At 32.8% G+C, this 288,358-nt stretch overlaps 2 protein-coding genes across 4 annotated transcripts; both read right to left on the bottom strand.

The window, feature by feature from the left end:
- Positions 1-55,280: 55,280 nt before the first annotated feature.
- On the bottom strand, positions 55,281-90,101 carry LOC126769598 (ammonium transporter Rh type B-B). 2 transcript variants are annotated; one of them, XM_050488465.1, is made up of 10 exons: positions 90,024-90,101; positions 85,326-85,458; positions 68,425-68,616; positions 65,162-65,304; positions 64,485-64,653; positions 63,693-63,805; positions 63,315-63,509; positions 62,279-62,440; positions 61,436-61,532; positions 55,281-55,470 (listed from the first exon to the last, which is right to left on the bottom strand). In XM_050488465.1, the coding sequence occupies exons 2-10, from the start codon at positions 85,441-85,443 to the stop codon at positions 55,388-55,390; spliced, it is 1,272 nt and encodes a 423-aa protein (XP_050344422.1). In that variant the 5' UTR covers positions 85,444-85,458; positions 90,024-90,101; the 3' UTR covers positions 55,281-55,387. The 2 variants fall into 2 exon arrangements, with proteins under 2 accessions (XP_050344422.1, XP_050344423.1); XM_050488466.1 differs by lacking the exon at positions 90,024-90,101 and adding an exon at positions 87,919-88,025.
- A 51,585-nt stretch (positions 90,102-141,686) lies between these two features.
- Positions 141,687-278,370, bottom strand: LOC126769413 (connectin-like). 2 transcript variants are annotated; one of them, XM_050488174.1, is made up of 4 exons: positions 278,252-278,370; positions 226,150-226,201; positions 142,511-143,549; positions 141,687-142,223 (listed from the first exon to the last, which is right to left on the bottom strand). In XM_050488174.1, exons 3-4 carry the CDS (start codon positions 143,538-143,540, stop codon positions 141,748-141,750), a joined length of 1,506 nt encoding a protein of 501 aa, XP_050344131.1. In that variant the 5' UTR covers positions 143,541-143,549; positions 226,150-226,201; positions 278,252-278,370; the 3' UTR covers positions 141,687-141,747. The 2 variants fall into 2 exon arrangements, with proteins under 2 accessions (XP_050344131.1, XP_050344132.1); XM_050488175.1 differs by lacking the exon at positions 226,150-226,201 and having other exon boundaries at positions 278,252-278,364.
- Between the last annotated feature and the right edge of the window lie 9,988 nt (positions 278,371-288,358).

The following is a 288,358-nucleotide window of genomic DNA, read 5'->3' as shown; positions in this document are numbered from 1 at the left end:
AGAAAACCTGCATGTGTCTAATTTCACTGAAATTCTGCCACATGTGTATTCCACCAACCCGCACTGGAGCAGCGTGGTGGAATAAGCTCTAAACCTTCTCCTTAAAAAAGGGAGAGGAGGCCTTTCGCCCAGCAGTGGGACATTCACAGGCTGTTACGGATGAAGTTTTCATTTTTATAATCATAATTATATAAAAGAAGAAATTTAATAGTGAAAATATAGAAATTTTAAAATGGAATCATTAAATAAAATTAATTACAATTTAATTATCTATATAAAATCAATGCTTTCAATTAATTATAGTTCTAGGAATCTAAAACTTGTATGTGTGTAAATCTTTACGTGGCTACGAGGAATATTTCATATTCATATTCTATTTAGTCTATTTTAAAAAGGTTGTATATTTATTATAAAAAAGAAGTGCAATCTGTGACCGTAGCATTGATTTTTATGTGCTTACGCTGTGTTCATATCTCGTGCTCGGCGTTGAATTGACAGGAAACCTGCATGTGTCTACAAAACTCTGTCACATACGTACATATCTAATTTTTAATATCTAATAATTAATTGTTACTACTAATATATCTTATTATTTCATGAAAATATTTATTACTTTTTAGCACTAATTTTATTTTAATAAATAAATAACTAGCCTAATTTTATGTCGATATTTATTATTATTTTTCTGTAATCATTCGAATTTTAATAAAATAATATTTAATCTTAATCTATAATTAGTAAATATATTTATACTTAAATTACTTTCCTTGTTAAACTTCGTCGTGTCCACGAAAAAACAAGCCATAAAAACGTCGTTTGTAGTTTTTACGGGAAACGAGAAAGCGTTCATCGAAAATTCATGAAACAAGCGGAACGCTTTCACGCACTGATGGATACCAAAAACTATCCGTAACTCAAAATTGTTTTGAAATTCCAATAACAGTTAAATAAAGTCCGTGAGTAAAACTAAAATGGACACTGGAAATTCAATCCGTGGTCCGACATGTATTCGTAACCATTCTCGAGGACTAACTTTTTTTGGCAGTTGGGCCATCTTATATAAGTGGTCACCACCACAATAGACACAAGAAATATTAACCGTTCATTCCATCGCCAATGCGCCTCTTAACTTTAGGAACTAAGATGTCACGCATGCTGTAGTTATACAGGCCTCTGACTGGCTATTTTTCGGTAAAATGTAATATGATGCGTGGTTGGTATCAGTTACTCTTTAACAAAAACGATTCGCCACAAAATAAATATTTTTTATAAATAGAGAGCGTCCAAAAATTATAAACGAAATCCACACCTTAAAACACCCGAGGCGCGCTTAAAAAACTCCGACGTCCTTACTTCGGCATTAATTAAACGTAACGAGCCCAATTCTGGCCGCATTTCAACCTAATTGAAATAAATGTTATATTTTTATATGAAAATAGATTTTGTAAACATTGAAACCTTTACAGGGACGTTTCTTTTCATGTTAACATTTTCTAGAGTATCGTTGAGGTACCTCAATGAAATATCTCTTTGGTGAATTACACCGTAATAGTATAAATTTATTGAATATTTTCCTATATAAATATAGAACTATAAATGTTTGTATTGGGTGTTTGAGGAGGTGTGCCGAAGCCCCTTTACAAATGAATTTACTTTTGTATCAGATCTGTATTGGTAAGTGACTTTCAAATAGGCTATCAAACCCTTTAATTTTTAACGGCCTTACTCATAAACGTTGTTTTATCAGGTGAGTAGTGAAACAATGCTGTGTCTTCTTCTTTCAAATGTCAAATCAATAATAACAAAAAGAACGTATTCAGTGAGTGACTAAACAGCTGCTAAGTATTTATAAGTATGGCCGTGATATTAAGATAGTTTTTACTTTTAAATATATATCCATTAATTTTTGTAACAGCCTGTGAATGTACCACTGCTGGACTAAGGCCTCCTCTCCCTTTTTGAGGAGAAGGTTTTGGAGCTTATTCCACCACGCTGCTCCAATGCGGGTTGGTGGAATACACATGTGGCACAATTTCGGTAAAATTAGTCACATGCAGGTTTCCTTCACCGTCAAGCACGAGATGAATTATAATCACAAATTAAGCACATGTAAATTCAGTGGTGCTTTTTCCGGTTTGAACTCACGATCATCGGTTAAGATTCACGCGTTCTTACCACTGGGCCATCTCGGCTTCATATCCATTCATACAACCCTTAAATTAGGTATAAAGTAAAAATCTATAAATGTCCCATTGTTGAACTAAGTCTTCTCTCCTTTTATGAAAAGAAGGATTGGAGCTTACTCCACAACGCTGCTCCAATACGGGTGAAGATTATTCTTTGATTTTCTCACGATGTTTTCTTTTACTGCGGAACACAAGATGAATTATAAACTCAAATTAAACATATGAAAATTCAGCGGTGCTTGCTCGGGCTTGAACCAGTAATCTTCGGTGAAAATACAAATGTTTTCAATTTCCTTTTTTCAAATTTTGATCGAATTAAGTAAGTAATATTTAAATTTTTAATGTGTTAAAATTTTTATTTATATCGACTTGGTATTAGGTTTATAATCATAACGCTAAGCGTAGGCTTTCACAGTCTGTATACTACGTACGTAAGCTGTAAATATCGTTATGCGGATTTGAAATCGTAATAGAGCTCCTGCGTACCTAATGCGCCGTGAAAAGAATGATCGTTCGCTGCGCTTAGAATTTCAGATGGGCCGGATTGGCTCTTTTTCAGATGACAGAATGCTAAATGATGAAAAATATGGAATTCTTCGATTTCTTTGCGTTATTTATTCATTACGGCAAAGTTGTATCCGTTTGACGCAATAGATTTTTATTTTTAAAAATATGTTTTTTACATGAAGATTATGACAAAGAAGACATAGAAAAATAAATATATTCATATTAGTTTGCCTTATCGCTAAAAGAAGTTTTTGTCAAATAACAGAAAAAGGTGTCATTTTTTTTTATTTTTTTTAAATAAAGAATAGAATTTATATGATAACGGCTAGCACTCGATTGCATTAAAAAATCTCACAAAAACATCAGCTACATAAATAACACTAGATAAATTTAAATATCACTCGAATCAAACATTTTACAAATGACACAAATCATTTCTAAAACGGAATTTCAAATCGTAATAATTTATGAGTCAACCGCTAAAATAAACCATGTTATCATACTATTCCGATACAGGGTCGGAGATATTTTATTCCCTTTACGTAATAAATAACTCGACGTTATGATGTTTACGCAAAATGCGACCCGATTCTATCGCTGATCGATCATATGCTTTACAACGGGACGGATCCGTAACGGGACTAACCCTAACTAATTTTTTAAAGCCTCTATCTATATCGACAACTCATCGCAAGTCAAATATTAAAATACTGATATTCTTTTTTAATTTGGTTGGTTGTTAGTTGGTTTAGTTTTATACTATCAAGTATAAAACCCTTCTCCATGAAAAAATAGATATTATATGTACAAACCTGCGGTGGTTATTGTCCGAACAATACAGTACAGTAACAGCCTGTTAATGTCCCACTTCTGGGCTAAGGCCTCCTCTTCCTTTTGAGCAGAAGGTTTGGAGCTTATTCCACCACGCTGCTACAATGCGGGTTGGTAGAATACCCATGTGGTATAATTTCAATGAAATTAGACACATGCAGGTTTCCTCACGATGTTTTCCTTCGCCGTCAAGCACGAGATGGATTATAAGCACCAAATAAGCACATAAAAATTCAGTGATGCTTGCCCGGGCTTGAACCCACAATCATCGGTGAAGATTCACACGTTCTAACCACTAGGTCATCTCGGTTCGAACCATATTGAAGTCTAACACCTCAATCAGTTATACCGACAATCATATTTATATATCCTTAACATATTATTATAAATGCAAAAATAAAGGTTGTTTATATGTTTATTTTTTTGTTTGTTATTTCTTCACGTCTTAACTACTTAACTGATAATCTTGAAATTTTGCAAAGACTTTCTCAGGGATGTAGAGAAGAACATAGAGTAGGGTTAATACCATTCATCCCCCACATCCGTGCAAAAACTCGTAAAGGATATAACTATAAGAATTATAATCGTAAATATCGTATATTTGCCAATACGCACTCTTTGAGCAGACTTACACCATTTGTATTTCACATTAGAAGATACAAAACACGATACAAACACACGCTATATCAAACGATAGTATAATTTTATTGTTGTTAATTGAAAACGATGCGATGTGGAAATCCCACGCAAATGAAAAGGAAATTACTACGCAATTTTCCATTAAGAAGCTATCATTATGATGTTTTGCATTTAGCACAATGGACGCTGTTTATTCCAACGAAAAATGAAGCTATTAGAAATGCCATCAGTTATAACAATATTTATTTATTTAAAACTTTTTTGACCGCAAAAAATGTGTAGTTGCTAAGCAGAAAACCATGAATGCGGTAATTCGTAATAAAAAATATACATACACACACATATAATATCAACAAAATAAATACAGAGCTATAATATGTATAGTATAAGCATATGAATTAACAGCCTCGTTGGTCTAGTGGCTTTATGTAAGGTCGCAGAACCGGAAGTCCTGGGTTCAATTCCCATGTCGGACCAATAAAAAGTTACTGGGTTTTTCTGTCAGAAAATTCTCAGTAGCAGCCCGGAGTCTTGAAGTTGGAAGTGTGTGCACCCCCGTGCCTCGGAAAGCGCGTAAAGCCGTTGGTCCTACGCCTGAACTCTGTCCGGTCGTGTCGGATTACTGTCCCATCGGATTTTGAGAGTTAGGGAATATTGAGTGTACCTGTGTTTGCGCATACACTTGTGCACTATAATATCTCATGCGTAGTTGGCTAATTTCTCTTGAGATTGGCCGCCCTGGCCGAAATCAGTCTGGAGGACATTAAACATATGAATAATAGTGACAATATTATTTAATAGTAACAATATTGCGGAAAATTTAATGTTTTTATTTAGCTAATACCATGTCAATATGTTCAATATATAATGTATGTATTAGTTATAGTAACTTATTTGTAATGATGGATCTTTGTTACTCTTTCACGCAAAAACAACAGAATGGATTTGTGTAAATTTTATAATAGAGATTATATACTTTTTTTTTGCTGTAAGAACGCAATTGCGCCTTTCCTTCACATTAAGTGGGAGGGGGGTACGTGGAACGTTTCGGAGTAACCTTAAAAAAACCAGCAGTACCCACACCGTCTATTCGGGGTAGCAAGCGCAACCAGGCGTCACGCCCTGATGATTGGCCCATCTATGCGGGCCTCCATTTATAGGGAGGTTCCCGGAAACAGGGAAACCAGAGAGACTTATACCCTGACTTAACACATACGCCATCTAATACCTACAGCGTCCCACTCACACGCAGACATCGCGGGCGTCGGTGATTTCATGAAGTTACAATTTTATTATAATGGTGTTTATTTAATTAATATTGATAGTTACGAGGATGTAAGTATAATTACAATATTTAATGTTATTTGATCATATAGGTTATTTTAAAATGCTTATATATTAATAAATATTATTTTATATTAAAGAAACTGCTTTGAATGAGCTGTGAGCCCTATGAGCTGGACTGAGGCCTTTTGTTCTATAGAAAGTCTGGATTGGAAGAAGGATTGGACAATGAATAAAATTATAGCATAAATTAAGCACATAAAAATTCAGTGATGCTTACCTTTCAACCCGTTACCTTCAATTCGGGTTTTAACTGATGTGGCTGCTCGCCTTTTCTCGGCACGTCAAGCCATTTTTAATAAAAATAGGCTTGACACATTAAAGCAATGGCTTAGTCAAATATCGTTAAAATATTAAATATCTTAATTGAGTGAAATTAATTTTATTTAATTTTGATTTAGAAAAACATGCACTTCTATTAATTTTTGTTCTATGAGCTCCTCTCTACTTTTCCTTACGCTGACTTTTCTATTCCAAGTTGTTTCTTTTATATTATGGAAAATTGTCCAGCTTAGTCCTGGAATTCATTGATATTGCTCGTGAAACCTTTTTTTGTGATAGAGGGAAATCTTTTATGATTTGTTGGACACAAAAACTTTATTGTTAAGATTTTTTTTACATATGTACTTGTCATGTAGCATTTATTTATGATTGGGTTTGTGTATGTTAGTAATGTTATGGAGTTGAAAATGTTAATATCATAAAAATCTTAAATATAATAATTTTTTTTAATTGGGTAAAAGTACTATACTTTGATTTGATGAGTGTTTTATTTAAAAAAAGTAATCACGAGGGTAGTTTAATTTTTACAAAATTATATATTTTAGTACAATTGTTACGTCATTTATTCTTTTCCAAATAATTTAAAAAGTTAAGGGCTATTCAATATCATAATTTTGCATTTTAACAACGTTTCATTTTAATTCTCCAGTCTTATATGAAAGAGCAAAGCGTTTTCAGCTTATAATCTTACGGCTTTACCGAGAAATGAATTTTAGGGAACAATTAGATAACGAATGCTGTCTTCTTCTTTCGAATGTCAAATCAATGATGACAGAAGGAGCAAAAGTCAATGATTAACTAAATACGCGCTAAACAACGTTTATATATAAAACCGGTAGACTTTAGCAATTTACGAAGTTTTTCTTACATGCCTTACTAATTATGGAATTAATATTGGATCTGCAATTTCACGACCTAAGCATTATCCTAAATTCAAATCTAAGCATGGATATTCAAATCAGTTTGGCGTTTGAATTATATTGGTGACTTAAACGGATCTGCACTGATCTCGAAGAAACCTATATATTTAGATAAACATGACCTGAGGGTTTGCTATAGACTAAGACACGTCGAAATGAATCTGTAATTGGTAAACGTAACGATTGCGGGTTGAATGACAAGCAAGTACCGCTGAAATTTCATGTGCTTCATTTGTGATAGCTAACTTAATTAAATCTTGTACTTGGTGGTGAAAACAATTCATGTGTCGGATTAACGTCTACAATCATGACGTTTTCCCACCAAACCGCATTGACAGGCATTTGTGAGGTATAAATCTGTCACATGAATCCCTTCTCCTCAAAATGCGAGGGAGTGTCCAGCAGGATGCCTGGGGGGTGTAACCCAGCAGTTGGGCATTTACAATCTGTTCCTTTATATTTACACTTTAGACTCAAGCCTACTTTTATACTATATTTTTAGAAATGGGTGGTTACCGCTAGAATGTAATAATAAAGTTAATTTAACTGGCTTGATTATGAATCTAATACAAAGGAAATGAAATTATTAGCCTTTGAACAAAGCATTTGCCATTACATTATGTGAGGCTCAGAATTAAGTACAGAAACATTTAAAATTAACTCCGTTCCTGATATGAAAATTGTTTTATATTAATAATGTTGTAAATTAAATTCTAATAGGTATGTTTATTACAAATGAGTTATAGATATAAACTTGTAGCGGTGTGTTCGGTTCACATTAAGTAAGTAAGTAACAGCCTGTAAATGTCCCACTGCTGGGCTAAGGCCTCCTCTCCCTTTTTGAGGAGAAGGTTTGGAGCTTATTCCACCACGCTGCTCCAATGCGGGTTGGTGGAATACACATGTGGCATAGTTTCAATGAAATTAGACACATGCAGGTTTCCTCACGATGTTTTCCTTCACCGAAAAGCACGAGATGAATTATAAACAGAAATTAAGCACATGAAAATTCAGAGGTGCTTGCCCGGGTTTGAACCCACGTTCATCGGTTAAGATTCACGCGTTCTTACCACTGGGCCATCTCGACTTTTAATCGGTTCACATTAATTGTTTATAATTCTTTGTCTATTTACCATAGCTTTCAAAATAGTTGTGCGGTATCGGTATTTACACAAACCGCTTGCTATATTACTTTCAAACGAGATTAGAATTAATTAATAACGCAATAATATTATTATTTCACGTTTTTTGATAACAAAGATAATTATCTATCTACACGATCGATACTTGGTAGTTACAAATATATTTCAATGAATAATTGAACATTAAAGTCTATTTATTAAATTATTATTATATATAATTAAAACAAAAAATTAAACGTAATACACCTGGAGCAAAGCGAATAGCGTCCAAGAACTGGATATGAAAACGTCGGTCGTCCAACAGTAAGATGGGTAGATGACATAAGAATTCGGTTAAGAGGTTAGCACGACCGAGAAGTAGAATAAACAAGAGAAGACCTATGCCCAGCCGTGGGTGAAGTAGTTGCGTGGTATGATGATGATGAAACAAATAAGAATCAAAAAACTTAATTGAGATACGATACTGAAGTGAAGAAATAATGGTTAAGTAAATAATGTAACATATGAAAGACATAAGATTTTAGACCTTTTTACCGTGACACTAAAAACTATTATAGTAACCTTTAAAAGCACCAACTATTTCAAAGGTTTTTTTTACATACTTAATAACTACAGAAATGAAAGTTTACGAGCAAAAACTACAACTCAACTTGTTAGGTTTAATTATGATGTTTTCACTAATTGGATAAAGTCTTTTTTGAAACGATTTTAATTAACTTGTAAGGTCTAACTTCAACCTTAATAGTAATAAAGTACAATATACCAAGCATTATTACCTTGAAACGCCCCCAAAGTTAACCAATATCATATTTTTATACTTAAATAGCTTTTTTAACTGGCTCCCAAGTTATATGATGCGGTTCGGTGGATATTTATGTTACAGTTATTAACTATAAGGGACGATATTGTTGTATGAAATTGTAGGTCTCTTGTTATCTTTTTATTTTTGTGGTGTAATAATTTGTTATTTAAGTGATTGCGGCACGCTAAAGGTACGTGAGAAAAATGGAGTATAAGATTACATAACTATGTTTCTTTTTAAATATTTCCGGTTTTTATCGGTAATATCCAAGCTGATCTGGTATTTTGATTGGTATTTATATATTATACAAATAGTAACTTTCTGTGAATATCCCACAGCTTTGAAAATCGAAACCTTCAGAAAGGTACCTGGGTCCCACGGCGGGTGGAATCGGGTTATATGGGATTCTTACGGATCGGCATGGATCGGAGAGGCTGCGGGATCGTGTTGATATAACGCATCCGCGGCCTCTCCCTTGCTGCGCTCTGCTCGTGGCTCAACGGAGTTCTCCTCAGGGGACGAAGGTAATCTCGCCCCCCCGCACTCCTCACTAGTACGTCTAGCAGTGCGAGGCCATCCCGGCTGCCGTCCTCCTCAGGACCGTCTCTCTCCCATCAGGACGACGCTGTCGTCGTCTCTGCCGAGTAGGATCGGCCCTTTCCCGTTCCCGTTCCTACGTCTCCATCTGGACCATGACGGTCTCACAGAAGGAGGCTACGTCCCTCCAGGCCGATTTCCAGCGAAGCATCGCCAACACGATTGTTAGCAGGGACAGGTCTTGTCCGACTTCACGAATAAGGATCTCCCTCTCCGCACTCCACGCGGAATACGCCATCATATATATGCTCAGTGATATCCCGGTCAATGTCCCACAGCTGGGCTAAGGCCTCCTTTCCTAGTGTGAGGAGAAGATTTGGAGCTTATTTCACCAGGCGGCTCTAATTCGGGTTGGTGGAATACACATGTGGCAGAATTTCAGTGAAATTAGACACACACAGGTTTCTTCACGATGTTTTCTTCACCGTCAAGCACGAGATGAATTTTAGACACAAATTAAGCACAGGAAAATTCAGTGGTGCTTGCCCGGGCTTGAACACACGATCATCGGTAAAGATTCACGCGTTTTAACCACTAGGTCATCTCGGATTTTTTATATTATATACAATGTAGACTAAATTGAATTTTGAGATAAAAACACATAAGTGGTATCTACATCAGTAAATAAACATCAATTTTAAAACTATTGACCTTAAAAAAATATGAAAATTGTATAAAAATCAGATCAGTTATATACCTATGTATGATACCAAAAATAATAAACTCAATTATTTAACAAATGACAACTTTGGACTAATAATACATCATACATTTAAATTTTGTTATCTATGGCTTTATACAACCACAGTCCAACTTAAATCCTTTGTCAGAGAGAATTCGAGATACCGACCTTTGACCAAACGGGATTAGAAAGGGACTACATTTATCTTCTAATTTCTCCTTTAATTGAATCCATAAACTTTTCTGTAAGTTAGTGTTGCATATTTATACTACACGTCTTTAAATAAGCTGTTATCGCGTGCAAATTTAATAAATTTGGTTTTAAATGTATAAATAGGTTCATTTTTCTTCTAATCGTTATTGCAAAGGCTTAATAAATTACTGATCTCAAGGTATTATCTAATAATAAATATGAACAAGTGAGTCTGCCAAATTGTCATGAGTGATCTGATTATTAAAATATTTTATTACGTTATATTATGTATTCAATACGTCCTTTAATACTAGCTAGATCACTTATCATAAATAAAATTCGGATTCAAATACACAGGCAAAACAATTTATCAAACAAGTGGGTTTAATAAATTGTTTTGACAATAAAAGTAAGACACGTTTACTCGTACATACATCTAGATTATGTTGACCTGTAATGGTATTATGTAGTTCTTAACGATATTTATAAAGTTTTAGTTAACTTGTTAAAATTTTCATCGTTCATTAGGCTTCTTTTACTTACGCTCGGACTTAGTGGTAACAGTCAGTCGGGTTTTATGAAACCTGCAAACGCCCGTGGGGGTCGATTCCACCTAGTTGGGTTCTGTTTTGATGGTTGAGTGGGTCAAAGTAATTAAGGACACAAGAAACTTTTTAGTATCCAATCTTGGTGGCGCAGATTGACATTATAAGGAATGGTTAATATTTCTTAGAATGTATGGCATGCAGTACAATGCATATAGTGGATGATATTTTGGTGGCAATATATACGGGCGGTGGTGACCACTTATCATCAGGTTTCTATTTGCTAGCCCGCCTACTTATGAAAACAAAAAAAACATTGATAAAATAAATTTTAATTTATAATCATATAATTTCAATATCTGTCCAGAAACTATTGACTGTAATAATGTAAAATTTTTTCGTAAATCATTAAAACTAAAACAAAAGGGTATAATATTAACTCAATAAAACGAGTTTCGACCAGAATTTTTAGTATTGTCATTCCTAAGTGGCATTTTATAATGCAAACAGTGATCATATATATCCGGTAATTGTCAATATCTCTATGGCATTGCGAGAAATGCTGTATCTTTGTTTGAATTCATAATATCATTAGTGACACGTATTTTCCCAATACAGTTTAGTAATAGACTGAGAGGTTTTGCTTAGTTTAGTAATTGACATATCTTCAATTAGAACCTCAATTGCTTGTCATTTGAAACCATCACTTACGTAAACGCATTACAAATGATGGTCTTGATTCCCAATGTCATTGTCAATATTAGTTAGTCAGTCGTAATCGACAATCAGTCGTACAATGTACACGGCTAGACAAAACAATCCTAATCCAAACGAGTAGGACGGGTTCGAGCCCAAAGTGCCCAAAAGAGTGTATGGGACACTCGCTTGGGACACACAAAATGTTTCATACTGCATATTTTGTGAGACTGTAAATCATTATTTATTAAAAGTACTAGATTGTACGAAATAAAATTGTAAGATCATTGAAACGAAGATTTTTTTAATCGTTCTCTTGCTGTTGAACTTATTGATTTCAGCTTAGGGAAAGTTCTGAATGACATAGTTTTATGGAACAGGTTCACACACTTTGGTTCAGAACTTCATCAAGAACTAACGGAAACACGAACGTAAGTGTTGAGTATGTGAATAATATATAATATTATTGATAATTATTTGAGGATAATTACTGAGCACAATAAAAGACGTCCGTTCGGTTAAGCGTTTAATTGCGAGAGACCACCATACATAGGTTTACAATTACCCACAGTTATAAAAGTAATATTATAAAACTACCCCATACATTACACCCTCACCCTTAATTACTTATACATTACTTAGAATTAACTTAACCTAACTTAAAAATAAATTATATAATATTAGTTGCCTAATCAAATTCGAATCGAAATCGTTCAACTGGTTTCCTAACGCGCTGGGAACGAATCGATGGTGGAACATCTACCTGAGTCTCAGGGGATATCGATGATCATTACAAACTAACTAATAGGCCGTAAATGTACAATGCTGGGAAAAGGTTTTTTTCCACTAAATTTATTTATTTTTTATTTTTATTTTATTTTATAGGCAGCCAACACAATGTACAATGTCTTTACATGTCTGTCCCAGGAAATAACAATTCCAAATAATGACACTTATTAACACTATACATCGCAATTATAGGCTAACTCATAATGCAATTTCGCATTTTCAGCTTCGTTCACTCCATTACAACGTAACATTTTTAAAGATATCGCGTAAGGAAAATAACACGTATACAAATAAATTAAGGAAGAATAAAGAAATATATAAAAACAAAAACAAGAAAAATAAAAAAATTAAACTGACATATTGTGATAAAACAATTTATACACAAAAACGCAAAAAAAAAAAAACAAAAAATAGTTAATTAATGAACCATTCGTGGCATTACTTTGACATTTAAATTTAAATATGCAATTTGTCATAGTGTTCTTTATATATGTGTGTCTTAGTTTATTTTAAATTTGTATACTCCCATGCCATCACCAAACAAATCTAATCATTGTTATACGTTTTAAGGACCCTTTAAAGGTGCTGTTATTTGTTCGTGAAAACCGACATTTAAAAGTCGGTATGTTCACAAATCTTCAACTCTGTCTCGGTATAACTAATTTTATTTTACTGCGAAGATCGGCGCAGTCTATTTTGCCTGATATGATTTTATGTAGAAAACACAAATCCATCACATCTCTGCGACTTGCAAGTGTACTCATGTTGTCATGTTTTAACATATCAGAGTATTTTTTTTAAATAATTTTTATTCTTGTCCTTATAAGACAAAAAAAAAATCTGTACTCTTTCCAACCTGTCCTTATGAATTTGATAAAACGGATTCCATGCAACAGAGCAGTATTCTAACTTACTTTTTACGAATGAATTATACAAAGTAACCATTGAGTTTGATTTCGTATTTTTTTTTGTGTTTCTTTTAATAAACCCTAGCGCAATCAATGAGTTACTTATAATGTGATCAATATGCGATAAAATTCATTTTTGAATCAATTATTATTCCTTAATTTTTTATTTGGTTTATTTTCTTTAGAATGCAATTAGTTATGTTATAATCATAATTAATTCCTGATATTTTTCTACTAAACGTAAGACTGTGACATTTTATTTCATTTAGTTTCATGCGATTTTCATTACACCATTTCGTAAATTTATTTAGATCACTTTGTAAAAAACTTTGTAAAAAAATTTATATGAGTATAAATACAATCCAAGATTCTAAATGATCTTGAATTGTATTTATACTCATATAAATTTTCAAGTCATCCACATAAAAACTAAATTTACTATATATAAAACAATTAGCCGCGTCGTTAATGAAAATAACAAACAATACTGGACCCAAACAAGAGCCCTGTGGAACTCCAGATATTGCCAAAAATGTCCCTAACTCAAATACCCCCCCATAACAACTTTTATTTCTCTATTTTGTAAGTAGGTATCTAAAAGTTTAAGAAAATATCCATTAAACCCATAGTTAAAAAGTTTATTCATAAGAATCTTATGATCAACGAGGTCAAATGCTTTTGCTAGATCGGTATAAATACAGTCCACTTGTCTATTATTATCCAATAAATTCGAAATGTCACTAACAAAAACTGCTAAGTTTGACATTGTAGACCTATCTTTAATAAAACAATACTGATTTTTCGATATATGTGATTTAACTTTTCAAGTGAGAAAATTAATGTTTATTAATATATATGGCATATTAATGTTTCGAAAATCTTTGAGAACACCGATAATATGGAAATTGGTCTATAGTTTCTTATATCCTTTTTGTTAAGGAGACGTTTAGGAGCTAATGCTACCAAGATGCTTCAAAGCAAGTGGTTGGGCGTATAATAATAATAATGTCCTCCGGACCGATTTCGGATATTATCCATATAATTAACAATCGTTTTAAACTTAAACTTATAAAAGCAACTATGTGGATACTTCCTTTATCTTTTTTTCCTTTACTTATCCTTCAAAGTATAAATTTTTATAAAAAAATCCCGCCACTTACCTTTCCCAATTCATGATATTTTTTATATTAAAAAAACTAAGTATAATATCAAGTATATAACAAGAAAATCATATTTTAATTATTAAAAATAAAATATATTATTTATTCGACTCTAAAAGAATCAATTCACAATCTTACTCAAACTTTCTCTCCATATGTTTAATTGGTGCTATATTTTGCGCAAATACTTATCATCTTTTTAATAATGTCCTCCAGACCGCTTTCGGCCACGGCGGCCAGTGTTGGGATCAGTTAACTGCGCAGGACATGTGCACAATTATGTTAAAACACAGGTGCACTCTTTATTCCCTAACTCTCATAGTTCAGACACAGTACCAATGGCTTTACGTGCTTTCCAAGGCACGGAAGTGTACACACTTCCAACTTCCAGACTCCGGGCTACCACTGAGAATTTTCGACAGAAAATCCCAATAACTTTTAATTGGCCCGACCTGGGATCAAAATGCTTCCTACTGTATATCTTGTAAAAGACTGTAAATCAATATTAATTAAGAGTTCTAGATTAATAAACGATATCGATTGTACAAAATAACATTGTAAGAACATTGAAACGAAGATTTTTTTAATCGTTCTCAATCCTCGGGGTCTGCGGCTTATATCTAGCTACTAGATCAACGAGTCAGTCAAGTTAGTGATGGGCATATATTTACATTGTACATGTGGAAGAATTTCTCGAAAATTTTAATCACGTGATGCAATATAAAAACTATTTAGCTCGAGAAATGTGGTTCAAGATTTGAGCGATTTCAATTCATAACGAAGGCTACAAATATTATGATTCTAAACGGAACAACCTGTTCGGTGAAAATGGTAATGATTTAGCTGACTTGTACTGATATTTTTACGAATTCCGTATCTCTCAATGGCTCAAAGGAAATATTATATCACAATAATCTATAAATATTTAAAGTTTACTGTTACGAAGATGTTTCTGTAAATAAAATATTTCTAAAAGATCAAACGTAGGATATAATCAAGTGATTCTCAAAGTCAAGTTATCTCGAATTATTTTTTGTCTATCATCGTATATATTACTTATTTAAAAAACAATTATGGATAGGAAAATCACTATATGTAAAATGAGTGAAAACTTTTTGTATCAGAATCGTTTTACTACATTAAATAATATAAAACCATGGCACTCCAGTTCGACCTTGAGTTTACTTCTTTTTTCTAATAAAATTTAGGTAAGCGGACGAGAAAATAGGTCACCTGATGGTAAATGGTCCCTACCGCCTATTCAACAAACCACCACCACCGCATCGAAAACACTTAAAAACGTTGCACTTATGTTAGACTTTATAATAGTATAATCATATAAATTGCTTAGGAGATACATCGATACAACGTATGTTCAAATGAAAGAAACCATCGTGACTTGTAAAGTGTTTAAACAAACAAGACACGTATAAACTAAGTTATTTGTAATATAATGAAGCTTGTTTATGTACAAGCTGGTTGTATTATTATTAGTATTCAAATAATGACATGGACGTAAGAGTAGCTATATGTCAATGCTCCATGGAATATTTCAATTAGTTTCTGTGATTCGACAAAATAGTTCACATCGTGTTCGGACTGGCATTCATCACACAACTAGCACTGAAATGAGATTTAATTAGCCACGTATTCCGAGCTGTTTCTGTTTTGTTACATGCGGCGTAAAACAATGGTGATTTTCTAAAGACATGCCATCAATAGAGTATAATAATATTTGAATATTCGACGAATCAGTAATTTCTAAATCATACAATACTTTGTATCTTATTTTCTTTTAAATTCGCTAAATATGATTATCTATATAATTAAATAAATTTTTAAAAAAAACACGTAAAATTAAGCAATTTCCCGGTTTGAATAATTAAGTATAGAAGTGTTGCTTTTATATGTGACATTGCTAGATGAAACTAACTCTTATTACCACCCAATGAAATTGCAATTTTTTTTTCTTTCTTGCTGTTAGCAAATTGTTTCAAATGAGTTCTTTGTTTGAAATACTAGTGTTGACAATCAACGGTGTTCTTTCTTAAATGCAAATATGTCTCTGTTGCAATAACCTTAATGCCAATTATATTCAAAACTAGCTGTGCTAGTGGTTTCACACTTAGTAATTTCTTGAAGAAATTGCGAAACTGTGACTTATAATATTTCAGTATATACAACATTTTTAGTTTTATTTTCGTGGGATATTAGTATTAATTGGTTTTCACCGCACCCTTTAAAACTGAAATATAAATCTTTGTATTTAAAATAAAAGTACTTATTATCAACTATTGGTTAGTTAACTTATAAAGTTATCTACAAACCGAAAACAAATATGAGTATCTAACAACCTACTCATCTACCTATTGAAATATGCCAAAAAAAGTTCTGAAAAAATATAAACTATAAAAAACTGTATATTATAATTAATGGGTTCTTAAAGGCCTCCTATAATAGTTTTACTCATATATATTTAATGTTCTGTGCATTTCAGCGATCAGTTACGTTTATTTTATATCTATAGATGAGAGATGAATTAGTATGATAATTTTTTATTTTATGACTGACATCAGAATAATAATTCTGATGTCAGTCATAACTTACCAATGATAAGTTATAATAATAATGACTTAATCCCTCTTGCTTTTTTACGTCTCACTTGAATATTGAAGTAAGTTTTAGGAAGAAAATTTTAGAAAAAAATCACATATTACCTAAATTTATCATTATAAAACTTTAAAATGCTTACAAAAAACATAGGCTTGGAAAATGATTTAACTGCATACGTCGTTAATATAGCTAAAAGTAACAATACGAGCGTATTGAAGGTAGATATCTCATCTAAGTATAGTGTTATCATTCTAGTATATTGCAATTATGTAATGCACTACACAATTCACGGTATAGGAGGAGTTTTAAAAAAGAGTTGCTTTGGTATATGCGCGAGTATCAACAATGATGGGTGTTGGGAGCTTACAATTACTGAGATGCGTCTATGTAATTACAAACTTGTTCGGTCCTAACTTTTAAATCTGCTTGGTGCTGAATTAAGCACTATAGTGAATTAGATGCAATGTTTTATGTTTTTTTCCTATTGTTTCAGCTTTTTATCCTGTAGGGAACTATATGTTATAAAAGTCGAGATGGCCCAGTGGTAAGAACGCGTGAATCTTAACCGATGATCGTGGGTTCAAAACCGAGCAAGCACCACTAAATTTTCATGTGCTTAATTTGTGATTATAATTCATCTCGTGCTTTACGGTGAAGGAAAACATCGTGAGGAAACCTGCATGTGTCTTATTTCACTGAAATTCTGCCACAAGTCTATACCACCAACCCGCATAGGAGCAGCGTGGTGGAATAAGCTCCTTACCTTCTCCTCAAAAAGGGAGAGGAGGCCTTAGCCCAGCAGTGGGACATTCACAGGTTGTTACTGTTACTGTACGGTTATCGTTTTAGCCCGCAAATCTTGAGTCCGTGGGCTCCAGAATTTCCAATCGAGAAAATCTAAGTAAAAGCCAGAAGTCTAGAAGTTAGCAGTATTTAAGTCCTGTACTGTACCTGAACTGTTTTTGCGAACACACTTGTGCTATATTATAAGTCCTGCGCAGTTAGCTCGCCTCTTGAGAATGGCCGCCGTGGTCAAACTAGGTTAGGAGTACTTTATAAATTTTTACAATTTAACTTCTATGTACTTTTGATCGAATCAATTTAATGAAAATTTAATATATTGATTATGTTGAATAACATGTTTTTAAAATCGAAATTATAATTAACTATATAATGATCTGCGAAGCGAATAAAACATTTTCGCATATAGACTAAAGTGGCCTTTAAAAAGTGAAGATTATCACTAGCTTAAATATAAATTTCGTAATATAACGCGTGCCGAGGACACTGACGACAAATTTATAGTGTGGCGTTGTATTTAACAAACTGTAGCAAGCGGTTAGTTCTAGCGATGTTGATTGCACGTAGTATTTGATGTCATATACATACATATATATATATATATATATATATATATGACGCCCAACACAGAGTTTAAAGAAATTTGCTTGATATTGAGAGACTTTTGATTTTATTTATATACTTTATTTTATTATATTATAATTCTTCCAGCGTGGGTGTGTGACACTGAACTCTTCTTAAATGGCTAAAACGATTTTTAGGATGTTTTTGTATGTGTCAGTGGGTCCCTCGATGTTTTAGATTAAAGTGTTATTTGTGTAATTACAGGCACAAGGGCCATAACTTTTTTGGTTCCTAACGCTGGTAACATTTTGACGAGTTAGTAATTTTTACAGTGCTAATGTCTAATATCTGTGGGCAGTAACAGCCTGTTAATGTCCCACTGCTGGGCTATGGCCTCCTCTCCTTTTTGAAGAGAAGGTTTGGAACTTATTTCATTACGCTGCTCCAATGCGGGTTGGTAGAAAACACATGTGGGATAATTTAAATGAAATTAGATACCTGCAGGTTTCCTCACTATATTTTCCTTCACCGTCAAGCACGAGATGAATTATAAACACAAATTAAGCACATGAAAATTCAGTGCTGCTTACCCTTGCTGAACCAACGATCATCAGTTAAGTTTCACGCGTTCTAACCACTAGGCCATCTCGGCTATATAATGTCTATGGGCAGTGGTGACCAAATACTGTTATGTGGTCCATTTGCTTGTTTGTCTACCTATTAATATGTGTATAAAAAACATCAATGTTTATACCTACGTAATTTATTTTTCATTTGCCTTAATTTTTGGTGGCGTATAGTCCAATGAACAAGTGTATAATATTATATTATTTATTTAAGCGTAATAATATGGTCCTAAAAATCGTTCCGATTAAAATAGCATAGTTGAGAAAGTTAAGAGTTAAACGTACATATAGTTCGTAAAGAATGAAAATAATGTTTCCACATAAACGTACTCGCTGGCTTTTAGTGTTTTAATCAAGAACTGCAGATCGTTTCTATTCGTATGTGTATGTGTTTCACATGACATATGTGATGTGCGTGCGATTACGTCATCAAGCTCGGGAGCATAATTATTGAAGATACGGAACGAAATCGAGATTTTATCACGCGAAAAGGTTTATCATCATACTATCTATTCCGTATTTTATAATCTATTGTAGATATCATATTACATTTTCGACAATGACAATTCAAATATTTTTGCTATATTTGACATAACTAAAGGTCATTAACCTATGTTTTTTTATATATTCTTCCTTGTTGCATGTAGCAGATAAATATTGTAGGAATTTAGTCGTTAAGCTATTTGCGTTGTGTTATAAAAGTTTGTTGAACTATATTACCGAACACTTTTGCCTATTATATCTTACACGATATGTCATTTTGGGACGACATACCTCTCGTAGATGATTTTTTGTGCTTAGAATTAAGAGAAGGATGTATTGCTATCGCTGTTATTGGAATCATTTATGGCTTAATTGGATTCTTAATGGTTCTTTCAGTTACTATCAATTATGAAGAATGGATGATTCTCTATGACAATAAGACAGACGAACTTGTTTATTTAATGTCTTTATTTGTTATAATATCGGAATTGTTTTTAATAAGCATTTTATTACTGATTGGTGTTTTGAGAGCTCAAGAAATATTGCTTCGATTGTATTTATGGGGCACCTTCATTCATTTGTGCTTCGATTGGTTAGTAACGATTTGTTTGTGTTTATATTGTGTTTGTGTGCACAGTTGTTTTGGACACAACCCTGAGGGCACGGTTGTTGGATTTGTTATATTGACAGTGCTTTATACATTCTTATGGACTTACATTATATTGGCTGTAAACGGTCACCGTATGGAACTGTAAGATTATAAATTTGTGTTATAGATTTTTAAGGCACAATACTGTTATTTTGTAGGAGGTAATAAATTATTTTATTATTAACCTTGTTTTCTTTTTATACAATATTATATTGCTTAGATTAATAAAAGATAATACCTATTATGTAAAATACTCAAAATACTAATTAAGAAAAACTCTCTCTCACTCTCACGTTGACTCTAAATCTTATGGTAATATTAAAATTATAAAATAAAAAACAAATTATCAAAATTGTGATTTAATAAGAAAATATAAAATAATTATTAAAATTAAAAGAATTCCTTCTATAATTTTATAAGCTTAATGATCTAAGAAGGCGTTTGTAAGAGTATATTATTAATATGTCGTGGCATAGGACAGCTGAAATTAAATTATATTGTTAATATTTCACTAAAAATTATATGCGGTATCAGAAGCATTTCAATTAGGAATATAGACGTATGTTGCGATTCTGTATTTTAATTAGGCACTGATTTGTACACACACATATTCGTATAAACAAACATGGAATAATATAAGCGTAATTATCACAAAGTTATATGGGCCACCATCAAATGAAGTTGCAGCTTCGATATATTCGACCACACCCTAGGGCCTGTTATCTCCACTCCTAACACAAGATTTGCTTATGGTAAAAAAAAATATATAATTTCATTAATTTTCCAGAAGTTTTCATTGCTGTTTTCCTTTAAAAAAAGATTTATAGAACGTTTGTTAAGTCTATTAGTAGGAATTGTAATTGTGAAACGGAATAGTAATACAAAGATCTCTTTCTGTTATCAGCAATTTAACATTGTAAAGAAGGATACAATGAAGAAATAAGAAAAAAATTGTGTACATTTATGGCACAAGAAATATTTGAGACACATAGAAGCGACGTTGATCGTAATTAAAAAACTATCGATTACAGTAGTATAATAACGATTTGTTAAATATATAAGTCGGACAATAATTAGTTTAATATCTAGTATATAGTCTATCAGCAATTTATTAATGTCCTTAATTTCTCACGACGGAACGAGAGAAAATCTGCAGGTGTCTGATGAAATTGAGCCACACTTCCATTTATCCTATTAGTTAATTCTACTTTAGAGGAAAGGCGGTCTCTGCCAAGCAGTGGGACATTAGAAGTTGTTACATTACATTATTATATATTAATCACTGGTGGTAGAGCTTTGTGCAAGCTCGTCTGGGTCGGTACCACCCACTCATCATATATTCTATCGCAAAACAGCAGTACTTGTTATTGTTGTGTTCCGGTTTGAAGGGTGAGTGAGCCAGTGTAATTACAGGCACAAGGGACATAAAATCTTAGTTCCCAAGGTTGGTGGCGCATTGGCTATGTAAGCGATGGTTAACATTTCTTACAATGCCAATGTCTAAGGGCGTTTGGTGACCACTTACCATCAGGTGGTCCATATGATCGTCCGCCTTCCTATTCTATAAAAAAAAATATATACCTAATTGTAAAAAATACCTAAATCTCACTTACTGATTAGCGAAACCGATAATGTTCCAAATAAAATAGCCAAGAAAAAATGCATCGTCAAATAACCGGTTCGTATAAAGTAAACTCCACCCATAACACCCAAAACAGTGTTATAAGACGCTATTGTAAGACACAACCACAAACCGATTTCGAGAGCAATAGTTTTCTCCTGAAAAAGTACAATATTATAGATAATTTAATTAGTTGATGAGCTGTGCTAATATAATATAGTTGTTATAAATAATATTCATCTTTCTTAATAAATAAAAACTAATGTTGGTATGTTTATTATCGCTCCCAATTCATTCGATTATGATGAAACTTTGGTAAGATATTTTGCGTAAGCCAGCCATTATTGTCCTTCTTACAATAAGCGGTTTATGTACACCATAACTGTACTCGTACGCCGTACTAGTATTGGATACTACTTGTACATTAATATAAACATCAAAAACACAGTACTTTTAAAAGAACAAAATGTTGGCATATACGTTACGCTTTTAATAGACCTCTATGTGCGCATACCCTCTACATACGCATGTATAACATTCACACAGGATCAGAAATGATAATAGACTGGTGGTAGAGCTTTTTGCAAGCTCGTCTGGGTAGGTACCACCCACTCATCAGATATTCTACCGCAAAATAGCAGTACTTGGTGTTGTTGTGTTCCGGTTAGAAGGGTGAGTGAGTCAGTTTAATTACAGGCACAAGGGACATAACATCTTAGTTCCCAAGGTTGGGCGCATTGGTGATGTAAGTGATGGTTAACATTTCTTACAATGCCAATGTCAATGGGCGTTGTTGACCACTTACCATCAGGTGGCCCGTATGCTCGTCCGCCTTCCAATTCTATAAAATATAAAATAAATTTACAACACAGACACGAATTAAATAGAGCGTTAGTATAACATATATTTTAAACCAAACACACGAACAAGATTAAAAATGTACTAGAAAATATTTTTCAGACGTTATACGATGAAGACAAAAAATCAATTTGAATTATTGAAAACTTACTTCTAATGCGCCCAAGAATAGCAAAAGTCCATTCAGTATAATTAAAGGTATTATCGCCAAGGTCATTATTTGTATCACATTAGACATATTACCCTTACTATTTGCATGTACTAAAAAATAAAGGATGATATAACATACCACTGAAACCTGTAACATAATTTTTAAGCTTGTATTACTGGCTGTGTCGCACACATTCATAATATTGCACATCTTGTAAAGCAACTTTTATATTACTTGATACTTAAAGTACCAACTTTTTTAATCGAACGAAATCAGTAATATAGATATGTCTAAGTTGATTATGATAATATTTTGATAAAATCAAAAGTCAAGTACTTAATTCAAGTATTTTTCTATTATAATTTAATTACTTTAAAGTAAATTTGAAGTTTAAATTCGGAAGGTAGTAACAGCCTGTGAATGTCCCACTACTGGGCTAAGGCCTCCTCTCCCTTTTGAGGAGAAGGTTTGGAGCTTATTCCACCACGCTGCTCCAATGCGGGTTGGTAGAATTCACATATGGCATAATTTCACAGAAATTAGACACATGTAGGTTTCCTCACGATGTTTTCCTTCACCGTCAAGCACGAGATGAATTATAATCACAAATTAAGCACATGAAAATTCAGTGGTGCTTGCCCGGGTTTGAACCCACGATCGTCGGTTAAGATTCACGCGTTGTAACCAGAAAACGGAAGGAAGATTCTACCGAAAAGAAACAACAATGAACCTTGTAGTTACTCGTTCTCACAAATTAAATTACAAAGGTATGTTAAGTTACTTGGTTTCTTATTCTTGCTTGAAATTGTTACAGATATGACTTCAGATTATTATATCAACGGCATACTTTATACCTAACTTTTCTTACGATGTTACCTCCCTTGTGCGTTGAATTATACGAGGCCATTTAACAAAGTCAGGGACATGTTAATGTTTTAAGTTAGATAACAACCTCTTCTCTAATTAAGAAAAATGGTTTGAAGGTAAATCTGTAAAGCGCTTGTAGAAGTCAATCTTGAAATATTCGTCACCATAATCTTGGAAGTATAATAGGTAAGAAGTATTGCTAGAACTGAATCTAGTCAACCCATATCAACCAATAGTGTAGCATATCCATTAATCCAGAATGTAAGTGCGTCAATCACCCCTTTGGTGGATGGAAAATACTAAAAGCAATCCACCAGTATTTTATAGGAGTAATGTAAGCCAGACCTTTTTTATGCAGCTTATAAGCTGTATAAAAAAGGTCACCTTACAACATGCCATCAGGGCCAGTGAATTATGAAAATAATTATAGCGTACTTTGCTTAACATTGAGGCTTGTTAAGATTTGAATGCAGAACAACTTATTCTACATATTTTTATATTTTATTTTAAGATATAATTCTTACTAATTTTAGCCATCCTATACATATTACGGCGTCTCGTAAAGCTTTTCGTCTAAATGCTATCGCATCTTGATCCATTGTCCTCAAATCAGCAGTCACTAACATCATCATATTTTGTGAATAAACCTATAATCAGTATATATGTATAGATATATATCTTTTTTATTTCTCTGGCACGTGTCTACTTTAGTTAAACACAAAATATTAGACAATATCTCATAAAACCGAAAATACTCTGTATTTTATAAAGAAACAGAAAATGTATCAAGTTGTACTTAAAATTTGACATTGAATTATTATCAAATTGTCACCTATCAAGTCTCGTTTGAGTAATGACATAGATTCTGATCAATTAAGCATTTATAATTTAGTATATTAAAAGTAGGTATAAAATATCTATGTTGGTTTTCTCTCTCATTACTTACAAGAAATGAGAGTTACTCTCATATATAATCATTATTTTGATTATATATATCTGAACTTTATAATTTAAAAATTGCATTAATATTTTTTGACATTATACAAGAATTCGTTGTGGTACACAAGAACAAACACGCTTTAATTTGGTGGTAAGGCTTAGTGCAGTCTAGGTACCAACCACTCATATCTATTCTATCTCTTTTATATCCCCAAACAGCAATATTTTGCATTGTTGTGATCTGATTTGATAAGTGAGTGACAACTAAAGGCACATGGGATATAACATCTCTATTTCTTTCACCGGTTCTTCTCAGGTGTGATGTGTTTTTTTCCGAACCGGTGATAGATTTATTACAATCAATAAGTAGGTGTAAGGCTTCTATACTGAATGAAGATTTTTGAATTTCCAAGTTTGGTAGCGCATTGGCGTAGTAAGAAATGGTTAATATTACTTACAATAACATATAACAGTGTCTATGGGTGGTGGTGACCCATCAGATGGCCCGTTTGATTGACTGCTTACCTATTATAAATAAAATAAAAACGCAACAAGATTAAATTAAAAAAAAAATAGGTAAAACACTTTTTGTTCGGTAGGTTAAAAGAAACATATTTTATGAAGCAAAATAAATGAATAATAAAAATATATACTAAGAGAATTTGTGACATTATAGTTGAAAGAATACACCACATCATGGATTACATTAAGAGCATTAGATACATTAAAAAGTTACATTGTCAATACGCTACAATGTGTTGAGCATCTTCACTTGTAATTACATTGGCTCACTTCCTATTTTATACTGACTATATATACTTATTATGACTATTACTTATTAAATTAATTGTGGTATTTGGTATCTGACCGGACACTGGTTTCTACCAGATAAACACATTTTTGTTTTCGTTGTATTTTTTAATATATGATTCCAATATTTTTTGCATGTGATCACCCTCGTATATATTAAAGCTGAAACAAATATTAACTAATTCTAGCACCTCCAACGCGTAGTATCCATGAAAACTAAGATGTTATGTCTCTTGTGCAATGTGCTATTATTAGTAATTGCAAACATTATCATACGAGTTCAACTTAAATAACTACGTAGTTTTAGTGGTTAAGCGACACTATTGCTGTATTTAAAAGCTTCGTTAGAGCATCTGGTTCGGTCTTATAGTTCACAACTGTATTATCGAGTTAGTAAATGTACAGTTACTTGGAAAGCTGTTTTAAAATTGGTCATGTTTCACCTGTATTATTTGTTCAATTAAATTCCCGGAATAGTATTCTTAGTAGGTGAAAATGATTTTTTTTTGTGTGAAACATGTGTTAAGTAAGGGTAAGGCCGACTTGAATGCCGTGACGGCAAAAAGCATGACGCTCTCTTATGTTTACAGATCCACCTCCCCACCGCCGCTCGATACTCCGCTGAGTATGTTTGGTGTGTAAACAATAGACCTCATTGCTATGTATTACTATATTATGGTAATACGAAGAATATATTAATTTTACTTTTACTGAATTGAAATTGATAAATTAAAAAAATAACACTAAATTATTTTTAATTTTTCTCTTTCATTTTCATTTGTTTTTATCTTCCATATTGACATAATTAATTTGCTTATTGATTTATTACATGTGATTAACGGGACAATATATTATTAGATTGGTGAGAAACGATTATCTACCATTTGTATACATAAATAATAAAATGATAATATGAAATTAATTCTGATCAGATAGATTCCCAAAATTAAGTTCACGTCACAAAGAAGACAACTATGTTGGTGATAATTAGATTTCTTTACACAGAGATTCTCATGTTTTAAGTTATATTAGGAAAGCTTCGTCTCACTATGGGTATTTGATCGTCCTTAGTACTTATTTATTTGGTAATCCAATAGCTTTTAAATCGTAATTAAAACCAAAAAAGAACTATACACTGAATTAAATATTTATTGTATTACAAACTAGAAGACAGTCATTTAACTATAGAGATGAAAATCTAATATGTGCATGCGTTTGTGGGTGTGTATAACGATTGACTTAATATCGATGATCGTAAATAAAACTGATCTTGACACAAATAAACTGACAAACAATCTCACTTTCACATTTATAATATCATTAAAGATTTTGTGCACAAAACATAACATCAGTTCTTGAATATGTCTATTTAGAAATTACCAATCGAAACCTTTACGTTATTACATTTAATTCAACCAAGGTTATTTTATTAATAATTGTTCGCTTGGAGCATACTGATAGTTCATTTTGTTGTTAAACATCTATTGGCGCGCTTTGGGGGTAAAACCGACTCGTATGCCGTGACGGCAAACGACAGGAAGCTTTCTTATATCGTCATGTCTCTCCACCGCCTCCCCTCATCATGTTACGATAATTTATTAAACAGTTGACTTCTAAATATTTATTCAATTTATTTATTAAAGGTTTGCTAGCGGATGTTACATAAATAATATCTTAATAAATTATGTACTAAAACTAGAAACATTATATGTACACCCATTTGAAAGCAAACACTGCATGCTATTTTATTTATAGTAAGAAATATGTTAGTTTAGTTTTATGAATATTTGAAAATTACAATTATTCAATAATAGCGGTTTGTGAACTTTATAATAAGTGTTTATTATTATGAGAGGTGATATTTTGTTTTATTACTTAAAAAAATAACGTCAAGACAAAATGGTGTCAATTGGAAAAATAACGTGAATAGAGACGGGAATTGTGACTTGAAATAAATGCTAGGAATAAGTTGTTTTTTTTTTATAAATAACTGAATGTATCCAACATGCATGTGTTCTTTGCTATATATTATTATAGTAGTAAGAAAAATATATTTATCTTATTAACGAAAACCTGTTTTTATTTATTTTATTCTATATATCATCATATCGACTGCCTCGTTGGTGTAGTGGTTTGATGTAAGGCCGCAGACCCGGAGGTCCTGGGTTCAATTCCCACGGCGGGCCAATAAAAGCTATTCTGTTTTTCTGTCCGAAAAATTCTCAGTATTAGCCTGGAGTCTGGAACTTGGAAATGTATACACTCCCAAGCCTCGGAAAGCACGTAAAGTCGTTGGTCCTGCGCCTGAACTCTTTCCGGTCGCGTTGGATTGCCGTCCCATCGGATTATGAGAGTTAGGGAATAGAGATGTTTGCGCACACAATTGTGCACTATAATATCACCTGCACAGTTTGCTAATCTGTCTTGAGATTGGCAGCCGTGGCTGAAATCGGTCTGGAGGACATTATTATATTATCATATCAGCCGGAATAACTGTTGGTAGAGCTTTGTGCAAGCTCGTCTGGGTAGGTACCACCCACTCAACAGATATTCTACCGCAAAACAGCAGTACTTGTTATTGTTGTGTTCCGATTTGAAGGGTGAGTGAGCCAGTGTAATTACAGGCACAAGGGACATAAAATCTTAGTTCCCAAGGTTGGTGGCGCATTGGCTATGTAAGCGATGGTTGACATTTCTTACAATGCCAATGTCTAAGGGCGTTTGGTGACCACTTACCATCAGGTGGCCCATATGCTCGTCCGCCTTCTTATTCTATAAAAAAAAAAGTCCACTACTGGACAAAGGACTTCCCCTAGGATTTGGACGATGACGAGCCTTGCTCTACTCGCATCCAATGACAAACCGCGACCCTTACAATGTCGTCGGTCCACCTTGTACACATTATTCCATATATATTTATTGGTTTTTTATAATTATAAATTCTTTCAATATCCATTAATTTCGACGTTTCACATCTGGCAAGCGTCCTGGGACGGACAAATTTTTTAATATTCGATTGGGCGAATGATAATAATGGATGTCATAATTCATTTGACGGGCCGGTTAGCGTGGTTGGTAGATAACTGCCTTTCACGCCGAGGTTCGATTCCCACCAAGGACAGACATTAATTTGCATGAACATGTCTGTTTGTCCATGTAATTCACAAGTCTGGGTGTAATTATCTACATAAGTATGTATTTACAAAAGAATAGTAGTATATGTAGTATATCAGTTGTCTGGTTTCCATAGTATAGTTTAGGATCAGATGGCCGTATGTGAATAATGTCCCAGCATATTAGAATATTATAATTTATTCATAAATAGCTGAAAAATAAAAGTACTACAGCACCAATAAGAGTTCAATTTGAGTATTATACAACGATGCCTATATTTTTTGTAAAAAAAGGTGACTGAGCTTTATATCCCCAGACATACACGTGGTCGTACCACCATCAAAAACAATTTTCTATACAAAAAAGGCCGAGGTTATACCGCATCGAAATCAATAATGGATTGTATCCCTTGAGATACAGATCCGAATACGGGATGAAAGTGTTTCGTTGATATTCCGTATGATTTGTCTTCCTAAAGTATTTTATTGAGATTTGTTTATATAAATAATAATAAAATAGTTTATTTAATTATTTTAAAATATACATATAATTAAAGTATGAGAATATACATATAAATAAAATAATAACAAATACTTTTTTTAATTGACATCATTACCATATTAATTAATAGCTTGAACATGTTAATAATTATCAATAAAATATTTGATCTCGTCAGATAATTGTCAATGATTGAGGATTAAAAAAATAATTGATATTTTATGGGAATAAATCAAGAATTGTTTTAACTACATATTTATAGTACAAGTAACAAGTGTAGTGATTGAACACCCAAAAGTTTTTTAAAATATTTTACAAGATTCTATGATACAGTTAATATTTATATACTGAGATTATCCTATTGAATGAACACCTGCTCGTTGAAACTAATTGATCAGGTAATGCAATAGTTGGAGATACAAAACTTTAATTATCAGTTCACTGTTCGCCAACTTAAGCTATGCAAATCGCCAATTCCGATTGGACTGCTGACTCCGAGTTTTATTAAGTAACTTTTATACCTTACCTTTTCTCGAAAGTTCCACTAAGTTATTTAGCATTACAGTGGAAAATTGAAAATACTTTCGCATTGAACTGTATTTATTGTATTAATTATTTGATTTAATTTTCCGTTTCATAGATTTAAAAAATAAATGTTTCCGATGAATTCACAATTGTTTTATTCTCTGCAAACATAATAAAAGTATTCGATCATAATTTGAACGCACTAATTGTTTATTTAGAGATAATTAATTTTTAAAAACTTTATTTTTATTTTTATTTCTTTTTTTGTTTTTGTTTATGATAAAATGTAGTTATTTTTTAAATTAAAGTACTACATATTATTTACTAAATACAATATTTATAAAATGCTTTCTAGTTGCAAGATGTTGCAGTTCCCTATAACATCCTTTGAGCAGTGCAGTTTGTCTTTATGGTATCTTGTTGTGGCTTCGAGCTCTCTGTTAAAGTTCTGGCAACTGTTTTGTAGTAAATATTTTACGTTCCACGTCCTGTTGCAAAATTCTTGTTTACCAAGCGTTAAATAACTGTTACGAGTTTTCTAAACGTTCTTTTAATGAAAACTATATTAATTTACAGAGCTCATAAGTAATTAAATTTAAATGTTGCAAAACCTTTTCTTTAGGTAAACGAGATTTTGTATTATTTTTTTAAATTAAGAACATAGTCGGGACTATAACACACCTAAACTTTAGTGATCACAACCGCTCATAGATATTGACTAACATATCTATGAGCTTTTTATTAGATAATGTTTCAGTACAGTAACAGCCTGCGAATGTCCCACGGCTGGGCTAAGGTCTCCTCTCCCTTTTTGAGGAGAAAGTATGGCGCTTATTCCTACATACCTTCATAACTTTTATGGTATATGATAAGGTTTAACTCTGACAAAAATCTCTCTAACAAAAATGTTATATCTTTTATTTTCAAAAATCGCATGCTATGGGTAATATCATTTTAATTTATAATTATTATAATTCACGTTTCAAATACTCATATGAATTTCTTTAAAACAAAAGTTGTTTAGAGATGGTTGAACTCGAAATAGTTCTTGTATTTATATCTATTCTAGTATAGTATTTGTCATCATGACAAAAAGTATAACCCTAATATACAGTACGCAAAAAAATCGACTGATATGTTTAGTTATTTATTATCATCATCATGAATCCACTACAATCGTCAGTTCAGTACAGCGTTTGCTAATCCGTGGTTTCTAGGACTAACGACCAACGGCCATCGGCCCTCCATACGAGAGCTCACTGCCACTTCAGTCTGCTAATTCTGCAAGCTATGTCGATAGCTCTGATATTCCTCTGGATCCTTCAAAGATACTCCGAGCATAGTTCGCTACATGCCTAGTTGTTTTTGCTGCGAATCAATTATTGCTTTACCTAAGACTAAATACATATTTATACATAAATGTATTATTTGTGAAACCTTAGTATTTATTTTGTTTTATATCAGATATTTCTTCTTAGTTTTAAATATAAGTTCTATTTTTAAATCTATGTATTGAAGCAAATAAAATTCAGTATACTATTAATTTTTAATTTCAAGCTAAACGGTTGTGTGGAACTGATTTAAAATTCATTTGCAAAATTTGATCCACACATACTCACAGGTTGGGTTAAATAAAAGTTTGTAAAATGGTGTTGGTACAGTACATACATAAATGAAAAGTTTCTGCGTTAGAAGTGTTTCAGTCAAACGTTACAAATACGTTTCACTTCAATAAAGCCATTATATTGTTTATTTATATTACCACACTATTACACTAATAGTGCTTATATTAATATAATTTCTATAATATACAGATGATAAAAAAATGTGGAGTAGGTATTAGTTGAATTTATTGCAGCTTAAGTTTTAATTCAGTATTCCAAGGATCCAAGAGTCCTTTTATGAACCTACTGTAAAAAGCGTTTTAGTTCTATGTTTTTAAAAGTACTTCAATCAAATATTGCATCCAACGTGAATGATGCTTAATTGTAAACTTTGAAGTAATAAAGCAATTTCATAAAGACAAAAGCAAATAAGTAGAGGGAATACTCGACCCCACACTACCTAACAGATCGCACTTAATGTGCCAAAGTTTTGGATGTAATTATAAGCAAAAATTACTATAAATATACTTTTAAGAAGAAAAATTACATATTTGTATGTTAATTAAAAATCGTTTAAAAATACCTTTATTTTATCAAAATTAGATAAGCAAAGTCTATTCTAGAAATGTGACTTTTTTAGATATGTTGATTCTTAAAACAGTTTTAGAATTAAATTGACAAATGCGTAAATCTATTAACGACCATAATATATCGATCGTTGTGTAAAATATCCTTATAGAGTTATTTCCTTTTAAATTCAAAAGTTAAACTATTTATAGGTATGTACTTATGTATATTTCGTTGTATTGAGATTTAATCAAATTAAATCTCAATACAAGATTTACACACGATTGAATAGCATGGAGGTAAAATTCGTTGATTTTCATACAGAATTTAATACATTTGATTGTGCTTGAATTATATCATTGAACAAAAAGCGTAACTACTGAGTATCTCAATGGCAAATGTTGGTATAATCAAAATTTGTTTTTACATTTAATTTGAAATGACAATTGAACTAAGCCTTAGTTGAATAGAATATATGTGGCACATTATAATTTTTAAGCATACCCATTAAGTAATTTGTTTTTATAGTAATTAACGTAAATACTTTAACTGGTGGTAGGGCTTTGTGCAAGCTCGTCTGGGCGGGCTACAAGGTACCACTCACTCATCAGATAATCTATTCAAAATGCAGTACTTGGTATTGTTGTGTTCCGGTTTGAAGGGTGAGTGAGTCAGTTTAATTACAGGCACAAGGGACATTACATCTTAGTTCCCAACGTTGGTGGCGCGTTGGCGATGTAAGCGATGGTTAACATTCGTTACAATGCCAATGTCTATGGGCGTTTGTGACCACTTACCATCAAGTGACCCATGTTCGTCCGCATACCTTCACTATAAAAAAATACAAACAAGAGCACAAAGTCCTACAACCATTTTTTAAAATAAATCACTAGAGCCCACTTGATAAGAGTTCAGTGCGAGTTAATTAATTAAAATTAATTAAATTAAACTTCATTTATTTTAAATCATAAATGGGGTTGACGTTTTAGGTCGAATTGATACTAACTTCAATTCATGAGGTCATCATTTCCAAAAAGAGAAGTCAGCTAAAAACTTCATCGTTTAAAAAGTCACTCATACGTCAGCTAAGTAATTCAGCACGGGTAAGTTTTCGACATCACGATCGAAGTTCTAATATCAAAAAGTTATTGGAATAACAAACTTTCAGGCTCCATTTACTCACTTGAGTTAGAGGGCAAGTTTAATTTTATGGTATATTTTTAATAAGCTTAATCGTGTTTGATCGAAAAAACTCTTTGCAACTAATATAATTCCATAGAATTATTAAGTTTTGTGAAAGATTCACTTTAAATGTCCATTTTCATGATCATGCATGTTCAATTTTGCTATATATAAACAGGTTTCTTATAGGCAAGCATGCTACATCTTCTAAGATGACACGGTCTACCGTGTCGATGCTTAACATCAGGCAAGTCAACGGTCAAACGCTGGCCTATTAATAGTAACAAATAAATATATATATAGTTATTTGACAAAAGAGTGCCCCGTTGGTCTATCAGTAAGCTTATAAAGCTATAGCTTCAAAGGTTAGGAAGTTGGAAGTGTTACGCTGTCGTGTATCGTGTCCTTGATATTCGCCTATTTAAGACTTCTCATCTCAATAAAGAACTGATTTGTTTCTTAAGATAAACAGTATTCAAAATATAAGTACCTCGTTTCTTGTCTGTTCTCGTCACTACTAACAAACTATGAATATCACGAATATTATATATAATTATTTTTTATATTAATGTCTAAAAATTTTTACTTACAAACTTTGCTATATTTAATGAATAGGTATTCGTATAAGCTCAATCATATTTGATTGAAAAAATTCTTACAGCTTATAAAAGATTTGCCTGAAAAAACTACTTAAGAAATTCAATTGGGAAAGTCTTTCAATACTTGTAATTTAATAACTGAGATTTCTTGAATGACTGCTCTATATCCTTCATTCGAGAATCTGGCTACATTCTTCTTTAAATAACTCTTAAGATTCTTTTTCGGTACAGCAAAAGATGGCGTCTGCTAAGCTGTACGTAATAAATTGTTTTTTTTTTCTAGCAAATAATTTATAATGCCTTTTCAATGTTCGATTACAAAAATCTCTCGTTTAGCAATTTCTTCATCATCATGAAATATTTTAATATTAAAAATCGTTTCAAATATTTGGGTTGCAATATTATATTTCATCGATCGTTTATAATTGTGGCTCGTTGTTTATTTTTAAATGAAATTATATATAGTCAATATGATTGATAACTAATAAATAAAACTGTAAAGAGGTGCACGATTAAGTTTTAACATATATTTTATTAATAAAGAGTTACGACCTTAATTATAATCGTGCTTATCGAGTGATTAGTACTATACTGTCTTCTTCTTTCGAATGTCCAATCAACAATGACAGAAAGAGCTAAACCAGTGTTTTACTAAACAGTGATGTTTGTAAGTAAATCTTGTATTTGAAATAAGAATATAATTATTTTTCCAATTAACAGCGCAGTGATTCGAACACGTGAATCTTAATCAAAGATTACAGGATCTAGCCCGGGCATGCATCAAACTTGGTGCTGTATGAAAGAAAACATCGTGATGTGATGAGTTAGCTCAGTATAGTTTTAAGGTGTTATTTCCTGTTCAAAATAAGTTATTTCAGCTTATTTTTCCACGCAGTATAATATATACAAAAAACTTGTTGTAGGATAGTAGGATTGTTGCTCTGGGTTGACATGACGTCATTTACTAAACAGCGATATTTAGTTGTTGTTTTGTTCCAGTGAGTGAGACAGTGTGATTGCAGGCACAAGTAACATGACATCTTAGTTCCTAAGTTTGTTGAAGCTTTAACGATGTAAGGGGTGGTTAATATTTCTATTGGCGATAGTGAACACTATCAGATGGCCCATTGACTAATAATATAAGCAGTGTCATAATTTCTTACGACAAAAACCCATTTTACCGCCAAATATATAATAATCATGAATTTAATTATAAAAAATAGAGCTTCTTATATTGGCGCGTAATTAAATTCTGTAGGTAATTTCAACTCGGTTTCAATGAACTCTTAGTGGGTGGGTATAAAGCTTTTATAAATAAAACGTTCATCATCCTAGTATTTTATGAATGAAGGAAATTAATATATCATTAATATATCATATATTAATATATTATTAATACATCATTAATATATCATATATTAATATATCATTAATATATATAATATAAATTTAATTTTATATTATATAGCTGATATATAATATAAAATTAAATTTTAATCTGCATCGCGGGTTAACTAGTCCTTGAAATTTCAATTTTCATCCCAAAGACAAATTGTCTCAACCTGCGCGAGATTGGTCTACGTTGTTTTATTGCGGGTCCCTGAAAATTAATTAAGATTAAACATCTCTTATAATGTTTTGAGAGTGAAGTCTGTTTTATCTTTTTCAAATATTATATTAATGAAACTTATCAACTTATATACTAACGTGAAAATATTAACTTAAAAAGATTAATTAATTATTATACATATCCCTACACTCATTACGTATCTATTGACGTAAAGCTTTTTTTTTAAGTTACAGGTGGGCGGATTTTTTTATGTTTTAGGTATTCAGACGAGCAAACGGGTCGCCTGATCACCACTACCACCACCACCCACCACCGCCCATATTATCGAGCTAAGAAATAATTACCTTACCATATATCGCCAGCCGTTGGATGCGGGCAGCGCAAGATCGGCCAACGTGGAAATCCTTGGGGGAGGCCTTTGTCCAGCAGTGGACGTCTTTCGGTTGATATGATGATGATGATAATGATGATGATATCGCCAATGCGTCACCAACCTTAGGAAACGAGATGTTACGTTCCTTGTGCCTGTAGTCACACTGGCTCACTCACCCATCAAACCGTACTAAGTATTGCTGTCAGTCATACCTAAGGCACGCCATTAGATAATTCACATAAGAACATAAATGTACCTTGTGACAGGGCTTTGTGCAGGCCCGTCTGAGTGGGTGCCACCCACTCATCAGATATTCCATGTTACCGTTTGAAGGATAAGTGAGCCAGTGTAACTACAGGGCCAAGGACATAATATTTTAGTTCCCAAGGTTGGTGCGCAATGGCGATGTAAGGAATGGTTAATGTTTTTTACATCGCAATGGTGGCCCATTTGTATATCTTTCATATAACATAAAAAAAATTCGAGACGTCATCTGTATTCTATTTTTAGTCGACTTCAAAAAAGAACGAAGAAAGTAATTCGGCTTGTTTTTGTGTGTAGTCTTCATTATATTTGCTTACCTGTTCATTAAATTACCTCTCCGGTCGTGTCGGGTTGCTGTCCCATTGGACTATGAGAATTAGGGAATAGAGAGCATCTGTGTTTGCACACACACTTGTGCTCTATAATATCTCCTGCGTAGTTGGCTAATCTCTCTTGTGATTGGCCAACGTGGCCGAAATCGGTCTGGATGACATTATTATTATTAAATGTTAATTTTTATTCGTAGTCAAACAAAGTCAGGCAATACAAATATGTTTATAAATTAACTGCTTATATAGTGCACGTATTAAAATCTCAACTTTTTAAAATATATTTTTTAATAAATTTTATTTCAATACAATTTAACAATATCATTTTTTATTTATATTAATTTTTCTTCTAAGCTTAGTCAGTTAATATTCAATTTATAACCTATTTAGTAATATTTAGTCGTTATTTATTATATTCCATGGCCTTTAAATTCATTATATAATTATTATACGTATAGTTTTTATTTCTGTATAAGCTGTCACAATTTATTGAGTTTAAAGGAAAGCCTCGGAAATAGGTTAATGTCAAATAGTAATAATGGAGTTCGTTGCCCTCTTCGTTTCCATTCGAGCGGTCCTTTTGATGTGGCGAATACGGATTCAATTGGTTGCCAAAGTCAGGTGAAATTTGTACGATTGTTCCTTTCAAATTAATCCACCAATTTATCAAAAAAATATTATGGCGCTTTATTTAGATTTAAAAAGTAATTTTCGCCAGCACTAAATAAGTCATCTGATTTACTTGAAGTAAAGTTATTTTGAATGAATAAAATGGGTATAAAAAATAAAGTAACAGCCTGTTAATATCACAGTCCCTTTTTATTGAGGAGAAGGTTCAGAGCGTTCGCCATAATGCTACTTCATTGTGTGAGTTGAAAACACACATGTGAAAAAAAATCCTTCGACAGATGTACAATACCCAAGTCAACCCGGCTTCTTCTCGTGATAGGGGAAGGTGTGAGGTTGTACAAAACCCGACCACTAGTATTCCGCGCCAGTAGATAACGCGTCTGCAAAATTTCATGATGTTTGATTGAGTAGTTAAGACATGAAAGGACTTATATCAAAGCAAGCCCAACATATTTACATAGCGGCAACATATCAACTAAACGTTACAAAATGCCAGTTGACCCTTTCCAAGTATCTTTCTTTGCAGTGACAAAATAATATTCAAGTTACAAACTTTATATAATTTTTAAATATAAACATTTCATTTGATAACAGAAAATACTCTTTGGAGAAATGATTACGATCAAGATCAAAGGATTAACTCAAATCTTTGACTGAAGAGAATCTTTTGCTACTAATACTCTTACGTTAGTATATATAAAAAATCTATATCAAACTTAAGTACAAATAAGAGTATAATTTCTACATATGTATTGAAAACTGTACATAGAGTTATTTAATTAATTTTGATAAAACAAATTATCGGCTTACTAGTAACTTATGGCATAATTTAATTGTATTAAAAACGTGTGAACTAATCGGTGGTTTAACGTGAACTGATAATTCCATAAATTACTCGTGCCTACATTAAAAACCCAAGGCAAGTGTATATTCATTTATACTATTGAATGAATTGAGCGAACGTAGTCGAGGGCATTGTGTATCATTCAATATAGCGGAGATAATCCTTTACATGGAGCAAGCATTGACAATTCTAAATCGAGCGCTACCATCGATTCGACATTTTATCGTTATCTTAAGCCTCTATTTACAACATCCAGTCAATAACCCTTTGCTTCTGTTAAGAAGTCGGATTTGTTGCTCAATCCATCAGCTCGATTACTTATTCGTCTCCCCAAATTATCTCCGTCATGTATGATATTGCTAATAAAATGTAGACTTTTAGTAAAAAAAATTGGAATTCACGAGATGAAGTTAATAAATGAAAGAATAGTTTTTTTTAAATGAATATAACGTGTAAAACCCCTCACACTCATTCACACGAAATATAATATTATATAGTATGTGCGTAACACGCAATAATAAAGGGAGTAGAGTGGCGGAGTGACGGTATTAGAAAGCGATATGTCATGCGCTCACGGCATACAAGTCTGTCTTGCCGTCAATGTGATGTGAAACACACACATATATATATATATATATATATATATATATATATATATATATATATATATATATATATATATATATATATATATATATATATATATATATTATACTTCGAATACCCCCTACCCACGGTTCGGTAGCCCCTTTTAATTCTGCCATTGCCGAGCCTCTCATTTGAGGAGAAGGTTTTGGTGGATATTCCACCACTCCTATCAGGGAGAAAATCGGAGACCGTAGTACCATATCGTAAAAGTCTCCGAAATCCTTTATATTAAGTTTTATAACACACTTTGCCGTTAAATAGGATTTAAAAATGGAAGTCTTATTTTTTATTTTGTCACCTTAATTATTAAAGTTGCGGAGGCTATAGAAAAACGATATTATCTTTTTTTAAATAAAACTTAGCCTATGTACCTACTTAGGCTTTAAAGCGTTGCGATAAAAATTAGTCTTTCACTTGACAAAGTCATAAACGTTAAAGCATTTATTAATATTATGTATTAAATAAAAAAAGACTGAGTTATGCAATGTAACGATCACGTAATATTTTTTACTAAAAAAAATATAATTAAATCACCAGATTCATCTCACGACTTTTAATGACCTTATTAGGAAGCCAATTTACAAAAAACAAGCGTGTAAATCATTTCGCATTTACTACATGAAATTCAGTTACGTTAAAATTTCACTAATTAAAGTGACAATGTCGAATTTTAATGTAACTTTTCTATACGTAATGTTCAAAATTAAATTTTTCTGACATTTCACGTTTGTCATCTATATCAAGTTCGTTATATATATATATATATATATATATATATATATATATATATATATATATATATATATATATATATATATATATATATATATGTCATTGACAATATGTATATATATATATATACATATTGTCATTTCTATTTGTATCTGTATACATTTTTTTGGCGTTACGAAATAAGATCGACATCGAAGACTTACGTCTGCGCAGATATGTTTAAAATATAAGATAACTCGCTATTTCCCTCATTCTCATATTCCGTTTGAAAAGGAATTCGATTCGACCAGACATATACGGAATCCACGTCTTTATCATGCTTTCCGAGAAACCAAGGTGTAACCACTTCCTAAATTTAGGCTTGTATTGAGGATAGGTAATAACATTTTTGTAGCGCGACCCGACTTATATCTATCTAATTATAATGTAAATATAAAATACTGCGATAAATAATATCAAATTCAGCGAAAAAATTCACACGCACCATTTCAAAACCCAAAACGTATCTTGAAACTAGCAAGTCCGATATAAATCATTTTATTCGTCGTAATTGTATTTTTTTCTACACATAAAACTGCAGAAAAAGTGGTATTAGATGAAAAAGATTGCATTAATTATGCTTGTGAAAGGAAAGACTTGTCAAGCGCAGAAGCGGTACAACAAAGACAAAAGAAAACTGTTACAAATGAAATAGAAAAAGGGAAAAATAATACTGTCACTATCAGCAATGTAGTTACGTCACAGGGCATATCTAATGCCATTTAAGATTCTTGAATATATACAAGTAAAATATTTGATTAAGATGTGGAATATTGTAATTGCTTGTTCAATTAGAACTACTACTCAAATGTCTGAATTAATTTATTTAATAAAAATTAATTTACAAAAAAAATTACAATCGTTTCACGTTTACTATTTTATGCGTATTACAAATTTTATTACGAATTGATTGTTTAATTATGACTCTTTACTTATGTTAATTATCAAATGTTTTATTGTGTGCTTAATTACAAGTTTATATGACACGGAAAACGTATTTTTGTTACATTTACTAAGATGAATACTTACTTTATTTTTTATAAACTTTATTAAATGTATGTATTTGATATTAAAGGTAACTGAACGGCAAATGGGCACCTGATGGTAAGTGTTCACCACTGCCTATAAACATTGGCAATATAGAAAATATTATCCATTCCTTACATCGCCAATGCGCCACCACTTACAACACTGACTTACTCATCCTTCAAACCGGAACGCAACAATACTATGTATTGCTGTTTAGCGGTAGAGTATCTGATGATGGGTGCTACCTATCTGGACAGGCTTGCACACAGCCATCCGTTAGTACTACTAGAAGTATGTAGCTTTTATTGAAAAGAAAACGTTGCAAAAATACAAAAGTTGTATTTAAATACCACTAATGTATACTATTAAGTCGTTTAATAATATATAAAACATGATCTGCCTTTCTATCTGTATTCGCATCAAGTAAACGATGATGTATGAGGATAAAAGTCAAGAAGACGATTTTTAATATCCTGCGTAAATAAATTGGATATTTTCATCCTGAGAAACGAAAGAGTCTCCCGGGAATCCGTGTTCGTATATAGGTTATAAATATTATTTATTATAAAAGAAAATAGTATTTATATGAGTGTTAAATACAAACTAGAATTAAGGATCGTTTCTATTTTTTACATTATACAATTTATATTTACGACCGCAGATATTTTTGTAAGAACTAATTTTGTATGTCACTCGTGAAATATTCAAATCTGACTCACGGTGATATGCTTTTTGTTAAGTGTCATCATCATCATCAACAGCCAATCATTGTCCACTGCTAAATATAGGCCTCTCCCAAGGTGCGCCAAAGCTCCCTGTCCTCCGCCTTCCGCATCCAGTTGGTGCCCACCACCTTCTTAAGGTCATCGGTCCACCTGGCTGGAGGGCGCCCTACGCTGCGCTTGCCGATCCGCGGTCTCCACTCTAGGACTCGTTTGCTCCAACGGCCATCGGTCCTACGACATACGTGACCAGCCCACTGCCACTTCAGCCTGCAAGTGTATTCTTTAAATTTTATAATTATTGTTATATCATTAGTTTTGACACCGCATGTGTGTTTGACAATACATAATCGTGTTCTGCGATGAGTTTCTATTTCGTTCTTTTGAAAGAACTCTTTAGACTTATCGTAATATCAAATCGAATGCTATTCGAATTTTAAATTATATTATGAAAATTAAAAGCTACGCGATAAAAATAACAGAAAATTTTATTTCCGATTAAGATAAAGCAATAGCGTTATAATTATCGTGTAAACAATACCAAAGTGTATTTAGAAACAATGAAAGTTGATTGACTGTGGTAAGCTAAAACTGTTTAATGTTTGTTGTGGTTATATTAATTTTACATTTATAACTTTTAAATAAATAGTAATAAAATATTTATTAATTTATAATCAATTATAGTGTTGAAAAAAAAACAAAAGACCTTATAATTGGCCTAATTAAAGTTGCGCGGAATTTTTCCAATCAAGACTGTAAGAACTTATTGACGCAGAAGCGTTGCACGAACGGCAAACAGTCCAAGTTTACTCCATTCGAATGTTTATGCACGGCTTTAGCCAAACTAATAATACATATTCAAATAGAATCGTACTAATATTGTGACGTTGTTAAATTGTATATATATGTATCAACATATGTCCGTGTTTAACCATTTAACCCAATGTTGGTTACCATATAGCAATGCATTCGACCACATGCGGACAACAGCTACGTCATGTCAGTGGTGAGACGATGTGACCACATGTTGCTTGAGGTTACCAAAAGTGTGCCAACTATATCAAATGTTGGGCTCAATATCTGAGATGTGAAGTTTTTGAATTTTATAAGAAAGAAAATTATTTCCTCCAAATAAAAATGAAAGTAATTCATCTACAGTGCCAACTGTTCCAATCCTAATACCAATTCTAAATCGAATTGGTGTAATAAAATAAATAGCAAATTAAATTTTCGGTACGAGTACATTTCTGTATAAAATGTAGTTAAATTTACTTTTAAATATATGTAATTGTTTTTTAAATACATAATACAAATCTTAAGCGCATATTACGTATAATGCGAATTTCGATTCTCAAACAAATATATTGACTAATTAAGTGTTTTAATTAAGCAGTGATTTATTTCTTTCTGTCATTATTGATTTGTGACATCAAACCAACAGCTTTTCGCTTTGCCTTATAGAAACTATGGTAATTTGATATTTGATATTCTTATCGCATATAAGGAGCATTTTAGTGTCTAAGGCTTCGATACAATTATTATTATCCTTTACAAGGCAGGAAGATTTTGTTTAAGAGTTAAAGTTCAATTATAGGCAAAATTGAGCTAATATCTGAGATGCTATTATCAATGGTATTGTGTATTGACAACTTACCATCAGTGGATCAATTGCTCTGAATTTTAATACGATAAAACCTTATTTTTATTTATTCTATTAAATCATTTTGATAAAAATATATTTTGTACGACTTATGTTATAGTAAATCATATTATATTTAAAATAACTAAATACTGGTTAGTAATTCTCACCTGGGCTTTGCTCGTCTCTGATTTATCCCTTAATGCTCTATGTGTTCTTTGCGCGATAACAGCTTTACATACAATCCCTAGGGATCTTTAAATTTACGTTTATTTGCCGACCGGTCACTGTAGCTAAAAGCCTCTGAGAATTTATTTAATAATATAAATTTAATGATAAACAAGACACCAATGTTTATTCTGATAATTACTTGTGAAATATATAATTTTTAAAACATATATGATAATTGTATGTCATTTGACAAAACCCAAAGCTTACAATAATGTTATACAAGACTAAATTATCTAGAAGGGTATTTAATAGGATCGTAAAATATTGTGAACTTGCCGTTATATAATTAATTGCTGTGCGATTGTATAGTCGCTTACAATTTTGTATTAAAAAAATAGTATGTATGAAGATGACAGATTAATTTACCAACCCTCTATAACAAGCCAACGGTAGATTCTGAATAACGCCTCGTAGACAATTCTACTAACTACTAACATATGATATATGAAATATGTTGTATAATCAAGGATATATAATTTGACAACTGTGTAACTTATATTTGGACTGCGTGTTTTTTTTCTCAAATTTGGATAAATAAAATACTAAGACAGTTCTAATAATTAAATCATTGAATTCTTACGTAGTGACGTATGACGTGACGTTTTTTTATTTTTTCTAAGTATATCTTTTACATTAAATAAACTCAATGTTTTCGCAAGAAAGGGGCTAATCCATAAAATATATAATTTTAAATACTATGTGTTTTGTAAAGATCAACCTTTATCACAGATTAGGTTGATGATAAGCCTTAGTGATTACGGCAGGGTAAAACCTTGGGACTGTCATAACTTTTGTATTCTTCAACTCCGTACGGAATTAGGTGTATTGTGCGTGAAATTACTCATAATATGCAAGCTTGAAGCTTTATTGTTTTGTTTTTTGTTATCGTTAACGCAATTATATATTTATATTATTATGTTTTAGCTAAAATACATTTTAAATTATAAAATTCTCAATATAATATTACATTTTTATAAAATTATCAAACATTAAAGTTTTGGATTTGAAAAATTTGGTATTTATTTTTTGGTAGCAAAACAAAATAGCTATAGCTATGAAAAGGATAAGATTTATAGAAACGTTACGTTCAAATTCTTTTCCTCTTAAGGTGAATGATGTTTGGTATTTTATTAGGGTTTGCGTATTATACTTTACATGATTGAATAGTTTGCTTAGTTTTACATGGAGTAATATTGAGGATGAAAGCAAAAGGAAAATGGGTAACTCAGTTTATGATGTTACGAGTTAAGATCAGTACCAAATGTTGAGATAAAATATCAAGAAAAAAGGCGAATTTTACTTAATGGGAAAATACCTAACGTTTCGTAAATTAATAAAATTAATTGCAATGTAAAAATATGCAGCCGAATTACCTATAGTATTAAATATGGTAGCTACTGTTTGCAAGTGGATTGGTATGCGGTTGATTTCGGGTGGGGTATAATACTCACCTTTTATTCTTTATTTTCCTAAATTGATTATGTATTCTACTAGAATACACAAGTATTAGACTTGATTATATAGTTTATAGTTAACTGAAAATGTAAAAGTAAACCTGACAACCTGGTTCATTATATGTGCTTCATTTACAATATACAACAACAACAATTGCAGCCTGGTAATGTCCCACTGCTGGGTTAAGGCCTCCTCTCCCTTTTGAGGAGAAGGTTTGAAGCTTATTCCACCACGCTGCTCCTCACGATGTTTTTCTTCAACGTCAAGCACGAGATGAATTATAACCACAAATTGAGCACATGAAAATTGCACGTGCTTCATTTGCGGCTTCTTATTTATAACGGCAAAAAGTTAGAATTGATCCAACGAATCTTGATGCACATCGAAGGTACATTCATCAGAAGTCTGATTAAATTGGCTTGTCTGGAACCAGTACGTATCTAAATTGCAGACATGATATATAGCTCCATAAAATGCTAAAGTTTGCAAAGAATAAAATAACATAAAAACACATTTCTTTTTTATGTTTCTTTACTAGGTAGATAAGAAAAATTAACCTGACATTGCCTTATCAGAGTTGAAGGTAACATTTCAAAAAAAAATTGGAGCAATCAATGTTTTCGTTCATCGGAAAACCAGTTTCATTTCAACATGTTTAGATACAGAATTGATTTGTGACGTGAAAGTTAACCAATAACTATAATAAGCCTACGTTCTCTAAAATTTAACAGGAAAACTATCGCTATCATTTTGTTTCTACATAGTGAGTATCTCTTTAATTATTATTAATCAATACTATGTTGATATTTTATGATTTTTCTTATTTCTAGTAGGGTTGACGATATAGGATGTTCTAAATTAGTATTAAGGAGAATGATTTATCTACCGCTCTACTTCATTGTAGGTTAATCATGTTTTCTTTCAGCGCACACTCGAATACATAATACATAATTTAAACTTTAAGCGATTTAAGAGCGCGCTAAAGCCAAATTTTCAGATTTCACCCACACGTCCCTTACATGCCCCTCTTTGTGCGATCTCATTACTGTGCTTTTTCTACGACGTCCTGTGGTATGGTATTTAATATTGTTTTCGGGATGCAATCGTTTTACTTATTTTTCCGAGAAAGAATGTATAGTTCTCTTAACAATAATATGAAAATTAATATAAAGCGCTGTAAATTTTTTTTATAGTCTGAATGATTTAAGAAGCAAATGTATATTTGAAGACTTCAAATTGAAGTAAGTAAAATAAAATAGTTTTACAAAAAAACTAATGGACGTCGATAATGCAAAGCTGAAAATATAATGTAGCTTACATACAATATATTATAATCAAATTTAAACTAGATTTACCTGAACAAATCATATAGAAGGTTAACAGTTTTGCTTTATACCCCTCGGGAAGAGCCACGTCTCTAATCGCTATCCCAAACTCAGCTTAATAATATTTAACTATATTTATTATACTAATACATTTGCGTAAGGTAAATGGTAATTTATGTATATAGACAATGGCATTCAAACTGAAATAAAATTGGATATCAATGCGAAGTTATCTGTGGAATTTTATTATGTCCTGCGTGTCTAAAATAACAATGGGATTTTTATCCTTTATAACGAAAGGCCGCAATACAATGCAATGTTTTTTGATTCCAAAAACATTATTATTATGGGTAGCTTAAAAAATGAACATTGAAAGGTATTACGTATAGAGTGGCTGCGATGATCTCGTGTTGTCTGGAATTTCTGTAAATTAAACAAAACAGACACATTTAAAATAAAGCTAATCAAATCATCTATATCTGAACTCTATACTAATATATAAAGGTGAAGACTTTATTTGATCCCGCTAATCTCAGGACTACTGGTTCGAATTGAAAAATTCTTTTTGATTTGGATAGCCCATTTATCGAAAAAGGTTCTAGGCTATATAACATGTCACTACGACCAATAAGAGCGGTGCATCAATGAAAAATGTTTCAAAAACGGAAAAATTTACATTTTGAGAGCTTCAGTTACATATGCTGTGTAAACGGTTAAAGTTACGCAACAATCATGTATGACAGAATTAGTCCTCTGAATAAGTTCTAAAAAAAATTAAGGATAACATATGTCTATCTCTGAAGGTTGACTCACTATAACCTTTTTTATGGCAATTTTTTTCGAAAGTAATGCATTATTTGCGAAGTCGTTTTCATAAACATGGTAATAATTCATAAATAAATATGTTATTCTTCACAAATATTTAATTTAAATTTTGAAACGAATATGTAAGGGCTTACATCATTTGATTTCAATTAATATCTTAGGAGATATCACAGTATTAAAATAATTCTGCAGCAAAATAATGATCAAGTGCACGGCGGGCTTAAATGTGTGCGGGATAGGGAGGTCGGTCACTAGCTCTGCGAGGTAGCATGCCGCGCGACCTATGCTCGTGGTCGGCTCCCTACGGAACGGTTGTGTTCAGCGAACTGCTTTTTTATATGTTTTTGTGATATTTCATTGTATTATAATTTAATTAGTTTGTTTTGTTAAATTTATACTTAGTCGGTTACTTGATAATAAGTATTTATTTTTTAAATACACAGATTTCTCCTTAAGTTTTAAAAGGACACAATTTTCCGTGAATTGTATGTTGCCCTATCTAGATCCGGATTTCTTTATAGGTGAGTCAAAAAGCAAAACGTATTATTCTGTTCTTTGACAGATTTACTGGTATACGAGTGGTACCACCAAATCGAGCCTGATCCAAATTTAACTAAAAAGTAATTCTGGTTTAAAAATGCATTATTAGAGAAGTATTAAAATTAATAGTGCATTTTCCAAAGTAACCAAACTATTGGTGGTTAATATAGCAACGTTGTTTTCAAGCGAGTCGCAACATACACTAGTATTTAAAACAAGTGTAAATAAAAATTCCATAAAAGCATTCTTTCAAAATAATTTATGAATGAGCCACTCTGAGTTATTAATGACTACACTTCGGCGTTTCTGTCTGAAAATTTGGTAATTAAAATTTTGCCCTATAAATTTAAAATACAAGTCTTACGTTACAAGCAGTATACAGGGGAGGCAACGTGATACATATTAAAATATATAAAGGATTGAATCCTGTGCTGCAATTTTTAATTGAACACTTTAAACTTATTAGTGCGGGAAAAAACTTGCGGGAACCTGCATATTTTGGAAGAAATAATTGTGGTATGCATTTCAACAGCTTGAAAGTTGAACGTACTCGTTAGACTAAATTTAAACAACACTGCATTATTTATAGTAGCCTATTTGAAATAAAAATTGCATAATATTAAAATTCTAATAAAGGATCCAAGTCGCTTTGAATTACTATACAATTTTTGTACGGTCCCAAACACGCCAAATTGACAATGGTATTCTTAATTGTTATAAATGTTGTTGCCTGTAGACTCATTATTTAAGAAAATAAATCCGTCATCAAATATTAATCATGACTTAAAAATTTGTTATCAACCTTTATAGCATCGGCAGAGTAGGAACTTTTCCAATCGTCTTCTATGCAATTTACAGTCAGATAATATGTGTGTCTTATTTAGCGGATATATAATTTTATATCAAAATATAAACAAAATACTGCTTGGTTGAAATACGATAGAATTTTATGTAGTTTTTCGGTTTCGTAAATTCGAAAGTATTTCTAGCGAAATGTATTTGCAGCTTTTTTTAGCTGCAAATACAGCTTGTAGTTAGCAAAGTTAGCTTAAATATTGTTCAATTTTTTCAACATACGACACGTCCATTGAAGTTATTTATTCGAAATAAAATGTCATTGTCACTAAGTGTTGCTATTACGTTTTTAATTACAAAAAATAATGCTGGTTCAATTTCATAAATTTAAAATGCTTAAAAAAAATCTACAAATAGCATTCTGAAACATACGTAGAGTGCTCAAAGTTCTGATTAGATTAAGAAAAAAATCTACTTATGAATCCAAGCATCTACTAACGTTTTATTTATATATTAATATACATACATGTTTTTTTTTCACATAAAAAACTGACACTCGTTATGGTTTTAGGTATAATGAGCTCATTAAATAAATTCTCTAAGCGAAGCTTTAATTTGTGGACCAAATGTCGTATAAAAAATAAGTAATAAAACTACTTGGTACAAGGCTTTTATACAGGTAAAATAATTATTGTCATAGTCTTTTGTTGATAAATAACAAAGTTTAACAGAGCACTATAAATAAGATAAAAAGATAAGATTATCCTGTTTTTTTATCTGAATACTTTTCCGATATTAAGAACTAGAAAATCTAAAGCCTTTATAGCCTATAAGCCTATAGTATTTCGATATTTGCCGCAATTTACCTTGTATTTAATATAAGAATGCGTTATTATTTAATTCAATCATAATGTTATACTTATTTTGAACGAGGAAAAGTAATATTAGTAAGACGTATTTCTTTAGGAATTATACGTAAAAGTCCTTTGATGTATTTTAAAAGGCTTCGATTAAAATATTTCTGATTATACTTTTATTTATATTAGATGTATTTTATTTAGAGTATTGGTAATTATAGTATTACCCTAACCCTATATGGGAGGTATTTATAGACCTAATAGTAATTCTTCAACTCCAAATATAAATATTGACGCAGTGAGAAGTATAAAGAATTTCTTACAACAAATATCCAAGATATTTTGTTATTTATGCCTGTAATAATACTTTGGATACATTTTGTATTTAGAATTAAGAATTGTATATTGGCGCTAATGATTAATTTTAGATTCCATAGTTAGCAACGCATTGGCGAAAAAACAACGCTTGAAAAGCTTATTTGTACTGACCTTCCAGATCTAAAATAAGAACATAAATCTGTTTGATAAGCATTTTTTGGCAATAATATAATCTGCTTCAATTTTACTCATACAAAAAAAAAATTAAGGTTGATACGACGAGTATTTGATTAGCATATATATTGCCTAAATACATCGTAACCGTTGATGGAACATTTTTGTCAAAAGGCTTTTGGAACGTGAATATGGAACGTGTCCTACTTTTCATTGAACAAGTCCATTTCATAATGTTTACTTGTTTTAAGAGATTTTCAGCATTGATCGCTGTTCAGCACACAAGTATCTGATTATTAATTGCATTTATATTACGAGTATATTTTATTGCTAATAATTTTACAGCATAGTATGGAAATGAATTTTCCCTCCAGCAGTGTGACAATTAAAGGCTGTTCTTTTAACTTTATATAAAAAACAACATTAGTATGATCACAAAGTAAAATTAAGGCCTAAGGCTAGAAGAGAATGTACGATAAATGAATTTACAATAATATGAACAAATCTATAAAATAATAAGAAACATATAAATTTAGTTATATCAAAAATCAACTTTCGTTGTCTTTTGCTTTTTATTACAAAGGCTTATCATATGGAATCAAGAAAACCAAGAGCGTTATTTGCTACTAAGCTTTGTTTTCACGTTATTTACACATTTAGTAGCATCTCAATTCTTAACCGTAGTTATATTATTGTGTTATTTAATAAAGATCAGGTACGATAATTTATGTAATTATACATAAGAAATAAAAATAAAAGTGTATTATTTCCACGTTAAGGTACTCCCTGACAAATTCTGAGGATAAGATGTCGGTGGTTTTATTGAACAGAAAATTTGGATACCATTTTAGTCGGTATCGGATACAGGAATGAGTATTTTTGCTCAAAAAATTTGACCTTTATCTTAAAACGGAAAATATTGCAAAAATTCCAAATACTTTCAATAGATGAATATATATATTATAGTATATGTAGGCGGACGAGCCTATGGGTCACCTGATAAGAAGTGGTCACCAACGCTCAAAGACATAGGCATTGTAAGAAATGTTAACCATCGCTTACATCGCCAAGATGCAATAATGCAATGTCCCTTGTGCCTGTAATTATACTGGCTCTCTCATCCTTGAAGCCAGCACACAACGATACCAAGTACAGCTGTTTTGCGGTAGAATATCTGATGAATATATACTTACCCAGACGAGCTTGCACAAAGCCCTACCACCAGTAAATAATATTTACTTTCAATAAATATTATACTTTATAAAAAATAATTTACATTGTATACAACACACTTAAAATTTAATATTTGTGTGAGAAATTTTAATGATAAAAGTAAAATTACGTTGAAATAAATTTTGATATTTAAGTATATTAGTAAAATTTAAAATAGAAGTTTATTTTTAAAACTATATTAATAAATGTGTTAAGCCAATATACATAAAACTAACACTAGAAGAAGCAGCGCAATTCGGAGAAGATTTTATTATATTATTACATAAGCAGCTGCGCTTCAGAACTTCAACCGCTTTAAATTTAGACTATTAATATGAAAAACGTGATTTATTGTAAAACATAAAAAAAACAATCAGTTACTAATTTATATAAACCAAACTTCATAAAAAGTCAACTCGATTTTCGCCGACAAACAATCATTTCTCATTCCATTTACCTTCAAAGCTAAGGATTGCTAATAATTAAGGCACCCTAATGACTATCTCCGGACTCAGTCAGATCAATGGCTTATGTACATGTTTGGTTGTGAGCCTTATGTAAAGGTATGTTTCTGGTACCATTAGTCTATCAACGTATTGAGGTTAAATAGAGTGTGATTACATATGCAAGAAGTAACGGAACTAAGGGAGGATAAAACTAGAAATCAATGGAAAATTAAACCTTATATATCAGTACTAATAAAATTATAAAGGTGACGAATTTACTTAAGAATAGTTAAGGACTATCACGTTATGACCCATAGGAACGGAACTGTACCATTTAGTTTCACTGAAAAAAAATTTTCTTCGTTAGGTACTCTATTAAAAACTTCAAATTATATTTTTTGAGGTTATAAAAAGCAGTTGATTTTGATCCATTATTTTATTCAAATTGCTAATCTTTTACTTGATTTTGTAAATATTTCAGTTGAACTTTAAAAATTAAATATTGTTTGTTGTGTTTAATAATAAATGTAAAAGAATAGTATTTTCTCGATAAAAATAATATCACAAAATATACTCTTATTTATACAAGCAGGACTATAGTTTATTGAAATGAAAACTGAATAATTAATTATATTTACAAATAATCTAAGGCTGACAATCGTTTTTTTTTCAATTGTTTTATTTTAAATTGATAAAAAGATTTCTGTGTCTACTAAGTTCTATTTATCGAAAAACGCTCGACATGTTTTAAGAAGACTGCAATAGGTAGCCATCATGCAGCGGAAGTGCCGTAGTAACAAGTATGCCGTGATAGACGACGTTAGTATGTCGGAAAATTTAATAATAACACTAAAAACGTACCAAAAATAGAACAAGCACAGTAACATTAACGTGAAATGTTCGTCATCGTTAAAGTTACACGTGGCGTTAATTACGAGCCCGCTCAGACATTAATTTTAATTGCTGATAGCCTTAATATGATACATTAATAAATTCTAAGGATTAGTGTTTTAATAATCAATATTTCAGATATTAATAGTGATAGATATAATGTTTAATATTTTTAATGTTATTGACTAGAAGGTCAATGCATTTTAAATGATTAATGAATCACTAAAAATATATATACATTAACCGTAACAGCCTGTTAATGGCTCACTGCTGGGCTAAGGCCTCCTCTCCATTTTTAAAGAGAAGTTTTGGAGCTCATTCTACCCCGCTGCTCCAATGCGGGTTGCTAGAATACACATGTGGCAGAATTTCAATGAAATTAGACACATGCATGTTTCCTCACGATGTTTTCCTTCACCGTCAAGCACGAGATGAATTAAAAACACAAATTAAGCACATGAAAATTTATCAAAATGGCTCAATATATATATATATATATTGAGCCATTTTGATATTGAATTTTCTATATATATATATATACATAGGAAATTCGTAGCTAGGCCATTTGCTTAAGAGTAAGTGGTCAGCACCAACCAGAACTAGATTTTGTATATAATTAGTAGGCAGATGGGTTAATGAGTTACCTGATGATATGTACTCTATTGCCCATAGATATTGCCGCTGTAATAAATAAAAACTATTCCATATATAATATAATAATAATAGGCACATCACTAATGTACCACCAGCATTGTGTTTGTTATTACACTGAATCACTCAATCTTCATACTGTAACACAACAAATAAAGTAGTACTATTAAGCAGTACTGCTCATTCTTATACATAAGTTTCTACAGGAATGTCTTTGACAACTGTACAAGATTATATTATAGGGAAAATGATATTTAAAAGCATATATAATACGAGCGCAAAGAAATATTTTTTACATACAACATATATTTATATCTTAACGCTTTAAATACTTCAGTATCATATTGTAAACATCATGAATGTCTCACTTTGTTGGACAAGGGTTTAGCGGCGTGTAAGCTTAATGTATGACACTCGATCAATCTTCACGGTGAGTAGAGCTATTTTGGTTGACAATAATTTTAACTTACAAGGAAACTCAAATTCAATGTTCAACACCGTATGATAGGAATTACTGTTGAATGCTTTATTTGTGTACATTTTTAACGTTTTACTTCAAAAATAACAACTATTACCTTCTTTACAGAGAATCATATTTTCTAAGAGTGCTATTTTCAATAAAGAGAACCCATCTTCGTAGGAATATTATAAAGCACAAGTATGTGCAAACACAGGCTCATTTTCTCTCATAGTCCAATGAAACGGTAACCTGGCACGACCGGTAGGAGAGTGGTTATACGAATGGCTTTGCATCGTTTTCATTGTAAAGTATATATAAATATATTAAATTATACGTAAATTTTATATGGGACTCGATTTCAATTCCTGACTAAGAACTTCTTGATAGAAAACCCCAATAAATATTATTATTCAACGGCTTTATTATTTTTTTAGGTGCATGTTTGCTTATAAAAAAAAATCCTGCTATTATTTTAACAAAAATAATATCGTACTCTATTTATTTTAATGGATGCGTCAGAGCATAATTATCTTAATAAGCTTTTTATCAATATCAGATTTTTTTTTAATTAAATTTAGAAAAAATATTATAAGTACTTAAGGAAATTATAATTGTTAACATATTTTTCTTTCTATGGAAGAAATGGATGAAAATATCATTATAACGGTATGTATAACAATAGCCTATAAATGTATATAACGGAAGCTATACTTATTTCACTCTCGTGCAATTAAGTGAATACATGTGGTATATTTGCATCCGACACAAGCAACGAATTAATAAGGAATATTAATAAGACACCACACTCTAATCTATCAAATTTCAACTCTGCTTTTGTAGCGAAATCCCCCGTTTATCTTTTAGTGACTGTGCTATATGGTCTACGAGCTAAGCTACGAGCTAAGCTACGAGCTTTATCCACATCTATTTTTTAGTCTGAAAAAAAATATGTTTGCAAACAAACACAAAAAGTGTAAATTTGAATCCGCTATGGAATATTACACTTCAATTTTTACTCGGGGCAACACCTGGGACCTTGTAACAAATATGGTTCATTTACAACGATCTTGTTTTCATCAAAATAGAGTTCAATATTCGTTGTCAAGTTTCAGGCGTATTTCTCACTAGCTGTCATGACTACTAAAAATAATGGTATCCGGGTTAAAATATATCGACAATATTGTTTGTGCATGGAAATATGATTAAACCACGACCCCTCAGCGACGAACTACACACTAACTCAACAATTACATACGCAAGTTGACAAAGAAGGATGGCATTTATATTTATTTAATGGAATTGGAATATTGGAAATATAAATGTATTTTTAATTTATAATTTTAAGTTTTTCTTATAATTTGCACGAAATATACATATAGGCTTTAAAAGACCTTTAAAAGTGAAGTAACTGCTTGTAAATGACCCACAGCTGGGCAAAGGTCCTTCTTGATAAGGTTTTTTTATTCGATATTTGGTGGCAAATTGGCAAATGGGCTACCTGTTGTTAAGTGGTTACCACTCCCCATAGGCATTATCACTGTAGGAAATATTAAAACATCCCAAAAATACTGTAATACACAAGTTAGATGCGTGAAAGAATGAAAAGCCAACAAACAAACAATCGTCCTTGTGATATCAGTTAACATTTATTTTTAATAAAATACTTTTATCAATAGAAATAGATCCTGAGCTTACCTTCAACTTACTTCAATTATTGTTATTGTGAAACAATTATTTTTTATTTTGTGTTCCGTCGGGAGCCACCGTTTGACGTCTAAATAATGGTGGTAATACTGCCTCATTGGTCTGGCTAGATATAAGGCCGCGGATCCCTAAGTACTGCACTGGATAATGCTACTCGTGCGATTATTACGCGCGAGTAGCATCTTATCGTATTATTGGTGATGTAATGACACTAGGTTTGCGGTTACTACTGATCAAAGCCCAGCGGCTCACTGCAAACACTCCCGACGTACGACGAGAGGTTCGGAGCGTTCAAAAGTGAAAGAGGAATAAACATAGAGTTTGCCCTCTTTTAACCTACTTTAGTCGGTTTTTTTTATTTTGATTGAGTTTTTGATGGGATAAACATGTTATGTTTAAATCGTTTCACATATACAATATTTGAAATAAAATAAAATATATGATTTTAGATTGGTCATATTCAATGTCATAGCATTTAATCAGCTCAGTTAATATGTTAAATTATTAAATTGTACGGTTATTATTCAAATGTACATTGCTATACTTCGTATCTAACCCTACCACTTCCCTGGTGGTAGGGCTTTGGTTAACTGTTCTTACAATGCCAATGTTACCAACGCCCCTAGCATTATCAGGTGGCCATATGCTCGTATGCCTACCTATACTATAAAAAAATAGCTCAAAATATTAAAACCTACTTAGTGTGATGTCATAATAATATTGACGCATTAATTTATATGTTACACTTGTTATATTGACGTATCGAATATAATTTTCTAACATTTGGAATGATAGATATCCGTAACAGCCTGTGAGTGTCCCACTGCTGGGCTAAAGGCCTCCTCTCCTCTTTTTGAGGAGAAGGTTTTTGGAGCTTATTCCACCACGCTGCTCCAATGCGGGTTGGTGGAATACACATGTGGCCGAATTTCAGAGAAATTAGACACATGCAGGTTTCGTCACGATGTTTACCTTTACCGTAAAGCACTGTATGATAATATGATATATATAATGATAGATATGACAAACTTAATTGGACGCATGCTATTTATCTCACGGTTTTCTTGAAGGCAAAATCATTATTATAAACACAATATTTATATGCATGTTGCTCAGATTCGAACCCGCAACTTTCGTTTAGTAACTACCTATGTGTTTTATCCACTGTGACATATCGGTTTTAATATATGCAGTGATTAATTTATAATAATATTATATTATTATCTACAGTACAATAAAACAAATTGTACAAAAAATATATTGTTTAATAAATATTTTTTATATTTCAAACAACGTTAAGCAAAACACACGTTTCAATTTCAAAATAAAATTAATAAACAGTTAAAAAAATTAAAACTTATTGTTTACGTGTAAAGTGCCGGCAAATTTAATTAAGGCAAGTCCCAATTAATTTCATCGTCGTACTTCTCGTGGTCCTTGAGAGGTTCCAGTACTGACGCTCGAGCGAGAAAACCTGGAAAAATTAAGGCAATTAAGTTCATTAATGAATTGTAATGCAACATATTTATTCGTTGAACTTTGCACTATAAAGAAAACGGATATAAAAATGTATCATATGAATATAAGAACAGTATATAATAAAAAATATTTTGTTAATGAAACTTGAGCAGTGGGTTTTCAGTAGTTGTTATTTTATTAGGCCAGAAGTATATAACAGTGACAGTTCCGATTTATATATATCGCCTTATATATAAACTGATAGGAATGGAGGCTGCCACGAAATTGTGAACGGAATATTTTATTTAGAATAAAAAGTTTAAAAAATCGATAGTTTATATATCTTATGTTAGCTTAGTTTCGTTTTAAAATACATAGGAAAAAAACCTTATAAATGAAGAGCAATTAAATCATGTTAAAAATATTTGACTACTTAATACGAGCAGATTTAATAATGTTATAATATTTCATTGTTAATGAATGTTCTGAAATAATTCAAAATTCTAATTATTATCAGAAAATTATAATAGATGAGTTCGGTTCAATCACAATAGACATTTCATCTTTAGTGTTCGTTAATATGTATGCAGGGCATAAATTCAGGATTGTATATGATTAATACATATAATTTAATTAATGAAAACGAGTCACTATTCCATATTTGCTAGTTTATATTAACTAATTTATCGAAATTATTATTAAATATTCTAACATCTTCAACCGCTAAGGTCTGTTTAAATAACAATACATTTTATATTATTACAATCCTTACTAATATTATAAATGCAAAAATGTTTAGTATGTTTGTTAAGCTTTCACGTCTTAACGAAATATTGCATACACGTTATAAGTATACTGAAAAGGATAAAGGGTGCTTACCCTTCTACTCGTGGGCGTATATGCGGGCGGAAACTTGTTTATTATAACAGTAAGACGAGTTGGCGTAGTTGGTAGATATTTACATTTCACGCCGAAGGTTGTGGGTTCGAGTCTTACTCAGGACAGACATTTGTGTGCGTGAACATCTCTGCTTGTCCTGAGTCTAGGTGTGATTATCTATATAAGTATATATAGTGTATATATTGTATTTACCAAAAAATAGTATATGTAGTTTATCATTTGTCTGGTTTCCATAGTACAAGCCTTACTTAGTTTGGGATCTGATGGCCGTGTGTGAATAATGTCACAGGATATTATTTATTATTTAATTCTTAAGACAAGCTCTATTAATTATTTTGTCTTTGTATGAAATTAAAATGTATATGTAAGTTATCTTCCTTAAAGATGATAAATATTGAATGGATATTTTTAGATAACAATGTAAGATTGAAAATGTTCTTGATTTTCTTCCTTCATACTTATCAGAGCGTGATTTTTGCTGTAGTCGCGTTTTAATTTTGGAAAAATTTTAATATTTTATTAAATTCAATATTCATTTTATAAAATTCAATTCTTTGTATTTCACAATTGTATACTAAATCAGTATCAAATTAAATCTAATCAACCAAAAGAAAAAAAATAAAAAAGTAGCGTGTAGACCCGTTCCAAATCTGAGTCGTTTATCACAAACGCAATGATATAAGGGTATTTGATTCAGCCAACGTTTTTGATACATTGAGTTATCTCAGAACAATTGTCAGAAAAGTATCGAAATAACGCGTTCTCTTTCTATGAGATGGATCAAGTTTGAGTTACGAAACGATATCTTTTATATAAAAACGAAATGTTTGTATATCTGTGTGAGATAAATAGACTAACGCTGTTAAATTTGTAGTTGATCACTATGAATATTTGGAAATACTACAAGTATTTATATTTTTTTCATCATCCGATTGCCATATAATTAGACAGTCACTATAAAATGCAAAGTGTAAAAACATCTTTATGAAGAATAACATATATTTTAATATATGACTCAAGCAAAAAAACGTTGTCATGTACATGGAGTACATAATATATGCACCAATTTTGATGATGATCAATCAAACGGACGGACGTTTGAACCCAGGACCTTGGGCCGATAAAAAGTTATTGGGTTCTTCTGTGGAAGGTCTTTAATAGTTGTCCGGATTGGAAGTGCGGACTCCCATGCCTTAAAAACCTAACATCTCTCGAAAGTGGCCGCCGTGGTTTATAAGAGAGTCACAACAAAGTGAACATTCTCCACAAAGATATATAACATATGTACCATATTTCATGGTAGTTAGTCATAAAGCGTCCTCATTAACCTCAAACGCTAAGACCAACATTCATTTCTATGTATGTCGTTTCGTAAATCTAGAATCTATATAGATAAGATGAGCTTATTACACTATTATGAGCTTATTTCGAATATTATAATATTGCAACATTTTATTTTTATTATATTGTCTTGTAGCCTCTAGTGTTGTCCGTGCTTTTGGTGTTTCTTCCTATCGGTTTACAGTTTGTTAGTTTTATGTATGTTTCCATTTCTAGGCAGTATCACAAACAAACTTTTTGGAATTCATTCATTCAAATTTTTCCTTTATGTTGTCTACGTCATTGCAGCATTTATCTTTACTGTATAATAACAAAAATAGGAACATAGGAAAACATAGGAAAAAGGAGGGTTGTTAGAGAAAAGGGTCACATGCTAAGGCGTGACAAGTGTGATCGCGCAATATTTCCGTGCACCGCCAAGCGTGAGACAGCTTGCAAAATGTTGTCATAAGTTTTTCCGCATTTGAAACCTCGAACATATTTAGATTAATGATTTTTTTATTAAGTATTATTATTCGAATATAAAAAAATAATTTAGCTTATAAGTTTTGCATTTATTTATTAATGTAACTGTAATTTATGTTAAAGTGAATATGTCTTTGTTGCAAATAACAAGTTCCATTATTTTTTATTTTTTTTTATAGAATAGAAAGGCGGATGAGCATATGGGCCACCTGATGGTATGTGGTCATCAAACGCCCTTAGACATTGGCATCGTAAGAAATGTCAACCATCGCTTACATAGCCAATTCGCCACCAACCTTGGGATCTAAGATTTTATGACCCTTGTGGCTGTAATTACACTGGCTCACTCACCCTTCAAACCGGAACACAACAATATTAAGTATTGCTGTTTTGCGGTATCTGAATATCTTATGAGTGGGTGGTACCTACGAAGACGAGCTTGCACAAAGCCCTACCAGTGATTTATGTATAGTATGAAATGTGTGAACAAAACACATAACCTAAATAGCTTTATTTAAACCTAGAAATGCTCAGTGGTTATTTTCTTTTAGGTGGAAACTTAGCTGAGATGCAACTTAATGATATATTATTTATAATTAAGATAATAGAAAATTGTTATCCAAAAAAAAAATGTAAGTTAATTACTAAAATAAACAGAATTTGTTCAAGAAAATTTCCGAGTAACATTGAAAAACATTAACATTAAAAAGCCAATTTTCCAAAACAATTAATTTAAGCTTGATTATTATAAAAAAAACTGTTTAAGAAATTTGACAACCCGTTACAAATAGGAAGATTGATCACTCGACTTATTATTTTTATTAAATTCTTTAAATAACGACCGAGTCTTGAGTGGCAAATAATAAAATGGACAAGGATAAATGGCTCCGCTTTAAAAGGCTTTTGTTTCGATTCCCGAAACCTCCCGTGTAATAGACTAAATTGATACAAAGGTCAGTAGCAAAACGTTAAATAAAAGCGATACTTTACAAAATGCCAAGCCTTTGCAAAGCTAAATTGCCATTCATGATATCTTTGGGTCGACTAAAATTGAAATATGAAAGCCGATCGTTACGCTTAAATTTAATTATAATTTAAATGTTGAAATTTACATGCAAATAATAAATAATATATAGAATGCTAATCGAAAACACTTCAATATAAAATATTTCATATTAAAACAGTAGAATAAAATTTGCTTGTATAATTAATTAGTCTAACTACTGAATTAATTAAGTTAAACAAATATTTTGTTATTAGCAATCTACACTACTCGTAAATCCGCGTAACGTAGCCGACGTTACTATTATACGTACTATAATAAAAGCCAATATTCTCGCTTTATTAGGCTTGAATTTTACAATAATACTTTTTTAAGGACTAACTCTTAGGATTAAAAAATAATATCATTTTTCTTTTTAGCCATACCCAGGATTGGGCCAATATAATGTTATCAGGCTTTTCTTTCAAGACAATATACTCGGTAGCAACACGAAGTTTGAATATTTAAATACCTAAACTGAATTGTATTGTTATGCTAAATTGCATCATATTACTTTAATTTTTCATAATTATACATTTCAATTCCGCATGCTTTGTTTAGTCCATATGACATCAATAAAACACAGCTTCGAAATTTAAATGTTTGTCAGTTAACAGTGACAGACGTGAGACAGAATATAGAATGATCTAAGCAAACAGAACCAATAGCTAATGAAACCATCCACCATCATACTCAGTAATTTACCTCATATACATTAATTTATTTAAATGTTTTTTTTTATCCCAGAGTGGAGTTCGCTTACAATAAAAATGCTGTTTATTCTCGTAATCACGTGCCCTCAATACACATTGGAATCAATTTATTTCTTACGAGCCGCTTGATTAAGCCCCCGCCACATAAATATTTGGGTTCATGTGTAAATGGAACATAATTTAACATGTAGAAAGCATATTCTTTTTTGAATGTTTTTCTTTTCAGTTATACCTGATAATATATAATTGGAATAGTATTATTTAGGAATATTCATTTTATTATTAGAAACGTAAAATTAAATACGTTGGTCTATTACTTTTGCGATCGCACCACATTATCGGACTATTTATAAGGACTGGTTTAATGATATGTATTAATTAAAAAAATAAATGATATTAGAAAATCATCCAATATAATATTTTTTAAAAGTTACCTAATCAGTAATGTTTCGCTGTATAATTTATTAAATTAAAAATTAATTATGACATAAATTACAACATGCCATAAAAAACCATTAAGACTTGCTTATATTTCAAATAACTTCGTGTCCATTTTTTATCCTGTAATTTAGATAACGTACTAAAATATTAATTTTTTTATAAACAAATCTCTGTTTTTAATAAATTTCTAAAATATATTCTATTTCTTACTGAGAAATAACGGAATATTATTTGCAATAATATATATTAATAAAATTATTATTATACCGTACGTATTATATGTATATGAAAGGTATGTAGATATATGTATTTAAAAGCTACCGAAAGAGGATCTCTGGTATCATGGGAATATGAGTATTTCTTTAAGTACTCCCTAAACACATGACTATTTGGATAGGAATCGAGCACTTCGGCGACAAGTGAATAAAGCACCCGTGACAATGCTCATCTGTAATGCTACAGCCACATCTGTGTAAATAAAAAGCACTAATTTTATTGCTGCGTTGCTTAGTAAGCTTATAGTTTCCAAATTGCGAACCACTGTTCGCTTTGTTGTGTGTGTTGGACCTTTAATGTTGTTTTTTTAGAAGCCGTATCCGAAGACTTTCACGAGACGATGAACAACAAGCGAATTAGAGTCTATCCTTTGTTTGTACTTATATATAATGCTATGTTGTAAATATATTTGTCGAAAAGTAACAATGGCTGATATAATAAATATAATTTTGTTTATACTTGGTTAGCAATCAATAGTAATATATTGCCAAATTAAACTGACGTTTCAAGGCCGATTGCTTATGATTATTGTGGACCTGTGAACTGTTTACAGTTTCGCTGTTTAAATATATTATAACATTTATATATATTTACGTAAAAAAATTCATCGTGACAAATCATAATGGTAATTTTATTCAAATATGGAAAAAAAAGCAATATTCTTTGCTTGAAAGACTCATCGTAGAGCGTCGGCATTCCACTTTAAGTATCAAATTTTGCCAATTTCGATTTTTTACACTTAGATTGGAAAATAAATCACTAATCACAAAATATATAATATTATTGCATTGTAACGAACTTACCGGTAATAATTCCACCAACGCTCGAAATAACAACAGTGACGAGTAAAGCGAAAAACTGGCACAGCGCTTGGTTTCCCGCTGTTCTGCCAAGGCCATCCTGCGATTAGTAATTATGCAATTAGTCTTAAATGAACAAACAATTTAAATATATTTTATATATCCCACAGATTGGCGTTGAGATTTCATACATGAACAGCTTTAACATCATTCCAAATTAATGTTTTATTTATTATTATCATACAATGATTATTATTGTTGGAGAAGTTCAACACATAGTGATACTATTCTGATTTATTTTTGTTGTACTAACAAATTTTTAATATTTTTGGATGAATTTCATACAGAGGAAAATAAAATACATTTTAAAATAATTTACATTCTGCATTTAATTAAATAATATTGTTTTCAAAAATGTTAAAATTGGTTTTATGTCGAAGCTTTTTGTATTGGAAAACAAAAAGCGACGAAGTACGGATCGTATTCCAGACCGCCATTGCGTTTTGACTTTTTATTATGTACATTTTTTTTAATAACGGCCATAGGTACTCATACTATGATTTTTTTATCTTGCTATTACGATTCCAAAGAAACTTAGTCACAGGTAAACAGACATAAATTCGTAGACTTTGTAATAGGGATAAACCTTAAAAACATAATGCCCGGTTTACATTATTCCAGTCCAGCGATCTAGTCCAGTACTGGATTGCTTACTGGAAAAATGTAAACCGGCACTGGAATGAACTGAATCCAATGCAGTACACAGGGCATAACTCTAACTATAAGCTGACATTTAAATTGGCATTTGGTCGATGTAAGTATTGTCTTGAAATGTAATATACTTACTTCGCCCATAGCACGAAATACACCAAACAGATCGCTTCCATACTCGTCCTTGGTTGCGAGTGCAGCGAACAATACTGTTAGTATTCCGGAATAGATGCCTGGCATGCCGTGAAGATTATTCACACCACAAGTATCAGGTACATTCAGCTTTGTCAAGAGAGGCTATAATAAAATATTATATGTAAGAGTATTGCTAATTGCGTAGGTATTTCTACATAAAATTATCTAGGCCACAATGCTTTTTTTGACCCGAAGATTAAAGCATATTATCTGTGTATATTGCATAACTATGCGAATTAGTTGGTGGATTCACAAGATGTGACAGAATTTTTCGTTCAAGTTTTCAATTTCAATTTCATTTTCCTTCTCCACAGAGCATGAGATTTAAAATTAAAAACTCGAAATTGTGACTGCATTTTAAGTAAATTTATCAAAAAAGGAAATATCATAGATCGGATTGGTCTGAAAAAAAATATTTGAACAGCCAGGGAAGGTAGAGATTCAAATATATTTATGTTATGAAATTCCTGAGTGTTAACGTTAAATTAATATCTTGCTTAAGTTAAGAGTCGCTGATCAACGAGGAAGTAATTTCTCACTTCCTCGCTGATCTCAAGGTAAAAATGAGGTATGGAAAGATTAGGTTTCCATTAAAATTATGTTTAAGGTTTCGGTTGGTTTTTGAGATGTTTCTGATGATAAATCTCATACTACAACTAGTTTTCAAAGGTTTAGTATAGGTATTTTTTGGTGTTGTCTTCATATTTAGTGCCCATAAGATATAAAGTAACAGTAGGAAAAAAGTGGTACTTTTTTGTCAAGTGGCGCTGGGCCTTACTTATCTTCTTTTTTAAAAGAAAGTTTGGCTTATTCCATCGCGTTGCTCGAATAAGTGTTGGAAGCATCGAAATTGCTCAGACTTGAACTCAGAATCATCGGTTAAGAATGTACGATTTTCGTTTTCTCACCACTGACACAATTACGGCTTTCTTAAAAAGAAAACTAGAAAAATGATACAATTAATGTTAATATTCACCGTTAGGTATCTATATCCCAATACACTCAGCAAACCAGCACCGATGCCGATAGCGACAGCGCCGCCAGCACCGATATGCATATTACACACCGACCCAACCGCAACACCTCCTGCTAGAGTTGAGTTTTGTATGTGAACCATATCGAGTTTACCGTTATGTTTGCTAACTACCGAAGACGTAACGAATGTTGTTACCTAAAATAAGGAAAATTATCGTAATTTTATGCATTGAATTACATAGTACGTGTTATACGGACATTTTAGTTGTTTAGCTTAACTTCTATATTCCTCGTTGATGGTGTAGTAAATCGTATTTATGATTAAACGTAAATTAATCGTAAATTTAAATTAAAAATAATACAAAAATATATTACTCACAGTCGCCGCAGCAAGGGACAAATAAGTATTAATAACTGCCCTCTGATATTCGCTGTTGGAATTTGTCAAACCGGAGTTAAATGATGGCCAATATACCCACAAAAATATTGAACCTAAAAAAAATTAAAAAATCTCTTATCACAATATTTTTGTGATATATTTTATTTTGCAACGATTTATATTTCTAAAAACCTAACCTGACGTAGGTTTTAAGAAAAGGTAAACAGTGTATAGTTTTTCGTTTATGGTTATAATAATAGTAATAATTGATACTAAGACTTATTGCTTGTAATTTCAACATATTTTTGTTTTTTTAGAAGCAATAATTTAACTGCGTAATCTTGATGATTGATATACTTATCATACTTTCCGACTGTGTAAAGAACATATTACGACTAAAAGATTAAAAATTTATAAGAAATAAAATGGTTCAAGACGATTTTATCACTTACAGCGATCTCACACAACCTTTTGTGACATAAATTTGGCATGAAAACAGGTAAAACAAAGTAATGTGTATGATGATCTTGCATTCGAATATCAAGTAAAATAAAGAGGGATAAAAAGTTACGGAATATCGGTTGGTTTGTATATAGGAAAACTTATAAATGCTGTCTTTAGATATTATGGAGATTAAAGTAATTCGGATACAATAACTTATAAAGAAACAGTCTGTACAAATGTCTCAACAGTGTGATGTTGCAGTTTGCAAAAACATAGACAATACTTTTAAATACCGAGGAGATAAAATGGAAGCATAACTAAATTATTTAATGATCTTATATCGTATACCTATCATTGCTGTAATATCTGAATTATAACTTGGTCCGCTCAAATCCACCGTATGAGTTGTGGTTGGGGTATCAGATTTAGTTTTCCTAGAACGCATCGCCCAACTTGCCCCTAAGCCGAAATATGCACCAAATGCATGTATAGCTATCGATCCACCTACGTCAGCTGCCTGTAATTACAAATTATGTTAATAATTATAATCGAAGTAGTTTTAACCATAAATTAAGATTAATCGGTATTAAAGTAAATCGGTTTTATGATACTATTCATCTTCAACACAAACACTAAACATAACACAATAAATGACGCAATACTGGCCATCGGTGCAGTAAATGTTATAGTGGTATACCACTCATGTACAAAAACAGGTACTATTTCGATATTTTGTTCTTCACTCTCATAATCCAACGATAGTCGTACGCAACCAAAAATAAATTAGGCAAACAACTAACGGCTTTTCTTGCTTCGCAGACCGCAACTACTAAAAATTAACAGGTTGGAAAACTTTTATAGCCCTAACTCGGGCTTCGAACCCGAGACTCCATAATCTACAAGTGTACAAACAAGGTAAATAAGTGTTTAAAGTTGGCTAAAATTTAACATTTAAGTTTTTAAAGTTATCGTAAGTAAATACTGAATGATTAGGAAAAAATAGTTCCAAACAATCGATCTTGTACCTTGAATATATCAGCCACTAGCCAGAAGTTAAGGCAAGCGACAGCAACTTCGATGATTGCAATGAACAATAATTGTAATCCGCTCGCCAGACCCAGAACTGCTCCAAAAGTTATAAGCACTGTTGCCGACATTATGTCCGCCTCTGTGAACAAAATCGGTAATTAAAACTGCTAAAGCGTATTAAAAATTTAAATCTCTTTTTTCCTTATTCAGGGCGTAACCTGATTTGATTTTTGGGAAAATAATAATTAGTATATCGTTATAAATGAATATTATATAAGGAACTAGGCCTATCGTTACAGAAAATTGCTCAATAATATTACTTGGTGCTCCGGCTTTCTGCAAGCCCATCTGGGCCTGTCTCACCTAGTCATCATAGATTCTACGGCCAAATAGCAATACTCAGTATTATTTTGTTTAGTTGGAAGGGTTAGTGAGTTAGTAAAACTTCAGGCTCAAGATACATTAAATCTTAGTTCCCAAGGTTAATGGCGCATTAGTGTTGTATTGGCGTAATATTTCTTACGGCGCCAATTTTTCACTTACCTTCAGATGGTCAAATTGTCTGCCTTCCTATATTATATTCATATAAAAATGTTATTACATTACTTGCAGTGTAAAATTATGGTTTTTTTTTAATTTCAGTCTTCTGGTTCTCAAATGCTGATGAAAGTAAAATTGACTATTTTTTCTTAAACTGATTGGATTGGCATTTCATATAATTTGATGATGATGATGATGAGATATATTAATAAAACAGATTCTTAATAAAAAGTCCTAGTTTAAATGAAAATTTTAAAAAATTAAGCTTTTATTCATTAGTATTGTAGTATTGTGTAATATTTCTAACAGAAAATCTTCGTTCAACAAAACAATTAAAAAAGGAATTGACATAAAGTACGTTCAGAATTAAGTATTATAGGAATGTAAGCTGTAGCTTACAGTCCATAAATAAAGACAGGATTTACAGCAACAAAACAATCTATTCCGAGTAAGCTACAACTAACTTGAGAAGTATCTTAAGCTGCAGATTACTTTAACTATCCAGTAAAACAAACATTTACTCATTTTAATTTACTAAAAATACAAACTTTAAGTAGATAAAAATCTTCAGTTTTTTTCCAAGATTCAACATTTCGTTTTAATATCTTATTTATAATACTTCTAAAGGAATCTTTCTAAGTAGACATTTTCAAAGGAAATTGCATTTTATCCTAGAAAAAAAACATTATTTGAAATTTATTATCTTTATAGTCTACTACTTCATGTTTTGCTTGCATCAACGTTGGAAATGAAGATTTCAGTATCTAGCTTATGATGATTTCCATCATTGCAGGCATTCTAAAAGGATATTAACCAACTGCATAGAAAAATTATAATGATCATGTGTACTCTAATCTTTATTTTATCTCTCTTATAATTAGGTCGCTTATGTAAAGTTAATCCGAGACCATCGGAAAGAGATAACTCACAGGACTAACGACGTAACGTGCTTACATTTTCCTTCTATATTTTGAAAATGGAAAATAAATTTACTATATTATACCTAATATGATAATAATGATTCTTTCATAATATACTATATAAATGGGAATTGTGATTCAAAGGGGAAAATGCTGCTGGTATTCATTATTTGTATATATAGTTAAGGCTTTAATATAAACAACGTTTTTGTAATTCTAAGGTATTTAATGTAAAAGAAATTGTTATATTAAATATATATGGAATTACTTTAAATGAAATTAACCTACTGTAATATATAAAGGTTCATATGGATCCTTCTATATGACTACATTACCATCAAAAGACTACGGTATGAGTTGAAAAATTGCTACGAAGATTGCTACGAGCTTTATAACTGACTCCAAAAGAGGAATACTTACTGAAGGAGTGGTTTTATGCGTACTTCATAACTTTTACGAAGAAATTTTATCGTGATGATAGCCATTATGTGATATTATTTCTTATTTTTTGCTAGAAATGCTATAACCGTTATATATTGTAGTAATAATAAGAAATATTACTCTTATATTACTAGCTAGTGAAATGTCCAGTACAATTTTACTTATCACTAATATCATAAATATGATAATTTGAAAGTTTTTCTCACAATCACATCTAAAAGGATTTGAAACCATTTTTTTGGCTTAGAGTTTATATGTATTTTATGTACAAAGAGCTGACTTAGTCCCGCGAATAGAATGCGTGGATCTCATTAAAATACCGGTACTTATTATTTAAATACTATTTTGTCTTAAATTCTCTACGGAGAAGGAAATATTTTATATAAATATTTCAGTAATTTAATATCATGTATGTTTAAGAAAATTCGATAGCCTATAATAATAATTGAGTTGCAACTAAGCAGGCTTTAGTTAGTTATTAAAAATAAACTTAATTAATTAGAAAATATTAGTAATTCTGTGATTGCTTCGATCTCGTGTGGGAATTAAGTGTATGTAATTTATATAAATTTGTTTTATTTTTCAAATAAAGAGTAACTACTAAGTTTCTCACCGGTCCTTCTCGGTAGAATCTATATTCCGAACCGGTGATAAGGCTTGACGATTATATCATAAGTACATATAAGATACTTTGAATAAAAATATTGTGATTTAATTTATTAAAGACCCGTAAAATATGTACATTTCTGTCAAATTAATAGACGAAGAGATTTAAATTAAGTCAAGTGATTTTCTTTTACTTTAATAAACATATTTTTCAACAACTACTAAATATGAAAATACATGTATAAATTCACTCTAAGCAATACAATTTTAATTTTAATTAATGGCAAAATAATTTTATGATATTCATTTATGTTTTTAGATCAAATATTTGAAACAAATTTAAATCGTACAAAATGGCAATTCAATTAAACAGATATTTCAATATGCAATACTTTCATACTAAACAAAATGTTCCATATCGATTTTGACAAAGGAGGTTATATATACGAAAAAATGTTCCGAGTGACTGTATCACTCTACAGAAACTTATACGCTTGTTATAAGCGTTGGTATATATTTCAAAAGACATTTCTAAGTAATTTAGTGTATTTTTTTGAACTGTTTTGTTAAGAATAGGTATCCGGACGGGCAAACGGGCCACCTGATGGTAAATGGTCACCAACGCCCATAGACATTGGCATTTTAGAGATGTCATGTCCCTTGTTTCTGTAAGTAGAATATTTGATGTGGGTACCTACCCAGATAGGGTTGCAAAGCTCAACCAACAAGTAATATTAAAAAGTTTTACTTACCCAATAAACTCTGCTTGGTGATATAGATAACGTTGTTTTCCATATGATAGAATGATTGGCAAAGCAAAGCCCATTGTATGACCAAAGCTGCCAAAAACCAGTTGAAACCTAATGCGCTGTAGCAATACTTCTTCAAAAATGTCATTAAGAAGCCGAAGCCAATGAAGATCATTACATGGGTGCCTTCAAAACCTGAAACATATTTATTTAAATAATTAAAAAAAAAACAGCATGTAAATATCCCTACTTTTTGAGGAAAAATAATGGAGCTTTTTCCACCACGTTGCTCTAATGCGAGTTCTGCCATCAAGGCTCCTATAAAAAAATGGTTAAAGAGAAAATGCAAATACAGTATATAAAATAAAATAATAGGATATAAACTCAAGATAAGGAGTTAAAAATCGGCCGAAAGGTATTTAAGGGTGCTGGCTTTGTGTTTTCTGTTCCGATAACTAAATAATATTAAGTTTTCGCAGTGCTAGGCTAAGGCCTTCTTTCCTTTTTAAGGAGAAGGTTATGGAGCTTATTTCACCACGCTGCAGGTTGGTGGAATAGACATGTGCTGAACTATAATCACAAATTAAGCACATGCAAATTCAGTGGTGCTTGGCTGGGCTTGAACTCACGGTCATCGGTTAAGATTCACGCGTTCAAACCAATAGGCCATCTCAGCTCAAATAAAATATATATTAAATGCATATATCCTGAAGTATTGAAAACAGCTAATAAAAGAGTAGCCAGGAATTTGAAAAATTACTCCGTGAGATACTTTTAGAGTTAAGATACGATACAATAAGAGTCCCTGGGTTAAGACATTTTCTAATCAGCTGGTTTAAAGAATATACCACGCTGCTCCGTAAGTTTTAATTAAAACAGGGTTATAAGTAAAACACGACCTACGCGGGATCATTACTTACATTATAAGTGATAACTATTGTTCTATGTCTTTTAATAATTCATGGATTTTTTGAGATACAAAATTTTAAAATATTACCTACATGACTATCAAGCAATTTAAACACTTATTAAATGGTAACACGTTACAATTTTATTTTGACAAGAAATGTGATAATCAGTCACCGATCAATACCATGTGGGTAGGTAGTTCTAATTATTATTGTAAATCACAAAAGACGTCATGTAACTTACTACTAAAATAAACAAACGTAAACAGTAACATAGAAAGCAACATAAACTTGAAAGTCTAGTTTTGGAAAATCTACTAGATTTTGTAAAACTTCGTAGAACAAATTGATGTTGTAAATTATGGTCTTACGAATACAGTGCGAGGTATATGCATATAAAACACAAAGCATGGATATAAACTAAAATGAAACTCCTGAAAACTCAGTGGTACTATTCCAAATCTAAACCAATGTTCTAAAAATCAAATCAAAATCAAAATATTTTTATCCAAATACACTTTTACAAGTACTTATAAATCAAGTGCTACTACCGGTGGAAATGTGGATTCTGCCAAGAAGAACAGTAGTTACTCTTTTTTATACAAAAATTCAAATTTGTATAAATTATATACACTTTCCTGTACCTGTAAGAGATCCAGAAATCATTCAATACAGATGAGACTTCCGTGTGTTATTACAGTAAATGTCATATCGACTTTTAGAGGTTATTACTAACAAATATTTATGCTTAAAGATAACCAAAAAACGATACGGGTAAATTATACGGCGATTTTATTTGGAATTTTTCCAAATTATACTCACTAGCCGTTGTAAATTCTCATTATTCCATATGATAATGTATTTACAAATAACACTGATAACAGATTACCGGCTCACAAATTAATAATATTATTACTGCCATAATATAACTTCGTTGAAGCGTATAAGTGATGGATTAAGTAAAACTTTTAGAGGTAATTCTGATTCCACGATTTAATAATCGGTACCTCATAATATAAACTTTTAAATAATTCGGGCATATTAATAAAACAATGTAATAACTTTTGTATCCCTAATTTCCCATTAAACAACGCTCAAACCTAATTGATTGGGATTTGAAAACTCGGATAGTCGATCTAAAACAAAATTCGATAAACTCGTTGGAATTGATGTTACAAACGATGCCCATAATCTACCTGACCGTGTAGAAAACAAAATGCTAAATGAAAAATTGCGAATGAAATCGCACAATACCCGTTAATAGGCCCCGAGGGTGTAATGGAACGAAAAATGGCTTCACATAGAAATCCGTAACATCGCGATAGTAAAGTTTTTTTTACTGCACAAAGCTTTGAAGCGATGTCGAGAATTTAATGGGAAGGTCTTCGTAATTATTTTGTAACTACAGCATATTTAAGGACATTATATTTATCTCTAATGCATTCAGCTATTGGGATAATTAGGAATATTTGCCAAAAACGGCCAACACAGTTGTTGCAGAGAGTTACAATTCATATTGCCTGGTTCTAACACTGGTTTACTGGTGGTACGACTTTGTGCAAGCTTACTTGGTGGTGCCTACCCAGACGGGTAGGTATCACCCACTCTTCAGATATTTTTATTGTATTGTTGTGTATTGTTGTGGTCCGATTAGAAAGGTGAGTGAGCCAATATAATTACAGGCAAAAGGGACGTATCGTCTTAGTTCCCAAGGTTGTTGGCGCATTGGCGATATAATCGTTGGTTAACATTTCTTTCAATGCCAATGTCTATGGGCGGTGGTGACCACTTACCATCAGGTAACCTATTTGCTCATCGCTAAACTATTCTATAAAAAAATAACGCCACGGGGGAAAAAAACCCGCTGAGTTTATTTCGCCGGTTGTTCTCAGGCCAGACTTTTTCTTTTCCAAACCGGTGGCTGTTAGTAATTTGTCAATCAACAAGTAAGTGTATACTTTATTGAAGGTTTACATTGCGTAAAAAAAGTAACTAGCTTATAAAGTTAGATGTTGAGGACCTTGGCTCAAACTCTGAGCTGGCTAACTAAAACCCAATATAGCCTACTGGAAAATAATTTAAAAGCAACCGAAATCGATTTTTATTTGATTGTTTTTTACAAACAATATCTCTTTCAAGTATTTATACAATAAATATTTGTATTTATTCATAAAATCAGCTTATATATATATATATAAGATAATACGATGATAAGGTATAATAGCATATTTAAACAAGTATCTTAAGGTTAAACCTTAATGGTACCCTAGTGGGCTCGTGGCAAGTAGCCAATATTTTATAAATTTTAGCATACTGTTGGAATTCATCTGGAGGCTATATTTTCCTTTCCAACTTATGGAAACATATTTACTTTAAGCCAACTATGATGTAGTTATTATTATTTATATATAGAACAATGTCTTGATTTTTTTTTCATTAACTATTTGTTGCTCAATTTAAAGACAAAATATGATATTTGTTTTTCGCTTTTAAGAATAAGTGAGTCAGTGGGCATGAAGGGGTACATTCAGCCCCACCCCCATACAAACATACAACCCAATTCACGTAGAGGGAACGCGTAAACGAGTATTTCATAAAAATATAAAATCATAAGAAAATAATTAATCAAATAAATATTTTTTAATTACACAGATTTTTTTTTACTACACAACATTTATTAGGGTGAGCTTTTATTATAATAAGAGCTTACCGAAATAAATCAATTGAAGTTGTATTATAATTTTTTACCTTTATAATATCCTTACAATAATATTCAACTTAAATTCAATATCTGTCGGATTTACGTGATTTCACCTGACTTGAGGCTGCTAGCTAGCTTTCGATCATTCATTACATTCATATTTCGGTTCACCGTCCACAGAATATATATTGCCATTTAAAATGTCTTCTTTACTTTGTTTTTTATTCAAAATTGGGTAACATTTAACTTATTTATTATGCTTAAAAAAATATTTTTTAAAGTTAAAAACAAATTTGGACGTGGATTTTAAAACACTTAACCCTAATTTAAATTATAATTTATTTGACTACCCGTCTTGTTGATTTTCTTACATTTTAATAAAAATAGTTAAATCAAAACCATATTTATGTAAATCATACCTTTCTTAAAATTACATAGCTTACAATACATACTACAATTTGCTTAGTAACGTTTTTACTGCACTAATCATTATACCCTTGATTTTAATCTATATTTTATATCTACTAAAAATAAGCTTAGTTGTAATTTTGATAAAAACAAATAGAATAAAAGTATAGCTGAATGACGACACACAATCAATGGACGGTGAGCGCTACACCTAGCCCGATGAAATTACCCTGTACTCGGATAGAGGAAGATATACCCGGTAATAAGGGACGATTGTTCTGACTAAGCCTGACTTTGAAAGGTATCGGGTAACAAAGAGGGGTATTGAAGAGTAATTTGTGTTTCCAATACGCACAATGATCGTTCGATACTCTATTCAGACGTGTCGATCATAGTGATGATAAAAGGCATTGATTGAGTATTCTCTTGTTAGCTTTATATACGAGTACGTTGTAATTTTTCATTTCTGTTTTTTTTAATACTTGTTTTTTTTTGTTGATGATTCATGTGTCATAAAAGTATTAAATCCTTACATATGAAATTTGCGCTTTGTACGGGAGGAATATAAAGTCAATTTTTTTTTGTAAAATATATTTAATTAATTAAAGTATGCACCGTTGTTATCTATGCCCTTTTTCCATATCATAGGTAGTTCATTGATCCCTTTACTAAAAAAACCATGGGGGCGAAAATCAATAAACTCATTGAAGGCGGTTTGGACTGCCGCATCGGAGTTGAATTTTTTTCCTTGTAAAAAGTTGTCCAAATTCCGGAAAAAATGGTAATCTGTTGGAGCAAGGTCCGGGGAGTACGGTGGATGTCCCAGACATTCCAATTGTAGCTCATCGAACTTAGTGGTTGTTTGTTGTGCAGTGTGTGGTCTTGCGTTGTCGTGAAGCAGCAGTGGCTTAGAGCGATTGACTACTCTTGTTTGTTTTCAGCTAGTTCTTCGTTCATGGTTTGCAGTTGCTGACAATAGATATCTGCTGTAATCGTTTGGCCAGATTTTAGAAAACTGTAATGAACGACACCGGCGCTAGTCCATTAAACACTCACAAGTAACTTTTTCTGAGTCAATTTTCGTTTAGGGCAGGATTTGGCTGGGTCTCCAGGGTTCAGATATTGCGACGAGCGCTTCCGATTATCGTACAGTATCCACTTTTCATCACAAGTAATGATTTGATTTAAAATCCTTTCATTATTGTGTTGGTTGAGCAAAGTAACACAGCAGTTGACGCGTGTTTGCAAGTTCGATTCATGAGGTATCGTTCAAGTTTTTTTACTTTCCCGATTTGCTTTAAGTGGATTAATACAGTTTTATCACTTACCCCGAAGCCTGTAGCTATCTCTGAAGTACTTTGTGATGAATCCGCTTCCTTTAATTCTTCATTTTCCACGTTGGTCTCCGGCCGTCCACGGGGTTGGTTCTGAAGGTCAAAATTTCCAGAACGAAAACGTTGAAATCAAAAACATACCGTGCTTTCTTTTGCAACACCAGCGCCGTACACATCATTAATCCTCCGAGCTGTTTCTGCAGCACTGGTGCCATGTTTTCCATTGTGCGGTAATAAGCGACGCCAAAGAAAAAACTAATGAGGAAAAAACAAATGAATGACTGTTTTAAAAACTCAAATGTACCAGCTAAATGAATTTATAAATTTGAATTTGGAATTCTTAACCAAAGAGGAGATATTTCACATCAAAGTCAGTCAGTACCACAAAACGCTAATTTTATATGTAAGTACCTAATATATGGTCAGCAAAATAAAATAAATAGAAAAAAAACCTTTTAATGTCAATATTATACTTTTTTTGCTTTATAATAAGAATGAAATAATGTTGGTGAAATCTATTTCTAATTCTATCATGCATCGTATCGTTTTGTTGTGGTCTCAGATATCTCCACAATCGACCTGGATTGAATCTAGTCATCGTTATAACTGCTGTCATTGACTCTTCTTAGCGTATTTAATTAAACTGAATTATCTATGTTTGAACTTTATATGTTCACATTAAGGAATTTAGCGATTTATTTTATTTGATTTATGGTTACGTATTTTTTTTACTCGTCCAATTTCTAAGTTTTTTTTCATATTGATAGTGTTATCTTAAATTTTACTTATATAAAATGCGTTATATATATTTATTAATATTTCTTATTACATTGTAACTCTTTATTTTTAAGGCATATTCTTATACCTATCCAAAATAATTTAGTACGGTAATCGTTGTTTTTTTGGCTAGATTGTCGCTATTTTTTAGATATTCTTAACAAAATAATACATATATTGTCTAAAAAAATAAAATTTAAATAAAAAAAAACCATTAAAATCTTGGAATACATTTCACAAAAGCAATACACTGCATTGCATCATTGCTTTTAAGAAAATATTAGTTAGTCTTTTATCATTATTTAGAAGAGCTTTGCTATTAAAACTACAAGACACTTTATACAGCCTGGAAACTAGCTGACCAGATTTGTGATTGTACGCATTGTTATTTTCTCTTCGAAACCAGTCTCCGAAGTTTATATAGCGCTCTGATAAAGGATACACCAAGATACTATTTTAGTTCACCAATCTTTATACTTTATTACATATTGCTGGAATAATTTGTTCCAAACCCATTAATCAAAATATTTTATGCATCTCCAACTTTATCACTTTTGTTACAAAACGATTTTTCTTATTATTAATAATTTTATTTTGTTCAACAGAATATGCTTTGAACGAATCGTTATATCTATATCTTAGAACCATTGGTTCATTAATGTTGTTAATTAATACATAAGCTTGTCGAAGTTATGTCAAGAAGTAGTTAGGGTGAACAAATTCATCAAACTTGCTCGTAATACTTATGAAATGAACATCGTTAGTCATCAGTTAAGATGAAATGCTTGACTAGTGATGTATTGCAAATTAATTAAAAAAAAACCGCAAACTACGAACTAAGTGATACGAGTGAGTCAATCAAGCGTTATAACCTAACCGCGTTTCGAGTAGCTCTTGGCACGACTAAAATTTTGTTCTTCTAAATGCCCTTATCATAAAAAAAAATATTAATTTTATGAATTATTTAAAAAAACAAATTAAAGCAGTTGCTACACGTGATAAAAACTTTTTCGTCAGTTTTTTTTTCAATGAAATTTAGAAGTATTTCTTTTACAAAAAGATCAGTTACAATTAAACTAAATTTGTCTTTTTATTATTTATTGTCTTGTATATTTGATCCTTGTTTAGTCGAAATAAATCAAAAGTCAAGTCAAAGTCAAAAAAAATTATTCAATATAAAAGCGTTACACTTGCTTATTCATTGTCATAAATCTACCACCGGTTTGGAAATAAACACCTCAGACTTGAGAAGAGCCGGCGAAAGAAACTCAGCGGGTTTTTTTTGTAATTCATACTTTACAAGAAGTGCAATACATATACAACACTAGCCAAATTATATATACCTTTTTTTTAATTTGAGATAACCTGGAGGCGATCGTTTCACTCATAGGTGTGCATTTAAAAAGTCATCGGATGTGTAATATCCTTTAGCACAAATGATTTTATTATTATTATTGACTTCATAATTGACGAGGATAAAACATCTAAATCGAATATCGAATAATAATCGAATAATTTTCTTGTAAACTATGTCATAAATATTTTTATATCATTAAAATGCTCATGAAATTAAAAATAACCGAGAATATAAATAAATAAGCAAATAACATAAATAAATAATACCAAAAGTTTAGGAAATACAAAACGTAAATATTTTAAAAGCTTCGTATCCCTAAAGCACTAAATAGAATAAGTGGAAAAAAGTCTCAGGGGTGTGGAAGACAGTGGTATCCCACTGTATATTACTGTTTGTAATCTTCGTACAAATTTACTTTTGAAATAAATATTTTAATGATATAATAAAATATATTTTAAATGAAAAACAATTTTATTTGATTATCCGCTACCCGCTCCGCGTATCACATCCTAAACGGTATGAGTGAACCAATCAACCGCTTCATCTCGACCGCGTTTAGATTGGCCATGGGAACGACATCAAAATTGACTCCCCAGCAAGTCCTTCCTTATTATAAAGTCAAATTTATTATAATAAAATGTGATTGCATTTCAGAGATATCATAAAATTATGTACGAAAAAGAAGGTATTTATATTAGAAACAAATCTCATTAGGTAATCATTTCACTTAAAATTCAAACAGCAATTTCATAATTTGATTAAATATATATTTTCACCGTATAATATATGTGCAGTTTTTTATTTAATTAATAATAATAATATCGTAGACATTATCCACACAAGGCCATCTGATCCCAAGCTAAGCTGAGCTTGTACTATGGAAACCAGACAACTGATACTACTTTTCTTTTGTAAATACATACTTATATAGATAATTACACCCAGGACTTAGGTCAAGAAGACATGCACACAACTGTTCTCGCTGAGAATCGAACCCACAACCTTCGGCGTGAAAGGCAAGTATCTACCAACCAAGCCAACCGGCCCGTCAAAGTTAAATAATGCGCAAACACTACAAAATGTATTTCACTGGAATAATTACTGAATTTAATACATAGTTATAGGAATCCTGCCATCATAAGTGTAAGAATCAAATGAACGTGAACTCAAATTATAAGTATCTATCATATACATATCATATTTATTATATATATTATATTTTATTTTATCTTGTAGCCATTGAAGAGTTCTGCTGACCTTAGATCAAGGTTCGTATCAATTCTAAGCTATTTGCTTCAATTTCGAACGAAAGAAATAAAATATCGTTCTCTATAATATTTGTATAATTAAGAAATTACTAGAAAGTCGAGATGGCCCAGTGGTAAGAACGCGTGAATCTTAACCGATGAACGTGGGTTCAAACCCGGGCAAGCACCTCTGAATTTTCATGTGCTTAATTTCTGTTTATAATTCATCTCGTGCTTTTCGGTGAAGGAAAACATCGTGAGGAAACCTGCATGTGTCTAATTTCATTGAAACTATGCCACATGTGTATTCCACCAACTCGCATTGGAGCAGCGTGGTGGAATAAGCTCAAACCTTCTCCTCAAAAAGGGAGAGGAGGCCTTAGCCCAGCAGTGGGACATTTACAGGCTGTTACTTAAGAAATTACTAAATTAAATCAAATAGTTATAATAATAGTACTAGGAGGAGTGTTCACGTAGATTTAATTATTTAAAATATTAACAGTTTTTTAAGTAAAACTTCCTGTTCACCACAGCATATTTACCGATTGCGTAGACGCGTTAGTTAAGCGGTCATTTAAAAAAAAAAACTCTTAACCCTCGGTCAACCGGTACTTTAACGCAACAAAATTTAGTTTTCGTATTTATTTAATTAGAATATTGTATACTATTAATTTAGTTGTATTATATCACACACGGTTCCATTTAAAAACATTCATTTTAACTAAGCTTACTTACAAGTGACTAGAATAAGTTCTATGGAATTGGAATTTCTTTAAATAATATTTGGTAGCATAATTAGGTATTTGGTGGAATAACTGGCCATTTTTGCGTGGTTATCACTTAACTTTTATTATTACCATTTTTTGTCCTCCAGTTTTATTTGCTATGGAATATTTGAAACTCTAATTCAGTCCAAAAATACTTTTTTTTATCTGTTATTGTTAAGTAAATTGCCAGTTTAATACATGTCCTCGATTTCGACTCTATACTGAGCTGGCCTCACTGGCTTTGTCACACAACAAGTGATATTTAAAATGTCATTGTGTTTTTGGTTTTGTAATGTATGTTAAAAGTTAATTCTTTCTTTCACATATAACGATTGGGTTTTAACATCAATGATTAGATCGGTACCGTGAACTCCAGCATAATTAGATTAAAGAACTTCTTAAAAGATTGGTTATCATGTGGTTCGATAACGAAATTAACGTTTATAATCTTATTAACAAAATTGCTAGTTCAATTATGAGTTCAATTATAAAATTAGCGAAGTTATCAATATGACTCAGATTACAGTGTTGTCTTATCTATAAAAGTTTCCGGATTGTTTTTTAGTCATAAACTGAGAGATAATGACAATTTTAATTCTTTGCTTTAACAAATATACAAATGATTATAACTATAAAATATAATTAAAATAATGATAAAAAATATATTAAAAATACGCGCTTAGTTATAAAAATTTCAAGTAGTACAAATTAAACGAAAGAAAAAAATGTGTTTTTTAGGATGAATAAAATAACTAATAAAAAACAGACACGGTATTTATATGTAAATTATATGTAAATCTTAAATATAATTTATATATATATATATATATATATATATATATATGTATAAATTATACCAGATAACACAGATAATGGAAATTAGCAGCTGTGCTCTTTTTTTACAGTATAGGTAAGCGTACGAGCATATGGGCCACCTTATGATAAGTAGTCACCAACGCTCATAGACATTGGCATTGTAAGAAATGTTAACCATCCCTTACATAGTCAATGCGACACCAACATTGGGAACTAAGATCTTATGTCTCTTGTGCCTATAATTGCACTGGCTCACTCACCCTTCAAACCGGAACACAACATACTCTCTCGTATCTATAATACGATCTCTGAGTATCTATGCCAATGACTACTAGCGACTTGCCCTCGGCTTGACTCCAGTCATAATTCAGAATTGCTAAATATCAATTTACATATATCTTCCTCAAAATATTAAGGATATTGGTCAAACTTTTATCCCTTTTATCACTACCTTAGGATCTATAGTAACAAGAATATTTATTTAGTGATAAGTGCCTACTGTTTAACTTAGCCCAGCAGTGGGACAGTAACAGGCTGTTACTGTTTAAAACTTTATGAGTGTCAGTCAGTCAGTTATTATTTTAGACATTACTAATATGACCAACGGTACCAAATACAGCGCTGCAAAAAGAAGTACCACTACGGATTTTATATTGGCAACGAATTGTTATACCACGGTGTCAATAGCAATTCTTGAATGTAGACTCTTCAGAACTATCGGAAGCTAGTCATAGTATGGGTTGCAAGGTTTTCCTCACTGCTCGGATATTTCCTCTTCGTCGATTTCAATTGCCGCATGATTTTATTCTTGGCAAAATGTTTGTATTTTGTGATATGATATTTCTATGCAATGCTTGAATGTACATTTAGTTGTCATATCAGTCTAGTAGTGGGTTTAAATATTTACTAGCATTTCGATGTTTTTGTCGCCGCCATCGATGTCTGAGACGGATCTTCAGTAACAAAGATGTTTGATGTTTGATGCTTGATATTGTAGATATCCATAAATTCTTGTCTGAAACTATTCAAGACAACTGATCTGAATGTGTCAATTCTCAGTTCCAACTGACCTGAATTTACAAATATTTGAGTTTAGTTAATTAATTAATTAATTAAGCAATTAACCGCTGCCTGCGTTGCGGTGCTGCTTTTATTCGGCGATGTATGTAACAATTATTAATAAGGCTATTAATTAATTTTGAAGCAACCGTAACAGCCTGTGAATGTCCCACTGCTGGGCTAAAGGCCTCCTCTCCTCTTTTTGAGGAAAAGGTTTGGAGCTTATTCCACCACGCTGCTCCAATGCGGGTTGGTAGAATTCACATGTGGCAGAATTTCAGTGAAATTAGACACATGCAGGTTTCCTCACGATGTTTTCCTTCACCGTAAAGCACGAGATGAATTATAATCACAATAATCCGCCGAGATGGCCCAGTGGTAAAAACGCGTGAATCTTAACCGATGATCGTGGGTTCAAACCCGGGAAAGCACCACTGAATTTTCATGTGCTTAATTTGTGAATTTTGAAGCAAACAATCTAGAAATTAAATCTGTTCTCGGAAGATACTGAGCGGTATTACAAAACAGTCTACAAAATATCGTTAGATACAGCGCAGGAACAATACGTAGCATATCATACGTAGATAGCATCGCTCCTGTGACATTTACGCAAAAGTCGATGTTAATTTGATAGCATTGTATCAATCAATCAATCAACAGCCAATCGTTGTTCACTGCTGAACATAGGCCTCTCCCAAGGTGCGCCAAAGCTCCCTGTCCTCCGCCTTCCGCATCCAGTTGGTGCCCGCCACCTTCTTAAGGTCGTCGGTCCACCTGGCTGGAGGGCGCCCTACGCTGCGCTTGCCGCTTGACTAAAAGTTTATTGTAAATTTTGAACTCGTTGATAGTTTCATTCGCCAGTTCTTTTTTGTTTTAAGTATTTCTTTCCAAAAAAGTGGTATATTTTTACGAGACGTTAAGATAATACCGTAAATAATTTCAGTAGGTTTTACTTTATGTATGTTTCCGTATTTTTTAAGCTACCAATTATAATTTAATAAATTTGATGCCGTTAGTTTAGTTCGAGTTTTTGTCGTCCGCTGGTAATATGTTATAATTATGACTTCACACTATATTTAATATGGCGTTCTCTGGGGAACATAAGCTGAAAAAGTATTTTCAGTAATCACATAAAATACCTTAATCATTACATGTCAAAAGTATGTACCACACCACACTATAAATAATTCTTAAGAAAGTGTATTGTGAACATAAAGGGGGCCTTCCTTTTTATAGTTTTACAGCTGTCAAATTAAATTCCCTAGAGTAGGAATGTGAATAAATTACAGGTTCTACTCGATCTCAGTCGATCACAACTGTCCTCAGATAAGTAATGGAAATGCTCTTTCAGATGGGAAGTGGCGAGTGGATTGAAAAGTACGTTATACAGCAACGACAGATGTTTGTATATATATATAAATATATATAATATATATATATATATTATATATATTTCGTCTTTCTGATAAATGATTAATATATAATATTAAATCAGTTACATGGTCTCAACCGAAGGTTATTGCTGAAATGGAGCTGTTTTGTGGAAGTAGTACTGCGTGTTTAGTGGCCCGCTACTGCTACTTTTGTTTGTCATTTGCACTGCTTTAATTTTTACAATGTAACAAGGATTTCATTTTCTGTTCCTGTTGCTTCTTCAGTGTTAACACTATCCTGCTTATTTATTTTACCTTTATATTTAATATCAAATTTAAAATTCAGCTCATACACTAATTTAGATTATTTATTATTTCTTAATTTAATAATTAAACAACATTTAATAATATCAATAATATCATCATATAACTTTTATTTTAATTATAATAATACTCTCTTGCTTTAGCAAAATTCTTTGTTTTTTGTGACCCCTGCGACAATTCGGTCAAATTTAAATAAACCAAAATATACATTTAATGCAATGGAAAAGCCATTTCAACCACATCCTCGGATGGTTCAAGATAAAGTAACCCAAATGGCGCAACAATAAAAAAATCACATTTATAACCTTAGATTAAATTCGCAGAAAACTTAAATCTGTTCTAATGGTTTATACGAGTTTCTTAATTAAGATTTTGTATGGATTGTCAGCAATTACATAAGAAAAAATGGCACACATTCCTAAAATTGTATTTAATAAATACATCATTAATTTAGACACACAATTACCAACACTCATATCACTTGTGACGATTTATTGTAAATTATTCGTACGATATGACCAATCACTAATAGCTATTTATTTATTTATTTATTTTTTTTATAGAATAGGAAGGCGGACGAGCATATGGGCCACCTGATGGTAAGTGGTCACCAACGCTCTTAGACATTGGCATTGTACGAAATGTCAACCATCGCTTACATATCCAATGCGCCACCAACCTTGGGAACTAAGATTTTATGTCCCTTGTGCCTGTAATTACACTGGCTCACTCACCCTTCAAACCGGAACACAACAATATCAAGTATTGCTGTTTTGCGGTAGAATATCTGATGAGTGGGTGGTACCTACCCAGACGAGCTTGCACAAAGCCCTACCACCAGTAAAGCTAATATGGTAACAGCCTGTGAATGTTTTTTTTTTTTTTTTATAGAATAGGAAGGTGGACGAGCATATGGGCCACCTGATGGTAAGTGGTCACCAAACGCCCTTAGACATTGGCATTCTAAGAAATGTCAACCATCGCTTATAGCCAATGCGCCACCAACCTTGGGAACTAAGATTTTATGTCCCTTGTGCCTGTAATTACACTGGCTCACTCACCCTTCAAACCGGAACACAACAATATCAAGTATTGCTGTTTTGCGGTAGAATATCTGATGAGTGGGTGGTACCTACCCAGACGAGCTTGCACAAAGCCCTACCACCAGTGTCCCACTGTTGGGCTAAAGCCTCCTCTCCCTTTTTGAGGAGAAGGTTTGGAGCTTATTCCATTACGCTGCTCCAATGCGGGTTGGTGGAATACACCGTAAAGCGCGATGTGAGTTATAAGATTCACGCGTTCTTACCACTGGGACATCTCGGCTATGATAGCAGCTAAGTCTGTATTAATCTCTACAACAACATAACTCAAATTACAAAATGATGCAGCGGTGTAAATTTGTAGATCATTAGCATATAGGTGATAATATATTATAAGATGAACATTATTGCTTGCTTCTGTATTGGATATAGATTATGACTTAAATTAATTATAAAAACAGTGTCATATTTAAGTATAAAATATTGTATGTATATAACTAGAAAACCTGTAATAAATAAAGCGGATCGCATACAAAAGTTCACTATGTAAAAATACATGTATAACAGTTTCAAAGTCTAATAATTACAAATCGATATATATTATATTTATATAATTCATCTCGTGCTTAACGGTGAAGGAAAACATCGTGAGGAAACCTGCATGTGTCTAATTTCATTGAAATTCTGCCACATGTGTATTCTACCAACCCGCATTGGAGCAGCGTGGTGGAATAAGCTCCAAACCTTCTCCTCAAAAGGGAGAGGAGGCCTTAGCCCAGCAGTGGGACATTAACAGGCTGTTACTGTTACTGTTACTGTTATATATTATATAGCAAACATAGAGTATATTAATGTTGTAAATAAGCATTGTAATAATTAGTGTTCCATTAAATGTTGAAAACTTATTCATAAAAATGTTTTACAAAAGTTATAATATTGTAATTAATATTTCTAAATTTTATATTGCATTTAAAATACTATTCAAATGTTATTAGTTGTATATTAAATTATTTAGCAACAAAAAGTGATGCTAACTATTGATAGTTTTACGAATTACTCGATTGTGAAGTATCGTAATGTAAAAACAGCTGAAATAAATTATTGATGGAAATTTATATTTGTCGTGGAACCAGAAACTCTTATATACACAAAGATTATCATTATACAACTCAGTTGCAATATTCATAAAACATAATTATAAAGTAACATGAGACAGGTATCATTGTCGAGCGACAATGGCTAAAGTATGAAATTTAAAGGTAAGTTTTTTAATATGAAAGCTTTAAAAAGGTTCATTATTATTGAAAATAATATTAAACGTTAAAAGAAGAATTGGTAATTTTCATTTTTGAAAATAGAAATAAAAAATTATATTTAGATAATTAAAATTTAATTAAATTATTGCAACATACAAATATATACACAAAATATATACAGGGAGCTATTCAAATAATATTATTTCAAGCCTATCTTCAATAAAGCAATAATGCTACTGAGGTAATATCGTTAGGCTAATCACAAATCAGAGGCGTAGTCGATTAAACTTGATGAGGACGTGTCTAAGCTATAAAGTGCTATGCTACGTGATATTGACGTTATAATCTATATCCGTTTAACATACAATATCAACCTGTAAATGTCCCAGTGCTGGGCTAATGCCTCCTCTCCTCTATTTGAGAAGTTTTTGGAGATTATTCTACCACGCTGTTTCAATGCGGGTTGGTGGAATACACATGTGACAGTATTTCAGTGAAATTAGACACATTCAGGTTTCCTCGCAATATTTTCTTTCGCCGCCAAGCACGGGATGAATTATAAAACAAATTAAACACATGAAAATTCGGTGGTGCTTGCCCAAGTTTGAACCCACGATCATCGGTTAAGATTCACGCGTTTTTACCACTATGCCATCTCGGCGTTTAACATATTGTAAATAAATATATAAAATTATTTGGTAATTCGTGTATTGCACACAAGCAAATCATGTTACCGATGTGATCTTTGTCAAAATTCATAAATCTATTATCGAGTGGTCACCACCGCCCATAGACTGTACGAAATATTAAACAATCCCTTATATCTTCAATGCCGTCCATCCGTGCCCCACTAACCCTTCACTAAGTATTACTGTAATAAGCCCAGACGGGCTTGCACGCGAACACAGCCCTAACACCTAAGTATACACTGTAGTATACTAATAAATATTCTATGTAAAAACCTGCATACATTTAAGTCATTGTAATGGAACAGTATAAATAATCCAACCGTGCATCATTCTTTCAATTCTTCAATACACGATGAGAAACATTAATCATTCATTGTTGTGACATTAAGACTGTGACAAGACTCGTTTAGTATTTAACGGGATTAATAAGGAATTTGTTGATAAAATTAATTGCTATGTTATTGCCACATCACGTCATTGAGTATCATATTACATAACATAACGATTAATATTAATATCACCAAATGTATTTAAATTGTCAAGTTGGATTCCTTAATAAAAATGGCGCCTTTTAATTGTGATCCTGGTCTCATTTGCTTAAAAAGATAAAGATCAAATGGACAATTGATAGTTTCCACTTACATTTTTTTAGTTATATTATAATATTATGACAATATTAAAAAAAATCGAAGCATTAAATTATTAATTTTTAAGGAGATTATTAGTGTTGCAAAAATTTATTTAGCTTAGAAAACTGCATAGAAAAATATAATCCATAAGACGAGTGATATTCGTCTTCACATTATGTTATACAATGAAAAGTATATAAAATAATAATATTTGCATACCTCTCACGTCGTGATGTTTATCTCCTCCATATCTCACGAATATGAAATATAAAACCATCAGTATCAACTGAAATACCAACAAGGGTATATATTTTATGTTTGTGAATTTATAAACCATCTTGATAACTTGAAGCTGAAAAGGAAAATGTATTATTACAATGCGTACTATTTATAAACTTACTATTCGGAAAATATTTTATTGGGAACAATTTGTTTATAATATGTTTATTGTTGTGAATTCAATTTTTATGTTTCGCGAAATTTCAATTACGTTTTTAATAGTAGTGTTTGCTTGTGTGTGTGAACGTACGAGTGTCTTTCGGCTAAAATAATTGTGATGTGATTTTTAATTTAATTAAGACGATTACGGCATTGTATATAAATGTGCTTTGATTAGTGATTACTTAAACAATACTGTTTCGAATGTCAAATAAATGATGACAGAAAGAAAAAATCTATGTTTTAACTAAATACCAGCTAAAGACCGTCTATAAGTAAGGTCATTTAAGGCAAACTACTCCTAATTATTTACTTTATAATTTGTTCCGATTCGGCATATTATTTTTATATTAAAAATCAGCAGCCACAGATATATAGTAATATGGAAATATGTAGAATATTACGAATGTAATGTACGTATTAACAAAACGTGCGTTAAAAAGCGAAAAAAAAATTGATATTATATTTCTCTTTGTTTCCAATGTTATTATTTATATTGATAGTAACGTGTTTACTATTTTTATCTGTAGTTCTACTTCCATGCATTTCCGATTTAAATTTCTTAGCCTAGCCTTTATCACTTCAGTCTTTAAGTTATCTCTGTCTACATACAAAAAACAAGCCAATCCATTACCCATTTGCTTCGAGAAAGAAGGAAAGATCAAAAATACACTTCCGAACATCGAAATCCTAATATACTTTATTCAACTGTGCTCTTACAAGCATTTTTAAATCGTCATCCGGTTCTGAAAGTAGATTCAACCGAGACTAGCCGGCAAGAACTAGTAACTTTCTTCTGTCAATTACTTAATAAATTAAATGAGTATATTTTTAAAGAAACCTACAATTTTCGGAAGCGTCGTTTAATTTCCATTAGGTAATATAACGCACGCCCAGACGAAAGCTTGAATATATAAACGTATTCAATAGCTTTAACAAAATCAGCAACTTTTGAGATAGAAATTGATTATAAAAGAGTAGTTTCTAAGAAAATCCGTAAGTTTTTTTGTGGTCCTTTGACACAGTGAAAGATCTTTTCTTTTATTTCACGCTAAAAAAACTTTGGCCACTTCGCCAACATGAAACTATTTACATTATTTTTTATTAGAAATGAGTTATATATATAAGGGTTTTTAATAGGAAGACTCCAACTTTGACAGCGCATAACGGCCATCTTAGTAAAGTGTAAATTTTGGACAAGAATACTCATTGAATCTTGATATTCCTCCATAAAAACATTTTAACAACGAGTTGAATTAGTTGAAATCTATTATCAAAATCAGTGCTGCTCGCTTAACGCTGCAAGCAATTTATGGCATTCTCGGCGGTCTCCAATCCGTTGTTTAATGTATAAATTGAAGACAACCAGTGGTTGATGACGCAGTGCCTTTACGTTAAAGAAACGCAAATCAGTTGAAGAATAACGTTGCCATACGCAAGAGCTTGGTTTTTATGCGACGTCAAATAAACGGATTATGCGTCGAGGCTTGGGCTTTCATACATACAATGTTCAATTCAATAAAGATATAAAGCCCAACGACTTTATAGTGCACTGCGTATTTGCTAATTGCACTTAAGAGAATTTGGCGACTGACCATTTGGCCGATATTATTTCCCATATATTAAAATATTAATTAGACAGGTTGTGTTATTTCATTTCAAAGTTCAGGCGCTACTAATGATTAACCCTGTTTTTATAAATAAATATATGGTGGGTCATCATTAGGCCACCTGATGATAAGTTGTCACCAACCTAGACAAAGGCACTTTAAAAAAACATTATCCATCCTTCTTGACGCCAATAAGCCATCAATCTTGTGAACTAAGATGTTATGACCCTTAAGCCTATATATATTTACACTGACTTACTCACCCTTCAAACTAAAAACTAAAGATACTAAGTAGGGTGTTTAGCGGTAGAATATGTAGGTATTATAGATAGCTAGTAGAAACATTATTAATAAAAACGGGTTTCGTTAATTACACTTCAATTACAAGGTTAGACTGAAATAGTGAAGGCTTGAAATGTAGAACAAAAAATTAGGACCAGACTTTAACCAATTAATCACGGGATTTAGTGACACGTCCAAAGCCGGTAATTAGGATAAAATCCTCTTTAATCAATTCAGGCCGACAGCTGAATACCTCAGAACTTGGATGAGATTTGGCAAAGGTGTTTTCGTTTCGAATAAATATATAAAAAAGGTTTAGGCCCAAAAAGCCGTCTTAAATAATTCACCTGAATTTAAGTTTCAAATAAAAACTTAACATCGTCAAACAAACTATAAAATTGAGATGACTCAAATGAAGCTGTACTGAGTTCAACGTAAAAATAATAATTATCATAATCGGTTAATACATAAAAATACCGGACCTTTTCTTCTCCTCAAAATAAGTTATCTGAATTTATTGCACCGTGCTGTTCCAATGTGGGTTGGTACACAAGAAACACATGAAGCAGAATTTCAATCGATGCAGCCTGGTTTTCTCATGATGTTTACTTTCACCGCTGAGCATGAAATAAATTATAAACCTAATACATGAAAACTTATTCATGCGTGGTCGGGCTTGGATCCGCGTCTGGTTAAGGTTCATTTGTTCTACCACTGAACCGGCCCCATAAATATAATTTGTTATTTATTTGAAATACTCTAAAAGTATCTGTGTAAAATTTAATTTATTTTAAAGTAAATAAAAATAATATTTTACAACGTTGCTAAGTAGCTTTTATGTATCTAACAACATTTATACATATTTAAAAACTGATTAAAATATGTTATTTATACATTACTGAATATACCTATTAAAATTTATTTTAAATAAGCCAAAGGTTGGAATACACACTAAACAATATACTTAATCTAACACAAAAATGAGAATAATCTCATTAAAGATAGCATAACAGATATTTTTATTATTGAATGTAATACGAGTACTTATACTTAAAATATCCACCACAATTCAGATACAAACTGTTTTAAATGATCCGACGTAGAAATACATAAATACATACAAATCTATGCTTTCAATTGCAAAGGTGACTTCTATTTGAAAACTGAATCGTGAAAAGTCGACAAATCCTTTAAAATTGAAATAAATCGTGGAGATATCAAACTTAATTTCGCAAGTTAGCAATTCATTGAATCGTAAATTCACGTTTTGGTTCAAACTAATTCTAGATGGAGATTGGACAGTCATTATGCAATTTGCTGCACGCGAACATAAAAATTTAAATTCACTGCCCTTTGAATAATTTCAGGTAAATATTTGAAAATGTTGAACGTTTTAAAACTCAATACTTATTGACGGTATTTAAGTATTAATAATTTGTTGTATAGAAATGATAAGTTTAACGCCTCTAAAATAAATAGACTTTATGGTGATTCAACGAATATTTTATTAAAAACTTTCTGTTATATTTTGTTGTGTTGTAAAATATTTCGCGTTGGATGAATTTGTTTGTGTATGTAATCTATATCATAGTAATCTTACACACACATGCATACACAGACAAAGATTATGTTTATTTAAATAACTTTCATTATTATTATACGTTTTAGATTAAATAAAAAAATTAACTGTGTTATGTTTGTAGCTTGATTTATGTGAACAAGTCAAATGTGATTATATTTACGAATTTATTTTTTTACATATTTTATAAATCGTTGAAGTCCTTTAAATCCACAGACAATGGGATTCTCAAAACTAAAATAATTGCTCAAATTTGGTATTTAAACTGGAAACCTAGTCAGTACAATAAATTCTAAATTTATTTCAATCTTTCAATAGTGTTTTATAATAAAACTGGACTCAAAAATCTCCCTAGAAGTAAGCTTTAAAAATATTTGAAACTGTTGATAAACCTGAGGCAAGACTACCTTGGGCTAAACTAAACCTTATGTAAAAAGAAACATTAAAATCGGTTCATAAATGAAAAAATTATTCCTGAACGTACTTAAAAAAATAGAATATATATTTAAATATAGATGAATTGAGAACATCTTCTATTTTTAAAGTGAGTTAAGAAGAAGCATTACCTTGTCACACTTTTTTAATTTTTGGTGTACATTTTAATAAAAGTAATCTTTGAATGATAAATGCTCCCTGCTTTTGCCTTTAAACAAAATTACTTTTTTAGATTTAAAAAAATATGTCACTTAAATAATTTATTTAAAAGTAACGTGAAATATTTTTGTTTTGAATTGTTTTATGACATTCTTTAATGCAATTTATATGTTTAGTTTTATTTTGAAGTTTAATTTCACGAAGATTTTAATTTTAATTTTTAATTTTAATTTCTGTTAATAAAGATCGAGTCCGTAATCTATTTTATTTAAAATTAATATATAATAAGAGCTTTAAGATAGGATTAAATTAATTAAATATTTACTCATAAAAATACAAGCAAATTTTCTTATTAAAATTCTCTATAATTTAAAAAATACTAACTGTAATCGAGTACTTTAAATATAAACTTACGTTAATTCCGGCAGATAAGAAGTATGTACCAAGTGACCCGCGCTTCAGCGCTTACTGAGAATATTCATTCGCCACACTTCACATACGTTCGACGCATTTGATCTGTTTCGACAATATGTTTTATTAAACTTTTTAATAAGCGTCTAGTTACTAGTCCAACGTATATTTGTTTTGTTATCTTCATTAAAATATAAAATCTCGTTTGTGGAATATTGTTTCAATATTAATTTTGCGAATTTTTTTATTATTTATTAAATATCGGTTTTTAGAATATATCTAAACAGCATGTTTTAATACTATTTTTGGTTTTATTTATATTGCTGTGTATCAAGCATTTAAATCAAGTTTTTATTTAAGAAGTTCGACGACCTCGTATTTGGGAAAACTATCAAATTTTTGCTTGATCGTGTTATGATTGATATTGCAGGCTGTATGCCTTATATAAATACATTAAATATATAATGTATTCATAATAAAAATATAAACTATAAATAATAAACTTTAAAATGAAACAAAAAAACACACACGCAAAAGACAGTTAAGAAATAAATTATTGTAAGTGTACATTTTTTGTATGATGGGTGGTTAAAATCTGAAAATTTCATTGATATATTTTTAGTAAATCAATTTCAGTATTAACACTGACAACACTGATATGGCAACTAAACAAATTTAACACCGGCATTGTTATAATAAACCACTAGTTTTATATAAAATGTCATTCATAATAGAATGTTAAATCGTTGAAAACTTCGTAATTCACAAATAATAATAAAATAACAGGCAGATGTGAAAGCTTGTGAACATTTACAGTCGAGGCACTGTGAAATCGCGGCCCATCAATATCCTATATTTATTGTTACAGTGAACGTGCGATGCATTGAGCGATATTTGAGTGTAGCATGTCGAAAAGAATAACGTATGAAACAAAAAAAATTATACGCGTTCTATTTTTGATCGAAGTTTCCAAATGTTTTTTATATTGTTAATGTAATGAAACATATTGTTTGAAATTCATAATCTTTTTACCCTTTTATCATATTATATATTTCGATTGTCTTGACGTTTTACAATCAAATGTCACACATAATTAAAAAAAAAACAAAAGTAAGCAATTATTTATCGATTTTATGACTTTAAAAAACGTATAATAATATTAAGCGTTTAAGTGTTAACGTTAACGTTTAAAATATGCGCTTTTTGCTTGCTTTCTTATACCTAATAATATTATAAATACCTCTTTTGACTGCCTCGTTGGTCTAGTGGCTTGATATAAGGCCGCAGACCCGGAGGTCCTGGGTTCAATTCTCAGGTCGGGCCAATATAAAGTTATTGGGTTTTTCTGTCAGAAAATTCTCAGTAGCAGCCCGGAGGCTGGAAGTTGGAAGTGTATACACTCCCGTGCCTCGGAAAGCGCGTAAAGCCGTTGGTCCTGCGCCTGAACTCTTTCCGGTCGTGTCGGATTGCCGTCCCATCGGATTATGAGAGTTAGGGAATAGAGAGTGCACCTGTGTTTGTGCACACACTTGTGCACTATAAGATCTCCTGCGTAGTTGGCTAATCTCTCTTGAGATGGCTGCCGTGGCCGAAATCGGTCTGGAGGACATTTGTCTGTCTGACTCATTTCTCTTTCAGTTCTCATTTTGATAATCTAAGCCAAGTGTTTATTTAATAGAGATTTTGAATTTGTCAGTTTTGATATGAAATTAATAATATAACGATAAAAAAATGTTTAATCTAAGTATAATAAATATTTAAATTGATCGCGTCAGAGTTTCAAACGTTGCATATTGAAGCGCTATGTACAGGTAAATAAAGGACTATTAAACTGAACTGGGCAGAAATAGCCGCATAAGTTTGACCTGGAGTTCAAAATACAAGTTCATCACGTCTGTGATATTGGTGACAAGTGACTTCGTATTTCCGAGTAATGAAAATATGTTTCTATTACAAGAATATATTTATTTATTAGTATTAGTATTTTAGTAGTTTATTATAACAATGCCGGTGTTAAATTTGTTTAGTTGCCATATCAGTGTTGTCAGCGTTAATTCATTGAATGAAGATTTTACATATCGTTTTATGACATTTATAACGTCAATTATTGCGTCACTGCTGAACATAGGCCTCTTCTAAGGTGCGCCAAAGCTCCCTGTCCTCCGCCTTCCGCATCCAGTTGGTGCCCGCCACCTTCTTAAGGTCGTCGGTCTACCTGGCTGGAAGGCGCCCTACGCTGCGCTTGCCGATTCGCGGTCTTCACTCTAGGACTCGTCTGCTCCAACGGCCAAACATTACGGTATAGACGACTTGAGGACTTGACGAAGGTTGCCAAATCCCAAGCGAATTCTTCGATCGGCTTCCTTCTCGAAGTTGTTCCTACCAACTTGTATTATCTGTCCTAGGTAGGTATATTCACTAACAACTTCGAGAGGTTTCCCCTCGACATATAACGTATATCGGTCCCGGCACGACATGCCTATTGAACATGACCTTGGTCTTGTCCAAGTTCATACCGAGACTGACACACCGGGACGACTCGCCTAGGCTGCGCAGCATTTCGGTGAGTTGTTCCAGCGACTCTGCTATGATGACGATATCGTCGGCAAATCGAAGGTGTGAGATGTACTCGCCGTTTACATTGACTCCATACGCAGTGCAATCCAGCCTCTTGAAAACGTCTTCCAACGCGTTGTTGAACAGTTTCGGGGATATTACATTCCCCTGTCTCACCCCTCTGCGCAGTTGGATCGCCTTCGTCTTACAGTCCTGGATGTGGACAGTCATTGTAGCGGCGTTGTACAGACATCTCAGTACCTCGATATATCTCCAATCGATATGACATCTCTGCAATGAGTCGAGCACTGCCCAGGTTTCGATGGAGTCGAAGGCTTTCTCGTAGACCACAAATGCCATACACAGTGGCTGATTGTACTCTTCGGTCTTCTGCACAATCTGCCGAACAGTATGGATGTGATCCACGATCGAAAGCTGGCTTGCTCTGGGGGCTAAAACTCGTCAAGTCGTCTTGCGAGACGGTTCGTGACGACTCTTGAGAACAGCTTATACACGTGACTCAGGAGGGAGATTGGTCTGTAGTTTTTCAAGAGGGTTTTATCACCTTTCTTGAAAAACAGTACCACCTCACTCCCGCTCCACGTTTCCGGGGTCTTGCCACGTTGGATGACGGAATTAAAGAGGCTTGCTAGCTCTTTCAGGACCGGAGTCTCGCCTGCCTTAAGCAACTCTGTTGTGATTCCGTCATCTCCCGGGGCTTTGTTGTTTTTAAGCTGTTTTAGAGCCGCCCTAATCTCACCTTGGTCAACGACCGGGAGCTCCTCGGAGAAATGGCGCATAAGAGGGGCGCGCTGGTCATCAATACTGATTCCCACGGGTTTATCCGATCTTGAAGAGAACAACTGCCCATAAAACCTCTCTACTTCTCCGACAATCTCAGGCCTAGAGGTAACGACCCCACCATTTTCAGTTTTAAGTTTTGTCAGACGCGGCCTCCCAAACTTGCGAGCGAACACTTTCGATCCCCGATTTTGCTCAATCGCAGCCTTGATGGCACGGGTATTGGAGCGTCGGAGATCGCGTCGCGTCAGCGTTTTTATTATTCGATTTAAGGCCTTATCTGACAAAAACGATGGTAGTTCTCGTCGTTTTCTCATGAGCTCGAGTGTCTCAGCAGAGAGTTTTGGTGCGTTGTCTCTTCTCTGTGGCGGAAAACACTTGCAGGATGTGTTTTGCAGTATTTTGACCAGCGTGTCAGTTTTCTCATCAATGCTGCTTACAGTTTCCAACGCGGTGAATTGATTTTGAAGTTCCATTTGGAACTTTTCGGAGCCTTGAGCAGCTTGGAGCATGGTAGGTCGGAGAGTAGACCTCATCATTTCTCGATCTTTCGGCTTTGAAGTCGATATTTAGAGTGCCTCGAACCAAGCGGTGATCACTTCCGGTATTAAACCTGTTGATCACTGTAACATCTCTAAATATGTGCCTTTTATTCGAAATGATAAAGTCTATCTCGTTCCTTGTCACGTTATCAGGGCTTTGCCAGGTCCACCTCCTCTGAAGCTTCTTTAGAAAGAAAGAATTCATCAAAAAGAGCCCCTGCGCTTCGAGAAAGTTTACCAGCATTTGCCCCCTGTGTTTCTGCAACCCAAGCCGTAAGGTCCAACTTTCGATTCACCGCTATCTTGTACTCCCACTTTAGCATTATAGTCTCCCATAAAAACATTGTAGTGGGCCTTCGAGGTGTCGTTGAGGGCCTTTGCGATGTCCTCGTACATTGCTTTGACCACATCATCAGAGTATGTCGAAGTTGGCGCAGATACCTGTACGACCTTCAGGGAGTCCTTTCGGAAAGTTTTAGGACAAGGTATGCTACCCGGTTCGAAACACTACTGATTTCCACAATGCTGCTAATGAAATCCTTTTTGACTAGAAAACCGACACCACCCTGGGAGAGGTTATCACCTTCGCGGAAGTAGAGTAAGTTACCGGACTCTAGAGTTATCGTGTCCTCCCCCTGTCTTCGGACTTCAGATAACCCCAGTATATGCCAGTTTATATGATTTAATTCTACTTCTAATTCGGCGAGGTGAGCTGCTGCTGCTCATCCCTCCTTTTCCCCGTCCCTCAGTCGCCTCTTACGACACCCACGGGATGAGATTGGGGGAGTACTATTCTAAGCCGGTACTCCACGGCGTATTTATTGCGTATTATCATTAAAAATCAAAGATAAACCAATAAGCTTTATTAACGAAATTTATCAATTATATTTAAATTTGAATCGTTTTTCAACTGTCCATATCAGCGTATTCACTGCAACATAATTGTCCTTGTCACACCCTATATTATTCGAGTGAGATGGGTAGATTATTTGTAGCAAACGATTCACTAGCGACGTCAATTATATTCCATTTAGCATATACAACGCCCTTGTACTTGTGTTACTTGTATAATATTAGTTTGTAATAAAATATTTCAAATAAAAAAAAATTGAGACTAATATTATAGAAATTATTTATTTTTAGGTCAAAGTTCTATCAAAAAACAAGACACGATGTAGTATGATGGTTCAGATATATTAATAAAATAATGAATTATTAAAAAATTAAAAATGTTTTATCTATGATTATATTATTATAAAAGTGTTAAATAGGTTTTTTTTTTAATTACAATTATTTTTTTCTTATTAATCATTGTAAGTTTGACCATTGATAACAAATAATTTTCATATCGTTGCTTTGAAAACTTGGTAATTATATATACTTACATTTTTTTATTCACTTTCAGGAATCATATTATGAGAAAATTGATAACTCCATAAACCGTGTGTTCCAAGCTATAGGAAGTAAGATGTTATATATCTAGAGCCTTTTATAACAGCTGTTTGAAGCTCAAAGTCAAACACAGGCAATGTCGAAATTTATAATGACGTTTGACGATAAAAAGAAATGTGGTAAATGTGGAAAACCTACTAAAGTCGAACTCCATGTTTCCGAGTAACATTATAAGTTAATATTTTGACCACAGTCATTTCATATTATCTAAATATTATCATTTAGTAATTATCACGTATGATGTATTCAATAAGATCTTTTTCTCGAGGATTTAATGATCATTTAAATTATTTAAATGACTAAGGGATTACGGTTTTCTTAATATTAGATATATCAAAATTATTTAAAAAACTTAGAAACAACCAAACACGTACATGAATACTGAAATTAATGTGATTTATCGAGCATACTCGTACATGCATATTTACATAAAACCACGTCAAGTTATTTGCTATGAAAACAATTTATTATTACGTTATATTAATTACAACAATATAAATTATTTAAATAACTTCGAAATTATATTATTGCGGTATTTATTTGGTATTTATTTAAAAACTTATATCGCGGGTATTTTTAAGGAATTACTAATATTCCTATTTACCCTTCCAATTAAGCGGAAAACTCTTGTTCGGATTAGTGGTTACTGGGAACGACAATAGCCCAAGGGGCCTAATTTAGGTTAATAACTTAAAGTTAAGTAAGTTTTGTTATAATATGTACAAACTTGCTTAGGAAATATCCATTATTTATTTAAAAACTTTCTTATTACTGCAATAAGTCTGGGCAAAGATATCACGACATGCCTCGACAGAGGTTAGATAGGAGCTAGATTTATTCCGGATGGGTCTTCTATCGCAAAATATGAGTTTTCGAGACGAGAGTCTTTATAAAAATTATATAGAATGAACTGAATATGAACATCAACAAACATTTATAAATATCTTTCTGTTCATTAACAGCCTGTTAATGTCCCATTGCTGCTAAGGCCTCCTCTCCTTTTTTAAGGAGAAGGTTAGGAGCTTATTTCACCAAGCTGCTCTAATGCGGGTTGGTAGAATACACATGTGGCAGAATTTCAATGAAATTAGGAACATGCAAGTTTTCTTCACCGTCAAGCACGAGATGAATTATAAACACAAATTAAGCACATGAAAACTCAGTGATGCTTGCCCGGGTTTGAACCCACGATCATCGGTTAAGATTCACGCGTTCTAACCACTAGGCCATCTCGGCATATTATATATTATATATATTATGAATATCTTATAATCCTATATTAACATTTTTATGTTGAAAGTTCGTGATCATACAATTTTCATTTATATTAAGTAACATAACTATTTATATATTCCGATACGTTGAAATAATTTAAAAATTCAATTTATTTTCCTGTGTCATTATTCCTGTGGCTTATTCGTTCTTAGTCGGTTCCCATTGGTATGTTTAAATTGTTACAATATCAAAATAGGTAATTAATTATTATGTTATGTTAACATGGGTTCAGAATGTAGATTTTACAGTACAGGCAAGAAACTCACCTCGAAACTATAGACTTTAAGCCAATTTAACCAGACCCTTAATTATTATATTGAAGACTTGATTGGATTTCTATTAAAATTGATTTAGCAGTTCTTTTATAAATAAATCAATAGTCAAATCTTAAAAAAGTATACTCCAAAAGACCAAATGCTACAAGAAATTGTTAATACAAAAATAGTTTTCATATCACCTTGGGATTAGTCGTTTCTAACATGATATAATGTAATCAAATTTAACAAGAATTCTTTATAGTATGGCATCAAAGACCTATTATAGCTCAAAGTAAATTGGACGACTAAAAATTTATACGCATTTGATAAGATAAATCTTTTATTACGAGTTATACAATTTTTACGATTTATGTTACGTAAAAATAAAATAAATATACCTTAAGATGTAACGAGGCGAGATGGCCCAGTGTTAACAACACTTGAATGATTGCGGGTTCAAACTTAACAACTGAATTTTTAAATATAAATTATTATATTTACACAATTTCATTTCATGTCACAAGTGTTTGATACAAATCTGTGAAATATGTATCCAAACCAGATCGGAACTGAATTTTGGCTTACTTCGAACCTAAAAGGAGAGGAGGTCTTACCCCAGCCGAAGGATATTTACAAGTTTTTCCAAAAACAACATTTTCTGTCACTGTTCTACACCACATATATTATCAGGTTCCGTAGTAATATTCATCTTAATTCATTTTTTTGTCGCCTTGTGGGTATTTTGAAAGGATTACTGAATCGTCGGAAAAATATTTAGATTTTTCTGACAAAAAATTCTCATTAGTAGCCCACAGGACGTAGGTGGTATTACAGTCGCGTGCCTCGAAAAACACGCGAAACCTTTGGTCAAGTGTCTGATATATTTTTGAGAACGTCGGTCTATAGTCCCATCATATATGAGACAGCGAGATTAGACGGCGCACCTGTGTTTGCGCACACATTTATTCCCTATAATTTCTCAGATTCACCGCCTCAGCCAGAATTCGGTCAGGATGGCAATATAACAAATATTATCTGTACTCATATTACAATAATTCATTGTAACTTATTACGGAATGAGCCAGATTTGTAGGTCTGGAGGCCCTGGGGCAAAAGAGGAGTGGAGGCCCATAATTAGTTTCATATACTGTAATTAAAATAAACAAAATAAAATGTCGAGCTACTTATTTTGTTTCTATATTTATTAAAATATGAAATAGTTTATAACTATTGAATAACCTTAATCTCAAGTAACATAGCTATAATATAGTACATATAAATAACATCTAACGTTACATAATGTTTGTAATAATATTTTTGTATTTATTTCAATGTTTACACTACACCGTCAGTGTAAATTGTGGACGTGACAGTGTGAAGTATTGTTGTTTAACTGTCATGACATTCCAATTAGCAAAGTTTTCATTAGATACTACTTGTGGAACCCGTTTTAAAATAGAAACAAAAAACTCTTTCAAATGAATTTTAAATTTGAATTTAGAATAACCGTTTATAGATTTTTTTAACAAAAAATATTTACATAATTCCTTTGTCCACAAGATTGTGGGTTCAAATCCGAAAAAAAATATCATGGAGTTTCGATATATTTTTGTGTATATACAAGAATTGCTCATTTAAAAATATTATATCATAATATATGTATATAGAAAAGTGTTTATAAAGGTATCATAATTCATACAACTACATTTACAAAAACAGACTCATTTTATGTCATGGCTTTTGCTATGTATGTAAGATAGGCTCTTTTACTTTCTATGTTAATATTTTCATACATTATTTAAAGGTTCAAGCTAAAATACATCTACTTGTCATTTTCATATTCATAAATATATCGCGTGAGTCAAAGTAACAATTCAGAGGAACTGCGAAGGAAGCGCCCGAAAACATCCGTTGAAAGACGAAACAAATAATAAATTAAGCGCCTAAGTGGCCGCGATTATCCACTTCTACTTTACGCGAAAATCCCCTCAAACAAAAATCAACTGAAAACTCAAGGTAACTTGGTTGAAAATCATTTGTATTATATAACTTAAAAGGACTACATCCATTAGCCATCCCCTTAAACTTAGCAGATCCTTTATTCCCATAATGCTGAAAGCACTATAGACCAGTGAAACGTCTTGTCTTAAAATAAAATAGAATATTCTCCGGCTGCCCACATCTTATCTTGTACGATCTAATACAATATTTATGCGTGAGGAACATAGGATGTCGATTACTGGTATATATTTGTAAAGAAAAGTTATAGAGAACTGAGAAATACGGGGGATTTGATCCGATTATTCTTATACTTCAACGAAAGACTCGTCGAAATCCTCTTTAGGGTTTAACTGTAAAGTTTATTAGATCCAATGTGGTGAAACTTTTTTATTACAAGTTCGCATATTTCTTTACGATCATTAAGATTGATATTGTAAAAGTTTCAAAGTTAAATTTCAAATACTATATGGTACATCGGTCGTTCGTATTTAAGACAAACTGCTGATTTAAAAATAAAGTTTAGGGGTGAAAACACAAAGGCACAAAATCGTCTCATTGCCAAGGTAAATATTGTCTATATAACATATGAATCAATTCAACCCAAATCGATAGAACTCACCCTATACCCAGTAGTGGATCAAGTCTACCTACGGATGATAATGATGTTTTTAAATATTTATAAATATGTATATATAGTAGTACTTTGCTATTGTATACTTGTTTTTGAAGACAAAAGCGTAACTTATGACTTATTTATTATTTATATCATATAATAATATTGAAATATGTATAATGCATATGAATAAAATAATAAGGATTATAGAGATTAGGTATCTGCGATGAAATAACTTACTATACTTTAAATAATAATTATTTTCCGCTATTAAGTCTTGTGTTTCGCATATGTAAAATTTTACAATCGATTTTAAACACCAGTATTAAGTCTCCAGCTCATTAGGAAGAAAGTTTAATATCGAACACAATCAAAATATATAATACAAAGTTACTAAAAACGTGTTAAAAATATAAAATTTATTTAAAAAAAAATATTACACAATTTTACTTTCTTAAAAATTATTTTGTAAGAGCGTATTCATTCATTATCACAACAAGATCTCATCATCTGAAGTAATTTACACCTTTTGATAGCAAATCTTTCAAAGATATAAAATACTTACATAAATTACAAGGGCCTCAGTAATCACTTTGAGAAGTAATAAATTAAATTTGCCGCTTTTAAGCGAAGCGAAAATCTTGAGTTATTGACTTTAAGTAAGGTTATGAATCGTGGACTTAATATATTACTTATAATTTAGATTTTTAAAAGTAATAGACCGCATGTAAATGTCTTGCTGCTGTGCTTAGGTCTCTAATAGCTTTGGTTTAAGGTTTTCTTTTTAGGTTGGCTTTTAGGTTTGGAATTTTTCACCCACGCTGGTCCAATGTGGATTGGACATATGTACCAAATTATCATCCCACATGCCAGTTCCACTTGATTTCTTACTTCAGTAACGAGTACGATATAAATAAAAAGAACAAATTAAGCACATCCAGTTTTGAGTTCGCAATTATCAAATAAGAAATCAGGTGCTCCAACCGCTGGACCATAATATTAGCACTTATACCAATGTAATAATATATTCTTAATTTTTAATAAAAAAGTGATGTGTGTTTATGACCTTCATATGAGGCTTAATATGGAAATGCAGTGTTTTCATATTCCATTTGACTCCTTTCATTTCCATGAATGATAATATTCTAGCCGTCATCTTGAAGTTTTTATAAAATTCTTTTTAGAGGTTGATGACGTGGACTCAATGAGAAATACTCTTAGGCTGTGTATATTGTTGACGAAATTACCTTTGAAAATTGAAATTTATAGGTATTTAAATTGAAAATAAATAAATTTAAGTTAAAAAAGTAACGAAAATTAATTTGGTCTTATTGTTTTTATTGATGAAATTTTAAATTTAGTAAAACTATTGATATATCTTAATTGAAGCTGTTTTAAATGTGGATGTTGAACACTTGCTTTTGGGGCAAACTCATTGAAACGCTCAACTTTTAAACGAGTTGCGCTAGTGTGTACGGAAATAATGAGACACATTTTTATAAAACACTTTAGTATTTTTTATTCGTATAATAATTACATAATTCATTTACCAGTTTGCGAAAATTGTTCTTGTTTTGAAGCTGCCACGTAAGAACTTACATACGCTATACTTGGTAGTCCATCTAGGTAGGTACCATCCCCTCATAACATATTCTAGGGTCAAAAAGCACTACGTGGTATTATTGTCTGACTTGAAGAGTGGCCTTATACGGGTATAAAATAGTGGGTGGTATAAAGAATAATATGCATGACAGAGCCAATATCTACGGGTGACCACTTATCACAGGTGGAATACGTGTCAGCCCAGACGCCCGGGGCTTATAAGATAGGGCGTAACCCTGGGGCCGTGGATGTGTGAGGTGAGGGCCTCGCGTGTCCTATTTCAGACGGCCCTGTTGAGGACGGCGGTCGGGATGACCTCGCGCTGTCGTACGCACTAGCGAGGAGTGCGGGGGGCAAGATTACCTTCGCCCCGGAGAAGAGGTCCGCCGAGTCACGAGCGGAGCACAGCACGGGAGAGACCGCGGATACGTTATATAAACACGATCCCGCAGCCTCTTTGATCCGTGCTGAGGACGGCCATCGCAGTGGTTTTAGTTGGTAAGCATCCCACATAACCTGATTCCACCCCCATGGGACCCGAGTATCTTTCTGAAGGTTTCCATAGCGAGAAAAAAAAGGTGGAATATGTGTAAGACAGTCCTTATTAAGAAAAAAATGCAACTATACTTTAGTACAGTAACAGCCTGTTAATGTCCCACTGCTGGGCTAAGGCCTCCTCTCCCTTTTGAGGAGAAGGTTTTGGAGCTTATTCTACCACGCTGCTCCAATGCGGGTTGGTAGAATACACATGTGGCCGGATTTCAATGAAATTAGACACATGCAGGTTTCCTCACGATGTTTTCCTTCACCGTCAAGCACGAGATGAATTATAAACACAAATTAAGCACATGAAAATTCAGTGGTGCTTGCCCGGGTTTGAACCCACGATCATCGGTTAAGATTCACGCGTTCGAACCACTGGGCCATCTCGGCTTTTTAATACTATAGACGATATAATTATACTTTAGACGATATAATAACTTCAGTCAATGTATAACTACATTTCATGATCGTGTTTAGAAGTTTAGTATCTTAACTGCTCTTCTGATTTTAAAATACTACAAAACGTGATTTAAATTATTTATTGTTCAAAAATATATTAATGGATAGCCTAATAGAATATTTTTAGTTAGTTTCTGATTTCTATTCTATATTCGAAAAGGTTTTGATTTTGTGAGTTCTCACGGAATGGCTCTCGTGATTCTAAAATATTTCAAAACAATTCAGCTCGAAGATATTGAAAACTTGTGGTAGATATTGAAAGTGAAATGTCAATCGACCTATATAATTTTACTGTTGAACAAACGCTGTATTGAAAACAGTACAACATATTTATAATTGGAATGATTTAAGGGAAAAAATATAAAATATTTGTCACAATGTTAGTGATTTATAAGTATTATTTGTATATTATTTAGTAGTAATTTCTAATACAGGGTCAAGTTATTTGCTTGATTCCTTGAACTGTAACTTTTGAAAATGATTACATATTTATCACAATCACTCAGAAACATAGAACGATGAAACCAAAGATTTAAATAAAAATTTAAAAAAATATCTTAAAGACATGATTCTAACTTATAATTTCACAATTTAATAATAACATTTTTTATTTAGAACCATCATATCCAATCAGAAACAAAATGTGAACGATAATAGCTCAGATGTAACATTTAAGTTCCACAAAAAAAAAAAAAAATACAAGATAGAATTAAAATTAACAAATTACAAAATTAAAACATTTTAGACAAATTAAACATATTTGTTCTTTTTTGTTCAGCCTTTTGCCGTCCACTGCTGGACGAAAGCCTCCCCCATAGAACGCCAACCATCCCGATCTTATATTATATTTGTTGAATCTATCTATCTTATATTTGTTCAATTTGTCTAAAATGTTGTTGTCGTTGCTGTTGTTAAGATTTACAATTTAGAAAAAATATTGTATGAATAAGATTATTATATATACTATATATTACAATTTCTGTATGTACTTAATTTAATAAGTTACATAAATAAAGAAAACTCTATTTAAAAAAAATATTGACTATATATTTTAAGTATACTTCTCATTGACCTTGACGAGCCGGTTGGCGTGGTTGGTAGAACACTTGCCTTTCACGCCGAAGGTTGTGGGTTCGATTCCCACCCAGGACCGACATTTGTGTGCATGAACATGTCTGTTTGTCCTGAGTCTGGGTGTAATTATCTATATAAGTATGTATTTACAAAAAAAAAAGTAGTATATGTAATATATCAGTTGTCTGGTTTCCATAGCACAAGCTTTTTTTTTTTTTTTTTTTATATCGCCGGGAGGGCAAATGACTCTACTCCACCTGATGGTAAGTGGTAGTAGAGTCCAAACGCGACGACGGCCAGTACAGACGGGAAAAACGTTCTGCACTAGCCGCCTTCGCCTTGCCGGCCCGCAAGATGCCTCTTCACGCCTCGTTTGAAGGAACCCAGGTTGTAAGAGGAGGGGAATACGTGAGCTGGTAAGGAATTCCATTTTTTGGAAGTGCGACAAAGAAAGGAGTTGCCAAATTTCTTTGTTCGCGATGGAATTGATGTCACAGTTAGGCGGTGACATCGAGAACCAGCCCGCGTGGACTTAAGAAGGAAGGGGGAAGCAGGAATTAGAGAGAATAATTCCTCAGAGCACTCGCCGTGATACAGTCGATAGAAAGCGCTCAGTGCTGCTATCTCACGACGCAATTGTAAAGGTTCAAGGGTGTTTGTGACCTTTACGTCGCCAATAATGCGTACGGCACGTCGCTGCAACCGGTCCAAGGCCTCAAGTAGGTACTTAGCGGAGCCATCCCAAAGGTGCGAGCAATATTCCACGCAAGACCGTACCTGTGTTTTGTACAGCAGGCACAGTTGTTGTGGCGTGAAAAAGCGCCGCACCTTGTTCAGAACTCCGAGTTTCCGTGAAGCTGTTTTTATAACAGCCTCGATGTAATCCCTTGGACTAAGGTCGCAGCGAACGTCAATCCCCAGCATGGCGATTTTGCTTTGCATCACCAGCGGAGTACCACAGAGGGAGGGAAGAGGGGAAAATGTTGACTTTTTCGCCGTGAGAGCGCATACCTGTGTTTTCTTGGCATTAAACTCAACAAGATTATCAGAGCCCCATTTGGCGATGAGATCTAACGTCCTATCGAGTTCAATGACAAGATTCTCTCGCCTCTCCTCAGTTTCCGCCCGCCCAGCCACTGCGCGTCCGTGGTATCCACCATGCACTGTACTATCATCTGCATAGCAATGTATGTTCCCAAGGGAGAGCATATCATTGATATGCAAAAGAAAGAGTGTGGGAGATAGCACAGATCCCTGGGGGACCCCAGCATTCACTACATAGAATTGTGAAGCGCAACCATCTACTAAAACACGAAGGCTACGCTTGTGTAGGAAGCTGGCAATCCAGGTGCATAGCTGAGCAGGCAGACCATATGCCGGTAGCTTGGAGAGAAGACTTCTGTGCCAGACCCTGTCGAAAGCCTTGGAGATATCGAGGCTGACAGCCAACGATTCTCCATGCTTGTCGATAGCTTCACCCCAGAGGTGTGTTACGTACGCTAGAAGATCACCTGTGGACCGTTTTGGTCGAAAACCGTACTGACGATCATTAATTAGACAGTGATCTTCTAGGTAATGGATCAGTTGGTTGTTTAAAATCCGTTCCATCACCTTACAAAGTACTGAGGTGATAGCTATTGGCCGATAATTTGCCGGGTCAGACCGATCCCCTTTTTTGGGAACCGCTTGCACATTAGCTCTTCTCCAAGCCTCCGGCACACTTCCCGAAGAGAGAGAAAGTTGGAACAGGCGCGTTAACACAGGAGACAGCTCCGCTGCGCACTTCTTCAGCACTATGGCTGGTATTCCATCGGGACCGCTAGCTTTCCGTACATCAAGTGATTGCAGCTCCGCACGCACATCACGTTGCCTGATTTTAATGTCAGGCATCGTATGGCCACATGCAGGTATTGTAGGTGGCAGTGCACTACAATCATCGATGACGGAATTGTCGGCAAAGAGTTTAGCCAGGAGATCAGCTTGCTCTTGCGGACTGTGAGCTAGCGATCCGTCCGGATTTCTGAGCGGTGGCAGCGAAGGTTGGCAGAAGTTGTTTTGCACAGACTTGGTCAGACGCCAGAAGCTACGGGAGCCCCTAGGATGCGAAACAAGGTCATGACCAATCTGTACAATGCGCTGTGCATCCGCTCTCGTGTATGCCTTTCTACAGGACTTGGAATTTTTATTATAGTTTGCTTTCAGTGAGTCAATGTTAGATGCCCCGCTAATGCAGCCGTTGATCCACTTGCGATATGCCGCCTGCTTAGCTGATACAGCATCGGCACATTCACGAGTGAACCAACGGTTACGCGTACTCCTACTGACGAGATCTGAGCTAGGAATGTAGTATTCCATTCCCAGCATGATCTCGCCAGCAACAGCAGCGGCACTAGCTGTCGGGTCATTCCCACTGAAGCAACGTTCCTTCCAAGGGACCGACGCATAGTAATCGCGCATACCGTCCCAATCCGCCGACTTATAGTGCCAAACGCGACGTTTGCATACCGCTAGTGGCGGCAGCTTGGCCTGTGGCACTCTGGTAGAAATAAGGCTGTGATCCGAAGAGCCAAGAGGAGCCTGAACCACAACCTGATATTCTACCGGGTGAGAAGTCAGCAGAAGGTCCAGTAGAGAAGGTGCTTGCCCATCAATGTCTGGGATCCTGGTGGGCTGATCAACCAGTTGGGTCAAGTCATGTGTGAGAGCAAAAGCATGAGCAGTCCTTCCAGCATGGTCAGTTTTGAGGGATTTCAACCAGGATTCGTGGTGAGCATTAAAGTCCCCCAAAAACACCAATTCCGCGTTAGGAAATTGCTCTTGCGCAGCATCTGCCACCCGACTAAGATGGTCAAATAGTCGGCTTGTCTCCAAGTCACCATTGTGGGATCTGTAGAGGCACACGTAGACTCGGCTCTGACGAACCAGGTCCACACGTACCACCAACATGGAGAAGGAGGGGTCCTCCAAGCAGCGCAGTCGGTGACAGCAAACATCCGTCCTGACGAACAAGCATACTCCGGCTTTCGCTTTGAAGGATTCTTCAAGCGTGTAGCCGGGATAATTAAGGTAGCTGGTATCGGCAGGACGGAGTATTTGTGTCTCCGTGAGAAACAACATTGCTGGCCGTGCTGTCTCGAGATGGTGGTGGACAGCGTTGAGGTTAGTGTGGAGTCCTCGGATATTAGAGAACTCGACCTCAAACAGCGAGGGTATGGTGGGGGTGAGCACCGCTGTACGACCGTTATTTCTTTTTTGTTGCGCCATTTGGGAGAAATTAGATGGAAAAGAGACGTGAAGCGAGCGATGTATTGCCACGATAGGGATGGGCAAAGTGTGGAGGCGTGTTTCCCCAAGTGGTTGCCAAAAGGAAAAATACACTGACCCGCCGGACGGAAGGGCCCCCGAACCCCCCCGGAAGTGGCCGCCGGGACCCCAACAACCGGTCACCAACCGGCACGACGGTCCACCCCGAGATTATGCGTGGCCTGGTGGGGCAGCCTCACGAGCTGGTTAGGCACGCTCGGGCCCCTGTACTATGCCACGGGCGGCCAGCGGAACAGCCGTTTCTTCGGGTCTCCCTGACCGGCAGGTCAATACAGTTTCCCCCGGCATTGGTTCAACAGCCGTCTCCAACCGGACCAACACCCATCGCGGCAATACTCGCTCGGGCTCTGGCTGTACGCTGGCTGACCTCGAAACGCGGCTGCAAGCCACTTCACGAGTTTTTCACCATGCGTACGGTGGTAACAAGCCAGGCGGATGTTAGCATCCTACCACCAGGTGAGCAGATGGTCGCTCAGATATCCCTTAGTCGCCTCTTACGACACCCATGGGAAAGAGTGGGGCAGTGAAATGTATTCTTTCTCCGTCACTGCACGGATAGAAGCTTTGTACAAGCTTAATTTGGGATCAAATGGCCGTGTGTGAAAAATGTCCCAGGATATTATTATTATTATTATTATTATCATTGACCACGCTTTTTATAAAAACATAATAGATAACGAGTAATCTATGTGGACACTGCCATAATATTTTTGCTTGTGCGAGAATTTTAATTTTGCCGTAACTCCTAAGATATTAATTAAAATGAAGTATATAGTTTAATTTTCAAGTTTTATACAATATAGCGATTTTAAATAATAAAAAAAAAATTAAAACTATTCAACTGTTTTTGGTTTACAAATAATAAAAGAGGTAGGCAATTAATTGACTAAAGCGTACTGTTCGCTTCCGATATCCGTGTTTTTCACACACTGCGGTATTTTTCTTATTTTTTTCATTTCATTATAAAATCCGATTCGAATAATTTAAAGATAAATTTACATGTAAATAATCAACCTTTATAATGAAGCTATTTAATTAATTATCATTATTAAAATGATATTTAATGATACGAATATTAACTTTCGATTCTACTCGTATTTTATTGATTAATTTAAACAAAAAACTGTTATCGTGATTATCTATAATAATTAGGTTATACCACTTAATAAAAAAAGGTTGTTTTTTCACTTTTCTCTGTTATTTTTAAAATGGTTTCAAATATGTTTTTTTTTGTTATTACCATACACTGGCTGATCTTTCCGATTTGGTCTAGAAATCGTTGAAATCGTAATTAATGATTAAATACATTTCTGAGTAAACATAATAAAAGTTATTTTGCTATACTTTTAAAAACATATTAAATAATTCATTGGAAATATTTCCTGTCTCGAATTTGACATTCTGATCACTTATTTTGCAAAATGTTTTATGTTTAAAGAGTTTTATATATCAGTTGGAAAATAGGGCGTTCCCGAGAGATGCTTGATCATCGTAGGCGCCCTTTTTCCCGAAAAAAAACAAAATAGACAGCTAACACTTTCAAATTGCAATCCCAAAGAGATCATACTTTCAGGGTAAAAGGTTCCAATGTAAATGTACGTTGAAACTACAAAAATGTAAAAACATAACACGCTGGTTTTTGAAAAAAACTCTAAGAAGTTAATTGTTACAAAAATTGTTTTTTTTTTCCATTGTATTACCACCTATTCATCATAATAATTCTACCGCCAATCCATCATATTTAGTATTGTTGTATTCTGGCTTGAAAGGCGTGTAAGCTAGTGTAACTACAGACGCAAGGAACATAACATAACAATAACATTTCCAAGGTTGGTAGCGCATGGATAATATAGGTGCATGGACTATGCAAGTGATGGCTTATATTTCTTGAAATGTCAATGTCAATGGGCGATTGTGATCACTTACCATCAGGTGCCCCAGCTGCCCGTCCGCCTACCTATATTATGAAGGGGAAAAGAGATTTTTCTCTATGAGCATGGAAAGAGTTGAAATGTTACAAAAGTGTTTCTAAATTTGAAATAATATAGTTGAAGCATGAAGTTGATAGATACAATTTGTTGCCTGGTAGCATTCGAAAATTATGGTTCCCTCACGAGTCTGGGCGTCTGCAAAAAACGGACACATCGCCCTTTGACTCGATGCAGGTAAAACAAGATTCAATTTTTAAGCAAAATAAACGCTGACTCCGTTTTACATATTCAAATTTTAATATCTGAATGCAAACGGTTGCATAAAATATATGGATATAATGAAGTGAAAAACTTTTCTTTACGCCAGTGTTTTTGCTTTAGAGAATACTTAAGTCGATTGGATTTAGAAATGAGTTTTCATTAAAATTTAATATCAAAATAATGCCAAAATTTGCAACTAAGCTTTGCGACTAGGATCTATTATACTTCCTATTGGTTCTAAATTAGACTTGGTTCTAAATTATATTATTTTTATATTTTAAAGACTTTGGACTACATTTTGATTGCTTAAGAACCAGTATTTTGAAATATATTTTAAATGAAGAAATTAAATAAATAATATTATTAATCTCCATGTCGGTCTATCTCAAAGACGAAACGTCTGCGTAAGATATATTGCATTGCAAAAGTGTGTACCTCATGCAATTGCACTCTCTATTCTATATTTGACTACCAACGGCTTTACGTGTATTTTTAGGCGTTGGACTGAACAAAGTCATCTTTCTTCTAAGATTTTTTTAGCAAAAACTAACCTTGATTAATGTGGGAATGGACCAAAGACCTCGAGATCTACAGACTGATAATTTTGCAACAATTGCAACGAGATAGATATTATTTTAAACATTCCTTCCGACAGATTTAATTTCATACTGGCTGTTTTGAAGGCAAGATTAGACAGTGGAAAATATTATTACCATTATACGCAATAATACGGTGTGAGTATTAACACACTAAGTTCGTCGCAAGAGAGAAAACAGTGTAACTTTATTAACAAATTTTGTCACCTTTCGAAGTACCCTGAAAAGGTCAAGGCTTATTTGTGGTTACTTTAATTTCAGTTGGGACTAAAGTGATGTGGTAACCTAAGTTATCTAATAAGCTTATGTTTACTTTAAAACTTCGTGTATCTAGAATTAAAGTAGGATCTTTATTTTGTTCTAATTATAAATATTTTTCTATACTATTATGTGAGCAAATCTGCAAATGGTCTAACATTATAACGGTAAGTAATTATTAACGCAATAAAATGATGTACACAGTAAATATCGGCACTGTCTACTTTTAATACTTAGACTGTGTTATTGTGTACAGTTCTACATTATAGAGATTTGATTTTATCGTTAATTTTATCGAATAATGCATTACATAAGAATATTCGCGATATTTGCTTAAGATCCATATGTTCTATGCACTGTAATATCTAGATTATTGATGTAATCATATTTTAAGCCATAATCAAATGATAAGTGAAGAAAATGACTTAAATCCTTTGTGTTCAAAAGACATTAGCAGATGGTATAAGCTTCAAAAACTTATGTTTTAAGTGTCGTTCGGTTGAACAAAGTTAGGTGGTTCAAAACTTCAAACTTTACGCTCTTCGTTAAAATAACTAGAAGCAGTTTATTTAATGGCGGCAAAATTTTAGATAACGGAAAGTAAATATCGGGATAAATAATTGAATAGATCCTCCATTCGATTATTTATCACGATATTTTGTAATAAATTTGGATAATAAATTAAAAGAAATATTCCTTTTCATTCAGTATTTTTGTTTTATATTATTATTTTGTACACCCAACACAGCATAAACCATGACAAATTGAAACGATTAAAAATATTCGAATAAAAATAAACATGAACGTGTTTATAGAAGTTGCGGTGTACATATTATAAACTGTATTAAATAATGTAAATAAACAATTATTATTTTGTAGCACAAAATTACGATATACTGACACACACCCATACTATAGAAAGAAACAAAAATCTTTAACTTAAAACGCACAGACAAATACCTTATAACTATAAAAATTATACACACAGCTTAAGAAATAAACATAAAATGAATCCCTATAGTCCAAGAACTAAATACGGTAATAGAAGCATTCTATACAACTATGAGGTAAAATTATATAATAGTTTACCGAATAGAACAAAAGCGTGCGCAAATATGGGTACCTTTAATAATAAACTAAAACCTTTTTTAAGGAAAAACGTATAAGAGTAAATTCTATATTTAACATTTAATGTTACTTAATTAATTAAGCACATATGTTATATATAATTTTGGGTCTTTGTAGGCATGTACGTCAGAGCGTCACGGTAGCATGCGCAAGCGATTCCGTGGCGCTCCTCGTTAAGACGGAAAGGGTAACGCTGATTTTTAGTGGGTATTCGGATATTATGGGCGCACTCGGCGCCTTGCGTTTCCTCCACTGTTTCCGGTGGGGGAAATGCCTAATGAACGAATGAAATGATCGCAATAAAATATAATCCCATCAATAAAATAAAAATGTGAAATGAGAGCCAAGTTCAGTATTATGATGTATGCCATGGTTGTTGTCTTCAACGACAAAAGAAGAGAGATGTAAGTGGGTGCTTAGTTCAATAGTCAGTCCTGTAATTTATTTATAACAACATGAAATATTTTAAAACAACTTAAAATATCATTTCTTCTCATAACTTAGGATAATATATTGAAGCCTTAGGTCTGACTTGGCTAGTTCTCATATAGGAATTATTATTAAGTACCTACTAAAACAGTCATGGAAAAGCCCTATGTTTGATGGCTAGATTCTACCAGCAAGCCAAATTTTCGGAAGAGTAAAATAAGAACTTACAGCTTTAAAATTTGCGAAGGCTATAATATAATATTATTACATTACTTTTTGTACAAAAATTATTTATTAAATTATATATAAATTGATTATAATTTTTCAATTATTTTTTTATATTAGGAACACTTACTTATAGTGCCTATAATGTAAGAATCAGCAATCAAAATTGATGTCAGTCGGTCTTTATGTGAATTTTAAGGTCTTCAAATGACTATATAACGAGTGGAATACCACCCCTAATTTTTTTTAATCCAAACATATCAGTTTTAGTACTTATAACTATTTATAACTGAGAGTAAAGTCGACTTTCGTATTTATTACGTTTTTCTTTTTTTTTTCAGCCTTTTGCCGTCCACTGCTGGATGAAAGCCATAGAACGCCAACCATTCCGATCTTAGGCAGTCCGCACCTAGCCCGTACGTGCCACCTTTTTTAAATCGTCGGTCCATCTTGTCACAGGGCGTCCTACACTACGTTTGCCTAAGCGTGGTCTCCACTCTAACACGTGTCGGCTCCATCGGCCATCAATGCGCCTGGAGACATGACCAGCCCACTTCCACTTCAGTGAGCTAATTCTTAATTTATTACGTTATTAATAATTATTTATAAGTAACGATTTTACACTATTGATGTGACCTGTGTTTATGAAATTTGGAGCAAATATGTATCTCACAAGTCTCAATATATGAACCAAACTTGACATGTGTATGTGAAATATTTTTTAAGTTATGAGGGGGTCAAAAATGGCTCCAAATAGTTAGTGTAATATTACACACGGTATTGCTCGCCAGTTCTGTTAGCTAAAACTTGGTTTGACACGCTACCGCGTGTCTAAATTAGCAATTATTGTGAATTCGTTTTATTCAAAGTGATCTTGGTTGTTTCTTTATAGATATATTGGGTACCTGACACGTGCACCTCGGCCATTCTTGTTGTATACTAACTCACATAGTTTCCTCGTCCTATTTTTTTTTTAACCCTATTAATTTTAAGCGTTTGTTGATAGACGTAAAATGTAATAAAATTAAGCTATCAATAGTTCAAGATTGTCCTGTTTTATTATATAATTTATCTTATTACTTGTTGTTCTAGTTCAAGTTTTAACAAATAAATTCTTGCTACGTTTGTCTTCAAAATTTAATCTATTTTTTAATCTCGGCCATACCGTTCGATGTCCTTTTGTCTTCTACGTCGTTCGTGACATTGGCGAAATAATCTGTACTCTGCTACAACTAAAATATATAAAGCTGAGAATTGAATTGTTTTCTTTGTTATTTATATATTTATAACTAATGATATTTTTAGATAATGATAGCCGAAATGGCCCAGTGGTAAGAACACGTGAATGTTAACCGATGACCGTGGGTTCAAACTCGCGCAAGCACCACTGAATTTTCATGTGCTTAATTTGAGATGATAATTCATCTTTTGCTATACGATAAAGAAAAACATTGTGAGGAAACCTGCATGTATCTAATTTTACTGAAATTCTGCCACATGTTTATTCCACCAACCCGCATTGGAGCAGCGTGGTGGAATAAGTTTCTCCTCAAAAAGGGAGAGGAGGTCTTAGCCCAGCAGTGGGACATTCACAGGCTGTTACTGTAACTAATGATCGAGCGTTCGAAGTCACTTTCATTACGAGTTTTCAAGATCCAATAATACCGAATTTTTTTTTGTCTTTTGCTTAAAAAAACTAGGATGTGAAATTTAACACCAGCATGGTGAAATAATTTAATAAAATGCAAATCGATGTTTGCAACTTATGCAGAAATATTTTGACCAGAAGTGGGGTATTTACACACTAACAATAATTATGAAAATTCTCTTAAATATAAGTCCCAATAACTCGGAACCTTGTTACCATTTACTAAACATTATGTACAAAATGTTTCGATCGCAAATGTGTACAATAAAGTACTTAAGTTATTATTAAATATCAGACGAATTCAAAGCATTTTCTTACTAACTAGTATATGTGTACTTCTTTCAAATAACTCACACAGAGGCGACATTCATAACGTTGAATACGTTTATTCTTCCACGACTGCCGCCCCCGGTAAAGTCACATCTGACTTTCATTCAATTACTTTTGTAGACGTACTATATCTTTTTACAGTTGTTTTTACTTCTATAATTTGTCACATCTTATGTCGAGGAAATGTTATTTAAAAAAGACGGTATTTGCAGCCGGAAATGTAAATATTCATCTCTCATTTCAAAATAATGTTTTTGTGTCATTTGTAGTCGGAACAAGACCATAAAATATAATAGTGCAAAAGATTTTTTTTTAAAGATTTAACACCCCGCCTTATTGCCTCCACTGGTAGGAGGGCTTGTTAATTTTTCGCCTAGTGGAATGGAATTGTATTTTAACGAGGAAATTCTGGTATTCTCGCTATCTTTCCACGCAGTCATGATTTATTTTGTTATTATTTAAAAAAATCTGAATGTGTTTAATAAGATGAAAATGTACTTATACAATTTCATTTTAATAGTTGATTTAATAGAATTGTTTAAATCTAAAATTTAAATTGACAATTTTGATGTGACTCTGTACTTATTATATAATTGCGCATAAATAAATGTTTTCAAGGTATTTGTTTTCTTCGTTTGGTTTTATTTGCTTATAATAGGTAGGCAGACAGACCAAGGTTTTTCTTTACGTTTAAAAAGAAAATGTGCCATAGTGTGCATTTAGAATGCTGATGGTTGTCTTTGAAATTGTACGGTTAGAGTAGTGCAATTGACGACGACGAATGACGACAAAAACGTGTGAATTTTCTTTATGAGATTTATGGGTGAGAGTTTTATTGAGTGCGAATGTGTGTTGTGTGACTTCCAATAATAGAAATGTTTAAATATTATACGAGCTTTCTAAATAAATTTCTTCGTAACTTTTTTAGCTATCTGTATATAAAATTTTCATCGTTAGTTTAGTAGTTATAGTTCAAATTTTATTATTTCTCATTGTTGAATTTAACCACTTCAATATGCTTTAGTCGCACAGGTGTGCTTGAGTTGTTTCACTAACATAATATTGAAAAGTCTTTACAACCCTCTTAAAATTCAATAAAGCTTGACACTAAAGAAAACAACCTGTATATTTTCGTACAATATCAAGATTAGTTTAAACGCTTAAAATGGCTGATGTCTTGTAAGTGCGAGTATAAAATAAGGCAAGTATACTAAATTTTTATGAATTTAATTTGCTTGGTGGTTTTTTATCCTGACATAGTGGAGTAGCGTGGTGGAATGCAGTTTCAAAAGTCGTTCTTTAAGAATAAAGAAGAATTTTGCTTAGTAGTACCATCATCGTCATTACCATCCTCTCTCCCTTATTTCATTTATTTGGGGCTAGCACAGTGTATTTTATAACTTTGCAAAGAAGAAAGGGTATTCATGGGCTATTAATTACTTTATCCGATCCGAATGGAATTGGATCGGATAAATCTTGAGTAGATAACCAGGCCACATATCCAAGTCAGCCATAAATTGGAACCATCAAGACATAAGAAAACTCTGGCGCTTGAAATAGTCGTAAATAGAGCTGTGACCCCACGTACATTCAAGCGCCAACCTTGGAAATAACTGCTATAAACTATATTATGTCAGTCTTCTAACACGCGTGGGGAGAAAGAATGGTGAAGAAGAAGAACTACTCATGAGTATTTTTGTGGAGGATCTGTATCTGATAATATTAATAATATCCTGGAACATCATTTACATGAGGCCATCTGATCCCAAACTAAGCAGAGCATGTACTATGGAAACCAGAGAACTGATATACTACATAGACTAGTTTTATTTTATAAACACATACTTGTATAGATAATTACACCCAGACTTAGGACAAACAGACATGTTCATGCGCACAAATGTCTGTCCTGGTTGGGAATCGAACCCATAACCTTCGGTGTGAAAGGCAAGTATCCAACTACGCCAACCGGCTCGTCAGTAGTGATGTTTCGATAAATTTGTTACTACTCAAGTTTAAATATCCTATCCAGTTCTTCTCGGTAAAATCTATATTTTGAATCGATGGTAGCTTTACATTTCATACAAAAACGCTTTTGTCAACTATAATTAAAAAAAAAAACATTTACTATTTGTTTATTCTGTAAATTAGTCGGAATTAATCTAAAATATCATATACAACACCGATTATTAAGCACGTGAACATCCTCCGAAAACCCGGCAAAGATGACTACACCCACCCAAAATCCTACAGGCCGATTGGACTGTTGTCAGTCCTTGGCAAGATTGTAGAGAAGCTTATGGTGGGTAAGATCCAATGGCACCTACTCCCATCGCACCCGAGCCAGTATGGATTCATGCCACAGCGCGGAACAGAAAACGCTCTCTACGACCTAATCGGGCATATCCAGGAGGAAGTAAAATCGAAGAAAATAGTACTTCTAATAACGCTCGATATAGAGGGCGCCTTGGACAATGCATGGTGGCCAGCCCTAAAAAAGCGGGTGGTACAAAAACACTGCCCACGGAATTCATACGCCTTGGCGGCCTCATATTTACAAGACAGGAGGATCGCAGTAAACTACGCCAGAGTGGCCAGTGAAAAGGGAACCACGAAGGGTTTTGTCCAGGGTTCTATCGGCGGACCGACCTTCTGGAACCTCATCCTGGACTCGCTATTACAAAAGATGGCATCCATGGGAGTCTACTATCAGGCATTTGCGGATGACGTGGTCCTCGTATTCTCCAACCATCGATCCAGCGGGTTACAGACCACAGCGGAAACCACCCTAGCGGCCGTACAAGAATGGGGCATAGAAAATAAGTTGAGTTTCGCACCACACAAAACAAATGCAATGGTGATCACTAAGAAACTCATATACGATGCCCCTGTGATTCATATATGCGGCACCCAGCGGAGTCTAGTAACTGAGATCAAATTGCTGATAGACTCTAAGCTCACATTCAACGCGCATGTTTCTGCCACTTGCAAGAAAGCTGCAGACATATATATACAACTCGCATGCGCGGCAAAGGTGACTTGGGGCGTAAATGGAGAAATAATAAGGACCATATACGTGGAGGTGATAGAGCCCATAGTCCTCTACGCGGCGAGCGTTTGGTCTCCTGCAGCCGAGAAGCTTATGATAAGAAACAAGCTAGACTCGCTGCAGAGAGGCTTCGCCCAAAAGATCTGCAGGGCGTACAGGGCGTACAGGCCGTGCTGCCGCCATTTTTATTTGCAAATAAAAATGGCGGCACGGCGAACTGCCCAATCCTCACAGACCCGTGGGGAGCCTAGCCCCAGAAAACCACAAATGGCTCTGTCTAGAATGATCCGAGATCTGGTATCCCCGAGAAATAAGGAGTCAAAATCGCTCCAACTTGCCCCAGTATCATCGGCCTCTGCGGACCGACAGGCGACAGCGATGAGGGAATTCCTAAGGTCAGAAGACAAAGGATAACCCAAAACGTCTCGCACCGGTTCGACGAGGGCCGACTGGGGACAAGTCATACCACCAAAGCGAAGACCGGCGTCGAACCCGCTAGACCACGCAGTGAATGCATTTCTAGAGTTCCAGGCTATAGTGTCAGTGACCTGAGAGGTTCACTTAGCCACCTGCAAAAAGATCATGCAGACCTACCAGCGAGGTAACGAAAAGCTGCTGGAGGTGGAACTCAATGAAGCCGAGGCGGCCATATACAACAACGACACATCCCAAGTCATCAAACGGAGAATGTCGGGGTGGTACATGGCCGCTTACAGCACTGCGGGAGGATTCGTCGGCCTGGTCGAAGCGGAAGAGCGAGAAGACCCACAACCCAAATTTTTCACTCCTGCAAGAGACCCAATCGTGGTGGTTGCCAGATGCACGAGAATCATGCTGGACGAATAGAATACTGGAGATGGCTAAGTCCATCTCAGGTGATCTAGACGTCGACGCACCTCTCGTGGGCTGGGAACTACCAAGACTATCTTGGATCAATGGAGTTCCGGGCTGCGGAAAGACGACTCACATAGTCAGGAATTTCGACGAGAACAATGAATTAGTAGCCACCAATACAGTGGAAGCCACCAAAGACCTAAAAGAACACCTGTCACACCGATTTGGCGAAAAAGCCAAATCAAGGGTACGAACCATGGCTTTCATCCTTGTAAATGGTATTCATGAGGACATAAAGTGCAATCGCCTAACGGTTGACGAAGCCCTCATGAACTATTTTGGAGCCATAGTGATGGCGGCTAGACTATCCGGGGCCAAGGAGGTGGTTCTCGTCGGAGATATAAACCAGTTGCCTTATATCGACAGAGAAAATCTGTTCGAAATGAGGTACTGTCGCCCAAACCTGACAATAAACATCACCAGAGAGTTTCATGCACATACCGGTGCCCCATGGATGTCGCATTTGCCATCAGCGACGTATACAGAGCCATATACTCTGCCAACCCCATCGTCCACTCCCTAAAGATGGATAGGTTCACTGGCGCGAAAATACCATCAGACCAAGCCGGAACCCTATACCTGGTCCACACGCAGGAAGAAAAGAAACTCCTGATGGACCAGGGATATGGCAAAGGCGTAGGGTCACGCGTCATGACCATCCATAAATCGCTGGGACAGACCTATGGCGAAGTTATCATCATCCAGACCAGACGCGTGAGGCTTCGAGTTCATGAAAGCATACCTCACGTGGTAGTAGCTATCACCAGACACACCAACACCTGTGTCTCAAGAATAACCATCGTAGAGCACAGCCTAAAAATGGCCATTCACAAACAGCACACTCGCAGAGGCCGTGCTCTCGCTGATCAAACATGGTGCAGCGTCCGCTACCCAAAAATAGAAAAATACTCATAAAATTACAAACTTATTATCATAAGATGTAATAAATGTATGAAATTAATATAATATAACGCCTGCAAGGATAATACATATATATATTATATATATATTATTATGGTCAGTACGGGTCACCCTCCAAATGAAGACCTTCGGAGGAAAAGAAGACCAGCTGCTGCAGTGGCGTTATAGTGGTTAAGTTATTGTAAGCATAGAGTAACTAATGTAGCGCTCAGTGCGTCAAAAGTTGTTCCCTTAATAAAAAACTAATTGTAATTAAAAAAGGCACCTTTGAGCCTGTGGATATAATAAAAAAAAAAACACTGATCATTAACATGAACAAAACTAAAGTATTCAAAATAACTATTTGTATTGTTTACCGACTAATTTGAACTGATCGATACTAAAATTTTACATAATGGCAAAATGTTCACTGCTTAGACTACTTACGTAGATAGTTTATGCGAGGGCTGAAGACGTCAAAGTTACACAATATTTGAAGAAGTTTCCTTCGTCAGAGATCGTTAAATTATATCATAATATATACTACAAAGTGCACTTATGTTTGTGTCGTTAGAATGTTGTCTATAATTATATATGCTTAAAACTCTCACGCATACAAAAAAAACTTCTTTAATCATAAATTATCATAATTACATTGAGGAAGGTCGTGGAAAACTGTTTTCTTTAATTATGTAGTGTAGGAGGTTGACTTATAGCCAAATTCTTTATAAAAATGTTTTTTTTAGCAATCAAAGTTTGAGTTTACGTTAAATAAAAAATGTGAGTAAAAGTCGTACGCCATCCTTCAAATTAATAACATGCTTAAATAGCATGTTATATAATATTATAATATTTAATTATAATATTTAACGTCTTATAAAGGATTACATACATAGTCAATATATATTAATTTTGTAGAGAGAGATATGTCAAGTTAATTTTTTTTTTTTTAAATTAGGTAAAATTAATTGGAACCTTACAAAATTGGGGCAAATAGCCAATACTTAATAAATTACAAGAAATAAAAAAGTGTAAAGTTTTTTAACACAAAACCAGAAATATGTGATGAATGAGTTAAGAAAAAAATATGTTTTTATTACAGAAATATGAATGATTTCGTTGACCCAAATCGGTAACTAGGTGAGTGACTGGCGGTCGTATAAGTCATTAATCACATTTTCACCCCTTCGTCCCGCAAATCCGTAAAAAACCTTTACTGCTAGTGATGACACTCGTAATCTGGAAAATATATTTAAGTACCTTTAATTTGATTCAGTCATATTTTTTTAATTTATGTATTAAATTATATATAATAGAGTATTCATTAAATGTCAAATAATACACACAAATACTTATTCAGTATTCGTATAAGTAAAGCAGTAAGCGCACACACATAATTCAACTCTTTCCTCTGTACTTACAGATATATGAATATTGTATCTGGTATAATTTAAAGCTGGTGTTGAATATATGAATGACATGTATTGGGATTTCAAAACTATTTCACAATTATTTCCAATAAACTTATATAAGAGTAGAATGTAATGAAGCTTAAGCTATGTTAACCGTAATTTAGGCTTAAAAGTAAAAGTAAAGTTAATTATTGATATGTTTTCCAAGCCTTTAAATATCAGTTAGCCTAAATGTTTTGTAAGAACATAATTGAGTACTGTCCTGTAGGTTAAATTCCATAATTTAAAATTTTATTATTGGATTTTTTATAAGCAAATCTTAATTATGTTTTTCTTATAAGATTTGTTTAAGTCGATCTGTAGTCACAAGCACTCATAGTTCATTTGAGTGGACATTGTTTATTGAAACAGAAAATATCCACTGAGAACCCTTTTATTTTTAGAAAAACAAAACGATTGTCCTTATAAATAGTCCAGAGTGGACGATATCAACATGTTAAATATCATTCCATCATCATTCGTTTATCTATCATTCGCTGTCAGAAGACAAATAAAGAGACACAAGATGAGACATATACTGCAATAAATTGCATTAAAATATTTTCCTTCTCAATCTTTATACTAAGGATTTTTTTTTGAATTTTATGATGATATATAGATTTTATTTGAATGATATGAGTTCAAAAACACTTCATCTGGTTATAACATAAGCATGAACTAATTTTCACCTAAGCGAAGTCGACCACGGCAGTCACTCTTAGAGCAGAATAGTCAATTATGAAAGTAATGTACACGTATGTGTATATTGCATAATTATGTAAAATTGTTCACTAATGTTTATTTATTTATTTAGTGTACAGGAAACAAACAGTGAAATAATTACAATAAAATAAAAAATATAAAACAATTCATAAACCAAAACAGTTTCCATTTATAAATTAATCATAAGTAATTACAAAACAAGACATTTTTTATATTTAATAGGTGCATGAAATTATATAATTCATTTATATAATTTAATTTAATATAAATTTAATTTTTAAATCAAGAAAACATAATTTAATAATAAATAATCAATTTATAATTAATTAATTAAAAATGCATGAGTAAATTAAGGCTCTTGAGAGTATAATATTTCTTTTACTTGCAGTTTGAATTTTTTAAGGGAGAGATGAAATATATCACATTCAATAAATGTTTTATTGTACTGTTTAGATGATCTATTAATAAATGCATTTGCTGCATATTTAGTCTTTGTCAATGGAAAATCAAAAATAGATTTATTGCGACTACCAGGGCGAGGACACTTGATATTTATTTTAGAAAGGAGATAAGGGGAATCAAATATGTTGTGGATCAATTTATATAAAAACACCATATCACAATCACAATCACAAACATCATGTTCTAATCCAAAAGGATGGCAATCCGTTATAACTGGATAGAACTGGTGATAGATTCACGTTCTAAGCGAGGCACGACTAATAAAGCTAACTTCCTATCTCCTTGCTGCTAGCAGCATTTATCGACTGTACCGATTGTTAAGTAGATTGAATTGACTTGAAACAAAAAATCGGGACAATTGGAACTTTAGTCTACACAGAAAGGTAGAAAGGAAAATCAAATTATTCATAATTCAGACAAAAAATATTATAATATAACATGTATATAACCATGTGTAGATGAATCAAGTAAAGACTAAATCAGAGTAATGACAAGTCAGGAAATTGGGGAAATAAGATCCAAGGAACACGATTACGGGCACCTCGATCCGTGTTTCAGAATTCCATTCCGTAATTCTAAATCGAATAAGATATTGAGACGGCGTTTTGTCCTGATTTTGTTATCGCACATTTTCGTCACATGCGTGTATTCGGATGTGATGAAGTATATAAAAAGGTATATACGACTAGATTTTATCAATCCTGATTTCTTTATATGTTTTCTATACGTAGTTTTTCAAATAGAGTCGAAATTCTTTGATCCTTAATATATGATAGAATATGTTTGTTTCTGATGAATATATTATTGTAATAATATGTATTTGAAATTTTGTTTTGGTTAATTTAACATTGGTATTTACGTAGCTCACTATTGGGTAAAGTCTTCCTCTTTTGATGAATAATAAGAAAGTTTTAAAATCCCTGTTGAAATAATTCCAGTGCAAGAATAATAGCTTTAGCTGCTTTTCGAGGCAAGGGAATATAAATACTGCTAACTTTCTAACTCTGACTGCTACAAAAGTTTTTTGGAAAATAACCCAATAAATTTTTGGTATCCAACTTGGAGCTTAAGCCCAGCACTTCAGGATCTGCAACCTTATAAGTGACCTACTAGGCAAAAGAGGCTGAGACCAAAAATATAGCGAGCTTGAAAAAGGGGTAATAAAATTTGGACCAACTCATGACCAACATCGTGTACTATAAAGCTGCCAAAAATTCAAACCGATTTGAATCAGTGTACATAACATATAGTCACCGTACTTAACCCACGCGACCCGATCCGCAGTTTTATTAAAACGTTCCACGCAGAGCTCAGTATAGATAGAGATGGAAGGAATTTAATGTTACTACTTGATTTTATTTCTTCGTGTGATATCTTGTTCGCTTGGGTTGAATTTTCACAGTGAACACAACACAAGTAACTTGTAAATTATTATTGTATGTCGATAAAGAAAGTACGCAATAATATTATTGCAAATGTATTTCAAAGCATGGATTTCAGTTAGTGTGTGCCGTGCATGTATTTATAATTACGTACAAGGAAAAAATATTATTGATTTTGTATACCGGTTGTGCAGTTGGTACGAAGCAACATTTTTGTAAAATATTGGAATAAAAAAAACAATATCTATCTATTATTAAATAGTGTATCAATTAAATGAATTTAAAAAATTATCAATCAGCTGCAGTATCAAATTACTTTATTTAAAAACTGCTTAAATTTTGGTAATAGTAATTTCATCCTCCAAAAAATCAAGTAATTTTATGTATTTTAAAGGAATCCTCGTGTATTCACAAATTAGCAGTGCAGCAACATAGTCGACCGCTGCAATTGTGATTATATTATTTAATATAATTTGTCATCGGCCGTGTCGGATTGTCAACCCCACGAATTGACTATGAGAGTGAGAGAAGAGATAAGCCATCTATTTTTGCGCAAATATTCATTATCTGCGGTACCTCATGAAGACATGATTATATTTTTGTTTTCAATTATTTGTCCAATTCTAAAATATTCTCAGTTCTTTGCACTATAGTAATCTGCGGGGACTTTAATATGAATGACAGTTTTCACTAGCCGCGTCCACGCTTGTCCTCTTTTGTTTCGCGTTTTTGTGGGGGCTTTAATAATTCGTAACAGTGTCGAGTTTATGTAAAGTAAAAATTGGATTTAGAATACATTAATAATATTTTATCGTCTAAATGTATGCAATTAAAATTTTATTTTTATTTTGTTGTAAAATTTCACAATGTGAATATTCAAACAATTTTTTGTAATTATTTTGACATTTTATAAAAGACCTGTCAGCCATTATGTGTGGCAGATGTGAGGTGAGACACCTTTACGTTTACCACCTCTTACATAAAAAAATAAATGTAAAAATCATTAACTATATAGTTAGGTTTAGTTGCACTTTTATTTTGTGCATGTTATGCTTAGTAAGCGTCCATGTTTCGGCACCGTAGGTTAGTATAGGCAAGACATATTGGTTAAACACCTTGGTCTTGAGGCATTGTGGGAGTTTGGATGTTAACGTATCTTCGAGCTTTCCAAAAGCAGCCCACCCTAATCCAATGATGTCCTGTACTTGAGATTTCTGATCAAATGATAAACGATGTCCAAGATAGATATAATAGCTGACCACCTGTACGGTGTCCTTACGATTATGTTAGGTGCACGTATGTGGCGATTAGTCATGACTTTGGTCTTGGACATGTTCATCCTCAGACCGATCCTCAATGAAACTTCTTGCAGATCTGCTAGCATAAGTTAAAGTTCTTTGGTGCTTTTGGCGACAAGAATCAAGACGTCCGCGAATCTAAGGTGCGTCATGCGTGTTCCGTTTATATTGATACCTCTCTCCCTCCAATCCAGCGTCTTCAACAGATCTTCTAAGACGGTGTTGAAGAGTTTCAGCGAGAGGTTATCGCCTTGTCGGACCCCTCTGTCAACAGACACGAGGTTGGTGTTTTTGTGCATGCGCACCTGCATAGTTGCGAATTTGTACAGCTCTCGGAGGATATCTACGTATAGCTTGTCAATACCGCAGCGATGAAGAGATTGAAACACGGCCCAATGTTCGACACTGTCGAAAGCCATTATATTAAGGAAATGTAAATAATATTCATCCAATTTTAATTTTAAATTTGATTTAAAAAAAAGTTCATTAATCTTTTTTTAAATCAAATTTAAAGAAGTCCCTCCGATCTGTTCTCGACGCAAAGCTGCCAATAACATAGGCCGCGTTTCCGCGCTATACGGCATTGGACAACCTTTGCGCCAAGTAAGACCCGGAGCGACTGTTAATTTTTTTTATTACAATACTTTAATTACAATAGGTATGTTAGTCGCAATAGTTATTGGTATAATTAAAACAAACAAGTAATAATAATTAATTAAATATATAAAAAATAGAGTAAACACTTAAATATGAATCAACCTGGTCAGAATAAATTATGTTATATGTATATGTTATTTATTTATATTTTTATTAGTGGGAGTAGGCAAGAAAAATATATACGCGAGACGCTCTTTTAACGTAGAATTGCAATCCGACACGAAACTGGTTTTTGTGTAGTGCAATGTATGTACAGGCCGGTATACGGCGTTACAATATATTTGATTAAATTGATTCTATAAGATATTTTTCTCCATTGTTCATTCTCTCTCAGACAATAGAATGTTATTTATTAGACTAGGTATAATATATTCAGTTTGTTTTTCCTCCATAAAAAATATTTGCCCCTTTAATGTTTAATTTCTTTAATTATATTGCTGCTTTTATAAAAAAACATTTTCATTAATAAACACAATGAATCGATGCCAAATCAATGATAACAGAGAGAAATAAATTAGTGTTTTACATCACTTATTCACCTTTAAGTGAGACCGTAATAAATGAAATTTATTCCGTTAATTTATTTCCACTATAAACACTTACATACGCATCTTAATAACTTGGATTTAATATGACAAGGACACTTCTTCGCCTCTCCGACGAGAAATTTCGAACATTTATTTTTATTTGACTACGAAAGGTTTGTGTTATATTGAAATGGAAAAAGCTAATTAATCTTCGTTTCCTTAAGCTTATCTTGGTTGTTGAATTATTTCAAATAAGTCGATAGGTCGGTTGCCGCCACTTTGTCCCTACTTAATACACATTAAACTGTCTTATTTATTAATTGTGAGCACATATTTCGGCTTCGCGCTCATGTGTTTTTTTTATAAAGATGGACTGTTTCAGATATTTAGACAGTTTAAAGAAATAGATTTGAAGCTTAATCCTGAAACTAATCCTGAAACCTAAACTGACCCACATTGAATTGCGACAACGATGATAACATTTTTCGTAAACGCACAAAGCATGAAATAAACACAATGATTACACTACAGTGCAGTAACAGCCTGTGAATGTCCCACTGCTGGGCTAAGGTCTATCTCCCATTTTAAGGAGAAGTTTTGGAGCTTATTCCACCACGCTGCTCCAATGCGGGTTGGTGGAATACACATGTGACAGAATTTGACACATGCAGATTTCCTCACGATGTTTTCCTTCACCGTCAAGCACGAGATGAATTTCAATCACAAATTCAGCACATGAAAACTCAAAATGGTGTTTGCCCGGATTTGATTTGCCACGATCATAGGTTAAAATTCACGTGTTCTTACTACTGGGCCATCTCGGTTTAGTGAATACGCGAAAAAAAATTCTATTAATTAAGTATATTAAAATGACTGTACATAGCTGAAAATCAATTATATTAAAGTGTTTTACAATATTTAAATAGATTAGAAACCAAACACACTTCTATTCATTATATAATTTGGCTTTACTATAATTCTTTATTTATTATTACGTATCCTTTTTCTAAATATTGAATCCCTTATTATATAGTATATATATATTATATATATCCCTTATTTATCAAAAGGTTTGTGTTATATTTATATATATATCAGAAATGCCTGGTTTTAATTGCCGCTAATTTATTTTCACCTAATTTTTTTATTTGCTTTAAAAAACATTTTATCAATGTTTTCTATTCGTGGAATTTTTGAAGTGTTCTTATTCAGAATTATAATAAATTATAAATTATTTTTTTAACTTTTTTTTATTTTGTTGTAGCTTATTTGCATACTATATTTTTGTCAACTGTATTTTTTTACCTTCAATAATTTAATAAATATAATATCAATATAATATTTAAAAAAAACGTAACAAAGGTTAGGCTAGGTCACAAATAATAATTAATTGATAATTTCGAAACACAACGAAAGATTATTGTTTCAATCTTATCATTAATTTATAACATGATCGTTGGTGAAGTCATATCATAAAGATGATTAGCAAAAAAATATTCATTCATTCGTTAACAAAGAAACGGTAAATGCGAATCGGGAACATCCTGACAGATCTACATATGTTTATCCGCCAATCTGCAATAAGACATAACAGGTTGAACTGCGTATAACATTGTAAGACTAGCTGCCCGTCCCGACGAATAAAATAAGGATTTTATAGACAGATATTTTTGAACCAATATATAAACATTACCCAACCGATCACCCTTTTATCGCGCTTTTGCATCGTACAACAATCTTAATATTTCTAACACTACTGATTCGAATTGACGCAAGGTCAATCAATTGCAAATTCCAATAATATATCCACATAAAAATTTAAAATTATTATGTTATATATTTTAATAAGGATCAATACTTTAAAACAATTAAACTTAAATTATGAATGAGATTATAAGTTTTTGCGTGAATCTAGAAAAAATAATCAATTAAACCTCTACCTCTTTATAGTAAAGCTATCATTCCATCTAGCAGTAAAATTTTAGAAGGATAGAACAACTGGCTTGTTCGCGTATATTTTAACGGAAGATTGTGGGTTCAAGGCCGGGGGATCAAACTGAGTTATATATTATAGATTGCGTTAAATTTGTGTTTATATTTCATCCCTTGTTCGGCGTTGAAGGAAAACTTTATAAGGAAACCTGCATGTTGTCGGATTAAATTAATCCACACATCAAACACATGTGTATCCACGAACCCGCATCGGAGCAGTGTATGCTACGACCCCTTATCTTCTAAGGCCTCAACCACTGTGAGACATTTAAAGCCAGTAAAAGTTCTATTTTTAAATTTAATATTTATTAAAATTCATTCATAATGTGATATACTACTGATCGTATACATTTTTTACCACAGGACAGGCGTCCTGTTGTAAAAAATATGGTAAAAAGTTTAAGTGGCTGGGTCACAAGGTCGTCAGTATTTTTAAAAGTTTTAACAATTGACCTCTTAGTCCAAAAACCTTCATGACACTTCACCTAGGCAAGATATTTTAAACATAAAACTTCACGTCTCCGCAAATGGAAAACAAATGCATTATACGTCTCCCGAGGAGTTCACACAAATTGTTTAGAGGCGCTGTTTGTAGATCTCTAGACGTTCTTCAGACGTGCAGAGTGCCTACACTTTGAACTAGAATTTTATACTATAGTTTTTAAGAATCTGAACAATGCTTATTCAAAAGAAAAACGTGTTTGAAGATCTAGAATGTTTTTAATAAATCGTGTTAAGTGGAAATAGGGTAATTTATTTATTTAATGTATTCAGATCTCGACTTCGTGATTGTACATGTATATATATTTTCCTTAAAATTATGTATTTCAGAAATAATAAAAATCAGATTGCTAGAACGCTTACTAAATTATAAAAATTCAAAAGATAATAAGACAAATAAATAAGTTAATATCATAAAATATATTTACACAACATAAAAAATACCCATAAAACGCTTAAGGTTTTGTTATCCAATTTTTATTCGATGTTATCTTTGTTTTGTTATTCGAGGTACAGGAATTCTTGGAGCACTTGACTGTAAGAATTTCCTTTATATTGGGATCTGAAAATGTAACAGGTAGATGTCGGTAGCTTGAACCTTTTGAAGATTACAGCACGTATGTGAATTGCTCGCCACATCAAATATAGCGAATACTGGTGAGGTAAAATGAAAACATGAAATACAATACTTGAAACCAATAGTGCAATTTTTCGGGACTCGAATTGAATGTTAGGATATTTAAGACCATTGAGACCTTAAATATCAATAATAAAACCTTTTAAGGGTTTCGTATTTCTTGCATTACTTGGTAATAGGGCTTTGTGCTCATCTGCCTAACTATCACCCACTCATCAGCTAAACAGTAATAATTATTATTTTTGTGTTTCAGTTTCAAGGGTGAGCTAGTATAACTTTTCGCCGGTGCAGGTAGCCCATTTGCCCGTCCACCTGCTTATTTTATAAATAAGAGTGTCTGTTGGCTAATGTTACCGCTTACAAAAAGCTCGTCCGATTTTTTAAATTAAAATTTTAATTGTTTCGGTATCGTTTTATTGCTTAAGTTGCCAGATTATTTTATGTAACTCTCTCATCTATGCAGATATAATGATATTTTCGGAGATCGTAAAGTATGAAGAACCAGTGGTTACCATCTACTGGACATATGTTGAATTGTAAGTATTTTTAAACAAATTATATTAATGGAACAGCTTTTAAGTACAAAGAAATATTACAGTACTTAACATTCAGGATACTTTAAAGAAGACACAATAGATAAGTAATTGTTATACCGTCTATAGGCGTTCACTGTCCCAGAAAGTGTTAATCATCCTACCAAGGAAGACTCTTAAAAGATGAATTTATTTTTATTTTTCAACGAAATAAGATAGAGGAAAATATTTGTATAGTATTATAACATTCGTTGACAGTACAGAAAACTGTATACCGTTTAAGCGCTCGAGAATTGAGCGTTCCCACTGGAAGCAACTTCTCAATATAAATTGCAGAAATTCCAGTTTAAAATTTACTTTTTTGGCCATGTATGGTCTATGTGGTATATTGACGATTTAAGTAATAGTTAATATTTCTTATAATGTGAAATTCTATGGACAGCAAGTGGCTAATTTACCGATTGAAAATTGAAAAAAAAAATTAATACTGCATTAAAAAAATGGCTAGTCTCGATTGAGTCTGGCTACCATGACTTAAATCGTTTTGTCGACATGAGATATATAGTAGCATACGATTAGGTCCTCCTGGTAGCCTACGATTAGGTAGCCTGGTATTAATTTCTTCTAAATTTTACAAAACAAAAGAAAGAATTTGTAATGCTATAAAAAACGTTTAGTCTGCATTTCGCACGAATATTAGAATTATATTGACTTTATACATTCAACGTAAATTAATTTGTTTGCTTGAAAATAATTGGATTCGGTTTCCAGTAAGTCTAATGCCTATTTAGCCTTCCACGAATATAATGTTTTATTACGAGCACATAAATTGAATTATAATTTATATTTCAATATAAATGCTTAGTTTTATTAAAATTGTTTTCTATAAATGAATTCTCGAAAATAGTTCATAAAGCTAAAATGACCTAAGTTGGAATAGAGCTCGGATTTCGAATCTAAATTTCAACCGTAATAAAGGTAGCTATATGTTTGACCTTTCAAAGGATTTCGATTTCAATCCTGTAAGGTAAAACAAGGGACCAGCCTAAAAAGATCTCTATTCAGCAAACTAATTTGCAATTCAGTAGAGAAATATAAGAGAACAGAAGTTACCATGTGTCAATGTACATTGGTCCATTATCGTTACATCGGTAACACCTGCCACGCTATTTACTTTACGATATATCAATTTTTTGTGCGATTCAGTAGTGCTTGGCACTTATATGTGTTACCATCGATCAAAAGAATGTATGTATATTGATGGATGGTATTTGATAAATCGCTAAAATAGAATTGCTCGTAGTGGAAATGACGGAAATTATGGAAATGATAATATTTCTGTAAAATTATATAGAATAGTATCTAAGGACTTATTCTAAGCCATCTGTAAACCTGGTTTTAGTGCTTCGTATATTCGATGAAACCTTAATTTTATACACTTTCGATTTTGTCCGCTTATTACATGGCTTTTTTTTCACGCTTGAAAAACAGTGGGGTATGTGGGGCTCGTCGATGACCGAGGCGCCCAGTGCCCCCCGAACATCGGAATACCCACTAAAAAACCAGCGGTACCCTTTCCGACTTAAAGAGGAGTGGCACGGAATCGCTTGACTTATCACATGGCTAATGATATGAGTAATAATTAAACATTTTATATATATATCATATTATACATACATACTCAGATGACCCAAACAAGCTTCATTGCGTAAATAAACTAAGTAATAAGGATTATTAATCCTAAAGCGTATACGTTTTACATAACCAAATAAAACCTAAAACCTTTAGACTTAGTTTTAGAAGTACGGACGGAAAGTTTTAGAAATAATTTGCACGAAATTGGCACAGGCAAATATTTTTAATCCTAGCAATAAACCTTTTTGTAATATATATATATGTAAAACTATTATTGATTTTCCATTTATACTTATTTTATAAAACTTACCCGTGAAATTCTTGCCAGTATTATTTGACTTTTATTCCACTGAATACAAAACAAACAAAGTAACATTCGAAACGTATTTGCTTTGCACGTGTTTATTTTCATTGTAAGTTTTAGTTAGTATTTACTCTCCTGACAGTTTACAGTTATAATGTCAACTATTTGTTTACATCGGTTATCGGACAGAGCTACCATCTTTCGTTTCCAAAATAATAATAGGAATTTTTTTTTCATTTAAAACACCACACTTATTAACCACATATTACAAAAAGACATTATGATTAAATTAGATCAAAATACAGATATATATTTTTTTTATAGAATTTCCTATTCTATTTTTTATAGAATAGGAAGGCGGACGAGTATATGGGCCACCTGATGGTAAGTGGTCACCAAACGCCCTTAGACATTGGCATTGTAAGAAATGTCAACCATCGCTTATAGCCAATGCGCCACCAACCTTGGGAACTACGATTTTATGTCCCTTGTGCCTGTAATTACACTGGCTCACTCACCCTTCAAACCGGAACACAACAATATCAATTATTGCTGTTTTGCGGTAGAATATCTGATGAGTGGGTGGTACCTACCCAGACGAGCTTGCACAAAGCCCTACCCCCGGTAAATATGCCAAGCATAACATCTTCGATGAATACATCTTAACTATGATGTTTTATCTTGCTGCCATAAATATTTTCACGCTTTGCCTTGTTAGGGGTTGATAAATCAGATGGAATACTCTTCACCCTTATAGGATTACTGTCATGTCTGCCCATCTGTTACAGTAAATAAAATAAACATAGAATATATCTGTTGAAATGAGGTACTATTTTATATTTAATGACCAATTACAGACCTACAGCATAGTTAACCAATTTTCATTGCTGATGTTTATACTGCGGAAAAAAAATTGTATCATCTAAAATAAAATAAAATGGCTAGCTTTGAGGTAAAATTTTTATTCTTTTTATATAATATATCCTTTTTATCGTTGAAAATACTAAGTCTGTAAAGTTCTACGGAAACGCACTTACAGAACACTAGCCACGCGAGCATTTTCTAGGTTTTATATAAATGTTATACATATAATACGCTTAGATGGTCTTTAAAGAAACTTATCCCGGTGACCAAGACCGCGAGTACTGTAATATAATATGAATTAATTTAAATCCAAGATATGGAAAATCGTTGTTCACCAAAGACGATATAACTTGAAAAAAAAAAAAAACGTAGAGCGCTTCACAGTTTTACACAAACCTTACACTCTTACTGTATTTTTCTAACAAACAGATTGTGCATTATCATTAAGAGTCCACAGCGGAAGTTTCTTAAGGATTTGTTTAATTCCACAGAACAGTCTTCAGGATGGTTTTACCTTCTTTTATTTAGGAATAGCCTTGCACCGCGGTTTAAACGTATTTTATTATACAAAAAATTATAAATAACCTAAAACCTAACAATACGGGAGCTAAGCAACAGTTTTTAACACAATATATGTACCCACATATAATATAATATACTGATTACCTAGTCTACGTCCTCTCACGCCGAACTTATAAGGCTTTGTAACGAACGTCCTATTAATATAAAAACAGTGAAAACGAAAATATAATTTACATAACATGGTATAATGTCAAAAGATATTTACTTTCGCCCCAATCTATGTACTCACATTATTCCTTCTTTTAGTTTTCCCCTTGAGTTCCGTCCATGTTTCTCGTCAACTTTTATAAGAAATATGTGTATCCACTTATGTCATTATATTTAAGTCTGCGTATTATGTGTTTATTTGCACTTATACAACAAATATGTAATACATACGTAAATTTTAAATAATTACAAACGCACAGACTGACAAAAATAAGAATAGTTAATGCTTGTTTTGATTTAGCCATAACAAATATTAACTTAAAAAGGCAGTTATTTCGAAATAACATAATACGTGAAATTGAATTTTATTTTTTTGTTGAGATAATACGATAGACAAAAATATAACTGTTACCAAGAAAAATTATAATACCATTCCAAAGTAGGATATGAAACAATTTAATTGTACTTAACTAATATACATACGAGTGTGTAAAGTAATCGGGGAAAAAAGTAACCATTGATTTTCTTTACGGTTTTTCTCAGTAGAATCTGTACGTGTAATGCGGATCCGTGCCTTGAGTTACATTTTCTTAACGTCATATGTTCCGAATTAAATTTTTTTAAGCTTACAATATTATGAACTCATTTATATCGGCCAGTTGTACTATTAAATGCTTAACACTAAAACTACTACACTGGTGACAGGGCTTTGTGCAAGCTCGTCTGGGTAGGTACCACCCTTCGTCAGAGCGTCACGGTAGCATGCAAAAGTGATCCCGTGGTGCTCCTCGTGAAGACGGAAAGGGTACCGCTGATTTTTTAGTGGGTATTCCGATATTCGGGGCGCACTCGGCGCCTTGGACACCGGCGAGCCCCACATACACCCCCCCCCCCACTGTTCCCGTGGGGGAAACACGTAACGCGTTTTTCCAGCGTTAAAAAAAACAGGGTAGGTACCACCCAACCCATAAAATCTTAATTCCCAGGGTGGTGGCGCATTGGCTATGAAAGCGATGGTTGACATTTCTTAGAATGGCAATGTCTAAGGGCGTGACCACTTACCATCAGGTAGACCATATGCTCGTCCGCCTTCGTATTCAATAAAAAAAGAACATATCATGCTACGTATAATATAAATTCTGTACTAAAAATACTAAATTGTCTATAAGGTCCAATTTGAATAAAAACGAACATAGCTTTTTATTCCAGGATAACTAATTCTTACTTCCGGGTATTAGGGTTCATAATTTTACATAATAGTAATATGTAAAATCATAGCGTGTGTAATATTAACAACTTTGTTGCTTTAATACACGAAAGCATAAGGAAAACTTTATATTATTATATTCTATCATAAAGTTTGTACGACACGGTTTTACAGTAACTGTATACGTAGACAAAGGTTGTATGGAAGATGCGTTTGTTTAAGTAAAATTCTCACATTGCGAGGCTTTTAGGTGATGAGATTAGAGGACGACGCCCGTATTAATATAAGTAAGAGAATTAGATGTGTCTAAATGTTAAACACGACGCCATTTTGTTTGTTCTGTAGATACGGCTTGGTTTCAAACATTTCTATTTCTAGGTGTAATTGAATTAGCGAGTTTGATTGCGGATATGACAATATTATACAGCATCATATTATGTTGAGAGTTGTTTTTTGTGTTTATTTACTCGTTTAAAAGTTTGTAATGAATTGTTTTAATAAATCTAGAAGTCAATTTATATATTTAAGGCTCAGATCGTGCTAATTACCTGGCTAGTAACCGCCAGTATAATATAATTTACAGTGCTAATATTTATGTACGATGGTGGCAAATCAGGCTTATTTCCTAGACTGCGTTGCTAAATTAAAAATATTAAAAAATGCTTTTAGGAATTGCATAGAAAATTAAATGTAAAATATAATGTCACTAAAAAAAAATTATGTAGTAAGAATACATAATATTACGTCGAAAATATTGTTACATAACTGAAAGTTCCCTAGACGATAATTGAATTAAAATTCCGCATTAGACAAAAATATAACTTTCGTAAATGTAACGCGGGAAAGTAATTCGAGCGAAAATGGCCGTGATTTTCCGTGAATGAGTGCGGTGAAACTGCTTATTTCGTGACCCGAAGTGAAACGCGTAGTGGTTTGAACTCATAATTTTTAGGACTAGTGATGTCAAATTAAATTGTTATACCTTTAAGGTGTGATTTTTCAACCTTCAATTTCATTATTTTGAAATGGTTTTATTTTGATTTTCCATTTATATTCGAGTCTTTTTGGGCTATTTATATAATCTACGCTTTTTAAACTCATTTGGTTTAAATTTTCAGAAATATTGTTAGGTCTGTTTATATTCTACCCTACAGACTCATAATTTTTAGTGTTATTGAGCTATATGAACTATTTAATCGCAATATTTTATTAATCATTAAACTCTCATTCTTGCAAAACCAAATTTATCATAGGAAGGAAGACAACCTGGCATCGTCCCCGAAGTTCCTCCAACTATTTTACTGTTATACCTATTATGATATGAAGAAAGGGATCCAGGCTGAAACTGTAATTTTCAAGGAGAAAATAAAGCCAACTAATTAAAACGGTGTTAAAGTTCGACCCTTGAGAGCCGTAAAAACTTCCCAGAGTTAGCTTCAGGAAATGTTTCAACTTAACTAAGATGCGAGTGACGGGGAACTGAATCGATTTAATATGTAAATGGAACATTTTAAACTTTATTCGAATTAGTAGTGAAAGAAAAACCAAAAAGTTTAGCAGTGTTCGAAGCAATTGAATGAAACGTCCTAAGAACTCTATAACGGTAGCTGATTGTTTGAGAAGATAAGCAAAATCACCATTTTTATTGTTGCAAAATTGTTATTTATATAAAAGATACCTTGCGAATTAAGACGTTATGTCTCTTGTGCCTGTAATTACTCTGGGTCACTCACCCTTCAAACCGAAACACAACAATACCAAGTACTACTGTTTTGCGGTTGAATATCTGATGAGTGGGTGGTACCTACCCAGATGACCTTGCACAAAGCCCTCCCAACTGTAAATTAATAACCATTTTTACGTAATAGTAAATTAATTAATAACCATTTATATAATATGACACATGCAGGTTTCCTCACGATATTTTCCTTCACCGTAAAGCAAGAGATGAGTTATAATCACAAATTAAGCACATGAAATTTTAGTGGTGCTTGCCCGAGTTTGAACCCACGATCATATGTTAAGATTCACGCATTCTTACCACTGGGCCATCTCGGCTTACATACATACTTGTGCACAAAAAGAGGCTAGTCTCAGTTGAAGCTGGCTGTGATGGCTTAAGGTCATTTAGGAAAACGTGATATATATATATATATAAATATATATATATATATATATATATATATATATATATATCACGTTATATATATATATATAAATATATATATATATATATATATATATATTTATATAATATAACGTGATATATATATATATATATATATATATATCACGTTATATATATATATATAAATATATATATATATATATATATATATATATATATATATATATATATATATATATATATCACGTTATATTATATAAATATATATATCACGTTTTCCTAAATGACCTTAAGCCATCACAGCCAGCTTCAACTGAGACTAGCCTCTTTTTGTGCACAAGTATGTATGTAAGCCGAGATGGCCCAGTGGTAAGAATGCGTGAATCTTAACATATGATCGTGGGTTCAAACTCGGGCAAGCACCACTAAAATTTCATGTGCTTAATTTGTGATTATAATTCATCTCGTGCTTTACGGTGAAGGAAAATATCGTGAGGAAACCTGCATGTGTCTAATTTCACTGAAATTCTGCCACATGTGTATTCCACCAACACGCATTGGAGCAGCGTGGTGGAATAAGCTCCAAACCTTCTCCTCAAAAAGAGGAGAAGAGGCCTTTAGCCCAGCAGTGGGACATTCACAGGCTGTTACGTTGTTACGGATGTATGTGTTCAACATTTTTTTATTTCATTTTTATAAGTGATCACCATAGCCTACGGAAATTTGCGTTGTAAGAAATACTTACTATACCTTACATCGTCAATACGCCACCAACCTTGTGATGATGAAAGATAAAGGGGCATACTCTTGTGCCTGTAGTTATACTGGATCACTCACCCTTCAAACACAACAATATTAAGTATAACATATATTGCTATTTGTCGGTAGATAGTGATAGGTCAGTCGTACCTACCCAGACGGGTTTGAACAAAGCACTACCACCAAGTAATTTTTGCAGTAAATCGAACTAAAGACATTTGTTTTAATCTTACAGATATGGATTGTAGTTTACTAAAGTTGAACAATCAATTCATATGGAATCTATGTATGTTCCAGAACTTTTTCGAAAGTTTTCCTTAATAACTATCTGTTTGAAATAAATTCTTCCACATTAAATAAGTAAAAAATATGGCAAAAATTTGGCCGTTAAGCTAGAGCTATCATATATCTTTATAAAAAATTTAAAGTTTAATATTGTTTGTCAAAATTGAAACTGATACGATTTAATTAATAAAATTGACTAAGCTGAGTTCCATCAATTTCTATCGAAATTTCAGTAACGAGTTTTAGGAATATCATAAGCAATTCCATATTCCATCTAAGCCCTAGCAAAATACCGTATAATTTGAGTAAATTCTATGATTAATAGCAAAAGGAAAGGTTTAGAAGGGCACACTGACAAGATATGTTACTTAGGCAGTTTCTTGGGTAAGGTGTCCGTGTATCCATATATTATGTCCTCTATTAGTAATTTCATTTATTTATTTTTGATTACTATTTCATTTACTATGACATTTATCAATAACAATTTAGGAATTATACTATTTTTTAAAAAGTACTGAAAAGTGTATTAATTATGATAAAAAATAAAGACCATTACATTTTAACTGTATTATATCATTGGCGAAAGTAATTATTAGATAATCCTCATATTTCCTTAGTATTATTAGTGTATTTAAAAAAAAATCTATTATAAAACTTTGTATTATTTTCTGATTTGTAGAATTTCGCGATATTTAACCGACTACTTATAATTTGAACGCATAATTGACAGGTTATTCGTTGCTACAAAGATTGATTGCTTTTGACCTCGATAAGCCTTTATTGGACTAGGAAAAATTCGAATAAAAACTAATACTAAAGTCTCTCTAATTTTGAGGTTTGGATTTTTATAATATAAATAAGAAACGTGTCACATCTAGACTAATAACCTAATTTAGAAGATTGAAGTGATAAGTGTGAATGTCAAGTTCTTGTATAAATATATAAGCCAAACTCAATTAATATATATATATATATCTAATATATATATATTGGGGATATATATTATGGGGATATATATATATATACCTATCTAAAATTAATTTAAATAATAAATACATATAAATATTTATTGGGGAAATTGCATATTTTTAAATCGTTCCAAGCCACAGTTCGTTATCCAATTTTATAACTCGATTCATAAAATTGACACGTGATGAAAATCGTTTTTCGGGCTTGAAACCTGTAGCCAAAAACTAGTTTCAGATAAAATCTCTTTACTGTATAACATTTGTATTAAAATTGGAATTGTGCCCTGTAAGGTCGCACCCCTCATTATCATTACAAACTTAGTTTTACCCCTTAATTTAGTCCCCTTAATTTTCTCTATATAGTTAGAAGGGTGCTGGAATATAGGTCGCTTTGAATGAATATCCTTTAACTTACGAGTTCCATGCATGAATATTATATGCTAAGTCTGTATTCTAGTTACTGTAGCATTAATTTTATATGTTAAATAATATACTTAATATCAAATTGACGCTGGATTCGTATAATCAAAATATGACAATATAATACCCTCAAATTTTTATCCGTATACCTCACATAGTTAAACGAAACACACATGAATAAATTGTCACTAACACTTACATATAGATCATACTTACTTAGATTTTTTTTTTTATAGAATAGGAAGGCGGACGAGCGTATGGGCCACCTGATGGTAAGTGGTCACCAACGCTCTTAGACATTAGCATTGTAAGAAATGTCAACTATCGCTTACATATCCAATGCGCCACCAACCTTGGGAACTAAGATTTTATGTCCCTTGTGCCTGTAATTACACTGGCTCACTCACCCTTCAAACCGGAACACAACAATATCAAGTATTGCTGTTTTGCGGTAGAATATCTGATGAGTGGGTGGTACCTACCCAGACGAGCTTGCACAAAGCCCTACCACCAGTGCCACCACCACTTAGATATAGAACATATTAGATATTTTTTGTATGTTTTTTTTTTGTTTGATAAAAATATTTATTTTTGTATTATAATTATTTTCCATTTGGATAAATCTCTTCAGATATATATTTTTTAAATTAATTGCTTCGTAAAAGTAACCTCCTATCTTTATCTATAATTGGATCTATTTTACTAGTCTATTTATTGTACAAAATTAAGATAATTACATTTCAAAATTCACAATAACTTTCATGTATACTAACCACTCACTAATATAATGTGCAATGGAAATTCAAATCGGTGATATATTTGACACGAATGCATAATCCATACTTTTAGCGTTCCAAGCGCATTTCAGTACTGCATTACATGTCAATTTGATAACAGTGCTGGCATCAGTAATTTGAATTTAACAGAAGTTATATTACAGTAGCTTTGTGAGACGTTATTTATAATTAAAACCATTTGTTTTAAATATTTATCGTTTCGTTCATTTTTTTTAAATATATAATATAAATATCATTCCTTATGATAGGAATTAAAATTTGGAAGGGAATATCATCTTGACTAAATATTTTAATTGTTTGAGACAATAGTCCGCTTCAGATAATTTTGTCGTCATAGATAAGTTCATCATGGTCTGTGAGTTAAGTTAAGTTCACAATAATATACATTTTGTTATTTAAGAAAATAAAAGGGATACTTGTACATCGTCAATACGCCATCAACCTTGGTAACTAAAATGAAAGGGCATACTCTTCCTGTAGTTACACTGGCTCAACCCCTTCAAACACAACACAAGAATAATTATTAAAACCAAGTATAAGTATTGCTCTTTGGCGGCATAATATCTGATGAGTGGGTAGTGTCTACGGAGACGTGCTTAAACAAAACCCTACCATCAAGGAAAACTAAAGGTTAATAGAATACTGGTGGTTAGTAGTAATTACTGGTGGTTCGTCTGGGTAGGTACCACCCACTCATCAGATATTCTACCGCAAAACCGCAGTACTTGGTATTGTTGTGTACCGGTTTAAAGGGTGAGTGAGTCAGTGTAATTACAGGCACAAGTAACATAACATCTTAGTTCCCAAGGTTGATGGCACATTGGCGATGTAAGCGATGGTTAACATTTCTTACAATGCCGATATCTATGGGCGTTGATGACCACTTACCATCAGGTGGACCATATGCTCGTCCGCCTACCTATTGTATAAAATATATATGAATAAAACGGCATTACAATTTGTAATTTAGAATATGGCACTAAGAAAACAATTATAATGAACTATTCCCCTGTACTTTAATTGTGTTCTTAAATCATAATGATGGTCTCAATTGTTATCTTCGTAAACGTTTAGTAATATGTTTTGTAATATCACTAAGTATATACGTGTCAACCAAATAAGCAATCCATTTGTACTGTAGGCCTAACTTGTTTTATATTGTAAATAATTTATTGGAGCGCCTCGGGGATAAGACAGACTCGTGTGTCGTGATGGCAAACGGCATGCCTCCTCTCCTCTGCCTCTGTTTACTCCCTTGGGTGTGCGAGGCGCGCATATCATATATACTTCGTTACTATAATTATTATAATAAGAAATATAATATGTTTATACTTACTAACGAAACTCTTTATTTTATACGTATTACTTCATAATTGCTTTCATGTTTTTTTGTGTGAGCACTACTGAAAAAAAAGTATAATATTTTTAAGGTTCATTTTGTGTATGTCGGATTTCTTCTTTCACCATAACATTAAAATGCTTGCACATGATTTCTTGTATTGAGTATCGTTAAAACTATAACATCATCCCGAGTGACACTCGTAATATTTTTCTTTTAAAAAAAATTCGACGTCGGCAATATGCGGTAGTTTTTTAATTGTAAGGTCATATATTTCGTGTATAAGTACCTGATTCAAGCAAATAGTTATAAATTTAAAGCAGTGCATCATCGACATTGTATGTATTAAAACTCCTGACGAAGTAAATATTCATAGACAACGTTCAATTTGTCTTATTATTTAAATAACCAGCGCGTAATTTGATTAAATAAAAATTTGATTACATAAAACCTAACAATAATAATGATTTTCGAACAGTACAAGAAGAAAGAAAGCGTTGAATTAAAATTCTTTGGAATGTGCATAGATAATTTTTGAGTACATCTGAGCTACATTTAGATATAATATCATAAACGGCTTATACATATTCGGTTAGTTCATAGATATGGCATTATAGTTATTGGGAACTGTTCCAGTGAATTCAAGATACTTTCTCCTCATTTCATCCTAAGGTAGAAAAGGAGCGAGCAATAGACGAGAATAAGTTTTAAATAAAAGGTCATTTGTGGTATAGGAGATAAGTGATATGATGCTTGAGACGGGCCGATTTTATATACCCTTACGAATGATATTTTATTTTCAGTTGTAGTTCAACAAATTTCTTGATTCTTTTCAATTCATATTAACTTGTTAAATTAAGAAGCTTTGAGACATTCGGAAAATAAACCATCCCAGATATGAGAATAACGGCAAAGGAATCTTAGCTAGTATTTAATATCACTCTTTTGCTTAATTTTTTTTCTCGCTTTTCTGGCGTTTACTTAAATTATCATAATATCCGTAGCTGGCTAGACTTCGTTAAGAATGGCTGCTTTGAATCTTACTTAGAAGAATATTAACAATATTAATCGTATATGCGAAGGATTCAAACTAGAACAATATACAGATTTTAGGAAATTTTTATATGGAAGTTGATTACGTAATAAAAAGATAACTCTAGCTGGTTTTTCTCGGTAGTATTTTAAACTTTTCTTTACAATAGTTGTAAATTCAGGGAAATAAAAAACGATACACCTATATTAATTTATTATGACATAAACAAACATTTCAAATCAATAGCTATATATGTAAAATCACATCAACTTATTTTTAAATACCATATTTACAAAATTTAATTTACAATAATAAACACAATATTTACATACTAATAGATACAGCAACAAGAATTATAGAGATTCAAATTTTGAAGACATTTTTTAATCAACAGATAAATTAAAGTTGTACTTTATAATAATTTTACTTACATTTATATCACATTTCTTTACAAAATCCTTATTTATATTTACAATACTTACATATATTGTGATTGAATACTTAATTATTGTTAACAAATTATACGAATTTTCGATATATTAGCATGCGTAATAATTATTGAAACATTTAATTATTATCTGTTTAACAAAATTAATCTTTACAACTATTAATAAAATTTAATCTATCAGAGTACATAAAATATTAATACCGGTTTCAAAGTTTTACCAAAACCTTTATCCCTTATCTTAATATATGTTAAAACATAAGCATATTATATTATAATGGAGTAAACCATTTTATAAATCCATTACATTAAGAAGTCAATAAAATAATACTAGATATAAAGCGTAATTACAAATATATTTTAATATAAACAGAATAAAACACAGCGATTTCGATAATAAAAGTAAACAAAGTCCAATATAAATGATTACTATTAATACGAGTATTGTGACAATATCATGAAATAAATAAAATGAATGAAATAAATTATTTTGGAATTAATATTTAATCTAATAAAAGAAATATTGATAGTAAAAGAATTGTAATTTTTTTATCAATAGACGGAATTGATGAAGATTGTATCAGATTCCTATAATCTTTGGCTTCGTTTTGAGATGGATAAGTATATGTCCTGTCTGTGACACTTTTGACTTCAGCAGGACAAGGCAGCAATTCAACCGGTATCTGTAACAGTGTCCTCTCGTTCTCAGCTCTTATTTTCTTTGGTTCATCGATATAAATATCATCAGCCTCATCACCAATGTCATCAGGAGCATCCAAATCGTTTCTTATCTTTTCTGTATCTTCTAAATTATTATTAACACCAATTCTCTCGTAATAAGTAAGATGCGAACTCAAAGCTGGATCAGCGTTAAATTTGCAAATGAAATTCTCTAAAGACATCCGCACTTTGATACTTTTAGCTTCATGCCGGAGTTTGTGCATCCACGCCAGATGGCAATCGCAGTTAAAATCGTTCCCTGCAACAATCGACGCCTTAATTAATCTTTAATTGAACTAATGAAGTCTTTCATCGTCTACTAGGCCTAATTGACATTTATATTAAAATTAAGACCGTCTCGAAAATACTGTTAAACTGTATACTTTACTTAATAAATTTTGTTTATAAGGGAGAGAAAATGTTAGGTTAATTATGTAACATCTTACAGAATGTTTGCGCTAAAGCTAAATATATTTTTTGTAATAATTAAAATATTAATTCAACTAGACGGCTGTTATAGCTAATAAAATAATAAAGCGTACATACCTTCTAAATATATAAAACTTTTTTGCATCTTCAAGTTGTCGTAGATTGGCCGTAAATGGTCTATTGTGAATCTTTTTAATTTATTATGCCTCAAGTCTAAGGCTGATAATCCCCTGACGCCTTCAAAAAGTCCGTCTGTTAATGTGACCAATTTGTTGTGACTTAAACTCAATTTTTTCAACTGTGATAATCCGTCGAATGTTCTCTGAGCTAATATATAAATCTCATTGTAATCTAACAGCAGCTCTTGCAGATTCCAGAGTTCAATAAATGTAAATGAATTAAGAACAGCTATTTTGTTCCTCCTTAAATCTAAACGTTTTAAATTAGCAAGTCCATCGAAACATTCTTTTTTTAAATCACTTATATTATTCCTATCAAGCTCAAGCTCCAATAAATTTACAAGATGTCGAAATGCTCCATCTTCAATGACACTTATGTTGTTACTAGTCAGAAATAGTTTTTGCAATGCCGGTAATTGATAAAAAGTATCAGTTTCGAGTTTCTTCACGCGATTTTCATCTAACGTAAGGACAGTTAGATTAGGTAAATTATAAAAAGCGTGCTTACTCAGAACAACGATCTGATTTTTAGTTAATATCATTTCTTGTACTGATGTCAAATTGACGAATGCATAACTTTCAATTTTTAAAATGGAACTGTATTTAATGCTGAAATGCTTAAGTTTTCTCAAATATCTAAGCACCTTTGTTGGCACAAAACTCAAACCTCCATCCGCTCTAACGTTAAATGCTAACGTTTCTATATTTGACTGTGAAGTAAAGCTTGGCCATAAAGGATCTGTCTTGTCTATACCGCCGTTGAATACCCAGCATTCTGTTTTAATTGCCTCGTTTATATCCTGGCTGTTTTCGCAGTAGCAATGTACTTTCGAGTCTCGGTCGCTTATATCGCAGATGTTTGTGGTTGTTTGGACAATTTTCTCCTTTTGTTTTCTCCTGTTAGCATGTAAGGAGTCTATTGCAAATAGCAACAGTAGCAAGGCAGCGGGTACCTTATGAGCCCGCATACCTTCTACCTGAAACAAAAACAAAAAAAAATTAAGCAAAATTATTTTATCAAAATTCTTCAATAATAATTACAAACTAATTTTACTTAAGCCGTTTAAAGACTAAAGTGATGTTGTAGTGTCAGAATTTTAATTATAAATTACGTGACAAAGATCTGGAGCCAATCGAGAAATAAAATTGAAGCGAAATGATGAAATTGAATAATAAAATTGTAAATTCATTCTACCAAAAGTTTCGCATAATTTATTTCAATTCGTAACAAAAATATGCAAACCGAATCGTGACCAGGCCTAAAGGCCTATCACGTCCGGAATATTCAATAAGAACTTAACAGAAATTAAACAGGGCTAATGAAAGATTTTAACGAGATCTCATTAAAGCTTTTAATTGAAACACTTGACAAGTTACAAAGCAATATAAATTTAGTTGTTTTTTTTGTACCTAATTACCGGTATAAGTTAGGTCTTTTAAGTTTGTTTGTCGACAAAGTAAATAATTAGTCCGTAAGGGCGTTCATAATAAGCTTAATAATAAAATGTAAGAAGATTTTTTTATATTCTGCTTCCAATTCAAACGTAATTTTATTACAAATTAGTTATTGTAAAATATTTTTTCCCCAAGGTTATCATTTTTTTTTCAAATTATATAGGTAATTTATTAGATATGATTGATAATTAAAATGTAAAGTATTAATGTATTAAAATTGTGGAATGTGCTTGATGTTAAAAAAAAACATTCTGACAAAAAAAACAATCAACTTTATCTAATTCGTATAGAAGTGCTATGGGTTCTGCTACGTAGCTCTTTTGTTAGTTCCGTTCATGAGACGTGCCTTTACAATTTATATACAGTTCTATATATTATATATATACATATATAATTGTAATTTAGCCGTCTCACGTGACAAGTTACCTAAAAATTTTTTACAAATATGGTGTATAAAGTATATTATTTTTGATAAAACTGGGATGGTTCTGACTGACTGACTATAACAACAAAAACGTTTACTCGGATTTTTTTATAGAATATGAAGGTGGACGAGCATATGGGCCACCTGATGGTAAGTGGTTACCTTCGCCCATAGACATTAGCATTGTAAGAAATGTTAAGCATCGCTTACATCACCAATGCGCCACCAACCTTGGGAACTAAGATGTTTTGTCCCTTGTGCCTGTAATTACACTGGCTCACTCACCCTTCAAACCGGAACCCAACAATATCAAGTACTGCTGTTTTGCGGTAGAATATCTGATGAGTGGGTGGTACCTACCCAGACGAGCTTGCAAAAAGCTGAAGTTTTAACGTTATATCATGACTTGTTGATAAAAACAAATCTACATGCTGGAGTCACAATACCAACTGTCATGACGCACGACAACCTTAAACATAAATTATTTAAAGTACAAACTCCGTATCATGAATTGCTAAAGCAAAATACAGAACAATATGATAATTTATTGATGTCATTGGTCCTATCTATGGACCACATTCGCAAACCCTTGTTCTCAAAGAGAATAACTGATAATGTCGACTTGTTAGATACAGTCGAAGTTTATCAACGGTACGAATTCGTAGTATATTATGTTGATATTTATGGAGAATATATTTGTATGGGTTAAAGTCAAATATAGAATACAGCTTGTTAACTTTAATGTGTAAAATTGAAAGATATTACATGATTATTATATATTAATGTACATTTATACTTCATAATGTACTTATACTTAATTTAAATTCTATAAGAAGACTGTAATTGAAACTTTTGAAACTTAAGAATTTTTGTAACATTTTTTTCTTATGTTAGTGTATGTCTTGTTGGTATTAATATTTAGTAAATAATGAGACTAAGTAAATAACTCCCCCTTATACATTTTACTTGTTAGTAGATTTTCCATCAAGTTCAGTAGTTACAACGCATTAATCATAACTGATAATTACAGGATCAAATTATGGCAAACTGAATTGAAGTGCTTAATTTTTTTTTATAATATCGTGTTCAGCATGGAAATAAATCCTGTGAGAAAACCGTGAAAGTATTTATTATTCTATATAAAAAACTCCAAACTGTCTCCAGGAAAGAAGACCTTTGCCCAGCCGTGGAACATAATCAGGTTATTACTTTATGGTGCGACCAATTGAATTTTATTTATAGTATTTATCAGAAAATAGGCAAGAATAGTACGTATTTAAAGCACTCTAGTATTCAGCCTCTAAAACATTGGGAGTTATTTATACTGTCATCTTAATTTAACTATTATATTATCTTAACTGACTTCAAAATTAACTTTCCAATTATTAAAATTAGTTATCAAGTGGGTATTAGGCACTTAGCTTATATTATAGATAAATTCTTGAGCAGTTAAATTAATATGAATCTGCAGGACATGTGATCAACGAAATTAGCTAATACGCAAAGTTTCAAGTCGGACTAACGACACACTTTTGTCCAACTCAATTCATTATACAGAATCGAGTCAATTTGCACATCAACCAACTATTTAACTTGGAAATGGCCCGTTAATTAACTCCGAAACTACCCCAGTTAAGCGAACAATCAAAAGAAAGGTTATAAGGGAACTGCCAATCAGCAGTTTGTGGTTGAAGGACAATTTCGTACCTTAATAACTGGTTATTAGCTAAAAATATTTATTACATTTTGTTTCCTCTGTGACTTTTAAAATTAGTCGTGGATCTTTTCATGTTTACTAGTGATAGAACTTGTGCAAGTTCGTCTGGGTAGGTACCAACTACTTATCAGATATTCTACCGCAAAACAGCAGTACTTGGTATTGTTGTGTTCCGGTTTGAAGGTTGAGTGAGCCAATGTAATTATAGGCACAAGGGACATAACATCTTAGTTCCCAAGGTTCTTGGCGCATTGGTTATGTAAGCGATGGTTAACATTTTTTACAACGCCAATGTCTATGGTCGTTGGTGACTACTTACCATCAGGTGGCCCACATGCTCGTCCGCCTTCCTATTCTATAAAAAAATGTTAATTAAGTCTTAGGATTTAAGATGTATAATGATTTCTTAATCCTCATTTTGTATATAGATTATGAAATGATTACCAATAAAAAGGTTATTTTTTTCAATTTCTCATTTCTTACTAATAAGATGGATCAATGAACGAAATTACTTTCGACCTTCGCCTTTCTCAATTTCTTATCTCTGCTATTCATCTTGTACTTAGTGGTAAAAATCCTTTAAGTATTTTTCAAATTCTCTTATAGAATCTTTTCATTTCATATTAAGCGTCATTAAGAATATTCATATTGAAACTGATAGATTGAATTATATAATAAAACGAGCCAGATTATTTTGCAATATTTATTTAAATAATATTTCAATAATTTATTAGTTTCAGGAAGTAATGTTCGTCTAGTACCTAGTCTTACCTTATGTACACATAAACATGAAAATATACAGTTAAGCAGTTTTGTTTTCTATTACGGAAATATTTTTATATAGAATTTAGATTTAATAACTTTCAGCCAGAATGTTGTGAATGGCAAATATTCACTATACTCGTAGTAAAATTTTATTTGTATCTAATTTTTTTGCTGCTTGGTGATATTAATTAAACGGTCTTGTTTGTCCTACATTTGATCAAAATAGTCTTCTCTTATTTATAGTAGAAGAATATGAAGCTTAATCTACCACCCAGCGTGACTATGGGTTAGTGATTTACACCAAGATGACTTTGTGGTTAAGATGGGTGACGTTATATGTGCAGCATGGACGAATAAGCTCCAAACTTACTCGTCAAGAAGAAAGGTGTTGGTTTGCTTAGCACTAGGACAGTAAAAGGCTGTTCCTTTTTGACGTGAAACATCTATTGGCGCGCCTTAAGTATGACTCATTATGCCTTTACCAAACAGTATGATGTTCTTATGTCGAACTTCTCCGTCGCCACTGTTGATTCCCTTAGGTGTGCGTGACACTATGTATTCACTATGTATATGTTGTGTGCATAGTAATTTATTTTACTACATATTTAATCAATTGTTTTCTTTAGTTACAAATTCCTGCAATAATCATTAATTTTGATCTTATACAGCCGAGTCCAATGACGTCAACATTTTGTATACAATACTGATTCCTCACTCTTTATTGGTTTTCTTTATCGCTGAACATGAGTAACTTGTTGTAAGTCATAAATAATCCAGAACCTACTTTTAAGCATCCAAGTTTTATGTATATCAAATAAAAAATAAATAAATAGGCCTATGCATTTTTGACAGATGATTTAAGCAGCATTGCATAGACACTTGCTTTCGTAGTCAATATATTGGTAACATGATACTCATATTTACACATATTGCACTGGTTTATATTAAGCGATAACTAATAAAACGCAACAACAGTATTCATAGCATAGCAATAGATCCTTAAATTCAATCACGGTACCGATTAATATATCCTCCTATCAAACATATCCTATACAATTAATCCGATTGTCACTTGATACCCGTCTATTACATAATACGTCCATATTACGGGCAGGTTGTGCCTCGATCGTAAAATTGTATGGTATTAAACCGGCCTAAACTCGTGCGTTCATACAAAATGCAGGGCAACAGACGCATTGCGACGCCACGCTCCTGCTCATCTGTATTAGCACGGAAGACTAGTTTGATGTTTGGGTATTTTGTGCGGTTTGTAATATATTACGGGTTAAGCCGGACTTTATTCTCTTCGGTTCGGAATAAGACGTTAGGGTTTTATAAACTTATCTTTGAACCTTACGTTCGTTACATTACATACTTATCATTCGGGGCGAAATTTTTGATTATTATGATTGATGTTTTGTTAAAAAAAAATCCACAAGATCAAGAGCAAAATTGCGTCAATTTATTGATGAAGAAATTGATATATGCTTGTTTAATATAAGTAAGAAATTGCCAGACGCGATACGCGTCTGACAATTTGAATATTATTTTAAGAATCGACTAAAAAAAATTAAAAATATATTTACTAAATACTAATAAAAAATAAAACCACTTAACAATAATTTTCACGAATTCTAGGTGTCATGTAACATGCGGTAGCCAGCCATCATTATACAATAAAATATCTCAAAAGTAATTGGGGACAGATGTTAGATACCTTATATTCTTTTCTAATTCATGACAACGTATGCAAAATTTCATCATAAACCGATCATGATGAAATTTTGCATACGTTGTCATTAAGGGTAGTTAAGACGTAACAACGTAACAAACAAACACACTGACATTCACATTTATAATATTAATTCGAATGTTGTTCAATTACGCAGAAGGATGTCACTCATATTTCAATTCCGTTGCATGTGTTGTGAACAATTTAACTTTAATATAAAATATTTTTTGTCAGATAAATTGCATGTCACCAAACAAAAAATTCGATATATTTTCATTTTTCGAAGCTAAATTAATAACGCGAATAGTAAACAAGCAAATAGAATCGCAGCAGAAATGTTTGTATATAATTTGAATATGTAAAAATAAAACAAAATATTTGTTCTTTATAAAAAAAACTTTTGTTTGCATATTAAGAAAAAAATAAACACCAAATTTTAATATACTTAATACAAAAAGAGTTTTTAAAAGCTCTTTCGAAGAATATTTTATGTCGATTCTATTCGAATTCATAAAAGATCAGCAGTGCTAGCCTGTAAGAGCTTACATTATATCTCACTCGTAAAATATTGAATATCCTACTTACGGTGATAGGCTGTTTTGTTGCGTATATCCTTTAAATTAATATTTAAATTAGTTATAATATTTAATGTCGCATATCATTTTCTGATATTAATTTATGATCGTATTTTGCAGTGAGTTACGAATTTATTGAAATTCAAGTAAATCAAATTAAATGTATGAACATCAACGTACGCTTTATTACGCTGCATAATTTAATCGTACAAAATAATATAGTCTATTGGCATTGATTTATTAATTTTATTATATCAGTACTGCCCGTAAATATTGGCGATCTAAGAATTAATAACCATTAAATTTTGAAACCAAAGATGTTATGGGCCTTGTACCTATAGTTACACTGGTTCACTCACCTTTCAAACCGGAACTCAACAATACTAAGTATTGCTGTTTAGCGGTAGAATATGTGATGGGAGATTGGTAGTAGCAGTGGGACATTTATAGGCTCTTATTTTACTTTTGAAAAAAAATCAATAACGGCAGAATATAACTTTATTTCATACAAGTAAAATACAATAACATTATTTTGACACTAAAATCGATACATCTCTCATTTTTTTATACTGACTGTTTAGTGTATTATGCCATATCCGCCATGTTGGATTCTAAGTAACGTATCAAATGCCTATGAAAGGCGAAATTCTGAGACGAAGCTAACGACACCTTATTTGTAAAATATGATATGATATGATGATACCTAAAGGGCTGGTAAATTGGAAAAAGAGGAACATACTATATTTACTTATATTTATTAGCTTCGCTATGATAGAATGAATAACGTGTAACCAGTTTCAAGTTAGCACATACACTTAGAATCCAATGAAAAACACTAACAAAACCGGAGAGAGTTTAGGCGCAGAACCAAAGTAAGCTTCTACTGAAATTATTTATTGAAAAAAAACAAATAACTTTATAAAGGCCAGAATTCGAATCACTAATCTCGGAATCTGCGTTCCTGTAAGTTGCTGACTGAGCCATATTATTTGCAAATATTTTAATAGCCGTAAGTTTAAAACAAGTTGAAGCACCATTAAAAAACTTCTCTACAATGTAACATTTTCAATTTTCCCTCACAGATGCATGACGTAATTTACCTCTTTCAGCTCAGTTTTATGGCATATAAAATTGAAACCACTATGTCGTGCAAACAATAAAACGGGTTTGGTATATCCATTTCACCAAAGAAACGTAAAAAATATTGTAATTCAAAATAAAAGTCACGTCAAATTCAATTTAAATTGTTAAAGTTTCCAAACTAAACCAATATAATATGTATTGTCCAATAAATTCTAAGTTTTGTCATAGACCTAGCCTAACTGGTTTCTGTTATGGGGATAGTTTGATTCGAAATATGAAAATGTGTGGTAACATTGTTTATCTAAATTTATATTGGGTATGGCAATACTGATATGACTTTACGTTATATAATGAAATAGACTCAAGATGTGAGAAATTTAGAGATATAATTTGACTTTATTTTGATATGCTCAAATAATCAATTATAATTTATTGAAAATTAAAATATATTTAAGAATATCATAAAATAAATATTGAGTTTTGTTTTGTTTGTTTAAGCGTTAAATGAAAATGAATAAAGAAGCGCGAGCTTGGCAATCGTGTTTTTCCAAAAAATAACCAATTTTAAATTTGCCTTAGTGGGTCAAAGCTTTGAACATTCTTTTTGTAAATAGTAGGCTTGAAGCTTATTCCACAACGTTACTCCAAGTGGGTTGGTGAATTATCGCAAAATTTGACAACGCATACAGCTTTTCGCACGACGATTTTCTTCACTGCTGAGCGCGAAATTATATATAAACACAAATTAAGCATGTGGTAACTCGGACTTTCTTTGAACGTGCAAAATTTAATTAATAATCACGTGTTCTAGCAACCGAGCTCCACTCTTGTACTCTTAATATATTGTAATCGTTTTTAGCATTGAATGTTTTAATGTGATTTTATTCCCAGAAGGTTTCAAGTAAATAATTTATATACGTATTTTATTGTGGAGAGGTTGGTAAAGTCGTATTTTCGTAGTTAAGGGGCAATATCATTTTATTACAGTTTTATTTCATGCGCAGTAACCATAACGCGTCTGATCCAATTCTGTTGGTATACTCTTGAGATAATTTAAAAACATCTTTACATTAACAGCCTGTGAATGTTCCACTGCTGTGCTAAGGCCTATTCTCCTTTTTTGAGGAGAAGCTTATTCCACCACGCTGCTCCAATGCGAGTTGGTGGAATACACATGTGGCAGAATTTCAGTGAAATTAGACACATACAGGTTTCCTCATGAAGTTTTCCCGTCAAGCACGAAATGAATTATAAATCCAAATTAAGCACATGAAAATTTAGTGGTGCTTGCCCGGGTTTGAACCACTGAGTCAGCTTGGCATTTAACATATTTTTAATCATAATATTTGCTTAAACTTTACATTCGATAATTTGGCGATAATATAATATATAGAGAATAGTATCGATTCAAATTTAAAAGAATATAAAAGGCGCCTTTGTCTCGTCAATAGTCTAAATTGAATAAACTGAACTAAAACCTTACCCAAAAGCTTCGTATCTGGTATAAGATGCAGATATATTGGATTAGTAGTATTATCAGTTGAGTATTACAAGAATGGCTGCCTGGTTGATCTAAAGGCTAGATCCGTAGACCCGGAGAACCTGGGTTCAAATCCCAGGTCGGGCCAATAAAAAGTTTTTGGTTTTTTCGCTGAAAATCTCAGCCTCTGTAATAGCCCGGAGTCTGGAAGATGGAAGTGTGTACACTCTCGTGCCTCTAAAAGCAAGTAAAAGCTGTTGGTCCTGTACCTGAATTCTTTCTGGTCGTGTCGGATTGTCGTCATCCGATGGATAATGAAAGTTAGTGAATAGAGAGTGCACATGTGTTTGTGCACAAACTTGTGCACTATAATATCTCCTGCGTAGTTGGTTAATCTCTCTTGAGATTGGCTGCCGTGGCTGAAATCGGTCAAGGGGGCATTATTATTATTACAATAATATATTACAGTAGTATTTTATCTTAAATACGTATGTATGCTGATGATTAAGTCATAGATGTGTACAGGATAGAGTTTCTGGACTGTCCGTTGGGAATCCTTTTTTAGGGATAGAGCATGCTATGCTTATGCTGACTAGAGTATGTGTCACGCGGTAATTATTTTAAAATTTTTTAATAGAATAGGAAGGTGGACGAGCATATGGGTCACCTGATGGTAAGTGGTCACTAACGCCCATAGACATTGGCATTGTTAGAAATGTTAACCACCGCTTACATCACCAATGCGCCACCAACCTTGGGAACTAAGATGTTATGTCCCTTGTGCCTGTAATTACACTGGCTCACTCACCCTTGTGGTGTTACCGTAGAATGCTCCGTATTAGCTGGACACAGAAAGTTTCGAACGTGAGAGTACTCCAGCGCGTCGCCAGTAGCCGGAAGTTACTGCAAACCGTCAAGAAGAAAAAAACCGAGTATTTGGGCCACGTCTTGAGACACGAGCGATACCAACTGCTCCAAATTATAATGATGGGCAAAGTAGAGGGCAAACGACGCGCAAGAAGAAGAGAAAAGTCCTGGTTGCGCAACATCCGTGAATGGACAAAGATCGCCAGCGTGGAAAAACTATTTCGCTTGGCTCGAGACCACGAAAAATTCGCTGAGCTGACGGCCAACCTCCAGTAGTGGAGAGGCACAAGAAGAAGAAGAAGACTTCAAACCGAAACACAATAATACCAAGTACTGCTGTTTTGAGGTAGAATATGTGAGATTTTGTATTAACAAAATAATATATATAAATATAATAAATGTAGCACTTTTAAATTAAATAGATATAAATTTATCTTTGATATCATACATATTATATCAACTTTATGATAAATTACGTACAGCTAAAGCAATAACTCCGCGACCAAGTGAGATACCTCAAAATATATTGACATTCTTGGGTCGTTCTACGGGCTTGAGTCGGTCTCGCTTTCTATTGTCATGATGTATAAATCATTAATAAATATTATAAAATCCATACAATATAAATTCCATTTCTAGTTCAAGAAAAAGGCGAATGAACCTCAGACACGGCCGCTATGTCAATAATGTGCTGTAAGAAACGGTCCTTTTATGTTTGTTTAATTTTTCTTATATAACCAATAATACATATTATTTTTAATGTACAAAATATACGCCATACAGAGTCATTTATTTTGTTTTATCCGCGAAATTTTATAAGCAATTTTTTTAAATTTTTCTTTATTTAATTTCGTGTACCCTGTAAAAGGAAATCTTATAGGATTACACTCTCTTCTTACCAAAACATTATGCTATTTTCTCTGTATCTGGTGAAACTGTTTTCATCTAAAGCACATTGACGTATTAATCTTATTGAACTAACTGAACCAATCGCGTAGTTTAATTGTAATTAAATGATTTATGATTATATAAGATGACTGTGGAGCGCAAATTATAAAGAAAGGAAAAAATTAAAGAGTATATCAAATGAAAAGGCATCGTGATAATAAATAGATACATAAATTAGCTTTTATTCTAATTTCAAAGCTAATGAAACACAATGAGACTTACAATTTTAAAATCTGAAAACTCTTTCCTCATGAGTATGACTCACCCTTTTTTTATTATCATTTTAAATAATTGAATTGTCATAATTCACAAAATCTCTTACGTTCTTTTATATAAAGATTTCAAAAGGTTTTTTCTTTGTTTTATATTCTATCTATATTAGTTCTACGAGCATGAATTGGAAGCATATTTTTAAGTTAATTAGCTTATTTATTGAGAAAAGTTTTTGACTTTACAGCACCACGTTAAAGGTCAATATTAATGTAGTATCATTTGATAAACAATGAAAACCAATAAACAAGTACTTCGTCCAGTTTATATTAATTTAATTACAAAGTAATTAACAAATCATAATAATAAAAATTATAGTATAAATCAAAAATATTTTAAATATCAACATCGTTGAAGCCTTTGTTAGTTCGCGTTCAATAATGTTGTGTAGTCGAGAATTTATTTTAAGCGATATCTAGGAATCGCAAAGGTATGTTTTATTGAAAAAAAGTTTTCCTAAAATTCAAAATTAGATTTGAGATAATATTACTGTGGATTAAATCATGCAGAACATTAAGTAACTTATGTATTATAATAATGTAATTGTTTTATTTAAGAATCGAATTTCAATGTACTCGTGTAAAAATATATATTACAAACATATTGTTATCTATGTATATATAATTCTTTATATGGATTTTATTGTATTCTTATGTGTGACAATGTATTTGGTTTTACAACAGGAACACAGAAAGCGTACAAACTGACTGCTAACTTAAAAAATGTGACGGAACGTTTATATGAAAAAGTTTGTACATATTTATCACAGACTTCATGAGTGTTAGCACACCTTTGGTGTGAAACAAACGCTTTTCAGCTATTTCCCTTATAACTTTAGATTAAATCTTAATACAATAATAATATTATAAATGCGAATGTTTGTTAGATGGATGTTTGTTACTCGATAGCGCCAGAACGGCTGATTTGATCTAGATGAAATTTTGTATAAAAATCTTTCATTTAGAAAGAAAAAGCTATGGAATAGATTTAGCTGTAGTGAATTATGCCGAGTGAAGCCGCGGGTATATACATAAATTATATACACACTTCAATAAACATAAGAGAAGTTAACACGCGAAGTTTGCAGTTACATTAAACGTGTTTTTCCATGAAATTTCGAGACTTGTAACCGGAGTAGGAAGGTCAAAACACTCTCATATCCTTACCTGACAGTAGATACGGTATTTCTTTATATAACGAGGGACACTAAAGAGCTGTTACTTCTATATTTCTTTTCAAGACTAATAAAAACAATTCCGGTGAGTGTATTATAGTTCTCGATATCACTTTAAGTGGTCTCAACTGTAGGAAAATCGTGAGAATTTCATATTGAAAAATTGAAAATGGAATAGCAATTATGACCCAATTTTTTCATATTATATTCAATATCACAGATAAATCGTTTGTAACATAGCTTATGATAAATAATTTATATTGTAAATATAATAATAATAATAATATCCTGGGACATTATTCACACACGGCCGTCTGATCCCAAACTAAGCAGAGCGTGTGCTATGGAAACCAGACAACTGATATATTACATATACTATTTTTCTTTTTAAATACATACTTATATAAATAATTACAACCAGACTCAGGACAAACAGACATTTTCATGCACACAAATGTCTCTCCTGGGTGGGAATCGAACACACAACCTTCAGCGTGAATGGCAAGTATCTACCAACCACGCTAACCGGCTCGTCTAAATTTCTGTTTCTATAATTATTACAAATATAATGTTTTATATGTTTATCGACTACTAATATTATAAATGGGAAAGTTAGTTTGTTTGTTAGCTTTTGCGTCTTAACTATTTAATCGATGATCATGAAATTTCGATCAGGGGTTCAGAAAAGTATATAGTGTACCTAACACCTTCTCTTCTCACATGCGGAAGGACTTTTAATTCAATAGAACCTATAAAACTACTATATTATAAAATAGGTCCAAATGTACGTAAGCTTGCCCACATCTACACTATTTTTGTACACAGACGCATACTTACATAATAATACCATAAACAAGTAGAAATCAAATGAATTAGCGTTTATAAGATTCATTGTAACTGCAATTGTATTTAAACTAAAATAGAAACACAATATTATATTACAAATTGTTTATATTCCAAAGTTTTCTTAAGTAACAAAATATTAAGTGCGCAAAATCTTTTCAACAATATCAGATCGTAAATGAGATAATTAAAATTGTCTGAAACGCAATTTATCCAAGCAATATTGATTTCAAACGAATTTCGTTTCAAGTTTAATTATTAAAATTCTTAAAGAAACGATAGAAATTAATAAATAATAAGATTGCTATGCGGTCCCCGCAGAGTGAAACAGAACCACCCCATCTCTGATACATCTCTGTTAGTGTTGGTAGACCGGAGAGAATTCTCGCTAATCATTCGGTATGATAATCAATGTAATTAGTGTATAAAAATCTCTAGGAAGATTGTCACCTTTATTTTTTATTTCACATAATATGAAGACTTCATATAAATGGGTATTAAATCTCAAATATGGTTTGGTCTGTGTGTCTTCGATTGTTCAAGTTATAGTGAAAATCTTTTTACCAAATTTCGGCCACGACAGACAACCTTTAAAACTAGCTATGTGTAGTACACAAGTATATACGCAAGCACAGCCTACAAGGCCGCCGGCCACGAAATCCTGGAATCACTCCGATTCGGGCCAATAAAAGGTTATTAGTTTATCTTATCGAAAAAAGAACATGAAAATAAAGAAAATAAAGAATGAAAAGCTTAGAATTAAATTACTCTGAAAATATAATTGTATCTCAGAGCTATGTGTATCACTGTACAGTACCTTACTTATTAAATTCTCAGTAAATGATTAATTAAACACCAATTTCTCTCTTTCTGTCATTATTGATTTGACATTAGAAAGGAGAAGACATTGCTTAAGTAATCACCTGATAAACAATGTTTGTAAGTAGGGCCGTTACATACTAAACTTGATAAATTAATAATTGATTAGTTGTTAACGTTCTTGAACGACTTACAGCTCATAATGTTTCCATAATCTGAATTCCAGTTCAGAACCCTATACAGTGATATATAATTCAATAACGTTATACGTATATATCATGAGCTTACTATAAAGCTCTTATATACGAAAATCGCTTGTAAAATACATAAACGGTAATGTAAATTTCAATCAGAACATACCACTGGTAGAAATGGCTTCAAACACCTTACTTTGACAATGGCATAAAGTTCATTATAAATTACTTCTCTCGAAATATTTTTAAAATAATTTTTAATGAAAAGTATATTTTAAGCTCTAAAACTATTTATAACAATTAATATAAAAAATAGATAGTAAATTTATTGTTAAGTAGTAGTTCATATCGAAATAAAATCAGTTTTAAAACAAAGCCGCATATAATAATAATGAGTATAATTTTAAAAGTTTTTGACTCAGCAGTCAGTCGCCAAGGTATTTGAAAAATAAATTTAAAACTGTTTAAATCTTAAAAGAATTGCTAGTCTTGTTCTTACTAAACTACTAGTGCTGCTAATGGTAATAAAAACTCTAGAGTTAGATAATACTGCAAACAAATTGTGCGCATGTATCTTTTGGGCGTGTAAATAAATTATTATTATTATTACTTATGATTTGAATATTTTCAATAATAATTCAGCTACTTCAAGAGTAACTGTTACGATGAGTAAATATTTAAAGTAAAGAAATTTGTAAGTTATTCCATCATGCTGCTCTAATGCGTGTTGGTGGATACACACGTGGCAGAATTTTGTCCGACATATACAGATTTCCTCACGGTGTTTTAATATAAATTAATCACATGAAATGTTCTTGCCTGATTTTGAACCCGCAATGCTTGGTTATGATTCACTTTTGCAATATATAGAATAAATGGGCCATTTTATGGTAAGTGATCATTATCGCTCAAAGATATTGGTGCTGGAAGAAATATTAATCGTATCTATCATCGTCAACGCGCCATCAACCTTGCAAACTAAGAAATTATATCTCTTGTGCCGTCGCACTGGTTCATTCGACCTTTTAAATCGGAACACAACAATACTAAGTATTGCTTTATGGTAATTTATATTCAGTTTTAAGTTTCAATGAAAATTGAAATCGGCATTCTTTTTCTATGGCATTTCTCCACGTTTAGTGACATGTACGTATTGTGGCATTAATAATGAATACGCGTAATTCGTAATTGAACTGGAAGATGCAGCGCGGGCAGCCCCCTTAAAAGGTGGACTGATGATATCGTAAGGGTCACGTGGTAATCCTTGGTGGAGGCCTTTGTCCAGCAGTAGGTGTTTCCCGGCTAATATAATGAGGATGATGACGCATAATGCATTCACAAATCATAATTCAATAATTGATGAATCCCCTAGTTTAATTCCTTAAAGAAATAGAAATATTTTTGTTTTCTTTATATTAAAATGGAGGATCTTGAAATATATCATAAGACATCCAATAAAAAAAATTTATTAACAATCGGCGAAGATACCAAGAAATACATCTATACATCCAAGCTGAATTTGGAACCTTTTATGACGTCAGTAAAAAAGTTTGGCAAATTCTATACAAAAAGCAATAACGTTTTAGTGAAACAGGCGCACTGATTTAAATCCACACATGTCACTTCCACGTTTCCACTATTCTTAAGTTTCAATGGAGCAAGCAAAGACTACTTTAAAACGTTTCTCGTGAACGGAATTTTTATTCTAAGCACGTAGTCAATGTTGAGAGAGACATTAGTTAAATCGCTGGTGAAATTACAGACTAAAAATATATGATGTAAATAATAAAGACATGTGTTTTCAATGCTTATTTTATATCATATTTTCTTAATTAAGAAGCTGCTCTGTGTTCTGTTTATTGGGAATGATTATGAGCTGTATGACGTCATAATACGATCTCAAAGGAGTAACAATAAAGGTCCAACAATATGATATAACAAACTTTATAGAGCAAACATGTAAAAGCTGAAACCGCAGGGCACAGTTAATATAATTATAAATAAACTATTTACAGTCTTAGTACGATTTCCATGTCGTAATTCCTGTAACTCATATAAAACCCGAAACATTTCATAAAGAATTTCTATTGATTGCAATTACAAAGTCAGGTTCTTATGTATTTATTTAAATTAAAGTTTTTTTTATTTAAATTTGAATACGAAAATTAAAAATTAAAAATGTATTAGGAGTGGAACTGTAGAACTAAAATTCAATAAAAACAAACATGAAACTCCCCGTAGAACACAATCGTAAAATGTCAGAAGTTGATACGCGATTTTAACAATTATATTTGGGAAATTAAAAGTATACACGCATTAAAATAGTATATCACTGTAAGTCAGCTTTCAACATTTCATTATTGATATATGTACAAAGTAAGTTCTTTTAGAATAGCACTGTTAATCTTTACTAAAAAGATGCTATAAAGATGGAGTGTTTGTATGTTTGAACACAAGTCTTATGGACTAGTTCGGGTTAAATAATTCTTTATGCGTTCGAAGGCCAGTTTATGAGGAAGGTTATAGGCTATATAGCTTCACGCTACGACCCTAAGGAGTGGAGCAGTAGCCATAAACGTCGAGCTGGCAAACTAAAGGCTTGTACGTAAAGCGAGAACAACGACTCGGGCAAGGGTGCGGCGCTAGTTGATGAGACACATATGGTTAGACTCATCATGCTTATTAAACCTGTATAGGAATATATAATACAGATTGTACCTTTGTGAAATCTATACTCATACATATTTCTTAGGAACAAGTTATACAATTTATTTACTCACCTTCTTAAACTCAATATATTGAACCCTAAACGATCCAAAAATGTCGATTACCCTCATTATTTTTATAACTATTTCGAATATCTTTCACTTAAAGAGCCAGTTGTAAAGACCAGCCAGTTTGAAAGAAAAACAAATACATATAAACGTATAAATGATGCATATATTATAGCCCTTATTATTTCATAAGTAAAGTCTAAAATGCAACAAAAGTACCTCGATTGTACCGCACGGAGCATGTTTAACATGTGGCGAATAGGGTACTCTCAAGAGCCTTCAGAATACGTATGAAATTTGTAGCATTTTCGTCTCTATAGTTTACACAATAAGAATTACATTCTTATACTCATTCACAAGCCCCCACATACGAGTGCCTTTGCATTTGAGAAAAGTGAATTCCTCTGAGAATGTATTATAATTTCAAGGTGCTCGCTATTTACGTTAATGACTTGCGAAAAAGTTTTTAATGACATAGCGATGTATAAGTCACGTGCAGTTAAGGATTGTGACGGAACATTGTGTTGCATTTCGTAAAATAATTACTTAGTACTTGTAGGGAACTTGGTATAGAATAATATTTACAGAGAATTTTAGAAATAATTTAATTTGTGTTGTACGCTGTTTATTTCCAATTATGATTATATAAATTAACAAACGATTATTAAATTTAACAACCGTGATTAACACAGACAATAAGAAAAAAAATAGTATACGATATACACATATTAAATTTATTCGAGTAAAGTTTGTAAAGTTGTTTTTTGATAAACAGTCTAAATTCCGTAAGAATATTGTACGTTCAAAAACAATTTAAAATAGTTTCTGCAAAAGAACAGTTTTATACATAAATAACAAAATGTAAAGAAACATTGAACGTGTACCGGCCATAGAGAATGCGAATTCTAGGACCCATTATTCTCAAAATACAGTCTCACATTTACCGGTCGAATATGCTCCGAATGTTCTGCTACTGTTATAAAAGCCGTAACAATAGATGAATGGAATAGAACCGAAAAGCAAAAAAAGGGAAGGCTACAAGCATTGAGTAAAAATCGTGAAATGGCTTAATTACCTGTGTGAAAACATTTTAGAATTATATATATAGTTAACGATGGCAGGTTAATAAAACTAAAATAGAATTGAAGTAGGTTGTTATGAAAAAGGTTATATGTAAAAAGTTTTTTAAGTCATATTTGTACAGGCTTTATTAAAGTATATACTTCTAAATATTATTAACAAAAGTTAAGAAATATAAAAACAGGCTTGACGCAACTAAAAGGCTGGTTAATTAAATTATTATATAAAGTAATATTTATATAAAGCACACTTGTTTATTGAGAAAATTTTAATTTTAACTATATTCGTTAAGAACATTTGTTGAATTTTTTATTTAAAATAATAGTTTAATAAAAACTAAATAATTTTTCATACATTTATTTCATAGTCGAAATAAAATAAGGTAAAATATCGAACAGATTAATTTTTACGAATTTTCTGTTGAAAATTTGAAAACATCTCTCAATTAAAACAGTAAAATACTTAAAACTAAAATAATAAAATTTTAAGCAGCCTTAAAACTAATTTTAAATTATATTTTTACTAGATTATCGTGCGCATATAAATAATAATTCTGATAGAAACAATGACTAATATTTTATAAATCCGAGAAGAAAAGACTAACTTTTTTTTAAGGAATATGTAGGGAGAGGAGCATATGGGTCACCTGATGGTAAGTGGTCATCAACGCCCATATACATTGGAATTGTAAGAATTATAAACCATCCCTCACATTATTCTATTATAAAATCACGCAGATAATATACGCAAATAATATAGGTTTGTTAATTAATAAGTTGAAATGGACGGTTCAACAGAAAGACCGACGCAAAATTGACGCACTCGAAATGTGGTGTTGGCGGCGACTGCTGCGGATCCCTTGGACAGCATTTCGGACTAACATCTCGATCTTGGAGGAACTAAATATCAAAAAAGACTATCGTCGACTGTGCAAACATGAATTCTCAAATACTTCCGACATATTGTTTGAAATGAACACTCCATGGAACGACTCGTTGTCCAAGGGCAAGTGGAAGGCAAGCGGTCACGCGGTCGAGTACCCAAGCGTTGGACAGACATTATAAAAGCTGCAACACAGACCTCCATAGTCCAATGTTCTAGAGATGCTGAAGACCGCATCAAATGGAGACACATAGCGGGGGCTACATTAGCCAAAAAAGATGCGTCATCGTCAACCACGACCACTCTGTCAAAAGCAAACGACTGATGTGCAATTAATAAGTAAGTTATATATACATGATAAAAAACCACGAATCTAGTATTTAATGATAAGTAAGTAAGTAATGATGTATTTGAAAGAATAACGATTGAACTTTTTATTATACGTATACTATTTATGTTTATCTAAATTTAACATTTCATAATTATTAGATTTTGATACAATGGACTAGGTAAGGTTTAAAATAGGGTTTTTAGGTACGGCTTAAGGTAGAGTTTTGTAGTAGTAACCTTAATCGTCTTATTCTATTGACAAATATTTACATATATTATTATACTTTGTTGTTGTTTTCGGATACGAAGAGGTGTATAGGCCAGTGTAATTAAATGGACAAAGTATATAACAAATTAGATCCCATGGCTTCTAGCTGGTGTATAGATAAATATCTCACTCCCTATCAAACGGATAATTTGTTGTGATTTCGAGTGAAAAATACGAGTTAATTTATTTTTGTTTCGTGTGTGTGTTTACGAAATATTGTGATGTTGTTGGTAACACTTGTAAAAAGATTTTTAGCATGAAAATGTCAACCTACAATTAATTATATAGCACGTGTTTGGTATTTAATAAATAATTCCTTGCCGAGCATTAGCTTGTAAAGAAGTACAAAAGTCTATTACTCGCTCAGTACACTAAGATGTTAAATATTTTAAACGATCATTCTAAAAGACGGCGTAAAAGTTTTATAATAAATTTTTCATTTTCGTTAAGAGGAACGCAAAACATTAGTAGCAACGATTGCTATAAGAGTCTCGACGCGGCAAATAGCTTCAACGCCAAGGGTTGGCTAGAAGTGAATAAACTTTTCGTACGGTGTTTAAAACACGGTTATCATTTTGGGAAAATATAACAGACTCACGACTCGCGAAATGTTAGTTGAAATACATTTATTTAGAAAATTATTGTCCGTTATTTAAGTATGAAATATGTTTTGAAAATATTTTTGCGTTTAATAACTTTCGGACGAAATAGCAATCATTGGTTTTATTTCAAACCAAATATTTTGTGTCGGAAAAGATTGAAATATATTTTTCTAATAGATAAACGCGATACGATACCTTAGGCGAGTTTTTGAAGTATTTGATTTTATTTTGTATGTACATAAAACATACCCCATCTCGAGTCGATGAGGTATGTTTTATACTTTATGCTTTTGAGCATATTGGAATTGAAGTTTACTCTAACTTTACAAGCTTCATACATTTATCTAGCTTATAAGGCAGATTATAATAATCGAAATAGTCTACTTATATTTTTTTTACAGATTTGTGACTTACCAAATATGTGCAAATCAGATATTTTGCTTATCAGAATGAATTTCATTATCATTTCGAGTTTGGGCTCATTATGTTAACGAGCCGTCATATTCTTTATAATCAACTTAAACGTGTCAGATATTAGTTTTTCATGTCAACATATTTTTCATATATTTCCAGGTAAGAGAAGAAACATAAATCCTTCTTGAGGTGTACGAGTTGATGTCGCGTATCAACGTGATATTTGAAAAGGTACGCAAGCGTTCATATTTTTATCCTTATATGCAAAGACATCAATCCGCAAGGGTTTCTCGTTGGGTAAACAGTTTATTTTTAAAGTAGGATCTTCTGGTGCGGTGGGATTAAATTTCAAGGTCAAACGTGAGTGTTCTCGTTTGCGTGAAGGATTTCTCATACAAACCGGTTCCACGTCTGTAACTTTTGTTGTACGCACTAAGTTTTCAATATAGTAATATTTATGTTTTAAAGTCTGTAAGAAATAACTGATGAAAATCGAAGAGTTTTTACTAAAGTAAGAAAAAAAAGTACAGGGAGTTTCTGTTAATTTTTTTTTTTACGATTAATTCCAAGTATCAGTTAAGTGATGAAGGCCATTGTCATAAGGACTCACTCATTCAGCCTTATTCGACCAAGTTGATCAAATGCAGGTTGATCAAATATAACATTGTATCAACAATGTTATCCTTCATTGCCGAGTATCTTAGAAAAATCTCAATAAATACAATGATTTATTCATTCAAGTAAAAGAAACTCAATTAAACATAAAAAACAAACGGTATTACGTTAACAAAAATGTAAAAAGAAACATAAACAGAGAAATGAACATAAACTAACTGCTCCAGATACTTTACAGCATTTATAACTGTACAATTTATTACCTGCCTAGTGACTGCCTCGTTGGTCTAGTGGCTGTAAGGCCGCAGACCCGGAGGTCCTGGGTTTAATTCCCAGGTCGGGCCAATAAAAAGTTTTTCTGTCAGAAAATTCTCAGTAGCAGCCCGGAGTCTGGAAGTTTGAAGTTAAACACTCCCGTGCCTCTGAAAGCACGTAATTCGTCAAGCACGTGTCGGATTGTCGTCCCATTGAATTATGAGAGTTAGGGAATAAACAGTGCCCCTGCGTTTGGGCACACACTTGTGCACTATAATATCCCCAGCGCAGTTGGCTAATCACTGTTGAGATTGGCCGCTGTGGCCGAAATCAGTCTGGAGGACATTACCATCTATATATTCTGCATATTTACAAATTAATATATTTCAAATCATTATACCATAAAAGTAGTTTCGACGAAATATAAACAATCCGATATGTTATTTTTCGGTTATCATTGTTACTATCATATGGGAATATGGAACAATTAATCCTTAGTCGAGGAGCATATTCGTAATGTCATCAACGAAATTAATCTGTTTATACACTAATATATACGATTATTAATCATCGTTTCCGCGTTAACTACGTGGCATATCTCTTGTTGTGTGTAACGAGTTGAAATTTCAAGCTATTGTATATAGTCCAATTTAAATCGGAGTAAAACTAATAGTAAGCTATAAACGACATTGGACGTCTTTATATTGGTATACTTGGTAGGCTAGGGCTTTGTGCAAGCCTGTCTGGGTATGTACCAACCACTATTTCTTATAAAATGCCAAACTGAAACACCTAGTTTTTTTGTGCTCAGGTTGGAAGGGTAAATGAGCCAGTGTAACTACAGACATAAGGCATATAACATCTTTGCTTCCAAGTTTAACAGCGCTTTGGTGATGTAAGGAGTGGTTAATACTTCTCACGGTGTAAACTTATTTCAATAATAGGTACATTGAAGCGATTAATTAAATCGTAAAATTTCATTTTTATCACAAAGTGAATCAAATTTGACCCGAATACTATAAGATGGTTAAATTATTTTCAATAAGGTTGTTGTTTTCAAGTAGGATTTCATAAAATAACCTTTTGTTAGTCTGCTTATGTTGTTGTTTTAACTATTCCAATAAGTAAACCGATAAACTTCAGTAATCTGATAACAGAATTAGAATTCTTACTAAATAAAAAAATCTTATAATATCTCTTCTTAGGAAATATTAGGGTAATAATAATTAATGTATAGTAAATAATAACAGATGATACACGAGATAAAACCTCTCAATATAATTCGATAAAATAAATGATTACAGATAAATATTAGCTCATTCTGATTTCTTTGAATCCATTTTCATTACACAAAGATTTTCATTTTATTACGTTTTTATAAGTCAACAAGCAATGGCCTAATATCAACGTTACAAAATTATTATTATAATTAGTACTAATGCAAGTAAAGGCCATATCATTACAGCCGTTTTCGTGACACATTAAATATTTGCTCATTTAATATTATATATTTAATATTATAAGATGTTACTTTTCGCCCGCGGGTATGGGAAAAGGGATTTTCTGTATCCCTGACAATACATATGAAAAATTTCATCATGATTATTACAGTAGTTAAGGTGTGAAAGCATAACAAACAGATTATTATTAAGGATTAATCGAACGATGAAAATGTCAGTATTAATATTATTTAAAGAACATATCGTAAGTTGTATTTTGACGATTATTAGATAAGAGTCGCGATGGAATTGATGTCACAGTTAGGCGGTGACATCGAGAACCAGCCCGCGTGGACTTAAGAAGGAAGGGGGAAGCAGGAATTAGAGAGAATAATTCCTCAGAGCACTCGCCGTGATACAGTCGATAGAAAGCGCTCAGTGCTGCTATCTCACGACGCAATTGTAAAGGTTCAAGGGTGTTTGTGACCTTTACGTCGCCAATAATGCGTACGGCACGTCGCTGCAACCGGTCCAAGGCCTCAAGTAGGTACTTAGCGGAGCCATCCCAAAGGTGCGAGCAATATTCCACGCAAGACCGTACCTGTGTTTTGTACAGCAGGCACAGTTGTTGTGGCGTGAAAAAGCGCCGCACCTTGTTCAGAACTCCGAGTTTCCGTGAAGCTGTTTTTATAACAGCCTCGATGTAATCCCTTGGACTAAGGTCGCAGCGAACGTCAATCCCCAGCATGGCGATTTTGCTTTGCATCACCAGCGGAGTACCACAGAGGGAGGGAAGAGGGGAAAATGTTGACTTTTTCGCCGTGAGAGCGCATACCTGTGTTTTCTTGGCATTAAACTCAACAAGATTATCAGAGCCCCATTTGGCGATGAGATCTAACGTCCTATCGAGTTCAATGACAAGATTCTCCCGCCTCTCCTCAGTTTCCGCCCGCCCAGCCACTGCGCGTCCGTGGTATCCACCATGCACTGTACTATCATCTGCATAGCAATGTATGTTCCCAAGGGAGAGCATATCATTGATATGCAAAAGAAAGAGTGTGGGAGATAGCACAGAACCCTGGGGGACCCCAGCATTCACTACATAGAATTGTGAAGCGCAACCATCTACTAAAACACGAAGGCTACGCTTGTGTAGGAAGCTGGCAATCCAGGTGCATAGCTGAGCAGGCAGACCATATGCCGGTAGCTTGGAGAGAAGACTTCTGTGCCAGACCCTGTCGAAAGCCTTGGAGATATCGAGGCTGACAGCCAACGATTCTCCATGCTTGTCGATAGCTTCACCCCAGAGGTGTGTTACGTACGCTAGAAGATCACCTGTGGACCGTTTTGGTCGAAAACCGTACTGACGATCATTAATTAGACAGTGATCTTCTAGGTAATGGATCAGTTGGTTGTTTAAAATCCGTTCCATCACCTTACAAAGTACTGAGGTGATAGCTATTGGCCGATAATTTGCCGGGTCAGACCGATCCCCTTTTTTGGGAACCGCTTGCACATTAGCTCTTCTCCAAGCCTCCGGCACACTTCCCGAAGAGAGAGAAAGTTGGAACAGGCGCGTTAACACAGGAGACAGCTCCGCTGCGCACTTCTTCAGCACTATGGCTGGTATTCCATCGGGACCGCTAGCTTTCCGTACATCAAGTGATTGCAGCTCCGCACGCACATCACGTTGCCTGATTTTAATGTCAGGCATCGTATGGCCACATGCAGGTATTGTAGGTGGCAGTGCACTACAATCATCGATGACGGAATTGTCGGCAAAGAGTTTAGCCAGGAGATCAGCTTGCTCTTGCGGACTGTGAGCTAGTGATCCGTCCGGATTTCTGAGCGGTGGCAGCGAAGGTTGGCAGAAATTGTTTTGCACAGACTTGGTCAGACGCCAGAAGCTACGGGAGCCCCTAGGATGCGAAACAAGGTCATGACCAATCTGTACAATGCGCTGTGCATCCGCTCTCGTGTATGCCTTTCTACAGGACTTGGAATTTTTATTATAGTTTGCTTTCAGTGAGTCAATGTTAGATGCCCCGCTAATGCAGCCGTTGATCCACTTGCGATATGCCGCCTGCTTAGCTGATACAGCATCGGCACATTCACGAGTGAACCAACGGTTACGCGTACTCCTACTGACGAGATCTGAGCTAGGAATGTAGTATTCCATTCCCAGCATGATCTCGCCAGCAACAGCAGCGGCACTAGCTGTCGGGTCATTCCCACTGAAGCAACGTTCCTTCCAAGGGACCGACGCATAGTAATCGCGCATACCGTCCCAATCCGCCGACTTACAGTGCCAAACGCGACGTTTGCATACCGCTAGTGGCGGCAGCTTGGCCTGTGGCACTCTGGTAGAAATAAGGCTGTGATCCGAAGAGCCAAGAGGAGCCTGAACCACAACCTGATATTCCACCGGGTGAGAAGTCAGCAGAAGGTCCAGTAGAGAAGGTGCTTGCCCATCAATGTCTGGGATCCTGGTGGGCTGATCAACCAGTTGGGTCAAGTCATGTGTGAGAGCAAAAGCATGAGCAGTCCTTCCAGCATGGTCAGTTTTGAGGGATTTCAACCAGGATTCGTGGTGAGCATTAAAGTCCCCCAAAAACACCAATTCCGCGTTAGGAAATTGCTCTTGCGCAGCATCTGCCACCCGACTAAGATGGTCAAATAGTCGGCTTGTCTCCAAGTCACCATTGTGGGATGTGTACTGTGACATCAATTCCATCGCGAACAAAGAAATTTGGCAACTCCTTTCTTTGTCGCACTTCCAAAAAATGGAATTCCTTACCAGCTCACGTATTCCCCTCCTCTCAACCCGGGTTCCTTCAAACGAGGCGTGAAGAGGCATCTTGCGGGCCGGCAAGGCGAAGGCGGCTAGTGCAGAACGTTTTTCCCGTCTGTACTGGCCGTCGTCGCGTTTGGACTCTACTACCACTTACCATCAGGTGGAGTAGAGTCATTTGCCCTCCCGGCGATATAAAAAAAAAAAAAAAGACATTTAATATCAGTTTTAACTCTTTAGATAGTGCATTAATTTATTAAATATAATTAATGTAACTAATTTCAATGTATACTGCAAGTTGTTTTGTTTATAGTTTTTAATGTAGAAAAGTTATAATATTGATTATCAAATATCAAATTGCAACCAGCTTATCAACGATTCCTACCTGATTATTTCCTGGCAAAATATCACATTCGGTCTGTCGTCGTGCCTTCGTCAGTTTAATCGAACGTTATAAACGTTAATACCTATCATTTGTGTCAATCTAACTAAGCCAGCATTAATAACATTAACATATTTATAGTCTCCTTCTTATACGTACCAGTATACCGTACAGCCTGTGATGTCCCACTGCTGGGCTAAAGGCCTCCTCTCCTCTTTTTGAGGAGAAGGTTTGGTGCTTATTCTACCACGCTGCTCTAATGCGGGTTGGTAGAATACACATGTTGCAGAATTTCATTGAAATTAGACATATGCAGGTTTCCTCACGATGTTTTCCTTCACCGTAAAGCACGAGATGAATTATAATCACAAATTAAGCACATGAAAATTCAGAGGTGCTTACCCGGGTTTGAACCTACGATCATCCGTTAAGATTCACGCGTTCTTACCACTGGGCCATCTTGGCTTAGTCACTGGGCCATCTCGGCTTAGTAGTACCAGTATACACGCATTGTAAATTGCAGAATAATTTTAGAGTGACTGTAAGTTTAGAGCAATTTCAAACAACGTTAACTATGTTGAGGCAAATTTAACAACGCTTAGAATGCAGTTAGTAAACGCGACTGCAAGTCTTGTTTTATGTTAATTATATTATGAAATTAAGTCGTGATGTCCTAGTAAGTTAAACACGTGGATTTTAATTGAGGATTTAAAACTGGTGGTAAGGCTTTGTGCAAGCTCGTCTGGGTAGGTACCACCCACTCATCAGATATTCTACTGCAAAACAGCAGTACTTGATATTGTTGTGTTCCGGTTTGAAGGGTGAGTGAGCCAGTTTAATTACAGGCACAAGGGACATAAGATCTTGGTTCCCAATGTTGGTGGCGTTTTGGCTATGTAAGCGATGGTTGACATTTCTTACAATGTCAATGTCTAAGGTCGTTGGTGACCACTTACCATCAGGTGGTCCATATGTTCGTCCGCCTTCCTATTCTATAAAAAAAATGTGGATTCTAAATTCATACTTCGGCAAGTTACATAAACCTTTACGATTCTACCACTTTAGAACCAACTAGAATTGGAGCATCGTGATGGAATAAGCTCCAAACCTTCTTCACTAGATGAGATGAGTTTTTTGCCCAGCAGAGACAATAAAATCTGTACTTATACCAACTACGACCGAACTAGATAATTATTTAAATGATTCTATTTTAATTAAATTTAATTATAATTAAAGTTCTATTGAATTTTGTTAACTACAAATGTAAACTACAACAATTACTCTAAGCTATTTAAGAGAACTCATCGAGCGTATTATTTATAAATATTTTATTTAGGTTTCATTTAAAATAAATTTAACATCAATATCACAAAAGACGTTCAATTATTTCTGCCTTAGTCATTTCCTTGAGGATCTTAAAGGAAATTCAATGAACCATACCAAAGGGTATTCGAAATGTGACGATTGTCACATTTAAAGGCGAATCGTGTATTGTATGGCATCGAGAGGGATATGTGACATGGGTTTTGAATAATGAGAGATTGGGTCTTTGAAATTTCGTGCCCGTGCGCGATTAATGTGGGTACCTTAATAGTCGCCATAATGATGAACGTTGAGGTATAAGCTTAGGCAATACTAATGAAATGATCATACCCGTGACGCTGAGGATTATTAGTTTGGTTTAATTGAAATGATAAGCGTTATGTTACCAAGCGTCTTAAATATCGATTAGATGCTTAAGTGGTAAAAATTTACTCGGCATTTGTAGGTTTCCTCACGATTGTGAATCATACCGAAACAGCCTGTGAATGTCCCACTGCTGGGCTAAAGGCTTCCTCTCCTCATTTTGAGGAGAAGGTTTGGAGCTTATTCCCCCACGCTGCTCCAATGCGGGTTGGTAGCGGGGGTCCTGGTCTCCTCGGTAAGTCGTATATACGTGTCAAAACGTAAATACGACATGAGATGATTTCACTTTGACCAAGTCATGTGAATAATAAGCACAAATCAATACACATGAAAACTCAGTAATCAAACCTGCAATTTTATTGACAATCACATGTTCTTGCTACTAGGTGTGCTTATCCGTTTGAGTGTTAGCTGAAAATATGTACACAATACATAAATTGTTTTTAAAAATATTAAAAATAATAAAATAAAAATATCTACCTATATTGTAATTTGTAATTTTGTTTCAAGTTTTTGTATAATTTCTGAATTAAAATACCTTAAAAATGCTATACACTAAAAATATATATATTCTTTTTGCCTAAGTTACTAATATATATCTATGCTCTTTTTTCATGTCCTTGATAAGTCTTTATTCATACATACATAATTATATGCTAAACTAGATCTGAATTAACCCTCCTATTACAACTAGATATTCTATATGAAGACTACTTAATTAAATATACTATTTATTAAGAAAGGAAACAACACGAATTGATGTTAAAAATAGTGTGGAATTCCACTAATCCATGGCTTATATAACATTCGTATAAGCTGTTTTTCATTTATAAATAAAACAATAGACGTTGGACAGCCAAGAAATAAAAATGTTCGGAAAGAAACGGCTTAAATGCTTGAAAACACTGAGCTCAGTAATCAGGATTAGTTACTATGTTTTCTTCAAACACAGGAATATCGGGAAAAATATTAAAGCAACATTATACAAAGATAAATTTTAGAAGTCTACGTAGTAACAGTTTTGTTTACGTGGCTGAGATAATAAAATGTATATCGGTCAAACAAAGCGGACCAATATAACAATTCTCTCATATATCTTTTCATCAATTGTTAGGAAAAATATATAAAATAATTGATGAAAACGTTTAGTTTGTACTATCGAATTAATTCTCCGAAAAATATTGGAACGAAATTGAAAATGTTTCATAAATATTGTTGTCAAATATAGTTTTTGTTTTTCTGTACTTTTAATTTTTTTATAAGCATTCACTTTTCACATATTATGATTTTATAACGCACATTTCTAAGAAAAATATTATATAATATGTTAGTATTATTGACAAAAGATAAAAAATCACGTCAAATGCTTGTTTAGTGAAATGTAAGTGAACAAGGCAAAGTAAATATGACCACATGGTAAATAAAATCACAAGATTTACTTTTATCATTCGCACTGCAAAACTGTGGAAAACTTTGCCGGAGTCAGTATTACCCGATAGGTACAACTTTGGTATCTTGGCCTATAAATGAAAAAAAAAAGAAAACAAAAATGTGAAGCCACATTGGTACAATAAGCTTCATGAACCATTTCCTTAAAAGGGGAGGAGGCTTTTGCCCAGCGGAGGGAAATTTATTGGTATGGCTCTTACTACTGTTACAGTATGGACCAGATTAATGTGACAAAATGAAAAAAGAAATTTAAAACAAAACAAAATTAACATTGAATCAAGTGAATGTAAATCTTTGTTGTGTATTATAAGCTTCTTCGTCATTAGACAGAGATAGCGATAAATTTTTAATTATCTAATTCATGAGTGATTATTTTCATCTTGTTTTACTTTATATAAAGAACTAGCAGCCCACCTCGACTTCGTCTGGGTTGATAAATTATCTTCTATCTCAGTATTTATTTTATACAATAGAAAAAAAAATAATACCTTGGGTTACATTATTGCAATTTTTGTAACTATTTTTATTATTTTGAAAATAAAATTCAACTTAAGTTACTCACTGAAGCTTTCTGTAGATGAAATAATTTGTAATATCGATGTACTTGTTGAATTTATTGACTACAAACAAACATACAAAAACTCAAATATTATCTTTTTATAATATTATATATATTATTATTATTAGTATATATAATAATACAGCACATTATAACGCAAATGGTGTGCTTATGTGAAACTCTTATGGTATATTTATGATAAGTGTCTTTCAGCAAATAAATATCAGATAGAATAACCGTTTTTCTCTGCGTTACGAACACACACACTTGTAATAGTTATTCTAAGGAATATTTTACGGTTCATTGTGTTCATTGGAAAAGTAGTTTATATAGAAAATAGATCTTCATTCTCATAATAGCAGAGCTAAAATTTTTATATTCCTTTTATGTTATTACTTCTTATTATTAAGCTAAAACGTTATATGTAAGCTTATACAATGATAAACAAATATATATTGCATAAAGAAATATAAATAAGTAAAACCTTTTATATAGTACATGATTCAAAAGATCATATAAGAGTAGTACTTAGTACTCGCATATTTACATACAGAAATAAAATTATTTGAAAAATGAGCGTCTTGACGTTTTTGGCATACAGATTCCCAACTGACGATAAGCTTAAATTTACTTAACTATATTCAATTAATGCTGACTATTACAATTCAATACGAAAACTTTAGTATGGTAGGGCTTTTTGCAAGCTCTTCAGGGTAGGTACCACCCACTCATCAGATATTCTACCGCAAAACAGCAATACTTGATATTGTTGTGTTCCGGTTTGAAGGGTGAGTGAGTCAGTGTAATTACAGGCACAAGGGACATAAAATCTTAGTTCCCAAGGTTGGTGGCGCATTGGCTATAAGCGATGGTTGACATTTCTTACAATGCCAATGTCTAAGGGCGTTTGGTGACCACTTACCATCAGGTGGCCCATATGCTCGTCCACCTTCCTATTCTATAAAAAAAAAAACTTAGAAATTAAATATTTATAAATATTAATTATTAAACAAAAAGAATATTTAAAGAATTATTTACATAAGCGTTTTAAATTTATAAGGTGGCAAGAATGCTAGCAGCCTTTCCCCTTTGAATCGCAATACCGATCCTCTGAAAATGAACCAGCCTGGCGCCAGTGGAGAGTAATAAGAAGAGGTGTTATATTTTTAATAAAGTTTTTGCACAATTACTCAAGGTCCAAGTGTACGAAAAATATCTTACATTTTCTGCGACCTACCTTTTCAGGTCCCAAGATTTTTAAAAGGTCAATCTATTAATATCTTCAGAGATTTTATTTTTTATATTAAAAGTAAATATACTCTGTTATAAATACTTATCACTGTGCCTTTAGTTACACTGGTACCCTTCAAACCGGAATACAAGAATACTAAATATTACTATTTCGCGGTTGAATATGTGATAAGTAAGACCCGTACCCAGCTTGCGCAAAGCACCAATAATAATAATAATATCCTGGGACATTATTCACACACGGCCGTCTGATCCCAAACTAAGTAGAGCTTGTACTATGGAAACCAGACAACTGATATATTACATATACTATTTTTCTTTTTAAATACATACTTATATAAATAATTACAACCAGACTCAGTACAAACAGACATTTTCATGCACACAAATATCTCTCCTGGGTGTGAATCGAACCCACAACCTTCGGCATAAAGGGCAAGTATCTACAAACCACGCCAACGGCCCGTCTAACTAATATACCAACAACCAATGCCACCGAGAAGTAGAATTTAAATATTAAAAATTGGTAATTAAAAGTCAACGATTTGAAGAAGTATAAATAAGTAAAATATTGAAAGTAGTGGTTTATGTTTATGTTATGTTTACAATTTTATGTAAATTCCGTCAAATTCTTTCTATGATATCTATAACAAACATTTTTTATGCGATCTTCATTTGAAATTTAAAATTTTATATTTTTCAGTTAAGTTATCAGGATACGTAAATATCAACGAAGGTTAATGAAATAGAATCTATATCGCAATACCTATTTAATTTCCAAATATTATATATATTTATTTGTATATACATATTATGTTTGACTTAAACTCTTGTGATAATTTTGCCTGTGGTATCTTAGTTAGTAAAAAGACACTAGTATTTTTATAAATCGTTCATATTTTTAAAGTGTAAGATTAACTTACTTTGTTGTTTGCCTTAAGCCCAGCTTATACGGCTGAACGCTCGAGCTTCTGGACTTGAATTCCGAATTGTACCGAAAGCAATCAGAGCATGGAAAGTAAGTCGGTAGAGTTAGTGGCAGATCGCCACATTGCGATAGCCTCTGATCTTGCTTCTCGAATGATCGATCGATTCGATCCTTCTAAATATGAAAGTAAGGGAATAGAGATTAAGCCTGTGATTACGCCCAAACTTGTGCACTACATATCCTGATTATATGTAAGGTTTTGAGATTGAACGTGAAGGTTATTTGGTTCAGAGGACTTTATGAATTTTATTAGACCTATGAGCTGACAGTAATAAAAATATTATAAATATAATAAAACAATTTCATGTAACGAATAATAATATACTTTTAAAATTCAATAAAAACAAAACGTTTCCGTGCTTTCGATTGGTTCAACGCTGATATTTAATTAAAAAGTTTTAAAGAGCAATAAGTCCTCGCAGCAATCATAAAAAGAATATTAAAATAAAAAACTTTTTATTAATGCCTAAAAATAATTGATTTCGTTTATATTTTATTTGAATCGTTATACTTTTTTAATGGATATGTACAATAAAATATGATGAGTAAATTTCGTATACATAAAATATTTCTCAGAGTTTTGAACTTTGAGTGAACTACCTTCAAGGCTTGAAATATTAAAGGTTCACTAGTGGTTGGTACATAAATAATATCTTAATAAATTATGTACTAAAACTGGAAACATTTATATACACCCATTTGAATGCAAACACTGCATGCATAGTGTTCTTGCACCGATTAAAATTTCATAAAAGTATAAAAGTGATTCACTAATAAGTAACAATAACAGATAAAAAATAAATTAAAAGATAACCTATCTTTGTCACATTTATTTTTGTCACTTGTATTGCGGTATTAAAAAATATATATAAACATAATATAATATTTTGTAGGTGTCGGTATTTAGCCTTATTGAACTCTTTTGCCCTCAAGTCAATAAAAAAACTCGGTAAATGTCAATGCACCGTCAATTTAATCTTGTTCTTAGCGCGTAATAGAATGACTAAAGCTAATTTGTATGTATTTATAAAAGGTGGCAACTAATGGATAGGTTGTACTTATCCACCTTAAAATAAAAAGCATCTTTGTTATATAATTTTTTTATTATTTAATTGTGAATTTAAATTCAAAAATTTTACAAAATTTCTTTACTTTTATCCCTGACGTTTATTTAAATCCTGAGGTCTGTAGTAGTATTATATGATAATATGTATAAATTATATAATATAATAAGACACTTTCTCTCTCTTCGGGAAGTGTGCCGGAGGCTTGGAGAAGAGCTAATGTGCAAGCGGTTCCCAAAAAAGGGGATCGGTCTGACCCGGAAAATTATCGGCCAATAGCTATCACCTCAGTACTCTGTAAGGTGATGGAACGGATTTTAAACAACCAACTGATCCATTACCTAGAAGATCACTGTCTAATTAATGATCGTCAGTACGGGTTTCGACCAAAACGGTCCACAGGTGATCTTCTAGCGTACGTAATACACCTCTGGGGTGAAGCTATCGACAAGCATGGAGAATCGTTGGCTGTCAGCCTCGATATCTCCAAGGCTTTCGACAGGGTCTGGCACAGAAGTCTTCTCTCCAAGCTACCGGCATATGGTCTGCCTGCTCAGCTATGCACCTGGATTGCCAGCTTCCTACACAAGCGTAGCCTTCGTGTTTTAGTAGATAGTGGCGCTTCACAATTCTATGTAGTGAATGCTGGGGTCCCCCAGGGATTTGTGCTATCTCCCACACTCTTTCTTTTGCATATCAATGATATGCTCTCCCTTGGGAAAATACATTGCTATGCAGATGATAGTACAGTGCATGGTGGATACCACGGACGCGCAGTGGCTGGGCGGGCGGAAACTGAAGAGAGGCGGGAGAATCTTGTCATTGAACTCGATAGGACGTTAGAGCTCATCGCCAAATGGGCTCTGATAATCTTGTTGAGTTTAATGCCAAGAAAACACAGGTATACGCTCTCACGGCGAAAAAGTCAACATTTTCCCCTCTGCACTCCGCTGGTGATGCAAAGCAAAATCGCCATGCTGGGGATTGACGTTCGCTGCGACCTTAGTCCAAGGGATTACATCGAGGCTGTTATAAAAACAGCTTCACGGAAACTCGGAGTTCTGAACAAGGTGCGGCGCTTTTTCACGCCACAACAACTGTGCCTGCTGTACAAAACACAGGTACGGTCTTGCGTGGAATATTGCTCGCCCCTTTGGGATGGCTCCACTAAGTACCTACTTGAGGCCTTGGACCGGTTGCAGCGACGTGCCGTACGTATTATTGGCGACGTAAAGGTCACAAACACCCTTGAACCTTTACAATTGCGTCGTGAAATAGCAGCACTGAGCGCTTTCTATCGACTGTATCACGGCGAGTGCTCTGAGGAATTATTCTCTCTAATTCCTGCTTCCCCCTTCCTTCTTAAGTCCACGCGAGCTGGTTCTCGATGTCACAGCCTAACTGTGACATCAATTCCATCGCGAACAAAGAAATTTGGCAACTCCTTTCTTTGTCGCACTTCCAAAAAATGGAATTCCTTACCAGCTCACGTGTTCCCCTCCTCTTACAACCCGGGTTCCTTCAAACGAGGCGTGAAGAGGCATCTTGCGGGCCGGCAAGGCGAAGGCGGCTAGTGCAGAACGTTTTTCCCGTCTGTACTGGCCGTCGTCGCGTTTGGACTCTACTACCACTTACCATCAGGTGGAGTAGAGTCATTTGCCCTCCCATTATTTATTAAGATACACGAAAGAGTTTATTGACTGTTTCTTTTCGAAAAGCAGTAAATAAAAATAAAACGTACCCTATGATTTTTTTATATTCAATGACAATACCATAATCAAGATTCAATGCCTCATCAGCGAAAATAAAATTTAGAGGAAGAAATTCTCACGATCCATCGGTTTTCTAAGGCGTAAGCGAAATTTAGTAGAATCATAGTAGAATAAGGCGTAAGCGAAAGTTAGTGATATTGTCAAATAGTCGGTAAACTGCCGAATTACATAAGAGTGTGATTTAAGTCGGGCAAAATGTGTTTTCAAACAACGAAAGAATTTATACAAAATATTCAATACTCATACATGTCAGATAGCGACAGCTATCAAGTTTTATTAAAATACATTGTCGTCATGATATATGTTTGTTAGTTTCAACATTTATGAATCAAATAACAACATTTTATGTTATTTACTTAATCTGTACATTTTTAACATATGAACATCGTCATTATTCCTTTTTTGACATGTCATTTCAATAGTATTTTAATTACAGGCACAAGGGACATAACATCTTAGTTCCCAAGGTTGGTGGCGCATTGGCGATGTAAGCGATGATTTACATCTCTTACAGTGTTGATGTCTATAAGCATTGGTGACCACTCACCATCAGGTGGCCCGTAAGGTCGTCCGCCTATCTATTCTATAAAAAAGGGTATACTGGACAATATTTACACTCAATTCCTTTACGCTGTCACTGAATGTTTTCAAAGGATTTATGAGGTCTTTAGGTTGATAAGCCCTTTTACCTCGCTAATATTGTAATTGTTAAACATACATTAAATCTATTTCGATTGTAGCATCGAATGCCTAAATTTAGTTGTATTTGTATAGAGAAAGGTTGTAGAAACGATGCGGGCGTAGAAGTATTGAAAAAACAAAACACCAAATCAGCTACCTGCATCTTTAAGAAAATACTCAACGTTTACATAAGCTTCGATTTGGTTCAGTCTGTAAACCACCTGACCTGCGTGTATGGAATGGAAATGTCACATGTGTATCCACCAATCCGCATTGGAACAGCGTGGTGAAATAAACTTCTAACCTTCTCATCGTATGGAGGAGATCTTAAAGCTGGACTAAGGACTCCTTAGTAGGGCATATACAGGCTGTACTATATTTTTACATTAGATATTTACATTATTTAAAATTTAATGATTTTGAATACTTTCTTTTATATTAAATTTGTTTCTAACATAATAAGATTCTTTATTTATTAGATTATTATAGGTGGTACAACATTGGCAGTCAAGTATGTTCTCTATTAAGTGCTGACATATTTAATAATAAAATAACCATGAGCATAAATTGATATGTATGATAAAAGCTCAATATATTTTACAGCATTGTCAGATTTATCGCATGTGGCAGAATTGCAATGAACTAGACACATGCAGGTTTCCTCATGATGATGTTTTCCTTCACCATCGAGTACGAGATGAATTATAAACACAAATTAAGCACATGAGAATTCAGTGATGCTTGCGTGTTCGCGTGTTTGCGTGCGTGCGCGTTCTAGCCACTGGACTATCTTGGCTATGTCTAAAGCATAAACTTCGTCATATTTGATAACTTCAGATGCGTAGAAATGCGAGTGCTATAATAGTTAAGAAGAAGCAGTAGATTGTGAAGATATATCTAAAGCTATCTTGTAAAACTTGTTACAATCCTGTTTACCCGACTGTCTTACGAGGGTAATATTTTTACCAGTTTATTGTATCTTCAATTATCTTTGTATTATGTATACAGTTTCACTCTTTATATTTCTTATGTTAAAAATGAATATTGCTCGTCTTATTTAAAAAAAAACCACACACATTATTTTTAGTGCTTACTATTTAGAGAAAAATATGAAAATTAAATTATATAATCTTATTGCTATAACTGATTCAATTTCGAATACAATAGGGTCAATAACCTTTTTCAAAATATTATAAGACGTCATCTAGATGATATTAGTGTCACTTATATCACATATTTGCACTTTTTTATAAATTAGTCCTTATTTTGGTTGAGTTCTCAACCTTGATAAGAACACAGAGACTATCCCTTTATACCAAGTATTATTAATTGGTTCTAAAATAACTGACGAATTGTTGCTCAAAAAGGCTATCACGTTGCCATACTATCAGGAGAAAACGCCTCCGAGATAACTATTTATTATTAGCTAGACAGATTATCGTATGTGTTCGTATTAATGTATACAAGAGTGTGATTGCTAGATACTAATAAAGATCTTATATTACTTTTATTTCATTTTACTAACTGAACAAAGAAATAAAAATTTTGTTGCGTGCGTTGTAATATGTAAAGTTTTATAGCTGAAGATGGAACAAACAATTTGTACAAGCACAAATAGGGTTATAAAAAGACCTACATTACATGTTGAAGTGGCAATAGAAGACCGCGGTTGTTAGTGTATTATTCTAGTAAGAATAGTAGTAGTCATTATAGTAGTAACTATCGTACTAAATAATGTTATGAGGAGATAAGTTTGTTCATTCATTCGTGTATTGTGTATATAGATATGGTTTTAAAAAAGACAAAGATGTTTGTTTTAGGCGGATTTCTAAAAAAGGATACGGTTCTATTTTCAAGTTAATTTCTTTTTTTCTATGTATAAAATTATTTCCTTCTTGGTTTCTGAACCGGTAGTAGATTTCTTGTTAATCAATAAGTAACTTCTATATTGAATAAATATTTTTGACTATTGGCTATTGACTTCTCGAACTCGATTGTGTATCATCATACATTTTGGTAGAATATAATCATAATTTTTTTCGTCACTTATTTATATAAAAAATTAAATTAATATAAAAAATAATGACAACATTTTTCTTCTATAGACATAATATCATATTTAAAAAAAAACACTATTCCTTCTTTCTTATAGTCTAAATGGAAGGCAGGTCAACTTAACCGCGGAGATCAGCGTATGAGATCGGTTCTCCTCCCCATGGAAGAGGGGTACCCTTTATGAAGGCTTCCAGTGCGTAAAAAAAGGAGATCAGCGCAAGGCAAAGGTTTTATACGCTGCCAACTCCCTAGCTCTGGACTGAAAACATACAAACGTGAAATATCATGAAGTGTGTTCTTACAGAAATTGGTAATTTAGAGCCTAATGTCTAGATCCTGTGAGATAGAACGACAAAATGCAATGGACATCACTTATTGTACGAATAAAACACACACCTGTGTCACTAAGCGAAACGGCAACCAATCATTTCGGCCCATATGCAAACAAACAATCACGCCATGTTTTAAATGACAGTGCCATTGTGACAGTAACACTAGCGTATGGCTATTGTTTTACTGATGATAGGTTAGAGGGACATAAAACCATCTATTAGGTCTTGTAGCGGCTAAGCCTCTTTTTTACGATTATCTCTCATTGTCTTGCTATTATGACTAGTCCGTTCACAATCTGCTAGGCATAAGAACGAGAAATTATTTATTTATACAGTATTTGAAGATTCGAGTATTACTATAGTGCATAGGCTAAAACCACTGAAAAACTGAGATGGCAGTGGTTTAAGTGAGTAAATATCTCACATAACCAAATACTTATTATCACTTTATTATTATTGAAGATAATTCCTAAATTAGCACGCATATAAACGTTATGAAGACTTACACAAGTTAACAAGTTAGTTAATATCACGACCAATTAATGGATAAAAAATTTCACGAGTTTACTTGGTCTTCAAGTATTAACTTTTAAACACGAAACTTAACTCAAAGAGTCATAGACTGCAAATGAAGTATTCTCCTCTGACTGCAAGTTTCAGAAATAGTTTGGACAAGCATAAGGATTTATATAAGTTGTATGGAATAGATGAGTTCAAGTTATAGCTTTCATTTCGATGTGTATGCCCTATTGTTTTCATTTGCTTCCGGTAAATACTTACTAGTTGAGCGTTGATGGCATTGCTATTGTATTAACACGACGTTGTTACAATGTTATGGGAAATAAATAACGTTTTTTTTTTAAAACAGGGAGACACCTATACGTATATAACAGGGGTGACATGTAAATTGTTCGACAAACATTATTAACAAATATTATTCGTTGTAGCCTAAAAGACTTAAATAAAAAATAACAACATAAACAGGTATAACATTGTGTTTGAAATTGCCGAAATAATCATTATTTATTACTTTTAATATTTTTTAACTTGTAATTTGTTTAACTAACGTCAGACTTTCGATATTTAAAAAAGTTTAACAGAATATGATAGATAGTACAATATAATATTTTGGTAACAGCCTGTAAATGTCTCACTACTGGGCTAAGGCCTCGTCTCCCTTTTTGAGGAGAAGGTTTGGAGCTTATTCTACGACGCTGCTCCAATGCGGGTTGGTGAAATACTCATGTGGCAGAATTTCAGTAAAATTACACACATGCAGGTTTCCTCACGATGTTTTCTTTCATGGTAAAGCACGAGATGAATTATAATCACAAATTTAGCACATGAAAATTCAGTGGTGCTTGCCCAGGTTTGAACCGACGATCATCGGTTAAGATTCACGCATTCTTACCACTGGCCATCTCGGCCTATACAATATTACAGTATGTATAATATTTTGTATAGGCTTTTCAAAAATATACATTTTTTCATAAATAAGTACTTCCAACTTTCTTCTTCAACAACAAAGTGGAAATAAGTAAAGTGGAATTCTATAAATAAAAACATTTTGTATACTGACAATCCCCTGACATTCAAACAAGTATTTTTGTAAAATGTACACTTTATCATTTCACCTTATTTATCCTCCATTTCCAACGCTTTATTCCTGTCAACTTCAGTTTAGACAAATGTAATTTAACGTTATCTTGTAAAATTAATACATGTTTGTATTATAAAAGAGAATGCTTTTAGAAAAAAAAAATTATCGCTATATTTATATAATAATAATGTGACAGTTGATATTCTTAATGAAATACACAGTTCTATATTTAAATTATTTTGTAAAATTTAGTTTCTTAGAAGTCATTAAAACTGTTTCTTAGTCAAAGTCAAAGTCAAAAATCTTTATTCAATATAGAAGCTTACTTATTGATTGTCATAAATCTACCACCGGTTCGGAAATAAGCACTTATACGTTTGTGTATTAGCAGTGTGCCTGTATTTATGCGTAGGTTTTAATTAATACAATACAAGCGGGCCAACAATATGTCTTAGCCATATATATTTTCTTACAGTAACAGCCTGTTAATGTCCAACTGCTGGGCTAAGGCCTCCTCTCCTTTTTGAGGAGAAGGTTGTGGAGCTTATTCCACCACGCTGCTCCAATGCGGGTTGGTAGAATATACATGTGGCAGAATTTCAATGAAATTAAACACATGCAGGTTTCCTCACGATGTTTTCCTTCACAGTTAAGCACGAGATGAATTATAATCACAAATCACAAATTAAGCACATGAAAATACAGTGGTGCTTGCCCGGGTTTTAACCCACGATCATCGGGTAAGATTCACGCGTTCTAACCACTGGGCCATCTCGGCATAGCCATAATAATGAATAATAATGAACTCAGGTTATTGCAATTATTAATATATAAAAGATAGATTCGATAGTATTGCGTGTAGAGCGCCGGTATACGGTAATTCTTTATGTCCACGATTTCGTACGACACTGTGGATTGGGGATTGTAATAATTTTATTTTAAAAAATAAAGGCAAGTTAGCTTACGTTTAAAATGTTTTATTAATATATGTTTTTATTTATTTATTTATAGCGCTTAAAATAAATGAAATAGAGTTTTGTGCTTAGACTAATATTTTAAGAAATATTAATTTTGTGTGTAATTTGACGATTAAACAGATCACAGACGAGGTAGGTCGAGAATGTTTGAATACCTATGTTCAATTCTTAAGGTCCACTTGATTGATTTTCAAATGGTCCAAATAGAAATTGTCGGTCAGTTGTATGTTGAAATTAAAAAGCTGAGAATTATTTGTCAAAATGTTTTATAATTAACGATCATTATTATAATAATATATTTAAAAAACTGCATACTTATAAGTATTATTTATAAGTACAAAAAAATGTATGTTCCTTAAATTAATTTCACTAAGGCACTTAATAATTTAACGGTAATCCAGTGAATCGTTAAATTAAACAAGGTATCCAATAATCTTTTTCATTATCATAATCATTTCTGAACAATGAACACGAAAATACGTTATCATAAAGTTTGTAAAGAGTGCGCTGTAAAATTAGGACAAAATAATATTAGTATTCATCCGGCGCGCTTTAAAAGCATCGCATGATTGGCACAATAATCTTAACTTCACTGAAAAACTATGAGAACAGCAACATGATAGAGCCGTTGCACAACTTTTCTTATTAATATTTTATTATTAGAGACTGCACTACAAATTGATCCGTTTGTCCAATTAAGGAAAGTGAAGATTATTTACAATGTTTTTAATTGAATTACTTTTAATTAATGCTAGATTAAAAAGATACTCCCTTGCCTTTACACGGGGATAATTAAATTTTTATTATTTATGAAATATAGTGTTTTAAGCAAAACTTAAAATATAATTAGTACAGCCTAATTACCGTAGTGTAACTCGTAGGCCGGTGCTACATACTACATTAACCATGATTTTTACAGAACTTATTTTTATTTGTATAGAAACCGATCCAATGCAGATGAGTGTATATATATGTGATATATGTGACATATGCAGAATTCCTCGAGATGTTTCCTTCCAAAGTCGTAATGAATTATGAACATAAATGTATCACATGAAAATTCAGTAGACCTTGCCCGGGTTGAACCTTTACGCCACACATTTACATGTACAAATTTAATTCCTATACACGAGCACGCTCAAATTTGTTATTGACAGTAGGTATATAGAAACTTGAAGAGGATTATAGTGAATTATATTTCGAAAGATAATTACATCGTAAAGGTCAAGTAACTGTCAGAAACAAGGAGGCTATTATAATGCTAGAATGAACTTTGGTTCTGTTTCGTTTGGTTATAGTTTAATAATATTAAGGGTATTGAAATTTCTTGGAAATTCTGGAGGCGTAGTCGACATCGTTATTTGTTCGTCGAAATACTTTTGTTAATAATATACTAGCTTTGAATTTAGACGGTACATTAGAAGTTTCAACAAATTGACGATCACGTGAACAAAGTAGATCCAAAAGAACTAAAGTAGAAGATAAAATTTGAAATTCTTAGTATGAATTCTGTGTTAGTCTTTGTATTTTTTTTTGAGATTTTTTTGTATTAATTCTAGAGTAGAGTTTCTAGATATTGTTGGTGTTACTCTGTTGTGTCATGGAGTCATCGCTAAGCTCAAGTTGTGCCGCATTACTATCGGACTATGAGTAAAATATAAAATGAACGTATGCTTAGTTAGATACACCCATAATCAACAAAAAATCTAAATAACTTGATTATAATCATAAACAGAAATTTATATCATATTTTGTTGAAGATATATAAATACACAAATTGGTTTAATTTTTTGTTTTTTTTTGGCTTACAATTCTTTATATAAAATACGTTTCCTGGTCTATAAAGAGCTCTATAACTCACGTCCTGTCTTCTGATTAAATTCTCTTGCTACGGTACGATTGTAATAGTCCCCTGGTGCCTGAGGTTAATTACACGGTGACATGAACATTGATAACAATTATGGTAACAGCGAAAACTTGCCGAGTCTGTTATTGTTGTTTATGTAACAAGGTTTAAGTCAATGGATAATGTATTTATCGTGTTTGCATTTCATATAAAGCCAAAAACACTCAATCACCTAGTTATATTCGGTAAATAAGGATAATAAAATCGTTAAGTAATAAGTTTGTAAAAAAAAAAAGCTTGGGACCTTTGTCACCTTATTTGCTAACTTTTTTTTTCGTTGAGCTATTAACGATTTTTATTTATCAATAAAAAACTTTTGAAAATAAGACTAAAAAATGTTCGAATATTTTTAATTTATGTTTATGATATTGAATGTGAAATCTAAATTTAAAATATATAATTGAATATATCAGATTTAGGCGCGTTTCCTCTGAAGCACTGCTATATGGTAGGGTTTTGTGCAAGCTCGTCTGGGTAGGTACCAACCACTCATCAGATATTCTACCGAAAAAAACAGTACTTGGTATTTCTGTGTGTGTGGCTTAAATGGTGAGTGAGCCAGTGACATAAGGGACATAATATCTCAGTTCCGAAGGTTGGTGGCGCATTGGCGATGTAAGCGATGCTTAACATTTCTTACAATGACAATATTTATGGGCGTTGGAGAACACTTAGCATCAGGTGGCCCATATGCTCGTCCGCCTTCCTATACTACTTTTTTAACAACTTAAATCTAACTCATATTATAAATATGTAGGTGAGTTTGGTGACTTTGTTTATTCAACACGCTTTCACGTCAACACACTCCTTTGATCATGATGATTTTTTATATTATAATGTTACTAATTTTAAAGATACATTCAATTCTCTCTCGTTCTGTTTTTAAATTATAATACCTTTTGAATACAATTCAGACTTTGATTGCTAGCGAGGCATTGTTGGAAGAAGTTTGACTATAAATCAACCACCTTCATTACAAATAAATGTCATAGAATTTTTAGCATTTTTAGCACGAAAAATTAAAAAAAATCATCATAACTATTAGATTTAAACCTCTATTTTCGTGTATAACCCTCATGGCATTCAAATTGAGCGATCAAGACATTATAAAATACCTTATATTTTGAAAAAAAAACAGTTTTTTTTATTCTATTTAAAATAACTAGGCAGAATGACAAATTTCATCATGTAATGAATTACTTTAGTCTATAGATATTGGCACTGCAAGACATTTTAAACATACCACGCATCGACAATGCTTCACTAACCTAAGGGACTTTTATGGTAAGGCTCTTGTGTCTTTAGTTACACTAGCTCAAACATCCTTAAAATCGTAACATAAAAATGCTTTGGTGATCGGTGATAGAATATTTAATGAGTTTTTAGAAAGAGAATGAGAGATGTGAGAATTTGTACCTAACAAAGACGGACTTACATAAAGCACTAAATAAATTGTCAGTAAATAATACATATCCTTTATATGAAAAAAAAACAGTTGTATGATTAAGTTATGTTTATAACATAATTATCAGCATTTATTCACGCACCTTTCAAAATAGCTCGTCACCATATGCATGCAAAATTATAAAGAATTTTTATTTAAGAGAGTGGAAGCTTTAACTAAAAAAAGTCTATATATAGATCAAAGTTTATACGAATTGCAATATGATATGTCAAAGCTTGTATTTGCTTGTACTTAAGATCGTCTGTTTTAATACGAATAAAGATGTAAGTGCTTACATAACCAAATAAACTCTAGTTAACCCGTTCTAACAGGTATTCATTAAAAGAGATAGCAAGATTAAATTACCTTTAGCATCAAATTAACTAAGCTTAATTACTGTCAGCTCAAGCTAAGATTAGCCGCAGAGAAAAAAAAAATTTAAAATAGGTCAGTACAAGCATGCGACCTAAGTAAGCCGATCGCTGTGTGGCTATATATACCTTTTTATAATTATCACTATGTAAATTTATTATACAAAATGGTAGAATTATATTGGTATCATAAATATTATAAAGCTACACATAAAAATAAGGTAACCAAAAAATGTTATCAACTTAAATTTAACCAATATTTGTATATACTTAACATATGAAAAAAATGGAACTCAGATCTTTTTTCCTTACCGTAGACAAATAAAGTATGGGATGACTTTTTACATCTGCTCTTTTATACAATTCAACTCGAAAGCTATTATGCAGATTCTTTTAAAGTTTTCACTACGAAGATGAGTTTTCACTTTTGTATGTAGCAAGGGAAAATATTCTAGTTTATTATAAACTGTATAAAGGGTCGGATATTTCAACGAAGAATTTCATTATTTTAGATAAAAGAGACCCGAAATTTTCGGGTTTTGTTCAAAGGTATTTTGATATTTTACGAAATTATTTTAATTATAAAATATACTATATGTTTTATAACTTTTCAAATTCAGTTTAAATAAGCCTACTAATATTATTTATTTGTAAAGTGTATTGTATTGGTCGCTGCGCGTCATGTACTTCTTCTCTTAAAAAAATCACGCAAGCGAAGCCCTACTTATAAATTAGTTAAAGAATACCGATTTTACTCGAATTCTTTCAGTTGTGTCATTTTTGTATACAAAACTAAATAATTCAGAAACTTCGAAGTTCCAGCCCAATAGGACGTTTTATATTTTTCCTTAATAACTTTTAATCCCTAAGGGAGTATATTATTATTGTAGATTTACCTGAAATTATATACTAATCAGTAATCTCTTATATAAAGTTATAGTGAAAACACTTTGCCGAACAAATGTAGTTTTTAATATTTGCGGTAAAGAGTAACTTCGTGGAAAAACTTACATCTGTCAAATAAAAATTCTGGTCTGATCCAAAGTTTTCTCTTAAATCGTAAATAATCGTACGATCAGTACATAATAGTACATTTGTCAAGGCTGTCACTGTAGTCGGACACAGATTAATTTTTACTCTAGCAATGTTCAACTGATGCAAGTGTGATCCGACTCGAAATAAGCAATTAAAAAAAACCAAATTAGCTTCTAAATATAGATTTAAAACTTTTATTTATTCAACAATTAATTTTGTTTGTAAGCTATTTAAGAAAATTCTCGGATCAGATTATTATTAATAAATGTTTGATTTAGATTTCGCTTTAAATAAATCTAACTTCAATTTCACAAAAGACGTTCAATTATTTCTGCCCTAGTTATTTCAGTTTATATAGTATTATTATATAATAAACTAGCAGTGCCCGCGGTTTCTTAAAGAAATCAGTAAAATCAGACTTCTAATATTCCAATATATATACATTTTTAGTGTTATTTTCGTCGTCGTTTTTCCCTGTACTTTATTTATTATGATTGCAAATATTTACCTTGATAAGAAAACTGTGTCCTTTAAAAACTTAAAGGTAAATATGTTTTTTTTAAATAAACGCTTATTATAAACTTTCCGTCTAAAGTATTAATTTAACAAAACCATGAGAAAAATATTTATGCGGAGACGAAACGAAATACCTAACTAACTTATAAACTTAAGCTTACAAACTGAAAACAAATATTTATGTATGTATTAATATTTTTAAACAATCTACTCAATTATCTTTTGAATTTATAATGAAAAGTACTTAAAACTGTCTTTTTTTTATAGAATAGGAAGGCGGACGAGCATATGGGCCACCTGATGGTAAGTGGTCACCAACGCTCTTAGACATTGGCATTGTAAGAAATGTCAACCATCGCTTACATATCCAATGCGCCACCAACCTTGGGAACTAAGATTTTATGTCCCTTGTGCCTGTAATTACACTGGCTCACTCACCCTTCAAACCGGAACACAACAATATCAAGTATTGCTGTTTTGCGGTAGAATATCTGATGAGTGGGTGGTACCTACCCAGACGAGCTTGCACAAAGCCCTACCACCAGTAAGTAAGTTGTCTTTGTTCTTACCTCGATATCTTTCATAAGAATGAATGCCATGTTTTATAAAAACTACTTTACAAGTAGTGCATTATTTTAGAACATATTTGATTACCGTACAAAAGGTTATAGTTAGTCAACCTTAAAAGATAGACATAGCTATCGCGGATTATTTTAGAACTTTTCAAGGGGAATTCCGTCATATATGACTGTTGTATAACTTTAACCATTTACCCAGTGCACGCAACGGAATCTCTCAAAAGGAATAAATTTTTTACAACATTTTTCATTGATGTTCCGCTCCTATTGGTCGTAGCGTGATGTTTTATAGCCTATAGTTTTTCTTGAAAAATGGACTATCCAACATTAAATAATTTTTCAATTCTAACTAGCAGTTCCTTAGATTAGTGCGTTCAACCAAACAGCTTCAGCTTTATTATATTAGAATAGATAAATAAAGTTTTCAGTTTGTTTGTTTAGTTAAATAGTTTTGCTTGATCTAAATATCTTGAAATAAAAGAAAATTTTGTGCACTTGGTTATTTAAAGTATTAACAACGACGTGTGACGGATGCAAAATCGTAGATCGGTGGACTTGTATAAAATAAATTTTTGTTCGACCCATTTAGGTCACTATCATTTTTTTTCTAACCAGAATGACTTTTTATGCAACTTACTTTAAAATAACAGACTTCCATACAAACATTTATTATTTATATATACTTACATGCAAGCAAAGCCGCGGGCATAAGTTAATTAAATATAAAGTATCTAAAAACAAAAGAAATATGTCTTACATATATTGTATTTTTTTATGAATTCGCAATATGTACAAATTTTTAAAAAGCTACTTCCTTAACGTAACAAAGCATATTTCAAGCGAATACAGACAGAGGTTTACCAGGTCCCTGTTAACAGGGAGTGCCATGCATCTCCGACATATGTGCGTTCGGTGCAGATACCTCAATGCTATTATATAGGCAACAGCGCGGCAATCGGCGCGCTTTAGATACATGCGTGGGCGCGCTTAATTGATGGGCCAGCATAAGCTGAACCCTATTTAATATGATTGATCATATTTATCTGAGCTTACATTAGAAGATTAAATCCCTGAAACTGTCCATTTTTTAACTTTGTTTTGTTTCTATAAACTTTCAATCCTCATCATTATACGGACTATAATTAATAGGTAACTAAAGTTTCAGCCAATTCAACCGAAGAGTATTTTATAGCATTTTTATGGAATAAATGTTCGATGTGTACAGACAGCGATCCGTTATATTTTTATTATATATATAGATTATTATTAAACATTAATAAATTTCTAATGACTCTTCCACGGTATGTCTATTAGAAAAAAAAGAAGCTTTAGTTAAATTCATAGAAATCTATTTAAGGCTTATTTTCAGAATTATTACTTTATTTTTATCTTTTGTCATTGCACTAACAATGCACAATAATTGAAAGATTTTATAAAACCACATGTGTGGTGCTTTTCTTTTATTGTGTCGCCATTTACTCCCTAATGATCACGATTGTTCTTCTTGAATAGAGAATTTGAAAAAAAACCTAATGATAATAATTCCAGCTCCCATCTCAAACAAAGGCGGTACGTGATATTGACGTAGTATATTGTTCGGACTATCGCTCGGATTACGGCGAACAGAATGGAATTTATTTTTAATTTCTCACAGATTGCTTCAGGAAAAAAATATACATATAAATAGTCGATTGGAAGCGATTTATTTTTCTATATTCAGAATAAATGCACGATATCAAGTTTCAAAATAACTGTTTACAAACATTTTTATTTTATCTGTGTACTTAAACGAATATTTGTTATCTTTACTACATTAATTGTTTTAGTTGTATATTATTTAAAATTAGTTTTTTTAGTCACTTTTCGTAAGTTCGCCTTATACATAATGAAACTTTAAAACTATGAAATTAGAATAGTCTTCCATATATGTAATTTAAACAGATTATAACATTTTATATGTATGTATTATATCACTATATGCTTTGTGCTTAAGAATAATTCATTATAGCAAAAGAAACAAAGACGTTTTTAATAATATTGCAAGCACGAAACATGAACGTACTACGTACTTTACGAACAATGGTTTCGAATATTTGTAAATTCACATTGTTTTATATAATGTATAGTTACAATATTTTGTGTGAATTTTTATTGTACGTCAAAAATTTTTTATCATATCCTGATCGATCGTCAAGCGGTTTTAATCAAATTTTCAAAACTTTATTTATAAATAAATAATAGGCAAATGATAATTAGATAGATATGCAATGATAATTATCACTAAACAAAGCATAACTTAGTGATATTATAATAAAGCAACTATTGAACATTCAAGAGCTTATATTATTGATAGGACTGGCTAAAAGAAGACGTGACAGTATTTAAAATAAATACTAGAACTTATAAATATTTATATGATCAGCTAAAATTAGACATACGGCATACGTAACGAGGCAAAGAATTTTCGGAGTGTGTCTATGTGTGCATCAGTGTTTTTATTTATTTTAGAATAAAACTATATTAGGAGTAAATAGAAAAAAAAACAATGTTATCGCTATTAACTATAATTTGTGTTACAGTTTTTAATACATTTTTCTAGAGCAAGACTTACCGAGAACGATGAGTTGGAAAAATAATAGAATTTTTGCATTTTCTTTCATACATTTTGAAATAAAATTATGCAAGAAATAAAATCGCTTCCAGTTACCAGTAGCAGGAGCATTAATGAAACAATTATATCACTAATATACCAAAAACATTTTGACATATCCAATTTTTTATAATACAATATAACTATGCACCAGATAATTTGAATCAAAATAAATGGCTAAGAGGTAGATTTACGTCATTGATTTTGCTTGATTAGGCATTACCAGTGAAAAGGCATATGTCCCATATGTTGTTTGGCAAAAGTGTCAGCAAAATATCTCGGCCCGCACTGATTTATTGAACATAAGGGGGTTTCATAATCATTTAATTAATAATTACTTTGCAAAAATATCTTAAACGTCCCCTTGACATAATACTCATGTTTATTATGTCTTAAATATGAGTTTATGTCAATTAAAAGCTCTTTTTATTACGGGAAAAAGAAGTTAACGTATATTGCTATTTAGATGTATATAAATATACATCGTCTAATTTACTGAAGCAAACAGGAAATGGATTTCCTATTAATACAATGTAGATAATAATCAAGTAATTTATTACTTTTTTTCAAAAACGAATACCGAGAAAGGAGGTTTTAATGTAAATCAAATGAAACCCACCTCACGTATATCAACACTGTAAGATAAGTAAAGATTAATGACATACCTAATGACAATAATCATCAGTAGCCGAACATCGATACGTTAAGAGTAGCGTATCTGGACTTGAATCTATCGTCTGCAAACAATATAGATTGCTCTTAACGTTCCATTGCGAATGCTATTGTAGGCATAAATCGCCTTGGGCAACTGCTATGGGACGTCAATTGGTCGTTTGGTACAGATACATTTTGATATAAATTGCAACGTAAATAGATACAATTACCACTTACGTCTTAAACTTAAAATATATAGTATACTCGTTTATAAAATAAATAAAGATAACCGTTGATGTACGATTTTTTTATGTATCTCATACATATATATCATATCCATATAAATATATCAGATAGCATATCTATCTACCAACAATTAAATAAAAAATAAAACCAAAGGATACGCACAAAATATCCATGATTTCTTCTCTAGCTATCTGGTGGTAAGTGGTCAACTTCTTTAATAGGAAATGCCTCTGCGAGAAATATAAACCGCACCTAATATTGCAAGAGCGTTGGAAGCCATATTCTCTATGATATAATAACACTGCCTCACTTATCCTTTAAACCTGAAATAAAAGGTTTTGTTGTTGAACAGTAGAATAAATGGTATATATTTAGTTGCCTAAGCAGAACTGCACAAAACTGGTGTAATTAAATCATGTTAGAAACCAATAACGTTTATATTGGATTATATGGACTAGCTAACCTTCTCAACTTTACACGGATAAAGTTCAAATTTTATCTTATCACTTGGCGGTATATAACACAAAGCCTGACATGGAATATTAATAAGACCTTAGTTACAAAGTTTGGTAGCGCATCAACCCACATGCATACCTTAAATAATAAAAATAAAATGAATCATGTGATTTTCCCTATTTTTGTTTAAATGTCTTGTCAAAAATATTATAATCTAAAAGCAAAGAACGCAATTACCATTTACAGAAAATTCTTAAAAGTAATAAAAAGTAAATGTAGGATAGCAACGTAATAATAATTTTATAGTTTTATCGCATTTTTTTAAACATAAAGCTGAGACTTTTTTATAAATGACAGATATATGTCAAGAATTTTTAGATATTTACATATATATATATCAATGCGTGGGTATTTTTGTTATTGTTTTAATAAGCTAAATCACAAAAAAATATGCAACATAATACTAGCCCATGCTCTTCCTAAAAGTATAGATTTTGTCATACCATATCCATTAAGAAGCTGTTTTTAATCTGGAAAAAATCAACCTCATTATAAAATTAGTTCGACTGATTAAATATCATTAAACAACGTTCGAGATACAAATTTCGAGATACAGTTATAATATAATACAATCAAAAAGAGTAATGAAAATTAAAATTCAAATTGCATTATTATATAAAAATCACGTCTACATAGTCAAAACTAGAATAAAGAATCTTCATTTTTATTTGAACCGCATGGTACATTATCTGATAAAAATTGACGGACAGATACATAATACAAAACAATTTAAATTCACAATAAGAAACAATAAAAAAAATTAACACTAATATAATATTATTCATAAAACCATTCAAATAATTCAAACTTAGAACGTAAAAATAAATCGTTGGATTAATCATAATATGTTACGTCATAGGCTTTGTTTTAAGACCCTCAAGTCACTCATAACTAAGCATCTTAAATAACTATAAAACTATATACGCATCTAAATTAAACTGAAATAAAAATTTAATCGCCACAATGTAGAAACCGCCGCCGAAACACGTTGCCGTGGAGTACCGGCTTAGAATAGTACTCCCCCAATCTCATCCCGTGGGTGTCGTAAGAGGCGACTGAGGGACGGGGAAAAGGGGGGATGGGCAGCAGCGTCCCCCCTCCCATAAACATCTTACCCCCTACTGCGCTCGCCAACACGCCTGCCCAGCGCGGCGAGTATGGGCAAACCCCTCCCTTAATGGCAGATGCGCCCAAAAAAAGGCCCCCAGTTACCGGCAAGCCCGCTAGGCCCGACCAAGGTAGCGGTCGCGGTATCGGCAGGGCAGGGGGTGCTAAGAATCACCGGTTCACGGCAGGCTACCGTATAAAACGACTGAAAATGGCAACGTATAATGGACGCTCGATGAGGCTGGACCATCACCTCGCCGAATTAGAAGTAGAGTTAAGTCATATAAACTGGCATATACTGGGGTTATCTGAAGTCCGAAGACAGGGGGAGGACACGATAACTCTAGAGTCCGGTAACTTACTCTACTTCCGCGAAGGTGATAACCTCTCCCAGGGTGGTGTCGGTTTTCTTGTCAAAAAGGATCTCATTAGCAGCATTGTGGAAATCAGTAGTGTGTCGAATCGGGTAGCGTACCTTGTCCTAAAACTTTCCGACAGGTACTCCCTGAAGGTTGTACAGGTATATGCGCCAACTTCGACATACTCTGATGATGTGGTCGAAGCGATGTACGAGGACATCGCAAAGGCCCTCAACGACACCTCGAGGGCCCACTACAATGTTGTTATGGGAGACTTTAATGCTAAAGTGGGAGTACAAGATAGCGGTGAATCGAAAGTCGGACCTTACGGCTTGGGCTGCAGAAATCACAGGGGGCAAATGCTGGTAAACTTTCTCGAAGCGCAGGGGCTTTTTTTGATGAATTCTTTCTTTCAAAAGAAGCCTCAGAGGAGGTGGACCTGGCGAAGCCCCGATAACGTGACAAGGAACGAGATAGACTTTATCATTTCGAATAAAAGGCACATATTTAGAGATGTTTCAGTGATCAACAGGTTTAATACCGGAAGTGATCACCGCTTGGTTCGAGGCACTCTAAATATCAACTTAAAAGCCGAAAGATCGAGAATGATGAGGTCTACTCTCCGACCTACCATGCTCCAAGCTGCTCAAGGCTCCGAAAAGTTCCAAATGGAACTTCAAAATCAATTCACCGCGTTGGAAACCATAAGCAGCATTGATGAGAGAACCGACACGCTGGTCAAAATACTGCAAAACACATCCCGCAAGTGTTTTCCGCCACAGAGAAGAGACAACGCACCAAAACTCTCTGCTGAGACACTCGAGCTCATGAGAAAACGACGAGAACTACCATCGTTTTTGTCAGATAAGGCCTTAAACCGAACAATAAAAACGCTGACGCGACGCGATCTCCGACGCTCCAATACCCGTGCCATCAAGGCTGCGATTGAGCAAAATCGGGGATCGAAAGTGTTCGCTCGCAAGTTTGGGAGGCCGCGTCTGACAAAACTTAAAACTGAAAATGGTGGGGTCGTTACCTCTAGGCCTGAGATTATCGGAGAAGTAGAGAGGTTTTATGGGCAGTTGTTCTCTTCAAGATCGGATAAACCCGTGGGAATCAGTATTGATGACCAGCGCGCCCCTCTTATGCGCCATTACTCCGAGGAGCTCCCGGTCGTTGACCAAGGAGAGATTAGGGCGGCTCTAGAACAGCTTAAAAACAACAAAGCTCCGGGAGATGACGGAATCACAACAGAGTTGCTTAAGGCAGGCGGGACTCCGGTCCTGAAAGAGCTAGCAAGCCTCTTTAATTCCGTCATCCAACATGGCAAGACCCCGGAAACGTGGAGCGGGAGTGAGGTGGTACTGTTTTTCAAGAAAGGTGATAAAACCCTCTTGAAAAACTACAGACCAATCTCCCTCCTGAGTCACGTGTATAAGCTGTTCTCAAGAGTCGTCACGAACCGTCTCGCCAGACGACTTGACGAGTTCCAGCCCCCAGAGCAAGCCGGCTTTCGATCAGGCTACAGCACCGTGGACCACATCCATACTGTTCGGCAGATTGTGCAGAAGACCGAAGAGTACAATCAGCCGCTGTGTATGGCATTTGTGGACTACGAGAAAGCCTTCGACTCCATCGAAACCTGGGCAGTGCTCGACTCATTGCAGAGATGTCATATCGATTGGAGATATATCGAGGTACTGAGATGTCTGTACAACGCCGCTACAATGACTGTCCACATCCAGGACTGTAAGACGAAGGCGATCCAACTGCGCAGAGGGGTGAGACAGGGGGATGTAATATCCCCGAAACTGTTCACCAACGCGTTGGAAGACGTTTTCAAAACGCTGGATTGGACTAGGTATGGAGTCAATGTAAACGGCGAGTACATCTCACACCTTCGATTTGCCGACGATATCGTCATCATAGCAGAGTCGCTGGAACAACTCACCGAAATGCTGCGTAGCCTAGGCGAGTCTTCCCGGTGTGTCGGTCTCGGTATGAACTTGGAAAAGACCAAGGTCATGTTCAATAGGCATGTCGTGCCGGGACCGATATACGTCGAGGGGAAACCTCTCGAAGTTGTTAGTGAATATACCTACCTAGGACAGATAATACAAGTCGGTAGGAACAACTTCGAGAAGGAAGCCGATCGAAGAATTCGCTTGGGATGGGCAGCATTTGGCAACCTTCGTCAAGTCCTCAAGTCGTCTATACCGCAATGTTTGAAGACGAAAGTCTTCAACCAATGCGTCTTACCTGCCATGACATACGGTGCCGAAACGTGGACACTAACTGCGGGACTAGTCCACAAATTCAAAGTCGCTCAGCGTGCTATGGAGCGAGCTATGCTCGGAGTATCTTTGAAGGATAAGATCAGAAATGAGATTATCCGGAAAAGAACCGGAGTCACCGACATAGCTTGCAAAATTAGCAGGCTGAAGTGGCAGTGGGCTGGTCACGTATGTCGTAGGACCGATGGCCGTTGGAGCAGACGAGTCCTAGAGTGGAGACCGCGAATCGGCAAGCGCAGCGTAGGGCGCCCTCCAGCCAGGTGGACCGACGACCTCAAGAAGGTGGCGGGCACCAACTGGATGCGGAAGGCGGAGGACAGGGAGCTTTGGCGCACCTTGGGAGAGGCCTATGTTCAGCAGTGGACAACGATTGGCTGTTGATTGAATGTAGAAACCGGTTTTTTATTATACGGAGCTTGTAGGAAGCATCCTTTTTTAATTCCTAGTGTTTTATTTTACTACCTTAATAGCCGAGCTCAATTACAGTGAAATATTTTCTTGTTTTATTTTAATGACCATAATTACCTTGAGATCTTGGTCTAAAGAATTATTAAGTTTATAAATATAATCGAAAATTTGTGCTTTTTATTGAATTATATTATGTTGAATTATATTATACTTAATATAATATCTATTTAATGAACATTTACACGCTTAAAGAACTCCATAATGTTTCATAATATAATATTTTTGCATATATGTTAATTTAAATATATATTTCTTTTTAGTGTGTATACATATTTGCGTTCGTGCGCCATCGTGCGTAGGTGTGTATTTACATGTGTGTGCGTGAGTATCATAATTATGTTCGCACGCGTTAATTATAAATTTTTATTTAATTTATTTTATCTGAGGGAGCTGTCAAGTTTTTTCTCTTTGTTTAGGACGTAGATTATATATAATTATAAACAATTAGATATAGAAAGAATTAGTTAAAATAAGAAATAGACCTAAAATTCTTGTGCAAAATGAATGAGTTAAACAACTAATACAAAATTGATAATTTTAAAATACATAATTAAATATTCTAATATCTACAACTGATCTTTGTCCCATCCAGGTGTACTATTCAATTTACAGATAAGAGTGGAAACCTAAGAAATAATTTGATGTGTATATCCAAAAGCTGGCTTGCCTATTTCTTATTTCACTTAGCTTCAATTAAATAAATAATTTTGTTGAGAAACTAATTTAATAAATTTGTTTGTTAGTTTTACGTGAGTTATTGTCTTATACTTGATTCTTGTTTTATTATTCATACCCCCTTAGGGGTCTTTTCGTAATTGCTCCCATTCGAAACTGAAGCTTTATCAAGAATGCTTAATGACTAAGTCAGGCATTTCAAGTATAAGGGTAATAAACTTTGTGATAAAATATTGAAGTTACCTTTGTAAACTGAAATATTTTAATTATTTATTATTAAAATTACTTGTGAACAATCAAAGTGCTATAGACACATGATATTCTCTTTTATCTATAATGGAAGTATTTTAATAAATATTCCTTACTAATCCAAAACTTTAGTTGAATTATGTTAGCTATTGATTTATGCATACGTACATACTTTATTTTCTTTCGCAACGAAATATAGCGGAAGTCTATTGTTCAACTTGGCCATTAATAGTACCTTTATCAATTGAAAGACAGCGTGTCGTGTCCAGGCATCGATAAATTCCATCCCTAAATAGTTACTTTTCTCATAAAAAACTACTGTCTATTTGATATTTTAAAATACTATAAAAAATCTGATTTAAAATCTTAATATTTCAAAGCATTATGAAAATTATAAATAAACCCCAACAATAGAAACGATTATAAACTTAAAACAAATGAAACAATTGGTAATTTAAAATTTGAAACGCTGCTAAATTTATCAAATCCAGTGGAACAATGAAGAAAGTCCGAAGTCAATTCCGTGTAGTCTCGAACATTCTAACAACTGATAGGCCATTTACAAAAGTTGAATCAACGAGTAACAACAATTACTGTTCATCTGATAATAAGAAAGGGAACAATACAGAAACGTCGTGATCACGAGACTGAGATGAAATGATTACTGAGATAATTAAATCTTACAATAACTTCGCCAAACTAACATTTGATATTTCGTAGCAAGATGAATTATATGACAGGTTATAAAAGAGTTTATGTTATTTTGTTTGGTTTGTTGAAATGTGGTTTTCTCTCTTTCTTTATTTCTATCCCTTTCTCTCTTTTAGTGACATTGTATATTAATATAAAATATTTTTAAGTTTTATGCAAAGCTCAATTTTTGAATAATATTTTTGAATTTTTGAATAATAATGTTAATATAAATTAACAGCTACAAAATTAAATAAAATATTAGAAAGTAGCAATAAAAATGATTTCAGAACTTGGTTTTACCCAATTGTGGTATAACAAATCTTAATAAAGTTTTATACGCCTTTATACAGCCGTATAATAAGGCGTAGCCATTTTTGTGTCATCAACGAATGTACATCAAAAATGATACGCGCTAAATTACAACCAAATGTTGACAAAATTTTATAATGTCTTGATTTTAGTTTTAAAGACAATGTGCTTACTAACTGACTATTAACACACAACTTCAACTAAACACCAGAGATTTCAAGCGAAGACTACTGTTTTTTACATATATGTCAATTTTTTTTTATGGAATAGCAAGGTGGACGAGCTTATGGGCCACTTGATGGTAAGTGGTCACCAACGCCCATAGACCTTGGCATTGTAAGAAATGTTGACCATCGCTTACATCACCAACGCGCCACCAACCTTGGGAACTAAGATGTTATGTTCCTTATTCCTGTAATTACACTGGCTCACTCACCCTTCAAACTGGAACACAACAATACCAAATACTGCTGTTTTGCGGTATAATATCTGATGAGTGGGTGGTACCTACCTAGACGAGCTTCCACAAAGCTCTACCATCAGTCAAAACTGTGACTGATGTCGAAATGTTGACTTTAAGTGCTTGGTAACAAGTGCTTCTTCTACATCTATTTAAACTAACATTCATATCTACAATCTGAAATATATACATATATGTATATATATATATACATACAATATAAATATAACATTGTCTATACGGTATAAGCATGTTCCGTGTTAGCAGTTTCCATTTAAACCCGTTTTTTTTCCCCACGCAGTGGAAACCTTCGGCACGGATCGGAGAGGCTGCGGGATCGTATTGATATAAAGCATCCGCGGCCCTTTCCGTGCTGCGTTACGCTTGCGATTCAGCGGAGCCCTCCACAAGAGGCTAAGGTAAACTCGCCCCCCCCAACTCCTTGCTAGTGCGTATTACAGCGCGAGGCCATCCCGGCAGCCGTCCTCCTCAGGGCCGTCTAAAATAGGACACGTGAGGCCCTCCCCTCACGCATCCACCGCCCCAGAGTTACGCCCTATCTTTTAAGCCTGGGGTGTCAGGCTTATGGAAGGGCCGAGACGACGCCGTCCATTTTAACCCTATGTTAACATACAAAACTCTTTTGTTTCTGACACTTCTGAGAACGGACCCGAAGTCCATTTGTTAGTGAGTCTATTATTTCAACCAAGAAACTTTATTATTAAGCATTTGTTTAAAAAAATACCTGTTTCATTGTCTTTAAAAATTCATTAATTGAAATTGTAAGGTTTTTTATAGCTTTTTTATAAGCAAATAAATCTCCAAAGATTTTTGTCCATGCTTTTGCCGTATCTTTCTATTATTTTAATTGTCTTTATTTTCTATATTGCCTGCATTTTTTTTTCAAGATTTCATCACAATTTTACCATTTCTGATGTTATTGTACAATTTTAATCGTCCTCTTGTTTTATGTTATTATATTTGCAACTTCTTCATTCACCAAATGTTCTATGTGAGTTTGAGATATACAAAAGACATTCTTATTACTAAGAAACTAAGATTTGCATGTTATATAACCCACATTGTATGCAAATTCAGTGATATTGTTTCAAACGTAAAAACATATAACATGAAAGCATACGTGATATATTTCACGCAGTTGAGTTGTTAGTGACAAACGAAGTTCTCGATATATTTGCGATTCATACGAAATTCTTACTTTGTTATTCAAAGGAATTATAATATATAACAAAATTTAAACAATAGATATTCACTTTAGCAACTCATAATTGTTACAAATTGTGCTTAGAGAGAATATGAAGAAGATACAGATTTGTTCCGTAAATTTATTTGAAATATTAAATTTGTTATTGCCTATTGGTTATGGATCTTATTTATACAAACATAAAGATTGAATTCCTTTCAACAATATGGTGTAATGTTTTGATTAAATACATTTTAAGTGGCAATTAATAATACATACTTGTTTATAACTTTAGCCACGAAACTTCATTTATCTGTCAGCAGAACATAAATTCATACAACATTCGTACGCATTTTAGTATTTCCGTTATGGTGTCAATATATAATTACGTCATCATCATTTTTATCTATACTAAAAAATGACGGGACATTTTTTTGTAAAACCTAACTAGGAAAAGTATACCATTAGGTGTAACGCATTTTTAAGAAGGTATTAGTTAGTTTTCCTATAATATTTATATATATTTTCACCTTCTTGAAATTGTGACTATTGGCGTGACAAGCATGATTTTCATGCTCTTATATAATATAAATAAAAATTTCTGATGGTCTTAACGTACAGCTTAAACAAATAGGCACAAAGACTTGAAATTTTAGGTAACTGCAATAGCATTATGCGATTTATTTATTTAAAGATGGCGATGCGCCATTCTTAAACCTAATCCAATCGACTTCAAAATGTCCTTACTTTGAACACAATATATCAGTAAATTGTTTTGATTTTCAGTTGATCTATTTACTTCATCAACTTTCCATTTTAGGATTCACTCAATATTTATTTACTCTAGATACAGACTATTTATTAATATAATAACATATACTTGTAATTTTTCATAATGCAATTATGCGTCATATTACGAAGACATGTTTATAAAATCATTCTTATAATTATATTATTATTATATTTGTGAACTCAAATATGCAAGAGCAATTTTAACGCTAAATTGATCACTCTATTCCTACATTCTTATAACACTTTGAAATGAATAGACAATCCCATGAAACCGAAAAGGTCGGTTTCATGGGATTGTCTATTAATTTCATCGTACTTAAGATGATTTAAAAAGAGTCGATATGACCTAGTGGTTAGAACGCGTGAATCTTAACCGATGATCGTGGGTTCAAGCCCGGGCAAGCACCACTGAATTAAGGAATAAGCTCTAAATCTTCTTCTCAAAAGGGAGAGGAGGCCTTAGCCCAGCAGTGGGACATTAACAGGCTGTTACTGTTACTTTTACTAAGAAGATTTGGAGTTTACTCCCCCACGCTGCTTCAATGCAGGTTGGCATAACGTGATAGATTTTCATCCACCACAGGTTTACCGAACACGAGATGAATTACGAACATAAATTAAACACATGAAAATTTTGTGTTTATCCCGGATTTAAACTTAATCTTTGGCTAAGATTCACAACTTCTAACCACTGATCCACCACGGTACAGTATGATAGCAAAAAGATAAAAATATATTACTATGTAGTAACGCTACCCAACATCAGACCGTTTTATGTCCTGCCAAGAAAGGTATACACGTGCCTTCTTAAAGCCTACGTTGATCGTACGAATCGAGAATACTAAGTTATAAGTAAAGTAAAGTTGGTACATTTGGCTGCAGATAAATTTTAAAAAGAAATTATTTTCGTCGTATAAAAATCAGTTTTTACTTAAAAGTTGCTAGCCTTAATTAAGGTCGTTTGATCATCCACGTCAAACCGATATAACTTTTTTTTATTTTGCGATTAAATAAACAGCCGCTAATGTAATTTCAAAATCGAAGCTTTTACAATTTTAACTAACGGAAAATGTTTTAATTGAAATGTCGTTTATTTAGATAGGAAGTTGTTAATATTTTTTACGAAATATTTTAAAAGATAAAAGGTAAGTGATTGATCTATCCGAAATAATATATTTGTTGTTAAAATAATTAACAAAATTACACTTATTTGTTATTATTGAGTACTCCTTTAGTTAGCTTTGTATTCGCATTTATGATGATATTTGATATTAAATTGTTTATTTTAATTTTTAATTAATAATTTTTTATCGTATGTTTTATGTTGTGTTATATTTATTTAAATTTATATAATTATTAATTAAAATATATTTAATGTATAATTTAAATTAAAATATTTGTATGTCATAAATATAATGACTAAACATGTATATTATATTTAAAGCAAATAATGGATTTGAATGGAATTGAATTGAAAATAATTTTAATAATTTTGATTACTATTTATCTCCTTTTTAATTATGGTAACACTGTCTATCAAATAACTAGGACTACTTAAAATATATATACAAAAAAATGTTTAACATCATTCATCTTTAGAAACTATCTCATGCCGAATTTGCGAATAACAGCGAACACATACTGCTCTCCCTACACATATTGTCTGGGATTGCGGCAACGAGCAATTGCTTGCTTCAATTCCAGTAAACAATTTGCTAACTTTTCACAGCTGGACGCCTCTGGCTTCGTAATTTAGTATCTGCCATAAGTTTGAAACAAAATATTTTTAAACTGTACCAGTTGCTGTTCTTGTTTTGATTGTTGTTGAAATACGGCCAATATGAAAAATCAAAATGCAACTCAGCTTTACGTATTAAGTTTATGAAATAAATCATATTATTTTCAAGACAAATCGCTTATACTAACTAATATTAAAGCGGTAGCGAGTAAAGTAAAATGAGTGCGAGTTTGTTTATTTATTATGCATTGACGTCTTATCTACTCAATTAATCATTATGATTTTTTGCGTACACGGTGTTTGGGGTAAAGAAAAAGACATAGGGTAATAATTAAGGCCTGTCCTTTGATATGCGGGCCTAGCCGTAGATGGAAACTAATGGCGATATTTCTGGTAATGATGATGTTAATAAAAAGATCCTCCAGACCGATTTCAGCCATGGCGGCCAATCTCAAGAGAAATAAGCCAAATGCGCGGAACATATTATAGTGCACAAGTGCGTGAGCAAACACAGGTGCACTTTCTATTCCCTAACTCTCATAATCCGATGGAATGGCAATCCGACACGTGATTAGGCGCAAGAGTTTAAGCGCAGGACCAACGGCTTTACGTACTTTTCGAGGCACGGGAGTGTACACAATTCCAACTTCCAGACTCTGCTAACTAACTAACTCAGCTAACGCCAGGCTGCTATTGAGAATTTTCGTCAGAAAAACCCAATAACTTTTTATTGGCCCGACCTGGTATCCTGAGTTCATGATGATGTTTATTCCTTGTTGAAGATCCTAATAATAACATAATATATATATATACATATATATATATATATATATATATATATATATATATAATATAGATATATATATATATATAATAAATTTATCACGTGTTACATTACGCAACCGGAAGTTAAAAGTGCTTACGATATAACGTCTATTTTTGTATCCGGCGATAATTCTTGATATTAAAAACACTTGATGCAGCTTTCTTGAAAGTATTATATTTTTATTAATTTATTTTATTATGTAACCAGATTAATATTATAAAGCATCGTAAAATAACAGGACAGTCGAAAATTTGCAATTAAAATTGTGTATTATATAGTAAAAAAATTCAGCGTAGCAACAAATGTTTTATTGTGTTAAGAATATTTTAATTTCTCTAGTTTAGTCCTTAGAAAAAAACGTTAAATTATTGTTCAGATTTAAAAAAATACATAGTATCAATTCTCGTTTCTTTTTCTTATAGTTATTACGTAATGCATTTTGCTAATTATAACAAGTAGAAATCTGATTAACATTCTTTTGTCTTTTCATGTTAATGCTTTAATATGTATTTGTGTATACACTATATATTAATATTAAAAGTAATAATTACAATATCTATTATTTATCTACATGTGTTGAACGACAATTTGGTCTGAAGTGACCGTGTTGTAATTTACATCGCATATAATAACAGGATGTCTATATCCCTAAAGACTATCTTAATAGTTACCAACGTCATTCCTTCGAGAGATACGTTGAATAATTTTGTCTTATATACATATTATTACTGCTATATATTATTTCTACTCACGGTTTCACTCTTGTAATGATTTCCCTGGCCGCTTAGTCGCAGCCTACGTCACTCGTTGGGCTATAAGACATGTTAACGCAAAATATAACCCTTTTACACACACTTGCTTTTAAAAGTATATAGGGATTTTTTATTATATTCCTTATTTTCCGAAATGGTAGCGCAACTAAGAAATAACGGTCGTTCAGCGGTGCACACCCCCACTATACCCACGCTGTTTGAGGTCGAGTTCTCTAACATCCGAGGCCTCCACGCTAACCTGAACGCTGTCCACTACCATCTCGAGACCGCACGGCCAGCAATGTTGTTTCTCACGGAGACGTATGCGCGATTACTATGCGTCTGTCCCTTGGAAGGAACGTTGCTGCATGACCCGACAGCTAGTGCCGCTGCTGTTGCTGATGAGATCATGTTAGGAATGGAATACTACATTCCTAGCTCAGATCTCATCATTAGGGGTACGCGTAACCGTTGGTTCACTCGTGAATGTGCCGACGCTGTATCATCTAAGCAGGCGGCATATCGCGCGTGGATCAACGGCTGCGTTAGCGGGGCATCTAAAATTGACTCACTGAAAGCAAACTACAATAAAAATTCCAAGTCCTGTAGGAAGGCATACACGAGAGCGGATGCACAGCGCATTGTACAGATTGGTCATGACCTTATTTCGCATCCTAGGGGCTCCCGTAGCTTCTGGCGTCTGACCAAGTCTGTGCAAAACAATTTCTGCCAACCTTCGCTGCCACCGCTCAGAAATCCGGACAGATCGCTAGCTCTCAGTCCGCAAGAGCAAGCTGATCTCCTGGCTAAACTCTTTGCCGACAACTCCGTGATCGATGATTGTAGTGCGCTGCAACCAACAATACCTTCATGTGGCCACACGATGCCTGACATCAAAATCAAGCAACGTGATGTGCGTGCGGAGCTGCAATCACTTGATATACGGAAAGCTAGCGGTCCCGATGGAATACCAGCCATAGTGCTGAATAAGTGCGCGGCGGAGCTTTCCCCTGTGTTAACGCGCCTGTTCCAACTTTCTCTCTCTTCGGGATGTGTGCCGGAGGCTTGGAGAAGAGCTAATGTGCAAGCGGTTCCCAAAAAAGGGGATCGGTCTGACCCGGCAAATTATTGACCAATAGCTATCACCTCAGTACTTTGTAAGGTGATGGAACGGATTTTAAACAACCAACTGATCCATTACCTAGAAGATCACTGTCTAATTAATGATCGTCAGTACGGGTTTCGACCAAAACGGTCCACAGGTGATCTTCTAGCGTACGTAACACACCTCTGAGGTGAAGCTATCGACAAGCATGGAGAATCGTTGGCTGTCAGCCTCGATATCTCCAAGGCTTTCGACAGGGTCTGGCACAGAAGTCTTCTCTCCAAGCTACCGGCATATGGTCTACCTGCTCAGCTATGCACCTGGATTGCCTGCTTCCTACACAAGCGTAGCCTTCGTGTTTTAGTAGATGGTTGCGCTTCACAATTCTATGTAGTGAATGCTGGGGTCCCCCAGGGATCTGTGCTATTTCCCACACTCTTTCTTTTGCATATGAATGATATGCTCTCTCTTGGGAACATACATTGCTATGCGGATTATAGTACTGTGCATGGTGGATACCACGGACGCGCAGTGGCTGGGCGGGAACTGAGGAGAGGCGGGAGAATCTTGTCATTGAACTCAATAGGACGTTAGAGCTCATCGCCAAATGGGGTTCTGATAATCTTGTTGAGTTTAATGCCAAGAAAACACAGGTATGCGCTCTCACAGCGAAAAAGTCACCATTTTTCCCCTCTTCCGTCCCTCTGTGGCACACCTCTGATGATACAAAGCAAATTCGCCAAGCTGGGGATGGACGTTCGCTGCGACCTTAGTCCAAGGGATTACATCGAGGCTATTATAAAAACAATTTTTTCACGCCACAACAACTGTGTCTGTTATACAAAACACAGGTACGGTCTTGCATTGAATATTGCTCGCACCTTTAGGATGGCTCCGCTAAGTACCTACTGGAGGCCTTGGACCGGTTGCAGCGACGTGCAGTACGCATTATTGGCGACGTAAAGGTCACAAACACCCTTGAACCTTTACAATTGCGTCGCGAGATAGCAGTACAGAGCGCTTTCTATCGACTGTATCACGGCGAGTGCTCTGAGGAATTATTCTCTCTAATTCCTGCTTCCCCCTTCCTTCTTAAGTGCACGCGAGCTGGTTCTCGATGTCACCGCCTAACTGTGACATCAATTCCATCCTGCACAAAGAAATTTGGCAACTCCTTTCTTTGTCACACTACCAAAAAATGGAATTCCTTACCAGCTCACGTGTTCCCCTCCTCTTACAACCCGGGTTCCTTCAAACGAGGCGTGATGAGGCATCTTGCGGGCCGGCAAGGCGGGGACGGCTAGTACAGAACATTCTTCCCGACTGTACTGGCCGTCGTCGCGTTGGGACTCTACTACCACTAACCATCAGGTGGAGTAGAGTCATTTGCCATCTCGGCGCTCATAAAAAAAAAACAAACAAAAAAAAACTGTCTTTTGTTTAGATAAAGATTATTTTGCGAAAATAAATGTATATTCAATAGAGGCAAAGTGATGGAAAGTGCCTACCACCGTCCAAGAACATTTGCAGATGCGTCGCAGGAATTTTTCTTGAAAGTTCCTAAGTCATATCGGTTCGGAAAAACAACTGGTGAAATCTGGTTTTACACGATGATTATGTGGGGATGAAAATGTTATAAAAATCATACCATTGTGGTTTTACTTACATCGAGGTGGTGTTACTAAGAGTAACAACTAGTAAATGTCCCACCGCTGTGTAAAAGCCACTTCTCCTTTATAAAGTTTGGAGTTCCTACGCACGTTGCTGTAATACGGCTTGGTACCTGGGCACCTGGGCACCTACACATGTGACAGAATTTTATTCAACACATGAATAGTTCTTGCCGGTGTTTCTTCACTACTAAGCGCAAGATGAATTATAAATTATACACGTGAAAATTTGGTTGTGCTTGCCCGGGTTTAAAGATCTAACCTTCAGGTAAATTTCACAAGTTTTGGCCTCTGGACCATCTCGGCCTACAAAATGCTTATATAACTTATGTTTGGAAGATCAAAATCATGTATGTTGCAAATATTTCTGTAGGCGTTTTGCAGATATATAAATCTTCCTTATAAAGTTTAGACACATCAGCTATAGTTTTAGAAGCCTGAAAAACGTCTTAAACGACGATTATCTTTCTAACTTAAAATATATATTTTTCCTTAAAAATGTAAGCGAGCAAATAGGTTACCGGGTTGTGAGTGGTCTTGGAAGAAGTAAAGACAATTCATACTACCATTGTAGCGCCAACCAATAAATCACACCGAAACACATTAATACCTACAAATAATTGAGGATCAGCGGTATGATAACACAAAAATAATCTTTAATGTAATTTAATTAACTATTTTTACCTTAAATAAAAACAAAATAGGATAATTTTTTTAAATATTAATATATTTTTAAAGTGCACTTTCATTCATTACACATGACTTCGTGAAAGCGTAATAAATATTATATCAGCTGTTTCTGGAAACCATCCTCATTCATTTTTCTATGTAATCCTTTAAGCCAGTATTCGAGAATGTGACGTTTTTAATAAGAAGTTTTACGATAGGATAACTTTTATAGAGCATTTTCGATATTGTTTTTATTTTAAACGAAATGATTATCGTAAAAGATTTTAAAGAATAGACTGGTTTTATAATGGCGTATATTACTACTGGTTAGCGATATCGTTGATTTATTTCGTCATACAGTTTCGTCGGCAACGTCATACAGCCGGTGCGGGTTATAGACATTGGAAATTGGATCCTAGTTATATTACTTACGTTTATTTTGATTCATCGCATAATCAAAAACTTTGCATCTAATTGAAATGGATCGTTTTTTTATAAAATGTCACAACAAACACATGAACTACTAGGTTTTATCTCGTTGCATTTTATTTTTAGATGCAACGAAGAGTTGCTTTGATCATACTACTAATCCGCGTCACAATACATAATCCATCTCTTTTGATCACAACGCTCTTTCTATTTGCATAGTACAAAAGATCATTCATAAAAAACTGTATGTTCACATACACAATGCAAGTAATGTTACACACAATATGCTGTAAATATGGGAAAAATGATAAAACTTAATAACAAAATAGAAAAGTGTTTCATTTTAACTTCAAGGTATTCTAGTATAATAAAGTAAAGTAATATTTTAAATGAGTTGAAAAATTAGGCAAACAAATTTTCAATTTCCGGTTCTTAATTTACCAAAAAAAAGTTGCGAAAAGATATATAATGCAATGCTTATTATACCGTCGTGTATAAAAAAGTAATTATATTTAACTAATATATTTTTACGGTGATTGTATTTTTTATTATAACAGGTTTCATTTGAGCAAATGGTCACCGATTGACGTTTTCACTAGATATTGAAGCTTCATAATAATGTCCTCCAGACCGATTTCGGCTCATAATCCGATAGGAGGGCATTTCGACACGACCGGAAAGAATTCAGTAAGACCAACGGCTTTACGTGCTCTCCGAGGCACGGGAGTGTACACACTTCCAACTTCCAAACTCCGGTCTGCTACTGAGAAATGAAAAATACCTTTTTACTGGCCCGACCTGGGAATTGAACCGAGAACTTCCAAGTTTGCGGCCTTACATCAAGCCACCAGACCAATGAGACAGTCCTTGAAGCTTCAAATCATATAATCAATCTTTACATCGTCTGTATTGCACTGCCGAAGGGATTTAAGATGTTCTATCTATGTTGTCTCTTCTGTTATAGTTGCTCACCCTTCATACGAGAATACAGCACGTTTGCCGTTAAGCTGATAAGTTCAGATGGGTTTGCAAGAAGCCCTACTAACAATCACAAGTTGGAATTTAATCCAAAGCAAACGTCCCAAGCCGTAAATTTATATTATAGTAGCGAAACACGCTAGACTTCGTTTTGCCTTTGTATATAACAATTGTCATATTGATCCCTTATACAGTATAGAAATAGTTTTGCTGCAGTATTTATTGGTAAGTTAAAATAAAGTGGAATATATAAAAAATATACTCAATTAAATAATTAAGATGTATATGTATTGATGAGCCGGTTGGCGTGGTTCACGGCGAAGGTTGTGGGTTCGATTTGAGAATCGTCCTGGGTGGGCCCAGGACAGACATTTGTTTGCATGAACATGTCTGTTTGTCCTGAGTCTGGGTGTAATTATCTATATAAGTATTTATTTACAAAATAAAATGGTATATCAGTATATCAGTTGTCTTGAAACAATAGTACAAGCTCTGCTTAGTTTGGGATCAGATGACCGTGTGTGAATAATGTCCCAGGATTAAAAAAATATACACATGTGTCAACTTTTATTAATATTAATCGGCTAAATCGTATCGAAGTCTAAAAATCTCACACATATAACAATATAAATTTTATATAATATTTGTGTCCGTTTTTTTTAAAGAATAGGAAGGCGAACGAGCATATGGGCCACTTGATGGTAAGTGATCACCAACGCCCATAGACATTAGCATTGTAAGAAATGTTAACCATCGCTTACATCAACAATGCGCCACCAACCTTGGGAACTAAGATGTTATGTCCCTTGTGCCTGTAATCACACTGGCTTACTCACCCTTCAAGTCGGAACACAACAATACCAAGTACTGCTGTTTTGCGGTAGAATATCTGATAAGTTGGGGATCTACCCAGACGAGCTTGCACAAAGCTCTACCACCAATGTCCGTATTAATTGATTTATGATAACAATATTATAGTTTCAGTATTCAAGTAAAATCACAACTCTGGAGGATTAGAGATTATTCCTTAATACTGCCGATTTACAATCACAAATTAATCATATGAGGATTTCGTGATACTGGCTGGGATTTGAACACCCGATCCTTCTGGATCAGGTCCATCGAATCCTTTATGGATTAGGAATTTTCTTTTAATTTATAAAACATAAACTTGTCAATCTCAAACGTGATAATACAGGCACAGTGTTTTAACGATCCAGTTGCAAGCTGTAGGATATAAAATTAGAATTTTGTTCTACCTTTTATTTTTCCTGACCTATTTCTCTAATGGATGTAGAGCTTCAGATGGAATTACTTGCTAGAAAATATGGTTACTAATTTATAGGTTGTGCGTTTACTGACATTGGTTTAGAATTACTTTTGCACTTAAGTAATATCTTAATAGATGTTCGTATTTATTGATTTCTTTACAGGGAGATGTATATTTAATCGTACATAGTCAACTATGTATTTAATTTGCAGAGAAGAGTTAATACTGAATTACTTGTTGATTCTTCTAGAATAATATTTTTTACGTTTTATTCTGTTTGTTTTTTTTTTGTAAGTATCGAAAACTTTGTATCTCACTCGTGAAATATTGGTAACTGATTAACGCTGGTAATTGTGATACGCAATTTTAATGCCTATAACATTCAATTGTGATATTAATTATAGTCATTGTCGCTTGAAGCACTTGATATTTGACGATTATATTTTTTGCGGTAAGTTTCGAGTTTATTATAACTGAAATGCTCTACAACTAAGTGAATATGATATTATGTACAGTTTGTTTTACATTATCATAAAAATTCATTTTACGGCAAAAACATTAAAACGGTTAAGTTTCTCAGTGTGTTTGTGTTTATATGAGTCTCAAAAACTCACACATACATACACCAATGTACACTGCATTGTAAACGTATGTGTGAGTTTTTGACGATGTATATATTAATATGTATTTTGAAGTGAAACTTCTTAGATGGTGATTCGATAATTGACAGGTGGACGAGAACTGAGAGTAATATTTAAAGTGCGTGTACAGGTACATTTCATTACATGAGAGAGATAAAAGATATGACGTAGAGGAAAAGAGAGCTATATATTTTGATATGCTTTTTTTTTAATAATTTCATGATACACACATACTTCAAATAACCAAAATATAAGCGAGGACAACCAAAGCCTTTGATGCAATAAATTTCTTAATACAAAATATGTTATCAAATCCTAAAAGTTAAATGTTTGTGGTCTGAAGAAATACATTTACAGAGATAAAAAGATTGAAATTAACTGAGCGCAACCTTCAAATTCAATTCGATTCGATTCAGCTTTGAGTTCGAAAGAATTCGAGAAAAATCTGTTTCAAGTTGCTTTTAGAAAGAATTTTACTCTATATCATTACATCTAAATGGCATCGACGTTTATTCAATGCGCTAGATAAAAGTGATACTGAATTGTCCTTGATACATGAACTAAAACTTAAATAAAACACCTAAGTAAAATATAAAGATATATATTATATACTTTTATTGTATACATATATATATGTGTATACAATGTAATGGTGTAACTGGTGGTAGAGCTTTGTGTAAGCTCGTCTGGGTAGGTACCACCCACTCATCAGATATTCTACCGCAAAACAGCAGTACCTGGTATTGTTGTGTTTCGGTTTGAAGGGTGAGTGAGCCATGTAATTACAGGCACAAGGGACATAACATCTTAGCTCCCAAGGTTGTTTGCGCATTGGTGATGTAAGCGATGGCTAACATTTCTTGCAAAGCCAATGTCTATGGGCGTTGGTGACCACTTACCATCAGGTGTCCCATATGCTCGTCCGCCTTCCTATTCTATAAAAAAATGCATATTTGGTAAAAACATTTACAAACGAATAACATTAGCGTAAAAGCTTTGTTAGAAATTTCCCATTGTATAATCAATGTTGATATTAACTTCCAATGTTGGCACAAAGGTGTACCGACTGACCTTTCGTACTTATTATTATGTCAGCTTCCACCCGTGGTTTTGGCTGCGTTAATGAGTGTTGATATTGTGTATATTATATATTTTTCTGTACCCCACAACATGTATGCAAAGTAAAGAATGAAAGCGTAGCAAACAAAAAAAATTGGTTAAAAGCGACATATTCTTACTCTCATAGATGTATATGTCTTATATAAGAAACCAATTGCAATTGTCAAGGCATTATTGAAACTTTTACGTTTTCATTATAAGAAATTCTTAAGTTGGTAGGATGCTTTTAACAGACCAAGACACTAGAATCAAATCTTTGATTGCGTGATAACTTTATGTCAAATGCTTAATTCCTTAAGGTATTAAGAAATTAATAATTGTAAGATATGTATGTAATAAAACAATAAATAACATATTCATATTCATTTTATAATTTTTGAGTTTTCATAGTGAACACTATGTAGCTTTGTTGGTTTTAGAGGAGTCAACATAACAAAATTTTTTTTTTACAAAGTTAAATTTTTCAAGTTGTATAGTAGACAAGCAAGATCAAAAATGATGTCTAATAACATAAAATAGAGTAGAATTTTCTAGAATAAAATAAAAGCGTCTTATGACCTTTGTATATTTACGTGTATTCATAATAATATACCTATATATAATAAGAAGCTTAGCAACAATTGATACCTAAATATAGCCGTTTATATTAGAATAATGTTAAACAAGTGACCGTCTTCGTGTGTCAAGAACTTATTCTTTTCTTACCACTTGTTTAATTCAATCGTTCTTGTTGACTAACATACACATTAGTAATATACTGTAAGTAAGTCTATACTTTATACTTTTTTTGTACACCACAAAGAGAAAAAAAAATACAAAACATGGATACAGCCTAAATGAAAGAAGCATATAATTTTGGCGACCTCATCTCTTTCAGACAACCAACGGTGTAATTGATAAGTCATAGGATATGAGGTAGATCGTGCTATAATAATAAATAAAATATATAGTTATGTATGTAACCGTAAGCTTACAATAAATCAAAATAGTTGTAATTGATCTGTACCTGTATCGACGATTCTTTTCCAGTGGATAACTGTCATGGCTCTCTTGCAGCTTCTGTTGGTTCGATTGATCTCTCTATTGAAACCGTTAGAAAATATTTAAAGGATTTAGATATTGGTAAGGGAAGTGGCCCAGATGGCATTCCACCCATTTTTCTTAAATCTTGCTGGAGTAATTTAGATTTACCTTTATTTATCTTATTTAAATTATCTCTTCGTACAGGTATAATACCCAAAGCATGGAAACAATCATTTGTTGTACCCATTTATAAGACCGGAGATAAGCATTGCATTCAAAATTATCGCCCGATATCTAAACTAAATACTATAGCTAAATTATTTGAAAAAAATATATATGATCAGTTATATTTCGTTCTAAGGCCGCTGATCATCGACCAGCAACACGGATTCGTCAATGGTAGATCTACTGAAACGAATCTTTGTGAGTTTACTCATCAACTCGCAACAGTGATGGATAACGGTGCTCAGGTGGATCTTGTGTACACGGACTATTCAAAAGCCTTTGATAAGATCTCTCATTCTCTGTTGGTAAAAAAACTTGCTGCCGTCGGTATTCACGGTGACTTGCTTCGTTGGCTCGAATCTTATTTGAGGGATCGTAGCCAAGCTGTTTCTATCAAAGGTTTTTGTTCATAGTTTGTGCCCGTTACCTCTGGTGTTCCTCAGGGTTCTCATCTCGGGCCATTATTATTTAATATTTTTATTAACGACATTAGTCGATTTATTCATAATTGTAACATATTACTTTATGCGGATGACATGAAAATTTTCAAAATAATTAAGTCGCCTCAAGATTGTTTAAAACTTCAAACTGATCTCAATAGCTTAGATAATTACTGTGATAAAAACCTCTTACGCTTAAATATAAAAAAATGTAACATTCTAACATTTACTAGGAAACTGAGCCAATACTATTTGATTATAAATTGCAGAATACCTGTCTGGTTAGAGTTTCCGAGATTAGAGATTTGGGTGTTTACTTAGACCAGAAGCTAACTTTTACCTATCATATGAATTATATAACAGCTAAAGCGTATCAAATGCTGGGATTTATTCTTAGATTGACCAAGGAATTTAAAAATAGCTTTACCTTAATTCTACTTTTCAATGCTTATGTTAGCATAAAAGTAGAATTAAGGTAAAGCTATTTTAGATCTAAATCTATCTTGGAATATTGCTCTACAGTTTGGAACCCTTATTATAAAACGTATGTAAACAAAATAGAAAAAATTCAGTCAAAATTTTTGAAACATTTGCGATTTAGAGGTGGCCTTTCTGATAATACTGACAATAATAATATCTCGGGTATCATTCCGTTAAATATGCGTAGAAGTATAAAAGACCAAATATTTTTATATAAAATTGTTCATAACATTGTTGATTCTAAGTCTCTTTAATAATATACTTTTCAACTTTTTTTTTTTTTGTCCTCGCCTTAACTCGAGAAACCAAACTTTATTTTTTGTACCCCTTTGTAACTGAGACTATTCAAAGAATATGTTCTTGTTACGTGCATTTAAAAGTTATAACAAACATTGTACAGAATTAGATATATTTAACTCAAAAATTAGCGAATTTAAATTTAGTTTGCGTCATATAATTAAATTATAGCAGTTTCACTTGCATTTTGTGCTTTCTGTTTTTGTTTTTATTTTTAATATAATATGTCATTTGTTTGTATTAATTTTAAGTGGAAACTTGATTGATTTATGTTTTTCTTATATTTGTTTTTTTACTATTAAGTGTAATTATAATTGTTTGTTTCCCAAATAAATAAATAAATAAATAAGTAATCTATTCCAAAATTGTGAGAGGAGCATTCAATTTACAATGAAATATTTATAGTATGATATGTTAGGTTAGTGTGTTTAGGCGGAGGGAGAGGCCACGGATTCATTATATCAATACGATCCCGCAGCCCTCCGATCCGTGCCAAAGCTGGCCAAATCAGTGGTTTCACTGTTCCACCTACCCCTAGGGACTGGGTATTTTTCTAACTTTTCTATTGCGTGTAAAGAACAACAATATGTGCCGGTCATAATATTTCGACAGCTTATAATCAAGCTAAATTTATTATAACCTAACTGTCCGTTCAATTATCCGGTAAAATAAAGCCATACATACGAAATTTATTGATTTTACATATAGAATAATTAGTACATAGAGACACATTGTTCATAAAATTCACTCTTCGATTTTTAATTGTCATATCGTAATTCCATAGATTTCTTTTATTATTTCTCAAAATTATTTTAAGGGTACAACAGTTATACCAACTGACAATATATTATAATATATAACCTAAAAGATTTTTTTTTTGGTCCAGATAGTTCGCTTAAAATGAACATTTCATTTAACAGAAATTAAAAGAATCCATCTTGCATTCATAAAAGACATGAATATATTAAAATGAATACACTTTTATACGGAGTAAATGTAAAGCAAGATGCCCAGGACTGTGGTTCACATATTACGTATTCCAAAGGCTAGTACTAGACTAAGCTTTTAAACGCTGAAGAGGATGAAATGTCTTTTATTTACAGTGATTCTTTTCTGCTACTGAATAGTAGTAGATAAGTAAGTGCTCTTTAAGAGATGAATTATTTTAAAAGTATTTTTTTTATTATTTAAGACACTTAGAACGTGCAAATATTAGGTATATTCTTATGTCCAGTAGAGCTATTCTGTAAGAACAAACTCGAAACCTACCGCAGAAAACGGTCGCATAATTTTCAAAAATGATATGCGATATTAACCTTTATTAGTATAACGTTTCAAGTATATCCGCATCAAAATAGTATCATCATAAATTGATTGTTAAAAATTCACGAGTGAGTAATATACACTTGAATAGCACTGCTGTAACTGAAAGTTGCCTTCTTGTATAATTATTTAACTTATATAAAAGCCGAGATGTCCTAGTGGTTAGAACGCGTGAATCTTAACCGATGATCGTGGGTTCAAACCCGGGCAAGCCGGGCACCACTGAATTTTCATGTGCTTAATTTGTGTTTATAATTCATCTCGTGCTTGACGGTGAAGGACAACATCGTGAGGAAACCTGCATGTGTCTGATTTCATTAAAATTCTGCCACATGTGTATTCTACTAACCCATTGCATTGGAGCAGCGTGGTGGAATAAGCTCCAAACCTTCTCCTCAGAAGGGAGAGGAGGCCTTAGCCCAGCAGTGGGACATTAACCGGTTGTTACTGTTACTATAATTATTTAAGACATTTAAAAAATATTTTTCTTACGCAGCAGCGAAAACCTTTAAAAGGAACCCGGCTCCCTTAGGGGATACCGGGTTGTGTGGGGTTCTTACCAACTAAAACCACTGCGATGAGCGTACTCGACACGGAAGAAGACGTTTAAAACATATGTTAACCTACCGTTCATTTTCCTTTCTCCGCTTAGGGTAACCTAGAAAATCACTGTTGTAGAAATAAGGTCATGTCGTGTATACATTTTTTTTATTCTACACAGTGGCTTGTTTATGAAGAGTATTTGTATTGTAGCTTTAACTTTATATTTATCTTAAATAATAAATGATAAAACTGTTGTAGCGGTAATATGACTCGCGGACATAGTCACAAAGGATAAGCGTTATTTTTCAAGTTAATGATTGTGTTGTGTATACGTTGGAAAAGTAGTTTTACTGTCTGAATTAGTCGCGCATTTTTTATCGCTTTAACGAAAATTTTGTTTTACGAAATTTGTAATTCTTTAAAACTAGGAAATAATTATAAGAAATGGAATTAAAGTTAAAAATATTATTTATCCAATTATGCATACAAGTCCATTTTAATTTGCTATGATTTAATATAATGTAAAGCTATCACCGGTTTGGTGTAGATTCTTACGAGAAGAACAGCTAAGAAATGCAATGATCACTCCTTTCCTTAAATGAAATACATAATCAACTAAAGACAATTAAATTCAAATAATATACAATATGTATGCACGTATGTATGTAATACAAAGCAAATAAAGATTACTGTCGCTTGAAAATATTTTAAGCGTCATACTGGACATAGCCCAAACGGAAATATTTACATTAGTGCTAACTTTAAACAAGTTGCAACTTATGGGTAATTACTTAGTACCGCAAATTCAGTAAGGCAGCGTAAATTGAAACGTAGTGCTTAAACTGAAATGCTAATTAGCTACTTTGCAGTTAATCACTACGGAGAATAATCAAATGGTTTCTATTTAGTGATTAGTAGATTTCATAGAACTGCACTTGAATGATGTACAGATAATGAGTCAAATTAATGAATTAATGATGGAGGTGAGACTCAGCTCACTCTAATTGTGACAGTATTGATCTTCCTTAGTTTTTGTTTTAAAGGATTCTTAAAAGGTGATGACTTTAAAACATTCTTTAGGCTTTTTTTTACTATTAATAGGGTAGCGTTTGCCGTTGACTTGTCTGATGTTAAGCATCGACACGGTCTAGGATGTAGCACGCTTACTTATAAGAAACCTGTTTACTCTGGATTTGAAGACATCAAAATTGTACCTATCAGGAAATACGGACTCAGGCAAAGCGTTCCATAGTTTCACGTGCGTATGCATTCCATAGGCTTCATATACACATTAGCGGTGATATTGACGTCAATATATTATTGCTCAACAAAAAAAAATTGAAATATGTTTGCAAACTGTTGCAAAATGTTCAGCTACTTATATTACGGTAAATTTTAAAAAATTAAATAATAAGGTATATATATAGATAAACATTCTAAGTCAAACTTTGATATAAAGAAAATTAAACAAAATTCAGTTTACAGCTTGACGATTGGGCTTTGTGCTAGTTTGTCTAGGTAGATTGCAATTGTTCTAACATAGATTAATCTATACATATATTATTATAAAAAAGAATAACTGACTGACAACGTACCCCTTATTAAATAAATACGTAAATTTCTAATTTCTATCCGTACTGGGGATAGAAATTAGAAATTTACAGACGTTTCTTTTACACAGTAGGCTAGCATTAAGGAAGTATTTTACCCCTAAGGTAGTAAACAAAGGAGATGAAATTATGTATGAAAATCCTTTGGAAATTGGTACTTAGCTTCGTTTAAAGCGCTAATGTTATATATATATATATATATAATATAATGTTTATATTTATTCTAAAAATATATAAAAGATTTATTTTCTATGAATGTAAATTGACGTTATATTTGCCAAACATAATTAAGCGGTTAGTATAAAATAACCGATATCAAAGCCGTAATATGATCTCAAAAGCATTAAAGGGCACTTCCAATACCAGAGAGAAACATGAAACCGAAATAATTACTTTATTTACATCGAATTATGTTATTATAGCAGACATTTGTCTATCAAGGTCGTTTTGTTAAACTTGGATTTATAAAAAGATTTATTATTTGGACTAATAGTACAATATTTACGCAAGCTTGTATTATTATTCGGTCTATTGACTTTTTTATATCGATAACATTAATATTTTATATTACTGTATTCAAAACATAGGTAGAAGATGTAAAACTTAACCGATGATTTGCAGTTCAAATCTGGGCAAGCATTTCTAAATTTTCATATGCTTAATTTAGAGGATGATATTGTGATGGAAACCTACAACTGGCGTATGAAAACCACGTGAATCCACCAACCGGCATTGGAGCTGCGTGGTGAAATAAGCTCCAAACCTTTTCCTCAATAATGAGAATATATATTTACAGGCTGTTAATTATTCAAATTATAAAGATATAAGCTAGTAGATATTACAAGTACAAGCGATGTAGCCTCTTAATCCGTATGGTTTGCATGACGTTGATAGTGAAAAAAATTTTTGTACTTCAAGCAGTGCTATTGGCACTGCTAGAAGTGCTCTGGGCCTAATTACGATACCTCACTACCAATTTACCAGTCTGATTTAATTTTAGATACATTCAGTTATATATAAAGTAATATTTTCACATGTATGCACTGACCTCTTTATACCTAATCATAAAATGGTTAATAACATCATAAAATATAAGCTTTGACTTCAGAATTAAATCAAAAATAATATATTATATAATAATAATTGCTTTGTAGGTACTAAAATATGTTACGGTTCTAATTATTTGCTCTATTAAGCTGTAGTCGGCTCTTACTCAAGGAATTCGGTCGTTCCTGACCCAATGAACTAAGGCTAACTTTCTATATAACGCTATAAATTTTTCAGCTATTCGACTTTAAAACCAATTAAACGAAGCCAATTCAATTTTTTGCAATTTAATTGAAAGCCGGAATACAATCGAGAAAATTTTAAACATAATGGTCGACTATTTTTTTTATTTTTTGTTAATTGTGAAAGAAAAAAAGATAGAAAGTATGTAATGGCCCAAAAGATCCCACTACTAGGCAAAGGCCTTGAGCTCTGTTATTTCATTAAACTTTTTCAGCAAGACTTGATGGATATTAACTTTGTATATCGAAGAATAGATGAAGAATCACAGTAATTATATAACATTTGTAATATTGATGTTAACACACATTTGCAAAATTTTACTCACCGTAATGTTGCGTAGCCTAGGCGAGTCTTCCCGGTGTGTCGGTCTCGGTATGAACTTGGACAAGACCAAGGTCATGTTCAATAGGCATGTCGTGCCGGGACCGATATACGTCGAGGGGAAACCTCTCGAAGTTGTTAGTGAATATACCTACCTAGGACAGATAATACAAGTCGGTAGGAACAACTTCGAGAAGGAAGCCGATCGAAGAATTCGCTTGGAATGGGCAGCATTTGGCAACCTTCGTCAAGTCCTCAAGTCGTCTATACCGCAATGTTTGAAGACGAAAGTCTTCAACCAATGCGTCTTACCTGCCATGACATACGGTGCCGAAACGTGGACACTAACTGCGGGACTAGTCCACAAATTCAAAGTCGCTCAGCGTGCTATGGAGCGAGCTATGCTCGGAGTATCTTTGAAGGATAAGATCAGAAATGAGATTATCCGGAAAAGAACCGGAGTCACCGACATAGCTTGCAAAATTAGCAGGCTGAAGTGGCAGTGGGCTGGTCACGTATGTCGTAGGACCGATGGCCGTTGGAGCAGACGAGTCCTAGAGTGGAGACCGCGAATCGGCAAGCGCAGCGTAGGGCGCCCTCCAGCCAGGTGGACCGACGACCTTGAGAAGGTGGCGGGCACCAACTGGATGCGGAAGGCGGAGGACAGGGAGCTTTGGCGCACCTTGGGAGAGGCCTATGTTCAGCAGTGGACAACGATTGGCTGTTGATTGATTGATTGATTGACACATTTGCAAAATTTTACTATAAGTAATTTTAGTATTTTACTTTTATATAATTTTAGTATTGCATATTTTTGTAATATTTAGTGTCCAAGTTGCTTATGTCAAGTTGTTTAAATTATAATTTAATTACTAGATGGCACTGTGTCAATTTTAAACAATTTTATTTTTTATTTTTTTATAGTACAGGTAGGCGGACGAGCTTATAAGCCACCTGATGGTACGTGGTATCCAAAGCTCATAGACATTGGTAATGTAAGAAATGTTAACCATCACTTACATCACCAATGCGCCACCAACCTTGGGAACTAAGATTTTATGTCCCTTGTGCCTGTAATTTCACTGGCCTATTCTATAAAAAAAAAGAATACCGGTATTTACAGTAAAAAACTAGGCTTTTTTCTTTTTACCATATAATATGAATAATGGCAATGTTGTGTAATTGAGAAGAATAAAGGTGTAAGTTGAAATACAGAGAGTGCAATACATCGAGCTTATAGTTTGATAAATGACAAGTGGACTGATGACGTAAAGAAAGCGACGGTACCAAACACAATACTAAAGTAGAGAATTAAGAGGAATGAGATGCTGTTAAATAAATCAGCTACATCTGTTAATATTTTTTTCCTTATCCATATTTTTTGCGATGTATTTTATTAATATCTCATACAAGACAAAGGTACTAGGTATGCTTTAATAAACTTCGTGTGTTGTGAACATTTGACTTTAGAGTGGACGTTATATTTATGTCGTTGAACTATGGACCTTATTCACAATGAGATAAAGTATTTTATTATAACTTAGCTCATGTGATCGTAATTCAACTAGCATGACTTCACAGTCTCTGATGTGTAATACTACTTGAATTATTGGGATTCTAAGACGCTTTAATGGGTTTCTAGCTTAAGTATGCTTTATTCGATCGAAATTGCTATGCTATATCACTTTTAGTCTAGATTTCTAGATTAAATTCTTTAAACATTTTAAAATATTGACGTTGAATTTCATTTTGGTAATATATATATGTATTAGAATACGTAGGCTAATGAGCATATGGGCCTGATGGTAAGTGGTCACTAACGCCAGTAGACATTGGCATTGTAAGAAATGTTAACCATCGCTTACATCGCCAATGCGCCATTAACCTTGGAAACAAAGATATTATCTCCCTTATGCCATTTTTACATTAACTCACTGTCAAACCGAAATACAACAATATTAAGTATTAGTACTTGGCAGTAGAATAAAGATGCATCCTTATATAACTCCTGCGCAGTTGGCGAATCTGCATGATTCTTTTATAATTATAAAATACTTCACAACAAAGAGGCGATGTTATCAAAAAAAGGAATCGCTTTTTTCAGGAATGTAGTAATTTGCGGGATCCTTTCCGAGTTTTCAAGCAAACTGAGAAATTACCGGGAAAATTCTATACGTGAAAGCTATGCATAGCGCATAGAGCCGTAAAAAATAGTTGGTATACTTTCGTACACCTAGACTCTAAGAGTAATAAGGCTCAGTTCAGATAGCTGGAATATATTACGCTACAGACTTTCAAGTGTAATTGAAACAAAACTTATATAACTTATGAGCTTTAGCAATACTAGACTTAAGTTCTGGCATTTGTTGCTTGTTATATTGCGACTATAGTTTTACTTTTTGGGTTATAAGATGGATAACTTGTTATATCAAAAAGTCAAAAGTCTTTGACATGATCACGCGACCGATCAATCTGTTATAATGAGCATGATATCCTTCTGATTGATTTAGGTCACGGTGGCCAATCTGAACAGAGACGAGTCAACTGGGCAGGAAATAATATAGTGTAGGTATGTGTGCGCTATACGCACTTTCTATTACCTCACACTTAGATCTAGGTGCACGGTAGTGCCCCCGCCAAGACAAAAGAACGGAGCGCAGGCTCTACCTACCGCTTATCCAAGAGTTTCGTCGTATTTGATTTACTAGCAATCGGATATGACTGAAAATATTTATAGGAATTACTTACTGAAAATAATAATGTTATAAAAACTATAAAGTAAGGATTTATTTTAATATAATTTTTTTTTTACAAAAGTTTAATAGTTCCTCTGAGACGGTATCCGTTGAAATACATTTTTATATGTCGTCTTGCAGTGTGAATACAGCTTTATAATGTTACATTCACACGACGAGTGGTATCATTTTGTGAGGTTTTATTTAATCTGACGCACTGCGGTAGCGTTGATGTATTGCACTTTTTAGTAACACTTAGTCGCCTTTATGAACTATTTATAAAGATATTTTTAGTTATTTTCTAAGCATTAAAATGGTAATTAGTCTCAATTAAAAAATATATATAATGGCTAATTTCTAAAAAATATTTATATTTTTACCTAATTTACTTTTCTAATAGACTTTGTACAATCCTATCTGAGTAGGTACCACAGGTTGGTAGCACATTATTGATGGATAATTGTTCTTACAGTGCCAATGTCACTAAAACGGGCAGTGGGAAATTCTTGCCATCAGGCGGTTCATTTGCCGGTGTGCCTGCTTATTATGAATTGAAGAAAAAACTAATATTTCATTTAATGTATGGGTATTTTTTTAATTAAGTTTTATTGAAGTTTTTTAATAAATAATTATTTATGAAAAAAATAGTTCGATGTTTCCTTTATATCGATGGCAACAAAGTAGATACGGACATCTACATAATAGCAATTTTTCAGATGAGCACATTAAGTTAAAAATAGTTACCATTTCGACATTTATGTATCAATTGACTTGGAATTTTCCATGATGATTTAAAATAACATTTTTTATTTATTGTATAACGGGTTTTATCATTATTTCATTGGTTTTCTGAAATAATGTAAATGTATTTTTTTACTTTGTAAAAGCCTCAACGTAAAAGAAGACATCTGCCTGATATCCATTTATTCGTTGTCATCAAAATAGAGCTCATTCTAATTAAAATATTTAATTAATTAAGGTAACAACCTCCAGAACTATTTTTTGAGGATATTTAAAGAAAAAGCGACATAAAAATAGTATTCAACATTTTTAGATAAAAATTTTGTAGATGTCTTCATTTACTTTTCACATAACATTTCACATAGCTTCGTCTCTCAGTCAACTTTTTTAATTTCCTAAGCCACACAACTGTTTTGTTTTAATAATAATGCATATGCAATAATACTGTTTTATTTATTATTTATTCATAATCATTATATATTTTTGTTTATCGACAAAAAAATCGAAATTATTTTTAAGTAAATTATACTTTAGATTACCTATCAAAGAAAATCATTTTTTTATTAATTAATATAAATAAAATATAATGACATACAGATAAAAAATGAATATCACTGTTTCTTAAAAGTATAATCACCCGTGAAATTTACAGAATATCGGGCTATTTTTAATAACTCAGTTAAGTGTTTTATTGGTAACGAGCTGTGTCCGCGGTTCCATGTATAACTTAAATAAATCACTAAAAGCGGGCTTATAGTATTTCAGTAATAACAACTACGCAAATAATGGATTATTTTAGAACTAATTTGATAACCATAAAAAAGGTACGAATAAACTAAGTTATTATTTAAATTCTGCGTCGTCAACTGCTGTTGATTCTAATGCGCTACTGTGTTTGATATTTTTGTAAAAATCATGGTAGGTATCTTGATAGAAACTAATATATTAATTTATAATTTTAACAAAAAGTGCGATAAACTAACCGCGTACCCGCGTAAACACGTATGCGCAAGAGTGTGATAAGTGACTGATGTCTTTGTTTGCGGTTTAATCATCTGTGAATACTCCGAAGTAAAGGCGAACAAATTCAAATGTCCGTTTCTACTGCAGCGTTTTTTAAAATTCGAGTGTAAATGTATTCATTTTTTTTTTATAGAACAGGAAGGTGGACGAGCATATGGGCCACCTGATGGTAAGTGGTCACCAAACGCCCTTAGACATTGGCATTGTAAGAAATGACAACCATCGCTTATAGCCAATAAAATTTACGTACCAGAAAATTGTAATTACTTAAAAAAAAAATAAAAAACTTTAAAAAAGACTTGTAGATAAAGTTAATATAAGCTTATTTTCGTAAAAAAAGCATTTTCACAAAAATGCAGATGTCCGTATATACTTTGCTGCCATCGATGTGAAACGTAATTTACGTTCATATTAAGTAACATAATTTAAAATTATTCAAATTAAATTTTTATTGTTTAATATAAAATGTTTTAATACAAAAAAAAAATTGGATGTACAATTTTCTAGTTAAACCATATTTAACTAAGAAATTGTACATAGGGCTTTGTGCAAGCCCATCTAGGTTAATACCACCTATTTATCATATATTCTACTGCAATCAAGCAATACTAAATTCCAGTTTGAAGGATGAGCCAATGTAGGTACAAGCCGAAGGGAAATAGCATATTGGTTCCCAGGGTTGGTGGCGCATTGACGATGTAAAGTATGGCTAATGGACCGTGCCGTTGTCATAGTGTTACCATATGATGGTGGTGGTCAGTGACCTTTACCTACCTATTTTAAATATATAAATGCATAGTGACATATGCAATCTTAGATACCGTGGTTGTCAACATGAAAATTGTAAAAAGTGATTTTTGTATATATTCTTGCAATAAAATTTAATATCGATTTGATAAGAAAATAATTACTGAAACGTTTATCTTGCTTAATTTTCATCCCTGAAAAATGTATATTTTTGGTTTATTTCAATAACCTTTGAGATAAGATTAAAAAACCAGAATACGTATTGAAAAGTATATAAATTGAAAGCTATTGAATAAAAGAAAACATCACTTTTTAAGACATAATATTACATAATAAATGTTCCTGAATTTTAATTCAAATATACGCTGATTAAATTGTTTCGAACACAGAAGTTCCAAGAAATACATTCTAAGATGAACGCAGTACTTTGAAATATAAACAAGAGGCTCGAAGGATATACATACCCTTGTTCCGTTCTTGCGTAGGAAAGCTTCGGGTTGTCTTTCTCTTTCATACCTTAAATCAAATTGACAAAAGTAAGACCAAAGGAATTATCATATGAAAGGGACAGATTATAAAAATTCATTAACTTTGATGAATTTATGATACTTGTACAACTCAAAATATGTTTTATGTCTCTTCGTTTACATACTTTGATAGAACTAAACAATTAATATTATATCAATAATCTTAGAATCCATCAGTCTGGCTTGGAAAAAACAGTTTTTTATTCGATAATCTATTTATTAAGAAAGATTCAAGACTAAATTATAACATCGCGCTTCAACCCATGGAGGCGGAGCAGTAACGTTTAACGCATGTAAAACTGTGTAGGCCACAGGTCTCGAGGTACTGGGTTCAAAGCATAGGGCAGGCCGTTTTTTTTGTTAAAAAATTATAATTTCCTGGCCGGAGTCTGGAAGTTAGTTAGACGAGCATGTGGACCACCTGATGGTAAGTAGTCACCAACGCCCATAGACATTGACATTGTAAGAAATGATAACCATCGCTTACATCACCAATGCGCCACCAACCTTGGGAACTAAGATGTTATGTCCCTTGTGCCTGTAATTATACTGGCTCACTCATCCTTCAAACCGGAACAAAACAATTAATAAGTACTGCTGTTTTGCGGTGTAATATCTGATGAGTGGGTGGTACCCAGACGAGCTTGCACAAAGCTCTACTACCTGTTCGATCACAGGGTATACTATATAAGAATAAAGATTTGTATGTGCTGTTTGAAAGACCCAGTGCTTGTGGTCAAGTTTATTTATTAATAGCGTTTGTTTTATATTTTTAATGTATTTGTTATATTGGACTTCAAATTAAAATAATGTGCAAATACCAATTCTTGATTTTAAAACATATTAGAAGTGACTTAAGTTGGTAGCGTTCTAATATTTCGTTGGGTATAATCTACGACCTACCCACCATCGGCTCTTAACAAAAATTATATTAAATAAATATGTAAAATAAAATACATCCAAAAGCAAAAAAAAAATTAAAAAGAATCAAATTAATTGTAATCTAATTTAAATTGCAGCTAGCCGTGAAACCAGCAAAGCTTTGTAGTTTATACCGGTTTCGTATCATTATTTATCCATTTTATTCTAAGTCTTAAAACGTATAATTAAAGCGTTCTAAAGGAAGTCCTCTGTTTTTGACTTTACTTAGTATCCCATTCGTTCTCACTGCGAAACGCGCTATACAAAATATAACAAAAACTGTATCTTATGAGGTTCTCGAATAAGCGCACTGCGGTAGCGTTGATATACGTTTTGCACTTTTTAGAAACGCATTAACGCCACTAAAATACAAGTCTACAAAATAGTAAGGAAAAAGCTTGTGTAAAATGTGTAAACGCGTTTAGATAGGATAAGTTACACTCGCAACTTTGCTCGTGTGAACGTAAAAGCAGACGTTTTCTTTGTCAAACGTCAACCTTTACTCATTTAAATTTACGTAAAGTTTAGATGGTGGTAGGGCTTTATGCAGGCTCGTCTGGGTAGGTACCACTCACTCATCAGATATTCTACCGCAAAATAGCAATACTTAGTATTGATGTGTTCCGGTTTGATTGGGTGAGCCGGTTTAACTACGAGCACAAGGGAAATTAAATCTTGGTTCCCAAGGTTGGTGGAGCATTGACGATATAAGGAATGGTTATTATATCTTTATTAAAAAGTAATAATAAAAAATGAGACAATTTACAAAAAGTATAATTAAGGAACTATACTATAATGCAATACCGTTGTAGACACACAATCACAGTATTTTTTGCAGTTTTTTATATTACCGTTGAGAAGATCTAAATATAATTTCTAACGTGATTACATAAATACGTTTTTGGCGCATTTTGGGAACATTACCATTCGATAATTTGGAAGCAACTGCAAATTATACGCTAGATTTGAATACTAGCATCAAACCTGTTCTAAATTTTTTAGCTTAAAGTTCGTATTCAGTCCACATTAAGATATAGTTAAATATAATATAATATTATAAAAACATGGTATTACGTTGCAAACCTTTGTGTATGTAAATAATAATGATGACACGATGTCGGTACATATGAGAAGAAATTATACGACAAAATTATATACTCGTAACAGAAAAATGATGTCACAGCTCATTTTATTCTAATTCTAAATACACGACAATTATGGGTATTTTTTCAGCGACTATTTTAATTTTGTCAAACCAGCATTCAAAATATCGAAAAAAATTATAGTGATAATAATTTATTTTTTATAGATTTAAAATACAAGTTGTATTTTACACACTACATTTTATGCTATTTTGATTAACGCTAAAAATTACGGCACTGTAAAAACTTAACCTTACCTAAAACAATACTCTGGAATAACCATAACAAAAAAAAATAATATACAAGAAAATATTACTCTAAAATAATTGCAATTGCGTTCCGATAGCCTATTGACCTAATAGTATGTCATTATGAAGTCTAAATATAATTCGTTAAATAACTCAACTCTACTTAGCAAGTTGTCTCTGAACTGCCCACGATCCAACGCTCGTCAACCATTATGTTTTTATACTCCCACTTGTCATTCATCACATAATGCTAACTGTTTTAGATCATCAGATAGATATATTAGATAGATAGATTAGATAATCAGAGCTTGTCGCGAATATAATAAGCTTTTTGGGAACATTGATATATTTCATTTATCTTTGATTAAATTTAAAGATAATATTTGTAACAATCTTAAATTAACTTAATTATATATTTTTAATATTGTCCAATAATTTTTCTCTTATTGTGTTAAAGTATTTGAGTGCATTTTATGTTTCATCAATCGGTGGAAACTTCGCTGGATAATGTGATATTTAAATTGTATTATGTAATTAGATTATATTTTATATCTGTTTGTTTCCCAAATATTAAATAAATAAATAAATAAAACTGATACATGATGAAATCAAAATATAATAATAAAATGATTCGAAAACGAAAAACGCAGTCATAATATAGACTTTGTATATAATTTAATTCATACTTTTACTGCACAATTTGTAATACAACAGTCTATGTGTTGGTCTCGGTAAAACATTCCCCGTTTTAATTAAAGTAGTTTCAATAAGTGCTTCTTACTTTTAATTGTATAAGATGAAGCGAAATTTGAAGTCGGTACTAACAAAAATTCCAGCATCCAAAAACAGATTACAGGAATAAAAGTGGGGAAATCGAAAAAAAAAATTCTCACAGCGCTTAATTAAAAAATTTCAACGGAACGATTGGTCAAACGAAAATATAAAAGTTTTAAAAACCCTATCAAAGTCTTCATTCGGAAACTTTTATTATTCTTTAGTTTCGATTTCATTTTAGTTTGATTAAAAGTGGCATTATGATTATTATTAGTGGCATAAGATTATGACGGAATATTATATTTTGATATCTAATAAACGTGCGTGCGTACCGTGCGCATGTGCACGGTACGCACGCACGTATTACATATATACTTTCGTACGTATACGTATATTACGCGTATTTGAATTCATACGTGTGTGCTTTTGTCTATTAATTAATTCACACACACAAATACACACACAGTAACGGCTAATCAAATTTGAACGATTCAAACTTTAGTCTATTAAAATCCATTAGATTTATACTCTTCATGGATCTTGTTTTATTACTGAATAACGTGCCAATCGATTTTGATAATCTGGCTAATATTACTAATAAGACAAAATCATCATCGTATTTCTTAAAAAAATTGATTGTCATTTTTTAGTAATATTTGTATCGCAACTTGCATTATCGCTGATTATTTTATGTTAACGCACTGCTTGAATTCTTATTAAAATTATTTTAAACGCTTCTACAAATAAAAGTAAAGAGGTGACTTCACACTAAAGACCCATCTGTATAAATAAATCATCCGAAAAATCCTATCTAACACTTTTATAAAACAGTATTTATTTATTATTTTATTTTTCGTGATAACTACAAATTGGATCCACTTTCAAAAAATTTGAATTCCAGAATTGATTTTCATGTTCGGTTGTTTTTAATACTTTTAGTAGATTAAAATGTATTTAATTAAAAACAAATTTAAATGTCGAACAAACTTATTACGATAACGTATACAAATAAAATACATTAATAAAACAGTTTTATACCTCATTTTGTAGGTGATAATAAAACTAATCTTATGAAATAAACTCATAAAGAGAATTTTATGACAATTTTTCCTATTATTTCTAATTTGTTCCTGAATGTCTTCTATCTTGGGGGAGGATTCTGTGTAATGGCCCATTATGTACTCATATGCCAGCCTACAGGGTATTCTATATCATAAAATGTAACTGCTGCTGGAACGTTTACAAAATGACATTATTACAACGTCCGCTTAAGAATTTTTCTCTGATTTTCTTTGAATGATAATTTAAGGAACAGGTGCTTACAGGTGAATTTACTGGTGGTCATTTATGTTGCTGCTACTTATTTTGCCCGCCAAATGCTCTATTTCCTCAATACTCTGTATTTCTATGTTCCGATGTAAACGGTATGTGTCTTAGTTTAATTACAAGCACAAGTGGCATATTATAATAATTATCTTGTAACACGCAATTGGTACATTCATGGCGAATTAATTGATATATACATATTTATTTAGTATTTAATTATATATATATATATATATATATATATATATATATATATACAAAGGCAGTATGATATATATAACCGGTTGTGACTTATTACTTGATATTTATTTATCCGTCAGCCTTTCTAAAATTTTAATTTATTTTATGAATATTATTTCTATAGATTGGGATTTTGTTTCGTAGAATTACTGGGTGAGGGAGCGTTTCTATATTTAACGTTTAGTACGTTTCAAGTACCAGGAGATCATAAATGTGTGCATACCATCTTTTTGAAACAGAATAAATAACGGTTCCTTATATAATCTTTAGTTAAGCTCTTCTTAGTGTAATGTTTACTCCGTTATTTATTTTTTTTAGGATTTTAATATTCAGTGTTGTCATGTGCACCAGTTTTCACCACCCGCTTTTTTTTTCTATCTTTCAATTAATGATTGTTGCTGACTAACTTTTTAACGACAGACAATCTTATGACTGCGAATTGCAAATGAGTAAAGTTCTGGTCAACACGCGACCGAAGTAAAACTTTATTACCTGGGAAAAATGTGACTATGAGATAAAATTATGACGAAAATAAATATCATAGTGACGATATAACTATAATCAATTGATATAAATAGATTACTGATGAAAAAGTAGAGTTTGTTCTTGTGAGAAAGAGAGTGATGAAAAAGAGAAAGGCAATGTTATCTGATACTAATAGTAAAGCCAAATTTATTGTGTACACTTATATATATTTGTAACAAATTCCGACAAATTTGTATTTATTTCGTTAATACATGTTGATTTATATTGTTGAGGTAACGAAAATCAAATTGAAATACACTTTTAGAAAGTTTGTTTTTACTTTTTTTCTATGATCTCCGTTATCTTATAAAGTTGGCTGTTCGAGTTTGTTTTCTTTATGTTTTATGAAGATTGAACTTTTTTTATTTTATTTGACTTTGTGTCGTATAAGTTTGAATAAATTCAATTGATTTCGCATTTTCTTGAGATATTTCTACAGGTTTGAACTAAGTTTATGTAATTAAAATTTATTTATGTATTTTTTTTTTTAGAAATTTAATGGCATACTTTTGTTATATAAAATACAATACAACATACAATACAAATGATCCAAGGTTAGGAGGACAATTATTTTTTTATTTAAGATCACAAAGTTCTTTATAGGAATCAAACGAAAAATAGAATAAACACAAGTTATTTCCACGAAATGACGAACAATACTAAAATTTCACGAAATAAAACGTAATTCACATACATAGATACGAGTAGATACGTCATTTCATCTTTTGAAATGTACCTTCTTGTATCAAGCTTCAATAAGGAAACTCCTTTGAAACTCACAACTCACTATTACATTTAAAACATATTGACATTTATTGCATTATAATAGAGTTCAATTTGCCTTGTACGAAATTGGTTATTATGTCAGTAGCTCACGTGTAAATTTCACATCGGAAATCAAACAGTAAAACCTTTGCACGGAACGGCTACTTCCATAATAATTTGATGGCCCCATACGTTACGACTCTGGCATAAATTTTATGAATTACTCTCCCTGTCCTTGGGACTTCGGTTATTACAATAATAAAATCGGAACCGTGTATCCGCATGATATGTTATATAATTGATGACCAATTTACCATCTTACAAATAGTCTAGTACTAGATGTTTTTATATCCGTTTGATTATTGATTAGACTTAAAAATTGTAGGCCTTTTTATATTTACCGGGAAGGCAAATAATTCTACTCCACCTGATGGAGTGGTAGTAGAGTCCAAACGCGACAATGGCTAGTACAGTCGGGAAGAATATTCTGCACTTGCCGCCCTTGCCTTGTCAGCCCGCAAGATGCCTATTCAGGCATTGTTTGAAGGAAAATCACATTTTTAAACTGTTACAATAAACTACTGTTTCCCTCGCTCAGCTTGAGATAAGCTTTGAATAAATTTCAAGAGCAGCGTGGTGGAATAAGCTCTAAAACATCTCCTCAAAAAAAGGGGAGGAAGTCTTAGCTCAGCAGTGGTTCACAGGCTGTTACTATACGTTACTTTATAATAAATTACATTCTATGCCGTTCAACCAATATATATATATATATATAAAAAAAATATATAATAATATTTTTTTTTTCAGCCTTTTTCCGTCCACTGCTGGACGAAAGCCTCCCCCATAGAACGCCAACCATCCCGATCTTGGGCAGTCCGCATCCATCAACCACGACAACACAATATAAAATCCATATAAAAAAATATAAAGAATTCAGAACTTCATAGGATTCTTTCTTCTTCTTGCTATCATTAAAACCTAAGCCGTTTATATACTGAGTGAGATTTCATATGAAATAAAAATAAAAGATTTGATATTTTTACGCAATATAATTTAATCAATCACGTCTTACTAAAATTTTTGATAATTATTTTACACTCGGCGCGATGAAACAAGCGACTTTTGATATAAAAAACATACAGCTTACGACTTCTTCTTAATATGAATTAATTAAATTCAACACAGGCAAAACTGCCCATATGCCATATACGTATGCCATAATTACTAATAGAATTGTTTGTAATTCACATAAATAAAAAATAAATTTATTTTGTAAATCAAATTAAATTGTTCAAGTAAAATGTTAGCTACGTTTAAGTACACGGAGGTAGCAATTCTAATGTTTTATTATAACGAACAAAATATATCCGAGTCTCATTTCAAATAATATCCCATTACGACAGGTCTACGTCACTCATATAACTGAGCTAAAATTTCATTAAATAGTAATACGATCGTCTGCCGCGGGATTTAATTTCTAATTACATTCTCGTTTTGTAATATTACATTAGATGTTGTTGAGTTAGTGAAAACATCCTAAGTAACAAAGTTACGTATAATTTCGACTGCTGAATTATTCAAAAAGATTTTAGATAGCTTTGAATACAATTATACTGAAATAAAACTTTTTAATGAATAATAATAAAGTCCTCCAGACTACATTTCGGATACACCTGTAAATGAAAGATTAGAAATTGGATAGATAGATGTATATATAGATGATATAGCAGCCCGACAGGGCTAGAGAGATATCGGGAGCAGTACAATGGCTTTACATGGTTTCTGAAGCAAGGAATTTTAGACACTACAGACAATTAATTAATAGGGTTCTCTAGTGTCTACAATAATATTGATTAAAAACTCGCTAGTGCATACTACGCCAATACCTAACCGCAATGCCTTGCCTTTTTTTAAACACCTTCAGAAAACCTGCATTTATATTCCAACTTAAATACTAAATATATACTATGCTACCATTAATACGTGACTAAACGTAACATGATCTTTGAATATTAATTCTGTATTAGAATCCTAAATAAATTATTCTCTTTTAATATGATTGATTCAAAACAACAAAGTTTGTTAAGTAACATTTCCATAATTATTTGTTCGTTTGAAAGTCTAAGATTTTGTTCGTGTTTTGTGTAAATAATTTATTTAAAAGGTTTTCGTCTACCGAAGTTCCTTTAGTGTGTTCAATTCAAGGAATTTTATATAATTAGAATTGTTTTAGCTAGAAAAAAAATCTTTTTTGGTATTCTTAATACGGCCGTATTTAATGTAAATAGCTTTTCGACTAGATTGATAGCCATATTACAACAAATAAAAATATCTATTTAAATCGATTTTTTTTTTGCGTACTTTTGCTATCAACACAAATATAGGCAATGAATCGTGTAATAATATAAAAAAATAGCTAAAGCAAAAACGAAAAACTACTCTCAGTCTAATTCTAACAAAAACTACTTAGCTTCTAGACAAATCGAGTGTGAAGTCGATGAGTGCGAATCCGTGGGAAGGCCACGGATCGTTTTGCTATCGATTTATGTTCTTACATATAAATCTTTAAAAACATTGATCATCCCAAAACAACACAACACACGACTGGTAATCACATTCGAAATCACATTATGACGAGCCGGTTAGAGTGGTTGTTATATTCCTTTCACGCTGAAAGTTGTGGGTTCGATTCCCACCCAGAACAGATATTTGTGTGCATGAACATGTCTGTTTGTCTCGAGTGTGGGTGTAATTATCTATATAAGTATGTATTTACAAAAGAAAAATAGTATATGTAGTATATCAGTTGTCTGGTTTCCATGGTACAAGCTCATCAGATCAAGATCCTTTCTGAAGGTTTCCAGTGCGAGAAAAAAAAAAGCTCATCAGATCAAGATCAGATCCGCCGTGTGTGAATAATGTCTCAGGATATTATTATTATTATTTATGAAAAGTAGTGTGATTTAATTTTGGTAAAATAGCGATATTAATCATAAATAAATATTTTCATTTGTTTTCCAAAAAAGCTCGCACTTAGTGTATAAAATACGTGGATTTTAACCAAATATCACGATTCCAAATACAGTAAGCATTGCATTTATATCTGCTTAATTTTGGTAATTTCATACATTTTGTCGTCAACTGTGATGGTTTTCAGGTAGCCTGTACAGTGCAGTAAAGCGTGCTGGAATATGCTCGAAACCATCTGCTTATTACGGATTTTATAAACACAACCGTTAAAATTTTGAATCAATACGTTATTAACACATCTTTACTAGATTTATATAATGCATATTAGTTATTTATTATCCGGGATAAGGTTAACACATTCATATTAAATTATTTATATGATATAAATTTAAAGAGCAAACCTAATTGTATCCGTAGAAGAAGGACGATTAAAGATAGATCTATCTTTTACCTTAAAGCTTTATATAGTATGTAGACACTTATCGTTATTTTACGTAGCTTTATAACATTGCATTGTACAGTCGCTTATGTCAAGTAAACAGTTATATTTCGCTGTCTCGGCTTGGCCGGGCAACTACTGTGCGACCAAATTTACCACTCTATAAAAACTTTCAACATTTCTTGTCCTCTTGTCTGAAATAATTGGAATTACGACTATAACTATTTCACTATTAAGATACCGAAGCTAACAATATCGTTTTATCTTCTTCACACTTCGTACAAAACAAGAGAGACGAAAAGATGCTAGCTCATTCGCACCCAACACTATCTCGCTAGGATAAGCTGTCAAATGAGAGTACTTAATAAATAATTCATGTTTTATATTGCAAGTTTAAAAGTAATTTTTTATGCAATTTCCAGTGTTTTCTAGATATTCCGTGTTTTCTTATTATTATCAATGAAATGTGAATTTTGTTTTAAAAATACAAGTAATCTCAGCTCATAATATGTATTTATTTATAAGAAGTAATTAACAATTTAACTATATGTGTATAATTAAACGTACAATCATAAATAGTTATAAAATAAGGACAAACAGATTAAGTAAGTTAATCAAAAATATATATTAAGACAAACTAAAAATCATACGGCATATTATTTTGATGTTAATGAACAAAAACTATGTAGAACTAACTGTATAATATAAAAGAAAACTAATTACATACTTATATGTGTGTGCGTATGGGTGTGTTATGGGGCGTATGATTATATTGGTTGAGTTAGCTATCAAGTCATGTTCACGGCAGATGAAATGTATGATCGCGGTTAAAACAAAAAAAAATTGTGATGAAGACTGTCGTTGGTACTAAAATAATCAGAAATATTATTAATAATGTGTTATTTACTTCACACTAATATTAAAAATTATTAATGAATTATGTACTTAATTGATTTTGATTAATTAAAAACACTATAACATTAAAAAGTAAAAGCCTATTATAGCATTCCGATGTTCGGAGCGCATTCGGCGCCTTGGAGACGAGCCCCACATGCCCCCCCCACTTTTCCCGTGGGGAAAACGCGTACTGCGTTTTTCCAGCGTTAAAAAAATCGCTTTTCCTTAAGACGGTGTGAAACTTATCAACCACGTTTTTTCCAATGCGGGTTGGGTAACCATGTGACATTTTGTGTGATGTGATTTTCGTCCGATACATACGAGTTTCCTTACGAGGTTTCCTTAATTTTACCGCTGAGCATTGATATTGGCTCAGATTCCTTTGTTCTAACCACTAGACCATTAGCACTTAGATAGAACGAACGATAAAAAAAAACAATCTATGAGAAAAAATATATAAAAAATAGATTACAAATTACAAACGCTTACAAAGTCGCCACTAAAAGCTAGTGTATGTAATAAAAATGGCATAGATCGCTAATGGCCCACAGCGAGACAAAGACCCCATGTGAAGAAGAACGATTCGGCACTTATTCCACCATGCTGATTCACAGCGGGCTGGCCAATATAGCTTTAATTTATAGTCACATAACCAATTTATCACTTAAAAAGTCAGTTCCCATATAAAATACTAAACTACCTTCATATAAACCAAACGATACAAAGTTTGAATAATTTAAACGCGTTTGTAATTTACCGTTTCAGTGTGTGATAATTACAAGACTAATTAAATGGTTACAGACATATAAATACATAAAATTAATTGTAATTTATATTAAAAGTTGTTTTTCAATATTTGTTTTTCCGCTGGAAAATTCTTAGGATCACTAAACTGTGATTATCGCATTGTCGTTGAATTGATAAATTTAGTTATTTGATTTCAAAATTGTTTATAGTTTTGAATTTTAATTCTCGTATATTTTAATATTATATGATGTGGTAGAACAAAATTTGTAAGAGAAAGAAGATGAACTGCGTGGATGATATTTCCAGGAAGAGAGTAACTGGCTATATGATTAGATATAGAAATGAATGGAAGAGAAAAACACATACAAACAATACATTCTACTGGTGGTAGGGCTTTGTGCAAGCTCGTCTGGGTTGTTGTGTTCCGGTTTGAAGGGTGAGTGAGCCAGTGTAATTACAGGCACAAGGGACATAAAATCTTAGTTCCCAAGGTTGGTGGCGCATTGGCTATAATCGATGGTTGACAATTCCAATGTCTAAGGGCGTTTGGTGATCACTTACCATCAGGTGGCCCATATGCTCGTCCACCTTCCTATTCTATAAAAAAAAATGACTTATAATATGGATAATCTGGAAAGGGCAAGGTGATGACGAACAAATATATGAAATTGTTTGAAGAACCTAAATTGTTTATTAAAACTGTTATAAAAGAACAAGAGAGATAGATACAGAAAATGAGCTGCCAAAAAGAGAAGACAATAAGACATTCTTGTTCAGTTTATTTTCATTTTAAATTTACGTGTATTTCATGTTGAAGTATCGATTTTAGAACGCAATCTAAATTTAAATCAAATGGTATTATAACAACAAAAGTATTAAGCAAGTAGTAATCGATATAATGGATAATTTTTATCTACTAAAATAACAGCCTGTAATTGTCCCACTGCTAGGCTGACGCCTCCTCTCCCTTTTTGAGGAGAAGCATTTGGAGCTTATTCCACCACGCTACTCCTATGCGGTTTGGTAGAATACACATGTGGTAGAATTTCAGTAAAATTAGACACATGCAGATTTCCTCACGATGTATTTCTTTACTGTCAAGCACGAGATGAATTATAACCACAAATTAAGCACATTAAATTTCATTGGTGCTTGCCCGGGTATGAGCCCACGATCATCGGTTAAGATTCACGTGCTCTTATTTTTTTTTCTTTTCTCGCAGTGGAAACCTTCAGAAAGGTACCCGGGTCCTATGGGGGTGAAACCGGGTTATGTGGGATTCTTACCCACTAAAACCACTGCGATGGCCGTCCTCAGCACGGATAACACATCCGCGGCCTCTCCCGTGCTTTGCTCCACTCGTGGCTCGGCGGAACTCTCATCAGGAGGCGAATCTCGCCCCCCTGCACTCCTCGCTATTGCGTACGGCAGTTCGAGGCCATCACGGCTGTCGTCCTCCACAGGGCCGTCTGAAATTGGACACGTGAGGCACGCACTCACGCATCAACTCACGCATCCACGGCCCCAGGGTTACGCCCTATCTTTTAAGCCCCGGGCGTCTGGGATATGGGAGGGCCGAGACGACGACGTCGTCGTCTCCGCCGAGCAGGATCAGCCCTTTCCCGTTCCCGCTCCGCCGTCTCCTTCTGAACCATGACGGTCTCACAGAAGGAGGCTACGGCCCTCCACGCCGATTCCCTGCGAAGCATCGCCGACACGATTGCTCGCAGGGACAGGTCTTGTCCGACTTCACGGACCAGGATCTCCCTCTCCGCACTCCACACGGGGCACACCTCCAACGTATGCTGAGCTGTGTCCCGGTCCGTGCTACAGTGGTGACACATCGCCGTCGATTCACGTCCGATCTTACACAGGTAAGAATACCTTTTGGAGAACCAAAACAACCGTGACCGGTCATTACCTGCGTAAGTCGGAAGGTGACTCGTCGCTTTCGCCTCATCCAGGCTTCGAAGGCTGGCAGGATCGCTCCAACGACGCGTTTGCGTGTGTACCGTTCTTCGCAGAGACGGTCGCGCCACGTCGCAAGAGCCCTCCGGTGTTCCTGCCGCTTCAACGCCTCGAGCGCACTCGAAGTAGGCGAGCTTTCACAGTTCTGGCGGAGGATGCGGGTCTGTTGGTAGACCTTCGCATCCATATCCGCCAGAATATCCAAGGGCGGAAAGCGCGCTAGGATGGTTGCCACCTCGTAGGATATCGTGCGATATCCTCGCACTATGCGGGTGGCCACTCACCGCTGCGAACTTTGGATCTTAGTCCTGCATCGGCGGACGCCCGATAGTCTGTGAGACCAAACGGGCGCCCCGTAGAGGGCCATCGATCGCACGACACCAGCATAGAGACGGCGAACTTCCTCCCTCGGTTCCCCGAGATTAGGCAGCACTCTGTGCATGGCACCCGCTACCTTCTCAATCCGGGGGGCTAGGCGCTCGAAGTGCTCCTCGAAGCCCCAGCGACCATCCAGTGTGAGGCCCAGGCCAGGCCAGGCCCATTTTATACAAGATAAAAGGCATATTATGATCTACGTCATTGAATCCAAAACGCAGCGAAATAAATTCTATATTGTTGAATCGATCGTTAATTTTAATTGGTATATACTCAGACAGGACAACGTCTGCTGAGTTTCGAATATATATATATATATATATATATATATAATAAATCAGTGTGTGTGCATTGAATATATTTATCAAAAAACGAGTATGGTATAAAAAAGAGCAACAGAACATTTTAAGTATAAATCTTAAAGGTGGCACCCGTTAGTATAAAATATGAAGCAAATTGAGGTTTCAATAGAAGTTCATTTTTGTGGTATTATAATATTTATTTTCAACAAAATAATATAATAATAATAAATCAAAATATTTATTTATTTAAATTATAAAAACAATTATTTTGAAATCTTGTTCAATAACAAAATGTTCAAATAACTCAAAAAAAAGTTTGATTTAAGTAGGCTCATAAAAGTTTTATAAATTGTCATGACGTTACAACTTAAAATTAAATGCCACCACCGTTTCGAAATGCAAATTCTATCAAGAAGAACCGGCAAGAAACTAACCGGTCTCCATTTGCATAACTTAGTATTCAAAACAATGAAAACTAAACTAACCGAAGCTGTAACAAATACAAAGGATATATACACAAAGTGAACTGAATATATTATGTAAGGGATCGGTGATTTTAAGGGCATCTGTGACGTAAAAACTTGGTCGACCTTCCCAAATATACGGCTAAGCAGAATAACATCACTCATTCATTATCATCATAATTCATCAAATGAATTTCTATGATCGCATAAATCGTAGTCGCATAAGATCGCAGAAATAGGAGCAACAAATAAAGTCAAGGCGCGCTTTGGCGGTAAAACATAATCGTATGCCATGACGGAAAAATGATGCAATTATTATAATTATTTTACCACAAAATTGGGACAACACTGACTGTATTATTGTTTTTGTCTATCTTATCTTATAATCTTTATATCCGTGTCCCTATTTATGTGTGTGTGTGTTATCTTTTAATTATTGCCACTTTTAATATTAAACGATGAATGAAATAATAAAAGAAAACCTTAAAAAATATATATTTTAAGAGAATGAAGTATTACTTGTAGGCCATGACCCGCTGTTTATTCACTATTTCAAGTGCGAGTTTTTACGCAAACTAATTAATACGGAGAAACGTGCAATACCAATTAAAGAAATTATATGAAACATTTCTTATAAAATTTTTTGTTAACGCAAACGTGACACTTATTGTTAATACTAAGGGTACATAAATGAAAAAGGTGAGTCACTGGACCAGTCCTGTTTCTAAAGCACATAAGTATGCATTACGTTTCCAACGACCAAAGTAATCCCTACAACGAAAACAAGTCAAACTTGGCGGAAGTAGAAACGCAGAGGAAATCCTTGGAACTAACCGGAGTTCAGCTTCACTAATTCAATCTTCACTGTCTTGTTACCTTCTATAAGAAGCCCTTAATGTTATTTTTATTTCTCTAAGAACTCACTTCATTACTCCTTGAAATGTTATAATTTAAGTGAGTAATAAACAATAATTGAGTGTTTAGGTGGTTGACGTGTACGTGTGTACGTACGTATGTTGTATACGTAAGTATGTTTGTATAAGTTTATTTCGTCTCACATATCTTGAAAATAATAAGATTTTCTTACAGCTAAATTAAATACATAACATGTAATTAATTTATAAAACATTATTAATTCAATTAAAATTTAGCTCATACATTTTTACATAAATATATAAAGATTATTTGAATGTTGTCTCTGTGAGCGTCAAATGGGAATTTAATAGTTAGGGGAGAACAAATGACAACCACTAATTGTATTTTAATGGAACAATAAACTAAACATTTTACGCATAAAGCTATGTCAGTGTCCAGAGACATACGATACGAACGTCATTAGAAACCCTCATAGTCCACATGCATTTTTTTCCTAAGCCAAAATCAAAACTGGAGCATTGATGCCAAAGATTGGTGAAATATGAGATAAATCGTTTCAAAAGTATTTGCAGAAACGTAAAAAAAATATTTAGATATAAACATCAATATCATTAAGTACTGAACTTACTGAAGTGCTTCAGTTAATAAAATTGAAAAGGGTGATTGAACTAGCGTTATAAGGCACAGAAGACATTACGTTTTCAATGACATTGTCGGCAGTACATTGACGAGGCAAGAATTAGCTCCCACTTATAATGCTTATTTCTATGGGTAAAAATGAGCACTAGCAAGCATATTTTTTAATTTCAAGGCAAAATGTTAATAGCATTTATATAAGATTTCTACGTATAAAATTTATACAATAATACCATATCAAATTCATAACTGGCTCCGACATGTTTGCAAATGAGAAAACGGATCTTTCGTTGCGGTGAATCTGATTCTATTTAGCTTTGCTTATTGTTGAGAATATGTTGAAAAAATATTATACGGCATGTTCTTACGTTCTGCAACATTTGTGACTATGATAAGAATTTTATCAAATTTTCGTTGAATTTATTTTTCTTTTTACGTTTGTGCGTCTGATATTTCTGGTACCGTTTTAAGTTTAATTTATATTTGAATTTTCCATCGGAGTATCGATAGTCTACTATAATTTGTTTATATCGTAAAACATAATTATAACTCAATTGGTTTACGAAACACACGCTGGTGAAGCTCATATTTAGCATGATTTTTTCTAACATCTTCAGAAATCATCGTCGTATTTCAGTCAATTTACACAAACCCTTAATGAATTATACACATTAATCCATTGGTGAAATTCGTAAAAAAAATCCGTTCTATTTTTGAATTTTTGCGATCAGAGACGCAGGGCGGTTTTTATAATATATAATGATATAATTAGTTTGACTGAAAGTTGGGCTACTCGTCAGTTCATTCGATACTGATACTTCGATAAAGTCGGTATTGTATTAAGTTTTTGTTTAACATTCCTCTTCAGTTATTATTGTTGATAATTTTAACACTTTTTAATATAATTAAGCCGTGTTTACATAAAAAGGTTATATCTGTTTATATTTTTCTCATTTGTCGTCTGTTCATCTGATGTTTGAATTTACCTATGTTGTATGCCAAATTTATAAAAACATAATAAAAATAATATCCTGGGACATTATTCACACACGGCCATCTGATCCTAAACTAAGCAGAGCTTGTACTATGGAAACCATACAACTGATATACTACATATACTACTTTTCTTTTGTGAATACATACTTATATAGATAATTACAACGAGACTCGGGACAAATAGACATGTTCATGCACATAATATCTGTCCTGGGAGATAATCGAACCCACAAACTATGTGTGAAGGGCAAGGAAATCTACCAACCACACCAAAGGGCCCGTCATAACATAAACGTAACGGTAAGGTGAATAAATGAAACTGAAACTTGAATGCTGTTGACTACCGTAAGACGGTAGTCGGTTTATCATTGAACTACGAAGCTTAAAAAAAAATCCTGCATAGTTAATCCGATCGTCTGTCGATTGTCTAGTCAGGCAGGCTGTTTAAAGTAAATCGAATGTACCTTTCCTCTAAACTTATCTGAAAAGCAATTTGAAATATTTATTGTAGCTTAAAACTCGAAGGCTAGCGGTGTATGTTGTATTCCTTCATTAGTTTGAATGGTTAGTTTGCTTACAAATAGTATTAGATAATAATGTTTTTCAAATTGCTTGCGAAACATTCCAGCTGATAGTAATATTTTGAATAATATACAAACGCTACAGTTTTCATTATTTCTTAATGCAACTAGCATTTAAGTTGCGATAGTCCAGTGGTAAGATCACGTGACTCAGAAACGAATATTGCAGGTTCTTACCGGGTATCCACTTCTGAATTTTTATGTGCTTAATTTGTGTTTATGATTCTTCTCGTGCTTGGTGGTAAACGAAAACATGCATGTGTTGAATGAAAAACAGTCACATATTATATTATTTTTGTCGACCTGCATTGAAGCGGGCCGGTTGGCGTGGTTGGTAGATACTTGCCTTTCACGCCGAAGGCTGTTGGATTCGATTCTCACCCGGGACAGACATTTGTGTGAATGAACATGTCTGTTTGTCCTGAGTCTGGGTGTATATTATTAGTATGTAAATACATACTTATATATACAAGAAAAGTAGTATATGTAGTATACCAGCTGTCTGGTTTCCAAAGTAAAAGCTCTGCTGAGTTTGGGCCGTGTGTGAATAATATCCCAGGATATTATTATTTTTATTAGCGTCGTGGTAAAAAATGTTCTAAAACAAAAATTTGAACAGAATTAAAAGGAGACATGTCGGTAGCCCAGAAATAAGAAATTAATATATTTTTCTTTTTTACTTTCCTATTTTACTTTTCTAATATTTTAATATTTAGATCAACAAAAGTTAAAGATTATGCATTTATTATATTTTGTTAGATATGGTATTAACTTTGCAAATTAGCTTTGCAATTGCCATTTGCAAATATTATTCGGAGTTGATTATTCAAAATTCTAACCTTAAATTTTTCTTCAGAGATGTGAAAACAAAATAAGGAAAATTAAGCCGAAATCTTAAGTCGGATTATATTTCTACGTTTCCATTAGTAGTGATTCATTATTTGTCTGACTCGCTCACTCATATCTCGCTTATTCACTCTTACACGTAATATTATACAATATATCCTTATTCAAAGATTCATTACGACTGGGTCTGTATATAAATTTTAGAAATAAATGAAACTTTTTTTTTAAAACTATTATCAGTTCATAAATTTATTATTTACAATTTATCGACATATATATTCAACATTTCATATTTCTCGCCTACACAATATTAAAAAAAAAATAAAATTTATGTATTAATTAATTTTAAAATAAATTTATGAAGCTGTGTATTGATTTTCCATTTGCTTTGTGAATATTTAATGTCGTTTTTACGTTGAGTTCCATTCGATTTTCAAATTTAAGATTATATATTTTGCAAAAACACTTTGCACTTTGATAAAAACATACTCAGCAGGAAATGCACACACACATTTATTTATTTAATACGCGATAATCTATAAATGTTGTATTCACTTATAAAAATAATGTCCTTCACACCGATTTCGACCACAGCGGCCAATCTTAAGAGAGATTAGCCAACTACGTAATATATATTGTAGTGTACAAGTGTATGCGGAAACACAGGTGCACACTCTATTCCCTAACTCTCATAATCCGATGGGACGGCAATCCGACACGACCGGAAAGAGTTCAGGCGCAGGACTTATTTATTTAAAAATTTAGGACATTATAACTTTTCATTGGCCCGACCTGGTTTTATATAACCCGGTTTCACCCCAATGGGACCCGGGTACCTTTCTGAAGGTTTCCACTGCGAGAAAAAAAAGCGTGGTGGAATAAGCTCCAAACTGTTTCCTCAAAAAGGGAGAAGAAGCCCAGCAGTAGGACATTAACAGGCCGTTACTTTCCAAAGTTGGGAAGATAAGAATGCCTTTTATATTTTTTTAGATGACATAATATATTTTTTTGCTTATGGCGTAAAATGGAATACATACACTGATATTAATTGTATTTGTTACTGTAAAATTATATGAAAAGATGGATAAATACTAAAAACTAAATCATAAAACATTCAAAACATGAGTCAAACAACCGCTGTAGTCAAGGATTAAACGTTAATTTTGCCTTTATTTATTCGCATATCTAAATAAGCGTTACCACAAAGATGTAATCCAGCAAGAGACATTCGTTCATAATTATCCATGCGGCTAATTACATATTCAATTCATAACATTTTATATGGATCTTAAATTTTCTGTGTACCGTAAAAGCAAGTTCGCAGTTTCGCATTTGCAGTGCATTCCGCTAAGTGTGCACAAAGTTTCCCTTCAAGTTTTGAAGTACTAACGTTAAACAAGCATATTGTGGACCGCTTTGCTGTTTGACTTAGTTTTGTTTATTGCCTTATTTGTTATTGAAACTTTTTGTTTATAACTATTTAAATGTTGCAGATTACTTATTGTAAATTAAATCTAATTTAATCTGTTAAGTAATTTGTGTAGTAGATTTTTTTTTCGCAGAAAAGCTACGGAACTTTGTCGATTCTTGGGGGGTAGCTGAGTTATATCGGGTGTTTATTCTAAAGCAACTGCGATGGCCGGTATTGAAATGGATTGGAGAGGCTGTGATGTTGTTAGTTTATGTAGTCAAGTTTCAAGTTAGTTTTCAATCAATGTCTTATTCGTTGAACGATAATAATATGGTCCTTCTGACCGGATTTTCGAAGTGCACACCCAAATGCAGTTTTTTTCCTTAACACATAGAATTTATGCATTTTACAAGACACATTCGACACATGTAGTTCTTGCAAATTTCTTAATCGAAAAGCTAAATAACTTTAGTGGTCCGACCCAAGATTCGAACTGAAGATTTTAAGATGTTCAACTTTAAGTTAGAAACTATATCAACGAGGAAGTTAATGGTATACAGGCTACAGCAATGATTAATTCTGCTGAGTGGCTATCACCATAGCAACTCTAAATTAAAGTTTGTTGCTTCATAGAAGGGTAAATATCAGTAGTACCAAGAGTCGAATTAGCCTAGTGACTAGAACACGTATCAGATAAGCACCGCTGTACTTTCAAATGCTTATTTTGTATTTACAATTCATCTTGTGTCAGGCGGTGAAGGAACACATCGTGAGGAAACCTGAATCTGTCAGATGCAAATCTGCTACACGTATATTCCACCAATCCGCATCGAATAAAACATTTCATAACCTTCTCGAAATATGAAAAAAGAGGAAGGATATCTTTGCCGAGTAGTGGGATTTTTACAGGCTTTACTTTACTCTTAATCTTCACATCACGACACATTTCTATACCATTGAATTATTGAAACATGTTATGAAATACAAATATTCTTGTTTTTTTTTATTAGAATACATATAGCGTACCATACTAAAATTGCTTTTATTATTGTTATTATGATTATTATAAATCATAATAAATCCTATTTAATACATGAGTTAATATTCTGATATGCTTATTAAGTTTTAAGTAATACAGAACAAAGCGTTATATTTTTTTCGGCTTATCCAAAAGCCCACTTAACTGGATTAATCCGGTATTCACTGGATTTTGGAACTAGTTTAGTTTTTAATTGACTAGCTGTTACGCGCCCGCTTTTGTTGGCCATAAATTAAAATGTTTGAATGAATTAATTCGTAAAGGAAAACTAACTTTACTACGTCAAATATTTTTTTATTAAACTATTTGAGCATTCTGAAAAATATAAACTGTCATTTCGGTAATGGTAAAGAAACGTCTTATTATATTGGTAATGTTAATGTTTTCTTTTCATTTATTTTAGACAAGCGGACTCGCAAATGGACTCGTTGTTCGTTAGTTACCATTGTCCATACGTCTATACTATAAGAAATGTATACAAATTTTGCTTATAAAAGGCCACTGGGATCTAAGATGATATAATCCTTAGATCCTTAAGCACACTGGCTTACTTATCATTTCAAACGGGAACACAGATAAACAAAGTATTTTACATAGCAGTAGAATGACTGGTAAGTGACCTGAGCCTCCCGATCGAGTCTACACAAAACGTTTCAACGCGCAATATTTGATTTTCAACATTTTCTTTCTTAATATAATTAAGAAGCTTATATTTTTATGATATTCTTTATTTTTACTTTATGAAAATGTTACAATATAATAAGAATATAACAAAATAATACTAAGGTATAAGTCATCAATTAAAAGTTGATCGGTGAAAAGTTAAAATATATCGTTAAGTACATCAACAAATGTAAAGAAAATTATTGTTGATTTTAATTCCTTGTAAATATTTCTTTATTATATAATCAGATTATTTATTAGATTTTTCTTTAAGAGAAACAAATAATGAAGACATTCATTTTTTATTTTACCACAATGTTATGTCTGCGAATTGTTTTGAGTGACATATCAATGTTATATTGTTTTTGTTTATTTATTTTTAATTGTATTTTAATAAAATCTTTATTGAAATATACAAATGAATTATAGAAAATAAAGCTACATCATTTTGGCATTCTCTGACATATTTTAGTTACTACTAATTCTATGTGACACTTGCTTCGCCTCGGTAAAACTCGCAGTTTTGTAGTTGTCATGAAAAGTAGTTTTTATTTTGTTTTAGGCGAGCCGACTAGTAAGAAGAACAACCACCCGAAATATTCACAACCTGAAACATTGGTATTCTAAGAAATATTAACCATTCCTTACATTGCCAATGCGCGAATATATAACGGGATAAATCACAATAAGTCTTTTGATAACTGGAATAATAGTTATAGAGACAGAAATAGTCTTCATCCAAATCAGTTTTATACATAGCAAGTTTGATCCGAGTAAATTTACTATTCGAAAATATTTCAGACTACATGAGCGTTGGTCAGTCTTGCGTTATCGATTTAATTATCATATGTACTTATAAAGGTGTGATGCTCAGTAATGAACTTATCTGGAGAAGGATCAGTGTTACTGGCAAGGCTTGCTTGAGTAGCAGGACTGATCACATATGTCAAAGTACCAACGGCCGTTAGAGCAGGCGAATCCTAGAGTAGATAATAGAAAAGCAGCAAAGCCTGGTGGAGCGATAATCTGAAAAAGTACGACCATGAACGATCACGAATGACCACGACTGCATACGGAAAGTCGAGAACAGGAGCTAATAAAGCGTTATTCGTTGATGATTTGTTGATTCATATTTTCTAAAAATGCTTTAATATTAATTTAAACCTGCTTGCACAAAGCCTACCACCAGTAAAAGTTGCTTTATAATTATGTTTTGCTCATGTCTCCGTAACGTTTAAGTAAAGTTTAACTTAAGGTCTATTAATTTAAATTATTACTATTTTTATTACATGTTTTATTGTTTGTCCTAAATAAATAGATACATTTTAGAGAATGGTCAAATTGCAATCAGTCACAAATTAAACAATTGTATAGTTTATAATTAACTCCAACGTTAATTAGTTTGACTAACACAGATTCAATTATTAACTTTAATTATAATTATAATATAATATCAAGTAATTGTTTATCTATGTATACATTAACATGCTGGATAGTTTGTAATATATATAATTTAACGCGATAATCTTAGAAACTTCGAGATCGATTTGAATTATTAGTTTTAATCCTAAAAACAAATTAATTTTAAGCGTTTTATGTTTATACATATTTCTTTTTACACTTTGAAATTCGGATTGGTAGAAATATTACGAGATATTTAAATGTACGATGCATTAGCACAGTACAGACGAATATATTGGTTCGCGAATGTTTGTATCACATTGCTAAAAAATACCACGAGATAAAATCCTTATGTCAGCCGTGCAAAGCTGTTAGGGGTAGCTAGTTAAATATTATTGAGTTTTGATTTTCACTGACAAGTGTTTAATGGCACAAAATATCATCAATAATCAATTCAAACCCTAAAATCTAGCTCACGTGAGATGGGCCTGAAACGTATACCGTATGTTTATAAATAAATGTTGCGTAAAGTAAACATAATAAATATAGTTAAGAGCACAAAGTTGTCGCCTATTTAATAGAATTTAATTCTCGATCGCTTCCACACTCAAACGACACACGGATAGACGATTTTTTTTTAAATAAAAAAATGTCACATACTATTGGTCGAGTATTAATCCCGAGAGCCAAGTGATTACACTTCGTTAATTTTACACACAGTTTCACAGTTTTGTCACAAGCACAGTTTTTTTTTTAATATAGGCTATTTTGTGTGGTATAAGGTATACCTGGACCATTTGTTCTTACATCACCAATGAGCCACCAACCTTGGATGGAATGTTATGTTCTTTGTACGTGTAGTTACAACAGCTTACTCTCTTCAAACCGGAACACAAGAAAAGTAAGTACTGCTGTTTACGGTAGAATATCTGATGAGTAGGTACCAACCCAGACGAGCTTGCACAAAGCCCTCCCATCAAGCACTACATTTTTAGAGCAACCGTGCCTTTAGCGATTAACAATCTGAACAATATGATAATATTCGTATTATTTATTACGCTTGGCTTATTCTACCATTATGTTAAAAAAATGTAATAAAATAATAAAAATAATAAGGTTTTCTGAACGAAATAATTAAGACCCAAAGCAAGACGACAGCGCTAGTTCTAATTTGGGTCAGAATTGCTGAGTTGTTTTTTTGTGTCGTTAATAAATTACTGCTGTTTTTTTTATGTAGCCTTAATTAATATCGTGGTAATAAAAAAGATATGTATGAGTAAATAGATCTTTCAGTTGTTGTAGTTATATAGTAGTAACTGCCTCGTTGGTCTTGTGGCTTCATGTAAGGCCGTAGACCCGGAGGTCCTGGGTTCAATTTCCAGTTCGAGCCAATAAAAAGTTACTGGGTTTTTCTGTCAGAAAATTCTCAGTAGCAGCCCGGAGTCTGGAAGTTGGAAGTGTGTACACTCCCGTGCCTCGGAAATAACGTACAGCCATCGGTCCTGCACCTGAACTGCGGATTATGAGAGTTAGGGAAAAGAGAGTGCACCTGTGTTTGCGCTCACACTTGTGCACTATAATATCTCCTGCGTAGTTGGCTAATCTCTCTTGAGATTGGCCACCGTGGCCGAAATCGGTCCGGAGGACATTATTGTTATATAGTAGTGGATCCGCCTGATTCGAATTGTTATTACAATGTCTAACTGCTTTTTCGTATCCCACTCAACTGCTATATATTTTTTTATGTTATAGATAGGCGGATGGGCTAATGGAACCTTCTGATGGTAAGTGATCACTTCTGCTCATAGACATTGGCGAAGTAAGAAATATTAACCATCCCTTACATAGCCAATGCGCCAACCACCTTGGTAACTAAGATGATATATTCCTAGTGCCTGTTACAATGGACTACTCACACTTCAAACAGGAACGCAACAACACTAAGTATTGCTGTTTTGCGGTAGAATATCTGATGAGTGGGTGGTACCTACCCGGACGGTCTTGCACCAAGTCCTACCATCTAGTATATGATTAAATGTATCTACTTCTTATTTCCACGTTGGCCGATCTTGCGCTGCCCGCATCCAACGGCTTCCCGCGACTCGTTCTAAGTCGTGGGTCCACCTTGTAGGGGGCCTGCCCACGCTGCGTCTATAAGATATGCCAACGTGGAAATCCTTGGGGGAGGCCTTTGTCCAGCAGTGGACGTCTTTCGGGTGATATGATGATTTAAGTGTAACAATACTTTTTCTCTTTTTTTATTTCTGATACATGTAAAAGAACTGGCGTCGACCAATGGTTAGAAAATGCCAATATGACTGAAGGCTGTGGGTTTGAATCTATGCTAGTAAATTTTCATGTGTTTAATGTAGTCATCTCATGGTCGGCGGTAAAGAAAAACATTGTGAGGAATCCTGCATTTGTTACGTGAAAATCGAAATCATGCGTGTTCACCAGACTATATTGGAATAGTGATGCGGAATAAACATTCACCTCAAAAAGAGAAGGCTTTTTTAGTTTTACATTTTACATATTTTTTTAAATAACGTAAGAGTTATACTTAGTAAACGAATAGATCTCTGTACAGAAATATAGATTCTAATTAAAACAATCATAATATATTTACTATATATATATATAGTATAAGTGGCCACCGCCCATAGACATTTGCGATGTAAGAAATAATAACCATTTCTTACATCGCAAATGCACCACCAATCTTGGGAACTGAGATGTTATGTCCCTTGTGCCTGTAGTTACATTGGCTCACTCACCCTTCAAACCGAAATGCAACAATACTAAGTATTGCTGCTTAGCAGCAGAATATAGTATCGAGTGGATGGCACCCACAGAGATGGGCCTGCACAAAGCCCTACCACCAGATATTCACTAAAATATAAATATAGATGTACGTGTCCTATATGGAAATCAAGGAGTATTTACTCCAAGCTTGTACTATCAATGTCTATAAATTTCGTCTCAAGTATTTAAAGTAACCTTTTTCATACTTAAAAGGTTTTTATTACTATACTACTTAAACTGTAATAAAAAAAAATATTTAATATATTCTACAGACGACGTGAAGAAGTGTATCTCTTTTATTGAGTTAAGTTTTTATTTAAAATAAAAATTCTATATTTGTCAATATTGGGTCCCATATTAGATCTATTTCAATGAACTTTGTATCGGCGAAGTAATTTATATCAGCTGAAGCTTGTAAGTGCAAGTTTAATCAATTTTATATTTTAATTTAAGCGGCTTAACGAACTTATTAAGCATTCCATTGAAGAAAGTAAGATTTATTATAATTAAGAAGATACCTAATGTACTCTTTACATATTGATCACAAAGTTTGATAGTGAACAAAATACTTAAATCGTAAATGTCCGGACTGAATTCAAAAGAACAAGTACCTGTGCTTTAATTAACAAAAACGGTAACTTCGTCTTCTAATATCACTACATACTATAATGGTTGTACTTTATTTACTGGTGGTAGGGCTTTGCGCAAGCTCGTCTGGGTAGGTACCACCCACTCATCAGATATTCTACCGCAAAACAGCAGTACTTGGTATTCTTGTATTCCGGTTTAAAGGGTGAGTGAGCCAGTATAATTACAGGCACAAAGGACATCCTCGCCGCGAATGTCTGTCCACACGCGGTATACTCAAAAACTACCTAACGGATTTCACCTATGGACAAATTGTTTCATGATGAATGTTTTGCTGTATAATTTATTAAAGTTTTGTATAAATCGACTAAATTATGACGATGAATTTGTCGAAGATGTTGGATAAATAATGACGAGCTTTGGGAGCATGGGAGCTTAACTAGCTACCTTGTTTGACCCGTGCGAAGCTAGTACAAAAACATTTATATTATAACAACGAATGAAATAGAATATTTTATTTAATATTAAGCTACAAAAATCCAAAGAAATTATTCATTGGAAGTAATTAATCAAAACAAAAGTCGAATACCATTACAGTCTGAGTAACACATTAATATCACATTACTTACGAAACACGAACCCAAAACACGCTACAATCTTCTAATGGCCTTGTATTACGTTAAAATAAGGGTGATAAAACACTAAGCTCGCTCTCGGGGGACACGAGCCTTAATAGTAGCCACAATTTACCGGTTACCTCAAAAATGAGGTCAGAACACAATGCATTCCTTACGTATGTGAAGTTTTTAAAGTTACGCACCTCTTCTATATGGTGATGTAATATTGGTGCGGCGCTGAATTTAGTGGACGAGTAATGGTAGGTTGGACCTATATGGGACGTAACTCATTGCTTATTTAACCAAATTTTAATTTGTTTTACTTTGATAGAATATGAGTTAGCTTAATCAAACCGAGCTGTTATAGAAATAAATTTAGGAGAAACTTTTATTTTCAAGTATATATTACTTAAACTTTATTAAAATAAACAAAACGCATACGAATTAGATGGCTATAAAAAATATTAATTACAGTACTTACAATGATAAATTTTAGAATAAAGTTTAATTCGTTTTATTAAATAATATATTAAGTATATTTACCTTTAATAATAGTTGTTGTTATTCATGTTTCTAAATGATTTGTTGATGTTAAAGCGTGAACACACGCAAATGACTGTGACAATTATTTTTGGGACACGGAAATTAGCGTGGTGATATAAATCAAAACTGCGTGCGTTGGTTTAAATAAAATTTTGCTAAATATTGTCCGGCATTCCAACTTCATGTAAGACCATCTAGGCAAGTACTCGTCATATTTTCTAAAGGCAAACAGCAATATTAAGTATTGTTGTGTTCCGGTTTGAATGTTTGAATTAGTATAACAAGCACAAGGGACATAATATCTGAGTTCCTACGGTTGGTGGTGCAAGGACGATGTAATTATTTGTTAGTATTTCTAACATTGAGGTACATCTGGTATCAGTGTCAGTCTGCCTGTAATGTAGTAATACATTAAAAGAAAGCGTTTTTATAACTCTTAAAGTTTGCTTATAACTATTTTCCGATACGACTTATTCTAAAATACTGGCTTTGCTCGTATGTATACAATGTCAAAAATTGGAATGGCGGTTCAATAATATATTTTAGTACAATCTAGTAAAGACTTACAACGAAATGGATAATACAAGTTTTTCCATGGAAAAATTTATGTATATGTCAAAATGTATGTTATAATATAACAATTTTAAATGAAATTAATAAAATACTTTAATGTAAATAGGTTAGTACACAATATTCACTAATTTTAATCGAAAGTCGCCCTATACATAGCCGAGGTACTTGAAGCTAAACTTATAAGTTACTTATATACATAAATAAATATTATAAAATTAAGAATATAAAACCTTATATAAGAGATTTGTAGCGCTTTAAAATTTCTACAGAAATGACAGTGACAGTCAATAGAAGTCAATGTCCATGGAATCAATCATCCATGGATTAATTTAAGGAAATCTTTGTAATCAATGGCTAAAAGGGGTACCGAGGAGAAAAATGCTTGTGTATTCCGATATACATTATCTACGTAAAAAGGTCACCTAATGATGAGTTTATCCTTATCCCATTTATTGGCACTGACATTACAGCGACAATATGTAGCAAGCTATTATGTGTAATTTGTTACGTACCACTAGTTTTTTTTTTTACATAGAATAGGAAGGCGGACGAGCATTTGGGCCACCTGATGGGAAGTGGTCACCAAACACTCTTAGACATTGGCATTGTATGAAATGTCAACCATCGCTTATACAGCCAATGCGCCACCAACATTGGGAACTAAGATTTTATGTCCCTTGTGCCTGTAATTACACTGGTTCACTCACCCTTCAAACCGGAACACAACAATAACAAGTACTGCTGTTTTGCGGTAGAATATCTGATGAGTGGGTGGCTTATTTAATTTTTAATGCTGGTATAACCAAACCCACTCACTAACTGTTCAAACTGGATTTTAGTGATACAAAGTGTTGATGTTAGGCTAATGATGACGTGCAAAATTGATTTGAACATGGTACTGTAGTAAAGACCTCAACCTCCGTAAGTTGTCCTCCTTGGAACAATGACGTTTGACGCTATCGAAGTTTTAATTTTATTAAAAATATATTGTTATTTGAAAATAGAATGAGATTACGCCGTCCCTCGAATTAGTAAAACTATATTTGATATTAAAAAAATATACTAAACATAATTTATGTTACAAATAATATGTCCTGAACTGATATAATATTATAAATGCAAAAGCGAGTTTGTTTGTACATACATTAACTACTCAACCGAACATTATGAAGTTTTGTTTACACGTTGTTGGTATCTCTTTAATATCTCACAAAATGGTGAAGTTGCGGCCAGAAACTGGTTATGAATAAAGTATATTAGTGTTTACATATACATTTTATTATGCATATGTATATATTACTGACTGCTTCGTTTGTTTAGTGGCTTGATATACGGCCGCAAACCCGGAGGTCCTGGGTTCAATTCCCAGGTCGGGCCAATAAAAAGTTATATAAAAAGTTGGGTTTTTCTGTCAGAAAATTTTCATTAGCCGCCCAGAGTTTGGAAGTTGGAAGTGTGTACATTCCTGTGCCTCGGAAAGCCCGTAAAGCCGTTGGTCCTCAGCCTGAACTCTTTCCGGTCGTGTCGGATTGCCTTCCCATCGGATTATAAGAGTTAGGGAATAGAGAGTGCATCTGTGTTTGCGCACACACTTGCGCTCTCTCTTGAGATGGGCCGCCGTGGCCGAAATCGGTCTGGAGGACATTGTTATTATTATTATTATATTAAGCATATTTCGGAACTGAAAATATGTATGCATAAATAAATATGACACTTTTTAAACACGGTAATAAAGGACATTAACTATTACTAAAAATTAAATTGAAATTTTCAAAGAAATTTCTGATTGGTAAATTGCTGAAATTGCTGATTTAAGTTATTATCTCTTGTAATTTCTAATCACGTTCAAAGAAAATTTGCTTCTAATGCTTAATTAATATTATTCCTTTCAACATTCTTATAAATTACAGCGCTTTTATCGACGTTAAAGCAATAACTCATCGCTATCAAAGAGAAATCTTGATAAATTATACATCATCTGTGCTGATTGAATTGAATTGATAAGACGCTAATGACTTTATTGATGAGTTCGTATTATTGTTATTGTGAATATTGCATAACTTTGGAAATTATTAGATTCATAATGACGCCATCTTTGTTTTCAATTTATAATGACGTCACATATTGTAATTTACGCTAAAGTCTTGATTGGTTCTTCAAAATAATTGCCATTTCACGTATCCACTGTTGTAATGTATGCTTTCTATATTTGTCTTATAATGAAAACCGAATAGCTGTTTCCGTTAAAATATATTAAATTAATATGAAATAATCTAAAACATATTACTGATTATTTATTTATCTATGCAATACAAACATAATCGGCTTAAACGTTAATACGTGATTTCGCAACATATATCCAAAGATTATTTATTTATTTAATAAGCACACTATCATCATCATCATCAACCCTTCGTCGTCCACTGCTGGACATAGGCCTCTCCAATAGCACGCCGCTGAGCTCGACCCTCAGCTCTCAATATCCATCCGCTGCCAGATATTTTGCGAATATCGTCACTCCACCTAGCCGGAGGGCGTCCTACGCTACGTTTGCCAAGGCGTGGTCTCCACTCCAGAAGCACTAACTAAATCTAATAAAGGCGTAGCTAAATTCCGCAGACGGGTAACGGACAGCAGAGTCACCTGTACGACAAGCTACGTTCTGCTATCACCAACACAGCTGCCCGGCGTGGTAATTATGGGCAAAAACCTCGACAGCACACACCTTCACGTAAAGCACTAACAACATACATATTACACACAACATACACATTAAGACAATTTCTTATATGTATCAATTAGAAGTGTACATAACAACCATAAGTTATCACGTAAACTATAAATATAAATTAAAGATAGAGTAATATATCATGTAGATCTATTTTAAATATTATTACCCACTATTTTGATGACGAACTTACTTATTTGTATATATTATATATTTGTATGTATATATTATATATTTGTTATATTCGATTGAAATGAAACAAAAATCGATAATTTATAACTAATAATTTCTATTGATTGTTCAAAATAAATTTTGGAATAACAGTTACAACAATGACACATTGATCTGTTAACACATTTTAAGCATTATAAATATAAAACTAAAGTCTAGAATGAAATGGCATTTAAATCCGTGTACAATAAATAATGAAATACGACTACCGTATAAGTTCAAAGCTTACAAGAGTAATATATTGTTTCATGAATGATAATTATATAAACAGACATATATGGTAAGGTAACGCACGACGATGTACAATTTGATCTCAAGCGTTAGGTAGGGATTTGTGCAAGTCAATTTGGTTAGATATTACCCACTCGCTATAATAATATGTTATACCGCGAAACAGCAATATTGTTAGTTACACAAATTAAGCTCATGAAAATTCAGTAGTGCTTGCCCGGGTTTGAACCCACGATCATCGGTTAAGATTCACACGTTCTTACCACTGGGCCATCGCGGCTTTCTAGCACTTACCACGAGGTGGCTTAATTATCATTCAACCTATTTTAAATTACATAAAAAACAGCCAATTACAGAGCATTGTTTTTTTTACGGGTTTATCCTTGCGGCATGTCAAACCCATCGTATCTTAAGCTATCTTACATATCAAATTTTATCTTATAGGATTTATAATTACGTTACATACTGACAGACAGACATCATACTGCATATTGCTTTGGCCACTATAAAGCATTGTTTTATATTAACTGTTATTTAGAGATTTACATCTTAGAAGTCTCAATGAGATTAATGACATAAAATTTAAATTAAATCATTTAATATAATGAATCTTTTGATTGCGTAATCTACTGAAGAATTAGAATGACGAACAAAGATAGTGACTTTTCTTTGTGGTTTTCATTTAATTCCACTATTAAGTATTCTCTTACACTCCTCTTGAGAACAGTCAGGCAGTCTTGATTAAAGGTCATTTTACAACAAAGAGCTAATATTAACCGACTAATTTAAATTCTCAGAATACATAAGTAATATTATACAGCACGGCTGAGCATAGTACAGACCGATAAAATAATGATTTTCTTTATAATCTGTCAACGAGTATCAGATATCGCACTAAAGTTTTATTCCGATCTTCTCGTTATTTTTAATATACAGACAATAATACATATATCCGGATATAACTACATACATATATCATTTGGTATATATATCATTAAATGTATATATTTTTATGTTTTTCTTGCATCTTCTTCATCTATCAGTTTTATGATTTGATGTGTTTGCATGTTTTTGTGTCAGACAGCATCACAAGCAACATTTCTTGGATTGCATTTTTTTTTGTTTTGTCTTCATCTTGTTGTGTAGTGTAAAATTGAAATATGTATGGCAATTTAAAAATTCCTTACGTTACTTTATTAAACGCGTTTTAAAAAACGATACGACCACCGGTGATCGATGAGTTTTTTTTTAAATAAAAAAGGGCTTAAATAATGTTCCGTGTTTTTGTATGTTTGCCAAAAGTCCTTAGCCAAGTAAGTACTACAGTATGTCACGTCTTGCCGTTGATAAATAAAATCAAATCAAATACATTGAAAATTTTACCTTACATTTACTTAATGATTGTCAATTTAGAAACTAGCATCGGTTCACGAAAGAAATACCCTGATCTGTAAAGAACCGGTGAAATAAATTTAGCGGTTTTTTTTTGTATATAAGTATGATATTATATATACACATCATTGAATGACATCCCTTTATAATGTATACAAATTATGTGTATATTTTCAGTATGCGTATTAGATAAATAAATAATTCGATATTTAAAATGACGTAACATTCTTCATTCTACATTAAATCATACCTACATTTCTCTTAAGTACAAACGGAATACGTTCTTAACCTCATTTCATTACAAAATATAAAATATTTTCTGTATATCATGCCAATCATTTTGATTCGAGAGAAATGCATTAAATTTATATTCTTGGGACATCGCTCGCTAGATTCTAATGTAGGAACAAGTGGTTTAATTTTAGTGGTTGAAACACGATACTTGCGTTGTAATAAACATGCTTAGACGATTAATTATAATATCTACCGTTTATCGTTGATACGAATAAGAGCGTTATTTCGATGTATTTAAGACCAAATTCGTGTCTTAGATACATTTTATATATTTTTTTAATCTAATAACATTACTTACCTGATTATAGAAATGAAATGTCGAAAAAATGCGCCAGTTCTCATTTTTATTACTTTATCGTCACATAAAATTATCTTTAACAAAACAAAAATATGTATTTGTTTTTTTTTTTTTTTGTTATTATTGTTGTTCGGTACTAAATTTTAAAAGGTATTTATCGGCGTGGATTACAATATCTAAATTCATATAAAATATAACTCGATATTTATAAAAACGAATGTATATATATAATTTGAAACATTATTACAAAAGAAAAATTGATCATGTGATATTAATTCCACAAGGTTGTAATTCTGAGATATTTCAAACGAAATGCAACGTTTCCATAACAATTGCAGCATCTTAAAAAATACTTAGAGAGTCACGAGAACAAGTCACGTATTCATCAAACCGAAAAGCGCACCAACGAATCCTCTCTTACTAAAAGCTGAAATAGGCCTTTGTCCTCTTCGAATGGGAAGGCATTTTTATCCCTGTACTATTTTCTGGGTTACCTATGTACGGTACATTATTTACTATCACTGTTCGACCTGACTCGGATGTTTTTCTATACATTTGTTGAATCGTGTTGCTTTATTTTTCTCTTTTATTAAACTGTTGTTTTATTATTTCCGTTGAACGAATGCTAACTTAATGTATATTGTTTCAATATCGATATAAAATGTGTAATATATCATAATATATAATGTATAATATATCATATATGCTTATATATTTCGATTTTATCAAAATTTAGTATGATTATCGTTTATATTCTCGGTCTAGGGACTAACCCTTGGGATAGTTAAAGAAAGAAATTAGCCTTATAACTAACTTAAATTCTGCACTCAATTCGTAACTATTATATATAATATCCGTAACAGCCTGTGAATGTCCCACTGCTGGGCTAAAGGCCTCCTCTCTTCTTTTTGAGGAGAAGGTTTGGAGCTTATTCCACCACGCTGCTCCAATGTGGGTTGGTGGAATACGCATGTGGCAGAATTTCAGTGAAATTAGACACATGCAGGTTTCCTCACGATGTTTTCTTTCACCGTAAAGCACGAGATGTGATTTTATTTTTTGATTTGAGAATTGATTTTCTCGACGTATATTGCTGATAAATTTACGAAATGTATTAAATGGCCAATTATTTTTCAATTTAACTTGATCCCTAATAATCAAAACCATTACCAAATTAGCAATCCTTATTTAATTATTATTATATTCAAATTCGACAGCAATCCCACAAGACCAGATCTTACCAACTCCACTCTGGGTTGATACAGAAAAATTCCGGACGAAAAAATCCAATAATATTTTACTGTAAGCGGAATTGAAATCTCATGATCTGAAGCCTTATAATTATCTACTAGACCAACGAAGCGGATTAGATGATTTATTTCTCGAAATCCCCGAAAGAAAGGTCACGTGACATTTTGCATATCAAAATAATTTAGAAAGGATGAGACGTACTTCATTTATTTCAAGACTATCTACGTAACTGTAGCCCGGCTTATCTTAAGGTTACGCTTTTATTATCTTAGCAACTTTACCTTACTTTTTGTACCTTTACATGTTATTATGAAGGGACATTATATAACGTTCGTCGTCGTTTTTTATTACATTTTTAGACATATCCTCTAATCTTTATGCCAAGCTAACTTGCCTTTATTTTTTAAAATAAAATTATTACAATCCCCATCATACACCGAATAGACATACAAAAGAAGCAGACAGTGTCGTACGAAATCGTGGACATAAAGAATTACCGTATACCGGCGCTCTACACGCAGTACTATCGAATCTATCTTTTATATATTAATAATTGCAATAACCTGAGTTCATTAATATTCATTATTATGGCTATGCCGAGATGTCCCAGTGGTTAGAACGCGTGAATCTTATCCGATGATCGTGGGTTCAAACCCGGGCAAGCACCACTGTATTTTCATGTGCTTAATTTGTGATTATAATTCATCTCTTGCTTAACGGTGAAGGAAAACATCGTGAGGAAACCTGCATGTGTCTAATTTCATTGAAATTCTGCCACATGTGTATTCTACCAACCCTCATTGGAGCAGCGTGGTGGAATAAGCTCCACATCCTTCTCCTCAAAAGGGAGAGGAGGCCTTAGCCCAGCAGTGGGACATTAACAGGCTGTTACTGTTACTGTTACTGTTATGCCAAGCGTCATAGTCATTGTGCTTTAGATATTCATATGATCAAATTAGTTTTTTTTTAATGCTTTTGTGGTACAGGAGGCAGCGTTAAAAAATGTTAAAGTAATTTAAAACACAAAGAATTGTATTTCAACTGATTGTATTTGGGTTATAAGTTAAAGATGGAATCGCTACTCCAGCTGCAGTGGATCTGTTATATCAGAAAACTTAAAACATCTAAAAGACAATTCGGTCGGACATTGTAGTGTCATAATATGCTTTAAAAATAGATTGAAATAATTATATATTAGGATATATAAATTTTTATTCATATATAAAATAAAAACAAAATAGGCATTACATATTTATATAAAAAAAGGCCGTCTAAATAGTAGTGTTTATTTTATTTTTTTGTAATTTTGTATATGATTCTTGTTACTTAAATAAATAAATAAATTATTATTAAAGATTTTCCTGTGGAATTGTACACAAGACGTTGGCACTATTGCCTCTCTGCACCGCTAGACTCAGCCTTTGGGCTAAATAAACACCAGCTCTTGGGTTACCAGAAGTGTAGAACAGATGAGGCGAAGAAAACATCATGATAAAAGCATTGGAGCAGCGTGGTGTAATAAGCCGTAAAACTTTTCCTCAAGATGAGGTGAATGTACCTTGCCCAGCAGAAACACATTTATACTTTACTATGCTTTACTACCGTTAGAACAGTAGGTAGTAAAGTATCTGTAAATAATTACAAACGTACAAATCATTTCTTAATTATTCAATGTGCTCCCAACTACGGAATCTAATTAATATTACAATACTAGGTAAATTGATTTAATATTATGGAAAAAGCATCATAATACTATCGAAAATGTATCATCAAAATTTTTGCTACCCTATTATTAAAATTTAGCTTATGATCACCCGGATGATCGGATTAGATGTTTTATTTTGTTAAGTTATTCGCTTTTAATTATCCTCCTATGTAAGCACCTCTACTCATGGACGTGGTCAGCTTGGTCTCATACTAATGTATTACGTAACATATATTTAATGTTACGGTGCTGTTAAACACGCTACTTTACCCCTTTTATTACTTGCATTACGATTCATTTTATTAAAATCATGTAATAAAAATTTTAATACGTGAATACGTTACCAACATAAAATATAATTTGATACTATTTTTGTAACTGTAATATAATAAAAATGAATTATTTATTATCAGATGAAATAAATAGTCTCATATGAAAATAGTTGTTGAAATAATAACATTAACACGTATACTTGTAACAACGTTTCATTTTGGAACGTTACACACACATTTGACCTTGAAATTTTACACATACATATAATATAAGTACCAGACATACCAAATCCTAAATCCACACATGTTGTTTAACAAGTTTTTTTTTTTATCGACCAGCTACCTTAAAATAGGTGGATATTGATGTGGATGACGTAAGTACACCCAAAATCAAATTTACGACTAAGGTATAATCAGCAGCCCGTACTTTTGCCTTTGTTCTATTTCCACTTAAATTGCCAACTAAGTACCGTTATTATATTCTAGTAAAGATAAATAATAGTCTACACTAAAGAGTTTTCTAATTTATCGTTCTAACTATACAAATATGTCAAAGAAATAACCGAAATTCCGCAACGCCATTAGACCGCATTGAACGCGAAATGCATTTTGTATTTTCCGAATTAGTTTTGGAGCGAGACTGTAAATCATTTTCGGCACTCTCATTTAGCTTTCATAAAGTACCTCTCTATTTGTAAATGAGGCTCAAATTGCCTCTAATGAAATCGATCTTTAGCGTGGATTCATTTAATATTTATCGAGATATAATTTATATTTAAAACAGTTGTTTAAAATAACCCTTTGAGCTATTTATATTAAGAACTTGTTTTCGCTCGCGGCGTCGCTCGCATGTTAGGAGCAAACGAAATATCGGTCTTCTGATGATAAGTCACTCCTCACTAATGGACAACGGTAGTATAAATAAAATAACCGACTTGGCTCAATGGATAACGTGAATCTAAACGAAGACTATGGTTCCAAACCCGACCAAGCAACACTTAGTTTTTATGTATTTAATTTGTCTTTAGAAATCATCTTGCTTTTGTTGACGGATAACATCACGATTAAACCATTGGAGCAGCGTGGTGTAATGAGCTGTAATGCTTGTCCAAATGATGAGAAAAGGGTTTTACTGAGCAGTCACACATTTACAGGTTTACTACCTACTGTTAGAAATACAAACCATTTCTTATTCTGCCAATGCGCTTCTGACTATGGAGTCTAATACATGCTCGTTATAATTAAATTCGATTCGAAATACAAAAATACTTCCTTATAATATCTTTATATGAACATGTAAACATAAAAGAGTTCAGAGCCTTTTTTGTTAACCGTTTTTCTTTATTTTTTAATTGATAACTGTTGACGATCTTGAAACGTTTTATGAATAAAAATATGAAAATAAGAGTAGAAAAAAAAATGTCCAAAACATGCAAATTAATAATGTATGTTTTCTTAAAATTTTTAAAAATGATTGTGATCAAATTATGACCTGATGATGATTATGAATACTAGTTATATAGTGGATTTTACGAATATCCCATTGACCATGCCAATTCCTAGCTTGAGAACTTAGGATTTATAAACGATATTCACAGATTTTTTAATATTGGCCAAATACCTATAATATTTTTAAAATATTTTGCATCATATGAAGATATTGAAAAAGTTACAAATAAAATTTTCTAAATATATATTGCACTTGAAGTGGTCTGGAATATTGCAGTGTACTTTGGTAAACTCGATACGATATATGAACTAAAAGATTATAAATCGTACCAAAACAGATGTAGCTACGAAAATTTACAATGTTTTAGTAGAAGAAAATAATTCTTGTTACTTGTTAATACTTGATATTTTTGATACTTGAAGAGAAAAGTTCATTGTTGTTTAAATGAAGACGAGATTAATTCTTTTATTATTATTGTACTTCGGGTTAAATATAGCTGTATTGTCATGAACTGCCGCAATTTATGTATCTAATATGCGATTCATTGGATTGATTACCCATCGTGTGCATGAAATCCACTTGAAAAATAAGCGAAGGTTACAAGCCTGTCGGATGAAAAAAAAAAATATTTTTATTATTAAAATATTAAAATATTTATTATTACAGCACCACCTACTTCATTATATGAGTTATTTCTTACTCCGTTAGTTGCCTGGAAGAGATCGCTATGCAGCGAGAAGGTCGCCAAAGTTGTATGCTTATCTTGTTTACTTTGTATCTGTGTTTTGTATTTTTTTCTTGTATTGAACAATAAAGTATAAAGTAATTAAAATTTGCTACATCTGCATCCAATAATCATTTGAGTTGAGCAAACCTTTGAATCACATATTAGCCGTAACAAAAGGTTCATGGTACATTCCTAAAAGTTTCCTTTGCGTGAAAAAAAAGGTCACTTTTCTCTATCGAAATATATAGCAACATTTTAACACTTAAAACGTCTTAATATCTAATTTACTCACACATGCAACGTTTCTGTCGCGTACATAGATATGTGGGTGTTAACGCCGGATTTGTTTCATACATTTTATTGAGTCGTTAGAAACTGCTGTACTTTCAAATAGGATATTATAATAATAAGTGCTTGTTTCTAATAAATGGTTTTGTGGTATTATTAACAAATGTAGCCGAGATGGCCAAGTTGTTAGAACGCGTGAATCTTAACCGATAATTGTGGGTTTAAACCCATTCAAGTACCATTGAATTTTCATGTGCTTCATTTGTGTTTATAACTCATCTCGTACTCAGCGGTGAAGGGAAACATCACGGTAAATCAAAGGTGATATTTTCATGTTGTAACTTAATTTTTTATAATATTCTGGTACTTTTGTTAGTTGTTACTTATTTTTGTGGACCAAAAAGTTTATAAATAATATCAAAATGACCCATATTTGAAACGAGTTTTACCCCCGACTGGATTGTAGATGTATTACCCGCTGGAAACCATTAAATTTCTTTTCGAAATATATTTTTTTCTTTTATTCCAGTTTAAATCTGTTACATTTTTTTTAAAAAATCAATTTGGTAATTTTTGTGTTATAAGTGATGAAAATTAAGAGAATTTTTTGAGTCTCGGCTCAACTACAAACTATTATAATTTAGCAAAAATGTAACTTGACAAAATGTTTAGTTGCTAAAATTTTATGCAATTAAAATACTCATACGTATTTCATAAAAGTCTGACTATATGATTACGCTAGATGACTTTAAACAAGTTATTATTAGCTTCAAAGTAATAAGCAATGTACATTCTTTATACAAAGTGATCTTGGTTTTATTTTTAGTTTTGCACGATACTAGCGCTTGTTATTCAGACGCAAATAGTCACCGGGGTGATGTCAGATTTGCATAGCTACTTTCACACAGTGATAAAGTACTATAAATCGCTTAATTAGGGGCGGGAAAAACAGTATCGTTTTAAATGTCAATTTTACAACTGTAAGGACTTGTTACATTTTTTTTTAATTGAAATATTTTTTCTAAATTATGTACTGTAATGTATTAATTATATATTAATGACTGTAAGGTAAAAATCTACTAAAACGTTAATGATGTGATGCGCTGGCCTAGTATTCGGTAATTCTTTTTTTTACTGGTGGTAGGGCTTTGTGCAAGCTCGTCTGGGTAGGTACCACCCACTCATCAGATATTCTACCGCAAAACAGCAATACTTGATATTGTTGTGTTCCGGTTTGAAGGGTGAGTGAGCCAGTGTAATTACAGGCACAAGGGACATAAAATCTTAGTTCCCAAGGTTGGTGGCGCATTGGCTATAAGCGATGGTTGACATTTCTTACAATGCCAATGTCTAAGGGCGTTTGGTGACCACTTACCATCAGGTGGCCCATATGCTCGTCCACCTTCCTATTCTATAAAAAAAAAAAAATTCGATCCCAACTTTTGAACTAAGATTTTCATTGATCGAAATCTTTAATGTATTTTGAATTGCTATTTATTCAACAAGTCAAAGCTAATCGTTTTCATATACTTGTATATTATCTTCTACATTTATCTATGTATATATATTAGCGTGCTTGTCCTCTATGCTTTCCTAAGCCGTTGATCCGATTGTGATGAGAATTATGGTGAGCTTTTCAGGGTACGCCCGGGAAAGTTTGTGGTTCAAAACAAACAAAATTCTTCTTCAATAGAAAAGTTACATATAAAAAGAATAGCATTACTTAGCTAGTGCACATTTTTTAATAAAAATTATCACAACATTTTATTGTAATAATTTGAATAGTCTACTTGTGTTGGGAGTTTGGAGACTGATAGGTATGAGATTATTATTACCGTAATTTAATATATAAAAATCTCGTATCACGGTGCTTGTGATTGAACTCCTCCAAAGCGGCTGGACCGATTTTTATGAAATTTGTTATGTATATTTGGGAGGTAGGTATGAGAATCGGTCGTAAAGTATATTTCATACCGCTAGGTGATAAGGGTGTTCCTATCCAGAATTTTTTTTCTATATTTTTGATATTTTTTATTTTGTATTTTATATAGATTTAGCGTCAAAAAATACATACATCCCCAAATTTTCACCCTCCTAACCCATGAACCCATTTTTTATCACGATTTTAGTATGAGCAATGTCCAAATAATTTAAATGTCGTTTTAACAATCAAAATGAAATTATTCATAGTATTGAATGACAGATGGCGCTACGTCTGCCTCATCGAACTTCATCCACACATGCGTAAGTCATTCACGAGAAGCGTCGCGTCATTTTGACTTTAATTCTGCATTTGTTACGCATAACAACAAGTTTTTAATTTATAAGAAATTGTATATACGTGTTTTATGATTGTAATAATAAAGGAACAAATACATTATCAGTATACCGTTTTTCATCAGTAAGTACTATTTGCGTGTGTTTGTTATAGTGAATGCACGAGGCTTACCACTGACAGGGACATATGGCGCAGGCTCGTGAGGCGAATATCATCTGCGCCGAATAATTTATAATACTTCATGGCGACCACGACCGCTCTGACAAGAGTGACACGATGAAGAAGAAGAAGTTATAGTTAATAATGCCAGCAAGACGCAAGATATGGGCCTTCGTATAAAGTAACAAACATGAGAAATACAGCAGAAAGAACAGACGGACAAATCCACTAAAATAACGAAAATGTGTGTGTGAGCATGTCCCCATTTGCCCTCATCGTCGTCTCTGTCCCTCATCGGCCCGTATCCAGTAGCAAGGCTGTTCCTGAAATCCATTCGCACACGAAAAAATATCGTAAAGGACTTTGTTCCTCCCGGGTTTTGTCTTCCCCAACCGAACATTTTTTTATTGTTATTGTTTTAATTTACACGGGACTTATATTATGTCTTCATCGCAATTTTATGGAGGAACGTCAAGAAACTGATATTATGGTGGAACGTCAAGAAACTGATATTATGGTAAGTGTAAATAATGCAATCTTGAAAAATAAGTTAATAAATCATGTCAAAATTAATTCAATTATACATACATTACATACATTCAATATACACATGATTCGAGTGTTTACTATTGACAGTATAATCAGACAAATAATGCTATAATCATATGCTAAGCGTCAAAAAAACTATCGAAAAAAAAAACAAAATCAATGACCATTATTTATCAAGCAATTATAACAATATTTAATTTATAGTATACTCTCTTTTCTGATCCCATTTATCGTAAGTGTGTGGACACACTTACAATAAATTCGTTACTATAATTTATATGGCAGAACAACGTTTGCCGGGTCAGCTAGTATATTTATATAATAAACAGACAAAAGTAAACAGACTTAAACAATCAAAACGAACGTAATACCATACAAAAACATCCAGCTGCAATTTTTAGTAGGTATTCTAAGTATTCTTTTTGATGTAAAACATTGAAAGTGTATGTGCCAAGCTTCTTATAAAAAATGTACTCATACAGCTTAGTATTATAATTTTCACCATATGTGACATACTGCTTTACATTATTTTATTTTACTTTACATTTATATTCCCATAAAAATATATTACTTTTTTCATAGTTGTCAATATTATATGTATTTACCAAAGCTTTGGTCTGCGACATTTCTTTATTGAATATAAAAAAAAATTATACAACGATTGAGACGTTATCGGGTTCTAAGTTGGTTGCGTTTTTTCACACAATTACCCTCGCATATTATTTATTTAGTAAACAGTTAATGTGCATATTATATTAAGTATTATATGAAATGTAACATACACACATATATATATATATATATATATATATATATATATAATGATTACGCACTTAGCTAAAATTATTAAATAGAAGACAGTAATTAAATCAAAACTATTAAGATATTAGAATTTAATGCAAGAGACTGTGTGTGAGTGTGTGTTTTTTTGTGTTTGTAATTGTGTATTGTTATACTTATTATTATCTCCAAGGTAGACTACTACTACTAATATGTGTATTCCGACAACCCGCATTGGAGCAGCGTGGTGGAATAAGCTCCAAACCATCAAATCTCAAAAATCCAGACCTCAAAAAAGGGAGAGCAGGTCTTAGCCCAGCAGTGGGACATTAACAGGATGTTACTGTTATAATATAAGATATTGAAATCAATATTTAAGACTAAAACAAATGTGGCTAATTGTACCGTAAAATTTAGCACTGTGTACCTACAGGTAAATATTAATGTTTCAATAAGAAAATATTTATAATGCTTCTATATTGAATATACCTTTCAATTTTGCACAAGTGAAGGCCTGAGCTGATACTAAGCTCAGATAAATTATTAGCAGCATATGCTGGACACGTAGAGAGTAGGCTACGAAATTGCTGTAGCAGCGTTGACGATGCTGAACCATATTGATGAATATGCGAAGTCAATTCGACGTCAATGCGATATATTACACGATTTATATCAGGCCAACTTATATGCAACTTACGAAGTTAGTATGTAAATATATATAGGGAGTCGACTTAAGCTTGCTTAGTAATAGATTCGAGTTTGTTAAGCTTATACAATCATGAAGAAGCATAGTATTAGATTTGGATGTCAAAACACTAACACTTCAATAGTACCAGTGGTCTATTGTGAAAAGTGAAAAGTTATTTTTTTAATGAACGTAGTTAACAAAATAAAGGCCAATTATTATTTTTTATTTCAAATTATTAGTTCACAAATAAAAACATAAAAGCCTTGCTAATTTAAAATTGTAGTGTAAGCATTTATTGTATATCTTATTAATTCAATTGAATTGTTTTAATTTAAATTGTTATTTGCGAAAGTATGCTTGGTGTTACGTCCTTCTTCAACGAAGTAATGGAGAAACGATCGCTCGATGTGTTTTTTGCATAAATGTAGTTTCTGACCTAAAGAGTGACAAGCGCTATTTTGTATCCCGGAAAAGTAAATGAAAGAAAGGTGTTTCTTTAGTCTTTATTTATTTTATATCTGTTTCAGTTTTTTCTCTAATATATATATATTATTTTAGTTCCGTTTTTTACTATATATTTTATTTCTACATATTCATTCTATTGTATAATTTTATTAATATAATACTCATTAAGTGTGTAATCATTGTCATAATGTTTTGCCTAAAGGTTGACTGGCAAAGAATGCCTTCAGGCCTAGTATTATATAGCCGTCTTTTGTTCTTACTACACAATTTTGTTGGCCAATTAAGTAGAAAAGAAAAAAATTAAAACTAGTTATTTTTAATTAAATTAATGTAACAACTGAATGATAATTTCACAAAAATGCCTAAAATATTAATTGAAACTATATACTACACTACTAGACTTCAGTGTCGAATTATTATATTAAATTTAATGGACGAAGAAATAAATACGTCCCTCGCAAAATTCTTTGAAGTTGTTGGTCCACTTTAGTAACTGACTCTTCATTATAAGGAGTATTTACTGTGAAACATAGGTTGTCAGAAATATCGGTATTTTTAACAAATATCTACGTTTTCCTTTATCCTTCTTGGAATTTAATTCACTGAATTTTACCCTACTATAGCTAAAGCAACGCTCTGATGTATTAATTAATCACTATAAATATTACCTTTTGATTGCTTATTACAGCCTTGGAAGATGGATTTAAGAGGACAACGATGCTGAAAAGGAAATAATCCGAAGATTTTTGAAGGGAAAAGTCAATTTACAATTTTGTTTATGTTCAAAAATGATGGAACCTTGAGGCTATTACCGAAAGCATCCATCTTAAAGCTTTTTGATCTGTTTTATAATCGCTACAATAAGAACATTTTGATTTATTTTTGAAAATGCTAGCTGTTCTCTCTTCTTGACCTTAAATAAGATTCGCTAATTATAATTCGCTTATTTTAAATAGTCTTTGATTTTCATTAATGTCAGTTATTTTTTTAGGTTCGCACTTTTTTCGTTTTTTTAGGTATCATTCGCACTGCGAAACTTTGGAATGCTTTGCCTGAATCCGTATTTCCCGATAGGTACAATGTTGGTGTCTTCAAATCCAGAGTAAACAGGTTTCTTATAGGCAAGCGTGCTACATCTTAGACCGTGTCGATGCTTAACATCAGTCAAGTCAACGGTCAAACGCTGGCCTATTAATAGTAAAAAAAGGTTTATAAAACCTTAATCATTACTTAATTAATTATTTAAACATTTACACAAACCAACATTAGTTGAGTACCAATGGAGAAATACATATTTAGTCGAAATAGTTTTTTTTTAATTTATTTTATTGGAGTGGTATTTACTTTGGAGAAATTTGCCATTATGAGTAATCTTCGAATAACTGATTTTAATAATAGTGAGGCAGTAAAAAAACATTTTATTTTATTCAAAATTTTATTTTACCTACTGTATTATTCAGAGAGAAAAAAATGTCAAAAAAAATAATAATTTTATGTCTAAAAAACATTCTTAACAATTGAAAAAATTGCTTCTAGTACACCGAAAAAAGATGAGGTATAAACATAAACTAAGCTAAATTCATTGGTACTGCCCAGGTTTGAACTCAGAATTATCGGTTAAAATTCACTTAAAATATTTTAGCAACGATGTAATTTTAGAAACATGAAATTATTATAAATTCTCTTAATTCTTAGCTGCACATGAATGTCCCACGTTTCAAAAGCCTCAAAGGATATACGTGTCTCAGAATCTAAGAATGTTTTCTTTAGTGCAACGCACGGGATGAACTACGAACATAAATTAATAGGAAACGGAACATATTGGCTGTGCAATTGCAATTACTTAAAAGTAATCAAGTTATGGAAAAAACGCAAGTTAGACATAAAAAAAATTTATACTCACTTATATATGTGATATGATATTCATACTAGTAAGAAGTAATATGTGACTGTGTATAAGCTTTCTACTGCTGGGTAAAGGTCTCCTCTCTTATCAAGGACAAAATAGATAATTTAACCATTACGCTTGTCTCCTACGAGATGTATGTGTATTTAGCACAGTTTCATTCGACACATGCGTGAGATTATTATAAAAACAAATTTAGCATTATTTTTATTAAAAATCCACGAATACTATACACAAATCCACATTGGAGCAGTGTAGTGAATAAGCTCCACACCTTCTCCTCAGAAAAGAAGAGGAGACTTTAGCCCAGTAGTGGGATATGCACAGGCTGTTACTTAATACTTACTTTTAACTATCCATTATTCCTTAACAATATTACTAACAAAAAGGATGGTACGGATTTGTTGAACTAATTATTATAGTTCAAAAGTTCAAGAAAATAAAAAAGATCACTAACGATAAATTTTTCCCTCTACTTAATAATTGAATGATAAAATTTGATCGCTCTAAAGGAGTATATCAAGTAAAACATTGTCGGTCTTTGCACTGTTTGCTTTCTAATTGTCCCTTGGTTTGTTCAGCTGTGCTTACTAAAGATGCGTTGATATTGTCTAATAGATATAGCACAGAATGAAATTTATTATATTCACTAAAATAAATTACACATTTTTTTTTTTTTTTTATAGAATAGGAAGGCGGACGAGCATATGGGCCACCTGATGGTAAGTGGTCACCAACGCTCTTAGACATTGGCATTGTAAGAAATGTCAACCATCGCTTACATATCCAATGCGCCACCAACCTTGGGAACTAAGATTTTATGTCCCTTGTGCCTGTAATTACACTGGCTCACTCACCCTTCAAACCGGAACACAACAATATCAAGTATTGCTGTTTTGCGGTAGAATATCTGATGAGTGGGTGGTACCTACCCAGACGAGCTTGCACAAAGCCCTACCACCAGTAAATAAATTCAGACGAATATAATTTACATAACAATTATCAAAATATGAAATTTGTTGTTTGATGAAATATGAGTGAGCCAATGTGGTTCAGAAGTTTCCCAGTATTCAGTGTCAGTTCAAGATATTTTTACTTGATAAAAATGGAAAATTGGGGCTCGTCCTGAAAGATAACGGTGACAGAAGAACTATAGGTATCGCCTCTTTTCTAAAGAAAACAATAAATCAAATTTAAGGAGGACTCCGGATAGTGACGGCTCGCAAAGGACGTGACTACCAACTTAGTGCTATGAGCAGAATTGCTTACGACTCTATCGACCATGTTCTAAACCGGGGTGTGGTTTCATAGAATATAATTTTAGGATAAACGTCAGTCGATGGCTCAAAATACGAAGTCTGGCTATACATCCTTTTCAAATCAAAAACGAGATATTTCATATTCAGTGTTCTTATTTTAAAAATTTAGTTATTTATTTTTAAGAACCGCTAAGTTCATGGTGCAACGTTATTGTAAAGCGCATTCATTACACAGCCTAGTATTAAAATACAGCACCAAGTTCATTGAAAGCTAATTGTTACAGGTTTTGTACCCGGGTTCAGAACTATTCATGTAGTTTAATAAAATATGTGAAATTTGAATAAAAACAATTACACTTATGTGAAATAGTTTTTTAAAGACAATTTGTTTAACTATTTTGATCGTATGTATATAAACACCAATTTGGTTTTTAGTAAGTTTTTGTAGTGGTTTCCGTAAATTAATAACGTGTTGATTCCCAATTTTTTTTTTACAGCAGGATTACACTGTTTTCCGTGACCGAGTTAGATTTAAAATACAGGTTTGCAGGTTATAACAAAACTCTAAAACACGAAAATTCGGCAAGTCTGTGAATAATGTTTCCGATAGGATATCAAATCGGGAACATGGTTTGTATCTAAATATAATTTAAATAGACATGGTTCTACTTATACCTATTTATATATTTAAAAAGAAACATAAAACCGTATAACATTAACATAAAATTCTGCATCATTTTATTTAAAAAGCTACATTAAAATATAATGTATATTTATGTTTTTGTGAGCATTTATTGATCTTTGTGGGTCTTGAGATAGTATAAAGTTCAGGAGTATAAAAATCTATACATCACACGCTTAGACTTTAAAAGTGTACATACAATTTGACATAACTCTTTCATTTATTATCTTAAAGCGTACATTTTGTATTATTTCCGGCAAAAAAGATTAGCGTCACCTGCCTGAACCAGTATTTCGAACAACCTCTTGACTCTTAAGAGTGGGGTGCTATTCCAGCAACAAAATAACAAGCATATTAATAAACAAGGCATTGTTAGGAAGATGGCCAAACTAAAAGTACTAAATATCTGCTAAAGCCGACCATCGAACACATATAAATGTAAGAAGAGAATTTGATGATATAGACAGAGAAGCATTTCATTATGTACCGAAAAAAATGTAAAGAAAAATATTGTGTAGAGTAACTTCAAATCTTTATTCATACCCTGCCTTTGATACCATTTCAGACTTGATAAAATTTTAGTCTCAGTAATAAAACAAAATTATAGAAAACAAGACAAACCGCTTTATTTTAGGCGAATTTAAACAAAACAAGACGCTTCTTGAATAATGTCCTTCTCAAAACTAATTAAGATTCTCAGTATTATTCATGCTGGTAAAATAATATACGCTTAATATATAAAATCAATTGTACCATAAGTTATATCATTAATATCATATTTAAAAGCATTTTTCAATTTTTTTTGTAACAAAAACAATATCAGTATACTTAACTTTTTTTAACATTCATCATACTTACTTCCGCAAATATTTTTAACTCCCTTGCGGGTGAAGATTAGGTAAAATATAATCTTTATAATATTAAAAATAAAATATTCTTTAATGTAAACGCTACAAAGTTGAGAGTTGCATTTTTTTCCTTATACATGCATCATATTGGTAAAGAAAATGTTCTTTTTATTTTTAAAGTATGCCCTTAAGGGAGCGAATTTCAACATAATTTATAAAAGACTTCCTTAATACATTAACTAAAGTATTTTAAGTCAAGCTAAAAAAGTTGCTTCTCAATTATACTATACGCAATTATTTATGTGTTATATAGAATTTGCTTGAACTAGTGCGCATTTTTTTGCATTCACGTAATGCTTAAACAATTGAGTTAAAACTTTGTTGAATTATCAATATGAATGTTTATGATACGTCATCAAAATAATTACGTCGTTACGTTGACGTCATGTTCCAATCGATTTCGGCGTGTTTGCTTCTCTATGGAGACTAAACTCTCTAGTACACTCTTTATTCTTTCTTTAATCATCGAAGTCAGCACGCAAGTCGTTTTGGGCAAAATTGTTCATAAAATAAAATGTCAATGCAAAACATGGTATCAGCTAAAGTGTGTACAGAACGTAGTGAACAGTTAATTATCTATATTTATAATTATAATAATATATAATAAACGTTTGATCCGACTGATTATCACCAAATAGGCAAATCTATTGTAATTATGTGAAATATGGAAAATAGGTTTATTTTATAATATAATCAATCAGAACTAAAAGTGAGGGGAAATGGAAGGGGTAACTCTTTATGAATTTTCCAAGAGCGAAATCGGGACAGAAGCCAGTTATACATAAAATTATAAGTTTATTCCTTATTCCGATAAAAAAAAAAATTATGTCTTGTTTTTGTTATGCTTAAAACTCTGAATAGATCAGCTTAAGCCACAACGGATAGTTTCAAACAAGCCTCAAGCACAAGCTAATTTAAAATAAATCTTTGGTAAGCTTTTATATGTTAGCTAATCGTGTCAAGCTTATACATAACTCTAAAAATTAAATGACAGTCTTAAACTAATCTGTATAACCATTAACAGGAACGAATTTATTATGATAAAAATAATTGATGAAAAAAATATTATACTTATATGCTTTTTTGTGTGTTGCGGTTTGAAAGATGTGTAAGTTAGTGTATCTACAGGCACAAAAAACATATAAAATCTTAGTTGAAAAGGTGAGATGAGGTAGAGGAGAAGGCACATTGAGAATGTAAGAATTAATATATCTTAAAATTCCAATCAGCACGATTATGTTATGAGCCGAGATGGCCTATGGTAAGAACGCGTGAATCTTAACCGATGGTCGTGGGTTCAAACCCGAGCAAGCACCACTAAATTTTCATGTACTTAATTTGTGATTATAATGCATCTCGTGCTTTACGGTGAAGGAAAACATCGTGAGGAAATCTGCATGTATCTAATTTTACTTCTGCCACATGTGTATTATTCCACCAATCCGCATTGGAGCTGCGTGGTGGAAAAAGCTCCAAATCTACTCCTTTAAAAAAAAGAAGAGAGGAGGCCTTTAGCCCAACAGTGAGACATTCACAGGCTGTTACGGTTACAATCCCAATATATATGGGTAGTGACGACTTACCATCAGGTAGCATATTTGTTCTACTACTTTAAGAAGAAGTAGCAAGTCTCAAAGGTTAGCAAACAGCGTAGGAAACATTACAGTAAAAAAATGTATGCGTAAACACAAGTGCACTCTCTGTTCGCTAACTTTCATAATTTAATAGGAGATATTTGTATCTCCGATTGGGCTCGGATAGGAATCAGGCGCAGAAAGATTGAAGTGTGTAGATCGTTACTGATCGTAACTGTAAACACTTCAATTCAAGGCTTTTACCAAAATATAAAAAATAAATAATTAAAAATCATCAAACCATTATTTCTTAAATAGCTTATTATAATTATAAACGTACCCGTTAACTCTAAACAGGAAAGTTTCGAGTTACGAGTGTAATGAAAGTTCATTAATAATATGTGCTCGAAGTTTGTCTCATTCAGTTTACTCAAAAGCTGCTTAATTTTGAACAAAGGGAGGTCATCCTTTGAACAAGTTGAAACTTCCAATTTGTTATAAAACAATAAGTATAATTAATTTTCTTATATCATAATACAAATGTATGCAACGTGGCTTCCGCTCTAACTCTTTAGGTTTGTCAAGAATTAATGTCAATTATAAATAAATATTTGAAACAATAATGTTGCTTATAGATATTAAATAAAAGTAAGTTCACAAAGCATTCAGAAGCATCCCGACAAATAGCGTTTCTTTAATTTTGAAACTTGTATGTGACGAAAAATAAGAACGACTTTAACGTTCGTCGTAACTCAAAAACTATCGGTCACTGATGCACTAATAACGATTTATATATAACTCAGTACTAGTCGATCGAATACTGAACGAGCGTTTCTTTAAACGTGCTTATAAGCTTCTTATAAGAACTACTCAATATAATACTGATTTATAGTTTGATATAATTAATTGTTATAATGGTTTACAAGTTATAATATTACAATTAAGTACTAATTAATCACAACATATTATTATAATATGAATGAATTTAATAATTTAATTAATATGTAATTTTATAATGAAAAAAAAAATTAATTGAAATTCTGCCACATTTGTATTCCACCAACCCGCATTAGAGGAGCGTGGTGGAATAAGCTCCAAACCTTCTCCTCAAAAAGGGACAGGAGGCCTTTAGCCCAGCAGTGGGACATTCAAAGGCTGTTATAAATGAATTTAACAAACATACGGTAAAAATAAAATATTTTTAGACATTATACTAAAGTATATCATACATTATACTCAGTGAGAACGTCTTAGAGTAATATCTGTGATATTCACATCATTTGTCATTCGTTGGGCACTCACGAGTCTATTTACGCATTGTCAAAAACGATTACGCCAAAATGCCTTTAAGTGGTATATAGCAACTATATCATATGGGTACATAATCGATAAAAATTACAGTACAGTAACAGCCTGTTAATGTCACACTGCTAAATATAAATATTGATGATAGTGATTTTTTTCACAGGTTTAAATATAGGTCTTAAAGAAGATTTCTTAATTATTTCATGGCTCCGAAATTTGCCTGTAATTTACAGAAAACTTAAAATTTTAATGCTTGGAATATATTTTTTTAATGTCAAAAAAAATAAAGAAAAAAAAATATATGCAAATTGTTGGAATGTCATGATGTAGTTTTTCGTAACTATTATTCCAAGAAATTAGTAACAATTTCCAATTAAAGTCACTTACGATTAAAAATGACGTCATTAATGAAATTATTTATATCAAATATACGTTAATAAAATTTGTATTCTCCCAAAAGACTTGATTCGACTTTGTTGTTATTTTATTAACATTAAATCTGAGACATTGACTATTTACTTTCTAATTTTAATTATAAATAATATCGAATTATGATTTTTGTTTTTATTTTTTTTAATTAAAAAGACAATAATAATAACCTGTTATTCGAAATTCTGAATATTCAGAATAAAATAAATTTAAATCCCGAACTGTATCAGACAAATAAAACACGAGGTCAGCCTCGCGAAATCCAATTAACATAAAAACGAAGACATCAGAACATGGAGAAACTCGATAAACCCGATATTCGGAGACAATAAATATATTTCAGTATAATAAAATCCTATTATCACCGTACCGAAGTTCCAAACAAGCGAATAAATTTCACCATAGGCCGTTTTCCGCTGAGATGACACATAAGAAATAACATTAAACAAATCGACCATGAACTAACACTTTTTTTTACACTTAGAATATATATAATATAAATCACACACACTCACCGTTTATATTTATATCACATTGGCTGCGCTTCGTCGGTTTTACGAACGAAGCCTAACGTTTAAAAGATCACTTTTTGCCGCGCGCACTCCGTGACGTCGCACGTCCGTTCTCTCTGAACGCTGAAATAGAACTGACACCTCGCGCAGGCTCCGAATCACATCTAGTACGGGCCGAGATCAGGGATTCATATATTACATCATTTTGACCTTTATTGTGTTAAACATAAGAATGAATTTCTTGTCCAGAGGTGTCGTTGCTACGCTGTAGCGAAGATACGACTAAAACATTAATTATGATAGATTTGTTTATTTAATTACTCAGAGTTTTTATCTATAAAAAGTGCAGGAAAAATTGCAACCATTAACGCATTGAAGCGGAATCGATTTTCATCAATTTTATTTTACTTAGCAATAAATATTATTGTATTAGCTAAAGCACTTTATTTGAATTGTAATAAAAATAGGTACCAGACATTTTTTTTTTTTCAAATCACGTTGTAATATATAACAAAATAGATTGCGATATAATATACATACCTGTCTTAGACAGTATGTGTAATTATGATTATAACGATTTGGAGAATTATGTAAGTATAAATAATCTTTCACAGATCTTAACCCAACATTAGAAAAATTATTTATAAACATGATATTGATTAAGACAGTTTTAAAATTAAAGTCAGATTAAACTGATTGTAACGTCGAGTGGTTAATTCGTATTAGATAAGTTACATTAATTATGCCGGGTCTTCATAAGTTTAATGGATCAGAACAGGCTTGTTAAGCCGATACTATTAACCGCAATATAAGCTGATATTTGACGTGAAGTCCACCCATCTCTATCACAAAACTAGTGTGTGAAAGAGATGCCATTTAAGATTCGGTTATTGCTTGTGTTTCACTGGGATTTATGGTTTAGTTTGAAGATTTTCTGGGCTTAAACATTGTAACATTATATTAAAATATATACATTGTATGTATCATTATATTATTTATTATGAGTAATATACATTATAATATAAATATTTATTAATAAACTTATATATAAATAATTATACATACAAGCTGACTATCATTGAAAATCTGTATGCAATTTGTATGCTTCCAGTTCCTGTAATCACACTGATTTGTATTTTTTTATGATCTACGAAGCTAGATAAAAAAATAAGTCACTTGATTAAGATCAGCTCACCTTTGCCGATAAACTGGCACTGTAAGAAGTTTAAACCACAAATAACACAATTGTTTCATTTAATGGAAACTCACAAGCTCTGAATCCCCTTATACACGTTATTTAGTAAGATTATTTAATCAATAATGTGTCTTTCGGATGTCAAATCAATAATAATAGAAATAGATATATCAGTGTTTAATTAAACAGTCGCTAAATAATCTTTGTAAGTGTGGGTGTTAAAGAATTATGTATATTATATAGCCTGCTGATCCTTATACTAATCCATATAATTTACATAAAACAAATAAGTCATTTACGTCACAATTACAAGTGCTTACGTTTCATTTCGAACGAATAAAGGACATTTGCGAAGATTTACTTTTAAACAAAGTTCAGGCCTCCTTCCAACTTGATCTAATCGACCGTTTGAAGTTTAATTTTTATCTAGACAACGAAACAATGTAGATGATTACTAGTTTTTTATTTATATCTTGCAATAATTTAACCCAGTAACAGCCTGTGAATGTCCCACTGCTGGGCTAAGGCCTCCTCTCCTTTTTTGAGGAGACGGTTTGAGCTTATTTCACCACGCTGCTCTAATAGGGGTTGGTCGAATACCCATGTGGCAGAATTTCAGTGAAATTTGATACATGCAGGTTTTCTCACGATGTTTTCCTTCACCATCAAGCACGAGATGTAATATAAACGTAAACGTAATTTAAACATATTAAATAAATTAATACTAGGCCTTTGTACAAGTCCGTCTGGATAGGTTAGGTTACCACCCACTCATCAGATTTTCTTTCGCTAAATATAAGTAACTAGTTTGTTGTCTTCTGGTTTGAAGGGCAAATGAGCCAGTGTAATTACAGGAACAAGGGACATAACATTTTCGGTCCCAAGATGGGTGGCTCATTGGCGTTGTAAGGAATGGTTAACATTTCTTACATCGCCAATGTCTATGGGCACTGATGACCAATTAACATCAGGTTGACCATTTGCGTGTCCACTTACCTTTAACATAAAAAAGCAAGATTATAAATTCAAAACTTTATGTTTTGTTGTTTATTACACAACAACGCCAAAATTTCTGAATTCGTTATACTCTTGGTGCGTAAATATAAGCCGAGATGGTCTAATGGTTATGATATGTGAATATTAGCTGATGATTTTGGGTTCAAATCTGGGCTTCCGTCAGCAATTAAGAACTAATTTGCGTTTAAAATATAAGTCGTGTCGAATGAAAGTATATTCATATCCCCCAAGCCTGGTGAAATAAGCTCCAAACATTTTTCTTAGTTAGCAGTGAGTCATTTACAGACAATTTACTTTACTTTATAAAAAATTTTTAACAGTGTTGTATTCATAAAAATACTACATTTGACATTTAGTACGGAAGGCAATAGCAGTAGTAATATAAATCTCATAACCGTTTAAGCTCCAAATTATTATCATGTTATAGCTTAAGGCTTAGTTAAACTCCATGTTATTACATGGTATTGGAGTTTGGTGAATGTAGACTAAAATCGATCGCTTCATATTTGAATGCTTCTACTAACACCAATATCAGTGCGAAGTATCTTATAATACTAAGATATTTACATGCATAGCGGTTAGTCGGTTTGTTTTCATAACCGAGAACCGCTTGACAGATTTGGGAATTCGTGTCACGAATGAGAATCAAAGACGAGACGTATTGTAATGCGAAAATTACATCTAAATCAATGCTATCCATAACTATTTCATACTTACAATTCAAATATGTAGAAATACACCCACGTGTGATACCTTTACTTTTTTCATTCGTTGCATCGATTGGCTTCGGGGTAAGACGGGCTTTGCCGTGACGGCAAACGACGTGACGCTCTCTTTTATCGTAAAGCCTTCTCTCCGACACCATTACCTGTTTTCTCATGTGTGCGTGGTGCTATTATATATAATTAGATGCCATATATTATTATAATATATACTATAATAAAGTATAATTATTTTGTAAACCAGGTTCTTTTAATTTTACTTCATATTTATTTATTTATAGGCTTCAATTATAAATTATTTCTATAACCATTAATATCGACGTTTTAAAACAAAACGTACGTGAATAACGTCCCGTGACGGCAATTGTTTTTGATTAATTGTAATATTTTAAGCATACGTTACAAAGGACCCACGTCTTATCATTCACAGTCGCCCTCGTTCGTAATAAAATCTGTGACTTGTTTAACTTCACAAAGTCACGTGACCATGTGTTGTCGTGTGTAGCTGTGGGTTGACAAATATTCATTTTAATTACTTTTTATGTAATAATGTAGGTAATTTATTCTGTTACATTTTCGCCCACATACATACATAATAAAACTACAATAAACAATAAACATAATTGGAGGAATACCTCCAATTATGTTATAAATACATTACAATGCAAGGCAAAATAAAATAAAATAATATTAGAATCGGACCTACGAGTAGCAAATCGTTATGGTTCGAATACCGCTTAGATGTTTAAGCACCCGGATATCGAGGTAAGCTTATTCAGAATAGCTAAAACGAATGTTTTGCTTAGTATCGTGTTTTTTTTATTTATTCATGCAGATAATCCATATTATTTTTGTTTATTTTTTAAAAACAACCGTTTCTATAAACGCATTTCTGTTTCGTTTTTTCTTGGCCATTGTTATCTATATAACAATTTTCCGCCTACAACTTACTAAAAAGAATAGAGCTCGTCAATTTATTTATTTATTGCACATCTCGAACGCAAAACCGTAACATAGTGCCAACCTTTTATCACCTGGAAATTAAAATCTTGGACCACAGCTTTAATTATTTTCAACATCCTTATATAACTTTTAAAAATAAATAATTAATAAAAATTATCAAAATTATCTCAATAGCTTTTTTTTGTATACTACACTGGCAAAAAATTCGAAAGCTTTTATAAAAAAATAATTTTAGTTGTTTTACAATTTTTTTCTAATATCTAATTTTAGATAAATACAAAAAAAAAATCTGAAACTAACTTGAATATAATATTATTTACATAAGTATATATTAGTAATTCTCATCGAATTTAAATCTCTGTAATAAATAAAATTATAGTCTGTCCCAACAGTATGACAAGTGCTTGATCAAATGTGTCCTTAAAATGTCCAATCATATTGCACTTGTCTGGCAAAATTTTTCAAAACGAAATAAAATGTCCAACATGCTTAGTATCTATTTGATCGACAATTCGACGATCGAATAATTTTGTACAATAATAAATTATATTATTATAACCGTAACAGTCTGTGAATGTCCCTCTGCTGGGCTAAAGGCCTCCTGTACTTTTTGAGGAGAAGTTTTGAGCTTATACCACCACGCTGCTCCAATGCGAGTTGGTGGAATACACATGTGGCAGAATTTCAGTGAAATTAGATACATGTAGATTTCCTCACGATGTTTTTCTTCATCGGCAAGCACGAGATGAATTATAAACACAAATTAAGTGCATGAAAATTAAGTGGTGCTTGCCCGGGGGTTTGAACCCACGATCATCGGTTAGTGATTCTTAGCGTTCGAACCACTGGGCTATATCAGCTTTTTGTTTTTTTTTTTTTTGTTTTTATTACAATCAGAAAAAATATTTTTATCTCATTTTATTAACGAATAATCAAAGCTTACTTACAGAAAATGTTTATTCATTTCAACTTTATAGTATTTGTGGTATATGTGCTCGCCTTGGCTGGTCATCTATATAATCAGAATCCAAATTCATAACAAATGGAACAAAGTTTGTTCCCATAAGATGTTTGGTATAACTAAATAATTCTTGTAGCTATACTATAACTATTGTAAGTAATATCTATTTATTAAATATATAAATTAAGGTTTCCTCACGATTTTTTCCTTCACCGTGAAGCATGAGATGAATTATAATCACAAAATATAATTTATAATTGTCAAATTATATTATTATGCAACTAAAATATTCTAGTGCAATAAAAACAACGTTAATTCTCTTTAGTCGTACTTCACGTTGAACAGTCCTGTAATATCACATTCCGTTTCTTGATTAAGTTGACTAGTCTTAGGTATTTAGATGCGATAAAAATAATCGATGTTAATAATATACTATATATTTTTACGGGTTATCTTCATTACTAAATGTATTTTAAGTTTTTACATACACTGTAATACTACAATTTCATATATAAATGTGCCGAATATAGCGTTTTTGTCGTTCATTAATATGATCTTACATCGTTCTTATTCTGAATATATTTGTATATGTAATCAGATGGCTGAAAAATGGTGCCGTTAATAATTTGGTAAAAACATACTACACATATGTTTGGTCCATTTGATGAAATTGTAAATTCGTAGTGACGAAAACTTGTAGAAACATACAAGAATCTACACGAAAAAATTGTTAACAAGAATTTTTATAGCCTCTTTTTATAAAATAGGAAGGCGGACGAGCATATGGGCCACCTGATGGTGAGTGGTCACCAACGCCCTTAGATATTGGCATTGTAAGAAATGTCAACCATCGCTTACGTAGTCAATGCGACACCAACCTTGGGACCTAAGATTTTATGTCCCTTGTGCCTGTAATTACACTTGCTCACTCATCCTTCAAACCCAAACACAACAATACCAAGTACTGCTGTTTTGCGGTAGAATATCTGATAAGTGGGTGGTACCTACCCAGACGAGCTTGCACAAAGCCCTACCACCAGCAAATCGGTCAATTAATGACAATGATCCATTGTTTAGTTACCCTTGCAAGCATGTTATCATTTTAAACACGATTGTAATTACATGTGTTCGAAAATTCTCCTACTCAATATATATACATATGCTAATTTGTTACATTAGAATATTCAAATATACGTAAGAGCCGTCTAATTAACAAGTTTAGATTGTTACTGTAATTTGTGCGTGTGTAATAGTACATATGAATTTTCAAGTATCTCGAACTTAATTTGCTATTTCTTATTCGTTTTACAAAAATCTGAGTGATATTGAGTTAGAGGTTTGGCATTAATATAGACTAAAATATTTTACTGAAGTTAAGAGAATCATGTTTAAATTACCATTATGTAATTAAATTCTGACAAACGTGTATTCCACCAACCCGCATTGGAGCAGCGTGGTATAGTTAGCTTCAAATCTTCTCCTCAAAAAGGAGAGGAGGCATTAGCTCAACTCTTTCAGTGGGAGATTCACAGGCTGTGACTCAAAAAAATGATAAAGACTCTTAGTAGTGTTCCACAAGGTGGCGTCCTGGAACCTCTTCTCTTTTAATGTATATGAATGATCTACTGACTATGAACTGAAACATTACTGAAAATATTACCTGTGACTTCTTTGATTACTAACGATGTATGGTTTGTGATAACCTGCCAAAGCAGAAAAACACTTCTAACATGGAGACGAAGCATTGTATATGACTAGTGATTAATGTATATACTAATATAATAAAAACTAAATATATTCAATTTATTAACAAAAATATAAGAAAACTTTACCTAAAATAAAATAAATCTGTACTTAAAACGTCACATGTACAGTCAGATATAGAACTTAATAAGAAACTTGCACGGAGAGAACATACAATCCAACTTTGCGAAAAGATCATTTCTATGCATTATGGATATAAACAAGGATCACGGCTATGTGCTCTGAAAAATATACGGTATCCTTGTTTGGGAAATTCGTCATATATTAATGAATTATTCATAGCACAAAAATAATATATCGGGAACATATGTGATATTAATCAAATGACTCAATGTATATCTTTCGTATATCTTTGTAAAACACATACTAAAACTCATCTAAGTCATTATTAGGAACAGTCATACCAAGGCATCTGAGTCACACAAAACATCGATCGTTTTAATAAATTAAGTTCTCTAGTAATATGAAGAAAATACGATACATCTTGATACCTTAATGTTATTCAAATGAAACTATGGATAAGATTAATCTCTGAATTATTCTATTTAATTAACGATTATATAAAATTATAATAGTATGAGACATAAATTATGTATGTGGCATTATTTAATAAAATATTATTTTAACAAAATAAACACGATCTCACACAATTATATTAAAAGTATTTCATTTTGTATTAAATTACGATAAATATTTGCAAGTAAAATTATATTATAATATAACTTTTTTTTTGTTTTGTTGGTGTGATAAAAATAGAAAATAAGTTTTTAAGTATTTATATTTCGTTTTCAATATTTCTTTATTCTTATAATCCGAGATGGCCCAGTGGTAAGAACGATGATCGTGGGTGGGTTTGCCCGGGGCAAGCACCACTGAATTTTCATGTGCTTAGTTTGTGATTATAATTCATCTCGTGCTTTACGGTGAAGGAAAACATCGTGAGGAAACCTGCATGTCTAATTTCACTGAAATTCTGCCACATGTGTATTTCACCAACCCGCACTGGAGCAGTGTAAGGGAATAAGCTCCAAGCCTTCTCCTCAAAAAAGGGAGAGGAGGCCTTAAGCCCAGCAGTAGGACATTCACAGGCTGTTACGGTATTTCTTTATGTATCAGGTATGTAAATATATATGCTACGTCTATTACGTATACGTATTTACGCAAATTAATTCACAACATGCTCATGCTCACTTTAATACTCAACATGATGCAAAATAACTAGACTATCACTTTATCTAGTACTAGCATACCCATGCCCACTTCGTTGGGCGGTAAACATTTTTACTTGTGATGAAATTATGATTGAGGTTTGGTTAGTACTGAGTGCTATGGCTTATTTCCTGACTGCCAAAAGTCGCGGTGGTCGAACATTAATAAAATTGTCTCGCGTATTTGATATTTTTAATTATCTCTTAAGCTATGCAACCAAAAAACATACTCTAAAAAAATAATTTTATCTAAATAAAATTTTCTTGGTGATAAAGCGATTTATTTCTTAATAAATTGACGTGTTGTGTATATTTTACTGGTGGTAGGGCTTTGTGCAAGCTCGTCTGGGTAGGTACCACCCACTCATCAGATATTCTACACTGGTGGTAGGGCTTTGTGCAAGCTCGTCTGGGTAGGTACCACCCACTCATCAGATATTCTACCGCAAAACAGCAATACTTGATATTGTTTTGAAGGGTGAGTGAGCCAGTGTAATTACAGGCACAAGGGACATAAAATCTTAGTTCCCAAGGTTGGTGGCGCATTGGCTATAAGCGATGGTTGACATTTCTTACAATGCCAATGTCTAAGGGCGTTTGGTGACCACTTACCATCAGGTGGCCCATATGCTCGTCCACCTTCCTATTCTATAAAAAAAAAGAAGAAAAAACCGTCTACTAGAAATATCACTCAATAGATTATGACTTAATATATATAATAAATGGTCGCGCCTATGTCGTATTATTTCTTTAACCATTTGTCCAAAATATATCCAGTAAAAGACTTTTGTTTTAAGCACTTTACTTATTTTGATAGTAATTTATAATTGTTGATAATATGACCAATAAACATGACCTAACGATTTAAATTATTGTTAACTTGTTGAAATTGTCTTAAAGTAACGTTTTCGTACCACCGTTTTTCTCCGACTTACTTTAAAAATCTGACTACCACGAAAAAGTCTTCATTTTTCGGGTTGATATATAGCCTATGACACTTACAAATAATGTAGCTTTTTATTGGTAAAAGAACTTCCAAAATCGGTTCAGTATATTCAGAGATTACCCCCTACAACCTCACAAACTCACAAACTTTACCTCTTTATAATATTATAAAGTAATTAAGTATAGATAGCTAAAAGACTGACACAAATTCTGTCTTTAATACCTTTATCAGCCATATTAAAATGTTAGTCGAAATAAAAAAGATCTTTTTTATTGACCTGAAAATAGTTTTATTTGTCCTAAAATTTACATAATGATACAAAAAAATTGAATCTAATTTTTCCTTCTGTTCATGCAAATATTAATGCCTGATTAAAATAATCCAATACAGCTATAATTTCGATACATTTTAAATATTTAAAAGATTACTATTTATATCTAACTATCTAGAGACAGAGCCCAATAAAAATGAGAAAGGAAAAAACAAAATGTCAAAATTTTCTTTTCTTTCCTTTTGAGGAGAAGGATCAGTTGATTTTTTTAATATATCTTATGATAATCGTTGATTATTTTTATTAACATCTGATAGTAAAAGATCACCACCACCCAAATACATTGGGGTTCTAAGAAAAAATATTCTTTACATCGCCAATGCGCCACCAACTGAGAAATTATGCCATGTACCTGTGACTATATTTACACTAAAGTAGCTCATTCTACCGAAAGCTCTACCACCAACTGACTCCTCCTGCTTACAAATATGGCAGATTTTCAACCAACACATACAGGATCCCTCGGAACCTCGGGTATAATGATGGTGATGGGCAATTACATTCATATAAAAAAAATTAAAACTTAAAATGGCTTAATATCTTCATTTGAATGCACGAATAAAAAGAGCTTATTGAATTTGGCACCAATTTTTTGTTCGAGCTTTGTAAGGAATGTTCCGAATTTCATAATTTTCAGATATTAAATTTTTTTGGTATAAGTCCTAAGAGTTGGATTTATAGTGGTATTAATATTGTGATTCTGATCTAACATTAAAAAGAGAGTAAAACCATTTCTAGTTCTCCGATATTTAATTAGCCTATATTGCTTTTTATTTGTTAGACTCTTCAAGTCAACAACCTAAAAGTACCTGTAGATGCTTATTTTTTTTGTTAAACTTCAAGTCAACAACCTAACCCGTAAATTAATTAAGAACATAGCATTTTTAAATAGAATTTATGAAAATGAGATAGACTATTAACTTGGTGATAGAGATTTGTGCAAACCCCTCTGGGTGCCACCTACTCATAATATATCTAACGTCAAACAGCATAACTTAGTATT

This window comes from Nymphalis io, chromosome 7 (genome assembly GCF_905147045.1).
Source record: "Nymphalis io chromosome 7, ilAglIoxx1.1, whole genome shotgun sequence".
Classification (NCBI taxonomy): domain Eukaryota; kingdom Metazoa; phylum Arthropoda; class Insecta; order Lepidoptera; family Nymphalidae; genus Nymphalis; species Nymphalis io.
This window is presented reverse-complemented; position numbering and strand designations above follow the sequence as displayed.

Bases quoted from the DNA above. Each gene is read 5' to 3' on its own strand.
- LOC126769598 (XM_050488465.1), bottom strand. From the start codon at position 85,443: ATGGTTTATAAATTCACAAACATAAAATATATACCCTTGTTGGTATTT. The intron at 68,617-85,325 runs GTATGCAAATAT...AATATGTTTCAG, and splicing joins TAAACATCACGACGTGAGAG to GTTTTGAAGGCACCCATGTA. The intron at 65,305-68,424 runs GTAAGTAAAACT...TTTTGTTCACAG, and splicing joins CACCAAGCAGAGTTTATTGG to AGGCGGACATAATGTCGGCA.
- LOC126769413 (XM_050488174.1), bottom strand. From the start codon at position 143,540: ATGCGGGCTCATAAGGTACCCGCTGCCTTGCTACTGTTGCTATTTGCA. The intron at 142,224-142,510 runs GTATGTACGCTT...CGATTGTTGCAG, and splicing joins AAGTTTTATATATTTAGAAG to GGAACGATTTTAACTGCGAT.